Genomic DNA, 260,922 nt, shown 5'->3' on the forward strand with positions numbered 1-260,922 from the left:
CAGGGCACTGCAGGAGCCCAAATGGTCACCAAATCTGTCTTGGTCCCTCTGCACCAATTCAAAAATTGCATTGGTAGGTGTACAACTAAGACGCTTAAGTGGGTATTTAAAGTGTAAGCAGGAACAAACTTGTGTTTACCAGCATGTGTGTATTGTACCCATATAGCCTACTCTTGGTACAATCCTGGGTTTCATGTCATGTGTGAAAAGGCCCTTAGACCACTTTTACAAACAACCCCAGCCTTCCCCAACCTGTTGCCCTCCAGCTGTTTTGGACTACCAAACTGCCCTGAGATCTTTGGATGAAGGCCGATATACAAACAACAAACAAACAAACAACAACAACAACAGACTTCTACACTAAAGATGTGGGATGGATCTCCAAAGTCAAATATTGCATTCTAATGCAACTGTTTGTTCATATTGTAGGCAGATCTAGAAACAAGTGAAAATGTACCCTACCCCCTCTCCAATCACACAGGCCCAGAAGAAAGACCCACCACTGTTCAGGTCCATATCAAAGTTCAAGGACAACCCAATGAGGGATGTTAATCTTTTCCACATTTTCTACCTTTCCACAACAATTTCTTTGCCGATGGGCCTCTGCCCATTGCAAAGGATTCTGGGACATGACCACCTATAGTGCCCTGAGCACCTCTCCCCTGAGAAGCTAAGCAACAGGCTCCCCTAAGTGCACACACTCCACTGTGTACAGCGGGAAACTTTTCCAGGCAGCCAGCACAAAGCACTTCCTCCTGGTCTCAGGCGGCTTGCTCTCCTAACCGCCACTCTCCCGCTCCACTTCAAAGAAGGGCAAAAGTCCAAATTCCGAGAGGTTGCATTTATCGTGCATGCAAAACAAATACAGTGGGCGAGTTTTGCCGCCAAACCTCCAAGGCTTTCCCGCCAGGGAGCTGCTCTCTTCAATCTTTGTCGTTGGTTTGACACAACAAGTGCCTCGCCTTGGAACTGACCCAAACCAAAGGCCACCAACATCTCTGGAGGCATCTTGATGCAAGTCTTAACCAGAGTTTGGGCTTAGCCCCATAACCTATTTTCAATTAAAAGTCTTAAAACATCCCAGGAGGACAAGAACATCAATATTTATTTTTCCAAAACATTTGAGCCCAGTCTCACCAGGTTTGGGCTCCAGAACCTACCCTGAGTGCTTAGGTTTAACCTGTGATGAACTTGGTGTTGGAGAACTGGGACTACAAAACCATCCAATCCTCCTCAAAAGACAGACCCACTTGCACTTCCCCCTTCCCTCCAGGACAACTTGTATAGCTACATAAGGAAAAGGATGACCCTGGGTCTCTGCAGACTGCCTTTCTCTCAACTCAGACCAAACTGCAGATTCCCAGAATTAAGGGAAGGTATTGCCAAGCAGACGCCTGAAAGTTTCCAGCTGCCTGTTGGGCCTGGTAGGGCAGAAAGCAGGGAGCCCAACAGTAGGTTGCACCAGAGCCAATGACAGGCAGAGCCAACTTGTCCCAACTTTCCCTCCGCCTTGTTGAGTTCTACAAGGACAGCAGTGAAATGGAGAAGGAAACTGACAGGCCCAGCCTCCCCATGGCCAGGTTGCAAGGCAAACAGCAGGCAAGTAGGGGCTGGCTGAGGGCTGGTTGGACTAGGCAGGGCAGTGCCCCATTTGCCCAAGCAACAACACAGAGCCCAAGAACGGCCGCTTTGGTGGCCTTGGATCACAAGCTCCTTCACTAGCACCCCAGGAGGTCAGTCGGCAACAACTGGGAACTGGACCTGCCCCACTGGTGGAGGGGGTTAGGGCAGGCAGGGGGAGGGAGTGATGGCTGCAAGGGGGAAGCTTCTGTCAAATGGTAGGGAAAGCCATAGGAAATTGTAGTTACAGGTAGGTAGCCGTGTTGGTCTGCCATAGTCAAAACAAAATAAAAAAATTCTTCCAGTAGCACCTTAGAGACCAACTAAGTTTGTTCTTGGTATGAGCTTTCGTGTGCCTGCACACTTTTTCAGATACACAGCAGTGGAAGCGTGGCAGGTGTGGGCCAGCATGGGCAGAGGGAGAAGGGGGAGAGAGAGCTCTTTGTTGCAGGTGGTTTCTCCAACTGTTGAGCTGGGCCTGGAGCCAGCGGCCGGGGAGGGCACGACATTCTCCATACATGCACACGGGGAAGGGCTGTGGCTCAGGGGAGAGCATCTGTTTCGCATGCAGGTGGTCCCAGGTTCAATCCTGAGTGGCATCTCCAGGCAGGGCTATAATGCTTTTGAATTTCCATTCTTGGAGATCCTTTACCTGAAAGGTAGGCTGGGAGAAAGAAGGAAATGAGAGATGTTGGCATCAGGCCACCTTGTGATTTAATCAGATTCAAACCAGCAGCTTCCTTGATAAGAAACTCAGCCCCTCCCCCTGCAATAGCTGGTTTGTGTCACTCCTGATATTCCTCCCACCCACCTGACCCCCTCCCCAGAGCTGAAGGGAGTTGTAGTCCGAAACAACTAGGGCACTAGGTTGTAGAAGGCTGCTCTACAGTCAGCCAGCTGGAATATTTTGCTTTCAAACTTCTGGCTTGAGACAATGCACACAAATGCTCTTTATGCTTCCTGGAGGGGCCTCTGTTTGCTCTGCACTCTGGAGTGCAGCATTTGGGGAGAACAGCAGAGAGGGGGAGAGGGAGCACTAGATAGCAGGTGAGCCATCACCGCACAGCTGCAAAACTTTGCAAACTGTTTGCAGGGGCAACTCCTGCCATTGGAAGTTAATACTAAGCATGGAGAACCAGCAAGATTTAAAAGTAGCCCTCCACTTAAAAACATTTTCGAAATGTCATTCTGAATTGTATCAAATTTCTGTAAATGAGTAAAAAATTAAAGTGCTCCTATAACCCCTGAGCCATATCCCTGTGAGGTTCCTATACACCTGCCTTCTCCAACCTGGTGCCCTCTAGATTCTTTGGACTACTGTAGCTCTAACACTCCAGACTGGGGAAGCCGGGGTTCGAATCCCCAGTTGGCCATGAAGCTCACCGGGTGACTTGGGGGCCACTCACCATCAGTCTCTGCCTAACCTACCTCACAGGGTTGTGAGAGGTAAAAAAGGAGGCAAGAACCACTTGGAGCTCCTTGGTAATGCAGTGATAGAGGAAAATAGTCCTCAAACACCAGGTTGGGGACTTGGGGGGGGGGCAGATCTATCCTAGACCACTTCACTGCCCTCCTCCTCACAACCACTACCCACCCCTCCTTCCAGAGTTTCAGAGCTTTTTGTTCTGCTTACCCAAATTTTCAGTCCAACCACCTATACACCATCCTGAGATTTTATTTGGGGACCTGTCTCGTAGGTACAGGCGTGGGTACAAGGATAGGTACAAGGATAGGCGTGCCTGGCGTGCTCTGGTCCATGGGGTCACGAAGAGTCGGACAAGACTGAACGACTGAACAACAACTCATAGGTACCTTTTGCCTCTTTCAACTTAGCAAACAACCCACGCCTTTTAGACATGCTTCTGTATGCTGCTTTGAATGCACCTTTTTTGGGGAGGGGGTGGGGGTGGAGGAAAAGCAAGGCATGTCACAAAATAGACACAAATAGACACAGCCAACCCCCGACCCCATTCATTTATTTTAATGCCACTAGGCCTTCAAGCTACCTTGAAGTCACAGCTGCAGCTAGCCAGAGGTGCCCATCTCTCTTTAATTCCCTTCTTCTGCATGCTAAAAGTGGCTACTTAGGGATGGCCACTCTGCACGCACCCAGAGGCATTCTGCTTCCTTTTATGTCACTTTTTTTTCAAATTCAAAGCAGGTTGTGCAGTTGAACTTTCAGACTGAAACCCCGCCCCCCAATTTGCAACAAGGGAGGCTGCAGTGATGATGGCTGGGGGGTCAGTGCATGTGTAAAACAGGGTTTGTATAAAAGATACAAACAGAGGGGAGGGGCAGTGATGGTGGGCTTGCGCTGCCTTTTAATCCCACTGTAATTAATGACCTTATCTTTGGCCCAAGCCATTTAGCTAAAGTGGCTGGAGGAAAGCAAGGGGGGGCGCACAGAGCGGCCAGATGGGAGGCTGGCATTTGTCTGCGGATTAGCTGTAGGCAGATGGAGCTAAGTGGCCCAGTCCCCACCCCCTCGCTACTCTCCCTCTCTCTCTCTTACACACACACAGGCACTCCCAAGTGATAACAGCCCCAAACCCGAGAAAGTACAACTGGTGATTGTGCCCATGGGAGTAAATGCAAGAGGGCTTTTAGATCCTTGCTGTTTCTTCTTCTGTAAGGAGCAGGGAAGGATATTACCTTTGTGAGCTCAGTAGGCAGACCTACTGATTCTCCATGCAGGGGCTGTCAGCCTCTATCCCTAGTGGCATCTCCAGAAAGGTCTGGGAGAAATTCCCTGCCTGAAACCCAGGAGAGCTGCCTGTCGGTCACAGTAGAAAATGCAGGGCTAGATGGGCCACAGGTGAAAGGAAGCTTCTTCCACTCCAAGACCTTTGGGTGCCTAAGGCAGGGAACTCAAATTCTCCCGTTAACTCACAACAGGGACATTTGCACAGTTCATGGCACTTCTCTCTTAAGGGCACCCCAAATCTGTCTCCTGTCTGGGCCAGGCATTGCCTGGGCACAGAGTCAGCTCTGGTCTTTGAGAGCCAGTGTGGTGTACTGGTTAAGAGAGGTGGACTCGTAATCTGGTGAACTGGGTTCGTGTCTCCGCTCCTCCACATGCAGCTGCTGGGTGACCTTGGGCTAGTCACACTTCTTTGAAGTCTCTCAGCCCCACTCACCTCACAGAGTGTTTGTTGTGGGGGAAGAAGGGAAAGGAGAATGTTAGCCGCTTTGAGACTCATTCGGATAGTGAAAAGCGGGATATCAAATCCAAACTCTTCTTCTTCTGGACACAAACAGGCTTCCTATTTCACACAGCTTTGTCCTGCTGCAGCAGAGCTGCTTGCCTAAACTACCCTCACCAGGCCACTGCACCAGCTTTGACACAGCAGTGCTCTGCAAAGCAATGGGCTCCCTGCATCCACACAGACCTACAACTCTCTCCCTCCCTCCCAGTCCCCAGGTGGAAGCCTCCTTGAAACAAAGCCTGCTCCCAAGAGGGCAGTTCTCCTTTCCCCGACCTCATTAAGCATTTCTCCAGCAGCCACAGGAAGGCCTAAACCTTTCAAACCAGTGATCTCCAAAGTGGGCTGTACAGCCCCTTGGGTGGGGGATTCCCTGGGGGGCACTAAGAGGCCAAGGGGTGGCAGGGGGGTGCTGGAGGTGGGAATGACTATCAGAATTTGAAAAGCTAGTAGCACTGGATCAAGCGCATTGCTTTTGTTGAATTAATTAAACCAAATAGATTTAATTGGGTTTTGAATAAATGTGCAATTAACTGTTGCTGTTTTGAATTTTATTGTGCGATTACCTTCCTTAGTGGGTCATGTAAACTCTTGCACTGAATAATGCTTTTTATAGGGTAGGGGCAGGGGGTTTTTTCCAGCTGGAACTCACCAGAACTCTGTTCCAGCACCTCTCAGGTGGGTGCCAATGCCAAACGGAACAAGGAAGGCATTCATGGTGAGTTCTGGCACCTCTTTTTCTAGAAAAATAGCACTGGGTGGGGGGCACTGGGGATGAGTTTATGGAACCACAGGGACAGTGGCCCAAAAAAGTTTGGGAACCATGGTTTTTAAAGCTAGAAAAACCCACACAGGAGGAATCCTATCACAGGCTGAGATTTATCTCTCTTTGCAGCCAGAGGGTTTGGAGGAGAGGGCCAAAAGAAGAGGATCGCATTTTAAAGCTGCAGATACTGGTGGACCAAGCAATGCTCATCAGTCCATCCAGAACCCAGTCCAGACACTAGCCAAGTACCACAATAGGACATTCAGATGTCAGGCCCAAACATGAAACACTCTCCAAAATCTGCACACACTTGTGGGGGAGGAACATCATCAGCTGTGTAAGCTTCCAGCCATGGAAAAACCCTGAGTAGTACTAAGAAAACCCTTCAAAAAAAATTCATCCAAAAAGGGTCTGTTTATGATTTCAACTTGCATACTTAGGAAAGCTCTTCCCACATGCAATGCTACAAAAAGATACTACATGATAAATACACACTGACTACAGAAGCTTGTAGCTGTGCTTGTGTTTGTTTCAGCTCATGGGGGCACATTCAAACCCTTTAAGTCAGCCTTTGCCAACCTGGTATCCTCCAGATGTTGCTGGACTACAACTCCCATGAGCTGCAACCAGCCAATGGCCAAGGATGATGGGTGCTGGAGTCAAGCTACATCTGGAGGGAGAATAGGTTAGCAGCAGCAGCAACTCCCCCCCCCCAAAGTTACTGGGGAACCTTGCCTTATGGTGCCATTTCCCTGTTAAAAACAGATGGAACAAAATCTGAGAAGGTGAAGCAGCTTAAAACGCTCAGGGAAGTTTTGCAGCAGACCGTTTCCTCGCATGTCTTCTTCCTCTATTCCCCAAGAGGATGCTCAGTGGAACTTTGCAGACACACTGGTCCAATAATAAAAAGTCACTGTACTGGAATGTTTAAAAATATAGTCTTTATTTTTTTTAATTAAAAAAAAAAGTCAAGAGGTAGAGCAGCACACTGGCATTCATGCGTGGATCAACTCGATTACTTGTATAAAATGGAACTGTCCATCTCCGGAGAAAGGCGACTCGGCATTTTTTAGATGAGAGATCCTTGATGAGGGTAGGATCCTGCCTCCAGGGCCAGCGTTCCCACCAACAACCTGCCTCCCAAAGATGGGGTCTACATTTCACAGGCTTCCACGCTCCCGTCCCCCTCCTCCTCTCTCTCCTTCCCACCAGTCATGGCACTTTCATCATGGCGCTTTGTGGAAAGGGTATCTGAGGCCAGGTGTCGCTGCTGCTGCTGCTGCTGCTGCTGCTGCTGCTTCTGGTGGAAACGGTGGCCTTTGGATTTTATGTGCTCTGCCAACACAGGTTAACAGGAGATCATTTTGGAAACAAAACCATGAACAGTGCTGCTTTTCTAAATAAAATTGCAAAAATAAGAATAATACAATACTGTTTATTATAAACACACACTTGTTCCGCACACCTGAATGTGTTTTGTACCTTTCAGGGTAGAAACTACAGATAAATTGGTGTGGTCCGAGAGTCTCTTATCCAAATCCTCCAAGCAAAGTGCTAACCATAAGTTCCATCCTATATTTCAATTCTATTCTAAATCTATAATCGTGTGGATATACTGGGCACTGTCCAGTAAAGGTCAATCACGGTTTTGGCCTGGTCTACACATCTACCACAGGCAGGTCTGAGAAAACTCCTTGCAAGAAGAAAACGGGCACAGAACAAAGAGGCCTGGGGTTCTAGTCTGTCTTTACTTGCAGGAAAGTTTTTTGTTTTTGTTTTAAAATGGGGCAGCCTTCAAGAATGGCATTCTCTACCTGAAGAGTTAGGTGATTCTTGAGAGTCACTTCAGACTGCAGAGGCTGCCTTTAAAAAAAAATCTTCCAAGTAATATTCCTTCATGTAATAAGCATCTAGTAAACACAAGGGGCCATTAAGGACAGCACTGTACACTCAATCTGGCAATCTGAGACAGTAAATTCCAGGATTCCACCACTTCCACCTACTGCCTCAGGCAGGCATAGGCAAACTCAGCCCTCCAGATGTTTTGAGACTACAATTCCCATCATCCCTGACAACTGGTCTTGTTAGCTAGGGATGATGGGAGCTATAGTCCCAAAACATCTGGAGGGCCGAGTTTGCCTATGCCTCCTGGCCTCTGGGGTTTATCAGCTCTAGGCTGGTCTATGAACAGGCATGGAAATAAGGTAGTAGAATCCTGGGCTGGTAGAGGGAATTGTAAAACAGCAGGTGGGGAGGACATTTCTAGATAGTTTTCACTTTTGGAAATGATCCCTGCAAATAAAGGTAGCAATGTTCTAACACAGCCAGTTCTCATCTCATGAGCCAGTTTTCTTCTTGTAAGGAGGCATGTGTATATATACATATATTTAAATCTTTTTAAAAAGAGGGTTCTTTGAGAGAACCATGATTTGAAGTGATAGATGCCATCAAATCACTACCAAGCCAGATGGATGCATGGACTCCCATTTAAAAATAAATCTTTCAGATGTTACCTTCAAAACAAGCCTTTGGCTTCTTCGTTTCTGCTGCACTAAAAAAAAACTTTCAACTCTTCCCGCTGCATTCATAAAGGACTGATTACAGCAGCCTTCCAGATGTTTTAGAATACCACTCCCATCAGCCACAGCATCACACAGCCCTGCTGCCTGAGGCTGATGGGAGTCGTAGTCCAAAACGCCTGGAGAAGGCCAAGCTCAGACAAGAAATTCCAAGCACATCCCTTTCACCTTCAATGGCCAGCTTCCTGCTGTTCTAAGCAGGTGGAAGTAGCTTCTCCCTGAAGAAATGCTAATTTCTCTCCCCGCACCCCACATTTAATACAGAAGCAGATCACTCCTGCCTTGCATGCGGTTGCTGGGTTCAAGGTCCCTTTGCCCAAGGAGGCAACTGCTTTTACAGCTACAGTAGTGGAAAGTTTGGGGAGTGAGGGGGAGATGGGAGAGGAGGATAAAATGACAGATGGCAGCTCCTGGAAGGGTTTATGGTTCTCCCCACCCCCTTGTAAAGTGGCTCCTTTTATAAGAATGCTAGAAGCAGCCCTCCAGGAGCTGATCACTCTGGCAGGCAGGAAGAGGTTGAGGAAATTTGGGGGGGGGGGAGAGAGCAGGGAGCAGGGCTTTGTTCCAGGGAACTGGGAGAGCTTTGTTCCTTTCGCTCCCTCCCCATTCCCACCCCATCCCCCCGGCCACAATTTCCACCTCCCCCCACCCCAAACCTCCTGCAAGCGCAATCCTTCACCTTTCCACTCTCTGTCCCCGATGATGATTCTGCTGCACAGCTCACACATGTGCCGCCTCCGCTTGCCCTCCTGGGCTTCACCTGCCTCGTCCGCCATCGTGATGGGCTCGGCCGGTGGCTGCCGCCCCTTGCGAGGAAATGACATTTTGGACCAGTGGTTGCCAACCGTCCCCTCGGACTCATCCCCAGATGCCCCCCCCTACCCTGCCCTTTAAAAAGCATTGCTCAGAACAGCGGTTTGTACGACCCACCAAGGAAGGAAACCACACGGTAAAATACAAAACAGGAACCATTTGATGGTGCATTTATTCAAAACTGAATCAAAAGCATTTAGTTTAATTAATTTAACAGAATTAATGGACTTGGTCCCATGATACTAGCTTTTCAAAGCCTAATAGTCATTTACACACACCCCATGCCTCTTAGCACCCCATCTAGGGAATCCCACAACCCCCCAGGAGGTGGTGCCATCTACTTTGGGAACCACTGGCTTAGAATAATGGTCCAGCAAAAGAAGAGGGTGACAGAGGGGCTGCCCCTCCATTCCTTAAAAGGCAAGTGGGCCCCTGGCCTCAGAACTTAAGCAAGCCAGGCCTCTTCCCACCCTGTGAAGCATCCCCACAACTCAGTTCCAGATATGGGGAGAGGTGGTCAGTGGCACTCATTACATATGAACTAAACTGGACTCTGCAGGAGCTCAAGAGGCCTTACTCTCTTCTTTAGCAAAATGCCAGGCTGGATATGTGTGTGGGGAGAGAGAGAGAGAGAGAGAGAGAGAGAGAGAGAGAGAGAGAGAGAGGAACCCCTGAAGGAACTGAAGATACCACAGGTATCCTTTGCCAACCTGGTGCCTTCCAGATGTTTCACACTACAACTTCCAGCGCTGGCTGGGGCTGATGAAAGCTGCAGTGGAAAACATCCCGAGGGCACCAGCTTGGTGAAGGCTACGTTGCACACATGCCCTGTGGAGTCCCTGTGGGTAACCCAGGGCCAAGAGGTGATGCCTGCCCCTGGTCATTCTATCTTTTGCCTGTAGCCTGTTTGTTTTCCCCATAGAACAGAATGGAGCCAGAAGCTGGCTGCTATCTGCACTGCCTCCCTGCAGCCCCAGCATGAATGGTATTCCTTGGTCACATTAAGGTGTGACAACCCCTGGACAACTGCTTTCAATTTATTTGCAAATTTATGTACCCTCATATAAAATGCGCAAATGCATGTTTCAAGTCACATAATAAACTGCCTTATGCAGAGTCAGACCGTTGGTCAACAACCAGCTCAAAATCATCTAGACTGGCAGTCACTCTTCAGGATTTCAGACAGGGGTCTCTAGAAGTGCCACTAGGAATTGAACCCAGTACCCGGGACCTTGTGCGAGACATGCTGTTGAACTGAACGGAAACAGTAGCCAGAGCGCTACCAAAGTCAGCATAAAGTGGAAGTGGACGATTGCCACAGTCACAAAAGAGGAAACTTCTTGAAAATGAGAGAACTGGTAAAAAGGAAGTTGAAATGGAAGGCCAAAAGGGTCAAATCTCTGTAGAACACTTGGGGGTGATAAAAAAAAAAATACAATCAGAGGTCATCTAGGATGCATCTGCCAGCTGCCGGTTCTCAGCCTGGAAAAGTCCATATAGGTGATGGAGGAAGCCAGACAGAATGTCACCAGCTAGTTATTTTCTTTCTTTGCTTAGCAGAAATAAGGTTTTCAGCAGCAGCAAGGGGACATTTGGAGGGGAGAGCACTTGGGTCTGCCCACATCAGCACATGCAGCCCCCTCCATGGACAGAATGAAAAACACCTCAGCAAAGGCTCCTGAGGAAACTTAGCAGTTTGCATGAGGCAAGAGGACAGGCCCTTTATTGGATCTGTCCATGGTTAAAACACAGGTAGCAGAGAATAAGAATAAATTGGCAGTTCTCAAAGAGGTAGGAGAGGGGAGGTCCCTCCAAGGGGGCCTGGGCTCTTTCATTTCTTCAATAATGATCTATAGAGTTAAGGGTGAGCTGTGAGGTGGCCAAGCCTGTGGATGACACCAAATGATTCAGGAGGCAAAAAAACAGATTGCAAAGAATTCCCAAAGGCTCTCTCCAAACTGGGCAAATGGGCATTGAAATGGCAGCTGCAGTTCACTGTAACTCAGAATTGTAGATTTGCAAGGCACCCAACAGGTCATCTAGCCCAACCCCCTGCCTTTTAAACTGATCCATAATCATGAGATGAGGCACTTCTGGCTGCCTTGAGGCTTCTGTGGGTTCCTGCAGGTCCTCCTCAGCTGCATGGGGGTTCTCCACAGAGCTCCAAGCCCCACTCTTAAGAGACGGCTTCCCAAGAGTAAGGGTCAGGCAAGGTCCTGCAAAAAGGCATCTCTCTCGTCCTCTGGCCTTACAGTGCGGCTGCCAGTCAGAGCAGACAAGACTAGGCTAGATAAACCAAGGAGCTGACTCAGTATAAAGGTGGCTTCCACTTTCCTATCATTGAGTCTCTGTTGATATAAAAAAGGGTCCTCCACTTTTTTCATACGCTGTTTCTAGCCCCCCTGCCTACCAGGTACCTGAACAAAGCTCTCCACGATCTGCACTGCAGGTTCCAGCACTTTCTCCTCCCACTGAGAGAGATCTGAGACTTCCAAGCCATAGACAGGGGGCACGTTTGGGCCGGGCCCTAGAGAGACCAAGGTAAGAAATGGGGGGGGGGGAAGGCAGCAGTGAGGATCAGCAGCCCGCCCACCCCATTTACCAGTCTGGTAGAGGACCATTTGCCCCCACCCCACCTAGCATAAAAGCAGAAGGCTGAGCAACAGAGAGGACAACTTCACATTATTCCTTTAAGGGACCTTCATAAGCTCAAGGAAAGGAGAGCGGTCAAGCATCTTTTGGAAGGGGGGAAACCACCACATGGGCACCAAGGGCCCCACCCACCACTGAAGTCTGGCCTTTGGAATGTTGCCCAGAAGAGAAAAGGATCCCCCAGCACCCCAATTTAAGGCAAGGTGCAAACCACTGTGCCTTTTTCCATGAGATCTAGAAACTTGTTCTTTTAAAAACAACCTCTGCTGTAGGCATTCCATATCCTGCATCAAATTCGTACTAGGGGGCCTGAAGTCTCAAATCCCCGCCTGCGAAATCCAGGGGTGTGGCAGCCCACCCTGTTCCCCACTTCTGACCTCCATCTCCCGCAGGATGCCTCCAGCCAAAAGCTCTCCCTGGTTCCCCCCTCCAGCTCCTGCCCTTCTGAGGTCCAACTGCCAGCCAGCTGGGCAAGCTCAATGACACCAGATGAAACAAAAGGCTTCCCAAGTGCAAAAACCTAAGCAGGTGATGCCTCTTAATGCCCTGACCACAAAAACCACCAGCCCAGGGAGCACCTGTCGGCTTTTTGGCTGGAGAGGGAGCGCAGGCTGTGCTGCACCTGTGCCGGGAAAAGACTGGGCCATCGACCCAAAGCCTCTTCTTGTTCCTCCTCCCTTCTTGGGTTTCTTGAGGGCTCCTCCCCACCCCTGGCCCCCTCACCCTGCCTTGCAAACCTCCCAAGAACCTTTCAACAAGTGCTCGGCTCCCAGCTGTCAATCTTGGCTCTCCTCCAAGCCTGGAGCAAAGGGAGGGAAGCCCGGTTGGCTCCCAGCCAGAGGAGGCTGTGCAGCTAGCCAGGAAGTAGCCAATCGGATCGGGAAGGGCAGCTGTCTCCCACCCCCCACCCCACCCGTCTTTCACTCCAGATGATTCAATGGGCGGGGGGGGGGGAGAGACACAGTGTGTGGGGTGTGTGTGTGTGAGGGGGTGTCTGCGTAGGGTCCCAACACATTTCTCTCTCTGCCTGGCCAGTGACTGACAGGGAACAAGTTGTTTCACAATTCATACTCTGCTTACAATTCACAGGCCAAGGTATTGGGCCCAGCCTGCATAGGGAGAGCCAGGGAAGTGGATCAGATCAAAGGCGGGGCTGGAATCAGAAAGAAAAGCCACACCCTCTTGAGTAGGTTGTGGGTGAGGGCTATGTCACTTTGAGGAGAAGGTACTCTGCACATGCTCAAAGGAACAGCAGATTTTCACAAAACTGAGCAATGGCAGTTTTTGAGGTGAGGGCAGAGGAATCCTGGTGAGCAATGGCCCCAATGAAGAGCCAAGGGAAGAGGGGGAAATGCAAAAACTTCAAGGAGGCAGAAACAGGCAATGGAGGGAGGGGAGGACAGCCGGCAGAGAGCAAAACAGCGGGAGAGAATGGAGGCAGGAAAGAAGGACTTACGTCTCAGGAAGCGGTTCCGGACCCATTTGTTCTGCTTCCGGGCGTACCTTTTGGTCACTATCTTCAGGGCCTGGATTCCTAAAATCATAAAAAGGGGAGAGTTCACAGAGGACAAGGACCCTGGGCAGGGAGCAAGCCTGGGAAAGGGGACGTGCTCACATCTTGCAAGAACTGATGCCCCAAGGGGCCAAAGGACAGATCCTTCTCAGCAAGACTGGGGAGGAGAAAACACCAAAAGGAGCACCCTTCCGCAAAGAGTCTGAAACTGCAAGGCAGCGTTTACACTGCAAATTCAAACCAGCTTCAAACTAGCCCAGCTGCCAGCCACTTCCCTCAAAGAATCTTGCCCATGCCACACAGGTGCTGGGAATTCTTTTGTAGGGGTCCAATTATTTTTCTCTGATTATTTTTCTCTGTGTTAGCTACACTGACCTAACATGGGCCAAGGATCTGACCTGGTATAAAACAGTTCCCTACAGATGCAAAGTGGGGTTTTCAAAAGCAGTGGAACGTTTGTTGCATCCGCAATACGTAAATCCAAAATGTATGGCTGTGAAACCCAAAACTCGCTGGCCAAATGTTGAAAAACATTGCCCATCCCTTCCCTGCAGCAAGAGCAGCCCCTTTCCTGCCAGCCTGGTCCCCACCTTGGTTCAGGAACTGCTGGCTCATCTCCTCCGAGCACTTGCCCTCTGCAATCAGGAACTGGTGGAATTCCTTGAAGCCGATGGACTGGAAAATGCCGTGCTGATAATCCTGGCTGAGGCAAAAGAAGGGGGGAAAGCAGGCAGGTCAGCCTATTCTCCATCTGCAAAACACCACAAGCCCCTCTGTGCACTGGGGGCTGAGATCCAAGCCTGCCAGTCTGTCAGGCGACAGGCACACCCGTTTCAGCCATTATGAGCCATGCACAGGGTGCATTTCAGATCAAGTCGCAGCACTTCAGAAGAAGAAAACCGCTGCATGGGTGCTTGGTGCTCTCTGCCGCTCCCCCCCCCCCAAGCATCCTGCAACCACACAGAATCCCAGCCTCTGACCTCTATCCCCATCCTGGGTGGATGAATGCCTGGACAGGAAGTGGCAAGGTGGGGTGTGGGGGGAGATGGGAAGAAACTCACCTGTTCTTATCTACCCTCTCCTGGTTATATCGCTGGTGGAAGTTCCGCAGCTCTCCCAGCAGCCCAGCCTCCAGCATCGCATCCACCCGCTGGTCCAGCCGTTCTTCTAGAACTGATGAACACCCAGAAGGTTAAGGATGCAGCCATGCAAAGGCACGCCACACACCCCACACCCCGAACAGGTTGGGAAATATCACTCTGGATGCCACGGGCAAAATCAGGTCACACATGGCACCAAGCCACATCATCCACCTGATCTCAGAGGGTGAGAGGGAAGCAGCATCGCTATTTCCTCCATTCGTTCTCTGGAATAATCTGCTTGGTTTGGAATTTACTGGGGGCTGGGGAAGTGACCCACCTCTCCAACCCCTGAAATGGACCAGGTAATTTTTTAAAAAGCATACTATGCAAAAGCCAGGAATATTCACATTTTGCATGCAGATTAAGTGGGCCTTGTAAAAGGATCAGAAAAGCAACATTTTCACCACTGCCCAGGGGGTGGAGGACAGATGTAGGCAAAGCAGGAAGAAATACTCAGTCGAAGGGCTGTGGCCTTTAGTCCCTCCCTCTTTTTTACCTGCCTGCTCTGCATGTAGCCAGAGGATGCAAGGGTTGGGGTACTTCAGGGGGCCGCTCAGCGGCCCTCCCCCTTCTTCCTGCTGCTGCTGCTGCAGTAGCTCGCTGTGGGGGATGCCCGTTTTTTCAAACACTTGCAAACTCCTGCAGGCGAGAAAGACAGGCAGGCAGGTTGAGCGGGCAGAAGAGCATTTGGCCTCCCTCCCTCAAGCTTCACGCCTGGAGGGGGACAGGCATGGCTGCCTTAAACAGGAATGCCATGAGGCAGAGATCCCCTCCCCCCATCCCTCTGGCACAAGTGAGATGCTTTTGAACGTGCAAAAAATCTATCTTTAGAGCATTCCTTTCCTGTTGGCCACAGCCAATCCTGACAATTGCTAGGAGAAACCAGGTCTGGGGAAACCTGCAGGCCTTTGCGGGCTGTGGGACTTCAACTCCCATCAGCCCCAGCCAGCATGGCTACTGAACAGGAATGATGGGAACTGCAGGCAGCAACAGTTGGCGGGGGCACAAATTCCCCACCTGCTGGCTTAATGTGGGAGCCCAGGGGGGAACCCTGAGGCCCCTGCGGACATTGCTGGCATGCAGCTTCCATCTGCTCTGACCAGCGACCATGCTAGCCAGGGATGACAGGAGCTGAAGTCCAGCCACATCTGGAGGGCATCAAGTGCTCAACAGCTGGGAAGAAGGAAGCTAGCTGAGCAGCCCACTGTGAGCCCCAGGAATCCACAAGGCAACTAGGATGCATACAGCTTCTCCTTTGCTGGAGAAGGGCAGCAGGCAGCACCTTTCAGATGAGGAGCAGCTCAGCTCCATTCTCCTTCTGGGCTCACATGACTGCCTTCCTCTCAGACAGGCAGCATGGTACACAAGTCAGGGGGGGTGCTTTCTGGAGCTGTAGCAATGGAGAACACTGCTACCCCTGAAGGCAGCTTGGTTGACAAGTGTTCATGCAACAGGACTCACATAAAAAACAACAGGTATTACCATGAACAGCAAGACCGCCAAGGAAGGCAGTCCAACATGACACAAGCCCCAAGGAGCCCACACAGAAACTGCTGCCAGAGGCCAGCAGGCCAGTAACATGATATCTCAATCAGCCGGATGCTGCTGCCTTCCCCCACCCCCAATGTAGGGAGCAGAACAGCCAGCCAGCTTTTTGTGAAGTCACCAGAGATGCCTTTAACGGCTACAGTGAAATTCCCAGCGTTTGTGTCAACGTTGATATTAGCTCCTAGTTCCCAGCTGGGCAAAAGCTAAGTGTTGGGCCCAGACATGAAGATGAGTGACGCATCTTGCCTTTAATAATAATAATTATTAAATTAACATACTGTCCTTCATCTGAAAAATCTCAGGGCAGCTCACAAGATAGGCTGCACAGCCTCCTGATGGTGGGTGTTGTGGGCGTGTGATGTTTGGGGTAAGCACAGGGTGCAACATCTTCCCCACGTTCCCTGATCCTAAAGTGTGGCCCTAAAGACAGAGAGGGTGTGTGCTCTGGCATCTCACAGGGGACAGTCTCCAGGGGGTGGCCTAGCCCTAACATAGGGTAGCTCAAGGCTCATTTGGGATATGCATGTAAACTTCCCTTCCTTAACTCAGGCTGTTGTAATAAAAAAGGAACTGGGAACAAAGAAGTCACTCTGGCCTCAGCGTAGAACAGCCCCAGTCCTTGATTCTGTGCTCAGTTTGTAAGGCAAGAGGAAGGCAGCTCCACCCCGCTATCCCAATTTCTCAGGAGAAAATCATCCCCAGCAACCAGCCAGCCAAGAAGTCCTGGGGCTATGCAGGATGGCTCTGGCTCAGCCCCATCCCAGACACACCCCTGATCCATGTGAACGGGGTGGGTGTCTCTCTGACTGGCTCCCAGGCAGGGCACGGCAGGGCAGGTCCAGCTAAGGCGGCAAGCTGAGGCTCGTCGCTGCCCCATTTCCCACAGAGCTGCGGCACGCAGTCCAGCCGGTAAGGTGGCTTTCTCTCTTGCTGAAGTGAAAAGCATCAGCCAACACCAGCAGAGGAGCAGAGCAGCTGGCAGGGGGGCGTGGGAAGGGGGGGTGCAGGGGCTGCTTTGCAGTGCATGGAACAAAAAGGCAGGAGGGGAGGGGAAGCAGTTCACCTCCAGGGCAGCCTGCTTGAAGCCCTGGAGGGAGGAGGCTCTGCAACTGGGGAAGGAAGAACTGACTGTAAAAAAAGAAAGAGCATTCGCTGTAGGCCAGGCAGGAAGAGGGCAGAACCCCACAGCTGGCTTTGTGGTCATGGCTGTGCAGGCAGGGAGAGTGGAGCTGGGATTCCCACTTAGGCTCAGCCCCTGAGCCTGTAAAGGAGAGGAGACACGTATGGCAGAGTGTGCAACTCTCTGGTTTTTTGCAGACACCAAAGGATTAACACAAAGCATATAATCGCTGCAGGCTTACGTGGCGTGGTGAATAAGATACGCGATTAAAATGGCTATTAATAGCAACAAGAAAACAGAGCCTCCATGCTCAGAGGCAGTGTACCTGGGAATAAGAGATGCTGGGGGAAAGCATCAGTGGAGGGGCAAGGGCTTCTCAGATGCCTTTGATTGACCAGTTTGGGGAACAGAATGCTAAACGGACCTTTGGGTATCATCCAGCAGGCCTTTCCTTATGCTACATTCTTACAGAAAGCTGTGCCCGTTAGTCACCCTTTTGCACTGACCACAGATGACCAGGTCAATGGGGTAACAAAGTCTGCCTGGCAACTGTGGCTCCCAGCTGGAGAAACAGACCTGGCCATCTTGCGTTTATCGTGGGGGTGCAGTTTGGCTGCCATTCTGGGGTCCACCTGGCTCAGTCGGCGATGGAGCTCTTCGCCATCCAGTTTCTCCAGCTCCATTTTCCGATCCATAGTCCCCCCTGTGGAGCCTGAATTCCTGGCCACCTCCTGCAAGATTATAAACCATGTTCACCAAAGCTTCTGAACGTTACTACGTATAGAACCAGGTAACCTGCAGCTTGCAAGGGGGTGCCCTCCCACTCTTGGCAAGGGGGGCCAGGAGGGGGCAGCTGACCCAAAAGGAAAGGGCCCTTCCTTACGCCCACCTCAGGGATTAGCAGGCTGTCCTGCTGAAGGGCCAATGGCTGGGCAAAAGGGGCCCCCAGAGCCAGTTCCAAGGTTGTTCCTACTGTGCTTTTTTTCTTTAAAAAAATGCTTAGGGTATTCTCATTTTCCTACTCATACTGAAATACTGCCCCTCAATGAGGCCAAACTTAGATTCACAAAATGTTTAGGGGTATGCATACCCCTGCGTCCCCCCAGAAAAAAAGCACTGGTCCTACTCAGGACAGACCCAGTGAAGTTAACGGATACAACTAACTCAAGTTGATTGTTAGCATATAGAGTTGGTATGCAATAGCAGAAGTTAACTTGAGTGAAATGAATCCTTACTCGGAGCACACCTTTATAATTGAAAGGGATTCAGAAGGAGACTTGGTATGAAAAAAGAATGCTTAGTGTATTCAAGGAAGGACTACACTCTAGAATTCTTTCCTAACTAACTAGGGAGAAACAAATAAGCCCTACTTGCTCCTTTGTTCTCAGAAAATACATCCAAGATGACCTCATGCCTCAAGGTCCAGAGGAAGTGTGAGCAGGAGGAGGAAGTTGTAAACAGGATGCAACCTAAGATTATCAGTCTAAACTTTAAAGGACAGAGAGGTCAACATAGAGGTTAAAGGTACAGGGATAGTCTGGGAATCTGGAGGTCCCATTCTACAAGCTGAGTTGCACACAACATGAATTTCAATGGGAACATAAGACGCTGCCTTATACTGAGTCAGACCTTTGGTCCGTCTAGCTCAGTATCGCCTACCCTGACTGGCAGTGGTTCTCCAGGATTTCGGGCAGGACTCTCTCCCAACCCTACTGGAGGTGCCCAGGATTGAACCTGGGACCATCTGCTTGCAAGGCAGACTCTCTACCACTGAGCTATGGCCCTTCCCCAATGGGTCTGCTCTGAGTAGGACTTAACTGAATACCACTCATGGCCTTGCAAATCTCTCTACCTAAATACACGGAGCTGTCAAAAATGTCTATGCGACTTGGAAGCTTGCACCCTTTTCTTGTGACAGAAGTTGAGCAACAGGCTCACAAAGGAGCTTAACATCAGCAATCAGAAGGTATTATGAACAGTTGAATGAATAATGAACATTTGATTGGCTCACAAGCAAATGAACAAAGCACTTCTTTAAGATAGGAGAATCTGGAGTAAAACTTGCATTAGAGGAGAATGAACTGCAGCTTCAGTATTTTGATATTCTGCAGTCACAGAATTCTTCAAGAATTCAATAAAATGGAGTGATTTTGCAAATAGTTCTGTAATTGCAGATTTTATAGGACCTGGGGGCATGTTACGAAAATAAAACTGAAAGGGTAAAAACTCCCATCAAGAGGCCACAGCATGCTGCTGACAGAATGCCCTGCAAGAAGGTGCTTGTGGAATAAATGGCTCAAGTAAGTAAGCCAAATATCTGAGAGTCAAAGGACACTTGGTGAAAATCCTCTCTCGTCCCAAATGTGCTGCTCAGCGAGGCCCTAAGAGTGGACCAGAAGCCCTTCTACAAAGTGATAATTTTACTGAGCACACTTCCATCCGTACTATCAGACACCCCTCATCTTATTGAAAAAGCCCCTGCTGCTGTTGCTGAGTGTGGCATCAACCCCTGAACCCAAGACTAGCAGAAGATGCCACAGATACCTTGGTGTCAATCAGAATCTTCCAGAGCAGGGACTCGATGTAATAGTTGGTCCCTCCAACCACAATGGGGATCTTCTTGCAAGCGAAGATGTCTTCAATGTAGGCCATTGAGGATTACAAGCGAGAATGGCAAGGAACAACCCCAAGAAAAACAAGTGAGGCATTTAACAAGGAAAAAAGGCAGCCCTGAGGACAACTGGGCAATTTGCCTTGCCCTCAAGGGCCGCCCTGAGAGCAGAGGCTATGAGCTACGCTGTATCTCTGAGCTGCAGGCATTGAACATTCCTTGCAACAGAGCGTGGCAGATTCCCGACAACTAAAGTCACACTTTGTCTTTGAGCCCTCTCCTCATCACACAGGCCAGTGAGCCTCTCTGTTCTCCCCGCATTCAGTGCAGCTGCCTTCGTCATCCTCAGCTGCTCATGGTACTTGCTGGCACCCTTGTGCCAGCCTCTGCATCTCTAAAAACGATGGCGCTTTTGCATGGGCCTAAGAACGTAAGAAGAGCCCTGCGGGATCAGGTCAGTGGCTCACCTAGTCCTGCATCCTGCTCTCATGGTGGCCAATCAGATGCCCCAATGGGAAGTACCCAAAGCAGGACCTGAACACAAGAGCCCTCTCCCCTCCTGTGTTTTCCCAGCAAGTGGTATTCAGAACAGTGCAGGCAGAGCAGAGTCTGTACCATCAGCAAGACTGGGACTAGAACAACAGGCAGTTGAAAGTGCACAGCACAACTGTGTGCTCATGTGAGTAAAAGGGGTGGAGTGGGAAGGGGCGTAGGAAGGGGAGGGACAGTGGGGGTGGACCACCCCAGGTGCCCTCACTGAGCGGGTGACATCTGACGTGCTGCCCACACGCGACTCCCAAGTCTACCCTGAGCCATCAGGGTAAGGGGGGGGGGAGCTGCGCTGCTTTGCCGGTGGCATTCCCCCCTTCCCTTTGACAGGTTGGGGAGGCTTGGGAGTCGCGGGCGGGTGGCGCGCCAAATGTCTGCCATGCGTGGCTCGCTCCGCCTTGTGAGCAGCTTGCTCTGCCACCGGCTGCAGGGCACGCACACTGCTCCGGGCATCCAAGTGGCTATCCCGCACCTGGGAGGGCACCCTCCACGCCACGCCCCTCCCTCGGGAGCGCAGGCATATGCTCCGCTGCTGGAAGCAGGGGCAATCTGAACTTCTCTATCCTATACTGCAGCATGACAACTTTTTAAAAAAGGAAAGAAGCCTTAATTCACAAAATTCTAAGGAGAATACCATAAGATAAACAGACTTGTCAGGTGTGAATGTAAAGTTAAGCTGCAAGTAATGGAAATCAAGGTGTATGAATCAACACAAGCATGGTTTGTTCATTGTGAATAAACCATGTTTAAGTCACTGGGCCAGGTTTGGATGGTCAAATAAACCATGGCTCAGCATTACATGCACACTATCTACAAATTTATTTATTTATTAGAAAGGTGGATCAAAAACCCTAGGAATAAAAATCAATAATAAGCCCTGAGCTGGAGCTTGATAAAGCTGGACTTTGAAATAATAAAAAGCTGGGGGGAGAATAATATTTTTGAACTTACTTTCAATTTCCACCCTTCTTTCTAATTATTAGCTCCCCACCCCACTTAAAACACCAATGTGGACCAAAACCCTACAGAAAGAAAAGCACCAATTCACACAATTTCATCTTATTGTTGTTGTTTTTTAAAAAAGGTATACAATCACATGAAAACTACCCAGCTATAAAAGAAATACATTTTTTAAAACTGATAAACAAGTTATCACACAGTAAAATATTTAATTATGTAGAAACTACAGAACAATTAATGTTGTCTCTGCTCACATTGTTAGTCTTAAAATGTAAAAATAATACCTTTGGTTCAGCTTTCAGCAGGAACACCATATTCCAATGGTTTACAAACAGTCTACATTTTTAAAAAATGTACCGTAATTATCAAAGTGCAAGTAGATAAATAGGGACCGCTCCAACGGGAAGGTAAACAGCGTTTCCGTGCGCTGCTCTGGTTCGCCAGAAGCGGCTTTGTCATGCTGGCCACATGACCCGGAAGCTGTCTGCGGACAAATGCTGGCTCCCTCAGCCTATAGAGCAAGATGAGCGCCGCAACCCCAGAGTCGGACACGACTGGACCTGATGGTCAGGGGTCCCTTTACCTTTACCTAATTATCCCTTTATTATCCCATTTAAAATAGATTTGTTAGGAGCGGTATAGTCTAAACCTTATTATACCATTGTATTATATACAATGATCTCTCAGATTTCCATTTATTTTAAAATTACCAATCTAACTGCAGTAAAGGCTCTGTAAGTTCTAAATCAACTTCCATCCATTACTTCTTTCAAACAGACCACCCTAGCTTACTTTATATCCTCTTAATTTCCTCTGTTATCTCCAATATTTCCTGCCAAAGAGTTCTAACCTTGGGGCAGGTCCAAAATACATGTATAATACCTGCTCCCATATTTCACAATCTTCCACAATTATGCTCTTGTAAACTCTACTTCTTCAGGAGAGCAGGTACAAGGTATCATCTGAAGGGCATTTCGTGGGGATTTTCCTTCAATGTGATTGAGATAACTTTTTTCTTGCATTCTTCTTATATAACCAGGTCCATTCCTTCTTAGTAATTGAATCATTCTTGCCATCCTTCTTCAAAGTTAAAGTCAGCCTGGTCTAGATGTAATATTTCATGCCGTCCGACTGAGAGTCCTCTACTACTAAAGGCATGCATTAAATGCTTCTGTCTTTTTCCAAACTTATTTTTAAGTGCTTAATTAGTGTTTCTTAATTAGTGTTATTTTTTATTTGTAAGTATTAGAATATGCAGATTTCATCTCCCAGAACTTCCTGGTCATGTAATTTTGGCATTCTCGCTCCCTAAATGTCTCAGTTGGTCTAGACCAGAAACAAAGCATGACTCATGATCGCTTGGTATTGCATTATAAAAGATCAAGGTCAGTGGTGACTTAGCCTGACTTAGTTCACTTTTCAATTTGTACCAGACAGTATATACAACCTACTTCCTACTAGATCCTGCTTCCGGCCACAAATGGTTCATCAAAGGCATTTCTGCCTCCTCTGCTGACTTCCCTGATTCACAGAATCCTAACAAGAATCCACCAGGAAGGGCACAGACTAAATACTGCCAATCTCAGCTAGAAATAAGCATTTTTGAGCTTTTTCCTTTTCGTTCTCCTACATCCATTACCAGCCCCTCACATCTTATCGTTCCCCAATTCCACTTGCCTGATCAAAGGCAGATGATACCCCCTAGTTGCTGTCCTCTACTACACCCCAGATGCCACACACCCAAAAAGACACTCCCCCCCCATGAAAGGATATGAGGGCCGTGGCCTTGTTGCGGAAGTCTATCACGGTGTAGTTGGTGACCAAGGGGTCCACAAAGCTGATCATGTGATGCCTGCACAGCCGCTGCTCCTGAAGAGAGGCTTTGTTGGTGATGATGTCCAGGCCTTGGTACACCTGAGAGAGCGAGAGAAAGAGACAGGCAGACTTTCACACTCACTTTGGGCTTAGTTTTATAGATAGAATTAAGATCCCCGTGTTTTGTTTTATACTGGTTTCAATGCGTATGTTTTATACTGGTTTCAATGCATATGTTTGCTTGCTTATTGTAAGCTGCTTTTGTTAAAAAAGAAAAGAAAAAAAGAGAAGTGACTAGGAAGTTAAAAAAATTAATTACCGTACTTTTCTGTGTACAAGACTATTGTTTAAAATTCAAAAATCATGTTCAAAATTAGGGGTCGTCTTATAAATGGGTAGTGCATTGTGGGGACGTAGGATTGGTTGCTGCTGCGAGTTGGTGATTTTTATTGGTGGATGCGGCAAGGGCTGTGTTGATTGGCTGTTGCTATGACAATTGGGCGGGCGATTTGCTCTGCCCCCCCAAAAAAGCTCCACAACCCTACACAATGCTCCCCCCCCCAAAAAAGCTCAAGAATTCTGGGCAATCCTCCCCCATAAAGCTCAACAACTTTGGGGAATCTCCCCCCCCCCATTTTCTTAATTTTAAATCCCCCCAAATAGGGGGCGTGTTATACACAGAAAGGGTGGTCAGCTGCTGTTTGGGCCATCCCACTGCTGGGCTGCAGGTCACCCTGGGCTGAAGGCTCCCCAATACAAAACATTCCTTTCACAGGAAACTAGCATGTCAGGAAGAAGGAAGACAGCCAAGACAGCCCCCTGACTTGCTGTTTCTCTGTAGGCAGGTACTTAAGAGTTGGAGGTCGATGACTGGGGAAGTGTGTGTTGCACGGGGGGGGGGGGGTAAACCTGCATGTACCCACAGAGGAGCATTTCTTCATGTGAAATCTGAAGTGGCAGGTTGTGAACCAGACTTCATGTGTGAGTAAGACTTTGGGGTCTTTGGGCTGGTTCCTGATGCTCCTGGACAGGATGGACTGTGGTCCACTGGAAGGAAGGAAGGAAGGAAGGAGAGGGCTGGGTTCCTAGGGGAGCACAGCACACACTTATAGAAGGTGGCAGCAGATCACTCGCCTACACCTCTAAAATAAAATAATAAGTGGCAGGCAATGGATCTCCCAACAGCTGCAAGCCATGATAGCAATGTTGCATCTTCACTGTTCGAGGCAATATCTGTCTGTATACCAGCTGTTGGGAGTCAGAAGTGGGGAAAGCACAGCTGCAGTCATCTAGCTGGCCACCATGCATACAGGATGCTGGACTAGAGGAGCTCCCTTTGCCTTGATCCAGCAGCCAGGCACTTATTGTGTTCTTATGCCCAAGACCCTCGAGATCTACTGGCAGTCAGAGAAGATGACACTGGGCCGTAAAATGGAGAAAACGGTCCGGAGGCACCCGGGGTGGCAGAGGTGGCAAGAAAGGAAGGCAAAGTGGCAGGAAGTGCCAAGAGAAAAATCATCACCTATGGTCTAATTCTGGGGTGAGCAACCCCTGGGTCCCTCCAGATGTTGTTGGACTCCAACTCCCATCATCCCTAGCCATGGGGCACACTGGCTGGGGTCCGAGCTGTTTGCAAGCAGGCAGGGAAGCTCTGCAGACTAAGAAACCAGAGAGGGAGAAAGAAGCAAGCTTGTTTTCTGCTGCTCCAGAGGGTAGGCCCTGAACCCACAGATTCAAATCACAAGAAAGGAGATCCCTTCCTAAACGTTAAGAACAACATTGCGACAGTAAGAGCTGTCCAGCAGTGGAACTGACTCCCTCAGAAGTTGGCAGAAAATCTTTCAATGGGGAGTTGGATGGCCATCTGTCAAGGATGCTTTTGTTGTGAATCCTGCACCGCAGGAGGTTTGACTCACTAGAAGCTATGAAATGCCTGAAGCCAAATTTCCTCTGTGAAATCTTTTGTCTGCAGGGGTCTCTTGACATCACAAGTGGAGGATGCACCAACACTGGAGACAATCACAGCACAAACTGCAAGACTTGGCGCTGCTGCTCAAGATGGGTTTACATGTGCCCTAATGACCCAGTGCTTCAACACAGCACAGCTTGCCCGGGTCAGTCTGCTCTGCTTAAGACCCAAAGTTCACTGTTCGGGCAACACGGCTCTCCCTTTCTCCTTCTGACCATGTCAAAACAGCATCTTCTTGGGTGCTTGGTGGGGCAGACCCAGAAAAAGAGGCATGTGGCCCCTGTGTTTGATCTGGAGTTGAGTCCGCAGACAGAGCCCCAAGCCACACAGATGAGCAGGCAGGCACCCCAAACCCACAATTGTTTTCACAATCTCTTTCTGGTGCAATTAATTGAGACCTGGTATTCTCCCCTACAATGTCTGAGGGTGTGCCCTAGAAATAGTCGCAAGCCTCAGAACACAGCAAACACAAACATGGCGATCCTGAGCATATATAGAGTCCCTCGCCATTAAGGAACCACAACTAAGTTGTGCTTAGCTGAGCTTGGGAGTGCCATTGTGGGTCAGGGTCTGTCAGAGAGCTTGGTGTCCTACCCACTCTCACTGTGTTGATCAAACAGGTACAGTCAGCAGGGAGAGGGACTGAGGAAGGCAAAGGCAAGCAGGAAAGCACCTCTGGGCAGCCATGCACAGCAGACCAAAGAAAGGGAGAGCCACTTCAGAGAGCTGGCCGGACAGCCCCTTTCGGTAAAGGCTTTACATTCTCGCAGCAGATTAGAGGCCCTTATAATAGAACCTAATAAGGCAGGCTTACTTTTAAGCCGCTATTTGTGCGTGTCATCAGGGCAAGCCAGTAGGCATTTCGTGCACAAGGCAGCCGGGAGTTTGAGCTCCCAAACATCAGCAATAAGAAGACAATGTGGGAGGGGGAGGAATGATGCTGGAGATGTAGGGGTGGGGAATAAATGCCACTCAGTTTGCATTTGAAGCTGAATCCAGCAAATTTGCACTTTCCAAAACAACATGAGAACCAAAATGCAGCCCTCCATCAAAATTTGCCCTTATCCCAATTTTGCAATGTAGTTCACCAAAGAATGTTTACAAAAATGCATGTAGTGTACGCATGTATTAGGGGAAAGTGCATAAAAATTGAATATATCCATGAAAAAAAATGCACTGCATTAAGAGGATTTGTGTTTATTCCAAGAAATCCACACTAAAATACCCAAGACTTTTTACAAATTGCTGCAGCAATGTGGAGAACTGAATTCATGACTGGAATAATGAGAAATTGAGAGAACCAACATGGACAGAACCTTCCATCTCTACTGAAGAGACAGTTTTATTATGCTCCTTCTGGATCCAGGACTATGTCCAAAATTGACACAACCCCACACACTGTGTACATTTTGAGCTCCCCCCTTTTATCAGCTAAGACACAGTTGTTAACCAGAATTTAGTCTGATGAAGGATGAGTTCAGCTACAGGAGACTCCCTAGGACAGGAAGGGAGGAAACTGCATGAGGTTTAAGTAGCCCCCAGTTATGGAGCACTGGGCACCACACTGGGGCAGCCCCATCATGTTCAGAGAGCTTGCCATTTATGTTAGGCAAGTAAAACAGGGGAGGGAAAAGGGATTCATTGTTAAGTTACAAAAGATTTTGGGGAACAGCTGCTCCTGTTTCATCACGGTTGTCGTGTTCATGACCCCTCCCCTCCCCATCTACCCTGGCTGAAAGAGAAGTTGGCAAGGACAAGCCAGCCAGCTCTCTGCCACACCCACCAAGGCAGTTCTTCCAAAGAGCGCCATTGTCCCACCGACAGGCCTTTGCCCCAGCATTCATTCTCACCAACACAGATCTCTTTAGTGTTATAGTCCCTGAAACTGGCCTTGCACAAAGGGCTCCAGTGCCACTGGCAGGGCACAACGGGCAGCATCTGCCAGGGCTGCTATGAGAGGTCCCCAGAGAAAAATGCAAGTCAGAAGGAGCCTCCACAGGAAACCCAGCCAAGCACATGATGTGCAAAGGGTGCCTGTCCATTCATGATGTGAATGTCAGGGCTGAGAACAGGATGAGGCCTCCTTTGTGTGGAGCAGGCTTGTGCTCTGCTGCGTAATTTTGAGGCTCCCGGGGCAGGGGGCAGATATGGCTAGCACACAGGATGGTTTCTGCAATTTACAGGATGTGTTTTCCTGCAGGACGTGAACACATTATCAGAGCAAAACAAAGTAAATCAGAGGAAGAAAGCTTACAAGGAGATTTAGCACTCTATTTTCCTGACCTATCCTGGCTTTGCTTCTCCTCAACTACCACCTGCATCTCTGCCATTGCATGACCCTCTTCTAACAAACTATGAGCCGATTTTTTTTCTATGAGGTGTACACGTGTCATGTTTCCTTTTTCTTGTGCCCAATTTCCATTTTTGCCATTAAAAACCCCAGCATCATTAAAAATTGACCAATGGCGACCGTGCTTTTGTTATTTGTGTGGAGGGAGTGAGGAATTTCTTTATCATTTTCTGCATCACCTGTAAAGAAAACTAAACAGCAAGTTTGGCAGGCACAGGGTGATGGAGGGTTTTTTTGGTGTGTGTGCAGATGAGAGCATAGCGAGTTGGAAGACAATAGTGATCAGGGGCAGAGTTAGTGTGCTGAGTCTCACTGCCCCCCCCCCATGTTTACTTTGCCCTAACTGCAATGCCTGAAGAAGGTTCATGGTTACAGTCTCTATCTCAGTGGACAAAAACTGTCTAATGGAAATTATAAATTAGCAGAGAGATCAATTTTGACATTTTCAAGTTTGCAGATATGCACATTTCACCTGACCATTTTGAACTGTTACCAGATGCTCTGGCTTATAGATGACATCATGTACAAGGTGGGGATGGGGAATCTTCCCCATGACCCCATTACTGACAGACATAAATGTAAAAGGAGAAGGCAAAACTATGGAAGTGCAAAGAACTGAAGAAGAGTTTACTGTCTTAGTCCACCCTTGCACAAATCCACAGGCCAGCCCTAAGGCTCACCAGCTGGTGTGTCAAAAGCCAGAGTAAAGAGGTGTATCTTCAGCATCCTTTGGAAGCTGTATAATGAAGGTGCCAGACCTCTGGTTGATTGGAAGCGGCTTTAAATCAACACAGTCAGTCTAACTTGAAGGGCCTCCTGCAAAAAACTCAGAGCCCGGGCAGGTTTGTGCCCTGTTGGCATGTGATACTGGGGGCACAGGTCACCAGTGCCCCAAATTCCCTACTATGACAACTATTTACCTCTTCAGCCCAACTTAATCTGCCAGTGCAGGCCTTCACATTCCATGCATGCTCAGAAACACTCTCTCCATTACTACACATGGCAGATAGATAGATAAATTAGAATCTATCTATCTGTCTATCTGTCATATCACCCCTTCATCCAAGAATCGCAATGCTGCTAACCCAGGGTTGAGTCGTAGCACAGAAAAGCGGTTCCGAGGCTAAGGCCTGCCTCCCCTCTTCCCTTGCGATGGCGCTTCCTTCTTGCTGTCCCTGGGCTGGCCCGGCTGTCGCGAGCAATGAGCTCTGCACGCGCTTGCTGATCCCCTCGCCTCCCAATCAGTACCAGGCAGGGACGGGGTCTCCTTCCCTCTGTTGCGTCCCTCCCTCCTCCCTACCTGCATGGAGTCGGCGCTGATGATCTCCCCGCCGAGGCGGCGGCCCAGCTGCAGAGCCAGGCGGGATTTGCCGGTGCCCGTCGCGCCCAGGATCACCACCAGGGGCAGCGGCCGCGCGGCAGACGCCATTGTGGCTGGCGGGCGAGCGAGGCGGGCGGCTAACTCGCCATGCGATGGAAGGCCTCAGCCGCTTTGCGGCAGCTGGAGGTGGAGAGGAGGAAGCAGCAGGCCGCGAGGAGGCGGGGCCGCGGCCGAGGGGGCCGGGACGCTCGCCTGCCGGGCCCCAACCAGCTGCTGCCTGTGCCTTCGCCGTGCCCGCCTCCCTCGCGGCAAGCCGGCCCAGCGCGTGCAGAGAGCACCCGTGGTCATCGCCGCTGACCGCCGGTCCTTCCAAGGGGAGCAGGAAGATCTGGAGGGCCGCGCATGTCGCGCTCCGTAAAGCAGCAAAAACGGGCCCTCCCTTTGCAAAATAAAAAAGAAAAAGTACTCTGCACATTCCCAGCGTCTAGGGCACACCGCTTCTCTGATAGTCTGCGTCTTCTTGTGTGGTCGAGGCTAACGGGCTGTTTATTTCAGGGTTTCTCCAACTTGGTTCTCAAGACTACAATTCCCATAAACCCTGACCACAGGTCCTGCTATCTGAGGATGATAGGACATGCAGCCCAAAAACAGCTGGAGGTCCAAGTTTGGAAAACTCTTGTTTATTGCATTTTTAAAATCCCACCTTTTTCTCAGAGGAGGCAGAAAATGAAGCCATGGGTGCTGGAGGGTGAAGAGCGCTCTTGTGCTTGGCTCCTGTTTGTGGGCTTCCCTTTGAGGCATCTTGGGCACTGTGAGAACAGGATGCTGGCCAAGGTGGACCTCCTTTGGCTTGATCCAGCCTGCTGTTCTGATGTACTTAGGCTCAAGGTGATGCACATAGTTCCACTGCCCCAAGGTCACCCAAGGAGCCTCATGGCTGAGTGGGGATTTGAACCCTGATCTCCCAAGTCCTAGCCTGACACGCTAACCATCAATCCACACTGGCTCTCCTCTCAGATGCATTAATGGGGGTGGGAAGAACAAGCTAACACCCTTTGCAAAGGAAGGATTCTCTGTGACTATCCTGCTCTGAGCATGGGGTGGGGTGGGTGAGCTTCAGAACACCCTTAAACTCTTTATCATTGTCTACAGATGGTATTGGTTGCCAGTTGGCTATTTGTAACATAGAATGGCACCTCCTGTTGAATGATGGCTTCAGTTGCATGGACTCCATTTGCCTGTTTCAATGAACAAGCAAATCTGGGCTCAGTCCAACTGTGCCACGGACAGGGATGCAGAGGTGAAGCTGGAACGAATCGCAGGATAGGAAACCTTATTTAGACAAATATTGTCTAAATAATGTGCCTGTTATGGCTGTGGCCCTTAACACCTGTGATTTCCCAGCACTTGAGTGGATATGAAAAGTTCATAAAAATATGCTAAGCCAGGGATGAGGAACCTGTGGCCCTCCAGGGGCCACTAAAGTCCCATCAATCCCAGCCAACATGGCCAATAGCTAGGAATGAGGGGAGCTATCATCCAAAAACATCTGGAGGGCCACAGCTTTGATGTAGTGCAGGGTTTCCCAAACTTGGGTCTCCAGCTGTTGTTGGGACTACAACTCCCATCATCTCTAGCTAGCAGAACCGGTGGTCAGGGATGATAGGAATTGTAGTCCAAAGAGCTAGAGACTCAAGATTGGGAAACATTGGTAGTGGTTAAGAGCCTTGGACTGTGATGGGGGGGGGGCAGAGTTTGGATCCCCACTCAGCCATTAAGCTTGTTGCATGATATTGGAACAGTCACTCACTTTCAGCCTAACCTATCTCACAGGTTTGTTGTGAGGATAAAATGGGGAATGGGAGAATGGGGAATGTATACCACCTTGAGTTGCTTGGAGGAAAGGTGAGATATCAGTAAATCAAATAAATCCCTGCATTAAACCCAAAAGGTTATTTTTAACCACATCTGTCTATGATGATGGCTGATGGGGATTATAGCCACATGCAAGGTGATGAAAATGAAGGTTGTGGGAGGGAATATTACCATAGCAACCATATTGGAAGGTGGGGTTTTTTACATTGGTAACTGGGTGGGAAGCAGAAGCATAGAGAGATGAACTTGTGACCAAAGACAGGGAGAAAGGAATTGTTACTGTAGCAACAAAGTCAGGAAGAAAAAAAGGATAGGGAGACAGTTGCCAGGGTGATGGAGGCTATCGTCAGGGTAACAGAAGGGGTTCTGATTTTCTGCCATGACAACAGAGGGAGGAGGCGACTGCTCTTCTCCTAGCAACACACATCTCTTGCCATGGCAACAGAGGGAGAGCAGGGATCCCTTTTCAAAAGCAGAAGAGCTCATTGGCAGAGATGGGATTAGAGCAGCCTCAGCCATACTGACACAATAATTTACTAACCCAGGCACGAACCCACCTCCCCGTCACCCTTTATGCAAGGCGATATGAAAAATGCATGAAGTTTTACTCACCCATGTGTCCAAAATAAATAAATAACACTGCTGTCTGAAAATAAGTAACAATGCTTTATGAAAAATCATCCAAGATGTTATGGAGGAAGACTTTGAACCAGGCTTTCTTTGTTCATGTGTATATGCCTACACATGCAGTATGTCTGGGGTAGTATTATAAAGATGTGTGCTGGTCTGGTTACACTTTGAAGTCAAAACAAAAGAGGTTCAAAGGCTACCATGTAGAGCATTGGTTTGGCACACAAAAGTTCCCAGGTTCTATCCTCACTGGTTTGTCCAGTTAAACTTTAGGATGGCAGGTAGCAGGAAGGAGGAAATGGGCTATATCTCAGTGGTAGGCTACCTGTTTTGCATGCAGACGATCCCAGCTTCAGTACCCAACATCTCCAGGTAGGGTTGAGAATGTCCCTTCTGAAACCCTGGAGATTGCTACTAGTCAGTGTTGACCAAGGACAGGAAGCCTGCAGCCTTCCAGAGTTTATCAATCATCCCCAACATCAGGATGGCCACTGTGTAGACAACACTGAACTCAATGGCCCAGCTTGGTGTAAGCCAGCTTTCAGTGCCGGGTGCTGGCTCCAGGTTTTGCTTGGGAAGGATCCCTCCACCGCCCCTCGCCATTGTGGCATCTGCCACATACATGCTTTTAATCTGCTGGCTGGCTTGCCAGAACCAATGAGCGAGCAAGTATTGGCAGCTCCTCTTCCTCACCATCACTCCTGTTTGCTTGCGCATCCCTTCTGGCAGGTAAAGCTGGTTACAACGGTGATGGGGAGGGGGCTCATGGCAGTGGAGGGTGTCTAACCATGTCTGACACTTTTAAAACAAACTTTCCTCTTCCCCAGAGCTTAGGAAGCTGCTGCCAGTCAGAAGGGCCAACACCTGGCTAGATCACCTACCAATGGCTGATCAATGTAAAGCCATTTTATCCCTCCCTGCCACAAAGAGGTGTCTTCTTTCTTCCAGCATCCAACACTACCACCCTGGATGCTGTTCTGCTGTCATGTGAAGACTGCTAGGTAGGATCCTGGCAGGGCTACCCATCTAGTTTCCTCCCCTCTACTTTTGGAATTATGATGCTTTTTTTTTTGTTACGAGTAGAGGTGTGGTTTTATTTCATCATGTTTGGCAGCCTCAAGTGCTCCACTTTGGCATGTAAAGGCAGGAAGAAACCCTGCAAATAAAGCTCCACTTTAAGACACTTCATTTCATGAGAATCCTGTTGCTCTCTTCTTCCTATAAGGGTATGATTTGCCCAAGCCGAAAACCCAGACAAGCCCATGTAATGACAAAAGAGAGCTGGATGTTTAAGGTTCTTTTGCTCAGTGATACATAGGGACGCGGGTGGCGCTGTGGGTTAAGCCACAGAGCCTAGGGCTTGCCAATCAGGTCGGCGGTTCAAATCCCCACGATGGGGAGAGCTCCCACTGTTTGGTCCCTGCTCCTGCCAACTTAGCAGTTTGAAAGCAAATCAAAGTGCAAGTAGATAAATAGGTACCGCTCTGGCGGGAAGGTAAACAGCATTTCCGTGCGCTACTCTATTCGCCAGAAGCGGCTTAGTCATGCTAGCCACATGACCCAGAAGCTGTACGCCGGCTCCCTCGGCCAGTGAAGCAAGATGAATGCCGCAACCCCCGAGTCGTCCGCGACTGGACCTAACGGTCAGGGGTTCCTTTACCTTTACATGTGGTTTACATGCAGAAGGTCTCAAGTTCAGTTCCCAGCATGTTCAGTTTATGAGCTACTGCTAACCAGAGCCAGCAACATTGTGTTCAGCTGGCCAGCCTGACTTGGTGCAAGGCAGCTTTGTACCTCATAGGTCCCAAGGTGCAATTCATGCTACTGAGATAATTTATAGTTACCAGTCACTATGCAACATATTAGCAAGAACATTTATTGTGCCATTGAAAAATGAATTGTCAAGTCTTCATTAATAAGACAATATCTCATTTCATTTTGGACCTTGATCGAAATTCCAGCTCTGCCACTGGGAGGCTCAGGTAAATCACAACCTCCTACCCAATACCCCATCTGTAAAATGGGAATATCAGTAATCTACCTCACACTGAGAGCTAACAGAATTGTAAAGCACTTATTAATAAGTCTGTTTCATCAGCGGTGCCTATTTTTAGAAGCCACAGAGCTACTGAAGTCCTGAGGCACCTGACCTACATACCTGATTTTGCAATGGGACTCAAACATGCCCAAGCCTCTCCTTAATCCCAATAAAAGAAAAACCTTTCCCCCATCTGCTTGTGGAGGATTCATGCTTTGATTTTCCTAAAGTGCTTAGTCATCGTCTACTGCAAGGGTAGGCAATGTTTTTATGCCGAGGGCCGCCTTCCCTCAGGATTGAGGGCCAAGTGCCAGGAGAGGGCAGGGGTGTAGTTTAATGAGCCAGGCATGAAGCGGTGTAGTTAATGCTACTCCTACTCAGAGTAGGGTCACAGAAGATAATGAACATGACTCAGATCCATTTATTTCAATGGATCTACTCTACAGAGGACTTAGTGGGATACAGCCCAAAGACCCTTTCATCCTGGCACCTCAGATTGGAATGCTCATTCCTAGATAGGTCCATTCTCAAATTACATATGCAGAGAGGATTTTCCTTTAGTACAACACACTGATATAGCTCCTGTTCTAGAAGTGTGACCTGTTCAGCTTGTTCTAAAACTTCTCAGAATGAAGGGAAGAAAACTTGCTTTTTAATGCATTCTGGTGAGATATGAGTAAAACCCAAATGTTCTTAGGCCCATTTGCCTTGTTTAAAAACACCCCCTCAAGTAAAAGTCCTCTTATCTTACCATATTTTCTATGCAAAAACAGCTATTTAAAGACTGCTATGATTCCGGGTCACCTGGCTAGCCACTCTTTTCTGCTTTCTTTCTGGACACAATGGTTTGAGGATATCAGCAACGTTAAATGTGTCCAGAGAATATCAACAAAGATGGTGAGAGGCCTGGAGACAGTCCTGTGAGGAAATGTTGAAGGAAGTGGGTAGGTGAAGTAGCCTGAAGAAAATATGTGACAGGAGAGCCTTTCAAAACTGTGAAGGTGGTTGTCATATACAATGGTACCTCGGGTTAAGAACTTAATTTGTTCTGGAGGTCTGTTCTTAACCTGAGGTACCACTTTAGCTAATGGGGCCTCCCGCTGCTGCCATGCCGCCGCTGCGCAATTTCTGTTCTCATCCTGAAGCAAAGTTCTTAACCAGAGGTACTATTTCTGGGTTAGCGGAGTCTGTACCCTGAAGCATCTGTACCCTGAAGCGCCTGTAACCCGAGGTACCACTGTAGAAACAAATTGTCACCATCTGTTGGTTCCAAGGATAGGACCTGAACTGGTAGAGAAATACAAGGATGAACTTCCTAATGGTGCAAGCTGATTCTCCATGGAGAATCTGCCTCTGATGGAGGCAGTCTCTGATAGTGGAGCCTGCCTCTGATAGTGATGAGTTTTTCTTTTTTATCAGAGGTTGTTGAGCTAAGCAGAACCAGGATGGCTCTGACAGAATCAGAGCTGAAAGCACCCCAAAGTTCATCTAGCCCCACCTGCTACAGAGGCAGGAAGTCTGTTTTGCCAGGATTCCCGAGGGGCTCTGCCGATACCTTGCCTCCACTTCTGATGGCTCCCAGTGGCAGGCAGGCAGAAAGGAATGCTTGCTGCAGAGAACTGGATCCAACTCATAAGGGGGCCAAAAGATTTAGGGTGCATTAATTCCTACAAAAAGAAGATATTTCAGCTACACTGCTGAACATAGAAATGTGCAGCCAATAAGAGGGAAATGAAAGCAGGGGCAGGACTTTCAGACAGGTGAGAAGGTGGGCTCAGTGCTTCAGAGGGGGCCTGGTCCATCTCCCAGCAGAAGAAAGATGAAATGCAAATACAGTTAATCACCTCAAATACACAGCTTTTTAATTTTTCTACTACTGCTGCTGAAATATTGTCTTCCATTAATGTCTTTTTCTTATCCCAAGATTATCAGAAGCCTATAGAATACTGTAAAATCCCCCCCAGGTCCTATATAAACATAAAAGAATCGCCACACATCAAGAGCAGCACAGAAAGAATTCCTGCCTACACACTTTTATTAGCGGCATGTGGATGGGTTGATTTCAGCTGCCGGCTATGACAGCTCTCCTACTTTTCTCCGTTTCCCATGCTCTTCCTTCTGAGCACAGGCCAGAACCATGCTCCCCTGGTTCTCTTTTTCCAGGATATTGTCCAAACTTTCTCCTCTTCCCCTCCTCTACATAACTAAACAAACATGCATTCAACTAAATTACAAACACTAAGGCTGATGTATCTTTGCAGATATGGGTCTCATCTATTCCTTGGCTCAAAAAGGGAGGGGGAAAAAGCAGACTCAGCCTGTCCTTTTTGAGATTCCGTTTATTTAAGAAGTGCGAGGTAACAAAGAAAGTGCTAAGTCTGACCACCCAGCGTTGAGGCTCTAGCGGGCCAGTGAAGGAATGCCTGAAGGAGCCCCCAATGCATTGTGGGAGACCAGTCTGCGCCCACCAAACTGTGTGCAAGCCAAGATAAAGGGTCATCCATCACCTCCAGATCTGGCCTCTCCCCACCCAAGAGACAAAGGAGGATGGGTGGGAGGGATCTGCATAAAAGGGAAGGAGGGAGAGAGGTGTAGCCCCAGCCAGCTCAACAAAAGCTGTTAAGGACCTGGCAAAACCAGAGCAAAAAACACACCACCACATTATCATTGCTTTCTTTCTCTTTATGCATGGGACTGAGGTGCTCCCTTTCCTGGGGGTGACACAGTAGAACCTAGCTGTGAGTAAACATCAATTAACGCCACACTGCACATTTCCCCCAAAATATATTCATGCAGCCCTTTTATTTCCAAAGAAAGGGAAGGTGGAGGGGGGAAAGGCTTCTCTTAAGTCTTAAGAATCAGCAGGACACCTTCAGTAGAAAACTTCTCTATAGGGGGCAGTTGAAATTACAAGGTTCCCATCTAGGGACTCCCTTACCCACCCACTCTTCCAAAACACCATTAAGATGTCTAATAGTCTCATTATTGGTGCTTGAAACTTAGGACCAGACCCCTGACTTAGGAAATCGTTTTCTAGTCAAAACAGAAGTATTCCCTCCCCTGCTGAATCTCAGTTTGAATGATCTCATCTACAAAAGCAGTACTGAGAGCCCACTGTTTTATCTTTGAAAAGCTGGGAGGAAAGAGAACAAGTATTTTACAAAATAATTTCTAAAAAAAAGTATAAAAATAGTATATCTTAAAAAAGCCATCCAGTATAAAGAATCAGGCAATCACAACAATGGATTCTAGGATATACAAAACCAAAGATAAGCAGCTGCATTGCCCAAGTGGAAAAATAAGTATGAGGTAAATGAAATCCAAGGTGATCTCAGTGCATTTCCAGTGAAGGAGCAGTTGTGGGGAGGGGGAGGGGGGAGAATGTCTTAAATGCACACATCAAGCCTCTAACAGTTCTTGAGAGAAGGTTCTGCATCCCTCCATCTCAGATAAAGGAATTACCCCTGAGTGGCAGATTGAAGGTTGACACAGGAAGACAGCAGTCATGTCTCATCAATAGATACAACTGATTAGAAGTTCACCTGAATTAATCCCACTGAAATCAATCCACTTTGGGGTCTATTATGCTGATGCCATTAAGGGCAGAATCACACCATACATTTTAAAGCACGTGTTTTCACCCAAAGAATCCTGGGAACTTTAGTTTGTTGAGGGTGCTGGGAATTCTGGCTCAGAGAAACTAGATGCCAGGATTCTTTGGGGATTTGGTGGTGGAAGTCATGTGCTTTAAGTGTATGGTGTAGATCTGCTCAATATTTTTTTTCCACCTCAAGTGTGAAAGGCACTGATCTCAGCCTGAGGGGTTGTCTAGCTGTAGATCTCAAGAAAAAGCCAGATTTAAGCTGTCTTCAAATGTCAGCTGTGAAATAACTTCACATAATGTGACATTCTCCATCTAGTACCCTCCAGATGTTTTGGACTACAGTACAACTCCCATAAGCCCTAGCCAGGACATCAGAGGCGGCGACATTTAAAAATTCACCCATAATAAATTCCAAGAAGGGAAGAGATCTGTCAATTCTAAACAACATTGGAAAATAGGGCGGGGGAGTGCGCTTGGGGGTGGGGAAAAGTCTATTGCGTAGGACCATTGTAAAAAAAAAAAGAAACAAATTGCACAAGATATCTGTCTTCTTAAATGCCAGTGGCAAGCAGAAGAGCCTGGGGAGAAAAGAGGGTATGTAGAACTATCCATAGCCAGTGTTTACAATCCAACCTTGACTAGGGAAACAGAAGCAAGCCTCTCGGGAGAGACAACTGCAGGGTCCATCTTTGCCCCAGCTTTAGAAATGTTGACTCAGGCCCCTCTGTCTGAAGGTATTGTGAAGTATTCCACAAGATGCTTTTCCAGAGAAGCACTCAGGCTTCTGGTGATCCCAACCGCAATGGAGGCTCATTCAGCCTGTGCAGAAGTCAGCATTTTGCTGTAGAAGCTGAAGTCTGAGCAGCTACTCCCTCCCCCCCCCCCCACCGCCCTGATCATCACCACTCCTGCACAACGTAGGAGATTCTCCAACACCCATAACTGGCTAAGAAAGAAGAGCAGGATGGAAAATAGTGTATGGAATGCAAGCCCCCATTTGTGTGCACCAGCTGTATTGCATTCTGGGATCTGCAAGTCAACAAACCAATTTTTTTTTGTTTGGTTCCCCCCCCCCAAAAAAAGTGCAGAGATCAGACTGGCAAGCAGTTTGGAGTTCCTGGCAGCTAATGCGCACTCTTGAGGTACGAAATCCGTTTCAGCAGCTGAAGCTGATGCAATTTTAGCAGCTTCTTCTCAGCAACCATCTGCTGCTCTGCTTTGAGTAGTGACTGCAGATACTCTGAAGCTTTGCTCAACACCACCACTTTGGGAGTTTTGGGGCAGGTGGCGAGACCAGGGACCTGGTCCCTCAGCGCCAGGAAACGCGAGCGGAGGTCGTTGCGCCGCTTGCGCTCCAAGTAGTTGTGGTTTTTCCGCTTGGTCACATCTTCACTGTCCGAACTGGGAGCGCTCCCGGATTTCAGGAGGAAAGGTTCAAGAGAGGAAGGCTCCGCCACTTGCCTCAGGGACTGTGCACCACCATCCTCCTCCTCTTCCTCCTCCTCTTCCTCTTGACTGCTTTTCTCCAAGGCAGCTGTGCAGGAGCAAGCCTCGGGTGGTGAGCGGGCTGCGTAATTGTGCTGCTGCTGGTGGATAGATATGTGGAAACGTTTCATGCAAGGGTCCAAGGGGTCAGCCCGCACAGTGATGGTGACTGGCTTCTTCACCCCCAGCGACTGCCTCTTCTCAACCGTCACCACGTCAATTTCTTCCCCTTCTGCATACAAACAAGAGGGAACAACCCATTAAACCTTGGCAAACACCACAGGCTGCTTTAGGTAGTAACACACAAGTTAGCACACCAGGGTGGGTTTCATGCACCCAACCAGGTGCCCCCCAGATGTTTTCTACCACAGCTCCCATCAGCCTCAGCCACCTTAGCCATTGGACAGGGATGATGGGAACTATAGCCCAACACCTGGAGAGAGGTCACATGAGAGAGGTCTGGTTTCACATGCCCTTGGAAAAGATTTGCTCATTTACTGGTTTAAGCCCCACCTTTTTACCACCATGAAAATCAAGGCAGCATACATACATTCATGCTGTACTGAGGTTACAAGGCAGCCTCACTGACTAGACTCAACCTGCTTTGCTTCAAAGCCAGCTCTGTACATCAAGTGGAACTGGATTCCTTAAAGAGTCTGGGACCGATTCCCTGTTCCTTATTCTAAACAGAGCTGCATGAGGCATCTAAAGAAGGAACCAACCTTTTTATGCCACTGCAAGATGTAACAAGGTGGTGGTCCAAGCATTTTGAGGGGAGGGGGTGTTCAGGAGCATAAAACCATGCAGCTCCGTTTCAAATATGAATTTGGGAAGCAGTAACCAACATCAGCTGCATCACAGGAGGAGCAGCACATTTGGGGGCAAGTCATCACCTTCCCAGACCTGAGCTATCAAAGGCTTCCTTAAGAGTTCTACTGAAGCCTCTCTACTTTCCTCCTTCCTGAATCACAAATGGAGAACTTGCACATGCACACACACAGGGTGGTGACTAGAGATATAAAATTTCCAGAAATTTTGAAGCTTGGAAAAAACCCTGTTTTTTTTCGGGGGGAAACGAAAATTTTCGGAAAAATTGGGGGGAAATGCTACATTAGCACTTCATTTTTCTTTTCCAGATTGAAAGTCATTCTGTTACTTTAGAAACATAAAATATAACTATGGACAATTTTAATGGGCATAAAATTATCACAACTAACATATTAAAAATATAGTGTATCCAAACAATTATTACAAACAGAATTTACTTTTAAAATAATATTTATTTGTATTTGTAACAAATGGAGCAACAATCTCCTGAACTGTTTGCTAGTTTATATGGAAGAACAACAACAACAAAAAACTACACAAAACAATTTTTAAAAATCCAGAAGTAATAATTATTCATATTTCCTCTTCACAGTATTTTAAACAAAACATTCTCATAAAAAGAACTGAAGAAGGAAGTGGGACTAAATTTCAATGAATGGGCATGAAATTTAATCAGAATCATTTTCTGAGCTGTAATGATCAGTATCAGTTTCAGTCTCTGCTTCTGTATCTACTCTGTTGTGTCTGTCATTATCACAGTTATTATGAACTTCTAAAAACTGAATGTTTGCTTGGATTGAAACAATTTTTCCAATTTTTCGGGAAAAAACAAAAAGGCTTCAGGGGGAAAAAACACGTTTCCCCCCCCCCAAAAAAATCCGGTTTTTTCCCGGGCCTTCACATCTCTAGTGGTGACAAAGGTTGCTCAAATATCAGTGGAGAATGATGAAGAAGAGATGGGGACCTGCACCAAATGTTGGGGGGGGGGACTGAAAACAAAAGGGCAAGGCAAAGCCCCATCTTTCTTTTAACCCCAGGCTCCAGGGATGCTATTAAATCTTTCTGCAGAATCAGCAAAGAGCCCACCTACTGATTTGTTACTATTGAGCACTGAGGCCAACTGGGGACAGGTGGGTGAGCTTCCTCTTCATCTCTTTTGGTTCCTGAAGCTACCACATACAGCAGAGGCTGAAGTAGGAAAGGACTAGGAAGATGCACAAGCCAGGGCTTCCTATGGGGGTGAGATGCAGGGCAAAGTGGTTACGGTATTTAGGATGCATCTGCTGAGCCAGGTTCCTCATAAACCATATATAGAGATGAAAACTAACTTTAAGAACTGATCATCAAGTTCACTTATTTTCTTTTCCCCCTCCTTGTTTTCATTTATCATTTTTTCCTAAAGAGCAGAGTAAGTATGCTTTTAAATTAACAGTGAAGCTACACAACTCAGAAACTGGTCAACAAAATCCACCAAGTATTTACATCTGAAGAACACTCAAGATGAAAGATAAGTCATTAGCTCATGGCCAACCAGAGAAGGTTTTCTTTTCAAAAAATTGTAAAGTGAAAAGTCCTTCCCAATCGAGCATCCTAATGTACTTATTGCCCACTCCATAAAGTGTAGGGCATGGTTCCAGATTCAAATCTCACCCTGTAAGCTGCTTTATTTTGAGGGCAAAGACTAGATTCTTAACCTTTAGCATTTACTGAAAAGATGAGTGGTCTTATCTACTTTCTCTCAAGCAGTCTGATTTGGTGCTATTGCAAAGTCCTGAGCAAATGTAATTCCTGCAGGAATCCTGTGGTATTGGGAGCTTCATTCTGGGGAGGGATGAACATTTCTGTCCCCAAGGGTCTGTTAACAATTGCAGTGGAATGGAGGTTTTTTTTGTCTTTGTGTCCCTGGAGGGGAGGGGAGGGGTGGCTTTCCCAAAGGCAATTGTAAGGGACAAAAGGCCAGGCTATCATCAAGGCATTCCTATGCTTCCCATCCCCAATTAAAAAGACAGGGCAATAGTCACCATTGGCCTGGAACAAAGTTTACTGCTAAAGTTCTATCTCTCCCCCACCCTGCACCCCCAAGGCTCTTTCATTGCCCATTGGAATTGTAAATGAAGCAGGGGATGGGGAGAGATGGCCTTTGCCCCTACAGCTTCACACTTCAGGAGGGATTTGCTACTTTTCAGAAGTAGTAAATCCTGTTCAAAGGGTTCCATTCCCCTGCACAAATAGCCTCCCCAACACGCACAGTGGGCAGCCCTCCCCACTTAGCCAGAGATTGCACAGAAAGGATCTCAGCACCTCCCCATCCAGTATACAGGAAGGGGGTGGGAAGAGAATGTCCTTTAAAGGCACAGAAGGCTTGAGTGACTTTCAATAGATGCAAGTTATATAGCCTTCAGACAAAGTGGTCAGGGTTTTTTTTTTTAAGGAAAGAAGTTTAAGGGGAAGGGTTATCACAGTAGAGAAAAAAATGAGATCGGTTCTGAATTCACAAAGCGGAAGTCCCGCTAGTCTGCAGGAGCAAGAAACCAGCCATCTGCTTTACTGCAGCAACAGCTTTCAGAGAAAGCTTCTCCCTATCTGTGTTGGCTGGAATTAAGTTCTGCTGAGGACAATGGGACTTGTATGCCTAAGACAGCCTGTGACAGGTTGCACAGGAGAAATTGTTTCCTAGAAACTGACCAAGGGCCCTTGTGGAGAAAACTACAGGAGGCACCTTTTTCACAGAAATACACAATGAAAATGAATTCAAGTTACACAGAAGGTGGAGTCGTACCCACTTGGAGTCATTCAAAGCATGTCTCCAGCATTTCACATGTTGCCTACTAAGGGTTCTCTTGCTTGCTCTCAGGAGACAAGGCACATAGACAGTTTTCTGTGGGAAGCATGTCTAAAAACCACTCTTACAAGGTTCTGACAGCTCGCTACCATGAGGCCTCCAGGAGAGTGCAAGATACTCTCTTGTCCCTTTTCAAAAGCTTAAGCACCATCATATGCAGAAGAAAACTACCTTGTGTCAGAAATGGGGAATGGGGCAAAAAATTTAATACTCTTCAGATACATGGGTGGAAGGAATTCACTGCTTCTATCAAGTCAGCTCATGATGGCCAGCACTGATGCAGAAGCGTCAAGTTGCACCCCCCCCCCAAGATTGAGGGTGCAGATGCGCATTGTGCTTGTGTGATGCCATACATGCAACGTTGTCATCTGCAGAAGCTGGCCACTGAAGCCAAGACGTGCAACTGGCCCCCTTCCAACAAATGAGGGGGCCAAAGACCCCCTAGAGTTGGCATGCCTGCACTGATGGAAGTTGTAGTCCAAAAGACCTGGAGAGCACCAGGTTGGTGAAGAATGGCATAGCGGAAGTCAGCAGTGTTATTCAACCCCATCTCTGTGCCAGAGGTTCCAAGCCATTAAAGTCCATGGCAAACGCAGAATCACAGCCAGACAATAGTAGCAGCACAGCATACAGTGGGCACTCCAGCCTGCTTAATTCTATGGGCAGGGAAAGTTCTCCTGCAGCAGGCTCAGTTTCAGTAGGGCTTGTGCCCCACACAGGGGCGTCGCTGGGGAGGGGCGGTGGGGGCGGTACGCCCCCAGTGACAGGGTGAAAAGCGGCGAGTGGGGGTGACAAGCGGCGGCCCCTCTTGCCACGCCCACGCGCCGCCGCTCCCTCCCTCACCCAGCAGCACCTGGAAGGGGTGCTTTCCGCTGCTTTTTTTCGGCGGGGGGGGGGGTCGACCAGCGAGGGAGGGTGTCACGCTTGTCACCCCTCCTCGCTAGTCGACCCCCCCCGCCGAAAAAACCCGCGGGGGGGGGGGCGGGGAAAGGAAGCAGAGCCGGGGCTTGAATGCAGAGCGCCGGCTCTGCTTTTTCCCCCTTTCCGCCGCTTTTTTTCGGCGGCGGGGGGGTCGACCAGCGAGGAGGGTGTCACGCTTGTCACGCCCTCCTCGCTAGTCGACCCCCCCCGCCGAAAAAAAGCCTCGGAAAGGGGGAAATTCCCCCTTTCTGCACCCACGTGCGTCGTGACGTCATGATGACGTCACGACGCACGCGTCGTGCCCCTCCCCCAGGGGGGTTCCTCTGCGCTGCCGCCGCCCCCAGCAGCGCAGAGGCTAGCAACGCCACTGGCCCCACACCCTCCCAGCCCTCCACAGAAGTTCTCATCCGCAGTGCACACTATCTGGTGCCCCCAATTGCATTGTTTAAGCCTTGTTTCTGCTTCCATGAATTTATAAATAAAGAACACAGGCGGGCCAGCTATGCCCCCACTTTGCCTTCCCTCCACTTGCTTTGCATTTTTAAGTGCTCTCCTTCTAAAACTTGCATTGGGCAAACAATCAGCACTTTCCCATTAATAAAAAAAAAGTGTGACTCAGTGAGAACAACCTTCTCCAAGCATCCTGGCAATCAGCCAATAGCAGTGCTTGAAACACTGCTGTTACCTACCCACCATCTCTCATTGGCATAGTGAGCTATTGAGAGTGCACACACACAAACACTTGCATCTGTTGCTTTTTGTCCCAGGAATCATGTGACTGGCTGAAAAAAAACACAGCATTTGAAGGAGGAGCCTAGATGCTGATGGGGGTGAAAAGTCCAGGTCAGCAAGGGCAAGCACAATTAAATAAATCAATAACATTCCCCGCCCCTTCTGCTAATTGAGATTAAGACTTGCTTCTCCTAATGTAATTAAATCTTATACCCAATTTGTTTCTCAACCCAAGCCCTATTCAAGCTCTATAGTGAGTCATATAAGCAGTCACTGCTTACCCAGTGACTCAGCCCTACAAGGATTAACAACAAGGCCAGAGTATTAGAAAGTGTGCCCATTTCAAGGCTATGTCTGTTTTTCAAGGGATAACACTTGCCACAAGTTTATTTATAGCAATGTTAACCCTGAACACAATATGCATGTGGTGTTCTAGTTGGGGCTGTTGGAAGTTGCAGTCCAAACAACCTGAAGCAGGTGAGAGTTTGCGGGGGGGGGGGACGGGACGGGACGGACCAGGTTATATGTTGGTGTGTACAGAAACCCCTGGTATTATTCTGTGGTTTGCTTACAAATGAGGACTGGATGTGCAAGCGAGGTACATAAATCCAAATAGAAGGAAAGCGTTTTAAAAACTTAAGATTTAAAAGCATTGAAATCAAATTAGCCAAACAAAAGGGGGCTGGGGGAGAAGGAAGAGGCCGTGAAATTCCCTTCCTTAGGAGACTTGAAAAGACAGAGGCAGGCTTCTAGCTGTGAGTAGGTCAATCCTGCATAGGAAGCTACCTTATACTGTACCAAGTCAGTATTGTCTAGATTCTATACTGACAAGCAACAGCTTACTAGGATTTGAAAGGATGATTCTCAGTTGTACTTGGAGATGCCAGAGGTTGAATTTCGAACCTTCTCCATATGAAGGTGATGCTCTATCACAGAACTACAGCTCTTCCCCATTGATGTTGATTCCTGCATTGCAAGGAGTCTAGATGACTCTTTGGATCCCTCCCAACTCAATGATTCTGTGCCCTAATGTTGCTACATCCTAGAGCACTTCAAAGACATAAAGGTGGTCTTTATGATCTGTGATCCTATTCACACACATACACACTGCCCCTGCATGCCTCCATCAGAGGATAGCTTAACAGCAACTCTTGTGCCAATAATCAAATGGGAATGACTTTGCTTCCCCAACCTAAGGCCCTCCAGATGTTTTGGACTACAACTCCCACCAGCACCAGCCAGTGGAGATGCTGTTTTGGACTGATCTAAGATGCAACTGATGCACTTATTACACCACAAGCATAGATGTGGGCACTTATGCCACAAAACCTTTGTATCATGCATAATATGGCTGGTTCCCCTTGGCTGCAGAACCTGACCTGAGATTGCATTCAACATTTTGTGGGAGGAGGGGGGCTTGCAAGACAATTCATGTATTTCACAGGTCAATTCCTTCCAGAGATTTGACCATCACAGGTTGGCAACCCTCCAGACTCCACAAGCTTAAGAAACCAGCAACACCAACCAAGCCAAACTTTTTCAAGCTTCAGACACAGGTTTATTGACAGCATTTACAACCTGAACCAGTAAACTCTGGAGAAGCCCATCCTGCTGAAATGCAACCGCTCAAAGAAATGCTCTGTATCTTGAGTCCCCCCCCACCCAACCTCCTGGAGTGGTGGAGGGAGTTGTGCAAGTGGCGCCTTTTCTTCTCTTTATGATCCTGCGCCAGGCACCCCCCTCCCCCGCCGGCTGTGCGGAAGGGTGCTAAATTGGGAGAGGTTGGAGGAGGAAGCAAGACAGATGGGTTGGGCTCAGCACGTTATGCAAGTCCCAGCAGCAGCCTTGGGAAGCTGGGCCGGGACGACAATGCACACTTCCCCCTGAAAGTAGAACCTCTGGTGAAGAAGTGGGGCGGGAGGGGGGCAGAGTAAATGCAAGAGCTCGGAAAATTTTGCAATAAAAGATCCCTCCAAGGGGACTGCAGAATTCTGCACGGAGACCTGGAAAGACAGGGCGCAGTCCAAGGGGCGCCACGGGAAATTAAGAGGGAGAGGAGCCTTTTGTCCCGGGAGAGAAACTTTCGGCGCCCAGCCAGAGCTGCAGGACTGGGTGCCCCTGGGGGTGTCGTGCTATCCGCCGCCCCGCTCCCCGGCCCGGAGGCAGCCTTACCCGATTCGCTTTGGCTCTCGGAGCCGGAGGAGGGAGGGAGCTTGCAGTCGGCGGGCCAGGCGAAGACGGCGCCGGGGGCCACGCACTGCCCGCCCAGCGCAGAGTCGTGCGGCGCTTGGGCGGCGGTAGGGGTGGCGTTGGCTGGCGGGCCCTGGGCGGGCGGCTTGGTAGTCAGCTTCTCGCCCATGGCTTTCTCCAGGCGCTCGCGGGCCGAGAAGCCGCTCCACATGCAGTCGCGGAGGACGAAGGCGCTCAGGTTGCCCAGCAGCCGGCCGGGCTCCAGCAGGTAGTCGGCGGCCGCGTCCTCGGCAGGGCCCGGAGCCAGCGGCGAGGCCGGCGGACTGGGCAGCAGCTCGAACTTCTTCCAGATGTCCTCGCTGGGCGCGCTCGAGCGGTGGAAGTCGTCGCCGGGCGACTCGTGGTGGTCGTAGAAATAGGGCGGCGCCGGCGGGTCGAGCTCCATGGCTTGCCCGCTTCCCACCTGCGATGGGCGCTCACCTGAGCGCGGCGGGCGGGCGGATGCGCTCCTCCGCCTGGAAAAGTGCAAGCGGCGGACCCGCCGGGCTCTTTCAACAAAGAAGGCGGTGCCGCCACCACCGCCTGGTTTGGTAGCTTAGCCTTTTTGTGCTCGCCCGCCCGCCCGCCCCGCTCTAGAAATCGCGGCTTTTCCCGCTTCCACGCCCCCCAAAGCGACCCAGTCGGGATCGAGGCGCATTGTTCGCTCGCTCCCTTATATCGCGTCTGGTGCCTCGAGCCCCGCCCGCGCCACAAGCCGAACCAATTAGGAGCGCTGGATTTGCACAAGGGGGCGGGGGCAGACAGCGGCTCTCCCCGCGGGAGCTGCTGGAGTTGGCCCACCTTGCTGCGAAGGGAGCGGGCGAGCCCTGCTAGAGGTGGAGAGAGCTGCTGCTGTTGGAGCACACGTGCCAGGGCTTCTAGACAGGTGTTTATCGTGAGATCGGCGCTCTGCATACAGACAAAAAAGAAGAATAAAAGTGCAACGCCCATACACACACCTGGCATCAAAATACCAGCCCGTTTAATCCATACTTACCCTTTCTAGTAAAAATCCGTTAGGCAAAAACAAACCTGTTGCTAGCCTAGTGGCCCCTTTGCAATAGCTCAACAAAGTATTTGCAAAGTCTGCCCCATTCTTGGGGGAAAGCAGTAGCTCAGTGGTAGAGCATCTTCTTCACATGCAAAAGGTCCCAGGTTCAATCCCTGACATCTCCAGGTAGGGCTGGAAGAAATTCCCTGCCTGAAATTCTGCAGAGCTGCTACCAGTCAGTGTGGAAGATGCTGAACAAGATGGACCAGTAAAATGCAGCTTCCCACGTTCCTATTGGGAGCAGTTTAGGCATAACCAGGAAGCAAGACTCTCTGCACATACTCAGTGGTACTGTTATTGACATGTTCTTGGGCAGAAATTAAGCTCTATTATTCATATTACTCTATGTATGACCAAAGCTATACCACTAAACCACCAGGACGGCTGCCAAATCCAATGCATGCTCAGCCCAGGCAGATCAGGAAAAACAACACCACCAAAAAGTATACAGATAGCAGACATGCCCACCAATTAAGGACTGTGTCGCTTATGCCACACATGGATAGAAGGAGCCAACCAACCAACAGAGGCCAGCCATGTCTGTCAAGTCACCACACCTACAACAGAGAATCATAGGGTTGGAAGAGACCACAAGGGTCATCCAGTCCAACCCCCTGCCAAGAAGAAACACAGAACTACGTAGCAACCACCAGCACAGCCAAAGGAGCCGTGTGTCTTTTAAAGCAGCCATCAACACCTTGGGAAAGTTACTAGTTCATGTGATACCATGTACAGTTTGCAAAACAGCCACATAAATATATACAGGAGGCTGCCAATTCAATTTTTTCTTTCTTTCTTTCCCACGAGGCATTAATTGAAAAGGGGATAGTCAGTTAAGTTGTAGATACACTAAAACAAGGATGCAGACATACTCCCAGGAGCATTGGTTAAAATACTGCCAGGGAAAATTACTGGTAGACTTCCTGAGCAGGTGAGGTAGAGAGTGGTGCTTCTCCTAAGGTTCCTGATGTAGCATTCCCATTGGTCTGGTTGCTTCTGGGGGCGCCAGGCTGTTCCAGTCTGATTGGTCAGTTGCCTGCCAATCAGGTCCTGGCCCTACCCCCAGGTAGTTGACCCTCTCTACATGATTGGCAGCACTGCTCCTTCCTGTGACCTTACAAGCTTATAACTGGGCTGCACTAGGATCATGGAGAAATACTAAACCATTATTTAATACCATGGTACGCAGAATAAGAATAGGAACAATAAGACACCCATGTTTTTGAACTTAACCATAACTTGGTAGCATGATTTTGATCCTGTTCATTTGCACAAACTTCCTCCAACAGCATCTCAGACTTGAAACAAACTGCAGGCAGTGCCGAATCCCATCCCACCCCAAACTGTTTTTTGCCTTCATACTGACTGATAAAAGATTCTGACTAACTTGAAAGCTCACTCACAACCCAGGGAGTATTGGTCTTAAATGTGAGATAGTATTCTTAATGTTCCTGTTGTTGTTCCTGTTGTTGTTGTTGTTGTTGTTGTTGTGTGTATGTGTGTGTTTTAAAAAAACAACAACAACAGAGTAACCTGAGTAGTTTAATGAATCGTTTGCAGAGAGCTTAGAGGATCTTGGCTATTTAATGAGCATTCATCCTGATTTGTTTGTGAGTAAATTAGATGAAGATGCATTGAGCAAGTGTTATCCCAAACTTTCCAGCACATTTTCCCACCACTTTCCTTATTGTAAAAAGCCCAGTTTTTAAGTAAAGCAGGTTTGTTTCACAGGAGCTCCAGATCAACTTTAATTGTACTACATGCATTGCGGGTATGTGATTAAATCTCACCCCAAAAATAACAATAGTTTTGATTTGGTTTGATTAGCACTAGCATGTCAATGGATGCCAATGAATTGTTTAGGGTTCTGAAGTTTAACTCACTGTTCAATGCTACCATCGTCTGGTGACTTGATGGCATTGCATTGGGAAAATTTTCTACATTGGAAGCTTTAAACTTAAAGGGGATGGGGGAGCCAAACTCCTTGAAAAGCAGTTGCTAGTAATAGGCTGCACTTAATTGTTTTTGCTGCCCAGAATGGCACTGTAGGCTAGCTTCTAAAATGCCTTTTGCTATACAGCTCCAATGTGTTGCCAAAATGAGAGTCAGTGTGGTGCAGCAGTTAGGGCACTGGACCAGGACCTTCATGGATCCTCATAATTTTTACAAGCACTCCCTCCCCAAACCACCATCGAACAGAAGCAGGCATTGATTCCTATGTGGTCTACTGTTGTTTGCCTTTGTATTTTATCCTTTCTCTATTGAGCTTAGCATGGCATACACAAGTATGGGGGCTACTTTACTTTATCCTCATAATAAATTGTGAAGTAGGCTGCACTCAGACACTAACTAGCTCAATGTCACCTAGTGAGCTTTATAGCAAATCAAGGATGTGAAGTCCCAACATGGTGACCACTAACAGTGCAATTTGCAGTCTCACTATTCTATTTATTTTAAATGTGTATAGACTCCTTTTTGAACAAATTGTTTCCAAAAGTGGTTTCCAAAAATATATACAAACCTTTGTACAGTTTGAAAACCAGTTTAAACAGATTTTATTACTGTACTAAATGTTATTAAAATCAGCATGAACTAATATGACCAACTTGATTCTAATAAATTGAGTTACTCTATGTGTTGCTGCTCTTTGCAGTTTATATATATATATATATATATATATATATATATATATATAAACTGTTTGTAAAACATAAAGTGGGGGAGGGAAAAATACGTGCTTCATGTACGCCAGACTGCTATAAAATATGGGTGTTCTACCATATGCCTCATTATTTGTGTACAGTAATCAGTAAAGTCACACCAGAATGCATAAAAATTGTTGACTTTCTTTTGGCCTCTTGCAACTTTTAATTTTTATGTCAGTTTTTCCAATAATGTTGTTTGTCAAATTGCATTATACCATTGGCCCATAGTTAATAATTGTAACGATTCCCATGTCCTGGCAATAGTTGTTGTTGCAGCAGTTAACAGATGTGTTATGAGTTCTTTTGTGTCTAATTTGCAACATACTGTATTGTGATATCATGAGTTAAGTAGAGCCAGTCCTGGGGTCATGGGGACCGTCTGCCTTGTAATTAAATAATAATAATAATAATAATATTTGTACCCCGCCCATCTGACCGGGTCCCCCCAGCCACTCTGGGCGGCTTCCAACAAATATTAAAATACATTAAAATATCACAGATTAAAAAATTCCCTCAACAGGGCTGCCTTCAGGTATTTTCTGAATGTCAAGTAGTTGCTTATCTCATTGACCTCTGATGGGAGGGCGTTCCACAGATATTTTTGTAATCAAATATATTTTTGTAAATACATTTTTTCAGATCTTTTCAGTTTTTGGTACTCCACCACATTTGCTGATATGTCCTTATACTGGGACATCCTCTCCAACACATGGGAGAACTCATCGGTTTAATATAGCCTAGGCTTCTAGGTATTAGGTTCCAGGTCTATGCAATTTTAAGGGGTCTTTCTCTGGTCATTGCTGCTATGGATTTGTATGGCACTTTTGTCCACATTTTTGTCCATGCCTCTTTTTACAGCCAGTATAGTGTAGTGCTTATGAGCGCTGACCTAAGAAAGAAAAAAGAGTGCTGAACTAAGGTCTAGCATAACAGGGTTCATAAACCCCACTCAGTCATGAAGCTCACTGGATGACCTCAGGCCAATCACTGCCTCTCAGCCTCACCTACTACACAGGGTTGTTGTGAGGATAAAATGTGGAGGGTGAGAACCATATACACTACCTTGAGCAACCTGGAGGAAAAGTTGGTATATAAATGTAACAAATAAGACAATCTTGAAAGAATGGATGCTTACCCATGAGGGAACACATTATTATTTACCCAGGCTTCGTTTTTATTGGGTGGGCAGGTAGATAAAGGATGAACACAGCAAAGGCCACAGACATTTAGCGGGAAGGGCTTTGAAATGTATATATTTTGGGATGAACTTATTGCCCTTTCTTACCTAATTTCAAGCTGTTGTTGTTATTACTTTGAGGCACTTGAGGGTTAGTGTGGTATAGTGCTTTGTTGTTGTTGTTCAGTTGTTCAGTCGTGTCCGACTCTTCGTGACCCCATGGACCAGAGCACACCAGGCACGCCTATCCTTCACTGCCTCCCGCAGTTTGGCCAAACTCATCTTAGTAGCTTCGAGAACACTGTCCAACCATCTCATCCTCTGTCGTCCCCTTCTCCTTGTGCCCTCCATCTTTCCCAACATCAGGGTCTTTTCCAGGGAGTCTTCTCTTCTCATGAGGTGGCCAAAGTACTGGAGCCTCAACTTCAGGATCTGTCCTTCTAGTGAGCACTCAGGGCTGATTTCCTTGAGAATAGATAGGTTTGATCTTCTTGCAGCCCATGGGACTCTCAAGAGTCTCCTCCAGCACCATAATTCAAAAGCATCAATTCTTCGGCGATCAGCCTTCTTTATGGTCCAGCTCTCACTTCCGTACATTACTACTTGGAAAACCATAGCTTTAACTATACGGACCTTTGTCGGCAAGGTGATGTCTTTGCTTTTTAAGATGCTGTCTAGGTTTGTCATTGCTTTTCTCCCAAGAAGCAGGCGTCTTCTAATTTTGTGACTGCTGTCACCATCTGCAGTGATCATGGAACCCAAGAAAGTGAAATCTCTCACTGCCTCCATTTCTTCCCCTTCTATTTGCCAGGAGGTGATGGGACCAGTGGTATAGTGCTTATACAGTATCAAACTAGGACCTGGGAGAGACCAAAGTTCAAATCCCCATTAGGCCATGAAGCTCTCTGGGTGGCTTTGGGCCTAGCCTACCTCACAGGGTGGTTATGGGGGTTAAATGAGGAGGCGAACCATGTATGCTACATTAGGGCTCCTTTGAGAAAAGATAGGTATAAATGCAAGGAATCATAACAATAAAAAAATCAATTTAATCAACTAAGCATGATACGGAAAGACTGCCCTCTCATAGAAATCCTCCTCTTGGCCCCTCGTAAAATGCCACTTTTTCCGAGGCCCGCACTACAGAAGACAACATCCTGCGCCAACATTTCGAGAGCATATCACCCTAAAGACTTTCTCGCCAACATTGGGAGTTGTAGTCCCCCCTCGGCGATACATTTATGCCAGCTAGTCTAGCTTGGGCTGAAAAAGACTCCACCTCCCATCAGGCCTAAGGGTGGCTCCTGCGGACGGAGAGAGCGCGAGCTGGAAAAGGGGGAGGAACTTGCCTTTAGGGAGAGCGCGCGAGAGTCGGAGGGGCGGAAGGTAGTCGATGACGGGCACCTGCAAAGGCATGCCGGGTCTTGTAGTACATAATGTGAAAGCCGTCCGCGGTGCAAATAGGCCAAGGGGGCGGAAGAACTACATCTCCCAGCGGAGAGAACTTCACTCAGTTCGCTCAGCCTCGTTGTGCTGCGCGCGCAGGACGTCTGGGCCTGCTGCTACTGCTGCGGTGGTGAGCTGTGAGGTAGGCAAAGGCGGGCGAGAGAGGAAGGCCGCGTCTGAACGGTGAGGAGGAGGCCGCGGCCTGCGGGTTATTTTTTTGTTTCTTCTCCCTTAAGATTGAAAAAGATGGCGAAGGATTATGTTTCTACTTCACACACCCCAGGCAGGGGGGTGCTGAGGTGGAACTGCGTGGGGGCAGGGGGGAGGGGCGAGTGGGGGAGGGGTATCGCGTGCCCTGGGAGGAGGTCGGTTCGCGGGTAGGCCAAGGGGTAAGTGGAGAGGGCCGTTATTTCTGATAGCAGAGCTGAATCGGAGCTTTTTTTTTTTAATTGCCCCCGAAAACCAGACGGGGTTTTGGAAAATCCACCTAGAAGTGTTGGCGGGAGAGGTACCGGGAAGGCGGCCTCTGGCCCTCTCCTCTAGTTTCGCGATTGAATGGATGCTGACATTAAAAAAAAAAGTCTGCGTGCAATCGGGTGAGGGGGCCGCCTCCCCTCTTGAGTCAGGTGCCACGGCACCCAAACCCCCCTTGCGTGCAGCGTTTATTATCTGTCCATTCCGTCTTACCCACCGGCATTCTGCTGTGTGGAGTGGGAGGTGCAAATTAATTCACAATTAGATACGAATTAGCTTGTGTCTACATAGTGTGAGGGGTGGTCCTCTAGATCAGTGTTTCCCAACCTTGGGTTCTCCAGCTATTTTTGGGCTACAACACCCATCATACCTAGCTAGCAAGACCAATGGGGGGCGGGGCGGGAATTGTAGTCCAAAAATATCTGGAGACTGAAGGTTGGGAAACAATGATCTAGAATGATGATGGTGATTAATTCCTAGCTCTCTGCAGTTGCAGCTCCCACTCCACGTGATCTTGTAGTCCAAGGACCACCTGGAGGATGGCAGCTTAGCTACCCCTGCCAGCAGGACTTTACAGGACCAAAAAAGAGAAGAGATTGTTTGGTTTCAGTAGGGCATTAAAATTAGGGGCTTTCTGTTCTAAAAACTCCCTCGGAGAGGTCACTTGTGCAGACAGTTGAGCAGGCTTTGGCTCTGCCACACATCAGCTGTTAGGTGGTACAGCTGAAGCCTGCTTTCCTTTACCAATGTAATATTAGGAGTACACTTCAATGATGCTCCTAATTGTGCATTGACAGCTGCACCTCTGCCTTCCTCACACCATAGGTGTGTAGTAAGTGGGCATGGTTTGGGAAAAGTGGCCTAGCAAATGAAATTTTAGACCCTGGTTGGCCAGATTTAGCCTGTGGGCCAGAGGTTTCCCACCCCAACATAGTTCATAAAGCAATTTATTTACTACTTTTACTTCTGAGAATAGAATTCAAACCATTGGGATCAAATTACATGAAAAGGGTTTTAGGTTAAACATTAGGAAGAACTTTCTTATAGTGCAAGCTGATAAAGGGCATTTTGAACCACAGAAGTCACGTAAATATTGAGTGACAATATTGAGTTAATACGAGCCCCTAATTTGTGGGCCTAATGCATAAGAGAATGCAGTTTTAACAGAACAAATTGAACACCATCATCTGGTCAGATAAACCACTTACCAAGGTACCTCCATCTTGTCTGGATTGAATATCAGTCAATAAACCCTTATCCAATACCTTAACACACCTAGTTACAGGTAGGTAGCAGTGTTGGTCTGCCATAGTCAAAACAAAATAAAAAAATAAAAAAATCCTTCCAGTAGCACCTTAGAGACCAACTTAGGATTTTTTTATTTTGTTTTTACCACACCTAGGCACTGATTCAGGGCACAAAAGCCTCACCTAAAAGATGAAAAAGAGAAACAGCTGGGTGCCTTTTGTGTATTGATGATACCTCAAGATAAATCTCTGCAGACCTCTCGCAGCAGTTTTATGTTAAACAGCATTAGCGGCAGGGAGGGGAGTAGAATTGTGTAGACCCCTGGAGTGTAATAACTAAGGGGCTGAGCCACAGTTCCCCAGCAGAACTCTCTGGAATTAGCCATCCAAATAGGAGGAGAACCACCACTAAGTGGTATCGCAAGCACACAGTTCCGATATATTATCCTGATGGTCAATGACATCAAAAGCACCTGAGGTCCAAGAGAATCAACAGGGTTTTGAACCCTTTGATTTTCAGAAAAGACCATCCCACAAATTGCTGAAGGCAGTTTCTGTCCTAAAGCCTTGCCTGTAGCCCGATTTAAATGGCTATAAAGAAAAACTTTCATCTAAGCACTTAGCTCAGGACATGTTGTTACCCAGCCTATAATTGTTGACATTTTCTAGATTCATGCTAGGTTTCTTTATGACCAGTATTATAACTTCTGAAGTGGAAGTTAGAAACACCCTGCCTCCCCTGTCATCTAAGACTTAAGACTGATTCCAAGGAGCCCTCCCACTCTACCCTTGGAGATGGATTAATGCCATTGAATGCCTAAAGTTTAACTTGAGCAGCTAGGTAAAATTTCCAGAAATTTTGAAGCCATGGAGAGGAGGACAGGTTTTTTGGGGGGTGATGTTTTGTTTGGGGGGGGACAAATTTTTTTGGGGGGGAATGCATTTTGTTTGTTTGTTTCCAGTGCTCCATATTGAAAATCACTTTGAACCTAGAATGCATTATGCATAACTTGGTTTGCAATAGAATTATCATGCCTGTTACATTAAAAGTTCAGTTCATTACAATAATTATAAATTGAATTTATTAAACTTTTTTTTACAAATGGGGCTACACGCTGCTAAACTAGCATCTCTTTGGTTTGCTAGTTCATGAGGAATGGGCAAAAACAGAAACCAATATTATAGTAAAACAAATTATTATTCAGAAAATAACAGTTAAGCAAACATAAAGTATTCATTTCCATTAAAAGAGCTGAGAAAAGGGGAGGGGGAACAAAACTCAATGAACACTGCATGAAATTTAATAAGTCCCATTTTCTAAATTATTACTATCATTTCCTCTTTCTTTATCTTAAAAGTTCCCCCCCCCCATGAATGTAGTAGTTGAAATGAGATATTTAAATAGGAAAAAGAATAAAATAATGTGAATCATTATATTCAAACAAATTCAGTTATCTGATAGTCGGAGGTTTAATCTTAAATCCCTTGTGATGGTCAGATCATGTTTATAGAGATGTGAAGGCCCAGAAAATGAAAAGTTTTCTTTTAGAATGAAGAACAAAATGTTTTAAGACACAATGTTCATAAATTTAGTCTCCCAAAATGATTTCTAAAGCTCTGTTAACAGGAGGGCTTTTATGTAAGGCTTTGTACAGTATCAAATCATTACAATTCCTATACACTGAGGACAAGCAGGTCCTGAGATGTACACAGAGTACAATTCTAAAAAGCAAGAGTAAGATACACTTTTGCCTCTTGGGAGGCACTGTCATTGTTAAAAGAGAATAAAGGATTCAATGCATTCTTTGCTTGTAGCTTCTTGTTGGATCTGTTTCTGTCCTCTTGACTAGGCCTCAAAGGACTGTGAGCAGGAAAAAGTACAGAGCAACGTAATTTTGTTGCCATCCAATTCAGACTGCTGCAAATCAATTGGATCAAAGATTCAAAGGGATAAATGTAAGTGATAGCACTGCTTCTGCATTTGACTATGTTACAAAACAAGCAGCATTCTTAGGGTTTGATATTTGAAAGGTACCTTCAAAAGTTACAGAGAGCAGAATTATATTTATGTATTTGGCCAAGTAATGCAGTCTGGGATTCTGCACATCCATCCTGCAGCACGGTGGCCAGATCTTTCCAGCTTATTTCAATCTGGGCATACCTTCAGTCTTAAGAGGCCCATGATAAATACAGTAGGTACAAAAGTGACTCTCTGAGGATACTATGCAGCTGAGTTTTGAAAGATTACGATCCTTATCTTTAAGTGTGAATTATTTAAACTTTTATTAAACTGACATCCTATATTAAATTCATAACAAAGAAGCAGGCCAGTTTTAATTTAGTAAGAAATGCAATTCTCAGCCAATTTTTTACTTCTGCAAGGTGCACTTTTTTAAAAAAAGTATCCTTTCTATTATCACCAGCACGTGATTTAAGTCACCATCATCACAGTTTGTATTTGCCCATTACACAAAAACTATTTTAGTACTCGTTCTAGCTCATTTAACAAGATAGCCTAGTAAAACAATTGCTGTGATTAAAGGTAGCTGCATCAGTGAATTATTGAAAATTGTTCCCCAAAAGGTCTGCCACATTTTTCTTCTTAATTTTTAAAAAATGTCTTCAAGGCTGTCTAGAATTTTTTTTCACCTTTCTGGATGGAAGACACCATGATGAAATCTTTTTTTAAAGGATTTGTAAAGCGTTAACATGTGAGCTTGCAACCAATGTAGAATTCTAAACACATAGCATAGTAGTCTTTATATGCCGGAGTTGTAATGGTTTGTATTGGTCAGGTTGTTTTGGATCAGCTGCCATTACACCACAAACTTAATTGTTTTCCTGTGTAAAAATACATTAACATTCTGATGTCTCATAGGCATTACTGAAACTGCTACAGAACTGCAAACCTAATAAAAAAACCCTGTTATTTCTTAAGGTGGCTCATTGCCATTTTCAGAAGTAATTGTTTTTCAGTGTGGTGGGAAGTAGAGAGAGATACAGTTCTGTTTGGCTGTGACAGAGAAAATGAGTGTGATATAAGAGTTAACTGGCACCAGTGCGAAAAGCTGAGACCCCATCACAGTCTGGGTCTCATATCATACTCAAAACAGTGGCCTTCTTCTGATTGGTTGAATGATTTACTATTTCAAGTTGTTTTGGGTGTTTCTTTATTATAAAGCACTCTGTTTCAAAATTCCTACTTGGTGTGTCATATCTTGGGCACAAATTTAGTTTTCCAGTGATGGACTGAATTTACAGTTCTAATTCTTTCCTTCTTGCCATCATGTGTAATGTGTCCTTTAAGGGGTTTGAGAACAAATGTTCTTTCCTGCTGATTTGGCAGGGTCTCCTCCCCATATTTCAAAAGTGTCTGTTGAGTTAACTTGGTTATCTGGATAATTCATAGTGAACTGTATGTAGCAGATATCAACAGCAGAAAGAAGAGTGTCTTCAGTCTTCTGTACTGTGGCTGTTGATAATTATTTTGTGGAACCAAAACAGAGATGAGAGTGTGTTGTTGTTCCCAAGCAGCTGAATACAGTGGAACCCCGGTTTTCGAACTTAATCCGTTCCGGAATTCTGTTTGACTTCCGAAATGTTCAAAAACTGAGATTTTACTTCCAGGTTTTCGGTGTTCGGCTTCCGAAATGTTTGGTAGCCGAGACTTTCGAAAACCGAGGTTTAACTGTTCATAATCAGTGACCATCAGAATGTCATTCAATATGTTAATTGTGTGCCAGGTAAAGTACTTTCTTTTGTGTGTCCTGTATCTGACAATCTATTCCATTAGATAACCCCAAGTTCTACATGAGAACAACCTACCTTCCCTTCCACACTATGCGTATTTTTACAAACCTCATATTCCCCCTTGTCTCTTTTCATAAACCAAAAAGCTTTAAATATTATAGCTTTTCATTGCAGGGAGGATGGATGCACCAGCACCCTGATTGTTGCCCCTTTTCTGCAACCTTTTCATCTCTATGATATCCTTTATTTTGGTTCCAGGCATTCGTAATTTGTTGTATTGTAAAACCTAGAGTAGGACCCAATTATTATAACCTTTCTTCATATAGGAGTTGATCCGTCCGTTTGATCATTTTAGTTGTGTATTCCAGCACCTTATCTAGCTCTACAATATCCTTTTTGAGGCCCATAAACGAAAACTGAACAGTGTTTCAAGTCCAGTCACAGTAGATTTGTGTAAATGGTATGATATTGGTAGTTACATTTTAAATCACTTTTCTAGTGATTTTGTAACATCTTTCACAGTTTCTACATACTGGGTTCATTGAGCTATACAGTGGTTACCCGCTAGACGAAAATAATTCGTTCTGCGAATTTTTTCGTCTAGCGGTTTTTTCGTCTAGCGAAGCGGCAATGACAGCCGCGCTCCGCTAAATGAAAAAAAAAGACGAAATTTTTTTGTCTTGCGAAGCAGCCCCATTGACTTTTTCGTCTTGCGGGGCGGCTTCCGCTAGACGAATGCCGTTCGTCTAGTGAGTTTTTCGTCTAGCGAGGCATTCGTCTAGCGGGGCACTACTGTACGTCTTTTTGGAACTCCACTAAATTACAATACAGTGGTACCTCAGGTTACATATGCTTCAGGTTACATACTCCGCTAACCCAGAAATAACACTTCAGGTTAAGAACTTTGCTTCAGGATAAGAACAGAAATTGTGCTCTGGCGGCGCAGTGGCAGCGGGAAGTCCCATTAGCTAAAGTGGTGCTTCAGGTTAAGAACAGTTTCAGATTAAGAACGGATCTCCAGAACGAATTAAGTTCTTAACCCGAGGTACCCTGGGGTTTTTGATGAAGGGTGGTCTTTAAATGGAATAAATAATAATAATTAGATACTCAGAAATGTGGATTATCTAAATACAGGTGTTGCATGTTTGAATTTAATTGCAATATTTTATTTTGCTAAGCAAAGTGTTCAAAATATTTACAAGGGAGAAACAGTGACATAGGCAAAGTCAGCCACCTCATTAGTCCATGCTTGGACCTATGCTTATTTATTGTTAAATTAAAATGAACCAAAATGGGTTACTTCTAATCTGGTGTTGGAAGAGCAGGCCTTAAAAATACATCTGGTCTGAAAATTCTGAAGTCTGTATCCCATAAAATGAAAGCAGATGAGATGTTGACAGTAAGTTATCTACTTGGCAAGATTAATCTCTCTTCACCAAATTGAGGTGGAAGGATTAAATCTATAGCAAGATTCTAAGTACTGTACAGTAATATTGAATCCTGTTTTGGCTCACTCCTGTTTCTGGGATTTGAGCAAGTCTGTTCTTTCTTTTGTAAGTACAGCTTGCCAAAAGTAGCACATATGGTATTGTTAGGCCTTGGTTTACCTCTGAGAGGAGCTGTAGCTGGGATCCAATTCAGGTGCAGGTGGGTAAAAATCAGAAAAATAATAGATGAGGTCACTGGCAGGCTGGGAGTCAGGCAGTGGATCAAACAGATGAGGATCAAAGGGTTAGCAGTAGGAGGTAGATCCAAGCAGAAGGCTGAGTTCCAAGACAGCAATAGGTTGAAGGGGCCAGGTGCAGTGTCAAAAGCAGGTTGTGGTAGCAATCCAATCTTAACACTCAAGGCATCCAGTCTTAACACTCAAGGCAGGTTCCTCAGGCTGATCAGATGCCTTGCCTGTAATTGCTTCATAAGGCCTTGTGTGTCCTGATAGGCTTGGAAAGTCAGCTGCAGTTGTAACTGCCGCCTACAAAACCCTTTTCCCATAGGCCAGGCATGTCCAAAGTCTGTTTCGTGGGCTTAATCTGGCCCGCTGGTTGGTTAAATCCGGTACCTGTGGCAGTCTATTTCCTGCGGTAAAATCCTAAAATCAACAACTTCAATCTTAAAAAAGGTCAACAACTTTGGTCGGCCCTCATGGCCCTTCACTTCATCAAATCTGGCCCTCTTTGAAAAAAGTTTGGACACCACTGGCATAGGCCTTCACTTTCTGGCTACCTAAGAACTAAGAATGCTGGTTGCACAGTAAGGTGCTGGACACCCTGGTTTGAAACCCTTGACATTACACCTGTCCTTAAAGCATGATGTGATTCTGGACTACTTTGGAAGGAAGGGCAAGATATAAATTAAAATAAATAAATGATGTGTATCTGAGCGTATGTCCTGCTCTCCTTATAAGGTTAGAACCTCAAAAGAGCAGTGTGTGTGCTTGTCTCTCCTGGAGAAGAAATTGCCCTTAGGCTAAAATGAAAGATGTGTTTCTGCTATATAATCCAAATAAGAGATTTGATAGTTTAATTTGTTCATGTGCATAAAAACTTCACATGCTTCAGTTCATACATTCAGATGAAAAAGATATTGCAGTATTGTGGCTTCTAGAAGCACTGAGTTCTCTCTCTGCTGCTTTTTTCATTTCTGCGGAGGTGTTTCCCTCTCTGTAGTACTTCTGCACAGTGTTCAAAACTCCCCTTGTGCTAGGCACATTTTGTGACAAGGAATTTCATTAGCGTGAGCAGTTTCTGAGCTCTGAGCGCAGTACTGTGCCTAAGAATTCAGATTAAAACTGCAGAGTGGAAGGAAAGGAGGACCTTTTTCTGCCTACTTTCAGCTACTCTCTGAAGACTGGAGAAGAGACCCTCTTAAGAATATTAGGGTGGTGGGCCGAAGTTTACGTTACCCGAGGGTCCACTTTATTTAAATTTTGTTTCGTAATTGCTCATTGATTATCTTGAAATCTTATATTTTATTATATAACCCTTTTTGGTGTTGTGAACTACTTTGAGCAGAGTTTACCATGGAAAAGCAGCATACAAATAAAATCACTGATTATATATAGCAGCCCAGAGACTGAAATTATGATATTAATGATTTCTATTTCATCCCTTGTGAACATCTGCAAGGACACTAAAAAAGAGTGGTTACTCAAAGCAGAAGAAATTGCTCTGGCCCATAAATTGAAACTTATAATAATACAGCAGAGTTGTTATTTGAATATATGTGTGCTGAGTCACATACAAAATTTAACAAATCCACATGTTCCACCTTTCCTTATCCTTAATAAAAGAGGCTTGTTCTGAATAGGTATTTAGAATTCATTGAGAAATAGAGCAGACTCATCTGATGCTTTTCTTGGGAAAAGAATGGAAGAAGCTTAAATGGAAGGATTTTTTTAAAGGATGGGAAATCATGGCAAATGCAACAGGAAATTGGATTGTAAGATACCGAACTAGGTGCAAATGAATACATAATATGAAAATAATTATGGATGCATCAGAGCGAAGAGATTCTTGTGTGCACAAAAATGAAAAGATTTATTGTTTAAAACAGAGGAATGTTTGTTGAAGTTGGAGGCAAAGCTGATATGTTTGATTAGAGAAAACAGAATCATTGACATTTATTAATAATAATTAGAGAACCCCTTTTGGATTTTTTGTGTGGAAAGGAAAATGAATGAATTTGAGACATTTGTGTCTAAAAATTGGAGAAATATTGCTTAGCACAAAGTAGAACAGTTGCATGTCATCCTACAGTAAATATTTTGAATAATTTCTTTTATGTAACTGAGGACAGAAAAGCAGAAGTCCATTTTATTTATTTAGTTTTCCTTTTTCTTCTGTTCTTTACTTTTAAACGTCTTTTTTCTCTCCCCCCCCCCATTTGTTTTCCTTGGTGTCCTCTGCTCTGGGCCATTGTTGGGGCCTAGGATTGCACACACATGAAGGTGATAGGTGAGGGACTTGGAAAAGAAAGGAAAGCTTCCGTGTGAGAGCTGGGAGGGTCCACCACTTTCTGCGTCAGGCAAAGGTTAAGAGCTACCTTTGAGAGAGAACTCTAGGTTTTCTTTCCTCTTTCTTTTTCTTTTTCATTTAAATTAGTTCTTTTCTCTTATTGTATTATGAAAATGCTTTAATAAAATATTATGCAAAAGAAAGAGAGAGAAATACAGCAGACTCCTATCTGGTTAGGACACACTTCAAAGGTAACATGCCTCTCCTGGGGAGAGGCCATAGCATATAGCCCAAAGCTAGTGGCTAAGGGTTGATTGCTGCTTAATTATGGCAAGGTGTGAAGATAATAAATGGTCCGTTTTTAGGTGCAATACAATTAAAACATCCTTTGAGATTGCATACTGTGCCCTCAGTGCTTTGAGATTGAGATGGAACAGGTGGTGACTTCTTGTTTTTAAAAAATTGCAGGTGGATTGATAGGATTGACTACATTGAGGAGTGCTCACTTTACTGCCACACCTGCTGGTGAGGGACTTCTGGGCTTTGTTGTGTTGAACAAAAGGTATGTTTTCCTCTCCAGCTTAAAAAATAGCATAAAAATTGAAGCCTTACTTGCCTTAGGTTTGCAGTTGTGGCAGTAGGAAAGCAAAGCAAACAACTTCCAATGGCAGAGTCCCAGGTTTCCCTCCCCAAACACTTCAGAAGTGTAAAATACAAAGCAACATATCCTTTTATATCTGTGTTATTGATAACTTTACACTACAGCATGCAAGTGATTTGATTTGCAGACAAAAAGAACCTGGTGTAAAAATCTTTCTATGCACAGAGCAGCTTTTTGCGAAGAAGTGGAACTTGTGGATTGCACCTGATTAACAGTGGAAAATGAGTATCTGGCTCGGGAATTAAGATGATTTGAGGGTCACAGTACGGTTGTATGTGCAAAAACGGCTTTTGTTTCCAACACGTGATATTTCTTATGGCTTATTTTGAATCATGGAACATAGTTAAAACAGGGAATCATATTTTTCTAATCAGTATATAATTTTTCAATGTGTTTTCATTTAATCGGTGCCTTTTTTCTAGGAGTACGCAGGGTACACCCCTAAACATTTTGTGAATCTAGCGGGAGAAGAAACTAAAGTTTTTAACATTTTTAGTTTCTTCTCTAGCACAGTGAATTGTCAGTTCCGTTGCTACTCCCGATGGTGGCCTCATTTCCTGTCACGGTGTTTCCTAAGTCTCAGACGGAATGAGAGTACTCCTAAATTTTGTTTTACAAAAAGCACTGCATTTAATTACCGTATATACCCGAGTATAAGCCGACCCGAATATAAACCGAGGCACCTAATTTTCCTACAAAAACCTGGGAAAGCTTATTGACTCAAGTATAAGCCGGTTCACCTTTGCCGCTGTGGAGGAGGAGGAGGAACGAGCAGCCCAAAAGCAGCCCTTTGGGCTGCTCCTTCCTCTTCCTCCTTTGCCAAGTTTGCATTTATGCGAGCAGTTCAGGAATGGAACAAGCTGCCTGGGGAGAGTAAAGAACCGCCATTCTTGTACGCTTCTTAAGGAATGGTTGACTGGGGAGAGCGGGTGGTGGCACGAGCGGAGAGAAAGGGCTTCTTTCTCGCCGCCCCCCACCACCCGCCTCACTCGAGTATAAGCCGAGGGCAGCTTTTTCAGCACAAAAAATGTGCTGAAAAACTAGGCTTATACTCAAGTATATACAGTATGCCTTGCCGAGAGTTACTGCCATTTTTGGAGTTGAGATTGTGTTCTCATGGTACATATAGAGAGGTGACCCTGCACTTGGCTTGCCCATGTACATCATATACAGCTACAGGCAATGAATGACCAATTTGCATGCGGGTAACGTTCCAGGACCACCACCACCCACACACATTGACAGGGCCTGTGTAAGCCTGTTCTGCCACCGCCCTGTTCTACCCCTTTTGACGAGCGAGTATGCAGTCACACACATATTGGATGTGCTTAAAACAGTTGCTGCCTGCATTTGGTTTGCCAGCACCTTTCTGCTAAGCACCTGTTCTTGGTGTATGCCACGCTATGGTCTTCCTCTTGTGAATTGATTGCAGGCAACAGGGGTTGCCTAGCAGGCAAGGCAGTTCTGGTCCTTTATAACTGGGGCACACTTTCTCCAATCTGCTTTGTTCTGATTGCATTGTACTCCCAAGCAGAAGTTAAGCCTCTCTAGTTAGCAAACAAAACAAAACAACAACAAAACCCTGTCTATTGGTAGTTCATGAAGGTATGGTAGTTATCTCTTTGTTTCATAATAAAAATAAGGTTGTTGGATCGTAAGTATTGTTAGGTTTCATCCATGAAAGGTGTCTTGCATTCACATTTTCTTCCCAACTCCAGAAAACAAGTGTAACAGTCTGCAGCACAGATTTTTTAGCATTTGAGACAGTTACAGTTTTCCACCCTTCATTGTTAAGACCAATGCTTCTCTGCAGAAATTCTGTTCTTCAGCTCCCATTCTTGGTTAATCATAAGCATTTAAGAGCCAATTTCAGCCAAGCTAAAGCAACAGCAAATGAAAAAAACCAGCATTTGTTAAACTTACTTCTGTTATCAGCATAACAGCAAACCCTAAGATTAGTTAACTTCAGGAAGTGCATGGACAGAAAGTTTCCTATTCCTATCTCATCTCTGCAGTGGTCCCACCCCCGAAAATGCCTTGTTGGAGGGTTGGGGGGCCCTCCTGAACAGTGTAGGATGGGTTGGAGGGATTTGTCTAAAGATTCAAACCAATGAGTTGTGGCAACTTAAAGACTAGTTCATGAAATTGTGGTTGTCTTCTAAGGTGACACAAGGCTCTTTATTGTTTTTGCTGCAACAAACTAGGACAGCTTACCTCCCCCTGGAAATTTCTGCTGACAGATTTATGTGGCAGTTAAAGCTTTATTTGTCTTGGCGTATATGATTGTTGAGCACAGCAGTTGCAGACAGAGACTCCAGCTTCTGCAATCAATGTGTGGGCAGCAGGAAGAGGAACGAGAGCAGTGGCTCATCGAAGGCATGGGTGGGAAATCTTTCTGGCCCAGCAGGTCAGAATCTGTTCCCACCCCCAAAGGCCAACTTTGATAGGTACCGTAGATTGTCCTGCTCACCTCTCAAAAGTCCCTTGCATAACTGGTTGTCAGGCACTTGGGAACCAAAGTGAAATGGGCTTTGCCAGCCCTTTGCTTGGCAAAGCCTGGAGCACAAAGCTGCTTTCTGCAGACACCAGCTGCATACAGTGGTACCTTGTGTTACAAACACTTTGGGTTACAGACTCCGCTAACCCGGAAGTAGTACCTTGGGTTAAGAACTTTGCCCCAGGATGAGAAAAGAAATCGTGTGGCGGCAGTGGGAGGCCCCATTAGCTAAAGTAGTACCTCAGGTTTAAGAACGGTTTCAGGTTAAGAATGGACCTCCGGAACGAATTAACTTCGTAACCAGAGGTACCACTGTAGTTGAGTTCCACATGGGGATCTCACTCATGCACCCAATCCTGCCATGTCTCTACCTTCTACACACCTGACCACACAAATGATGTCAGGTGTGGGGCAGGTGGACACTGTTTGCAGTTCAAATTGTGACCATGCCAAGCCTAAATTGGCATTGTTCCTCACCCTGTGCTAAGGCTTGGTGGACCTTATGCAGGATATGGGTACAGATGGCAACTGTTGACATATTTGTTTTATACTTTCTTTCTACCTTTCCTTTTTTTAAGTTAAATGCCTCTCAAAACATTATTTACTTTTAATTACATATGGCATGCAACAATTACACAAGATGAAAATAAAAAATAAAACACAACAGTGAACACCCAGAGAACTTCTCCAAGCACACTAACAAAGTTATGTCATAGTGTATATACCAAAACCACCACAATTTTAACACACACAAAATGATGCATAGCAACATATTGCTTGGATTGTTGACCACAAAGAAATAGTTATTTTGATTGACAGGAGTTCATAGGAAGGTGGGAGGAAAGAAATAATAATAATAATTAAAATATATTAAAATAATTTAAATGGTACTACCTTATGTCTCATTATCTGTGTAAGCTATAAAGCCACCCCAGACAGCATAAAAATTTTTGTGTTACTTTTTGAAAAACTTTTTAAAGCCATGAGGACATAGCAGGAACATGATAACCTATATCTAGGGCTTGCTTGTGAGGCTGACAACGCAAGCTGACTTTTTCCCTGCCCTTCACCCAGAAGGGCTCCCAAGCAGCTTGCAGATTAATAAAAACATTCACAGTCTTTGCCCTCAGGTTTGTTTGTTTGTCAGAAAGTCATATGATGATACTAGGAGACCGACCAGTAGACAACTAACTGAATGTTTTCACAATTATAGCCTTTGTAAATTTTGCTGGTTCTCTCTCCTTGCAGGGAGTGGAGAGTTGTGAGATTACTACTGAGGTGTGTTCAAGCTTGGTAGGTTTATACATGGACACAATTACTTGAGAAAACAAAGTGGTTTGTGCTAGAGTAACAGATTTGAGGAGGGCTTAATTAGAGTAGCGCTGCCTTTACACCTTTCTTCAAGGTAGAATGGTTATTGTGGATGTTCTCCTGTGAGCATTTGCAATATTAACAATTACTTTTATTTTGCAGAATTTTTTGATTTCAAGTGGAAGGAGACAGTGCCAGGCAACCATCAAGTTGTGACAAGGCAGTCTATTCCAAGTGAGGTAGGTTGCCCACAGAGCTTGAGTGTGTATGTTGCATAACCTTTGTGCAAATTTATTTAAAATATTTATAGACTACTTTCTGACCTTGCAGGGTAGAACACAATTTTTAAAAACATGCCAAAAAAGCCAGTGGATTGTATCCAGCATTAGTCATACTCCAAGTAGACCCATTGAATTTAATGGACCTGAGTTAGTCATGGCCATTAATTTCAGTGATCCAACTAATGTTGGATACAACTTCTATCTTAAATACCGTGTAACACTAATTCTTGTTATGGACTCAGTCCATTGCAAATCAGCAAATGGGTTGCATCATAGGGCTGCATCCTTAGAAGTTTTTAGGTAGAGGCTGAATGGCCAGCTGTCAGGGATTCTGTAGTAGTGGATATCTTGCATCAGCATTGGACTAAACCATTTTATGTTCTTCCAATTCTGATTTTTTTACTTATTTATTTTTTACATTGTGTAGATTCATTATACGTGCTCAACTATATTTAGGGCCTTGTTTTTTAAAAGTTCCTATTACTGCTGGTAGAGTCACACCCCTCTGAAAATTGTTTTAAAGGTCCTATTTCCATTTAAAATGTTCATTCCTTTTTTGGCAAAGAATGAGATATGCATTACATTTAAGAGATTCTTCAGGTTTATTTTACTGTTTTGTACAATTCTGAAAAAAAAAGAATTTTTTTTTTTTAAAGTAGAGAGCTGTGGGCCAGAATTTGTAGAAATGCAGCAGTTATTTGACAGCCAAACATTTAGGAAAACTCCATATGTTTAGGAATTACCATGCTCATGATTTCCTATATAATCTTAATAAATTAGGTATTATGCTGTGTTCTGTTGTTCTTCGTTGTGGCTGCATTATTGAATTCTCCTTGTGGGGGGCTGATAGCAGTGAGGGCTGTCATTATGTGTGCTTGTGCAGGCATACCTCGCTTTATTGCACTTTGCAGATATTGCTCCTTAGGAGGACACGGGTGCAACTGCAGGCAGCCTGTTCATTTCCAGGGGAAGAAAGTCTCCTGCTGCCACTGTCCCTCTTCTGACCACAGGAGTGGAGCTGGCTAGGGCTGGAACCAGGTTTTTCCCCTTCCACCCCAGCAGCCTGGGGGGCCTGGCTTAATAGACTACAGTATAGTGTAAACCAGTGGTGGCCAAACTTGGCCCTCCAGGTGTTTTGGAACTACAACTCTCATCATCCCTAGCTAACAGGACAAGTGTTCAGGGATGATGGGGAATGTAGTCCCAAAACAGCTGGAGGGCCGAGTTTGGCCACCAGTTGTGTAAACATAACTTTTATATGCACTTGAAAACAAAAAAATGGTGTGACTTGCTTAATTGCAATATTTACTTTCTTGTGATGGTCTGGAATGATATGTGCAATGTCTCCGGGGTATACCTGGACTTTAAAATTTTACCACTACACCCCTGTTTTTATCCGAGGGGGCGGGCGGACATGTGGCCCTTCAGATGTTGCTGGAATGCAGTCATTTACCAATGATGCCTGAGACTGTTTTGAGTTGAAGTCCAATAACATTTGGAAGGCTGCAAATGTTCCCTTTTCCTGATTTATATGTACAAATCTAAATAGCATCATGCATGAGAGGTATGCATCTGTAAAAGTTGTAGATTTTTCTGGCACATTTCAAGTAAGAACGAAACTACTACTCCTCCTCCTCCTCCTCCTCCTCCTCCTCCTTCTTCTTCTTCTTCTTCTTCTTCTTCTTCTTCTTCTCCTCTCTCTCTCTCTTTCTCTCTCTCTCTCTGTGTGTGTGTATGTATGAATGAGAGAATGAATGAACAGGCTCCAAAGAGCACATATTTCAGTGGCACGCACTGGAGCCTGTTCTGATTGTCATCTCTTTTTTTATCTCTCCCCACATTTATATTCTGCTGGGTACATGTCAGCAAAGGCTGAAATCTTTAAAATCTAATCTAGGACTTCTTGAATGCTCAGAACACAGCTGACTCTGAAATAGGAGCACTTGTGCTGGGGTGGGAGGAGGGTGAAGTGTTAACCCTTGAGACCACACTGTCTGGAACTCAATTGTGTTGTTGCTTCACTCTATTTAATTGCTTGGAATGTGTATAGGAGAGTGTGTGGCAGAAAAAACATCTGAATTTGTCCCTAGTTTCTAAGAAGCAAAAGTATTCCCAGTTAAGGGGTGACTGATGAATGAAGTCAAAACATACTTTGCTGAACAGAACTTGAGCTTCAGTTTGCTCTTTGTACAGTGAAAGTGATGGGCCAGGCCAGGTGTTAGCTTATAGAGTTAGGTCTACTGAACAGTCCTGGCAGAAGTAGAGGGAGGATTTCAGGTCCTCACTCAGGATTACTTGAGGTATGCCACTTTACCCGTTACATTTCAAAAATGGCTTGGGTATGTAAGAGAGCACTCACTCATTTTATTGCTACCCTGAATTAGAACTGTGCTGGGTTGAGGGGGAAACAAGTCTTGTACCAAGAGCTGTTTTGTGGATTATGTTAAAGTTACCAATTTTGAAAACAAAAAATCCAAATATGATTTATGGAAAACGTTTGCAGAAATAAACAGATTCATAGTAAGTGGCTTTTTATGGGGTTTCTGCAAGTGTTTTATGTCTGTAGTACTTTATAAAACCAATCAAAAAGATAAAATAAATGCTTTTTTTCTATTTTGAATTATGATATTTTGGGTGGCATTGAATAAAGTTGCTTCTCATTGTATTGGTATTTAATGTTTTCTCTTTAAAATAGTGTGTTTTTCTGTCACCTGCTGGGTTTTTCCCTGGGTGTAAAACTGGACACACACAAAATTGTCATTGAGAAACCACCTAATCATTCTCTGCTTAGTTACAACTGCATCATGCCTGATGGTTGATTTGCCCCTGCTTATTTCTAAAATTGTGGGATTTTGTTTGAGATAATTTGCTACATTTCTTCCTGTTAAAATTATTAATTAATTATTCAAAGCTGTTGAGTGCTATAGAGAAACTTATTTTCCATCACCAACATTTGAACCCTTGAAATATTTGGAAGGGCTCCTGATTTATTTTGGCTGCAACAAGAGTCCCTAGTGGCTGCTTGATTGTAACAAGTGTATAACTTGGTTTACCAGCAGCAGGGCTTTTCAAAGAGTCGGCACCTCATCCCTGGGAGATAGTATGTAAGTGTTCTTTTGTCTTAAGTGCGGGAGAGAGGCAGCTATGTTAGCTGGCGACAGTTAGGACTCCATTCTCACCACATAAAGGAATATTTGCAGGAACCTGGACATGTATAGGCTTTGTGATTAGTAGATTTAAAGCAAAAGCAGGATTGGAATTGTTACGGAATAAAAAGAGTGTCTAAACTAGTGCAGAGACTTCTCAAGTTTTCTGGTGTTCTTTTTAGAGCTAACTTGCAAAGGCTGTTGAATATAAGTTCTTTGCTTTGCAAAAAGAATTTGCTATTCTTTGACATCTTCAAACAGCCAAGGAGAGAAGCTGGAAAATGATTCATTTGCTGTTGTTTCTATCTTCCCTTCTATGTTGACAGAATTAAGTGAAAGGAGTGAGAAAAAAATGTCAAAAACAAATAAATCAAAATCGGGGTCCCGTTCCTCTCGTTCAAGATCTGGTTCTCGATCCCGGTCCCGGTCTTTCTCAAATCTCGGTCCCGATCCCGGTCTGTTTCTCGATCAAGAAAACGCAGGCTCAGGTAAGTGCCATTGGTTGCTTCTAATGGTGTTGTGTTCTTTTTTTGTACCTGAAGGGAGCCCTGCACAAATGGGAATTCTCCTGCGGAAAGCTTTTGCTAGCTTCCAATTTATTCTACCATCTTAAGTTACTTCCTTTGTCTGCCAACCAGTTCTATTTTTATAACCTTACCATCCAAATAGCGCTTGCTCGGCCATGAAATGGGTAGCTTTTTAACCCAGTGTTCTCTGTGTTTTGGTTGTACTAGTCCCTTTTGAGTTGTTGTTTTTGAAGTTGGCTATTGTCAAACGTTCTGAGCAACTGGGTTGCTTCTGGAATTATTCTGACTTTGAGGAATGCCTAAAATTGTAGAGGGAGCAGAACAGAGCGGGAGTGTATCTTTCCCTGTGCTTCAACAATCATAGTGAAGTCTGTGCCTAAGATTTTACATTTGGTTTTCTATTGTGTCTCTTTTAATGTCCTAGTGATTAGATTTGTATTTGCCTAGCTTTGGTTAGCTAATTGCAAATAATGATATTTTTCAGTCTCTTTACCTTGTTAGAAATTATACGGAACAAGCAATTCTACAGCAAAAACTCTTCGTGGTTGGGGCTTGTTGTTTAGGAGAGGGGTGTCATCTTCGGGCTCATAAATTCATTGTTATTTTTAAAAGTCTTAATATTGCAAGAACTTTGTCTCTAATGAAAAGTTACTGATCTTAACTCACTGCTCAGGATATGTCTAAGAACGATGCAGTAGAGAGCTAAATTGCAGAGAAAGATGGATGAAGATTTTCGCTAGTGAAAGTTAGGAAAGGGTACTAATTCTGTGCTTTTCCAGTTGGTTATTTAAACTTGGACTGTTAACAAGAAGAACAGCATTCTGAATAATTTCTGGGATCTGTTTATTGGCACATCCAGCAGAACCAAACTCCACTTGGCTGTTCATTGTGTTGCTTTACTTTTCAGAAGAATTTTAGTCTCCAGTTAGATTTTGTTTATATCAGTCATTTATTTTGTTACCTTTCAAAAATAATGGTAGAAGGCTCACAGATTTTCTGTAACTGTTGGGACAGAAGCATAAGTGGCTGTTAATAATTAGTGTGTGTGGTTTCTGAGAAAGATACAGAAAGGGAACAGTAAAATGCAACAGGGGGTGGAGAAAAGGACAATGCCAGAAAGAGGAGAGGAGCCAAAGCACAAACGTTCTCCTTACAGAGGGTAAAAGCATTAGGAAGGGCTTACCCGTAGGCTGGGAATGTCCGGCTTCATTGAGGGGAGCTCTGCCAATGGAGAATGAGCCCAGCATGCAAAATGCTCCTGGTTACAGACAGCTTTTGGAGAAACTTTGATTATGCATATGACTTGGCTGGAGAAGTAAAATGGAAGAGGCTGGGGAATGCAAATCTAGGAAAAGTATAGAAAACTCACTGAGGTAGGTTTCCTACCTTACGTTGGCTTCATTTCTTGGGGATAATAGGCTTGCTGGTCAGAATCTTGTTGTGGTAGAGGGAAGCAGCTTGGGCAGCTGGTTGCTTTTGGTGTCTCGACTGCAGAGAATGTGGCTTGTATTACATTTGTGTCTTTCTCCAGGGAATTCCCCTTCTCTGCCTCAACTCTGGTCATAATCTATTTAGTTCTTTGTAGGAGTCGTTCCACTCCACTAGCTCTATTTTCTGTAGTGGCCTTGAACCCATGCAGTTACTCAGCTGCAAGCTTTGGGGAGAAATAACTTGCACGTTTTCTCCCCCCCCCCCCCAGCTGCACAATCTCAGCTGCATTTCATGTGCTGTGTCCTTTCAAATGATTTCTCATGAACAGCCTCCACAGATCTTTGAAGGGAAACTTCATTTTCCATGCCTCTTAAAATGGCAAAATGGATTTTGGAAGGCTCAGGCAACAGGTCCCTCAGCAGTTAATTGATAACAAAATGCAGTAGCTGTCTAGGGACTGGCTCCTACGTGGGCTGCGGAACACCTCATAATTAGCTCATTTTCACTGTCTGCACCAGGCTGTGTGCATGTCTATTCCTTCTTAACGTTGCTGAAACTGTTTGCGAATGAGACAGAATCCAAGGTAAGCTGATCTGGGTTTTTCTTAATAGTAAAAGAGGCTGGATTCACGGAAGAAACAAGGCAGCAACTTCTCTTTGTGTAGAAATTGTGCCAGATGTTGTTTTAGACTGCAGACCTTGCTTTTCCGTTTTTAAACCTGTTTTCACTTGACTGTGTAGCTCCTCACCAGCACAACTTCTTGTTACATAATCCTTACCTAATCTCAGATTAGTCATCCATTTGGGCTATTTTGGTTTGTGGTACTTCAGGGCTTCAGTTGCGGTTTTGTTCCCTGCTCGGTCATCTCCCCACCCCCAATCCTTCGGTTGGGAGATGCAGCATCGGGCCTTTTTCCTGCAAAGCACCTGCTATTTCAAGTCTCACTCCAGCATTCATGGGCAGCTGCACCCCATTTGTGATCACCAGTGGGATTTTTAGTAGCGTTGTATCAGTTGTTACATGAAGTGAATAGACTCCAAGAGTAGTGACCAAGCCTATGTCGCTCTCTAAACTTCATGGCCGAGTGGGGAACCTATCTATCTGATCCTAGTCTGACACACTATAACCCAAACAAAGGGAACTTAATCCTGAAATTGTATCTTCCCCCTCATGCCCCTCATACTAGATATGTCTATTTAATGTTATGTGTTAAAAATAAAAATATACTCAATCACATAATATTGCTTTAAGAATCCACAAACACAAAAGACTTGAACCTAAAAAAGATCTATTTGATTGAGTAGTGTGCCCTGATGGCAGAAAGTTGCTGGCCATTTAACTCCCTTATTGGAAGACAGAATAATGTCTGACACTCCATGTCTTGTTTAATTTTTCTGTTGCGTGTGGGGGAAGAGAGCTTTTTGTTGCCTTTTAAAAACAAAAACAAATCATCCATGAAGTGGAATCTTTGCTGGGTTATAGTACATAAAACTGAAAGATTATAAATAAAGGTTTCGTCTCTGCCCTATTGGGTACATTTGCCCCATGCTGCAAATTGAGCTCTGGAAGGTGGGTGCTCTGAGGATGGCCTTCTGAGGGAGAAAGTGCTGCTTCCTCTGTGTCTGAAGTGGTCTTGTAGGAAAATGCCCATCCTAGCAATAGCAGCTTTGTTCCATCTGCGTTGCCCTGCATTGCTGAGGGTTTTTAATAAAGGAGTGCATACTTATCATTATGAGATAGAAGCTGGAGATGAGCTAAAGGGAAACCTGTGCATCATTATGAAAGCAGGCTAATGCCTTTGTATTGCAATCAGAATGGTGTAGTACTGTGTGTAGCAATTTCCAAATACATTTTTCTTTTCCTCAGTTCTAGGTCCCGTTCGAGATCATATTCTCCATCTCATAACAGGGAGAGGAACCACCAGCGGGTCTACCAGAATCGGGATTTCCGTGGGCATAACAGAGGTTATCGGAGACCTTATTATTTCCGTGGAAGGAACCGAGGGTTCTACCCATGGGGTCAATATAACCGAGGTGGCTATGGAAATTACAGGTCCAACTGGCAAAACTACCGCCAAGCCTATAGCCCTCGTAGGGGACGCTCACGTTCTCGGTCACCCAAGAGGAGATCTCCATCCCCAAGATCTAGAAGCCATTCAAGAAATTCTGACAAGTCCTCATCTGATAGGTCAAGGAGGTCTTCATCATCTCGATCCTCCTCTAATCACAGCAGAGGTGAGTCCTCCAAACGTCGGTCATTGAAGGACAAGAAGTCTTCTTCCAAGGATGCCCGGGGGTCTCAGGGTGCTGGAGACAACCAAGGGGATGACACCAAGGAACAACCCTTCTCAGGAGGAACTGCACAGGATGCCAAATCCTCAGAGGGATCGAAATCTTGGCAAGAAGTGGGTTCTTATGGCACAGGTTCAGCATCAAGGGCCTCTGCTGCGACAGAGTTGAGTCCAAAAGAGCGAAGCCCAGCACTAAAGAGCCCTCTCCAGTCAGTTGTCGTGAGGCGCCGTTCACCTAGGCCAAGCCCACTTCAGAAGCCCAGTCCTACATCTTCCAATCCTTCACAGCTGGGCTCGGCTCTGCAGAGCAGCAGCTCCTTCCAGGCAGGCTCACATCAGTTTGAGCATAATTTAGGAGGCCTGAGCCCAACAAGGAAAAGTCCTGTGTGCAAAAGCCCACAACAATCAGTTCCATTTATGGGGCATCTCAGAAGGAGGAAATGGGGATAGCCTTCTCCAAAAGGCAAGTTGTCTTCATTCATAAAATTGATTGATTGATTGATTGATTGATTGATGTTTGTCTGACTTTCAGCTGATTGCTAGCTTGGCACAATCAGGCTAGCCATAAGTAATGTAAAAAGTTTAGTCTCAGCTAGTCAGAAGTTGCAAAAATCTCTTGTGAAAATAAAAAAAAAACAGACTTTGGTAATAGTGGTAAAAGTATTGTTTTTATTAAGTGTATTAATTGCTGTGGTATGTGAGATACTATTATTAACACTATTTTTCAGTCTCTGATTTTCTAATGAAGAATTACTCAAGGTGGCATACAAGATAAAAATAGTCATGTGGGTTTTTTGTACAGTTTGCTAGAGCTTCAGAGAAGATTTAAGATGGCTATTTGATTTATAATGTACGAAACAAAACAAAAAGTAAACCATGCCATGCTAATTTATTTGCTATATACATATATGAAGAGATCTTTAGTAGCCAAATGTAGTTGAACTGAAATATTTTATTGAGGGAGGAATTAAATATACTCTGTGCATTTTAATGTTGTATTTGACCTAGTACATATATTTACTTGGCAATTATTATTAATTGAATACTTTAAAAAAAAATTAAGGCCCAACAATTCAACAGCACCTTACAATACCTACAAATTATGATCAGGGGCTTTTTAAAGATTAATTTTACCATACCTGAAGTGCTGTGTGTAAGAATATGCACTTTCAAGAGATAGTTAACTGAAAAGTTAATTACAACTTCAATTTTGAATTTTACTAGTATGGTGTCTATTCCACAATTTGACTATTGTGTATTCATTGGGTTAAATTATACAACTTATTAAACCATAGTTTACTGTTACATGCATGAGCTGTTGTATGCCACCCACTCCCCTCTGAGGTGAGCCAGAGAAGGTGATTGGAAGTATCCAGTTCCGGTTTTAAATGAACAAAAAAATCCCGATTACTTCTAAACTCTGGTAGTTCTTCTTAGTCTATGGTTAGGTCTTAAGGCACAGTTTGATCCTGGATTGCTTGAACCAATATAAGTTCCTGGAGTTTGATATAATGGAGAGTTTTGATTAGTTTAAAATTGTAAGTTGAATATTTCAACGTCAAACATGAAATTGGTATACAAGTCTGTAGATTGTACAAATAACCTAAACCAACGATTGGACAGCCTGTGGCCCTCCATGTGATGTTCAACTCCCATCAACCCCAGCTATCATGGTGGGTGGTTAGGGTTGATGGAAGTTGTAGTTCCACAGACTCTTCAAGACCTCAAGTTGTGCTCCCCTGTGTTTTAGCATTGCTTCCATTCTGGCCCATTAAATTACTAGTTCATTTATGAAACAACAAATGTCTAAAAATGGGAAATTTTCTCTGGAAAAAATATGACATTGGAAAACTTTATATAATTCTTCACCCCAGTTCAGTGAAAATAGTGCAGCATGTATATATTTTTTAAAATGTTTCAAACACAAAAATAAAAGTAATGTCATGTTAAAAACCTTGGCAATTAAAAAAAATCAAGGTGTACAGTTGAGTAGCTTGGTAGACGTTCCTGAAGAGGATAATTCATAATATAGATGTGTCACCTCCCTGAAAAGGGATCTTGCATTCTGAACAGAAGGAACACAGAGTTGCAGCCAATACAAGAAAGAATTGACCCTTCCATTTTGCATGTAACTAGTCTGCAAGTAGGAAGCTGAAGTATCTCCCCAGAAAGCATACATACACCTCTAGGCATTTTCTTACTTTTATTGTACTTAGTGTACAGCACTAGTGGTCACTTGTATAAATAACTTATGGCTGCTAACCATGGTAGCCAAAACTGCAGACTCATTTGGATGACCAGAGGATAGGTGCTATTGGGGTTGGAACTCATTATCATGATGAAATTTCTGTTAAACAGTAGGAGTTAGACCTTCACTCTGCATGGCATTTATTGTTTTCTTACAGAAATGAAACTGCTGCTTTAAAATTGCAGTAGTATCAATGGAATACAGCTTGGTAGCTTTTGTAATGACAGTTGCTCCTTTATATACCAAATTCATTTTTATCTTAGATGCAGAATCAGATCTAGCGCTGAGATTGTGTTAAGTATTATTACACAGCTGCCTAATAGGCTCATTTTAAAAGGATGCTTGCCGCTTATTTCTCTCAGTGTACAGCAGGTGTAAAACCCTTGAATTTCCCCCAAGGGAACTGGTTTATGGTAAATAATCTAGCACAGTTACGTACAAAAGCATTTTTAAAAAGCATTAATAAATACCTTTTCAGTAAAAAAGAAAGTAAGTTTTTAAGTTCACCCAGCATGTTCGAGAGGCAGTTTGTAGAACTGAGATTTGTGCATAGGTTTTGCTGTTATGTAGAACAGGTGTTTCCTAAACCCTTTTTAGAAGGAGTGGGGGAGAAAATTGTCTCAGATTTCTTGGCACTGGCTTCAGATTTTCAGGAGTCAGCATTAGATGTGTAGGTGTCAAGTCTTGTAAAATATACTACTTAAAAAACCCAAAAAGCCGATTACCAGGCACCACAAGTGTAAAAATTTAGGAGCAGAGGCCCTGCTTTTGGAAATATATGAGAAGATTGTTAAAGAATAGGTACAGTGTTTGTCATCCCTAGATTCTGCTGGTGGGCTCAGCTTCCAGCAAATACAGAAAACAGCTGTCATGGAGCCAATTTTTGCATCTAGTAAAACTTGTGCAGCACGAAGATAGTTGTTGGAAAATGTGCTTTGGGGAGGAACATTACTTGAATCTTTGCAAATACATTCCCCCCAGGGAGTCACCAGTTAGTACAAGGAGCATTGTTTTTAGTTTTTTTGTTAGTTGATCTCAGCAGCTATACATCCATCTGTTTGAGAAGCGATTGTATTGTTCTCAGATGCTCCACAATGAGTTTTCCATTCTCAATTATGTTACATCATAAACCAATGCATAGTTTTGAAATTCACCTCCAGTTGTAATTAGAAAATAGAAAATTGCCCATATAGTTTAGATATATGCCAATCACCATCCTGACAGTTTAGTTGGGGATTGACCATCTTTATAATATTGCTGAGTATTCGTGTTCCTCCCAACCAATTAAGCATTTCCCCCCGTTAACCTTTTTGCTTTTATTTGTGTTTTGAATTGTCTATAGCTTCCATAGGAGACTTTTCTTCAAAAATTTGAAGTAGCTTTTGAGGCTTTTATTTCCACTGTGTATTACTTAAAAAGCACAGCAATCCAAGGTGAAAATGTTGATGGGTTAATTCTCCACAAACAGGTTTGTAAGTGAATGCACAGGTTGGGTAAGATCTTTTACGTATTTCCTGCCTTCTAGCTATGGCAAGTAGGTTCTTAAATACGATTTATTGGTTTTACTAAACTTTGTTTGTCAGGTTCTGTGACCTGTAGTGAATAGATGTTCTAATTTTAAAGCATTAAGAGTTAGAAAAAGCTAAACAAAGCTTTGTATCAGTAACACAGGGGTCTTCCATGATCTGCTTTATCAGAACTTTAAGAGTTCCTGGATTGACTGTCTCTCTCACTTTCTTTTTTAAATAGGTATTTGGAAGAGCAAAAAGCTGAAAATGGGAAAGACAAGAGCAGAAACTGTCGAATATGGAAAAAGAAAAAATGAAAGAGAAGGGAATTTTCTCTGACCTGGGATTAGCAGATGGTAAAACAAAAACAGATCCGTATGCTCCAAAGCTGACACAGAAAAGCTGTATCGTGGAAGTCAGTCCCCAAAGCGCTATAAGCTTCGAGATGATTTTGAAAAGAAAATAGGCAGAGTTCCACAAGGAGAGCCACTATGGCAAAGAGGAGGCCGATGAGCCCGAGAAGAAGGTTAAAGGCAAAGGGCGAAAGGAATCCAATTTGATGAGGATGAGGATGATGAGCCGAAGTTTCTGTCCAAGACATTGTCTGCTTCCAGTAAAAACCAAGAGGAAGATCGATCAGGCAAATGGGAAGGCCTAGTATTTTGCCTGGAGCCAAAGAGAAGCAGAGGAAAGCTGAGGAGGTGGAGGAGGAGTCCTATGCTGAGCAGACCAAGAAGGAGGAGAGGCAGGTTGGCAAGAGAGCAGAAGCCGGGCACAGAGGCTTTGTTCCAGAGAAGAATTTCCGAGTGACCACTTACAAAGCCAGCCAGGAAAAGAATGCTACTTCTCCTCCTCCACGAAAGACTTCAGAGGCCAGAGAGAAGCTGGGCACACGGGGAGAGGGCCTGGCCACTGGCAAGTCTTCGTTTTCCATCACTCGTGAGACCCAAGTCAACCTCAGAATGGATTCTTTCGATGAGGATCTTGCACGGTGAGAGGCTCAGTGTGTCTGCCCCACAGTTGGAATGAAGGTTTTGGGGAAACTTAAATGGGAATATTGCTCTGTACTGTGTACAGCAGTTCTCTTAAGAGAGTAATCAAGCAGCCTAGTCTGCTCACTGGTTTTATTATTTGGAACATATGGGTGGATAACAGAGCCCAGAGATTCTATTTTTAATGTTATCCATGTGCCAGAGTTTCTCACTTGCCATGGCTGAGTATGAGTGAGCATCATACTGGTGTATGCTTCCATTAGGTCTAAGCCAAAAAGCATGATTTGCTCCTCCCTAGCAAGCCACGGTCGGTAAGCCAATGACAAGCCGTGTTTTAAGGTTGGCTAGCAATCATGACTCCTTAGAGAGCAACAACCACAATCCAGGGTTCAGATGTAACAGGAAGCCAAAGCTTTATGTTTGTTTCTCTCCTTCTGAAGCTAACAGAGAAGCAAAGCGGGAGGCATCTGGCAGCATGTACCAGCACACTGCTTATTCACAATAAACCACAATAGTCAGAAACACCAGCTTATCATTATGCAAATGCAGTTACTGTCTTATCCCAATTTTTTGGCAGTGAGTGGCAGGGAGAACCAGAGCATATGTCTGTGTAAAGGCCCAAAAAGAAGAGCAGATCACAAATAGCTTGCAAAAATGTGGTGCAAGTCAAGGGTGATATTCAGCTGCATTTTACTCCGAATAGACCTACTGAACATTAAGTTACGTCCATGCATTTCAGTAGGTTTGCTTTGAGTAAAACTTAGTTGAATACCACCCTAGCTTTCAGGCAGAACAGCCATATAACCTACTACTACTACTACTACTTGTTGTTCAGTCCGTTCAGGTCGTGTCCGACTCTTCGTGACCCCATGGACCAGAGCACGCCAGGCACGCCTATCCTTCACTGCCTCTCACAGTTTGGCCAAACTCATGTTAGTAGCTTCGAGAACACTGTCCAACCATCTCATCCTCTGTCGTCCCCTTCTCCTTGTGCCCTCCATCTTTCCCAACATCAGGGTCTTTTCTAGGGAGTCTTCTCTTCTCATGAGGTGGCCAAAGTACTACTACTACTACAGTGGTGCCCCGCTAGACGAAAATAATTCGTCCCGCGAAAATTTCGTCTAGCGGGGTTTTCGTCTTGCGGAGCGGCAATGGGAGCCGCGCTCCGCAAAACGAAAAAAAAAAAAAAAGACGAAATTTTTCGTCTTGCGAGGCAGCCCCATAGACTTTTTCGTCTAGCGGGGCAGCCTCCCGCTAGACGAATGCTTTCGTCTAGCGAGTTTTTCGTCTAGCGAAGCATTCGTCTAGCGGGGTACCACTGTACTACTTTTATTATTTGTACCCAGCCACACTGCACCTTTCTTCTGTTCTGAGCAGATGGGAGGATGGATTTCCATTCCTGACATCCATTGAAATGTGGCCATATTTAAAGACATGTGCTCAGTGCAGAAGAGGCTGAGCCTGTGAAACACAAACGAGCAAGAACAGCTAACAGTTTCTTGTGTATTGTGGTTTTTCAAAGATATTTGCTGAGAGCTTTCATGGCTACCATAGGAGGTATGGATTAGGCACACTGGCATGTGTGGACACCATGTTACCAATTCTTGCCCTAATTAATAAATTAATTAATAAAGTCCAAGGGTCACCTGGAGCAAGCGAGCCAATCTACAGCAAAAACAGCCCACCACCTTCCCAAGCCTTAAATAACACTTTGAAGCATGAGCAAAAGACATCCGAAAGGACACTTGGTTGGGCACAACTTCATGGTGGCCATCCTCACTGCTGCTGATAGCCATGGTAGTCCCAGTGGCTGTAGGGAAATAATGCAGGGATGGACAGAGGAACATATGAGACCTGCAAATAAAACCTTGGAATAGAGAGTTGTATCCAACTGAGTTATACTCAGAGTAGACCCATTTGAAATTAATAGGCCTAAGTTATGTCTAGTGTTTTCAGTGCATCTACTCTTGAGTAAAACATTGCTCCTAAATTGATCGTGAAGTGCCTTCAGTGATAAGTCTTTGAATTGAACATGTTCCTCCCAGGCCAACTGTCTGTTCACATGGCCTCCCCACAAATGAATTCACACAATCTTGTCCCCCATAATCCAGAGAGTTGGTGTGCTGCAAAAAACAAAAAGGTGCTTGACAATCATTGAAGTGGAACACAGCTAATAAACATGCATAGCTAGACAGTGGTGTAGTTTATTCCTCATACTGTTGGCTGTTGCTATTGATTTACTTGACTTTTATACAAAGGCAAGCGTCTTGTGGCATTGTAGAGATTAACACATTTTTGCTGATAGGAGCTTCTGTGGACTGAACTCACTCCATCCAGGCCAAGGTGTACAGAATCTGCTTCACCTCAAGAGTTCCTTGGGCTACCGCCCTCTTTCTTAATTGTTCAGCTGCCATGGTACAGTGGAACCTCAGTTGTTGAATGTACCGGTAATCTGTTCTCGAAGACCATTCAACATCTGAAGCATTTGACAACCAACGCACAATGGGTGTCGGCAAAATCCATTGAAAAAAATGGAAAAAACGCGCCCCAGAAGCCGTTCGACTTCTGAGGCACGTTCGAAAACGGAAGCATTCATTACCAGGTTGTCGGCGTTTGAAAGTCAAAACGGTCGACTTTCGAAGCGTTTGACAACCAAGGTTCTACGTACCTTCTTGTTTTGTTCACTATGCCAGACAAACAAAACCACCTTTTGCTTTTGGAGGTCTTTACAATTAATGAGCATATCTTTGTGTGTTTCCCCACCAGCCCAAGCGGGATTTTGGCACAGGAGCGCAAACTGTGTCGTGATCTGGTGCACAGCAACAAAAGGAGCAGGAGTTTCGCTCCATTTTCATCACATCCAGTCCGCCCAGTCTCAGCGGAGTCCCTCGGAGCTCTTTGCTCAGCATATTGTGACCATTGTTCACCATGTGAAAGGTGAGTTGCATTTGAGACTGGTGTTAGTTTATTTATTGCTTTAAAACATTTCCATCCCACCCTTTATCGTACAGAATGATCCCAGAGTGGGTTACAACTGCCAATAAAATACTGAACAAACAATGAAATGCAGATCACGGAACAAATTCTAAAAATATAAAACTTTTGCCAAAGTGTTGCTTAAGGAAAACACACGTTACTCCTGAGCTGTCCTCTTGCTGTATATCGATAGAAGGAAGGAAAAGACACTATGCAATCCTGCTTGTTTCGCTGGAGCTCTCTCTCCCCCTCCCCTGATGAAGCTTATTCACTCTTGATTAGTGCTTCATCTTGCATTTGGGAAGGTTTTCCATTTGGGAAGAGTGAGAAATCTGTTTTAAAAATTCTTGTCTCCATTTCACCTCTTTGTTTTATTTTCATTTTGGTCCTTCTGAGCTGTTATGGTTTAAGTGGGCTAATTGGCAGCCCCCCTTCATTTGCTCTCTCCCCTGGTTACACTGCCGATAGGGGCATGGTAAAAGTTTATCTACAGCTTTACTCATAAGGGAAAGAAAACTTTAAAGTAAGAGTTCACAACTGAATGCCCAAATTCTTCTTGGGTTTTTACGTACAATGCTTCAGCTGTGCTGGAATATATGTGATCAGAAACTTCAATGGCACCAACGGTGGAAAAAATAGACATTCTTCCCTGACAAGTTCTCTATTGGAGAAGTTGAGCTTAATTAACAGTATGGAGTTTCTCAGCAAAAAGGTGCAGCATGTGGTGTGTTCATTCCTATCCATTTAGTGTCCATCTCTTCTTCCAAGCAGTCTGCTTTACCTGAATATCTAAGAGCAGGATGGATATTTGAGATGGGGATAAAGTACTAAGGTACCCTTTTGATATTCCGTAGACTCCTAGCCCACCTGATACTTCCCCTCCCTCCGAAAAAATTAGATGGATACCCAGCCAGGGAAGATGACAATAAAAGACTGTGTCTCGACTTTGAACATTGGACTATGTATAAAAAAATTGTGGAAGATTGCAGTAGCAGAAAAAATAACCCATCTAATCCACACGTGGAAGAGAAAAGAAAAATCTGACTCCTTTCATGATATTTGGCAAAACATTATTACTTGCACAAGTTGGACTATCAGGAATATGGTCCCTCTCCAGTCAATCTTCAGATTTGGAAATCAGGATCAGTTGACACTATGGTTGCAGTAAGAGTGTCACTGTAGGTTTTCCTGTACAAAAAGATAAAGGAAAGTATTATGTTAACAATCTGATCAAGTTTGTAATGCTTTGCTGATCTTCATATGATGTCAGCCTGTACTGGATCTTACACTTGAGACTTCTCTGGTGTTTTAATTCTTCTTACATGAGTAAAAGCAATTTCTTTTAAAACTGCTTAACCTGCAGACAGATGGATCCGTCTCCTTCTCTTTCTCCTCCTGCCCTTCACCTTTATGTTGTTTGCTTCCTGAATCTGTTGCAGACCCTCCTGCAGAGCCACTTTTCTATTGTCCTAAAGTATAGATGCATGTTAATGATTGACATTTTCCTCACTGCTATCAACAGAGCATCATTTTGGGTCTTCGGGAATGACATGAATGACGCTTTACAAAATACATAAAACGAGCGGAGCAAGAATCTGCTAGAACAAAGCCCTGAAATCCCACGGTGAGTACACCTTTGCATGTAATAAAGGTATGGTTGTGGGAGAAAATGTGCACCCTTGCCACAAAGAGTCCTCAAATGAATAACTCACCAGTACAAAAACAGGCAGACTACACAAATCAGGCTACTATCTGCCAAGTGTAGGGTTTTGACATGTACTTTTAAAATCTGATTTTAGAGACGTTTTGAATCGTAGCCTTTAAGCAGCATAAAGGCTTGCATTCAGCTGCTAGGCCAGGGGTCAGCAACCTTTTTCAGCAGGGGGCCAGTCCACTGTCCCTCAGACCTGGGGAGGGGGCGGAATATATATATATATAGGGAGAATGCATTCCTATGCCCCACAAATAACTCAGAGATGCATTTTAAATAAAAGGGCACATTCTACTCATGTAAAAACATGCTGATTCCTGGACTGTCCAGAGGCTGGATTTAGAAGGTGATTAGTTTGCCTACCCATGTGCTAGGCATTTGCTTGCTTATCATAAGCAAGTGCTTCTCGTCCAAGGCAAACTCTGCCTTGCCCTGCCACTGTCTTGGGTGCCTATCCAGGAGAGATAAAGGACTTTGATGCAAGCATATCGAATCCACAAGAATAAAGTATGGAAATCAATAATTTGCTCCTCATGGTGAGGCAAGGCTACTAGAGACCTAGTCCTTATGACTGAAACTCTTAAGCAGCCATTTTATGGCGTTCAGCAGGTGATGCCCACACAATTCAGCCATACTTTCTGAGGGCTAGAAGCTTCCTTTTTAAAAAGGAAGCTGAGAGAGGAGACTGAATTCTGAACCTTTTATCCATTCATTAGAGTGAATGGCGCACTGACTAACCAACCTCATTCTGCTCTCAGCCAGCTCCAACCTGCTTGCCTTCTTCTTACTTACAGCTAGTCCCAGGGGGTTGCCCAGCCTGTCAGCGGCATCCTAAGTCTCTGTGTTGCCCCTTGCAGAACACAGTAGGGAGGTGGATGAGGACAAAGTTGGAATAAATTGTCTCTCCCTGTCATTGGCTCTGGCTCTACCTACTGTTTGTCTCCCTGCCTTCTGCCCTCCTGGTCCCAATGGACACCAGCCACCACTGTTGCTATCAGAGTCTGCACAAATAAGTATGGCTTTCAGCGCAAGAAAAGAGATAAACAACTCTTTGTTTTATCCAGAACTCTTTAAGGTGCCTTAAGGTCCTGTATTGTTTACCAGCATCAGCTTGCCCAAGGCCACTAGGAGTTCTCGTGATGGAACAGGAGATTCAGGTTCTATCCACAAGTCAATTTAGCCCTGAAGTTTTATATCTGTCATGTGCCATTCCTTACACAATAGAACTGAGGCCTAATTTATACATTCCTGAATGGCAAAAGGGAAGAGGGGATTCCTTGACCTTTTCTTAATCATGCACGCTCTTTCTCTCTCTCCTCTTTTTTAGGAGGATAGACATTTCTCCCAGTTCCTTTAGGAAACATGGATTCTCGCAAGAGGAAATCAAAAGTTCCAAAGAATCCAGCTACAAGGTGACCTGTTGCTTTGATCTGTAGTGAAACAAAATGTGTGCACTTCGGGCATGAACTTGTTTTTTATAATAAAAAAGTGATATTTTTGTTTAACTTGCTCTCTACTTAAGTTGTGTTTTTCTTTCAAGGATGGGCATAATTCTAAAAATGAACTACAAAGGGTTAATTTTTATTAAAAAAAATGTATCAACAACCTTTGTGAAGTGGTTAGAAATATGGTAAATGACCCAAAGTCAATTGAGGTTGAGCTTGAGACAAAAAAAAATATGGAATTTTGGAAACAAGTGACCTTGATGATGGAAGACTTTTTGTGATATTTTGCTGCTTGTAAGTATGACTAAATCACTTGTCTTACCCGTGATATTTCCAACCATGTTTTCAAAAAGACTGCATGTCAGGAAGAGAGGAAAGTAAATCAAATCTATATCTGAACCAAGCACACAGATATTTTTTCTGCTAATGTGTTTTCTGTTGACTACCGCTAGTTTATTTTAAATGCTGCTCAGAATTAAAAGCACTCTCTTGGGGGTCTTTAAAACTGTTACGGGCAGCGAACAATTATATGCCCCTAATTTTAAAGGAAAAAAGACCATCTTGAGTTGAAGCATTGTCTGTTCACTTTCATACATGTTTGTCTTAATGGTTTTTAGCAATGCTGTTGAAGGGTTTTGCTTTCATGTCATACCTGTGTTCTCAGTTCTCCAAACACACTTGTCGTGTTTGAAAGATAATAGACTGCTGGATTTGATCTCTCTCTATCACACCATCCGACGGTGAACATGCTTGTGTGTGTGATTAGACACATACTTGAGTTTACAAACAGTTCAGAGCTCCTTAGACGGCTTCTTTATGAAATGGAACTACACAAATGGCTACAACAACTGATCTAGGTTCTGCTATTGAATGACATTTGATGGTGAAACGTGTTTCCATTCTGGCAGTGACAGATCGGCTTTGTTTTATGAGTTGAAAAGAGAGTTCTCCTTCACTTATGGAAGGCAAAAGAACAAATACAGCTCCCACATTCAACCATGCCAGCTTCTTTATTTTAATCAAAAAGTGGGCTAGAAGCTTGTGTAAGTAAGTACTTAATAGAGAGCTGCTTCCCATTCTTTTTGAGTTAAGGCGAAACTGATGCTCCCACTTTTCCCTGCCCTAGTTATTCGAAGTCTTGTGCTGGACTGAAAGTTACCAAGTTGAAACAAGAAGCTCCACTGATTGACTGTTTCAGTAAAAATCAAAGAGACCTGTAACAATTCAGAAATTACTTTGATCCTACTGCTGTTGACTGAAGATTTTTCCTTTGCCCATAGAATTTAATGTTTTCACCACTTTCTCCTGTTCTTAGACATTTCTTCCCAGATGTGCCACTTAAAAGTGATCCTAAATAAGGACAGGGGTGATGAAATAGTGGGATGAGACATACCTGTGTCTTTTTTGTGTTTGTTCATGGGAATATCATTCCGTAAAGTGATCTCCAAGGATAACTTAACTTTCCAAGCACACTGTTGATGCTGAATAAATGTTTGCGTTTATAAGTATTGCTCAGAAGAAGTAATATAGATACATTTATCTTGCACAACGTGTTCTGCTCTCAAAGTTCAAGTTTCCCCAAAAAATTCAGGAGCTTCTCAGCAATAGAGACAAGGAGGTTTGTGTGGAGACTGGATTGTAGCTGAGTAGTAGAAGCAGGGAGTTCGGTTTGCAGGGGGTGGGAGTGTGCAGTGAGCACAGCAATGTAGAACACCTAAGTTCTACTCTTGTCCCCTAGAAGCCAGGCCAAGCTTGGCTCCATTTGTTTGCTGAGTCTTCAGCAGCAGGTGTATGTTCAAATCTTTCTGCCAGCGTAAGTGCGAGAAACCACGATGCCTCGTTTTTGTGCTTACAGTGTACAACTCTGAATTGAGAGGCTAGCTGATTGAGAGCAAACTATGCAGCAGCCCTTCAAGGCTCATTCTGGATCTCTCAACAGCCAGTGGTGATTGGAGCGGGAGCACACTCAGGAAGCCTGCCTCCCCCAAATACTCCTTCACTGGTTCTCTGGAATGTAGAGTATTGGCTCTATGTTGATACTGGAGCTTAGACGGCCTACACATTTCCCCTTCACTTTCCATAACTGCAGCCAATGTCTCCTTCAGTGAGAGGAGGAGGGGGTCCCCTTTCCAGGCACAGGGAAGGAATTCTGTTGTTCGTCAATTCCCTTCAGAGCACAAGAATCTGTCAGAAGAGGAGAATACAGTTCTTAGCTTTGGCATATACAGATCATTGCCCCTTGAGGCTGTTGTTTTTCCTTTGGACATCAAAGTGTCTTGGCTTTGGCACCAGTTTTCCTCCCTTGATTTGATTAATAATACTTTATGTTTGCATAGAGAGAAGTGGATGCAGAAGATTGAAATCTTTTTGCGTGGATCTTGTGAAATCATTCAGTCTGTGTATTAGCACCAGCATAATTTCCCTTGCTTGAGTATTTTCTGTCCTGAGCAAGGTAAAAAAGGGATGTAGTGTGAAGGAATTGCTTAAGGCTCAGGTGTCAAGTCTTTCCCCTGTTTTTCTCTTTGCAGGCCGAAAGCAAATACAAAGAGGACCCAGTTGACCTGCGCCTTGACATTGAACGGCGTAAAAAACATAAGGAGAAAGATAAGCGAGGCAAGTCAAGGGAATCGGTGGACTCCAGACCCTCAAGTCATTCACGGGAGAGATCAACGGAAGAAAACAGAGAGGTCTCATAAAGGGTCCAAAAAGAAGTATGTAGGAGGAGAACATTCTCCATTTCTTTCTTCTTTCCTTCCCTTTTTATTTTAGATGCCACACACAAGGAGTGATAGTGAGCTGACATAATGAACCCCACATGGAAGAAGCTAGCAGGGAAACATTTTCAGCCCAAGTGCTGCATTTCCTCAAGAGGAACCTCCCCAGGAGGTGCATGCCAGTGTGGGTGGGGCAGTGGATGTTCAGTAGGATACGTTCCAGAGGTTTCTACAGTCACACATGCAGATATCCAGCCTCGCATCCAAGCAAGTAAGAGGTGCTACCACAATCAAGGAGAACATCCCAACCAGGCACAAACACTGAGGGAAGGTGCAGAGCAGGACCAGTACGGGGTGTGTGACCTTGTAAAAGTCCCCCAAGGGCCAGATAGAGAACCCTGGAGTTTCCCCTTCAGCCCCTGAGCCTGAGGTCCTTCCCCTCACTGGGCTAGTTTGGTGATACTTGCTGGGATGCAGCAGGTGTCAGTGTGGGGCAGTCCTGTTACATAGCACAAGCTTCTGGGGATGTGGGAAAGTGCTGTTTTTACATCCAGCTTGCTAGGCCTCAGCTGTTGGGTCCAGCCCACCCCATCATGTGGCATTGCCTGTGGGCTGTACACTGCACCATAGGTCTGCAATAAGTAGGCAAGCTGTTCCAAAAGGGATGCTTGTCTGTCATCACTGATCTTCTCATTAAGCTGTCGCTAATAAGGCCTCCAAGGAACCAACCCTACATTTTCCCAGAACACAGTTTGTAGGGTTACTTATTGAAAGGACACAGGCAGGCTAGTCTAAGTGCTTTTCAAGTGAATGTATTTTACACTTATTTATTTGTTTATAAAAATATTTAAGTACCACTAATTCATTTTTTAAAGTTATAAATGTACACTTGTGATTGTTAGCTTAGCCTTTCCCCCTAGATGTGGGAAACTTCAAATGCAACTTCGCTTTTTCAAGCTAAGAGGGGTGGGTGTAAGAGAGAGAAGAGCTCTCTTAATCACTGGGATGGGGCATGCTAGCATTGCTCAATGCTTTCCTTTCTGCATTTCTGAAACTATTCCATTTTTGCAGCAAATAGCTGTGTATTTGGGCTACTTTTGGCTGAATGAGGCACTGATCTTGGTCACCTCTATGCTGCCCAAGCTTAATAACAGTGTGTGTGGTGTGCACCTCTGTTGCTGGATTGCACTGGAACCCTAGAGAACAAGAAGCCACTCTAGATAAAGGAGGGGAGACTGTATGCTTGCTTTCATTTTCGGTCTGGAATCTCCTGACACAGAGACGCAATTAACGATTCTCTTCAGTCATTAGAGACAGCAGGGTACAAGCAGGGTGGTTGTGGAGGCAGGGAAATCCCTGCTTTTGGTCTAGGAGAGGGTAGGGAGTATGGTACTCTCCTATTTGTATATAGCAGCATTGTCCAACAGGTCTATCGGGATCGACTTGTAGATCATTGGATTGTTTCTCGTAGATCTCTCTATCCTAAACAGCCCTTTCTCTGAGGAGCCAGCATGCAGGGCTTCTCTCTCTCGGAAGGAGGAGAAGGAGAAGCCCTGTGCACTGGCTCCTCGAGAAAGGACTGGCTTGGGTCCAGAGAGAGAGAGAAAGAGAGAGAGAGATGGTGCTGAACATTCCAGGATCCAGCCCTTGAGGAGAGGACTGCCATGTCCCTCCCTCCCTGCTGACAAGCTCTCTCACGGAGGGTGGCAAAGCTTATTTAAACACGCAAGGGAGTAGGGGACCCTTCATGGCTGCTGCCATTCCACTCACGCGGGGAGGGGGTGTGTGTGTGTGTGTGTGTGTGTGCGCACGCACGCACGCACGCACGCAGCCCCTGCACACTGGCTCTCAAAGAGAGAAAGGGCTGGTTTAGGTTTACTCAAAAGGAAGGGTGGGTTGGATCCAGGGGAAAGGGCTTCTACAGGTTTCATCCAGTTCTTAAGGTGGTGCTTGAAGGCTTTCAACTCTGCAGTTGAGTTTACCCAATTTATGTTTCAAACTATGGGGGAAACCACTGTGGTTGACATGTGCCCCTGACTCATTTGAAAAACAGCAAGAGTCTGGGGTACTTTAAAGACGAGCTTTTGTGAACTACAATCCGTGCATCATGTTCTGATTATGTAGGACCCTGTCCTCAGTGTTATTTCTTAAGTTATTACAAGTATACAAAGTATATTTTTTTAAAAAAATATGTTGATTTATGATTAACTTTTCAGGTTTTATGGAAGCAACTATCATTTGTACTATTTTATCATAAGCTCAGCCAAATATAATATGTTTTAAGTGAAGTATGACAATGGAAGAGTGTGGTAGATCACTGCCAGTTTTTGATATTGAATGGTAGATCTCAGGTTACTTTTGGTTGGACATGCCTGGTATATAGCATGTGATGGAGTTGCGGGGTGAAGTGGAGGAATGACTGACGTCGAGGCAGTAGAGATGTGCCCTCCCGACATTCATATCTCTCTCTCTCTCTCTTTGCCTTGACTTAGGAAGGCACCGGCGGTGTCGGGAAGGATCTAGGTCAAGCTCCTCGTCATCACAGTCTTCCCGCTCCTACAAAGCAGAGGAGTACCCCGAGGAGACTGAAGAGCGAGAGGAGGCCTGCCCCTGGCTTTGACAAATCCCCGCCTTGGGACCAAGGAATTTACGGGCCCAACTGATAGGGGCAGAGCCCGAGGAAAACCTTTGTAAGTTGTCCTTTGGTGTGTGTGTGCTCGGGGCCCTTGTTCCAGGGTGATGTCAAAATAGTTTTGAATTGTGGCAGGGCTGGAGTGTGGACAGGCACCTCCCAGCTTTTGAAAGGGGTTCAGTGTTAGGTGTTGGCAGCTACCCAGTGTAAGGGAGATTGTTCTTGGCTATAAAATTCGTCCCACCTCTTCCACGTATTTACTGGGCAAACTTTTTTTTTAAAAAAACCCCAGTATGATATATAGCAAAAGCAACAAAACCATAACATTATAGTGCACATCAGTTGCTCAAGGAAGTGTAAGGAGCCACACTCGGAGGCTCACATCCAAAAATCTGAGAATCTGAAGGACAATTTAACCAAGAAGGGGCCTAGCTAAACAGGTTGAGCCAAAAGGGTTGGGTTTGTTTTAGTAAATGGGAGTATTATAACACCTCTTTGCCCAGCTGTGTAATGCAAAAAGGAATCCCCAGTGCCTACGGATTTGTCATGTTTACTTTAGCCCTCAAAATAGTGCTGTTGGGTCAGGTTTTTTTTCTGGAAAGGCTGTAGCCCACACCTTGAATACAGAAGTGTGATGAGTGTTTCTAGTGATGGGCAATTTCCATTCTGTCTGTTGCTAAGAGATAAACGATCAGGTGTGTGTGTGGTGCTCCAGAAATCATGACAGGCCATCCCAGGCCCAGCCAGATCCCATTTCTTTCTGTTGCTCACTTTTTGACGTTCCCTTTCTTCCTCTGCTCCTGATGACAGCAACAATTCCGGGCCAGGGGTCGTGGCTGGGGAAGAGGGACCTTCTCTGGCAACAGCAACAACAACAATAGCAGCGGTGGCAGTGGCAGCACCGACTTCCAGAAGCGGAGCAGGGAGGAGGAGTGGGACCCCGAGTACACCCCCAAGAGCAAGAAGTACTACTTGGTATGTGCCCTGGGGGTCAGATGGGCATGCTCCTGTGAGCTGCCTGCACAGAAGTTGTCCCTCCCACCAGGTGACAGGCCCCAAGTTGGTCTTGCCATCATTGTCTCCTCAGCCATGCAGCATTACTGGAGGGCTTATTTGCAAAGTGCAGAAGGCTGGGGGGCATATTCCAGGGTGTTTATCCTCCCCTGCCTTTGTGGGAAATGTGGCAGCGGCCACTGGGGAAAGGAGAGGGAATGGACAGAGGTGGGGCCTTCTGGTGGGCTGTTGAGGAGCTCTGCATTTGCTGACTGACAAATTCCTTTTTTCTTCTTCTTTTCCCTTTGCAGCATGATGACCGTGAGGGCGAAGGGGGTGAGAAATGGGTGAACAGAGGCCGGGGAAGGGGCATCTTCCATCCAGAGGGAGGGGCACGTTTCCCTGTACCGAAAATCGAGCACCAGCCCCAAATGGGCCCATGACAAGTTTAGTGGTGAGGAGGAGAGATTGAGGATGATGAGAGCGGAGCGGAGAACAGAGAGGACAAAGAGGCCCTTCAGTCGGTGGCGGAGTAGCAGTCTTGACAAGCGGAAAAGAGGGTCCTGAGACCCTGAAGCAGCAACAGCTGTTGGAGGGGGGGACTCTGTCAGTTTGGACTGTAATTGATCCTTATTGACTAGTTGAATGTTCTTTTATTTTCTCTTTTTAAATTTTCAGTGATCTCATGGAGGACAGTGGAGTGAGTTCTGCCCAATACTATTGGCAATCAGTTTTTGCGCGCTCGCTCTCTTTTAATGTGATGATACATGTGGGAAATAATTCTCTGCTCTTTGCTTTTCCCCTTTCTTCCTGTTTGTGGATATTCTTTTTTAGAAATCCTTTATTTTAAGTGTTTGCATATATACATATAAAAACAACACCCCTTAAAATGGTTAATTTCAGAAAGGCGTTGTGGTTCTTATATATAGAAGAAAAATGCATGTGAATAAACAATCTGACTAGAACTGTTGGGACCAAACTCTGTGGTGTTCTTAATTTAAAGGAACTTTCCCTCTGCTTGAATTTGGAGTCGTTTCTTTTTAAAGAATCGCCTTTTGTTTTTCCCCCTTTTTGTGCTGAAGTTCTAAAGTGTAGCATGGCACAGTTGAAGGTGAGGGACCCAAGCTTTCCCCACCAACACCACCACCACCAAAATGCAAAACTGCTCTTGGCTAATGTTAGCAGCATCTTGGTCCGTTCACTCTAGATTTCTTGCATACCCTCTTGCCTCCAGTTGTGAATCTGAACACTATTTTGGGGTCACATAGTTTTCTAAGAAACTTGTGAATATACTAGGTTTTAAAAAAGAAAACCAGACATATAGCATGAGAAATGAGGATTTTTCCCAGTATTTTTATTAATCTTTTTATAAAGCAATTTTAACTCACTTCTGTGATGGCGATGGGTAAGTGGCTGACAGTTGGTTTTGTGATTCTCTTCGGCTTTAAATCCGCAGCACTCGAAACATGTCGGGCAGGTGATGTGCTCACTCTCCCAAGCCTGCTTACAGAGACTGTAGTTGCCCTATTGAGAATCTGTCCCCCTGGAAATGAGACTTTGCAGTGCTTCTCTTTGTTCCCCCTTTCCTCTCTGTGCTATAAATAGAGCTCATTTTGTGGGACTGGTGCAGTTCTTGCTTAGCAAAGCCTGCAAGCTTTTGTTTTGACTCCTTGTTCAAATAAAATTACATTGAAATGGACCATGCAGACCTTTTTTATTGCTGCTTTTATTGAGCCTCCACCCCACCCCAAAAATATGGGTTGCAACATAACCTTACATCAAACAGGGCCAACATGATAGTGTTGGGCAAAAGAAAGAAAAAAGAGTTGCTCTTTAAGGGTAGCAGAAAAATGCTCAACATGCCACCCTTGATCCCTGTAGCCATATGTTAACATTGCAGAGAAGTGTGTGCGTCCACAGAACGCTGTACATCTGTAGGGCTCTCTCTACCTGGTTGCCCAAGATTCCCAATGAGTGGAAGAGCCCCCATCCTTTTCTCACCCAAAATGCCAAGCTGATGTGGCATTGTAAAGCACTTTCTCTCTGCCATTTCACATACTCCTGGAATCCCGGGTGCGGGGTTGTTTTGAAGACTCCTGTAGGAAAGAGAAAGTGGGGAAGCAAAGTATTAGAACTGGAGGCTGCATTTGGGTTCTACAGATGTCATTGTAGAAGCCACTGCAACGTGGAGGGTAGTGACCAGGCAGTGCATAAACAGAAATGCCTGTAGGCTTTCTAGATAGTGTAATTGGCTTTGATCTTTTGTCTGCACACACAAAAAACCCTGAATGACCTGGTCTATAAATTATGCAAATTAAGAAAAAACCCTTTTGTTTGGGAGGAGGGTGCATTTAAAGAGAGAACTGTTCAAAAGACTTGAGTGGTGTATTAGTTAGGTGCAAAGTTTAAACCCCTTCGGGAAACGGTGGGGAGTATTGGCGAGCCCTGTTCTTTCCAGCAGCTATGCTTTTCCCCCGCTCCAAGTTTTTAATTAAAACACCAGTCAGCCTACCCTGTTGCCTGAGGGCATAATTAGAAATGAATATAAAAATGTGTTGGCAGTTCTCAGAGCTCCTGTGCTGGGGCACTGTGGCACCTGCTGGGCAAGGCAGGGTGCTGCCAGGGAGTCTTCTGGCTCAGATCTTTTAGATACTTCATTGCACTTCCATTCATTCTTCCCTCTCTCCTCTGAGTGGGGGCTTACCCTGGGCCCTAGGTTGCTGCCACAACAAACAGGGATTGTGAACATTTCTGTCCAAACAGAACAGTCTTCTGCACCACAGAGGCTCTGATTGTGTCATGTTGAGGGCAGTTTAACACATTTAAGAAGTGGAAACAGCAATTCTGCAAGAAACACAGCTGGTCCCCCCGATTTTCTCTGCATGATGAAGATTCTATACCCTTCGCATGTTACATGGTCTGTGTGTTCCCTACACATGAAGTGACTAAAAAAACCACCAGCCTGCGAGTTGTGTTTTATGGGTCTCTAGGTCTTGAAATTTCTTAAATGGCACCATTCCCAGGCTGGATCTGGATGGCAACCAATCAGTTGAGATTTGGGTTACCCTGTCCTACCTTTAAAAAAGGTAAAGGGGCCCCTGACCATCAGGTCGTCATGTCCGACTGGGGTTGCGGCGCTCATCTCACTCTATAGGCCGAGGGAGCTGGCGTTTGTCCGCAGACAGCTTCCGGGTCATGTGGCCAGCATGACAAAGCCGCTTCTGGCGAACCAGAGCAGCGCACGGAAACGCTGTTTACCTTCCCGCCGGAGTGGTCCCTATTTATCTACTTGCACTTTAATGTGCTTTAGAACTGCTAGGTGGGCAGGAGCTGGGACCGAGCAACGGGAGCTCACCCGTGGCAGGGATTCGACACCGCCAACCTTCTGATCAGCAAGCCCTAGACTCTGTGGTTTAACCTTTAGAAATTCAAAATAGGAACAGTCCAAAGTTCAAAATGACATGCTTTAGTGGCTTAAGGCAGCAGGGTGGTTTAAAAACACACACACAAACAGTATTTTTAACCCGCCCATCTGGCCCTGGTAGAAAATGATTAGCATTGGGCTTTTCTGGATCTGGTGAATGATGGCTGCAGACCCCTGAGGAAGAGCTGCTAGAACACCTTTTTGCAGGCCACCCCAATGGTGGATGATTTTGGTCAACCAATATTACTGAGTGGCAAAGGTGAAAGATGTATTTGAGATTACAGTGAGGGGGGAAAGTATTTGATCCTCCGCTAACTTTGCCCGTTTGCTCTCTGACAAAGAAATGACTAGTCCATAATTTTAATGGTAGGTTTATTGTAGCTGTGAGAGACAATAAAAACAGGAAAGCCCCCAGAAACCCAGAAGACAAAAGTCGGAGATTGATGTGCATTATAATGAGTGAAATAAGTATTTGATTCCTTTGCAAAAGATCTTAGTACTTGGTGGCAAAACCCTTGTTGGCAATTACAGAGGTCAGACATTTCTTGTAGGTGGCTGCCAGGTTTGCACACATCTCGGCAGGTATTTTGTCCCACTACTCTTTGGAGATCCTCTCCAAGTCAGTAAGATTTCAAGGCTGATGTGTAGCTACTCGAACCTTCAGCTCCCTCCACAGATTTTCAATGGAATTAACATCTGGAGACTGGCTAGGCCACTCCAGGACCTTAATGTGCTTCTTCTTAAGCCACTCATTTGTTGCCATGGCCATGTGTTTTGGGTCATGCTAGAATACCCATCCTTGACCCATTTTCAATGCCCTGGCTGAGGGAAGGAGGCGCTCACCCAAGATTTGACGATACATGGTCCTGTCCATCATCCATTCAATGCAGTGAAGGGTGTCCTGTCCCCTTAGCAGAAAAACACCCCAAAAGCATAATATGTCCCCCTCCATATTTGACGGTGGGGATGGTGTTATTGGGATTGTAGGCAGCATTCCTTCTCCAAACATGGCGAGCTGAGTTGATGCCAAAGAGCTTGATTTTGGTCTAATCTGACCACAACACTTTCACCCATTTCTCCTCTGGGTCATTCAGATGTGCATTGGCAAACCAGACGGGCCTGTACATGTGCTGTCTTGAGCAAAGGGACCTTGTGGGCTCTGTAGGATCTCAGTCCTTCACGGCGTAGTGTGTTACCAACTGTTTTCATGGTGACTATGGTCCCAGCTGCCCTGAGATCTTTTACAAGTTCCCCCTGTGTAGTTCTGGGCTGCTTCACCCTTCTGGTTGCAGCTCCACGAGATGAGATCTTGCATGGAGCCCCAGACCGAGGGAGGTTGACAGTTATTTGGCCCAGTCCAGCCTTGTGCAGGTCTACAATCTTGTCCCTGACATCCTTGGACAGCTCTTTGCTCTTGATCATGGTGGCTACTTTGGAATCTGCTGGGTTGACTGCTTCTGTCGACAGGTGTCTTTTGTACAGGTACTGTAAGGAGCTGGGATTACAGGTAAGACCTTTCCCTTACTGCAGGTGCTTCTAATCTCAGCTCATTACATACAGTGAAGATACCAGGTAGCCTGACATCTGGCTGGTTGATAGGGAATCAAATACATATTTCACTCATTATAATGCACATCAGTCTCTGACTTTTGTTTTCTGGGTTTCTGGGGGTTTTCCTGTTGTTATTCTGTCTCTCACAGCTACAATAAACCTACCATTAAAATTATGGACTGCTCATTTCTTTGTCAGAGAGCAAACGGGCAAAGTTAGCAGGGGATCAAATACTTTTTTCCCTCCCTGTCGAACTAGTACCTTGAACTGTGATTGATGGCAATTCTACAGAAAACCAGCCTCATGCCAGAGCATTTGAGTCATGTTCTAATCAAAAATCCATATTGGGGCAATATTGTTTATTGTTTTGAGTTCTCCAAAACTTTACACCAGACTAAATAGGTAGCTAGTTGGTCCTTTGTGTGTCTCAGGTGGGGTGGGGTCCAGAAACCATGATGCAGTAACACTTTAATTACAGTCAGATTAACACAGGGTTGTGAGCAAGCCTTAGTGTAGAATTCTCCAGCACGTTGGAGTAAAGTGCACAGCAAAGTGCAGGCGGGAGTTCAGCATGGTGTAAAAGTCCCTAAAACCTACAACCTGTAAGAGTCTTTAAGATGGAATGCAGGAGGAGCTGTTCAGGCATAATTAGGACATTAAAATGGGGGAACAACTTCTTGCTGCTTTGCGGCACTAGTCCCATGGGGATCTTGTACCAAGCAAGGCTGACCCATTATTCCTGTACAACACCTCTGGTAGCCTATCTTGAGACTTTTAATTCAGACTTTGGGTCACAACATCATCAAACATCTCCCTTTCCCCTTTAACATCCAACCCGAAAAGGACTTCCAAGAACCAATAATGCTTGTTCTCGGCTTTGACATTTGGGTAATGCTATAAAGGTGTTACAGGTTTTTTTTTTTTTTTTACAAAGTCCTTATGATTTGAGGGGCAAAAAGACTGCTTAGATGTAAGAAGGGTGTGGAAGCATTGTTCTAAGGCAGGCTTCCTCAACCTCGGCCCTCCAGATGTTTTTGGCCTACAACTCCCATGATCCCTAGCTAGCAGGACCAGTGGTCAGGGATGCTGGGAATTGTAGTCTCAAAACATCTGGAGGGCTGAGGTTGAGGAAGCTTGTTCTAAGGGTTGAGTTTTCTGGGTGGGACTCTCACAGGTCTAGGAAACTGGAGCAAAACCTATTCCCTCTGTCTCTAAGGAAACTTTCTTTGGGACTGTCCTTCCGTAAATCCCCTGGCCAGGAAGCTAGAGGTTACCTCCCTTGTGCAAAAGAATCCTCTGCAGCCTGGTTTCCATCAAATGTGCTGCACTAATGGGTCAGCTGGTTGCCCATTAAATGTTAGGTGCTTATTTTATGGCACTGTAAATTGCCAGAGAACAAACAGATACTTCTGCTTGTGTGGGGTCACAGGCAAAGTTGGGATGACATCATCTCAATAAAAAAGCCTAATTTGTGGGTGGTTGGCTGGGGGGGGGGGCAAAATGTTCGCATAAGGAGTTGCATTCATGTCAACTAATATACTGTGCATTTAGGGTAAAGGTAAAGGTAAAGGGACCCCCGACCATTAGGTTCAGTCGTATCCGACTGGGGTTGCAGTGCTCATCTCACATTACTGGCCAAGGGAGCTGACGTACAGCTTCCGGATGTCATGTGGCCAGCATGACAAAGCCGCTTCTGGTGAACCAGAGCAGAGCACGGAAACGCCGTTTACCTTCCCGCCGGAGCGGTCCGTATTTATCTACTTGCACTTGGACGTGCTTTCAAACTGCTAGGTGGGCAGGAGCTGGGATGCGGCGCCAAAGAGATAAAATAGATGTAAGTCTGTATTGGGGCAATACCTTTGTTAGGTCAATCCAAATGGAATAAAATAGTGTGCAAGCTTTTGAGTTCCCTGGAATTCTCTATAAGTCTGGATGTTTAAAGGGAAGCGGGTGGGTGTGTTGGTATTTAAGAATTAATGTGTTAGGAGCTAGCAAACATTCAAATGAGGTGCTTTCAGGTGCTTGCTAGTTTCACATTTCACTGCAGCCTCTAGAAAGAGCAAGTTCATTGTGGCCTAAATGAGGGGGATGCTTCTTCCCAGGAGGCTGTGGTGTAGCATGAAACCTGAAAACACCTAGAAGTGAATGTCAGCTGGCTCCTCCCCTACTCAATCTTAAAACTCACCAGGTGTAGAGATGTTGTTCTTGGTTTATTTGATTTGTCACCTAATACAAAATGTCTCTATGTGAGTTGCACAATTAAAAAGCAGCCACCACCAACAAATTAACAATATCCAAACACGCAGAGAGAAACAGCAATTATTTTCATAATGCCTCGGAAGTCTGGGAGAAGAGGTACCTCTTAACTTGGTGCTGAAAGGCTGTTAATGTTGGCTTCAGGCAGGACTGACTGGAGAGAGCATTCCACAGACAGGAAGCCACCACTGAAAAGGCCTCCCTTTTGCCACTCTCTGAAGCTCTATCAGAGAGACCGCCAGAGAAAGGCCTCAGGAAGCCACCACTGAAAAGGCCTCCCTTTTGCCACTCTCTGAAGCTCTATCAAAGAGACTGCCAGAGAAAGGCCTCAGGTGATGACCACACTGTGCAGGTATGTTTAAGTCAATGGCTTGACTAACAGCCTTCTTTCTTTTTCTCTTTCCCCTTCAGGTCCATCCCCCCGCTTTTTGACATCAACACCACCACTTACATGACTTTGGGGGTTTATGACAATGTTAAAAAGGAAAGAGGGAGCTATAGTCAATATATAAAATGTGGCTGTCCTGTGATCCTCCAGATGTTGCTGGACTGCAACTTCCACCATCCATATCTGCTGGCCCATACACTGGGGATGATGGGTGTTGCAGTGTCCAAGACATCTGGAGGACATCAAGCTGGGTTAGGATAGCCCAAGTGAACAAGACACAATTCACCAGGTGCCTGAAAGCTAACAAGGAATGTGCCAGGCAGGTCTCCCTTAGGAGACGGCCCTGTTGCAATGATGTAACTCTAGGAAAGGCTCTCCAGTTATCATTCGCTACCCAGCTGACAACCTATTGTTAGGTCTGGTTCTGTGAAACCTCCATAGCCCCATTAGCCTGGATTTGTAATCCAGAATGGCTTTCCCTAACCTGGTGTCCTCCAGGTGTTTTGGACTGCAACTTCATTTTGAATGCCCCCAATTGTGCTTGGCTGCCTTGGGGCTGGACACTAGATTTTATATACCAGTAGGCCTCAGACTGGGTTCTTGTAAGAAGTTAGATTCGGGTGCCAATTGGAAAGACATTATCAGAGTAGTTGCATCTTAATTATGCTATTTGAATAAGGCATTCCAGTGTCAATCAAGACATATTTGTTGGGAGAAGGGGGCGGGCATCAGGACAATTAAGCAGCCACAAACGGAGAGGGAACTGAATGCATTGAGGAAATTACATCTTACTGTTATTTTCTTGCATCCTCGGGCCAGGTGTGTGTCATCATCTGCCGTCCCAAAGGCAAGTTCAGTAACCCAATCTGTCATCCAAGTGCTTGGGGAGCGACAGGCCTGAACAAATTCCTCCTGTCCATTATGTCTCAGGCAGGATGTGAACTATTCCAGTCTTGGTCATCTGCAATGCCGTCACCCACCTTCTATGGACTCCGTTTGGGGTTTGAGCAATAAAAGCAGGCTGAGTTTCTGTGCGGGTGTGCCCTGGGAGCTCTTTATGACCTTTTCGTGTCCCATAGATACTCCAGCCAGTTGTTGATGCAAAGAGGGGCTCAGGTGAGGCAGGAGCACCAGGCATAAACAGAATTAACTGCCACTTTCTGCTATATGGAAGAGGATTTTCCCCTAGTTGTAGGTATTCAAAAGATCTTGGCCTTCCAGTATTTTGAGTTCTTCAAAGCATCTATGCCAGAACTGCAAAGGAACCCATAATCATACTATGTAAAGGGTGTTTTTCATCCCAGCTTTACCACCATCTCTGTGTGTAGGTATGGCCTCTAAGCATATTTTCCAGAGGAAATGTGTAAATTGAGAAGTTAAACGTCTGGGACTCCTTGTGTGGGAAGCAACCTGAGGCAGGGTGGGAATTCATTACTGTACAGAGGCAATCCTCTTCATGAAGGCATCCTCTATTTGAAGGGCTGTCTAGTTTCAAGATTTAAAAAAATAATCAGAGAGGAGCACAGGGGCCTTGAGGTTGTGCACATCTCAGTGAGCAGCACCTGGGCAGCAAACTCAGCACTAGGTGGAACAACAGTGGAATACACTGTATTTCTATTTAACTTATAGCAATTGTTTCTAAATATGTATCTTTGCATATAAGTTAGCATATGAAAATTTGACACCATAAAATGTCCTCTCTTGTCCTTTTTTGTGTGATGTGTTCCTCCCTTCTTCTTTTTTTGCCAATGCCTGAATGGCTGTTCCTGAGGGCTGCTGTGCCGCTTGTGAGTGTGTACAGGGCTGAAATTGGTCTTCAGCACAGCAATTTCTTCCAGTCTTCAGACCAATCACCTGCTAAAGTTTGCTAAACTGTCAGGAGGAGATTCACAAAGCAAAGTAGCCATTTTGGAACTTATGAAAACCCCCCAAGATCTCTGTGAGGGATGCTTCCAGATTGGTGTTTGATGGTGGATCCTCAAACAAACAAGTTGTTGTTGTTTTTTGTAGTGCCCACATGACATAATCAACATCAAAATCCTGTATCTTCCCCTCATGATCTGGTTAACCTCTCTTTACGTTTCCAGGGAAAATCCAGCGAAGAAGTAAATAAAACTTGCCAACTACCGTACTTGTTCTTGATATCTCAGTAACCTACCTGCCAACTAAGCCACACCTGGACCAGAAGCACCCAAGGACCAAGTGAAGAAATATCAGAAATAGGGAGCAAACTTTCAGTTGCCCAGTAATCAGGCTGGTGGTTAACCAGACCATGCGGGTGGGGGGGGGGGAAGCTGCTGGTTTGTTGCTAAAGCCAGACCATCTGCACTGATGCCAGTCTTCAAATGGTGTGTGGGTAAAAGCAGCAGCAGCAGCGCTGTCAAAGACCACCTTTTCTTCTGTTCTGTGCAGGATTCAGGTTACACCAAGAGATAATGGGATATCGAAACACACAGCAGCAGATTCCCCTCTTTTAAAAAAATAAAAAAAATAGAATCCAGCAGTTCCCTAGATCTGTCTGCAGCAGGACGTGAAACACCCAGGTTCCTTGTGAAAGATAACAACAGCGAATAAAAATGCGGTGTTTTTGCAAAGCTGGAAATCGGTACAGAAGAAAGGAACTCTGACCATGCACAGAGGGCCTATTGAGTAACCACACCCAGTTCCTGAACAGCTGCCAAGTCAAAGGGTGTGACTTCAAGTTGGAACAGCGCTCCAGGGCTTCTTTTTTATTTTTAGATACGGCAAATGCTCTGAAGGTACTGCGCCGTACTGTACAGCAATATTGATACAGACATTTAACACTTCCCTGTCAGGCCTTTCCTCTCAGTGACATTTAGAGTGTAAGCTGCTCAAGTCAGGGGTTTGTCCTTTTTGTTTAGGGTATCTTGCCAAGGATTGGCTCTATATAAATAACGTTACAATGGCAGAGATGCCAGTTTTCATACATCCGTTTTACACTGAGGCTGAGAGAGATGGGGGTATGCCTAAGTAAAGCCACTTCCCCCCTCACTTCAGGCCTGCACTTCAATGCTTAGCCCGCTCCCAGGCACAGGTAGGCTCTGCCCATCTATTTGGGGCAAGCAAACCCCCTGGCCTAGCCTACCTGCTCGGTAGCAGCCTGGAGCCCTCCCTGCTCCTTCCTGGGCTCTCTCAGGAAACCCGCCTCGCCTGTTTGCCTAGTCTGGGCTTGTCCCTCCCTTCCGTGTGTGGCAGGCTTGTCCTGACGGGCCTTCCCTCCCAGCTTCAAAAAGGGAGTGCCTGGCTTCCTTCTCCCACTTTTCCCAGGAAGGCACAGCTGGCTGGATCTATGAGGAGGGAGGCAGCCGGAAAGTGAGGAAGGAGCAGCCATGGGTAGGTTTCAGGGGCCACCTGGGAGCCCTGCAGGGAATGGGGCTGGAGCTGGAATGATTTCTTTATTGCCTGGGGTTTCCAGATGACAAATCTCACAGGTGCTGCCAGCTGCGCCAGCCGCCACGTCTTACCCAGCTGTGTGATGGCATACAGTTCTGTAGCATCACATTTCCACATTTCCCGTGAACGCTACAATTGATACATAACATTGAATTGGCTCACGGCTCACTGCTTCAGTACTCTGGCAGGTCAATGATTTAAAGGGCATTATTTTTGTAAAATAGGTGAGTTTAATGTTAGTCAAAGGGGAAGCACTATAATGTATGTGTGTTGTTGTTGTTGTGGCTTGGGGGAGAGGATTTAGATTTTTTTTTTTTTTACGTTTTGCGTGTTTGAGGATTACGAGAGTGGCAGTCCATTCCAGAGTTCCAGAGCAAACACAGTGTGGGCACAGGGTGTCCACTGCCAGGCCCACTTCAGTGGAGCTCATCACCCACCCCACCCCACCCCAGTGGGGGGTCCCACCTTCTCCACCGAAGTGATGAAACTGAACTTGCTGAGGGAGGGTTCTGTGCGTGCCTGCATGCTTGGCATACCAGGGAAACATGAGAATCCCTGCACCCTCAGGTAACTGCTAGGACAGAGCAAAAAGAAAGGTAAATCAGGCCTAATTGTTACTGATGTTACTGTTATTAAGGCATAATTAATAAAAGTGTCCCTGCCCCCACTTTTACTGATGGTCCCCCTTGGCCACAGTCTCTGTCAGATTATCATTGGGCCCCTCTGCCTCCATCCAGGCCTCCCCCCCACCCACCCCCCGGCCCAGCCAGGTCTCCCTCTGAACTTTTGCCTGGCTAATGAGCTTGGCCTGGCCTTCAGTGTATGTTCAGTGCTTGAATTTAACAGGGAGAGGCAGAGAGGGTCTGGCCAGCCCCTTTTTCTTCATGGAGGCTTCTAGTTTTAGCAGAGTACTGTGTGAGATTCGGCTACCATTGGGAGGAGTCAGAGCTTACCCACTTACCTTTCCTCCGCTCTTTCCAGACATAGTCTGTGCTTTAAAGCTCTATGTCCAAGCATCCACTTTTTTTGCTTTCCCCACAAAAACCTGCTCTTTAAAGCCCAGTTGGAGCAAACAGCAATATGTGGAAAACCAAAATTGACATTTGCTCTAATTGTGCCCTAAAGAGTAGATTATCATGGGGAAAGCTCCAGGTCAAATATGAAGAAACCATGCTTGGGCAAGCAGCTTTTAAGCACAGACCTGTGCCTAGAAAGAATGGGGCAAAAAGTTAATGTGGATAATGTGTTCATCAATATGCGGATGATACCCAGCTCTACCTCTCTTTTAAATCAGAACCAGTGAAGGCGGTGAAGGTCCTGTGTGAGTGTCTGGAGGCGGTTGGAGGATGGATGGTGGCTAACAGATTGAGGTTGAATCCTGACAAGACAGAAGTACTGTTCTTGGGGGACGGGGTGGGCTGGTATGGAGGACTCCCTGTTCCTGAATGGAGTAACTGTGCCCCTGAAGGACCAGGTGCGCAGCCTGGGAGTCATTTTGGACTCACAGCTGTCCATGGAGGCGCAGGTTAATTCTGTGTCCAGGGCAGCTGTCTACCAGCTCCATCTGGTACGCAGGCTGAGACTCTACCTGCCCGCAGACTGTCTTGCCAGAGTGGTGCATGTTCTAGTTATCTCCTGCTTGGACTACTGCAATGTGCTCTACGTGGGGCTACCTTTGAAGCTGACTCAGAAACAGCAATTAATCCAGAATGCGGCAGCTAGACTGGTGACTGGGAGTGGCTGCCAAGACCACATAACACCGGTCCTGAAAGATCTTCATTGGCCCCCAGCACGTTTCCAAGCACAATTCAAAGTATTGGTGCTGACCTTTAAAGCCCTAAATGGCCCCGGTCCTGTATAACTGAAGGAGTGTCTCCACCCCTGTCGTTCTGCCCAGACACTGAGGTCCAGCTCCGAGGGCCTTCTGGTGGTTCCCGCACTGTGAGAAGTGAGGTTACAGGGAACCAGGCAAAGGGCCTTCTTGGTAGTCGGCGCCTGCCCTGTGGAACGCCCTCCCAGCAGGTGTCAAGGCAATAAGCAACTATTTTATTTTTAAAAGACAACTGTTTAGGGAAGTTTTTAATGCTTGATGCTGTATTGTTTTTAATATTCGGTTGAAAGCCGCCCAGAGTGGCTGGGGAAATACAAACAAACAAACAAACAAACAAACAAATAAATAAATAAATAAATAAATTATTATTATTATTATTATTATTATTATTATTATTATTATCCCTCAGAGAGTAGGGCTTGTGGATTTGGTGAAGGCTGTTCTCTGTCTTGCCCTGCTGCACCCCCAGGAGAAAGAACTTAGGATGTACCATCTGGTTACTGGGGTCCACTTAAGGAGACCAGCTGGAAGTTGATGCACTGGTCATTGGCTGGCCATTGCTGCTTTATGTAAGGGGCCTCAGCATCAAAACCCTGTGAAGAAGCTCCTTCTGGGACAAGGGAAGTAAATACCAGTCACCTGTTTGGAAAAAGTTAGGCCAACTTGGTGGCCTTCAGATATTTTGGGCCACAGCTCGCATCAGCCCCAGCTGGCTGTTGCCATCCATAACTGCTTCTTGTGAATGGTTTCCTGCCCCATTCCAGGTGCTCATACAATAATCTCAGCAAAATTAAATTATCACCAATTATCCCTGTTTAACATACACTTAAGCTCTAATTATCACGGACCGCCTTTTTTTTTTTTTGTTACATTGCACTGCCATTCAACTTCCACTTCATGGTTTGTATCCAACATTAGGCTAAGTTTGAATCATACATTTAAAGCACTATGGTACCGCCTTAAACAGTCATGGCTCCCTCCAAAGAACTCTGGGTGCTGTGGTCTGTTATGGGTGTTGAGTGCAGAGCTACAATTCCAGGAGTTATTAAACAATCAATCCCCCTTCCCAGGGAACTCTGGGAATTGTAACTCTGTGAGGGAGATTTGGGTCTCCACACACCCATAACAAGCTACAGCTCCCAGGATTTTTTGGAGGAACCCATTAATTTTTAAAAGTGGTATCATAGTGGAGATTGTGGCTCTCCCTCTGTGGAGGTTTTTAAACAGAGGTTGGATGGACATCTGTCATGGATGCTTTAGTTTAGATTCCTGCATTGCAGGGGGTTGAACTAGATCACCCTTGGGGACGCTTCCAACTCTCCAGTTCTATGATTCTATGAAATGTACGATGTGAATGAATGTGGCCTTAGACTGCAGTGCCAGATTTAGGGTGGTGCAAACAGTTCCCCTGCACAGAGCGCCAAGCCAAGGGGGTGCAAAATAGTGCACTTGAGAGCATGCAAAGAATGGAAGGTAAGAGGTGGGAGGGCGATTTAACAAACTCGAATTATTGTGAAAATAAGAAGGTGAAATATTATTTTGGTGAGGCGCCAAAGTTTGTCCTCGCTCAGGGCCCTTGCCGACTATTGCTATTTTTGGGTGGGATTCAATTACAAAGCACCTGCAAATTTAGGTTGCACAACTGCAGCTGATTGGGAGGTCTTGTGCAATGATCCTGCTTCTCTCAAAAGGTCAGACTTTTGCAATAAGGAAAGTGATGGATAAATGCACTGCAAAGTGTGGGCTAATGATTCTTTGGTGCAGGCAACGTACACACTAGACTTTTAAAGCACATTCTTTCCCTCAAAGGACTCTGGGCTCTGTAGTTTACCCCTCACAAAATTACAATTCCCAGCAACCCTTAACAAACTACAGTGCCCAGAATTCTTTGAGGGGGGAAATGTCCTTAGCCACATTGCATAACTGCAATGTTGCCTAACTTCCCAATGAGCCATTCAGAATGAATGCTCTGCAGAAAGGTCATCTGGGAGTGCCCATAGCTGTCTTTATTGGAGTGAGGCTGCTGATGTTTTGGGGAAAACCTTCTTCCTGCTTCTCTCCTCCTCCTCCCCCTCCTCCAGAGGTCTTGGTCTTGGTGGACTTTGACGGGCAGCTGGGTGATGAGCTGAAGATCACTGCTGGCGACATCATCCAGAAGGTGCAACCAGGCCCTGAAGAGGGGTGGCTTCAGGGGGAGCTGGAGGGCCGGTTGGGGCTCTTTCCTCGTCAGTTTGTGCAGGTGAGCATTTATACCCTTTCCCACTCCAGGTCTAGGCATGTCTCCTAGGAAGCAGCCTAGTCCCAGGTAAGTGTGTGTTAAGTGTGCTCTTGAGAAGCATAAGGAACAAGTGGAGACAGACTTGCGTGTTTGCAAACATGCCTGTCGCACCTGTCTCAGAAGGGCCATTGGCTCAGTGGGTAGGACATTGGCCTTGCATGCAGAAGGTCCCAGGTTCAATCTCTGGAATCTCCAAGTAGGGCTGGGAACATCCACTGCTTGAAACAACTGCCAGTCCGTGTAGACAGTACTGAGGTAGATGGACCAATATTCTGACTTAGAACAAGGCAGCTTCCTATTAGGGAGCAACAATCAGGTATAATCACTGAGTGACCTGTCAGCAGGGAAAGTGTGCTTTGTCATGGCCTAAATGCATGAAAAGGCCTTTTGTTAGCCCTGGGACCTGTGCCCAGTGCCATTATCCAGCAATGAACATGAGATTCCCTCACTGGAAAAGAGTGCCTCTGAGCATGTGTCATGCGCCATATACTTCTTACCCCTGAGCTCCTACAGAGCGAGCACGCACACACACACAGATGGCTAGCACAGCTGTGTCTGTCCCCCGACCTTCAGCACCTGCCACCTTAGGTGCCTGCCTCACTCTGCCCAATGGCTGGACCAGCTCTCTGGTGGCCAGATGCAAAAGCAGACAGGCACCTCCTGCATCTTTAATTGCTGTAGAACTGAGGGAATTTTGGCAGGTGTGGCTTGCATGACAGATTTCCTCTTCTTTACAACTATTAAAGGTGCAATAACACCACACAGCGAGAGACAGAGAAACAGAGTGTCTCCATTTTCAAACAAATGTATTTGGAATTTGAAAGAGGTCAGAGGAAAGGTTTTTCAAACCCAAACTGAGCCCTTCTGGCACTGGGCATTATAGCAGTGAAGCAGTTCTTTAGCAAAAGTGCCCCAAGGAACAACCTCAAGGCACACAATGCCATGACCTTGCTGAAGCTAAGCAGGCCTGGTTCTGGTCAGTACCGAGACAGAAAACATTGTGGAACCAAACATATGCTGCCTTGAGTTCCATGAAAGAGGACTGGGAAGATATAAATGTAAGAAAATGAATAAAGTATCCGGGTGAATAGTCGTGTAGAAGAGGGAACCTACACCTTGCATGACAAGCTGCCTTCTTCGATAATAACAATTAAAGGTGTAGGAGCCCGTTCTTCCTTTCCACCCAAGGCCTGGTCCTCCAGACTATTCCTCCCTCTTCAGCTTTGTTCTATTCCTGCAGAATAACAAAACTGGGTATTTGCCTCCTGCTGAAGTTCATGGCCAAATAATGCAAATTATTTCCTGAGCTAATTTGCACATCTGAGGACAATTTGTTTAAAGAGTATCCCACAGGGAGGCTGCATGGAGCTGGGTGAGATGTGCTTTGTTCCCCCAGTTTCACCTTGTAAGGGCTGCAACACACCTGCCTCCTGCCAATGTTTGCCTGGCCTTGCGGCTGCTCAAACAAGACAGCTGGGCTGACTGCAAAGGAGAAGGCTGTGTGGAAATGGGCAGCTGTGCAAGGCCCCCTGACTCAATGCGCATGTTGTGTGTCACTGCACAGACTGCCCCACATCTGAGCCAGACACGTGCGGAGCCAAACAGAACACCCTTGTCCAAATAGCCAGTGGGATCAGTGGCTGGTTCTTTACTAGGCTGTGTTACAAGATAAATAGCAGGGCTTTGACCATCAGGTGCCCAAGGGGGGGGCTCCAGGCTGCAGCTCTTTTGTAGGAGGCATTCAAGCCAGTGTGGCATCGTGGTCAGAATATTGGACTAAGACCTGGGTGACCAGGGTTCAAATCCCCCCTTGGTCATGAAGCTCACTGGGTGATCCAGGGCCAGCCTAACCTACCTCACAGGGTTGTTGTGGGAATTAAATGAGGAGGGGGAGAGCTATGTACTCCTTGAGCTCCTTAGAGGAAAAGGTGGGATATAAATGCAATAAAATTAAATAAATAAGCATTTTAGGTTTGCACAATTAAAGGGGATCAATGGACTCTGTTGCCCTAGTAGTGCAAACAAATCCCCCTTTTAAAAAGAATCAGACTTTTCCATCACACCTGAGGGCAATCGGCTATCTTAGGTGATGTGATGTGTGCAGGCCAGACTGCATGTTGCACACAGTTCTGCCCTCCAACATCTCACCACTGCTCACTCCCCCAAGCTGCCTGGGTGGCATTTGCATCACATGACCAGAACCACACACACACACACAGGCAGTGCCTGCTGAAGTGCATGTCTTGAGCTGACTGCCTCCTCAGCTGGGAATGATGCCAATGGTAATGCATGGGAGAAATTCAACCAGGCAAGAGGGTCAACCAGTGCAAGCAGCTAGCAACAAGACAGCATGCCAGGGAAGAGGTTGACTATTGCTACTCTCCTGCCCTGCAGCATCTGCCACTCAAGGCAGGTGACTCCCTCTACCTAATGACAGAGCCAGCTCAGGACCAAATGCATGTCCAGAGTCTTATGCACAATAGATTGTACTGCATGTGGGCCACAGTGGAGGGGTGACCTTGAATGCATGGGGGCAGGCCCAAGTGACCTCAACATCTTCCCCCAGCTGCACATCTCTGAACATATAGAAAGTCAGCACAGGGTTAAGGCCACTTGCACTAAGTCCCCCCCTCCCCCTGCCCCCCCATTGCCTAACATAGGCAGCTTTTGGGGGGTCTGCACTTCCCATTCCAGTTCCTGATTTCCTCAAAAAAGTTCCAGTTCCTTGTAGGTTGCCAGGCAAAGGTATCTGAAAAACACCCTCCCTCCAGTGCATCGCTCCTGGCAGACAGAAGGTCTGTCCTGCCACAATTGGCTAGAGTCCTCCTTTGTGGCAGGAGGGTGAATGGGTGCCCCAGTCCACACCCATTATTCTGTGAAATAAGCTAAAGCACCAGTGAAAAGCAGGCACATACACACACACCCTGGCAAGGAGCACCTTTGCCTCGCATGCCATAAAAGTGACACTCCTTCCCCTTTCACCAAGTCCCACCTGCCTGTTGCTCCCTAATTGTTCTCAGGGCCTTTCCCACTTTATCAGGAGTTTCCCCCGCTTCTGATAAAGGGCACCCCTTCCCTTTCTGAAAAATGGGGCTTAGTTGTTTCTGCAGTGGCAGGTTTCCCACAGTTCCATGGGCAAGTTGCCAGGTGACATTATCAGCTCTTAGCTCTGTGTGTTTCTTTGCTGGAATGGAACCCAACAAACAAGCCTTGGAGGGAGGGTACGGGAAAGCATGAGAAGAAGAAGAAAAAAAACTTTTGACTTCAATAACCTGCGTATAATTGCCATAATTCTCTAGGGTAAAAGGGTTTTTCAAACAACCACTTATCTTCCAAATAGCCTTCTGAGCCAGGCCCATGTTACAAATGACAAACTGAGGCTGAGAGGCAGGGACTTACCTGAAAGTGCTCAGTTAGTTCATGGCTGAAGAGGTGGGATTTGAACCCATGTTAAATCCAACATCTTCAGAAGGCCATATAAAGACCCATCAGGAAAGTATCTGTCTTAATGTTGTTGTTCTTTTAAAAAAGCATGCATTATAGCCCATCTCCAAAGAACTCTGGGAATTGTGGTTTATGGAGGTGGGACTACAGGTTTGCTGCCACGTGGAACTACAATTCCCAAGGTTCCTTGAAGGGGGAGGAGCCAGAAGGGTCATTCCATTCTGATTTGTAGTATAGACAGGTGACAAGGTGTGTGTTGAAGCACTTGAAGCCACGCCTACTCACTACCCCCTATATACCTGAGGTAGGTGCCTGCTTTCCCAAACGTCCTCTCCAGGATGGCTGTTTTCACCCAAAGCCCTTATCTTTTCCGCCAGGTAAAGGGGGAGAGGCCTCTTCCGATTTTTGAGTTTCTGAATGTTGTTCTTTTCCAGGGGGCAGTTCCTTTGCAGGCTGCACTATCACCTGTTCAGTGGAGCAGGCCAGCCAGCCATTCCAGTGGTGATGCTCGTTTGCTTTGTCAAAACAAATTAGCAGGGAAGAGAAGCAGGAGACTCCTGGCTTTTCTTCCCAACTTTGGTTCACCTCCAGTGAATTTGGGGCTAGTACTGAAGGCCCTTCACAGTTAAGGGCCAGGTTCCTTGAGGGGCCACTACCCAAGAAGTTACTGTGTTCTATGGGAGACGTGGGTCCTAAAGGCCCCCCAACATCAGATACCATTGCTCCACAGTGGCTCAGAGCAGGGTGGCTGCCTCTGTTCCATGGAACAGCATCCCAGCTGAGAGATGAGAGGGACCTGATACCTGCACTGAAGGGATTTTGGCCCCCAGCTGTATGCAAAGGTGTTGATTTTGCACTGTTTTTAAACCTCTTGTCAGTTGGAAGGGAGATGTTCTGCTTGCAAGGCAGACACTCTTCTGCAAACAGAACGTCTCGGGCTCGGTCCCCAATGGCATCTCCAGGGAGGGCTAGGAGAGACTCCTGCCGGCCGCTGCTGCCAGTCAATGCAGACAGTGCTGAGCTGGATGGGCAAATGGTGTGACTCGGTATAAGGCAACTTCCTCTGTTGCTGTCGGTTTTTTTGTACTGTTTATATATGTTTTATGGTATGTCTGTTCCTTACCTCAACACTCGTGTAAAAGGGGATTCCTCAGTTAATAAATAGTAAGCTTTTCCAGAAACTTCTACCCCGCTGCCCTTTTGACTTGCGTTGTATAACCTGCGAATAGCAAGTTGTGTGTTTAGATCCTCTATCTGAATTATGTGCTTGAATCAATTGGAGAGGAAGGATGAAAACATGACTACAACAGGAAGTCTCAAACTGCCAGCCTTGTGCAAACTGGACATGGTGATTTAACGTCACCATTAGCTGCGATAGCTGCTTGGCAGGGGTTTGGATTAGATGACCCTTGGGGTCCCTTCCAACTCTATGATTCTATGCATTTTCTGACAGCCAACAAGTTGTTGGGAATGGTTGGAGGGAGAGTGCAGCCTGGACACAGAAGCCCCTTCCACATATAAAGTGACATGCATCACATAATTTGTTGACATCAAATTGCATTTGCCATTTTATTGCTCATTTGCTCAGTTTGGAGAGATTCTTCGTGATCCCTTTTTGTTTTAGCCACCCTGAAGAATTTAGTGCCATCAGCAAACTTGGCAACCTTAAGCTGGTGACTTTGAGTCCTGGGCTCTGTGTAAGAAACAAGATGGAGTGCGACCCTGTCCTTTCTCCCCTCCACGTTGCTCTCTCTTCCTGCTGTCTGGCCTTTTCTTTCTTCATAGTCACAGGCACCTTTTTCTTCCCCTTGCCTCAGGAAATCCCAGTGAGCCTCCGAGCTGATGGCACCCAGCGATACCCCCGATCCATCCGCAGTGGTGAGTGTCTTTTTGTGGGGGGGGGGCTACTTTAGGCCAGCGCTGCAGCTTCAAACTAAGGACAACTGGGAAGGGACTATCTTTAAAAGGAGCGTAAAAACTTTTGCCCATGACTTTTTCCCTTTGCTTTAAAAACAAAACAAAACCAAAGTTCTATTTTATTGAGAGCTGGTGGGGAGTAGGCAAGTGTAAGGTGTCATCTGTGGCCTTTAGGAAATCCAAGGACCTTGCTGGAGGTTCTGTTTGTGTTTTGGCACAGTACCTGTGGGGCTTGGCGGGGCTATCGATGTCTGCTCTATGCAGAAGGCATCTTCTGGTCCTGGAAGTGGTGTGGGTCTCTTTCCATCAGTGCTGCAGCTAAGGCAGTTCAGAGTTTGAACCAGTGGCTCTGTGGAGCATGTCCGAAGTGCTACCACCTTATTTCACAAGCTATGAGAATGTTATCTTCTGGACCGCTATATGCTAATCTTCTGCATGCCAAATAAATCAGCTGCTGTTGGGTGGAATCTCACCAAATAAACTAAACATAGGTTTTATTGGTTAAACTGCCTAAGGGTTAAACTGCCTAAGGGTTACTGCCTAAGGGTTAAACTGCCACTTTTATTTTGAAAGGGGAAAAAACACACAACTGCACTCCCTTTATTAAGCCCAGCCAAAATGCCACAACATAGTGAGCAAACTTTTGAGTAAGCAAAGGTGTTGGTGTTGGGGAGAGTGGGAAATGGCTTGGTACTGAAGCCAAAATGGCTGCATTGGTCATCAAAAATCCAGTTTTTTGCTGTATGGTCTTGAAAGGAGCATGGGTATGATTGAACAGCACAGAAGTTCTCGCTATGCAGCTGAGAAGGCTGTGTGTCATACTTCTGTGATGAAGCACATACTTAAGAGTCCTCTTCTCTCTCTCCTGCCTGCCCGCCTGTCATTCCTTGCTTTACAAAAGCTCCTACATTCATGAGATGTTGGAACAAATGGCAAAATTGTTTTAAGCACATGCAGTTTGAATTTGGGTTTGCTCTTGCTGCACTGATGCGCAACACATCGATTTTGGAACGAGCACTGTTTTTTGCAGAAAAGGATGGTATATATTCAGATTTAACGTATGCACCTGAAACCATGTATGTGCCCTGACTATAAAAGGATGGACTGCTGCAGGGATCAGTGCCAATCAGGGCTTGCAGCCTGGGGCATGGCCATGACAGGCCAGTGGCAAGTTCAGCTCTTGGCTTGCTTCATTTAAATCAGCTTTCCCAAAACTGATGCCCTCCAGGTGTTTCGGCAGGACAGATGTTGGGAGTCGCAGTCCAAAACAGCCAGAGGCCAACAGGTTGTGGAAGGCTGCTCTTGATTAATCCTACTGGGCTGTGAGAGCAAAGGGATCTGTCAAAATTTATCGAACTCCTTTTCTGCATTCTTTGTTCCCAGAGTGCTTCCAGATGGGATGCATTTGTGAGATTGTCCTTGCTCAGGCACACAAGTTTCTGGCAATGTAACCAGGCTATGTTGTTGACATCACAGATACAGTTTATCACTCACCCCCCCCCCATTTAATCTGGATTTACAGTTTTCATGGAAAACTTTCTTGCCAGTGATCTGATCGTGATGTTAAGAGAACCCCTGCTCCCAAGAACACATTCCGACTCTTTAAACCTACATATTTCTTTTACAAGATTTATCGACAGCTTAACCCACAGCTTTCCAAACTTTTAATGTTGGTGACACACTTCTTAGACATGCATCATTTCGTGACACAGTAATTCAGTTTTACTAGCAAACCGGAGGTTAAACTAGCGCCCCTTTCCAGTCCCAGGAGGAGCGCAGGGAGCCAACACACTAATGTGTCCCAACACACAGTTTGGAAAGCTCTGGCTTAACCAGAAAACAGTAATAATCTCTCGGCACTTGACCTAAAATAGTATAAAATAATCATAAGAAAATAAGATCAATGGGCTTTAAAAACAAGTAGAATTAATAAACGTTATATAAAATCCAGCAGTGTATAAGAGCAAATATGCACAAAATACACTGTGCCTGGGTAGGCTTGCTTAAATAAAGCTTTTAGCAGGTGTCAAAACCAGTATAATGCAAGCGCCTGTTTTATATTACTATCCTGCCACTATTCTCCAAGGCAAGTTAAATTCGTGGGAAATCAAGAATCCCCCTCTGGTGCCCATCTGGAGTTTGGCTGTGTGGTCATGTTCTCTCTTCTCTTTGTCTTATTGCTTCCTGCCTTCCACGTTTATCCTTTCTGTAGTCCACGCTGTGAACAAGCTGCCAGCTGCGAAGGAGCGCTGGTGCCGGGTCACCTTCTCTTACACCCCAGCAAAGGACGATGAGCTGGAGTTGTGCCCCGGAGAAGTAGTGCAGATCTTGGAGGAGGTGAGGTAGGGGAGCGAGTATGTGGTAGAACATGGGTAGGCAAACTAAGGCCCGGGGGGCTGGATCCGGCCCAATTGCCTTCTAAATCCGGCCCACGGACGGTCCAGGAATCTGTGTGTTTTTACATGAGTAGAATGTGTGCTTTTATTTAAAATGCATCTCTGGGTTATTTGTGGGGCATAGGAATTCGTTCATTTCCTCCCCCCCCATATAGTCTGGCCCCCCACAAGGTCTGAGTGACAGTGGACCGGCCCCCTGCTGAAAACGTTTGCTGACCCCTGTGGTAGAAAGGAGGGGGTTCCTAGAGCAGAAGAAGTGGGGGAGGGGGAAATGCTGTTGGAAGCTTAGGGTGCTTCCAGGTGAAAATTCCTTGCGGGAGCCCTGCTTCTCATTCATGCCAGGGTTTTTTTTGGGCGGATGTTTTTGCAGCTTTCACAGGTTGGCCTGTATTCTCCTTCCACCTCCAGTTTAAGACAAATCTGTCGTTTCCTGACTAATTATTAAAAAAAAAGCATTGGTTGCCAACAACCCATTTATTGGCTCCTGCCTGGGAGAGATCTTCCGCTGTCTGCTATCATCACAGGCCAGCTTCTTCTGATCCCACTGGCCTTAATCAAAAGTGTATCAAACTGAAGGGGAATGGTGGTAGTTGGATCTCTCCTTTTTTCTCCTTGTCTCCCCCCACCCACCCAATGAAGTGCCAGCTTATACCATATGCACCAAAGCACCCTCCAAATAGAAAGGCACTTCATCTGGTGAAGGTGCTATAGAGGCAGTCTTACTCCTTTGGCAATTGTGTGTCTCCAGTCCCCACCCCCAGATTATGTTGCCCTAAAAACGAGAGTTGTGAAATTTGGGAGGCTCCCTCGAACTGCAAGTGGGGAAAGCGTTGCAGTTGCAATCGGGTCCTGCTCAGGAGCTTCCCTTCCCGTTGGGACACCATGAGGGCACCATGAACCTGCATTGCAGCCTTCATCTTGTGTCTCCCATCGAATTTCTGGGTGCATCCAGGGAGGTGGAAGGCGGTTAGGGGGGCACCCGATGTATCTGGACAGGGGCGCTGGGACTCTTTGCCTGACTCTTTGCCACTTCTCTTCTGTGGGCCGGTGGTGGGTTGTGCAACAGGAAGGCGGAGGCCCTTCCAGAATGACAACGGCTGTTTTCTGTCCTCTTCCTCTGCAGATTGAAGACGGCTGGTGGTTGGGCAAGAAGAACGGGCAGTTGGGAGCTTTCCCGTCCAACTTTGTGCAAGAGATAAACGGCCTGCCTTCAGGTGGGGGGAGCACAGGGCCTAGGGTGGGCATGTTGTGGAGGTGAGTGGGGATGGAAGCACCGGTTCCTCTGCAGCCTCTGTGACATAAATGTTGGGAGTGGGGCAGAGCTGAGGGGGAATAATCTGAATTGACTGTGGGTGCTCCCTTTTGGTTGGGGCTTCCATGCAATCCAGGAAGCACTCCCCCCCCCCACATCTTTAGGAGGCTCAAGATCTGGTTAAGGTCTGTAGAGGGGGGTGGGAGAAGGGGTAGAGAGGCAGGGCCTGACTGGAAGTGCTAACCTCACCCCACCCTTCCTCCCTCAACTGTCAACTTCCAGAGATGGTTTTTGCAGAGCCCAAAGTCGGAGCGGGGAAGCAGCGCCCCAAAATGACCAATGAGACCTTCGTCCTCAGTGAGCCGGAGAAGGTGAGAGGAAGGAAGGTGTTTCTGTGGCATTGGGACCAGAAGGGCTTCAGATGCCCTCCTTCACAGAGGACAGGGCTGTGTTTCGAGGGGTCCTCTATTTGAAAGACCCTCTGGTCCGTTTGAACCAGGGATGTGTGTGTGGGGGGGGTATTGATGTTGTCTATCAACATCACTTTGAGAGCAAGACTGAGCTGGCACACCGTCTGGATCACACAGCATGCTCAGCAAGACCTTAGGCTTAGTGGGTCTAGGCCGCTGCTTTGCTCCTTTTTGCTGCCGCGCCCTGGCACTATGGTTTGTCTTAGCACAGGATGTCAACCAGACCACAGATCACCAGGTCCCAGCCTTCCCCATGATGATTCCCCCCCATAACATTTATACACTGCTTTTTGATTGTAAAAAAACAAAAAAATGAAACAAAACTCAAAGTGGTTTACAAAAAAAGGTAAAATAATAAAACTGCCAGTGAGGAAAATTAACAATTTAAAACTTTCGAAAAGTTGAACTAGCAGTAGACTCACACCAGCTATTTATTATTATTATTATTACTATTATTATTATTGTGAGATGTGTTGCATTTCTATTTAAATTAAAGTCATTCTAATTATTAGCATATGCAAACCAGTGTCCTGGTTTTTGTTCTTCTTCTTTTGGGGCTGCATAAGTAGTTGTCTTTCCCCTGCAGCTCTCTGGCGCTGCTTCTACACAGGGCATCTCCCGTGGGACTGCTGTGCTTTGTTCATTGATTTATTTATTTTTTACGGAGTATCTGCATGACACCATGAGCAAAACATCTCCCTCTTGTGTTTTCCCTGCTCAGCTTCTGTTGTTGTTTCCCCACAGAGCATTAAAAAAAAGCACACAGGAAAACGGCTGTGCAACAGCCATTCTTGGTAACCATAGCCTGCATATATTATCCCAGCCCAGGGTGTGGCTAACTTGCGACCTGCCATATGTTGCTGAACAACTGCAATTCCCAGCTGACTGTTGGCCATGCTGGCTGGGGCTGATGGGAGCTAGAGTCCAACAGTATCCGAAGGGCTGAAGGGGAAGCTCTAACCATTTCCTTTTCTATTGTCCTCTCTCTGTCTATCACCCCTTCAAATAGCATTGCATTTTTAGCTGTTTATCTTCCCACCCCACCTCCATTGTTAAAGGGGCAATCATGATCAGTGATGCAGCAAGGTGGGGGAAAGGAAGCATTTAACACTGCGCACACACTGATCGTGTTCCCACATTTGGGGCTGGGGAAAAGGGAAACATTTTCTGTCCTGCTACAGAATGTTTCCTGGATTTAAAAGGTCTGGAAGCAGTTTTGCTATTTCACTTGCAACTTAATGCAAAGCAGCAATGACCGAGTGCTACAGAATTGTCCATATCTGGAAACACCCTTGGACAATGCCCTCTGTTTAAATACAAGGATCAGTGTTTCTATTTTTTTGGGGGGGGGAGGGGAAAGCAACAAAATACCTTTTACATTGACCCAATTATTGTAAATTCCTAAGCCAGTTTTCTTTTCAGAAAACAACCACCAGGTCAAGTTTACTGTTCTCTGCTAGAGAGAAGGGCCTCATTTGCTGGCTGGGGCTGATGGGAATTGTAGTTCAAGACATCTGCTGGGCAACAGGTTGAGGAAGCAACTGCTGATGTTTCTTTAGCAGCGGTCAGATGCTGCACAGAGCTTGTGTTTGTGTCAACAGTCTTCTTCCTTATTCCCGCCCCCCCCCCACGGTGCTTCCTGGATCCTGCTCCAGGTGGAGAACACCCCAGAGAAGCCTACTCCTCCTCGGATGCAGGCGAAACCCAAAGTCCAGGCTTTACAGACCAGTGAGTTGTGGCCAAGATAGACTTCTGATACCTCAGAGCTTGCTTAGTTGGAGCCTTCTTGCGGTTTTCAGAGAGGAAAATGAGGCAGGGAATGCCTATTTCTCCATTTCAGTCTGGAATGGGGTTGTTGCAGGGGAGGGAAAATGTGGCGTTGGGAGCCAAGCTATGTTGGGGTGTGCAAAGCCCCTGGTGGGAGCCCAGAGTGAAGTGGTGGTTGCAAACATCTGGAAGGGAGGGATAAGGTATGGGGAGATTAACCTGATGCCCTTTTGTGTGGGAAAGCTGCTGCAGGTTTGTGGGTGGGGCTTGCTGGATGGTGTGGAGGGCTTAATTTCAGTGGACAAGTCAGTCTTCTTTAACTCAGTGCCGTCTAGATGCTTTTGGACTACAACCTCTTTCAACCCCAACCAGCTGATGGGAGTTGTAGCTCAAAGCTGCCATGTTGGTTGGAGCTGATGGAAGTTGTGGTCCAAAGTGGCCATGTTGGTTGGGGCTGATGGGAGTTGTGGTCCAAAGTGGCCATGTTGGTTGGGGCTGATGGGAGTTGTGGTCCAAAGTGGCCATGTTGGTTGGGGCTGATGGGAGTTGTGGTCCAAAACATTTGGAGGGTACCCAGCTAGGAATGGTTGCCTTCAGAGCACTCAGAACAGAGCAAGAGAAAGATCCGAATCTGAGGCCAGGGGTGTCTGTGCTTTCCTCCACCTGCAGGTGACGCTCCTGTCTATTGCCGAGCCATGTTTGATTACGAACCAGAGCATGAAGATGAGCTCCTCCTCCGGAAAGGCGATTTGGTCCTTTTGTTGAGCAAGGTGGGAGTCCTGGGGAAAGTTGGGGTGGGTAACTTCCCCGATGGTATGAGGGCCACCCACAAAGAGCCCTGGCCCCATCTCTGCTCAGAGCTAAAAGGGCACAGTGTCTTCAGCTCTTAAGAGCAGCTTTGCTGCTGGATCAGACCAGAGACCCATCTAGCCCCATCCTCATGTTGGCATCCTAAATGCCTTTAGAGAAGCCAGCAAGCAACCAGGAACTGGTACTGAGCAGCAGACCTTATTTTAAGGGTGGGTGGAAGAAGTTGGCACTCTGGAAGCAACCCTCTCTGTCCTCCAGTTACCGGTAACCATTCGAAATCTTAAATACCCAAACAACAACTATTTCATAGGTGTTCTAGGGGGTGTTAGTGACCACTGATATTATATCTGGAACTTCTTCCCCAAAACTGGCAATTTGGGGGCACGGCCAGATTTAATGAAATTTATACACCGCTTGATTGGGGGCAAGAGAACCCCTCAAAGTGGTTTACAAAGAAGACAACACACACAAAAATGACCTTAGTGAGATTAACAACAGTAATTTAAGACATTTGAAAGGTTAAAATAACGAAAGACTCACATCAACTTCCTAAAGTTTCTGGTAGGCTTGTCTAAACCAAAAAAGTTTTTAGTAGGCACTGGAAAAAGTAGTGCTACCTCCAGCTGGGTGATCCCCCCCCCCACACCTGTGTTAGGAGGAAAAAACACACCTTATCTTGCTCCTGCCCTTGACTTCCAAAAGCATGCAGCAGGTGGAGGAGGGTGAGAGGGGCAGAATGTTTGCCTTGCATAATGAAAATGTGATTATTACCGTATTTTTGTCTGCTGATCAGAAGATAAGAACTGTAGCTGTTTTCTTTCTCTTGAGTTAGAAAAACTCCTGAGAGCCTGGCTGGGAAGATGGACAGGGGATGACTTCATGAGGGTGTTTGAATCAGTAGAGTCATAATATGAGAGAGAGGTTTGCAGGCAGAAGAGGTGTACTTTGGTTTCTGCTCACCTGTGTACAGAAAGCAGCACAGACTTTTTAAAAATGTACTAGTATGGAATTAATCTGATGTAGTATGAAGGTGGTTTACAAGGAAGATGAAACAATAGGATTATCAATTAGACGTGGGACACAATATCGATTTTGCACTATGGGAGCGGTTATGGAAAGTAAATATAAAGTTTGCAGCATGCTACACACTAAGAGAAAATTTTATGAAGATGCTGCATAGGTGGTATCTGACACCAAATAGACTAGCAAAAATGTCAAAATCAACAAAGGGCGATGGCTAGAAATGTAAGGCAGCAGAGGGATCCTTTTACCACATGTGGTGGAAGTGTAGTATAATTAAAAACTACTGGGAAATGATCCATAATGAACAAAAAAAAATATTAAAAACCCTTCTCTGAAAACCCAGAAGCATTGTTGCTGGGGTTAATAACAACAGAAGTGACTAAAAAAGAGAGAAATTTGTTCCTCTATGCGACAACACCTGCACGTGTATTTCTAGCGCAGAAATGGAAAACGGATAAGGTACCAAAACAAAAGAATGGCATATTAAATTGTTAGAATACGTGGAGTTAGCAGGGATGATCTCCAGAATAAGAAATCAAAATGATGAAAAATATAAGGAGGACTGGATGTCTTTTATTGAATATATGAAAAAGTACTGCAAACAAACAATTAACCTAGCAGGATGGTAAGATTTTCAGCAGTGTAAGAAAAAACTAATGTGTATATAAGTAGTTGCGATGGACGGAGTGAACCAAGAAAACATGAGGAAAAGAGGAGACAAAAGGAACCATGGAAGGAGAGGAGAGGAAGTCAGTGGAGGAATGCTTTCTGGTTTTCTGTTTATTTTTCGATACCCTAAAATTGTTATTTCTTTTCTATTTCATAGTTTTCTTTTTTTGTGTCCTTTGCATTGTTTCAGTTCATTTATATGATACGGAATTGTATCAGAAACAAGAATAAAAATAAAACCCTTTTTTTAAAAAAAGGATTATCAATTAGAAGAATTAATAATGATTCAAGACTTTCAAAAGGTGAAAACAACAGAAGGCTAAGGACAGATTACAACTTTTATTGGTGCAACTGAACTGAATGATTCTTCTTGATTAAATTCATTGTTGGAAAGTAATTCTGTTTGCATATCCTTCCTTTCCTCTTCCTTGTTGCAGGAGACGGCGGATGTGGGGTGGTGGGAAGGCGAGTCCCGTGGCCGGAGGGGACTTTTCCCGGACAACTTTGTCATGCCTCTGGCCCAGGTGGAGCCTGAGGTAAGGAAGTGGGTGGCCCCTGACCCTTCCTTGCATCAGGAGGAATTGGCAGGGCGGAGGGGAGATGCTGACTGCTCCACACAACACTGAAGCACTTTCACAGGCTTGGGATGGCTGAAGGGCCACAAAGGAGGACTGCAAGAGCCTCCTCATCCAGCAGGCTTCTCCCTACCTTGGAGCCCTCCAGACAATTTGGACTACAGCTCCCATCAGCCAAAGCTGGCATAGGCGGGCGCCAGGTTGGGGAAGGCTGTCCTGACAACCTGCCTAGGCTGCCACATGCAGTTGCTGGCAGAGTCTGCAGCCTGCCATGTGCCTTTGCTCAGCATCTGCCTGGGCACTGTAAGGTTCACTCCCGTCCTGCAGGTTCCCTTCTCTCGTTCTCCCTCCCCTGAGCCTCTGATCTCCTTGACTTCTCCTGCCTCCGAACTTGTGCAGGAGTGAAACCCAAGCCTGGCCTGCCTTGAGGTGCTGAGGCTGCTCTTTCATTTTGGGTGACTCACCACCAGCGCCTTCCTTTCCCGTCATGCTGCTCTTTTCTCTCTTCTACAGATCAAAGCCAAGGTACCAGAGCGGAGGAAGGACTCCGGTAAGTCGCAAGCCCCCCACTTGGCTCAGGCACCTGGCAGGGGATTTTGTAGCTCAAGGGCGGTTGCCGTCACTGCCCGTTGGATCTCTGGGTCTCTTTATTTATTTATTTTAATGTCCGGGTGAAAGTAGGGGCCGAGGGGGAGTCAGCCGGGGAAAGGATCATAGCTCTGTGGCAGAGCACAATGCAGAGAAGGTCCCAAGTTCAGCGGTCGCATCTCCAGGGAGCCGCTGCTTGCCAGTCAATGGGTAGAATACCCAGGAAGCCATCCCTTCTTCTTTCCCCATCCTCCCTGATGCCTGGTTGGGGAGCTTGTGACCCTCTAGATGTTGTTGGCCTCAACTCCCATCATCACCCCTGAACTCTGGCCAGGCTGGCTGGGACTGATGGGAGTTGGCAGCCCATCTGGAGGGACAGATGTTCCCTGGCCTTGTTCCTTCTTTTCCTCCCCACTTCCCATATCACCTATCTTATCAGTACTTTCCTTTTTTTTGAAAAATAGAAAAAGCTCCCAAGCCAGGGAAGAAGGTCCTCCAAGGTGGCAAGGTGGAGACGAAACATCCTGGAGACCACAAAGGTGAGGAGGCAGCTGCTGGCTGACCTTCTGCAGAGGGTCAGGGTGCCTGTGCGGAGCATATGCAGCCCTGGCTTTGCCCAGCAACAGCCGAGGCAGAGGTGTGCATATGTATTGCCTCTTCCTCTTCCTGTTGTGGTTTGGTGCTTGCTTGCGTTCTGAGCAGAACAATCATGTTTCTTGCAAAGTGGAGCAGAAGAGTTCCCTTTCGGAGGGCAGTCCCCTATTTCGCAGGTTTGTTTGGTCCAAGTCTGGTTTAAAGGTAAAGAACAGAGCAGGGTAATCCCTGCAGAACCATTCGAACTTGGATGCACAGCTGCACTGCAAGTGCTGCCTCTCATCCTTACTGCTATTCAGAGCCTCCAACTTCAAAGTGCAATTCAAACACACCCGCCCCAAATACCATGTGTGCAATTGCAAAATGCATGGACTATCTCTTGCCTCTTTGGAAGGAACACAGCTCTGCCTCTCTGCTAGGCATTTACTCCTCTGCTTTGGCAATCTTGCAGCAGAAAGAGCTGCAATTGCTTACTTTGCAAAATGTCAGAGCCTTTTCCCTTTTCACCTGCTCTCTGCTGGACAGCTGATAGGTGGGGAAATTGGCTGTGGACCATATGCTGCCTGCAGGTCAAGGGTCTTCCTTCCCTCTGTATAAATATTCATGCTGCTGAGGGGAAAGGTATCAGATGTAGATTATTGACATTCAAGCTAGAATTGGGTGCAGGAATCCATCTTCCCTGTTCTGCTTTTAGAACAGGCCCTTTCCATGCCTTCTTTTTCGCCTGCAGGATGCTGAAGTAAGACTTGGGCTCAGGCATGATGCTGTACTGATCTCTCCCCCACCTCCTCCGGTGTACCCTGGGCTGCTTTGGGAGAAAGAGCAGGATATAAACAGAAATAATAATTTTAAAATTAATAATAAAATCATCATGGCCGCCTTTGCATGGTTCTGCTGAGGATATAATGAGCAAAAGATTATTGGAATGCTTCCTTAGGAGATAAATTGCAATAGCTGTGTGTCCTCCTAAGTCATTCATTCATGTCTTGCAGACTCAAAGGAACCAAAGAAAATGGAGAGCCCCAGGCTGAATCCTCTTCCGGTCAAGAAGCCAGCTCCCCCTCCTCCTGTGCCAGCTAAGACCAAACCAGCCCCCAACCTTCCCCACAAGTAAGACATGATGAGTCTTGGAAAGAGTGTGTGCACATCCTCTTTCCTAGGATCAGCCAGCACTTGATATGATCTCATTTGGAGTCATCGGACATGGTCCCAGAACCAGAAAAGCAAGTAAGAGGCAGGTAGAATTTGCCACCTGAGGCTGGAAAGGAAGACATCTGGTTTAGCAGAGAGTGGAGTTTGCAGGCAACCTCAAGCATTGGCATGTCTCTGTTTAGAACAGGGCACTTCTGGTGCCTTGTCAGGCCTAGATCTTTGGGGGACACGCCCTCCTAAGTGGGGTTCACAATACTGGTAGGAGGTAAGACTGGGAGCAATATTTAAATCCTTAGCTATTTGCTTTCTGGCACAGCAGGTGCTTTGCACGTAGGAGGCCCCAGCTACAGTATCTAGCCTAAAGGTAGTGCTTGAGGGAAAGGCCTCACTCTGCCCCAGACCTGGAGAGTGCTACCAGTCAGATGGATCAGGCAGCTGTACTGTAGTAGATTTCTTCACTAAATACAACATTGTAATGTTGAGGCAACTTCGATTGGTCAAAGCAACAACAGCTGCCAGGGAAGCCACAAAAGTGGACTCCACAAGCTTATATAGAAGCATTCACTCTGTATATGTGTAGAAATTAAGTCACAATCTCAGGGGAGAGGCATGCCTGCATTATCAGAGCTGAAGAATAGGGTGCCTACTCTCTATCAGACTAACTCAAGGCTGAACATTCTTGACACATTCTTAATACAGCATGAATATGCAGTTTCTCCCAACAATATCCTTTCACAGTTTTTACATCTCTTCGCATGTAGGCTGCCTATCAAATCACATGCTATAATTTCCACTACACAGCTATCTTCAACCTGGTGCTTTCCAGATACTTTGTGCTACAACTGCAGCTCCCATTGGCAAAGGCTGGTGTAAGACAGCTCCATGTCTTATGGATTCTGATACAGATTTTGTGATATTAGTTGGAGGAAGTGATAAATTCATCTGTTATCTGGATTCATCCCTCCACCCCCTCCCCTCCTGATCCACCTCCACTTTCTTTTAACCAATTAGATGCAGTTAACTGGCTTGGGTCTGGGGTGAATTTGCTGGGTGTACGCACTTTGCTTCTGTGGCTTTAGTAGTCAGCAACTCTCCATTAATTCATTCAGTCATTCATTCAGTTTTTTTATATGCCGCTTTCCCACACACAAAAGACATGCTCAAAGTGGCTTACAACAAAGAAAATAGCAATGCATTACAAAATTAAACAGCTGAAAACCAATTTCATAATAACATAGCAAAACAGCACAGTAGCAAATAACAGCATTTCAGCACTATAAATATAACAAGACTACATAAACAACACCCAGTATCCAATAGCAAAAATATCCACAGAGGCTTTATAGTTTCACCTTGGTCCTAGAAGCACCACTCACATAATGGGGCTCACAGTCCTTCTGCAGCAGCAGGTTCTTCTGGGGTTTCCAAAGGCCAAGGGTGTGGGTAGCTGGAAACACTCCTCCCATGATTTCTCTCTGTGTCTGTCTCTCTCTGCACATCATGATGATCCAGATCCTTGGGCATTCCAGTCCCCAGCACAGCAACCCCTGTGGGAAAAGGAAAATGCAAGGAGAAGACAGCAGGTAGGTGCTGGCCCTTTAATTCCTTCTCCCACTGTCCAGTGTCCTCCCCTTTTGTAGGGGCTATTAACATCTGTATTGAGCCTTTATCTTGACAAAAAAATTCACTGAAGATGTGCAACCTCACTGTGAACTGAGCATCCGTTCTCTTCAGTTCTTGCAGTGGTGATATGACATCGCCCCAGGTTGCCCTTGTCCATCACATCTTAGGGTGTTTCCCCATCATTTTTCTTCCTATTCCCCCCCAACAAAAAATCCATGTGATGGGCAGGGCGGCAGTGAGCGCGCAGGGGGGAGAGTGTTTCAAAAGAGCCCAAATCCAGCTTAATTGCACAACCTCAGTTTGCTGGTATATGATTAAACCATTCCCACAAAATGGTCTGGGAGCTGCCTGGAGCTCTTGTTTTCCTTTCTTTCTCCAGAGTCGTGGAGAAGCAACTTGGAGTCTGGCAGGGCATTGCAAACCCCAGTCCATGCCGTCTCTTCCTGGGTTTGCTTTGGGAATGATGGATCTTCCTCTGGCCAGTATTGTACTCCCTGGCTGAGGTTCTGCTGTGGCTGTGCTTGCTCCCCAATAGCGCCACTTTCTCCATTACAGAGACCAACACTTTTGATGCCGTCCTTGTTCCCAGTGCCAAACTGAGCCACCCAACAGCCAGCCGCCCTAAAGTGCCAGGGAAGAGGCCACCCAGCCAGCTGATGACCAGCTCACTGGTGAGTCGTTGCAACTGCCTGCCCACCCCCAGCCAGCTGTTCTCAAGGAAGGAGGAAGAGAGCTGTTAAAGGGATGGGATCTTGTGCCTTTTTAAACAGCAGCTGCAGAGTAGAGGAAGCAAAGCCTGTGCTCTGTGTGCACCTTCCCTCGTGCTCGATCCAGAAGCTGCAGTTAGTGCAGAATGCTGCAGCATAATTGCTGACAGGAGTGAGACCTCATCAGCATACAGCACCTGTGCTCAGAGATCTGCACTGGTCACTGATTTGCTACTGGGCCATGTTCAAGGTGTTGTTACTGGTATATAACATCCTGAACAGCTTGGGACACATTTACCTGTGAGATTGTCTTACCCCATATGTGCCCGTTTCGATTTGCAGAACTGGTGCTGTCACCAGTGCCATGTGATGCCTGCTCTGCATTTGTAAGAAATGAAACTTTTAGTGTGGTGTGGTGGCAGGTGCACTTTAGAACCCCCCCCCCCATTGATATCAGACAGGTCTCTTTGCTGCACTCTTTTCGGCAACTGCTAAAAACATTTTTTTTGTTTAGGAAGCCCTACCCAGATGTGTAGGATGTTGGTGTGTGTTGCAATCTGTTTTTAGTTTTATGCATATTTAAATACAAATTAAAACATGGCTAGCCTTGATGATGGCTGGCACCATATCTCTCTCTCTCTTATTGGCTGTTGCAGGACGAGATGGGATCAACCCAGCCCTCGAGCTCCACAGAGAGAGCTAAAGGCCCTGAACTGGTGAGTTGTGTGAGGTAGCAACACAATAGGCTTAAACTGGTTTGAACAGTCGTGCGGTCCATGGTTTCCCCCTCCTTTCTGGGTACCATTTTCAAGATCTTAGCCCAGAAAAGAGAAGACTGAAAGGTGATATGACTGCCATCTTCAAGTATCTGATCAAATGGAGGATGGAGCAAGCTTGTTTTCTGCTGCTCCAGAGGGGAGGGCCCGAACCAATGGATTCAAATTGCAAGAAAATTATGATGAAACATTAGGTAGAACTTTTTTAGAATAAGAGCTGTTCAACAGTGGAACAGACTCCCCCAGAAGGTGGTGGACTCTCCTTCCTTGGAGGTTTTTAAACAGAAGCTGGATGGCCATCTGTTGGGGATTCTTTAGCTGAGATTCCTGCATTGCAGGGGGTTGGATTGGATGACCCTTGGGGTCCCTTCCAATTCTACAGTTCTAAGATTGGTGGGCTTCAGCCCTCCATTGCCTGCCTTTGTTTTACTACGGGGGTTGGGAGCCTTGGCCCATGGAGGAATTAAAGCATCAGCCCCTTCCAACCCTCTCTGTCCTGTATCTGTCTCTCCCCCAGCAGTTGAAGGAGCAGTCCAGTTACACCAGAGAAGAGCCTACAGCTCTAACCTGTGAGGCGTCACAAACAGAGGAACAGCCAGCATCTCTGGATGATCTCAAGGCAGAGCTCCGGTCTCTGAGGACCGTGATGGACCTGATGTGTGCACAACATCGGTGAGGTGGGCCAGCAGTGGGCAGCTTCCTCTTCTCTTCCAGGAAGAGATCCCAGAAGCTCTGGAAAACCATCTCCTGCCCACACCAGTGGACAAGCACAAAGCAATGTCACAAGTCATGCATTCGGCCTGGTTGTGTCATTGTCCGTCTGTTCAGGGCCTTCCTGAAAGAAGCCTTCCTGGTGCTTTTCAGCTGTCTTGAACTCCAACTCCCATCAGCCCCAGCCTGCACAACTGTACTCCCATCAGCCTTAGCATCATGCAGCTGTGCCGGCTGGGACTGATGGGAGCTGTAGTTCACTACACCAGGCTGGGGAAGGCTGGCTGTAGCTAACTTGTTAGTGTGTGTTTGTGCATTTCTTGAGGATTCTCCCACAACAGTGGGGTGGAGGAGAGCTGGTCCTCTGTTTGTTATTAATTTCCTCCAAAATTCATGTCTCTGCTTCCTCTTGCAGGAAAGACATGGAGGATCTGAAGTTGGTGATGGGACGTGAGCAGAGCAAGCGGGCCGCCTTACAGGTAGGAAATGGCTTTGGAGGGAGAAAGAATTGCTGTTGGGATACATAGCCAAAGCCAAGCAGGGCCGGCCCTGCCATTAGTTACAATGGGGCAGCTGCCTCAGGCTGCAGATTTTGGAGGTCATGAAAGGCTGAAAACTGTTGTTCAATTTATTGGGGGTGTGTGTGTGTGGGTTACATCCAGGAAGAGGTAATTGTGGGATTTTCTGCCTTGTGTGTCGAAATAAACTTGACCAGCCCTCGTGCCGTGACTGGGGGAAGAGCAGCCATTTTGCTCAGCTGCCACAGGCTCCACAATGTCTTGCTGTTCCTGTGCTTGGATTTTGGGAGCTGTGCATGGCTCACTTTTGTTTGTTCCTTTCTTTGCAGGCAGAAATTGAGTGGCTGAAGCAGACGGTGCCTGGACCTGGGTCACTGGACAGTAAGCACCACGCACCTGGAAGTGGAGCCATAGAGGTGGCAGGCCCTGCCATCCAGTCCTCACATACTCCCAACACTCCCTCCGCAATCTCTACCAAGGACTGAATGAGCTGCACTGCTGCAGCTTCTCTCTCTTGTCTTATCACTATTGACCTCTTAGTTGAATCTGTACCTTTTTTTGGGGGAGGGTACCCCTCTGCTTCACAGCCTGTGGCCTTTCCCATCTCAGCCACATCCAGAGAACCATATTGATGTGTGACTAGCAGTGCCTGCTGCCACCCATTTGCACTTTCCTCCTGCCTGCTTCAGGCAGCTGCTCTGTGGCTGAGGGCACCTTGCTCACTGGGATGGTCCAGCAGCAGTTGCTATGGCAATGCTGCAGTGAGGGTTTGTCAAGTGAAACCAAAGGTGATCAACACACCTTTCTTTCCTGGCCCCACGCCCCCCTGCACTCCCCTCCATATTGTCCCACAAACATCAACTATGGGTTCAGTTCACTTTTTACCCTCTGAAGCCAGGCCATGGCTAACTGGGCAGGCTTGTGGCACATGAAATTTGGTTTGGCTGCTATAGCTTCTCCTGCCAATGGGCTAAGATACTTCAGCCACCCAAGAATTCTAACAGATCAAGCAACGGTTTTCATTGGGTGGAGCTAAAGTGTTTTGGAAGCAGTTGGTTTTCTTTGCAATGTGGACAAACATTTTCAGTCTCCCTTCAGAAGCAGTCTTATAGCTTGCCATAGGCTGCACCAACTTTCTCCAACCCTAGTGCCTTCCTGCTGCCTTGGACTACATCAGCCTCTGCCTAGATCCTCCTTAATATGTCCCAGTGGGGAGCACTAGGTAAACTGCCCAGTCTCTTTTTCAACTGCCCCAGGACAGGCAGCGAAGCATGTCTGAAGAAATCTGACTTGCTCATGGACAGTTCCTTACACAGTAGATAAAAATACTCAAAACTCTTTATGCATAACTTTTTAACATTTTAATTTAAAATAAAAATATTTTTCTATGCAATTGGTTGGTTTTCCCTTGTGTGTGTGTGTGGGGGGGGGAGTATGTATAGATGTTTGGATCTGGGCGAAGAATCTTCTCCAAAAAAACTCCTCCATGAATATGGCTGCAAGCCATGATGGCTATGCTCTACCTCCACAGCTGGAGGTAGCAATACTTCTGAATACCAGCTCCTGGAAGCCACAAGAGGTGACAGTGTTTGAATCCTGTTTGCTGGTTTTCCCCCAGGCACCTGGTTGGTCACTGAGAACAGGATGCTGGACTAGATGGGGCATAAAGATCCGGCAGGCTCATCTTAATGTTCTTATGTAAGAGAGATTTAACCATAAAGTGTGAGGGGCAGCCTGCAAGTGTTCCAGAATAGAACTCCAAGCATATGGAAGAGAAAAAGGACTATAATAAAGCACAAGAGACCATGGGATGAATAAGCACAGAATCAGAAGAATGAACAGAGCGACTAGGCCTATAGTGGGGTACCAAGGCCAAGTGATATGAAGACTGATCACAAAGAGCTTTAAAAGTAAAGACATGAAGCTTATAAAGTATTCTAGAGTTAATAGCTAACCTTGCTTTTAATTGCATGAATGCTTTGAAAGAAGGAAAAGTCATGTGAGCAAGAGAGGAGTAGTAGCAGGCCTATTACTGGCTGAGGGATGTTTACCATCCTCAGGGCTTGTCCACACTTGTTCCGTGGCTACAAAGCGCGAGTCCAAGCGGTTTTCCACTTGCCCCGCTGCTTTCCCCAAGAAAACCTACTCTTTAGCGCTGAATTGGCGCAAAAGGAGCAATCGGGGAAACCCCAGGTGATGTTTGCTCTGATTCAGCGCTAAAGAGCAGGTTTCCGCGGGGGGAGGAGGGGGGGAGGGAGCGGAGGGACAAGCCATCTTCGGTGCACCTGGAGAACAGCAATCCGTTACAGGACCCAGAAGATTTGGCCAGTGTTGGGGAGGCCAGGTGAGAGGAAGCAGCAAACCGGCTGAAGCCCAGCTCTAAGGAATCGGAGAGAAACACATTCCCTTTGCAACGTGGGCAGCCTAGAGAACAAAGAGCGCGCTTTGGCAGCGCCACCTCGTGACTGCTCGTGGGAATTGCAAGAATAGGAAGAATATGTGGTCTCGCTTGTCGCGCGTCGGAGACGTCATCGGGAAGCGCGGTTGCCTGGGCAGCCAAAGCCGAAGAAGATGACGGAGAGCGAGGAAGAGCAGCAGGAGCTAGTGCAGAGGAGGAGGAGGAGGGTGGTGACGCTGCAGGTGCTGGAAACAGGATAGTTGGTGGCATCGGTTGGCATGGTGGACCTTCCGCTCAAGGCGCACCTAGGGGCGCTAGTCCTCATGGTTTGGCTTCCTATGGTGGCCTCATCCCCCTAGGGACCCTGAAAAGGAGCAGCAGCCGTGGGAGGGCGGGAGGCTTGATGTGGGTGCAAAGCAGGCGAGAGGAGCTTCTGCATGCAAAACTGGGAGCTTCTAAATGCAAAGCAGATGCTCTGCCGCTGAGCCATTACTCTCCCTTCACAACATGGCCTGCTTTGCGTAAATACACATTTCACCCATCCCACCCCTTTCCTCAGTGGTTCCCTTGCAGCAAATAAACTGCTCTGCTTAAAGCATTTTGTGCTGCTGCTGCTACTGCTGTTTTTAAATGGAAAAGGTGGCTTCTGTTAAAGAATGCCCATAGGGAAAGGTTCTCAAAAGTGGTGGTGGTAGCAGCAGCATGTAATATATAAATACGCGCACATACATAGGCCTTTTGCCCCTCTTTCTTTCCTTTCCTGCCTCCAGCATCTCTTCTCTTGGGATAGGGGTCAGGAGCAGAGTATACTAGAACTGCCAACTTCCTAACTGGCCTTTCTCCTGCGTCTTCCACAGCAGCCTGGCAAAGATGGAGATGGAAAAAGTGTCACTATAGGATTCCTGCTTGTTGGGCTGCTTTTTAAAAGCACAAGACCAGGAAGTGGGGGGAGTCATGGCAACCCTAGAAGACTGGTCTGTGTTACATCCAGGCTTGGGCTCATGGCCTCTAATTGCTTCCTAATTTGTGATTATTTTTTATAATTCATTTTCTTCCTAGGCTCATGTCAGGGGTTATCTGGTCAGGAAGAGATTTCAAAGCTTAAAGGGGGAATATGAGAGCATCGTCAAGGAGATTGAAGGGGATCTGGATCGGCTGAAGTGGAACAGGCATTCCATGCCAGTGCCAGTGCTTCTTCCAAAGGTATGGTTGCTGGTTCTTTCTGCTCTTGGTAGAAGCTGTCAGTGCTTATAATTTCAGTGGCTTTTAAATGCACCAGAAGGAAAGAGAAGAGGAAAATGAGACCTGGGTTCAGTAAATGTTGCAGCCTTGTACTGAAATGGGCGCTCTTCTTCCTCTGTCTTAAATATAGTCTGTCCAGAAACCAATAAAAGCCAAGGAATTAAGTGTCCAAGAGCCAGGAGCCAACAAGAACAAGTTGCATGAAAAGGAGGAAGCGCTTTCTTGTCAAGAACTACTCCCCGAAAAAGACCCTAATTGCAAGATGCAACTTCCAAGCAGCCTTCCAGCTGAGGTGGTGGCAGAAACTGAGGCTGAGGAGGAGCATCTTATGGGCGGCTCCCCTGGGAATACCTGCAGCCTGCCACAAGAGAGTGAGGAAGGCAAGCACCACAACAGCATGTCGTCCGAATGGAGCAGCATGATCCTTGACACGGAGTCTCCAAGGTTGAGCCAAGGTAAGGCATGTGGGACAATTTGAGACTCCAAGCTCCCACTGTCTTCCTTTGCAGTAGTTACTGTTTTTCTCTGTTCTTCAGCATCATCACCCAACATGGTGCTTTTTGCTTATGCTAAAAAGGCAGGTCCCTGCCCCAATAAACTTGGTAGTGGGAGGGTGGGCAGGGAAGAGGAGCCAACAGGAGGGGAAAGGCAAGGGGGAGGCAGACTAAAAGTGGTTTCTTGACCTTTTGTTGTGCAGAGCTTCATTTCCAAAAAGTACCAGAGATGCCCCAAGCTGTGCCTGACCTCCAGCGCTACCGAAAGCACCTGGCCATGGAGCTGCTGTGGCTGCAGCAAGCAATTGCCAGCCGTAAGAATGTAAGAGCTGGTTCTCGAGCCATGGGGCGCCTTCTGTGCATGGGGAGGAGATGCTAGGAGAGCAGGTGCTGCGGTGCAGAGCTGTGACTTCTTGTTCACACCTTTGTAAAATGATGCCTACAGCACCCTCCACCCTTGAGAAAAGAGCTGGTGGGTCTGGGGTGATTCTTCAGCTTTTGGTTCTTTTAAATTCAGTGGGTGGGTGCTCACCCACAAATAGCTAAAATTATCAGAGGCAGTATCCATTGGAGTCTAATGGGGGTACATTGTATGCTGGTGCTTATTAGTGTTTAATATTCATTTCAGAACCAACAGTGCACTAGGTGCTGTACAAAGGACAAGACTTCATCCACAACTCATTTCCATATTTCTCCCTTTTCTCTCTCTTTTCTCCCTCCCTCCCTTCTTCATAGTATTTGATCCTGAAACAGAAGTTGGGGAGCCCAGAGTGACTGCCAACTTGGAGGTCTCCAGCCTATCTTCCCAGTCACACAGAAACAGGCGTAGCTGCTCTTACCAGTCATCAGGGGGAAGAAAGCATTGGGGGAGCAGCTCCCACCATGACTGCAGGGAAGGGCTTGTGGTTCCCTGGAGCTGGCTGTTCTGCATGGTCCCAGCATTCATGCTTGTGAAAGCAAGTGAAGATTCTCTTCTGATTTTTCATGTCACAGTCTTGCCTGTTGTGGGTGTATCTCTTAGAGCAGGGTTCATTGTGGAAGGGGGCTGATGGGCTTTATGGGGGTCGGAAGACATTGTTCCAGTGCAAGTCAGACTGGTAATTCCTGTCTTAACATAATCATTTTTCTCAATTCTTGTTCAGACCATAACCATTTTTGCTTTCAATTTGATAATGCCCCTGGGTCTCTTTCCTTCTCAGTGAGACAGCTGGAAGAGGTGAGCCAGGCAATCTCTCTCCAGTTTCCCATTGTATAGTATATATAAAAGAAGGTTTTAAAGTACAGGGTTGTTTTCTTCTTCTCCCAGACCTTGTTAATATTCCTTCAAGAATGCAACTTTCTTTCCGTCATTGAATCCCTAGTTCTCATCCAACATTTTTGACCCACTCCTTTGACACAAGGATGAGGAGCGTTTGTTAGTGAGGGCTGATTTTACCTTCATTTTTGTGCTACTTAAGTTTGCATACAGTATTTTATTGCCACATTTTCACATAAGGAGCCATTTTTGTGAAACCTCCCTATATGGAAAAATTACACAGTAGTCACATGAGAGAAATTGCACCTTTACAGTCCTCCGCTATGATAACGTTTTACACAAACTATTTATTCCTTGAGTGATACTAAGGCATTGATATCGCCACATGCAAACCACCACACTCTGTGGAATAAAGGTGAAATGGAGACATGTGTCTTCTGCAGTTATCTTCTTAAATCTTTGCTTTCTTGTTCTTCTGTACTTTGCCCTTTTATATATAGTGCTAATGTAGCAATCTACACACATGGGATGGGTTTCTGAAGGCTTGGAGAGTGGGGAGTGCTAATGTTTCCAGAAGTAGATTTATTTATTTTTAAATAGAAAAATGAAGACTAGACATGTTCATTGACCACAGAATGCTGATTTGGGGGGGAGGGGTGCTGTTGATGGGAAACTGAGTGTGATAAAAAATGGTGGAGTGTCTTGAACTCAACACTGCAACACTCGCCCCTACCCCCTCCTCGCCCCCTTTTCTTCCTGGCCTTATACTGTATACAACACTAATGTCTCATATCAAACATAACCAACTGCTAGAAAAAACTACAACCAGAAAAAAGAAACAATGCACGTTATGTAAACCAAGAAATTTTTTTTTTAAAATCAACAACCACTGAAACACTGTTGCAAGTCCCACTTGTGTACAACTAATTACTCTTTCTGAAGTTCATTGAAAACACCGGGGAGTTTCCAAAGAAGAGGGTAAAGCTGTCCATACATGAAACTGCAAATGCAGTCAACACAAGATTTATGCTTTGCCCAGAGTCATTGGGGGTTTATTTCATTTATTTTTCTTTAGTGCTGGAGCTCAAGATGGCCTAGCAGCCTGCCCTATCATTCCAGTAGTTTGGGTGGGTGGGGAGCTGTGGTTGCACAGTGGCAAGGAAAAGCCACTCTGCACATGCTCAAATGCAGATTTAAAAAAAATTTGTTTACAATCATTTACACATCACCTGTCCAGGTAACAACTTTCTATGATGGCTTATACTATGATTAAGAAACAATTAAAATAAGAGTAAAGCCACAGAAAAATTCTAGGCATTAACCTAGACAAGATTTTCTCAACATATTGTCCTCCAGCCTAGTCTTTCTGCATGCCCTTCTGATCTTAACTAATTATGGGCCAAAGAGCAGGGCTGCCAAAGCCAATTTCAGTGGTTAGGCAACTTCGCAGAGGCCTAAGCAGTCCATCACATGATGCTGTTTGGGGCTTTACAGTTCAACACTTCCACTGTCGCCCTGCCTCACAGCTCTGCATGTGCACTAGCAGGAATGCCTGCACTTTTAGTTCACTTTTGCAGAAAATTGCTCTCTTAAGCACTTTGAACAAACCCTGCCCAAGTTGAAAATGCTCCTTATTGCACCATTAATGTGAAGGCACCCCCAGAACTCTCAAGGGTTCTGCTGTGGACAGGCTGGCAGGAGCATCCCAATGCCAAGTCACGCCACCCAGGGCCCACTGCCAACCAGTGGGGCTAGAGGTTAAGGAAGACAATGCTTTTCCTTCAGGCCTTGACATCTCTAAGCTTGTGCAGAGTCCACTGGGTGCCTCCAAAGATGCTGTGTGTGTGTGTCCTATGAGCAGAGCCAGCATTAGCATGGAGAACTGTTGCCTTCCACAGATTCTGCCCTTCTTCCAAGACGGTTCTCATGATGTCTCATGTACAGACCCAGCTATGCAGAGTGCAACTCCCAAAGCTGTCAGTAGCATTCCCAGTGCTGCCCCTAAAGGAAAAAATTTGAAAAATAAGCAAAAGCTCTGAAAGTGCTCACTGTTGCTATCCACTTCAATGTACAGTAACTTGCTCATGGAAGAGAGGTGCATATGGTTTTCTTATATATGCAAATCCTGTTAGCTCTCTATGAAGAATGGCACAGTTGTAAGAAGGGCACAGGTGGAGCTAACAGGGTTTGCATCTGCTCAGGAAAAGAGAGACCTACTTGCACCACCAATGTCTTCTCCAAGAACCTTCCCCGTTACTAAGGTGAACATCAGAGCCAGAGAGTTACAAAGAGGTACAGCCAAGGTCAGGTCTGAAATGGAAGAGGGAAATGGTTACCATTGAAGCATCTGATCTAATCAAATATGAAATGGCTCTGTGATGAGAACAATCCATCCTCAAGCAGGAAAGTGTATGCAGGGAATATACTTCCAGACTGACCTATGATAGTGCAGTCCCTTGAGTAAGTGAAGGACATTGCAGAGATGGGCTTAATATAGCTACAGGTTTTAGGGTTTTTAAACTTATCAGATTTTCTATTAAAAAATGTAAATCCAGGTTTATGCAGGAAAAATATGGACTGGTGTTTGTGCCAGAAATGTCATGTGGATGCTGCAAAAAGCCCCAATCCCACAATAAACACAGAAAAGCCACAGTGACTCTGGCTCTGTCTACACATGCAGCAGAAGGAAGTGGTAGAATGTGCAGGTGACTGAGTGAATGATACCACTTCAGGCTGTAGGAGGGGGGTGTTGTTTTTGAACACTCCCCTTGTGAAAAGCATCCTGTCAGTAAACAAACAAAAAATTGGGCAGGTTCTAAGCAAGCTCCCTTCTTGTTGAGTTGGCTCTCTCTCTGCAGGTTTGTTAGCGTTTTTACACAAGGGAGCTTTCAAAAATGGCACCCCCCCCCAATAGCAGTATGTTCTATTTGAAACTGGGCCACAAAATCAAGACCTGAAGTGTCTGCATATCTTCCCCAAATATCACTCACATCCTCTAGAAGCAGTAATTAAGGACCAACCTGTAGATGCTAAAGTAAGATAGTAGACAAAAGAGCCACACTGGTTGAGCACAAATGGCACCACGTACTGCAAAAATGAAAAATAACAGCATGGTCAGACCTCCAGGATTACTGGATTTGAAATGACAATGAGCTGCAATGACATCTTGAAAAGACCTTAGCTGTTAATACCCCATTTCAGGCTACTGCAGTGTTCTTCATCCATGGGTCCCCAGCTGTTGCTGACCTACAATTCCCCAGCCAACTTCACAAATAGTGAGGGATGATGGGAGTTGTAGTCCAACTTCTGGGGAACCAAGATTGAAGAACAGTGGTCTACTGTAATGTTTTGTAATTGGGGCTATTTTTGTTAATATGTAGCTGCAACTGATTCAAAATATGGCAAACACGATTTTAAATGGAATGGGTCACTGGGAACAAAGTATATCAATTCTGAAAGTTCTTCACTGGCTACCAGTTCCTTATCAGCCCAATGCAAGGTGCTAGTTTCAGCCTTTAAAGTGCTTTACAGCTTAGGATCTAGGCATCCTAAGAACCACCTACTCTCATGTCACCCCCAAAAGCAAATAGCATCCTACCCAGTAGTTCTCTGCAGTGTTCCCCCACATCAGAGACCTGACAGGTGACAACAGTGAGCTTTTTCATCTGTGGTGCCTCAGCTGTGAAGCACCCTTCCTTGCTTCATGTCTTCTTTACTATCTTATGTACCAGGTTGTTGTTGTTGTTTAGTCGTGTCCAATTCTTTGTGACCCCATGGACCAGAGCACGCCAGGCACTCCTGTCTTCTGTACCAGGTTAAAACATTTTTACTCTCAGGCATTTAAAGATCTGATGTTTTAAACATTATGCAAATTTGTCTATTCTGCTGTTTTATGATTGCAATGTTTAGTAATCTTTAGAACTGCCATATATTTTTACAATACATCCATTTACTGTAGTTTATTGTACTGTTTTAAATTGTACCTTGAATTGCCTTAGGATACAATTTTATGAAAGGCAACATACAAATCTCATGAATACATAAGCACATTTTATTTCTGCTTGAATCCAAGCTGCTTGAGTCCAAGGCTGTAGCTATGGGAGAAGCCCTCTTGGGCTGCAGATGCTGTGAACCCCTCCATCATAGGCTCAGGTTGTACATACGTGTAAAGAGACCATACAACATAGACACCAGAGTCTCCGCTGTGCCTCATTTCCAAAAGGAAACACAAACCCTGGGTAAGCACCTGGACCCCCAGGAATCTCACACTACTTAGAGATCGGGGTGGTGTGCAACAATACCTTGTAATTGAGACAAAGGAATTTAATTTCTGCCAGCAGCTGTAGAGTTCTGCTCTCTCTCTTCACTCGCTCCAGACCCTCAGTTCCTCTTTTCAAAAATGGATTGGTTCCTCCCCAAAGAACTGCCACCAAGACCAAAGCAGCAACTTCACCTGTAACAACACAGTGCTCTAATCCCTGCAGTCTAAGAATTGTTTTGAAGAATTTTTCAATGCATGAGTTAGGGAATGGTTCAAGGTTCAGCGTCCAACAGTTCCCCAGCACCAACACCATTTGTCATGGTACCAGAGGCCCCACACCCATAAGACTACCAACAGCATAAACTACAGCATCAATATATGAGGTGATGGGAAGCCCTACATCGAAGGTGGTGAACTTGTGGTCCTCCAGATGTCCCTGAACTAGTTCCCATCACTCCAGACCATCAACCATGCTGGCTGGCGCTGATGGGAATTGGGAGTCTGGACGGCTGCAGGTTCCCCATCTCCACTTGAGAGCAGGGGAGGGGAGAGAGAAAGAGAAACTGATGCTGAACTTAGTGTGGACCCCTCGTTTTCTGGTAACAAATCGCACAGACTTCCCCCTCCACGCCTCAAAACTTTTCTCCCAGTCTTTGTAAATAAAAATCCTTCGATGAGGGAAGTGATTTCAAAACCAGTTTCAAATCAGGTAGGGCGAGCCTGTGACCTTCCTGATTGGCCATGCAGGCTACGGCTGGCAGGCAGAACGGCGGCCTGCAAATAAATCGAACAAAGACCAGCGCAAGCTCGTGCGCTTTATTCAGAAGGAATCCCTCCCCTCCCTCACGGTTAAGAGGGCCTCGTTCCCAGGTCACCGTCCCCCCACCCGGCCCTTATTTCTGTGGCACCGGAAATAACTTCCTCACCCGGCGACACCATGGCGACAGACCCGACCAGTCGAACAAGAGCCTAGAGAGACGCCGCAGCCTGGTTTTCCGGTACAAAATGGAAGTCGGCCATTGACAATCTCTTTGGCGGAAGGCGAGGCGTCGCTCTCTTCCTAGCTCCGTGGTCCCCGCCCTCCCAAGTGGCTCAGGCGCTTTTGACGTCCCTCTTGTGAACTGTATATTTCCGACCTTCTAGAGAAGGAGCGCGCGTGAGGGGGGGGGGGTAACCATAGAGAGAGCCTTAGAACTCTGAAGAAGTTTCATCTCATGAAACTCCCCTCCAAATGCATGTGTTGTTTTGTTTGTGGTGCTTGGATTTATCACTTTCCATGCATTGTTTCAAGAGGGCAAGAGGAGAGGAAGAGTAGCAGCTGGACCAGGGGACCTCAGCAGGATGGCTATGTCTCATAAATGTATTTATTTATTAATTTGATTTCTCACTCACCCTTCCCTATAAGGTCCCAGAGCAGTTTAAAATCCAATATTAAAACAGTTGTAAAGAAAAACAAAATAAAAAATAAATAAAATACCTTCCAGTAGCACCTTAGAGACCAACTAAGTTTGTTCTTGGTATGAGCTTTTGTGTGCATGCACACTTCTTCAGATACCATTTGAAAGCTCATACCAAGAACAAAGTTAGTTGGTCTCTAAGGTGCTACTGGAAGGAATTTTATTTATTTTTTATTTTGTTTTGACTATGGCAGACCAACACGGCTACCTACCTGTAATTAGAACGGATTGTTATTCTTCTCACCGCATAGATAGAACGAAACTGGGATCTTTGTTCGCTTTCTGCGTGTGTGTTTGTGATCTTGCGTACGCACCCTCCCCGCATACGGGGAATCCTCAAACAGAAACCAAGCTTTATGCACCTCTCTCTCCTTTTCCTATCTCTATAATTCCGCTGCCGGGCTTTTCCTTCCTGTTTGATGCCGGAAGTGGATCCTCTGCCTTTTTCGCTCGTGGCGTCGTTGCTGTTCCTGGTGGCGTCTCATCACCGCAGCCATGGTAAGACTACCTTTCTCCCCCGCCGCCCTCCGGATTTCTCGAATTAGGTTTCTTAACTGACCCGGGCGTTTGTTTCGCTGCCTGTGCCCTTTACCTGTAGGCCTGTGTAGGCCGCACTGTGGGTTGTTTTCATGCTTGTTTCTTTCGAGCCCCGCGCAGAAACGGGACGCTTGTCCCTTATGCGCGCACGACGCTTTCGGAAGCCGCCACACCCCAAATCCAGACTGCCTCCTTATCTTGTTTATATTCTTCCCCCCAACCCACAAACGCCGACACCCCCTTCCTCTGATAACCCACCCCTTGCCTTGCTCGTTAGGTTTAAAAAGTAGTAATGGCCGAACTATTTCATCCACACCGGGGGGGGGGAGGAGAGAGAGAGAGCCTAGCGATGCTGTTGAAACGACAATTTCCCCCTTCCCTCCCCACTCTCACCCCCTTGGCTTGCCTCACCGAAATGGCCTTATTCGTCAGAGCTTCATTCCTATATCTGAAGGGTCCTATTGCACACCCTGTGCGTGGAGTCTAAATAGATTGTAGTTATTTGTGGTTTTAGTAACTAATGTTCAGCTCAGCAACAAAGCTGAGGAGCCACATGATTTTTTTTATGATTTTAAAGTTGTTTTAAACTTCTTTAATGTTGTAATTTAATAGTACATTTCTTCACAGAAACCCATATTGTTGCAAGGCCACGAGAGATCAATTACTCAGATCAAATATAACAGGGAAGGAGACTTGTTATTCACAGTAGCCAAAGATCCGGTATGTTTCCCTCAAACTGTTCTTTTCTACACATTTCTTACAGTCGCATCTTCTTGCTGCCTTTAAAAAGTATACGTTGTTGCCTATTTAGCATATTATTTTCTCTTGTGCTTTTGAAAGCAAATGTATTGCTGATTTGTAGTTAACCATATAAACAGTTCTCCCAGTACTTCCCCCTCACCAAAACTCAGTGCAAACTTGTTTGCTTCTCACAAGCCATTAAGTAGTAAATAAATGGTCCAAAATCAGGTAGACTAGAGGATGGTAATTTTGTTCTTGTCTTTCTGTTTTGGGTGCATTTTCATAATATGATTATTCTTCTTTTATCAGATTGTTAATGTTTGGTACTCTGTCAATGGGGAGAGACTCGGCACATACAGCGGACATACTGGCGCAGTCTGGTGTGTGGATGCTGACTGTATCCTTTGGTTTTAGAAATCAGTGTATTTGAGACACTTTTTCAAGTATTGAGATACTCTTGAGAGACTTTGCAGTTGGAGTGAGCATTTCAGAGAGTAGTGGAGGCATAGCCAATATGGTGTCTTCTGGATATTTCTGTATTCCCAGCTCCCCATATCCCTGACCATTGATTGCCCATTCTGGCTGGGGCTGATGGGAGCTGAGGCCAGCAACATGGGCACTACATTGGCTACTCCATTCTGGCTGGGGCTGATGGGAGCTGAGGCCAGCAACATGGGCACTACATTGGCTACATGGGCACTACTCCTACTACTTTTGACCACTAATTTGGGGGTTCTGGTAGAGTAGCTGCCTGTACCATCAAAGAGACAAGGGTCATAGTGCTTGACTTTCACATACAGTAACCTAATTCATCAGATGCATGAGTTTGACTAAGAGGCTAATGATTTAGTATAAATACAAATATGACTTTGAACATATTAGCAGATGGTAAGAATAACCCTGCAGAACACCTACTTTTTAAAGAATACAGATTGGTTAAAAGAAACTTCCTGGATGCTTAGATTCATATGAAAGATGTTGAGGTTTTGCCCCAGACACTGGACAACAAAAGGCTTGTGCAGTTGGATGAGCCATGTTTTGGAATTCATTTGGTATGGATACTTGTAGCTGTGCAGTAAGTCATATGCACCTCCTTCTGTAAGTTGTACAAAATTGTGTTGGGGTTCCTTGACTGCTCCTATAGGGGACACGAGGCACGTGCTGACAGGCTCTGCAGACAACAGCTGCCGGCTCTGGGACTGTGAGACAGGTAGAACCTCAAACTAAAGCTTTTGTGGAGTGATGGGAGCACTGTGTGTAGTGAGGCAGGGTGGAAGATGGCTGAGGCTGATGGGAGTTGTAGTCCAGAACATCTGACGGGTGCCAGGTTGGGGAAGGCTGGATTAAAAACCTATCAACATGAGGCTGACTTGGGAGAAGGCCCCACTGGAACTCATTTGGTCTTGCCTCTGGGTAAATGTGTGGGGTTGAACTCTTAAGCTTGGCAGGTGCTTATCTGACGATAAGAGGTGGGCTGCAGCTCACTCGTTTTGCATCAGTAAGATACCAGAATCCAGCCCTTAGCATCCCTGGTTGAAAAGCCTCTGGTAGCAGAGCTTGGAAAGCTCTCTGTCCCCAACCACCCTATTTGTGCACCCGAGGCCTTGGAGAGCTGGTCAGAGCTGACAGACCTGGTATGCAGAGATTTGCAAATCTTCCTTCAAGCTGGTTTTATGTGTGATATCTTTTGCCTTAGGGAAGCAGCTTGCTCTGGTGAAGACCAACTCAGCCGTGCGTACCTGTGGCTTCGACTTTGGAGGGAACATCATCATGTTTTCCACAGACAAACAAATGGGCTACCAGTGTTTCGTGAGCTTCTTTGACCTCCGTGACTCCAGCCAGATTGGTGAGGCCATTAGGTTGGGATGGCTCAGGGTTGGGGTGGGTGGCTGCCTCTCCTGCCCTTTGGCATCTCTGAATCTCACCCTGTTTTGCTTTGTCTACAGAGGACAATGAGCCATACATGAAGATCCCCTGTAGTGAATCCAAAATCACCAGCGCTGTTTGGGGTCCCCTTGGGGAATACATCATTGCGGGACATGAGAACGGGGAGTTGAACCAGTTCAGTGCAAAGGTTAGTGTGGGCTGGAACTGTGAGCTGCAGCTGATAACCAAATGACAAACCACATCCAGCCACTTAGATGAGGATTCTTTTTTCTCCTTTTTTCTGTGCTTTGCAGTCCTGTTGAATTATTTTTATTTCCCCCTGACTCTTAAAAAGAAAAAGAGGAACTTGGATGAGGAGTTGTTTTTAAGTTTAACGTTTTGTATTGTTTGTCTCTCTCTTTTTATTCGTGTCGGCTGTTTTGGATGGGATGTTTTATTCAGGACTTGAGAAAGATGTGGTTTCTCCCTCCATTGGTCTGGAGGCGCTCAGTTTCCTTCACCTCTCTTTCCTCTCTTAGTCAGGAGAGGTCCTCATGAACGTCAAGGAGCACACCAAACAGATCAATGACATTCAAACCTCTCGAGACATGACCATGTTCATCACCGCCTCCAAGGATAACACTGCCAAGGTGCGTCCTGCATCTTTCGCTGATTTGCCCTCGTTAAGTGTGGAAATTGGGACTGGTGCAAAACCCATTAGTGACCACTGAGAGGTAAAAAGTTCACCCCAAAAGGAAGCTTCCCATACTCCCCATCCATGTTTAGCACACTAGGAAGTGCTGGAAGAGAAGGCTTTTATGAATAGGTCCCATTTCCACTGTTGGAAGCAGTACACCTCTGACTCCGTTGTGGAGAATCACAGGTGGAGGGAGTACTCTTGTGCCTGGGTCCTGCTTGCGGGCTTCTCATTTGGGCATCTGGGTGGCCACTGATAAAAGAATGCTGAACTAGATGCACCATTGGCCTAATCCAGTTGCCAGGCTCTTAGTTCCAGAGCACAAGAGCTACTTGCGCCAAATATTAGTTTCCTGGTTTGGAATTGGTGGCACAGCCTGGGGCTCCTATGTCAGCTGGGCAAAGGACTGAAGATTGCTTAAAACAGTGTAATAAATCAGTGCAGGTCATAATGCACCATCAAGCAGAAGAAGCCCTCTTTGACTTCTGAGGTCCGTTTTGTGCTTGCTGCAGCCACCGCAATGGGCTACCTGCTGCCGTTGCCATTAGGTGGTCTCTGCAGTGGCTGAGAAGTCTGCTTCGTGTGCTTGGCTGGTTAGACATGATGCTTTGGCATTCCCAGGGCGGGGCGACTGGGACCTTTCCCAGGATTCCAATGCTTTGTGCCTTTAAGAGATGCTTTTGCCTGTTTGTGCTAAGAAGTCTCCTGCCAATTCACTTCTTCCTCTGCAGCTGTTTGACTGCACGACGCTTGACCACCTGAAGACGTTCCGGACAGAGCGGCCAGTGAACTCCGCAGCCCTCTCCCCCATCTTTGATCATGTATGTTGGTGGGCCAGATGGGGCACCTCTCCTTTGTCCTGGGGCATCCCCACCCGTCCTCATAGCTAGACATTCATAGAGTCCCAGAGGCTTGTGGAGGATCTTCCGCATGTGAGACAGAGATGCTAGACTCTATGTTACCTTTTGAATATATGCTGTTGTTTGTGCATTGCCTCCTTTGCCATCTCAACCTGGCTTCAGTAGGATTGGGTAGGTGTGATGTGACAATACACTGACAGATGGAGGGGCAAGACTCAAGAGTGAAAGAGCAAGCAGGCAGCATTGGCTAGGCTTCCCCATTTCCCTAACCCTTCGAGACACTCAAGTGGGCTAGAGTTTAGAGTATTGATTATCATCCCTGTTGTCTGGGTTGCTGGGAGAGTTCCTAGAATTCAGGTGGGCACTGGAACATCAGGATATTATTTATTTTTGTATTTAAGTATTTATTTATTATTAAACCTATTGGTCGCTTTTAAAAAAAAGAAAAGTTACCCACAGTGACTTACAACAATAAATAACACATACATTAAAACCAGAATTAAATGGAACAGGAAAAAACTCTGAAAAACACATTCATATTCTTTTTAAAAGGCATATTTATAATGAAGGAGGTCACAGATAATTAAAAGCCAAAGGCCTGGTGGCACAGACATGTTATGCCTCTGGCGCCTGATGCTATGTAATGATTGTGCCAGGCAAGATACCCCGGGGGTGGGGTGGGGGAGCATTCCACAAGCAGGGAGCCAGCACTGAAAAAGGCCTCTTGCATGTTTCCACCCTTCAGACCTCCCGTGGTGGGGCTCCATGGAGAAGGGCCTCAGATGATATTTGCAAGGTCTGGGTCAGCTCATATGGGGAGAGGTGGTCCTTGAGGTATTGGGGTCCTAAGACACACAAGACTCTATAGCACTAGCTGCAATTTCTGAAGCACCTTCAAAATCAGCCCCATGTACAATGCATTGCAGTAATCTAATCTAGAGGTTACCAGACTGTAGACAGAAGTTAGGCTATCCTTGGTCAGTATGTTTTGCTGTGTGGTAGAAAGCAAAGACATCATGTATTGGGCTTGGAGTCCTTGCCCTATTGACACATTACAAAGGAGTGTGTGACTGAGATGTTCTCTCCCCACCCCCCATTCCCTCTTTGGCAGGTGGTGTTGGGTGGTGGACAGGAGGCCATGGATGTGACGACCACTTCCACCAGGATTGGCAAGTTTGAGGCCAGGTGAGCAAATTTTGGCTTCTCCTATTCCTGCAAGGGGGTGATGGTGATGGTGATGTCAATTCCCCAAGCAACCAGTAGGCAATGGTTACCTCTTTAGTGAGGTATGTTGAAGATACTCTCATCATCAAAATCTGGGCTCTGTTGCTTGTATCTCACTGCCTTTTCCTTCGTGGTTCTAGGTTCTTCCACCTGGGCGTTGAGGAAGAATTTGGGAGAGTCAAGGGCCACTTTGGCCCTATTAACAGTGTCGCTTTCCACCCTGATGGAAAGAGGTAAGGGTGTCCATCTCCCTGCGTTCTAAGCCAGGTGTGCATCTCACCAGGGTGAAATCTGGAACTCCTGGAATTGAATCTATAACTTTGTTTCTGCTTTGTTTCTGCTTTCAGTTACAGCAGCGGTGGAGAGGACGGCTATGTTCGCATCCATTATTTTGATCCTCAGTACTTTGAATTTGAGTTTGAAATTTGAACCAGCCCCTTCCTCCTCCCCTTTCTACAGTTGCCTTCTGGATCTCTGCAATCCCTGCTTGTTCCTAAGGAGGTTTAGTGGAGATGCACAGACTGACGCAGAGAACAGTGTACTATAACTGCTGCTGTGTTCTGGGGAAACGTGAGAATGTCCAGCTTCTTGTCTGCTCTTGGGAACAGCCGCTTCCTGTCATGCTTGGCATATTTATAAAAGTTATACAGAAGGAAATAATAAATCCTCACTCTTGTTTCCAGCTACAGTAGGAGTGTGTTTGAATTTCTTAGCTGTTGATGTCTTTGTTACTCTTAACACTTGACCATTTTTATGCAGATTTGTTTAAGGGGAATAGTTTACATGGGCCTTAGAATTTAGCCCTAGGATTTGGGTGGCCTCGCTGCAGAATTTTCCTTCCTTTCTCAAGATGCACATAACTCCCAGGGCATTTGTAGTAGTAGTAATGGTGCTGACTGGATTTCTTACCCATCCTTCACCACAAGGTCCCGCAGCAAGTTACAGCCGTATAAAAACAGAATATTAAAATCAGTCAGAACAACTTACAATCATGGAGGAGAGGGCTGTCAATGGCTACCAGCCATGCCTATGCTGTACCTTCACAGTTGGAGGCAGCAATACTTCTGAACAGGAGTTGGAAATGGCAGGATAGGAGAGTGCTCTTGTGCTCATGTTCTGCTTGCTCATTCCCCGTAGGCATCTGGTTGGCCATGGTGAGAACAGGATGCCAGACTAGATGGGCCATTGGCCTGAGCCAGCAGGCCTTACAATCAGAAGAATAGGGCAGGTACTAAAAAGACACATCTCAGGTGTCCAAAAACCAGAATAAAAGGCATGAATGCTGTTATTCTCTTGTTGGACCAAGTGGCTCAGCAAATGCCTTGCATGCAGAAGGGCCAAGGTTCAATTCCCCATGACATTTCCTGTTAAAAAAAGGGCCCTTGGCAGGAAGGGGAGGGAAGCTCTTGCTCTGCTGGAGACTTACTCCCAGTTTGAGTAGATCAAGCTTTCCCCAAACAGATGTTTTGGACTCACAACTGTCATTAGCCTCAACCACCATGGCTGTGTTCCTTAGGGCAGAGGGGAATCACGAGTCTGGCAAACCACTTGGAAGGGAAAGCTAGGGGAGATGGCCCTGGGATGGATGGTCTGACTCATGGCCTGATTCTGTAGAAGGACATATTCAACAAAGTTGTGATTCTGGGGGAAACTCTGTAGTTTCAGTTTTTACGATCCTATTCTGGAGGAAACCCCACCAAACTCTTTGCCCACTTGCCAAACTTACTCTAAGCACAGGATTATTTCCTTGATGAGAAGCCTGGATAACTGGACTACACAAAGATCTGGCAACTTGTGTAGTCCAACATGAAGTGTCTTTTAATTGTCAGACTTTAGTGACCAGCTCTGTATCCAGTGGGGAAATTCTCCTATTTACAAATCTCTCTCCCACACACACAAGGGCTGGGTTCACAACATGGTTAGTGACCAGCACCATTTACTCTCCTTGATAGCTCTGTGCTTGCTGGTTTCCAGCACAGCAGAAACCAGGCTGTGGCTGATCTTTTCCTACCCAGTTATTTGGTTTCTGCTTTTGAAATGGCTTGTGCTGCAGTCTGCTTTGGTGCCATCCCACTCAGTCTTCCTGTGTGGACTTCATTATTTTCTGAATTTCTCCCCATGCGTCATCTAGATAGTGGGATGAGCGGACCCAGCGGAGGAATAAGCCTGTAGGAAATTGTTAGATTAATATCTGTATCCCCATATACAGCAGGTTGAAAAAGTGGTAATTAAAGATATTTCCTCTTCTACTCCTCTTTGACTCTGGGCTCTTGCTGTGATTGAGATGGTAGCAGTATTGCCATAACAGTAATAGTCTGGAAGAGGAATATCGAGTAAAATGCTGCAGCTGAAGGAATTTGGAAAGGTATTTGGATTTCCCAAATGGGCATGTTGAAGCATAATCCGAATCGGTCAGTGAAATGTACAGGTATATGCAATAAAAGGTTAACCTGACAATTTGATTGCACCACAATTGCAAAGGACTAAAATTAAATGTTCTTTGAAGCCCCAATGTATAAGAGAAATTGCTAAAGTTAATTAGTTTCTTTAAAAGTACCCCCACCCCATTTTTAAATGTTTGTAATGGAAATTAGCAATACAAAGTTGTCCACAAAAATGTTTTTTTAAAAAATAAAGTTTCAAGTTCTCAAGAAGACTGAAAATTTGCCAGCACTGTGACACATTGGAGCTTCTAAAATCAAGTAATTCCACTTGCAGGAACCAATGCTTGGGTTCCTGCTAGTGCAATGGGCCTTCCCCTACTCCCTCCACGCTCCAAAGCAAGTTGGGGGAAGGAGAGAGGAGGTTGTTACATCATGTAACCAGAAACTCTTGTGCTGATGAAACATTTGTTTTAGTGCTATATTTAATTATTGAAATCCTCTCATAATTCTGTCATATGGTGGGGGGCCTGGGTTTGGTTACAGACCACAGAGTCCAAATAAAGCAAGTTGATGTCCCTATTTTGAGAGAGAATGGATTTATCTATCCTACCTTGCCAGAGCAGCAAACTCTGCGGCTCCACCGATGGCCAGATAACCAAGGGGTTGTGTGCATAGAGTGGATTCAGGAACTCCTCCCCTTTGCTGTTCAGCCAGGGCCAGAGTGAGTGCGTCTTCTCCTTCACTTCACAGAGCTTCCTGCAGGGGGAGATGGTGACGTTTGAGTCCCTCTTTTGGGGTAGGTCTGAGCTAGAACAGTCTTCATCAACCTCTGGAAGAAACCTGGTTGGTAAAGGCTATGCTAGAATGTGGAGAAGTGCTTAAAATATAATACACAGGTGCTGCACCTGTTCAACTACCCTGCAGTTTGGGGGTAGGAGGGGAACCCTGGAGGGAGGGTCTGGCTGGCTGGGAGGGTCTGAACCAGAAACTTGAGCACCCGTGTTAAGGCAAGGAGGGAGACCTTGTGGTTCCCATCAACAGCCAATGTGGCCAGTGATCGAGAATGAAAGAGGGCCGCGAGTTCCCCAATCCTATCCTGAGATCTACAATGTAGATCTTGACAATAGAGAGGGCTGGTGTGAGCAACTGCAATCAGATGTACATAGGCTGCTTTGTACTTGCAGCTTTTGGGTGCCCCTCCCATCTTGTGGCTGCATCTCCGTTTCACCACATGGGGGTTGCATCTGTAAGAACAAGTAACCATGAAAGCACAGTGGCAATTTCTCACCTGATGGTGACATTTCCCTGTGAAATTAGATTGTGTGTATTTTCTCTCTCTCTCTTTCTCTCTCTCCCTTCCTCTCCCTCTCTCCCCTATAAACATACATAAAAATGTAAGGCTGTCGCCACACAGTCTCCATTAGAGGATTTGTAGTGCCACACTACAAACTTGGTTTTGCATGAGGCCAGGATGGGAGAGGGGAGCAAAATAATAGACAGGTTTAAAAATGGTGGTTTTAAACAAAAAGCAGGGGTGGCGGGACACAGAGGAGCTGTGTGAGGATGGGGGTTTGGGTGAGATGTAAAGGGAAGGATGGGGCTGGAGTGGTTGGCAGAGGTGTAGGTGGGGTTGGGGAACAATGCAAGCAGGGGCACCAGCCTCTGCATTTGTGTTTGTGTGTGTCTGGATTTATATAATCACTCAACCTGCACAGGGCTAGTTCTTTTCAGGGGCACCTACCATGGTGCAGAAGTGCTGCCTTTCCTGCTCTTCACCTCCACCGTGTGGCGCTGTAATTTATAAGAGCCAGTAACAATGCAAGAGCTGCATTGGAATGTCTCATGGGCTTTTTGATTATGTGAGCTTGCTGTGAACACTTGAGCTGTTGCCATCAATTTCTCTCCTTGCCCTGACTGCCGTTAGATTGGAGGAGTCACAGTTCAGGAGCAGTTCAATGGATGACATTTTGAAGACCTGGTCAAGCTGCTTTGATGCCTGCCCCGCTGCCCAGCCTCTTTGCCTCTAGTCTCAGTATCGCTCTCCCAGCTTTTGCCTCACCTTTCTTTCTCGTTGTTGCATAGGAAGGTGCCATAGGGAGACGCGTAGCTGTGCTCGAAGAGCGCCAAGAGGAAGCCCTCGTTGAATTCCAGCGATAAGGGAAACTGGCGCCCCAGTTGCCAGACGCAGTCAAGGAAGAGGAGGAAGGTGGGCGCCTCATGCTTGAGACGGACGTGGGAGTAGGCTGAGTGGGCGCAGCGGAGGCAGAACGGATGCCCAGCCTGGGAGGAGAGGAGGAGCAAGGAGCAGTGGGCAGGTGGGAACATAAAAAGGGTGTTGCTAGACCTTATGGCCTCCTGTGTGCATGCACAATCACATGCACACATACCTCTAGCACACAGGCTTGCTTGAATGGCTTTTAACAGCCTTCACCAATTTGGTGGACTCCAGATAATTTTAGACTACAACTCCCATCAGGCCCTGCTAACACGGCCCAGTTCCCTTCAACCCCAGCATCATACAGCCATGCTGTGAGTTGTAGACTAACCTGGCAAAGATCCACCATATAGAAAGATCTGCTCAAGGCTACTGTATAGCCTTCACAATTAGGAGCTAATGGTAGCCTTATCCTCTGTGGAAAAGGCTGGTTTATAACAAGAGTCAGTATGTAAAGCCAGAGATAAAGGGTGCACTGAGGATAATCCCATAGGATCTGAAGATGCAGGGCACCCTTCAGACTGAGCCCTGGCACTTGGAAGCCCCACCCAGCGCAGATACCTGTATCCACTCTCGTTCCACCAGCCCCTGGAACCCGGCGAGTGTCCTGCAGTTGGGATCCAGGATGACCTGGGCAAGGGCTGTCACCAGCAAGGTCGTGTCCGTCCCTTCGGCTCCGTGCACCAGGACGCAGGCCTCCTCCCTGTAAGCAAGCCGCAGAATGCCCAGTAGCTTGGCACCACCCTGCGCAGCCCAACAGAAATGTGGGACTTTTCCTACCGTCTTCTCACCCCTCCTTTCTGATCCCCCTTTCTAGTCTATTCTCCGCCTGCCTCTGCAGAGTTCACCTGAGCCCCTGTCGCCCCAGCCTGCTGCAGAGGATGGGAGAGAGGGAGGTGTCTGGGTCTCCCCGCCTGCATCAGTACCTGTCTATGCACTGGGCCGCAAGGCAGGCGGTGCTCAGGGCTTCCTTGACGTGGTACAGCCATTTGGAGGCTTCAAGCTTGCTCAGCCAGCGGTCCATGTTGTGGGATGGGTCGTTGCAAGCCTCCACCAGCTTGATGAAGCTCTCTTGGAGGGGACGACCCCTGCGGGGGGGGGGGTGGAAGGGAAGGAGCAAAGAGAGAGAGAGAGAGAAGCAGACTTGGTCAAAATGTGGAGGATAAGCCATTCGGGGGCTACTAGCCATGAAAGCTACCTTCTCCTTCCAGAATCGGAGGATGGGTGCCTCTGCTCATCCCTACTTCCTTTTTTGCTGTGTTTTTAAAGCTCCATGTCTGATTATTGTTGTTTTTTGTCCCTGCACTTTCCCCAGGAAAACCTGTGCTGTACTGCTGAATCAGAGCAAATGGCAATCCCTTTCTTTTGCGAATTTGAGGCAGGTGGAGAATTAAGGACCAACACAGCCACCTTTTACTTTTTGAGCTATTAACTTGTTTGGTTATGCAGGTAGATGGAGCTTTGAGGGATTGTTGTTGTTGTTCAGTCGTTCAGTCATGTCCGACTCTTCATGACCCCATGGACCAGAGCACGCCAGGCACGCTTATCCTTCACTGCCTCTCGCAGTTTGGCCAAACTCATGTTAGTAGCTTCGAGAACACTGTCCAACCATCTCATCCTCTGTCGTCCCCTTCTCCTTGTGCCCTCCATCTTTCCCAACATCAGGGTCTTTTCCAGGGAGTCTTCTCTTCTCATGAGGTGGCCAAAGTACTGGAGCCTCAACTTCAGGATCTGTCCTTCTAGTGAGCACTCAGGGCTGATTTCTTTGAGAATGGATAGGTTTGATCTTCTTGCAGTCCATGGGACTCTCAAGAGTCTCCTCCAGCACCATAATTCAAAAGCATCAATTCTACGGCGATCAGCCTTCTTTATGGTCCAGCTCTCACTTCCGTACATTACTACTGGGAAAACCATAGCTTTAACTAGACGGACCTTGGTCGGCAAGGTGGATTTGGATTTGGTTTTGAGGGATTAGGTACTGTTAAAATTGTATTTTAAAAATTGCTGATATGAAAGAATAGAAAAGAAAATAGTCTGGGATCTGGAGAAATGTAATTTGATCCCAGGACCATCAACAGAGTGATTATTTCCTGTACTATCTCAGCAGAAGAAATAAGCTGTAAACCAGGTGATGCCTGCAAAGTAGACAGAGCCACATAAGCACAGATCACACCCAGCTCTGCTTATTCTCCTTTGCGCTTTAAGAAGAACACCCATCTCTTTCCTTCTCTTGGACTTTTTCTTTTAAAATCAACTTTTCTTTTAAAATTGGTTTTTCATTCCATTTGTGCCCTGCTCGTTATTTTATTTCTCACATTCATACCCCACCTTTCCTGCAGGGAGTTTATACAAATGTGGTTCCCCCCCCCTTCCCTGTTTTATCCTCACAACCACCCTTGGGAGGTAGGTTAGACTGAGAGAGACAGTCACCAGCCCAAAGCCACCCACTGAGCTAGACGGTTGAGCTCTGGTTAACTACTGCCCCATTTCATTTCTGGGGCCCAGAGTGCATGCTCACCTTTCCAGAGGCCGGTGAAATCTCTTCCAACCAGGATAGGCGCTCCGGTGCTCTGTGCCTCCCCCCAGCATCCTTGCCTGCTTGGCTGCCTGCGCTGACCTGGTCTCCAGGACGAAGCCGCGGTCCCCCCCAGCCAGCACGGCGCGAAGCAGCAGTTCATCCTTCTGGCAGCGCTTCCGGTTGGGCCCCACCAGCGGTTGGCTGCTGCGGAGCATCACCTGCCAAAGGAAGAGGGAAAGGATGGGCAGATGGAGGGCGAGGGGGCTTCTGTGGCAGTTCTTTTCTGCTCTCTCGCCCTGCAGTGGTCATTGCAAATCCCCGCAGGAACGCTGCCATAGGGGCCAAGGGAGTCAATCCTTTCTCGTCTGTTTTTAGTCTTATTGCTGTTTTAGCTTTCTGAAAGTCTTAAATTATTGCTGTTCATTTTCCTCATTGGTGATTTTATTTTATTTTTTGTAAACAACTCCCAGTTTTGTTTTGCATTTACAATCAAGCGGTGTATAAATTTCATGAAGTAATAATAATGATAATAATAGTATCATTTGCAACAGGGGGCGGCTCTAGCTCAGTAGTAAAGTGCAGAAGAAGAGCCCGTTGGCCCATTTAGCCCGGCATCCTGTTCTCACAGTGGCTGACCAGGTGCCCCAACGAGAAACCCACAAGCAGGACCCAACCACAAGAGCGCTCTCTCCCCTTCTGTGGTTTCCAGGAACTGGTATTCAGAAGCATTTCTGCCTCTGGCTGTGGACAAAACAAAATAAAATAAAAAATTCTTTCCAGTAGCACCTTAGAGACCAACTAAGTTTGTTCTTGGTATGAGCTTTCGTGTGCATGCACACTTCTTCAGATACACTGAAAGAATTTTATTTTGTTTTGACTATGGCAGACAAACACAGCTACCCACCTGTATCTGGCTGTGGAGGCAGAGCACAGCCATGACTGCTAGTAGCCATTAATAGCCACGACCTCCATGAATTTGTCCAGCCAGGTTGGCCCTCACTGCCTCCTAGGGGAGTGAGTTCCATAGCTCCATAGCTGCTTGAAAGAGTTTCTTTTATCTGCCCTGAATCTTCTTACATTCAACTTCGCAAGTTCTAGTCTTATGAGAGAGGGGGGGAGGAGTTTTTCTCTTCCCACTTTCTCCATACCATGCAGAATTATATAAATTCCTATCATGTCGCCTCTTACTGAAAAGTCCCACCCGCTGCAACCCTTCTCCACAGGGCAGGCTCTCCACTCCTTCATAATTTGGGTTGCCCTTTTCTGAACCTTTTCAAATGATGCAGTATCTTTTTTTAAAGAGGATAGTCTTTTTGCTTTCATGCAAAAGGTTTAGGTTCAGTCCTCAGATGGGGCTGGGAAAGGGCACCGCTATCTGAAAGCCCAGAGAGCTGTTGGGCTGGCTAGACTTTGCATCAGGCTCCCTTCCTGTCTTCTTTCCCTGACCATAATTGAGCAGTGGACTATTTTCACTAGATGGACCAGTGGTCTGGTTCATGGCAAGGGAGCTTCCTAATGTAACTGCGCGACAGATAATAGCTGTGCATCAGTTATGCAAGTTCACATTGCACCATTTCTTGCCTAATTTTTGCTCTGAAGGGCAGCTTACTAATTTACCAAATAACTGACATGCTTTTTTGGGGGCATAACTTGCTCAGCTTCAGACAAAACAGGAAAGCTTGTTTTCTGAAGCTCCGCCACCACCACTCGCCACCGCAGAATAACACAGGAGACTAGGAGTGTGTTGTCTGTTGGAAGACAGGTGCAGGAAAGAGACGCTGGAAATGAAGGTGGACTCACAGTCCCATTCTTTTTGTGGTAATAGCTGAGGATGGGGAATCGTCCCCCGTGACGGAAGTGGGCACTCTCTCTCAGGGCTCCATCCTCCACTTTGGTTGGCACGACGACAACGGGCGGGTAGCTGGAGCAGGCCCCAAAATCCTCATTGACGTAGCTGAGCCTCCAGGCACCTGTCTGGGAAGTGGGTCAATGTCAGATTGTTTCTCGTAGCCTGCAAGGCAAAGGTCTGGAACTGCTCTCCTTCAGCCAGAAGCAGCCCAATTGTTTGGAACTGAGCTCCTCCCTCAGCCTCCCCATTGTCTTTGGTGTGTGTCCGCCTACCGCACAGTGGCAAGTTGGTGTGTTTGTGTGGTGCGGTTTTCTTTAAACTGCAAGGAAACTTCAGGCCAAAGGAAAGGATCAGGGCAGTTAAGTTGGAGGACCCCTTGTTATAATAGCATCCTTAAAAAAAGAAGAAGTTACATTTAATCATGGGTTTAATCATATGTAGATAAAATAAATGATTATATACAATTTTTAAGGTAGATTCTATATAGTTGGTCATTTTTTGAAATGGAAGTTTTATTCAGAAATTGTCAAGGCTAGTGTCAAGTAGAAAATAAGATATAGGGAGAAATTAGAATTAAGTAATGGAAAAGAAAGTAATAAAATGCACCATGGAAGGGGTGGTAGTGAAGGGGAGTCAATATGAATTGTGTATTTCTTTTATTTGAAATGTTATTGTTTCAAGCGGAAAATGAAAATGAAATTTGAAAAAAAAAGAGAGGAAATTTTATCTGGAAATTGTCAAGTCCAGTGGCAATTTTGATGCTGTCATGCAGTTGGGTGTCCCCTCCAGGGACTAAATGTCCCACCACCCCACCCTTTATGGGATATGGGGATGAGGCAGTTCAGGGTCAAGAGGTGGCTATTGGGTGGGTTTGCTTGCCCTGCCCTATGGGGAAGAGGAGACATTTTGATGGCTGCCAGGGCAAATGGTGTGTGTGTGTGCGCGCACATGCACATGGTGGTGGAGTGGCTTGTCTTCTGTGGCAGACTCCTGCTCTGCTCTGGGCAATATGGCTTATGGTCCACACTAACTGCAAGGCGGGCAGGGAGCGAAGGGGTGCTGCTCCTTTGGACATGGAGGGGAGGAAAGTTGCCCCCCGCCACAGGCGTCACCCCTGCTTTTCTCTGCCTCTGCAAAACCGCAGATCCTCATGACTCACATCTGCAGCTATTTGCTGGTAGAATTCCTCAAGGCGGTGCAGCCCCCACCCGTCTTCCAGCTTCATGTTCTGGGGTCTGTAGAAGAAGGGGTACGTCATCATCACCGACTCCACAGAGGAGAGGGCCTGCAAGAGAACAAGGGTGGTGGATCATCCCCAGGAGCTTTCCCCCACACCTAGCCTTCACCAGTCTGGGGGCCTCCAGATGTTTCAGATTGCAGCTCCCATCGGTCCCAGCCAGCATGAGGCTCATGGGAGTTGTAGTCCAAAACATGTAGATGGCACCAGGTTGGTGAAGCCTGGCCAATACCAATTGTGTCTTTTTGAACCAGCAGCCCCCCCCCCCGCCCCCCGCCACTTACCTAAACAACCTGCTTAAGGGGCTCTGGCTCTGCCAACCATGGGGAAGAGGGAACGGCATAGACTTAAAACATCTCCAGTGTCTAGAATTATTTTTGTAAACCGCTTTGAGGGTTTCAAACAATCAAGCGGTATATAAATTTTAGAAATAATAATAATTTGAAAGCTCTGAGTCTCATGAGTTGCAGCAGCCAGGAGTCTGTGCAGGTAAAATTGTCAGATGGATGTGTGTGTTCTCCTGCACCAAAGCACCCTCTCCTTATCTTGCAGGCTATTTCCCCACCCTTTTTCTGCTCGGTGCTGTTAACGATAGAGCAAGGCTGGGCTGGTGCATCAGGTTGTCAGCTTTTACTCTTAAAAAAGAGAGTTTATAGTCCTTATAGCTGCAAAGAGATGCTTGGAACCATATGGGCAAGCACCTCAGAAGCCAGAGAGGGAGATACTGCAAAATAATAATAATAATAATAATAATAATAATAATAATAATAATGTGTGTGTGTGTGGGCGTTAGTATTTAGGGAAGCTTTTAATAGATTATTGTATTTTAACATTCTGTTGGAACCGCCCAGAGTGGCTGGGGAGAACCAGCCAGATCGGCAGGGTATAAATAAATTATTATTATTATTATTATTATTATTATTATTATTATTATTATTATTATATGCTGTCAGGCAGTCAAGGCAGCATTTGTGGCCTTGAGTGCATCCCACATGGATTGTACTGCATGCGCAGCTCTGGCTTCTCAGAACTGGATCCTGGGGAAGTAACAACCATTCCTGCCATCGCTGCCTTGCTGCTCAGGGACATCCCTCTGGAGAAGGATTAATGGTGCCTGATGTGGAAAAATAACTTGGATCTTTTTCATGCTTTTCCACCTCTCCGTATTGTTTGCCTTCCAACAAGGAAATCCCGAGGCGAACAGAGGCTGCCTGTGCTAGCGGGTTAGCGACGAACAAATAAACAGGCCAGCAGCAGCCCTTGCCAAAGAACCTTCCTGTGCTGCCTGCGGGATGCAAGCCAGGCCAGCCCCTCCTGCAGCCAGTCTTGCGACACCCCCCAGTCACTTCTGGGTGCTTCTAAGGCCAGTGTGCGCAAGGCAAGGCTGCCCCACCCCCTGCATGGGAGCAACTCGGGTATGTGCCTGGGAGGTGCAAGTTTCCCCCTTTCCTATCAACGGGGACCTTTGTGGTCATAGCCTCAGACTGGACCTGGGTTCCAATTCTGACGCATGGCCGTGAGTCAGTGACCTGGAGCTTCTCAAATGTTCTGGGAATAAAAAAGGGTTGTGGGCAGGGGAAAGCAGCGTAGGCTGCCCTGAGGTCCTTGGTAGAAATGCAATAAATAAAAGTTGCTGTTATAAAGATGGGTAATTTGTGTTGACTGGCAATACTGCAGCAGCACTCCATTAGTTTTTATTTCCTTTGTGGGGGTGGGGGTAGAAGATAGTTGCAGCTGCTTGCTGGTCGGCAACTGGCCTCACCAGAGACCCAGGTTGATAAAGGAGACAGAGAATGGTGGGGGCAAGTCACTTCTCCCAACCCTGGGCAGAATAGCCTTCAGCCAAATCCATTTGCCTTGGTTTCTCTTTTCCCACTTGGGTTGGCTCCATGCATTGTTCATGAGGCTGGATTTTGGGCAGAGGGCAAGCAGTTGCTGATCCCTAATCTGTGGGAGTTGGGTATGTTTAGCCCGGAGATATATATAGAAATACCGTATTTTTCTGTGTATAAGACTAGGTGTTTTTTGTTTTTGTTTTTTTACCTCAAAACCATGTTAAAAAATTAGGGTCGTCTTATACATGGGTAGTGCTGAGGGGGTGATGCGCAATTGGTTGTAGCCGTGGCTGTTTGTTGGCTGCGTCAAGGGCTGCTGTTGATTGGCTGCTGGTGCGCCAATCGCGAGGACGATTTGCTGCTGCTAGCGGCAAGTGGGAGGCGACCGTTGGCTTCTGCGACGTGTGCTATATCGTCTGTGCCAGTCATTATGGTGAGTGATTTCCGGCAATCTCCCCGCCCCCCAAGTTAAACAAGTGTGGGCACCCCCCCCCAAAAAAAAAACTCAACAGCTCTGAGCAACCTCCTCCAAAAGCTCAACAATTCTGGTCAAACCCCCCCCCCCCATTTTCTTAACTTTGAGTCCCCCAAAATAGGGGGTCGTGTCATACATGGGGGGGGGTTATACATTAAAAATACAGTATCTTCAAATATCTGAAGGGCTGTTCCATGGAGGATGGAGCAAGCTTGTTTTGGGCTGCTCCAGAGGGAAGGATCTGAAGCAATGGCTCCAAATTACAAGAAGTGGTAAGAGCTTATACCGTAAGTGGTAAGAGCTATTTGACTGTGAAATGGTTTGTTCTTGGATTACTAGTTATAGTTTGGGACTGAAACTACGCTAAGGCAGGGATCATTTGTTTCTCCAAAGTGTGACTGGGGAAGTGCACAACAGCCCAGCTAAGTGCATGCATGACTAACCATTAACTATGGTTTACAGTGACATGTTCACTGGGCCCGTGTGTGTGTGTGTGTGTGTGTGTGTGTGTGTGTGTGTGTGTGCGCGTGCCTAGGGCCCTGCAGAGGTTTTGAATGACAGGTCAGCCCAAGTCAGCACTTCCAGATATTTCTGGCTACAAACACAATCACTGTGTTATCAGGGGTCGATGGAAGTTGTAGTCCAAAACATCTGGAGAGCACCTGGTTGAAGAAGGCTGGTGTACATCATGCATACACATGCACCATCAATATCTGCTTTTCTGGAGGGAATAGGTCCGGTCTAACAAAGCCTCCTGACCCCTTCAGCTGGTCGAGAGACTAGGCCACTCAAGCTAGCAACCCCAGGACAGGAAATCCTGGTTGCAGGCCACCATAGCCGTCTAGATTCAGGTAGTGACACAGGCTCAACCTGGACCCTCCAAACTCAGAGATTTTTAAAAATAGAACCAGAATTTAAGTTACGTCTTTGCCTTCCTGTTATGATTTGAGGGAGAGAAGGGGAACCTCAGTTATTCATCCTGCCCTCTAGTTGTCATTTTGAGCTACCACAAAGTGCTTTTCCTTCCCTCGAAGGCCAAGGTAATTTAATCTACCATTGGAGGGGGTGCAGAGGCAGAAGGGACCATACCTGCCACCTTTTCTCAAGGAATTTGTGGGCTGGCTGTGGCAATGACAGGCACTCCACGCATGTTCAGAAGGCATTTATCTACATCCGAGTTCAGATAAAGCTACATGGAATGGGCATGTTGTTCACCTCAATGGAGCTGGCGATGTTAAGACACTCCTCCATCCCAGGGATCTCCAGCTGCAGAATTTTCAAGTCTTTGCATTTGAGCGTGATGGTGCCCGAAGCGTTTGCAAGCCTGCAGGGGGAAATGAAATAAAAGGGCAGTAAATAGGGACAGGGGAAGATCCAGAGACACTTTCCTCTCCCCCCCCCCCCGTGAGCTTCTCTGCAGCAGAAGAGGCAGCAGCAATGAGCATGGTGGGTGTGGAGTCCTGTGGCCACAATCCCAATCAGCCACACACTCTGGGTTTGAGATGGGCAGGAAGTCACATGAGCAGCCTGCTGGGAGCGACAGAAAGCAAAGCAGAGAGGGGAGAGCTGGCTCGAAGAGCAGAAATGTCTTTTTGAATCTACATTAATCCAACAGCGACTGGAGGGTGCCATGTGGGCTGCCCTAAACAATACTGAGTTAAATGGAGCAGCTGTATGACTCAGGATAAGGCAGCCTCCTATGCTGTCTGCAGATGGAAGGATTCTCCTCTAATTGAGGTAGCCTCCATTATTTATTTATTTATTTAATTTCCTACTTCAAGTTCTTGCCCACCCTTCACCACAGGGTCCCAGGGCAGGTTACAGCAATCTAAAATACAATGTTAAAAATCAGTGTTGAAACAAACAAACAAACATATCATTTATTTATACCTCGCCCATCTGGCTGGGTTTCCTCAGCCACTCTAGGCAGCTGCCTTCAGATGTCTTCTAAAAGTCAGATAGTTGCTTATTTCCTTGACACCTGATGGGAGGGCGTTCCACAGGGCGGGCGCCACTACCGAGAAGGCCCTCTGCCTGGTTCCCTGTAACCTCACTTCTCACAGTGCGGGAACCACCAGAAGGCCCTCGGAGCTGGACCTCAGTGTCTGGGCAGAAAGACAGGGGTGGAGACACTCCTTCAGTTATACTGGGCCAAGGCCGTTTAGGGCTTTAAGGGTCAGCACAAGCACTTTGAATTGTGCTCGGAAACATACTGGAAGCCAATGGAGGTCTTTCACGACCGGTATTATATGGTCTCAGCGGCCACTCCCAGTCACCAGTCTAGCTGGCGCATTCTGGATTAGTTGCAGTTTCCAGGTCACCTTCAAAGGTAGCCCCACTTAGAGCGCATTGCAGTAGTCCAAGCAGGAGATAACCAGAGCGTGCACTACTCTGGCAAGACAGTCCGCAGGCAGGTAGGGTCTCAGCCTGCGTACCAGATGGAGCTGGTAGACAGCTGCCCTTGACACAGAATTGACATGCGCCTCCATGGACAGCTGAGAGTCCAAAATGACTCCCAGGCTGCACACCTGGTCCTTCAGGGGCACAGTTACCCCATTCGGGACCAGGGAGTCCCCCACACCTGCCCGCCTCATGTCTCCCCAAAACAGTAACATAAATAAAATAAAATAATATTAAAAATAAATAAAATCAGCATTAAATAACTCAGGTGGTGGGAATGGGTGGGGCTGTGGATACTTAGGGTTGAGGGGTGGGCACACTGCACATGCTCATAGACACATTGTGAATCCTCCACAGGTCCTGGGGCTGAGCCCTTGGGAGTTCCGCTTTAGAGTATGCCTTCCTGGGCTCCCACCCACTTGCACAATCCACCCCCCCCCACCCCCCGGCTTTAGGTGCAGAAATCAAAGGCAGGGTAGCTTGCACGTGTTTCTCCCTGTACAAACAGGGTTCAAGAAAATAATGGCAGGCATCTTCCAGGCATGAGGCGGGTCTTCTGGAAATGTGGGGCCCAGGACTGCTTCAGGCCCCACACCAGTTTGGCAAGCAGAGCAAGCTGAGGAGCAGACAAACACTAAGCCTCTAAGCTGCGGCCGTGCCTTGCAGCTTGAAATGGAGTTAAAAGGCGAACCTGGTTTCTGGGGGGGAGCCGTTAGTCCGGGCGCTTTGATACCAACTTAGATTCTGAACGCTGGGGAGTCACAGGGAGGAAAGAGGAGAGGTTAGCATCGTGCCACAGGTGCATGCAAGAGGTTGGTGGTCTGCGCGGCGGTTGCTGGTTTGATCCTCATCTGACAAGAAGCCAAATGTGGGGCTGATTTGGGGGTCATTTGGCAAGGTGGATGGCCCAGCATCAATGCCATCCCAGCAGGGTTACCAACTTTTCTCTCCCAGCCTTGCTCTTCTGCCTTTTACAGCAGCCTGAGATGAAGATATTAGGGAGGCGAGGCTCTTTGCCAGCACTTGGTTCAAACAGCACATGCTCAGTGTCCACACATTAGGCTGCTGTTAAAAGAGCACCGGAGCACAGCCAGGGTAAAAGGTGGCAACTGGACCTTGGAGCAGATGAAAGGAGTAATTCAGTATTATAGAAGAGGAAGATTTTATTCCCCATGTTCCTAAAGCACTTTCTTCTGATAATACTGCTAAGCACAAAAGGATAGCTCAGTTGGTGCAGCATGAGACTTTTAATCTCAGGGTTTGGGGTTCAAGTCCCACGTTGGGAAAAATAGTCCTCCATTGCTGGGGGGTTGGACTAGATGACCCCTGTGGTCCCTTACAATTTTATGCTTCCATTGATCTGTGACTTCATGAGCCAGGATACTAGCCTGAGGTGGGCACGATAGGAACAACATAGGAATATAAAAGCAGCCTTCCACCGAGTCAGACCATTGGTACGTCTAACTCAGTATTGTCTACACCGATTGGCAGCAGGGTTTCAGGCAGGGAGTCTTTCCCAGCCCTGCCTGAAGATGTCCTTTGGGAACCGAACCTGGGACCTTCTGCACGCCAAGCAGATGTCCTGCCACTGAGCTACAGCCAGCCCTCCCTAGAGCTTTGCATCATTTGCTAATGTTTTGCACCGAGGTCACTTTGCAAGACCTCAATCTGAGCTCAGGTTTAGGCTCAGCAATGCTTCTCTTAAAGGCTGCAGCTCCTTTGCAAGTTGTTCTTGGTGTGGGGGAATAGAAGGGGTTCTGATTTGTTCAGGTTCTGTAAGGCTTAGTTTGGTTAGTTCACAAACCGGGGAGAAAAGCAATAGCATTTTGATTTCATGCATATGGAGCCCCAGTGATTCTTAACAGGTCGAGTGATGTTGGGGCTGGGGTCAGGGGATGTATGATGTGGGTGAGACAGTCACCTTTTCTCAATGGCATCCACATTGCGAATAAGAAGCCACAGCTCAATCTGGCCCTGTTCCCCGTTTCCCCCTGGCTGGGAAGATAGAAGGAGGTGGTGACTGGTGATGCAAAGTGTCCCTTTGACGGACGGGAGTCCTGGACGTGACAGCACCACATGGTCCACCTTGGTGGTCTTGATCAACTCCGCAAACTCCATGGCAGGGAGGGGCTGGACCCAGAAAGCAAACGTGTCTGTTTTGCTCCAGAAAGTCCTGTGGACCTGACTGTAGTAGAGAAAAGGTCTTCCAGCAGAACCTGTTGGAGGAGCAGACAGATACAATGGATGCAGGTGAGTCAGAACAGCATTTAGAAGGAGTGGATGTGCTTCAGACCAGATACAGTTATGTGACACCATTATCGGCATTTCTGCCCAACATACAGATTTTGCACACTGAGCAAAAGTTTTGGTAGGGAGCTGATGGGAGTTGTAGTCAAAAGCATCTGAATAGCACCTGGTTGAGGAAGGCTGTTTTTGATCAGGATGAATGAGGACTAAATGTGTCATCTGGAAGAGCCTTGTCAGCCTGGCAGGATCTGTGCCAGCCTGCACTCTGTGCAGAATGAAATGATCTTGTTGGCACGCACTGTGCTTGCTGGAAGTTGTATAAAATACAGTGGTACCTTGGGTTAATAACTTAATTCATTCTGGCGGACCATTCTTAACCTGAGGTACCACTTTAGCTAATGGGGCCTCATCCTGAAGCAAAGTTCTTAACCTGAGGTACTATTTCTGGGTTAGCGGAGTCTGTAACCTGAAGCGTCTGTAACCTGAGGTACCACTGTAACCAAAACAGATTGACAGTAGTAAGCTAGAACCCAGCAAAAGGGACCTTCCCAGCTTGAGAAAGAAAGGCAAGATAAGAACTATTGGTTTGAAACAGGAGGGCTTCCCATTGCCAGTTTTATTCTGACAGTTGTGTGACAAGCAGATATTCAGCAGGTGATACTCTCCCCTAGTATGCAGGCAGATGGATAAGAAAAGCATGGGCTGCCAAATTTCTGTTCTTAAAAGGCACAGCAGCCCTGCAATGGAAAGAAGAGGAAAGTTGGCCGCTGTGTTGTCTTATTTTCAGGGGGCTGCAACATCACAGCAGTCTGCCAAAGGGAAGGGAACGGAAAGGAAAGATAGAGGTTCCTCTCTGATGCTTTGCAAATCCAGCCACTTTAACCCACCCCAGTGCCTTGTTCCAATGCCTTGTTGCATATTTCTCTGTTGTTGGTAGTACTCAACTATCTACATGGAATTCAGACAAGGTTTGTTACTCAGGTGAAGGTCTGGGTGCAGTTCAGGCCACAGTGTTGCTGTTCAGCTTGACTCCAGAACCCCTGCAAATTTGCTTAAGTAATAAGACTCAAAGGGTATATTCAAAAAGAAAATGAAATGGTAAATACATTGTTTCCAAGAAGGAGGAAGCAAAACTGGTGTGTCTGTGTCCTTTTCCCTCCGTCCCTCAGCTAGAAGCCTGACCTGGATATTTCAGCTAAAATGGAACAGCCTGCTTCTAACATTTTCACAATTTCTATGCCTCCGGGCGATTAATGTGCCAAAAACGAAACAAGGATTCAAACACAGATTCCTAAAACATTCCAAAGACTGTTTTGAAAGTCATTGTTTGGCACTTAAAAATCATGCAAAGTGACCCCAGTCCAGATACGTGCTTCTCTGACAGCCACTCACCATACAGAAACATGTGAGATGTGATTCCCTTTCCCAACAGGAGATTAAGCAATAGAGAAAAGCCTCGTCACCTGCTTAATTTCTTTATCTCAAGCTCTGGCATTCAAGGTTCCTTCTGAACAGCACAGTCTGGCTTTGGTGGGGGTGGGAGGGGTTGCTCCCTGCCTCCCAACCAGGTGATCTGGGCTGAGATGTGATATAAAAAGGTATAAATAAAACCAGAAGAACTGTAGAGCCCTCACAGCTAAAGGTGTGCTAAATAAACTAAACTAAGAAATGTAGCTCTTCCCAGGGTGGAGATAAAGCCACAGGAAAGGCTACACCTGCCTACAGTGCAACCCTCTGAACCTTTACCTGGGCCATCTCAAGATATTTTGCTGCCTGAAACAAAGCAGCAAATGACTCCCCAATTCAAGGTGCAAGAGGCCTCGTGGCTGGTTGGAATATTTGGAAACCTGAAGCAGACAATCCCACAAGTCATCTTTCCCCTTCCCTGGCAGATAAATGCTAATAATTCATTTTCTACCCTTTCATGACACCCAAAATCTTCTGACAGAGGCAGCCTGTTCCCTCCACCTCTAGGTAGGGCCCTGATGTTTACTGTGTTAAGTGAGGCTTGCTCTCAACATGTTTGCATGCTATGCTTCTGCTTTGAAGGCACAGGAAGAAAGGATGGAAAAGTAACAGTAATATTTAACAATGCTCCGTGTGTTTATGAATTTATTTAACTTCCTTATAATGTTGTGGAATTTTGTTGACCTTTAAAATGCTTTTCTTTGAGAGCCGCTTTGAACATTAAAAAGAAACCAAAATGACAATATATGTGATATCCAAATTTAGAACAAAATCTGCCCAGGTGCAACAGGGCCTGCTTTTCACATGCAGGAGGTCCTAGGTGTATCCTCAGGATGGCTGGGAAAGAAAGACCCCTGTCTGCAACCCCCATCAATCATCATAGGCAATCCTGAGCAAGATGGGCCTATGGTCTCACTCTGCGGAAGACAGATCCCTACATTCCTCTTCACATAAAGGCAATACATACATTAGGCTTCCATAATGTGTGATCGGCGGCCAAGCACGCCTCTCCTGTTCCTGCAACACCAGCAAAAGGAAGAGGTGCACCAGATCCCTGGGCATGCCACCATATGTGGGCCAAGGGTAGAGTTGCCAACTGACCAAGAAAGAAAAGCCGCCTGGCCTGTTCTTTTGCCTTTCAGAGCAGATTGAAGTGCAGCTTTTAACCGAGCTTTCAACAGAATGGAGATAAGCATCACCTGCTAACAGGTGTACAATATGCAGGGGTTAAAACCACAGCTACAGAGCCCTGCTGAAAAGTTGACAGCCTGACCGGCGGATTGCATTCAATCTGGGGGTCCACAAGGTGTGCTAAGCCTGCACCGTTTATCACAGCAATCCTTAGAACAGCCACAGCCCTGAAAGGTAGGCCAGTGTTCTTTTCTTTTTTTAAGTAAAAGGATCCTTGGCTACTATCTGGATTTATGTGAATTTAAGAAAGTCAGACCTTGGAGCCACCTAGCCAGTTAATCTCCTCTGGCCAGCTGGGTCACCTTCCCAGCACTACCATTTGGGAGCATTGAACTAGAGGTTCTGGGGATCATACCTAGACAGAGCAAAACAGCCTCTTTAAAAGCCAGCGAAGGGGTGCTCCCTGCAGTGGGTGGCCCCCTTCCCTTACCTGACAGCTGGATTTGGAAGCAGAGCCCTGTCAGAACCTGCAGGAGATCTTGCTTGGCAGAAGTCAGGGGGGTCAAACCCCTAGTGATGAGGACAGCAGGGGGGCAAGATGCAGGGCCTGAGCATGTGCAAGGCCTGCTGGAAGTGCCATGGCCAGACAGAGGTGCAGGAGGTGGCAGCTGCTGCTGCTGCTGTTGCTGCTGTTAAGAAACCTTTCAACAGCTGTTTTGCTTCTCAAAATAGCTGAGGAGTTCCAGCATGCTGGCTCTTAGATTGTGAAAGAGAGAGGAAAAAAAGGAGAGCATGCAACAGGAACTGCACACATAGCTGTGTGGGAGAGGCTGAGAAGCAGAGAGAGAGAGAGGGAGGATATTGGGTTTAAGGTAGCCTGGCTATAATGTTTTCTTTTCCGTTTATTTATTTTTTCCACTGTCAAGGGACTTGACGGGTGAAGATCGTTAGATAAACTGGCAGTGCAGTTAAGCTGCCACAGTATTTCCCCCTCCCCCCTTTCCTGGGTGCCTTGATGGGCTCCAGGCAGATGGTGTGGGAAATGGGGCTTGAAGATACACAGAGAACCACAGGAAGTGAAACTCTGGCAGCGTGGGGGGGGGGGGGAGCTCTGCAGGCTAATGTGCTATGCCGTCTTTTTATCCACGCTTTAAATTTCCTACTGAAATATCCTGCAAGAAAGCAAAACAAAACCCTCATGCTATGCAAATGTATTGTTATGAGCTTGTGGGTGCCAGACACTTAATCCCTGGACCCAGAAAATGTTAAAAAGATAAATAAGCCAGACTAGTTTCCTCATGAGGTAATTGCATGGGAGATGAGCCATTTAGAGACCTAAGGAAAGGTAATGGGCCACTAAGAAGACAAAGGCTCTGTGGCAGATGCAAAGTGGGTGGGGCCCCTCCTCCACCTCTGAGTTAGTTAGAAGACAAAGCCAGTGTTTGAAGTAGAGTTTTGGGGGACTGTGAAGTGACTTGGGGGTGGGAGGTTGCAGGCTGGTAAAGGCAGCAAGCTGGGGAGTGGGTCAGCGTAGAACGGTTGATTTCTGTTTGAATCCTAGGCTGTGGTAGAAACAAGACCCTCTTGGGGTGTCCATGCTGTGAGTCCCTCCATCATAGGCCCAGGTTGTATACCAGTATATGTGTAAATAAACCATATATAATAAAGACACCATAGTCTCTGCTGTCCCTTATTCCCCCAAAGAAACATGAATCTTGGGTAGGCACCTGGAATCTCACAGCTCGGAGATTGGGGTAGCATGCAACAATATTGAGATTTCATCCCCTACAACATATTAGAGATTGAAAATAGGACTACTGGTCTCCCGAGGTGTAGCTGGGCTATTCTCTTGCTGCAAAAACAAAGAGCTTTGTGGCACCTTAAAGACCAATGCAACAAATTTATTCTGGCATAAACTTCATCAGCTGCATGAAATCTTATCCTAGGTTGCTTGGTTTTGAGGGCGGGGGACTGTAAACAGTGAGGTCAGAGGGAAATGAAATGCAGAAAAAAGCAGTGAAAATTACATTAACAGTGACCTTAAACTACTTGTTGCTGGCATCCAAGAGTCAATTAGCATAGGTAGTGTGATAAAAATCCTTTGTCCCGATTCAGTCTACAAGTGATAAGGTGGAACCCCTTGAGGAATTGCAATGCAATTAATTTCAACTTGCCTTCTCCCTTTGAAGTTTCTTCCTTCCAGGCTGGCCATTCTCCAGTCTCTTGCATGCTGTGCTGGGAGGCTGAAATGCCCTTGTCCCCCTTGCCTGAAGGCTCTGTTCCATCTGTTGTAGGCAGCAGACCCAACTTCACCGCCTTTAGGCTTGCTGTAAACTTAGCTGATGGCGGCAGAGGCAGGAGACCATTTAAAGGCTATTTAAAGAGCCAGGGTCGGGTAGTGGTTAGAGTACAGATCTATTCAGAAGTAAATCCCCATGAGTTCAATGAGACTTGCTCCTTAGCAAAATGTGAAGGTTGCAGACTTAACTGTGCTCAATATGGTGCCTCGAATGACCTGTCTGATCAATCTGAAGCTGCAGCAAACCTATGCAAGACTCTGTACAATCACACATGTATTAAATCAGCCTTTGCCAACTCAGTGCCCTTCAGATGTTTGGGACTCATCCAAGGTGTCCAGGTGTCCTCCTTTATAGGGCACAGTCCTCTGTTTGTACAGCTGTCTCGTCCAAGACCAGTTTAAAGATAAGGAACCATAAGAAAAGAGAGAGGGTGCTCAGAGTTGCCCATCCACAGCCCCAGTGCAGCAGACTGAGGAGGCACACAAGTCACTATGGTGAGATGTACTGTATTTCTATGGAAATTTAACTATTATTTCTAGATTTGCATTTGTTGTTCAGTCGTTCAGTCGTGTCCGACTCTTCGTGACCCCATGGACCAGAGCACGCCAGGCACGCCTATCCTTCACTGCCTCCCGCAGTTTGGCCAAACTCATGTTAGTAGCTTTGAGAATACTGTCCAACCATCTCATCCTTTGTCGTCCCCTTCTCCTTGTGCCCTCCATCTTTCCCAACATCAGGGTCTTTTCCAGGGAGTCTTCTCTTCTCATGAGGTGGCCAAAGTACTGGAGCCTCAACTTCAGGATCTGTCCTTCTAGTGAGCACTCAGGGCCGATTTCCTTGAGAATGGATAGGTTTGATCTTCTTGCAGTCCATGGGACTCTCAAGAGTCTCCTCCAGCACCATTTGCATATATGTGTAAATCAGCATATGCAAATTTTATGCATACAAGCATAATTTTTATTTTAAAACTCCCACTTTTGGGGTGATGCCTTTCCTTCTTTTTGGCAACGCAATAAGCGGTCCTCCTAACTGCAACTACCTTTGGCCCCATGATGGGAGTTGTAGTGCAAAACATCTGGAGGGTGCAATGTTGGACATTTTGAATGAACCAGCACACTGCCTGGCCATTCTCTGCCGTGCTTTAGGACACCCCTCTTGCTCCGTTTCTTTGTTCCTTCAGTTCAGGCTTCCTGTTCCACCTTAAATGCAGTGCAGCTGTGATCTAGCAGCAAATAAGCCACCAGCTTAATGTGACCTGACCAAATGCCCTATGGCCCAGCTGAAAGGGACTAAAGCAGGAGTAGGCAACCTAAGGCCCATGGGTCACAAGTGGCCCACGGGGGTCGTTTAAGGCCCACGATCCACCCCCAAATCGACACACCCGCTTGGTGAGTCCCCCTGCGCTGTGCTAAACTGGCACAGCGCGGCGTGGGGACTTGCTTCTGCGGCACCAGAAATCACATCTGCGCAGACACAGACACCGGAAATCGCGAGCGCTCACACACACACACACACACAATCCAGCCCACAGAGGGATCTCTGCTGGAGTGAACCAGCCCAGGCAAGGTAAACCTTGCCAACCCCTGGACTAAAGGGAGTTCTGCAGAGGCTCTGCAGAGATTTGTTGTGGACATCCTCACAGTCCATCCCTGTCCATATCATGCCTGTTGGGTGCTGGAATTTTAGTGGCCTAACCAAACCTGGGAACAGGGAGCACAATGCAAAACTTCTCACCCTGTAGGTAAAAAAAGGTAAAGGACCCCTGGACGGTTAAGTCCAGTCAAAAGCGACTATGGAGTTGCGGCGCTCATCTCGCTTTCAGGCCAAGGGAGCTGGTGTTTGTCTACAGACAGCTTTCCGGGTCATGTGGCCAGCATGATTAAACCGCTTCTGGTGCAATGGGACACCATGACAGAAACCAGAGCGCACAGAAACACCGTTTACCTTCCTGTCACAGCAGTATCTATTTATCTACTTGCACTGGTGTGCTTTTGAACTGCTAGGTTGGCAGGAGCTGGGACAGAGCAACGGGAGCTGACTCTGTTGCAGGGATTCGAACCGCTGACCTTGAGGGCTGGACAGAGAATGCTTTTTCCTAAGCCTAATTGCTGGGAAGGAAGGTGTGCCTTTGCCTGTGCTGTATGTGTGTGTGTTGTGTGTTGTGTGGCATGTGAATGGATGTGGTTTCTGTGCTCACTTTGACCACAACCAACCTTTGGCATATGGGCCCTGGAAGACTGGCCAAGAGGGAATGTGGTCCTCAGGCCAAAAAAGATTCCCCACCCCTGCCCTATAGGAACCCCTGTCTCCCCCACACCATTGGAGCCTACAGGGCCCCTTTAAACAAAGAGGCTTTTCCTACAGAGGGTGGAGTTGGCAGCTGAGAGAGACCCACGGTGCCTATTTAAAGCTCAACCAGAGGTCCACTGGTGCTGGAGCAATATCTGACTATGTTCTTCCTGCTTATCCAGTGTGACCCATGCATAGAGCTGTCCAGGGTGCTATTGAATTCTGGACTTTTTGCCTTGCCAGAACATGGACCTTGCTCTACTTCAGACCATCTTGCACTGCTTGCTTGCTTTGGGCCAGAACCTCTATACTTCTGAGGCCGATGCATGAAACCGAACAGAAATGAGGCAACGTTCTCTGTTCCCCTAGTCATAGAAATAGCTACTGGTTGTGTCTGTGCTCTGCTAATTCTCACATGATGCATGACTGCAATGTATGGGTAATTCAAAGTGTGCTAGAGTTCACTGGTGAACACTATACTGCACTGAAGTGCATCAAGTGGGTATTTTCTTACTGGTCAGCAGGTGGTGCTATGCTGTAATTGTTGTGCTGTAATTAAAAGGAGTATTAGAACATAAGCAAGCTGGGTGAGGGCCACAATGCAGAGGGACAATAAGACTTTGGAGGGTAGTTGCCTGAATATGTTGCTAATCCACTGTCTCACCTTGATTTTATTGACATGCCAGCTGAACGAGGGCACAATTGGCTATAAAGTGCCCTTGAATCTTCTAGAGTGACCTTTCGATCTTGGCTCCTTTTTTTAGACCTGGGTGGAGGACCCATATCTTTTTCTCTGCTGACAGTAAGAGTCAGGAAAGGAAGGAGTGCTGTTGGGATTAATGGCTTTACACTCTCGCTGTCTTTTATGTCATTGAAACTTCCTTTCAAAGAACAGGGTGTCTCCTCCCAGTTGGAGACAATAAGTCAGGACCAAAGAGAGAGAGAGAGAAGGCCTCCCATTAACCTCTGGATAATTAAAGTTCCTGCTTTCTTTCTTTTATTGCCAGGGCTTTATTGTTCCAAGAATAAACAGCTTTCCTCTATGCACGGAATACGACACAGAGTGAGTGGGTGACTGAGTGAGTCGGTCTGTCTTGGAAAGAAAGCCCTTTGCCTGCACACCTCTGCGATGTCTTTGGTGAGGTTCAAGGAGTTTGGGGAAGAGGAGGAGAACTCGGAGGCAGAGAACTTGGACAGCGTCAAGGCCTTGACGGCGAAGCTGAAGCTGCAGACCCGGCGCCCTTCCTACCTGGAGTGGAAGGCCCGAGTGCAAAGCCCCTCCTGGCGGAACGGGCTCAGGACCCTGCCGGAGAAGCAGTGCAGGGAGACGGCCGGGGAGGACTCTCAAGCTCCCGTCCCTTTGAAGACCATTTGTGGGTTCCCCACCATTGGTGATGCCTTGGAGTGGCTCAAGATGGAGCTGGTGAGTATTTTCCCGACCTTTCTGGGGGGAAACGTGAGCACCGGAGCAGCAGGCATAAAGAACTAGCCCCATCCCTTAGGGACAAGTCTGGAATAGTGGGGCAGAAGAGGCACCTCCACCACCGGTGGTCCCCAGTGGTCTTCTATGGCAGTGTTTTTCAACCTTTTTTGGGCAAAGGCACACTTGTTTCATGAAAAAAATCACGAGGCACACCACCATTAGAAAATGTTAAAAAATTTAACTCTGTGCCTATATTGACTATATATAAAGTAATTTTTCAATTTTTCCCACGGCACACCAGGCAACATCTCGCGGCACACTAGTGTGCCGCGGAACAGTGGTTGAAAAACACTGTTCTATGGCATGGCTCACTTCTCAGGCAAACATGCATCTGACTGTCTTTTTCATTTCTAGCTTAAATCTTTAAAGCTTCAGGCAGTGAAGTGGTACCGTCCAGGCACATATGCGCTCCCCGGACAGTCCCTGTTTCTTGGCACCTGTTTTGTCTAGAATTTCTGCTGAAAGTTTGTAGAGTGGGTTTTCTGGAGTTGCCCTTTTTCACAACTTAGCCCACCTCTACAGCAGCCTTCCTCAACCTGATACCGTCTAGATAATTGGGACTACAAATCCCATCAGCCCCAGCATCATACAGCTGCACTGTAGTGGAGGAGCAGGGGAACTCAATGATCAATGTACACTTATGAAGACCAACTGAACTCTGCCCTGCATTGTCTTTCATTTCGCGCAGTGTATTTGCTGAGGTTTGTCTTGAGCTTTCAGTAAACTGCTGTAAGACAGTTATGATTTCCTAGCATATCTTTAGTCACGTAATGAACACACCCCTTCCTGTGTTGCTGGAGGAAGAGGGGGAAGTTAATGAATATACTGTATAGAGAATATGTAGGCGGGTAAATGAAACTATAGTATCTAGAAGGCAGAGTAGCGCCTGCAGCAATCAGGGCCAGCCCAATATATTTTGCTTTTTGAGGAAGAGCACCAAACATTGCACACACACATGTGCCTAAAATCCAAGTCCAAACAAGTTATTTTGGCACCTGAGGTGGAAAATCCCACAAGTGTCTCCCATTTCCTAGTAGTAAAAATATACAACAATAAATCAAATAAACTAACCACTTTGCTTCAGCTGCTTGGCTCATTTTGCTTCATGGTAGGGCTCGTCCTGACAGCAGTGTATAATAATTGGGGTGTGCGTGTTAATTTTTGGCTTAAGACTTGTTGTGGTTGTCACCCGTCTGTCTCGGGAGACAAAGGAAGAGTGGGGTTTAAATCAAACCATTGCAGACCCTCCAAGTGTCCCTATTTTCCAGGGACATCCCTGATTTAGAGATGCCATCCCGGTTTCTTATTTCATCCCAGAATGTCCCACTTTTCCCTAGGATGTCCCTAATTTAATCTGAGAAATGTTGGAGGGTATGGAGTTCTCCGACCCTCAAGCGGTCTGAAGGCAATCCTGTATAAGGAAGGTTTTTTAATGTTTAATGTTTTATTATTTTTTTACATCTGTTGGAAGCTGCCCAGAGTGGCTGGGGCAACCCAGTGAGATGTGTGGGGTATAAATAATAATATTATCATTATGGAATGGGACATCCATATTTTCATCAGAGAAATGTTGGAGGGTATGCCATTGGAGAGTTGCAGCGGCTGCTGTGACTGTAGAGATGTCAGCTGTATGTGGGCTGTGAACCCCTTATGCCCCCTTTAATTCCCCCTCCTCCAACTGCTGCCTTCCCACAAGTCCTCCTCCCTAAATCTGGATATTCCCTATGAAATTCATGTCCTATTTCGATTTTCAAAGCATAGGGAATCTCTGGATGAGAAATTATAGGACAGCAGTAGCTGGAGGAGAACACTGCATGGACAGGTAAGAATTAAAGGAGGAACAAGGGGTTCACAGTCCACATTCAGCTAAGGTGTGGATGGGCCCTAAGACACTGAGCCAACAAGTGGCACACTTCCTGCACCTGCCATTGAAGGGCAATGCGGGCACAGCATTTAGCTGCACAGCAAGCAGTTGGAGTCCCAAGCAAACAGGTGCTCCTTCTAGTGGGCTGGCTAAGTGAGGTTTGTACATGCCGGCCTCCTAGGTGACAGAGGCAGGGTGGCTGCCGACTTCACATCCAGTTTGCTCCTAGCTTCTATGTAACAGGAGGAACCACCTCCTTGGCTGGATAAGCTATGGTGGGTGTGTTTGGGAGGGAGGTGACAGGAGGCACTTTTGAGTTTGCCTGAGCATCCTTGGGAGGGAGGATCTCCACCCCGTAACCCACTGAGACCCTCCTTGAGATCAGTTGTCTCTTGGGGTTCAGTACCTGTTACCCCACCTTCCCCAGGGTCCTCCAACTCCCCAACCTCCTCACACTCCTCCTCAGGGTCTGACCACCCTCTCAAAGACATTTCCACAGGACACAGGCAGGACACGGCCTTTGGTCTGATCCAGCCATGCTCTTTTAATTTTCTTATGGGGTGTGTATGTGTTGTCTATCAGGCTTCATGGTTATTCTTTTTCTTCTATCCAGCGGGAGATGCAGGCCTTGGATCACCAGTTGGCACGGCAACTAATGGGCCTGCGTGCTCAGATCCACCGGCTGAAGGTGGAACAGGCCTGTCACCAACACAAGGAGATGTTGGACGACGCCACCTTTGAGCTGGAGGGCTGTGAAGAGGACTCTGACCTGCTGTGTAACATCCCACCCAAGATGGCGTTCCTCTTGTCCACACCCCTCAAGCACATTGGCGTCACACGTATGAACATCAACTCTCGCCGTTTCTCTCTGTGCTGAGGGGCCTTGCTTGACCCCTCTTCTGATTGCATTTTTAAGGCCTGCAACCTTCAGCAAGCAGTACACACACATAAACCCATCAATTGCCAGGGACTCGCACAGCTCAACCTGGCATAGGTTTTTGGTTATGGGATGGAGAGAGCCAGTTTCTCAAAAGGCCAGAAGCTGCCCTGTCTGCAAGTGGTTCTGAGCAACTGCTGACTGCTTTGTAAAAGAAGGCATTTTTGCTGCAGACAGTAACAGGTGTCTGCCTGGCTATTGAGTATCCTGAGATCCACCAGCCCTCACAATTGGGGATGGGAATGTTCCAGGATAGGGCCTTCTGAGTTGTCCCCCCTCCCTGTCACAACTTTGGAACGCCTGCCTGGCACCAGATGTGACGTCCTTTCATTTCCTTTGCATTTCCTCAGGCAACTGTACTCCGGCATTTATTATCTCTTCCTGTTGCTCCTGTTATATTTTGTATTATGTTATTCTTAATATGCGTTAGGCACTCTGAGAGGCTGTTGCCTCAAGAGCAGGTTACAGATTTTAAATAAACAGACAAATAAAATGTTTGCTGGTCTCTTTGCATAGCCTGAATTTGTACCTGTTGTCTTTTGCCACAACGCTTCACCCACTCCACTGTTCTAGATACAACTTTGCACAGTTTGTTTCAACAGTTCTGTGCCTGAACAACATGTTTTCTGCCTTACATATGTTCATTTACAGATTAAAAAGCTGAGCAGATAATGAGCAAACAGGAAGGTGGGCATCAGTCCCAACAGCAGCAGAGCCCACAATTCTGAATGGCTTTTTCAGAAATAGCCAGATCCAAACTACACCAACTGTTCTTTTCAGAGTGTGACATGGTGTAGCCACCAGCCATCAAGGTCTTAATTTGCACCTTACAGTGCAAAACAATGCAAACCCCTAAAACAGGGCCAGGGGATCAGGGGCTGAACATGGCCCTCTAGGTACTGTCGGCACCAGGGGTGCCAACTTGAATAAAATATTTGGGGGGCCCAGGTAGGCCCCGCCCCACATAATCGATAACATGACACAGTGCACACACACCATTTGAATGGCAATGCCCATCAACTTTGTGGGGGCCTGGCCCCCTCAAATATTTTATTGTGAGGGCTGAAGCCCCCACAGCCCCTAGCAGTTGGTTCCTATGGTCTGTATTCTCCCAGGTCATGACCCTTCCTTGGCCACACCCACTCTCCCCAGGCCATTGGGTCTGCTGTGTGCACTCCTTGAATCCTTTTGCCTGGCTAGAACATACTGGTATCTTTAAACTGTGATATTGCCTCTTGCCTGAGGGAATGTGTGCATATGTATACGTGTGCAGCTTTTGCATAGCTGGAATGTAGCCTAATGTAAAAAGTCAAGAGTTTGCCTCTGGCCATGTTTACTGTTGGTATATGGCCCCCAGGCAACAAGGGAATGCAGCCCTCGGGATTCTTCGCCCCTGCCCTAAAGAAAGAGAGGGCCAGCTTGCATAAAATAATAACATTTATTCAACACTAATACTAGAATTAATATCTGGACATCCTGGGAAGAGAGCCTGGTTCTGTCACTATTTACTTACTGAAAAGCATTTATAAACCCCTTAATGTTTTAAACATTTCTAAGTGGTGTACAATATAAAAAACAAACAACATCACTGAAACAGAAACCAGAACCAGGTTCTCTTCCCAAGAGGACTCTAGAACAGTTGGTTCCACAGTCAGGGCCCCTTTGTACACCTGAGGCACTGGCAGCGTTCACACATCAGGGTAAACCACAGTTAATGGTTTGTTGTGAATGCGGAGATCGCTTCCACTTTGCTCTGACCTCAAGGTACATTCACATCAGTGGTTTAAAGCGCAGTGAGGTCATTTCTTCCCTTCTGTGGTTCAAGCTACATTTGCACGGAGCTGCCTTATGTGCGAATTGCCTGTATGGTACTTAGATCATTTAACTGCTCCTGTCCCAGAATTACTCACCCTCCAAGGACTTGGCATGTTGAGTTACATTCTGTGGGTTGCCTTCGTTTAGGTTGAGTGTCATCAGGCACCATTGCTTTGGCTACATTTCTACATGTTGAGATGGCAGGAGGCAAATTATTATACAGTGGTACCTCGGGTTAAGAACTTAATTTGTTCTGGAGGTCCGTTCTTAACCTGAAACTGTTCTTAGCCTGAAGCACCACTTTAGCTAATGGGACCTCCCGCTGCCACTGCGCCGCCAGAGCATGATTTCTGTTCTTATCCTGAAGCAAAGTTCTTAAGCTGAAGCGTTATTTCTAGGTTAGCAGAGTATGTAACCTGAAGCGTATGTAACCTGAGGTACCACTGTAATTGTAGAGTTAGGAGGGACCCCAAGGGTCATCTAGTCCAACCCCCTGCAATGCAGGAATCTAAACTAAAGCATCCATTACAGATGGCCATCCAATCTCTCCTTAAAAACCTCGAAGGAAGTAGAGTGCACCACCTTCAGGGGGAATCCGTTCCACTGTCAAACGAGGTATGACGTGAATCTGAGAATCTACAGCCCAGTCAGGGAAACAGCATGTGGGAAGCCTAGGCAGGTGAGGGCGGCAGTTGGAACAAACCAAAACAAAGTAGGAAGGTTGGTACTGATGATAGAGTAAGACACACTCAGCAAAGTGACTCATTCAGAAACAGGTGGGTGGGCTCGATTCTTACAGCCAAAACAGCTGGAAGAGTCATGTGGGAGATCAAAACTGGGTCTCCCAATGCTTTCACTGTCACCTCATAGCAGCCACCCCCAAATAGCAGTGCTGTTGGGGGAAGGGGTAGCCAACCCTCTCCCCTGATTCAAATGCACCCTCCATTTCCCTGATCAAAATACTGCCCCTGCCCTTATAAATGGTAGGAATATCTACACAGGCATGATAGAATAGCAACCCTGTGATAGAAGTGTCTTTCTGTTTCCAGCAAACACACTAGCTGCTTCAAAGAGGCTGATTTAAATTCGGGAAAGAGCGCAAGAGTAAAGGGTGAAACACCTCTTCCCCCCAGTGCTGCTGGCCCAGTCACATCTGGTGCCTGGGCAGCTTTAAATTTGGAGGTTGGGGGAGGGGGAACAGTATGGAGCTGTCAAAGTAACCCTTAAAAAGAGAGATCTCATGTGCTTCCTCTCATATTCATTTCACTGCTTCTCAGGTCTACAAAGGCCCTGGTTTAGGGCACACATAACTGATAGAGTGATAGTGATCATTCTGGCTAAAATGCTGCTGCTCCTTATTTGTATTGAAATTCGCTCTATGATAAAATTCAGGTTGGATGAGTATGTGGTTGCTTTTTTGGGCGGGATGGGTTGAACTTCTGTATTTGCAGCACTTCACTCAATAAAAAAATTTATCTCCTTGTTAAGAGTGTGGAATTTCACGTTTTGCTTTATCATAAGATCACGAAACCGTAAGCGGAGCCTGTCTGTGCATCAGGCCAATGGCGCATTGAGTCCAGCATCCTCTTCTCACAGGCCTTTGGGAGAAGCCTGAAAGAAGGACCTCAGTGTTGTCATCTGAAGAAAAGGAACAACTGGCCTACAAAACTCATACTCTTCAAATATGGTGTATTCATCTTTTACAAGGCGCTACAAAGGCCCTACGTTTTCTTGTGGGTTTTTTTTTTAAAAAATTCTGTGTAGGATCTCTCTCTCACACGTACTGTTTCCTCTTGTTGCTTGCTCTCAGGCCTTTTTGTTTGGTGACTCTGCTCTCCTGAATGGCGAACAATGCTTCTGTGGTTCCTTTAATAACTTGAAAGGGTAGGCTTGGTATGAATTAATGAAACTTCAATGCAAAAGAAGCCCCAAACTTCATGATTCACCAACCCTTTGTCTTTTTCTTTAGAATGAAAAGAAACCCTCTTTTTCCTTTCCCTTTTCTTTCTTTATATTGTCAGCTTTTCTGACTTTCAGAACATGAGAGCAACCTGTTGGTTCAGACCAATGGCCCATAAAGTCCAGCATCCTGTTCTCACAATGGCTAATTAGATGCCCCATATGCCACGCAAGCACAAGAAAACTTTCCCCTCTTGTGGTTTCAAACAACTGAAATTCAGAACCATTGAATTTCAGTGGTCTCCAACCATGCACACAGAACATCATGCCCTCCAACATTTCTCAGATGAAAATAGCAACATCCCATTCCATAATTATCATTTTACTATTTATAACCCACACATCTCAATGAGTTGTGCCAGCACTCTGGGCAGCTTCCAACTCCTTCCTTCCTTCCTTCCTTCCTTCCTTCCTTTCTTCTTCTTCTTCTTCTTCTTCTTCTTCTTCTTCTTCTTCTTCTTCTTCTTCTTCTTCTTCTTCTTCTTCTTCTATTGAATTCATATGCTGCCCTATATCTGGAGGTCTCAGGGCGGTTCACAGAACAAACATTGAACAGGACTGACTTCAGACAGCTTGGGGGTTGGATAACTCCATACCCTCCAACATTTCTCCAATGAAAATAGGGACACCTTAGGGAAAAGTGGGACATTCTGGGATGAAGTAAGAAACCAAGATGGCTTCTCTAAATCAGGGACATCCCTGGAAAAGAGGGACACTTGGAGGGTCTGCAGCAGGCATCCCCAACCTGCGGCCCTTCAGATGTTTTGGCCTACAACTCCCATGATCCCTAGCTAACAGGACCAGTGGTCAGGGATTATGGGAATTGTAGTCCAAAACATCTGGAGGGCTGAAGGTTGGGGGTGCCTGGTCTGGAGCATACCACCAACAGCTTTCTCTTCCATGAATTTGTGTAATCCTTTTTTAAAGCTGGCCAAGTTGGTTGCCATTACTGCCTCCTGTGGGAGGGAGTTCCAGAGTTTAACTAAGCACCGCACGAAGAAGGACTTTCTTTTCCCACTGTTTTGTTGCATTTATTGATGTGCAGATAATGCTGTGAAGAAAGGCCCTGATCTGCTCCTCCATTTCTCTGAGCCGATCTGTCACATATCTCCTGCAAATCTCTTCAAACGCAAAACAGCTACTTAACATGCCTACCTGAGAGACCTGAAGGACCCTGAGCACCTGTCTCTAGGGTCCCCGGAAAGCTTTTAAAAAGACTGAGCTGCACTTGCAGTTTTTGTTCCCTCCCATCATCAGGGATACAGACTATATCCTCATGGTCTAAAAAAAAATATCTCTGAAATTTAGTTATTGCAGAAAAAATAACACTTAAATTACAGCTCTCTAAGATACAGGAAGATCACAATCATTTCTTGTCAGTACAGTGGGATTTTATTTCATATAGTATATTTATTTATTTATTATTTATTTTAGTTATTATTTATGACATTTATTAGATACCTTCTCTCACTGCAGGCAACTCAAGGTGTTTTTGCAAAAACAAAAGAAAGCAATAAACAAAACAAAGCAAAAAATAATAATTAAAACCGGGGCAGGGGAGAAAAAAACCAAAAACATTAAAAACAACCCCACCAAAGATTGTTAATAGCCAAAGATCGTTAATAGCCAAAGGCCTGGCTGAAGAGGTATGTTTTTGCCTGGTGCCTGGGGAAAGCATTCCACAAATGGGGAGCCATCACAAAAAAATGCCTGTTCTTGACTTGCCATCCTCTGGATCTCTCATGGAAGAGGCACACAGAGAAGGGCTTCAGATGAAGATTACAGTTTCTGTGTCGGTTCATACTGGAAGAGGCAGATTTTGAGGTATTGAGGTTTAGTTTCAGATATGCAGATATCTAGAGAAATATGGTTGTCGTGATTTTAGATTAGGTATTAGTATTTAATATGCATGCTTAGTTTATGTATGCCTTTGCCTTTATTTGGATATATTATTGATTATTATTTTTTTGCTATTGTTTACATGTCTCTGTGGTTCCATAATCATTTGAAAACTAATTAAAAACAAAATAAAATAAACAAAAGCTATACCTGGTTGAGGGGCCAGAATCAAAGTGGGTGGGGGAGAGCAGTCTAATTAATTAATTAATGACATTTATATCCTATCTTTGTCCATGGAGTTTTCTTGGCAGGGATACTGGAGTGGGTTGCCAGTTCCTACTCCAGGTGGATCACGTTTGGTCCAAACTCTCTACTATGACCTGTCCATCTTGACCTGTCCATAGCTTCCCTGAGTAATTCAAGCCCCTTCGCCACGACAAGGCAGTGATCCATGAAGGGTCCAGCTGAACTATTTAAAATTCCAGCTGAACTATTTAAAATTTTAAAAGATGAAGCTGTTAAGGTGCTACACTCAATATGCCAACAAGTTTGGAAAACTCAGCAGTGGCCAGAGGATTGGAGAAGATCAGTCTACATCCCAATCCCAAAGAAGGGCAGTGCCAAAGAATGCTCCAACTACCGCACAATTGCACTCATTTCACATGCTAGCAAGGTTATGCTTAAAATTCTACAAGGCAGGCTTAAGCAGTATGTGGACCGAGAACTCCCAGAAGTGCAAGCTGGATTTCGAAGGGGCAGAGGAACCAGAGACCAAATTGCAAACATGCGCTGGATCATGGAGAAAGCTAGAGAGTTCCAGAAAAACATCTACTTCTGCTTCATTGACTACGCAAAAGCATTTGACTGTGTCGACCACAGCAAACTATGGCAAGTTCTTAAAGAAATGGGAGTGCCGGATCACCTCATTTGTCTCCTGAGAAATCTCTATGGGGGACAAGAAGCTACAGTTAGAACTGGATATGGAACAACTGATTGGTTCAAAATTGGGAAAGGAGTACGACAAGGCTGTATATTGTCTCCCTGCTTATTTAACTTATATGCAGAATTCATCATGCGAAAGGCTGGACTGGATGAATCCCAAACCGGAATTAAGATTGCCGGAAAAAATATCAACAACCTCAGATATGCTGATGATACTACCTTGATGGCAGAAAGTGAGGAGGAATTAAAGAACCTTTTAATGAGGGTGAAAGAGGAAAGCGCAAGATATGGTCTGAAGCTCAACATCAAAAAAACTAAGATCATGGCCACTGGTCCCATCACCTCCTGGCAAATAGAAGGGGAAGAAATGGAGGCAGTGAGAGATTTCACTTTCTTGGGTTCCATGATCACGGCAGATGGTGACAGCAGTCACGAAATTAGAAGACGCCTGCTTCTTGGGAGAAAAGCAATGACAAACCTAGACAGCATCTTAAAAAGCAAAGACATCACCTTGCCGACAAAGGTCCGTATAGTTAAAGCTATGGTCTTCCCAGTAGTAATGTACGGAAGTGAGAGCTGGACCATCAAGAAGGCTGATCGCCGAAGAATTGATGCTTTTGAATTATGGTGCTGGAGGAGACTCTTGAGAGTCCCATGGACTGCAAGAAGATCAAACCTATCCATTCTCAAGGAAATCGGCCCTGAGTGCTCACTAGAAGGACAGATCCTGAAGTTGAGGCTCCAGTACTTTGGCCACCTCATGAGAAGAGAAGACTCCCTAGAAAAGACCCTGATGTTGGGAAAGATGGAGGGCACAAGGAGAAGGGGACGACAGAGGATGAGATGGTTGGACAGTGTTCTCGAAGCTACTAACATGAGTTTGGCCAAACTGCGAGAGGCAGTGAAGGATAGGCGTGCCTGGCGTGCTCTGGTCCATGGGGTCACGAAGAGTCGGACACGACTGAACGACTGAACAACAACAACAACATATCCTATCTTTCATCCAAAGAGCTCAAGGTGGCATACATTTTTTATGCACTTGGCAGTTTTTGTATACATTATAGGCTAAAATTACATACTAATACCTTTTCCTTTCTCCTCATTTTTAACAATAGAACAACCCTGTGAGGTAAGTTAGGCTGAGAGACAGTGACTGGCCCAAGGTCACTCAATGAGTTTCATGGCTGAGTGGGGATTCGAACCCTGGTCTCCCAGGCCATACTTCTACACTCCACTCCAACCACTATGCCTCACTGGCTCTGCTTGGCCTGAGGGTGTTTGTGGTTCACTGTCTCCATCCATCTTCGTGCCAGAGGCACTGTGCATTCCCTGATTAGCCAGATGTCAACTATGGACCCCACCAGGAACCACAGAGATGTGGTATGGGCAAGGGTAAGAGAACAACAGGACCATAATGGCATCGTGAGCTACTCACCGAGTGGCCCAAGTCTTTGCCCACTACTCCATGCTGGCTTGGAGGCCAAGACAGCTGCCGCACAGAAACATGGAAGCGTTCGCAACATTAGCAGCTGAACTAACCTCACAGGAGTCCCCTGGGGTTGGATAGGAGCTGACTGTGTCAAACGTGCAAAGAGCTACACAATGTGGAACATGGGATCCACGTGGGGCCAGTGGCAGCATCCAGCACGACAGCAGGGAGGGCTTTGAAGTTGGCAGGAAACCTCTGGGTTTTCTTAGCAGCCTTGGAACCTTTTGTGGTCAAACAAGTGCTGAGAACAAGCTTCTAGAGCTGTCTGTGCAAAGCACCCGGAGGGCAGGAAATCAGCAGAGAAGGTGGCAAGAGAAAAAGAGAAGGACAGGGTATGCATTTGAGATCTCCTGGAGCCTTTTTGCACTCTAGACACACTATGATTCACTGCCCAATGTGATGAGGAAGAAGCCATTTCCCTCCCTTTCAATTTGTTGGAACCGGAGAGAGACTAGTTTTCACCATCCCTGCTAACAGGTAAGTGACGGAGGGCAAATATGGCCCCTGACATGTGAGGCGTGGATAAGGACCAGGTGGCCCCATATAGTTCTCAACTCTAGGCAAGAATTGTACACACAGACACAGGAATTCTCTCCCAAGGAAGACCTGCCAAGTCCATTATATTTGTTCTTTTATGTGGACAGTAAAACATTTTATTTGGTTGTGGTGGGGAGGCTTCTGAGTTAAAAGCGTCATAACATTTTCTTTAATGTGACGATTTTATTACAATTTCAGCATCTGCACTGATCTTTCTTTCTTTCTTTCTTTTGGGGCCCTGTAGGTTGAAAAGCAGACAATGCATTTAAAATAAAAAATTGAAAAAGACGAGTTTAAAATGAGAGGCACAAACCTTTAAGAAGGCAAACACAAACCTTTTATCCCTTTAAAAATGTAGACATCGATATACATATGTTTGTGTGTGTGATATGTTTATAGCCTTACTAAGCAAATCTCAAATATCACATAAAGTATATATACTATTTACACAGAAATGCAATGTGTGCAACATAAATTATGTATATATCCACATAGAACACAATCAAGATACATGACAATTAAGTGAGTAAGATAGAAAAAAAGAGATGAAAGAAAACATTTTTGTAAGTTGCCTTGAGTTTCATTTTTTAAAAGATATAGTAAATCAAAATAATAATAGAATTAATAGTTAAGGTGGATAAAAGTGCTTCAGTACAAATATTGCATTGTGTTAATTAATGTGCATACTATATAATAATGTCTATTGTACAGCATGAAAACAGCAGTATTTAACATTTACATAGCACTTGAACCAGTTAGAATTCTATGCGCTCTTCTCTGGGAGTAAGTCCCATTGAAGTAATAGGAACATGAAGAGATATGCACTGCAAGAGTGTTCAAAGCACCTTTAATGTCCAGTCTTTTTGCAGGCTTTACACCCACCCTGTAAGGTAAGCTCTGGAAAGCACTATGACCACGGGAGCACATGTTCCAAAAGTGTTCAATCTGAATTACTCCCTGGCAAATGTGTTGCAGACTGCGAATCCCATGAATGTGTGTGTGCAGCTGAGGCAACACTGGAACTGGTGGCTTTCTTCCGTCATTGGTAATCCCCATAGTTCCTGCATTGCTTTCAGTGATTGCATTGCTTATTTAATTTATGCCCCAACTATTCTCCAGGGAAGTCAAGGTGGCACACATGGTCTTCCCTCTCTCCATTTTATCCTCACAGCAACCCTGCGAGGTAGGTTAGGCTGAGAAGCAGTGATGGGGCCAAAGGTCATGCCTCGTGTGAGGATTTGAACCCTGATCTCTTACCTCCTTGTCCAACATTCTAACCATTATAGCACACTGAGAAGAAAACAACAGCAACAGCAACAACAAACGACAACAACAACAACAATTAATACCCTGCACATCCCCACTCTGCTACAACACACTGCATTTTTATAAAGTTTTTCTCAACCATTGCACCATTTTTAGATTTTTGCCCCCGACCTGAGTCCCTGTTTATAAGGTAAGGGGTGCCACGTTCATATCCCCTAAAGACACCACAGTCTCCGCTGGCCTTCATTCCAATGAAACCAAACCCTGGATAAGTTCAGGAACCTCTGGAGTTTCTCACCACTTGGGAGTTTGGGGTAGCTACAAGTAGGGGCACATTTTGCAGCTTCATACAACACGCAAGCAATTTCATTTATAACACTTCAGTCTTTTCCCTCCAGAATAATATTTTCCCAATAACGAGTGATTATTATATTTATTCAGGGTGAACTTCACCCTCTTTCTCCCTTGAATCTTGATACATAAGGTAATGTGGCAGTTCTTTAATTTGCCCAGCACCACAAAGACATCAACTTTCAACAATTTTTTGATCTTGGCCTTCCAATCCTTTTGATCAGATCAGCCTGAAATAATTAACGCTGTAAACACCCAGTGTAAAAAAACCCACAAATCTATGCGTTGTCTGATAGATATCCTTCTAAATCATTGGTAGTTTTAATAAATGTATTGTAATCCTGTTACTACCTTCTCCTGCAGATTGAGGATCAGGATCGTTAATCTAATCCTAGAGGGTCGATCTACTTGAGCATTCTTCATTGCTATAGTAGCCTGTGGCTTAAACATAAAACGACTTGTATTTTTTACCTTCACCTTAGCTATAGTAGCAGTATTTATTTTTAAGTAATCAAACAATGAACAATATTTTGACAGAAGTTATTCTGCTAAAGCCTGGATTTGATCGCTAGTGCATAAGTTTGGCAATTATTCTATTCCATTACCAAAATCTAAAAACTATACTGAAAAGTGAACCTTTACTTCTATCGATAATTGGCCCAAAACTCGTGAACGAGCCTTGTTAGACTTCAGGGAGGAACATGCAATGATAGTCTGAAATAGGCATTTTTTTTGTTTTGTTTTTGTACTTTCAAACCATCCGACTCCCTTAGCTGTCAACACTTGAATCATGGGTATAACCAGACTTCCTCCCACATACTTAGCAAAGAAAGAATAAAAAGAAATTGTGCATCATATTGGAAAGATTTTCTAGTTCTGGGTTTTCAATACCTCCCACAGTTTATGCGGATTTTCTTGTTTGAGGCTTAGGGAAGTTTCAAACACTAGACATTTAATTCCTCATTCACTTAGGTTTTGTGGGGCATCCACAAGATATCAACATTCAACAGTTTGCCCTCCCATGTTTTCTCTATAGTTCTTCCATCATTTCTCAGATTGCAGAAAGTCCAAATTTGAATAGAAGCGGTTACATCATCTGCAGTGTAGCAGGGGTCCCCACCAGACTGTTGCTGTTTGGTGGGGGCAATTCAGGTGCCTAACAACAGACTTAAAGGTAAAGGTACCCCTGATTGGGCAGGGCAGGGCAGGCGGACAGGACAGGATGGGACGACCAGGTTGAGAGCCACATGAAATTTAAGAACTATGGTAAATTAATTGCCATTCTCCTTTTTCATGCATGTTTCCCTTCACTCATGCACTGCTTGCACCAATCAGGCATGAATCCATTGATCCAAATCTGGGGTTCCTTTTGACCCCTACCCCCCAATTATTCAGAACTGCTAGCCAGTGATCAACCATAGCCACTCTATGAAACCAAATTATGTGGATGGAGTAAATTTCCAGGGGGGTTGGGGATCCATCCACATACTACATGAGTTGACTGAACATAATGAGACATGTTAAAGGTTATGTTTATGCATTTATTGATTTCCACCCACTGGGCAATCCTGCATCAAATGAGACAGCCCCCTGTTGGGGCAAAACCAGCATTCATCCTCCATGTGTCAATTCTAAGTTCATAGAATCTCACCCAGGTGTAATATTGACATGTCTAAATGCTGTATAACGCGAACAGGATTAGAGGTCAACCGCAGGTTTCAAACAGAAACTGTGTCAATGGAATCTTGGTTTTAATGTATGTCATATGCTCAAATCCACACCGTCCTAACCTTCCGGGTGTTTTTGGACTTCAACCCTTCAAGATCTGGAAGGCCTCAGATTTGCTGGTTTTGGTTTATGTAATTGAATCATAAAATCATAGACTCATATTATGCTTTGTAATATTTTTACATGAGCCAAATATACAGGCACAACCGGGGTGCCAACTTGAATGAAATATTGGGGGGGAGGTAAGCCCCATCCTGCATAATCAATCCCATTATATGGTGCACACACACCATTTGAATGACAATGCCCATTAACTTTGGGGGTCCCCGGTCCCGTTAAATATTTTATTGGGGGGGCGAAGACTCCTAGGAGTCATAGGAGTTGGCTCCTATGGACACAACTGGAATAACAGATGGCGGAATGTGGGGTGGACTTGCAGTAATAGCGTTAAGGTTGTGAGGAAAGCAAACAACAACAACAACAACAACAACAACAACAGGACACCCCATTCCTGTTCTAAGAAAACACTTTCTCTCTCCCTCTCCCCACAGTGTCTCCATTTAATTCTTTTGACTTGATGAATGTTATCATTAGCAGAACAGGGACATGAACGTGAATTTATAGTCCGTCTCTTGTTTTCCCCATGCAGAAATTATGGGTTGCTGCTGCAGTGACTACGATGATGACTGGGATGAGAACATAGAAATTTGTGAGACATGTCACTACCCTGTCGACCCTGCCACCAAGTCCCAGGTGAGAGACCTTGCAAGAGTTGCCACACAATAACTAGATTAATTGCATCACTCCTTTTCTCAAAAGCCCACACTAGCTCCTTATCAGGTTTTGCATAAACTTCAAGACCTAGCTGCTCACTCTCCCCACTCTGACAATAAGCCCAATTGCACATTGCACCTTTCTACTGTTTAATCAATTTCCTGCCCCAACCTGTCCATTCAACTCCAATGCATAATTTTAGATGCTGGAATTCAAGCTGTATGTCAACCTGCCCCAGCCTGCTGCCCTCCAGATGTTGGGGGAGCATCAGCCCAAGCCAGCATGGCCAATGGATGACAGAAACTGTAGTCCAAACATCTGGAGAGCACCAGATTGTGGAAAGGCAGCTGTATGTGAATATTCATTTCGTTTTTGTCAGTGGAGACAAATTTTAACTCTGGCTTTCTAAACCCGTTTTTGTTTTTAAAACCAGTTGAACCAACTTTTAATTCTAGCTAACTTTGCATAAAGTGTTTGCCCCACTTTGCTTCCACACTAATGTGACAAAGCCCAAGAAAAATAAGGGGGAAGTCATAAAACTATACGGCTGCTGGGAAACCCAAAGATCACTGCTATGGAAGGATCCTTGATTTGAACTTTGTTTCTTCCACAGAGGCTGATTTCCAATGGGTCTGAAATGTACAATCCTCTGATGTCTTGCGAAACTGTTCCTCCTCCCAGCTCACCTCTTCAAGGTTAAAATCTTGCCTTTCTTCCAACTTCTAACAGTAGCACAAAGGCTGTCTGGATTTATTGGGGATGCAAAAACGGTCTTGGAGTGGGTTTGTCAAATAGGCAACTCAAGAGCAGAGACCAACTGGGCCAGGGGCCATTGCCAGTGTAGTGGTAGCTAGCAGAGAGAAGCCCAGACCACTGTGCTCTTGAAAGACCTGCATTTCAATGTTATCTAGTGAAACATATTAAAGGACCCTGGGATGAACTTATCTGATTGCTCTACACAGGCACCACTAAAAACATTCCTTCCACCCTCTACAATGGTGAATGCTTGGGTTGTTTCTGTGGTTAATCCAGTCTTTGCTTGTTCAATAAATTTCTATTCTGGTTTTCTATGCTAGCACATTCAAAACAGCTAGTGAAGAATACAAACCATTACAACAATAAAAACCATAGTCAAACATAAAACAACTAACGTCAGAATAAAATATCTACACACCATGAAGATGAACCTTGAGTCTGTTCCGCAAAGCAAGAAGAGAGAGGGACCAGCAGATCTTCTTGGGAAGGGCATTCCACAGTTTTGGTGCCAATACCAAAAAGGCCCCGTGATTCAATATTGAGACATGAGCAGGATCACATTATGACATGCTAGCCCCTGAGAAAATATTAAAGTCCTTCATGGAGTACAGCCTTCTCTAGCCTACTGCCCTGCAGATGTTTTGGGTTACAAATCCTATTAGTTACAGTCAGTACATGCTAGCTGTAGCTGATGGAAGTGGTAGTCCAAAACATCTGGAGGGCACTAGTTCTATCCTAGTAGCTCCCCAAGTGTAGTACGTCTACAATGGCATTGCAGGGCAATGTACAGTAGCAATGTAAGGAAGGGGGGGTAGTGGATGTTATGTGAGCGGAATTCAAAATAGCATCTCTTCTAGCCCTGAAACCTGATTTGTCTTATACAGTGGTACCTCAGGTTAAGAACTTAATTTGTTCTGGAGGTCCGTTCTTAACCTGAAACTGTTCTTAACCTGAGGTACCACTTTAGCTAATGGGGCCTCCCGCTGCCGCCACTCCGCCGTCATGCAATTTCTGTTCTCACCCTGAAGCAAAGTTCTTAACCCGAGGTACTATTTCTGAGTTAGCGGAGTCTGCAACCTGAAGTGTCTGTAACCTGAAGTGTCTGTAACCCGAGGTACCACTGTAGTGACATGCTGATTTTCTTCATAGATAAACTGGTGGTTGCATTATATGATTATGAGTCACTGCATGATGGAGATCTGGTGCTCCGGAAAGGTGAACAGCTCCGGGTACTGGAAGAGTAAGTCTTCTTCCACATTAGAGTGTTACCTGTAGGTTTGGCACACCAACAAAAAGAATAATCTGTCACACCCAAGCAGCAGGAGCTGCATTGTGGGTTTGCATCCCATGATACATTGCCTTCTACCATGCCATCCAGATTTTTTTTGGCCAAGACAATATCGTTGATACACATCAGTATGGTTGAACATGCTCATACTTAGAATGGTAGATGCCCTAAGTTGGATGTTCACAAACCAGTGGGGGGAATTCCATATTTTTCAATGGTTGAAACCCTTATCATCGTATCTGCTGGCATTTGGAGTTAAATGCTCAATAGAAGTTGAACTGAATAAAGAAATGAAAACAGATTTATTTTTTTCTTCTGGAAGCAAATAACATAGAAACCAGCATTAAACTTGTAGCTATATTCTGCTATGTATTTGGAAGTGGCTTTCATGTCTTGTGAAAGCAGAAATGTAATGCAGAAACTAATAGCTAGGGAAACACTGGGGGAAATTGAATTAACTGTTGTGTGAATGCAGCCCATGTGTGTTTGCTGGATTAGAATCAAAGGCAAAGGAACTCATTCAAGGTGACACAAGACTATCAGGTTTTGGTCCATTCTTTCCCTTTGCCTGATGGATGTGGTGTGGGATCAGGATCAAGCAAAGGTAGGAGAATGACTGGTATTCAATTCTTCTCCTTTAGGACTGGGGAATGGTGGAAAGCGCAGTCTCTCACCACTGGGCGAGTGGGTTACATTCCAAGAAACTTTGTTGCCAGGATGAACACCCTGGAGCAAGAGCCGTGAGTAAAAACATCTCCACGTTTCTCCACATGTGATGCCCCTCCAGCAATCCAATTAAATAAAAAGTAAGCAACTGTATGATATTTTACCGTGCCATCCTAGGCATGGTTGTCCCAAAGAGTTTAATGGTGCTTAGTCCCATATTAAGTGTGCAGCCAAAAAGTGCAAGCCTGGATAGACATGCCCACTCAGGACTGTTCCTCTGAAATTAAGCTACAATCTTATACCCATTAACTTCTCTGAGTACATCTCACTGAACAGAATGGGACTCATTGCTTAGTGTTGCGCTGTTAGTTGGTTAATCTGTTTGTTAAGGAGAAGGGCATGCAGAAGGCCCTATGTTCACACATGTTTGGTGTGACTATGGCCTTTGGGTTCTCAAGATAGAGTGGGTGCTGGAAGGGGTGTTATTCCTTGGAAATTTTGTTTAAACACACACACACACACACACACACACACGTATATCTGAAAAGTTGAACATTTTATTGATTAATGTTTTCTTTTGCTTTAAATTAAAATGGCTGTTGCCTACCTACAGCATACCAAAACGCTCAAACTCTGCAAGCCTCTCTGTGCTACTTCTTTCTTGCAGCTGGTTTTTCAAAGCTCTCAGCAGGAAGGATGCAGAACGGCAACTCCTGACCGCAGGCAACACGCACGGCGCTTTCCTCATTCGGGAGAGTGAATCCACCAAAGGTAATCAACAGCCGCCACCACAGTGCCCAAATTAAGGGGCGGTGGGGGGAAGAGGGCCCTGGGCAGGCATGTGTGTCACACACCCACACACACCACGTGTATCCACACAGGGTCATTCTCTCTCCCCAGTAAGTAACAGAGGCTGGAGAAAGACAAAAAAATTAAAGAGTCTGTGTGCACACTCCCATTTACTTTGCATCCAGTGTGCTCCTGTTTCTGGTTTGGGAAGTGGTGTGTACACATGACTTGTAGCTACAATCCACATCTATATTGTCATTTCTTATGAAATACTGTGCTTTGGCATATTTCCCCCCAAGCCAGCTTTGCTCTGAATAGAGAAAAAGAAGGTCCTAGCTGTTTTCTAAGATGGGAATGTGTACACAGCCTGAGTTGAGAGAAGTTTCCCAAACCTTCCTTTCGTACACACAAACATCCCTTTCATCCCACCATTGGGTGATAGCTAACCAAGCCATGCTCAGGCTAGAGTCACTGAGATAACAGAATGCTGGCTTAGATGGGCCATTGGCCTGATCCAGCAGGCTCTTCGCTAGCTCTTAAGTTCTAAACCAGAGTGTTCAGCAGGTATTGATTCTCTCTGCTTCTTGAGTATTATCTCATAGGTATGGTGCCTGACTGGACCACTTTGAGGGTACTGTTCCATTCTGTTGAAAGAACCAGAAGAGATTCTTAACATTTGAGGAAAATTTGGGATTCCTGTTTAAAATAAAATATCTGAATGATTTTGCAGTGTACATGAAATAATTTTTTTAAAGACCAGCATCATTTTCTCAGAGTGTGGGTCCACAGAGAGGGAAAGAGGCAGGGCCAGGGAGACAAAAGGCTGAGGGAGAAATATCTGTGGAATTTTGATTGGGGGGGGGGGAATCAGCAAGGCAAGTGCTGGGGTTTTTTTGTGGGGAGTGGGGAGGAGCCCACATGTCTCTGGGTATAAGGAGACAAAAGAAATATTCACTCTGTTTTCTTCCGGGTCTCCTCAGGTTCCTTTTCCCTCTCCATTCGTGACTTTGACAAGGACCAGGGAGAAGTCGTGAAGCACTATAAGATCCGCAATATGGACAACGGCGGCTTCTACATCTCCCCTCGCATCACCTTTGAGAGCCTGCACCAGCTGGTGGAGCATTATATGAGTAAGGCTAAAGAGGCCACCCGACCCTGAAAGCCTCTCTCTGCCTGTCCTGGCTGCTGGGAGGAAGGACACTGCTCCTTCTCCTGGAGGGGGCTCCGGTCCATGAAAGCTGGTGCCACCAATACATCTGTTGCTCAAATCCAGCCTTCACCTACTTGGTGCCCTGGCCTGGGCTGCCCATGAAGCTCGGTGAGGCAGTCACCTTAGGTGGCAGCTTGGGGGACAGCTGAGAGGGGCAGCAGATATGGCCCCACAAGGAGCGTGCCACTTGCCACCTCCTGTGCTTGTTGCCACAGGCTATCGAGGGCTGCTAGTCACAATAGCTATGCTCTGCCTCCAGTCAGAGGCAGCAAATACTTCTGAATACCAGCTGCTGGAAACCACAGGAGGGGAGAGGGCTCTTGTGCTCAAATCCTACTTGCAGGTTTTGCACAAGCATCTGGTTGGCCACTGTGAGACCATTGGACTAGAGGGCCAGTGGCCTGATCCAGCAGGCTCTTCTTGTGTTCTAATATTCTCTTAGCCAGATGGTGTAAACACATCTTCTGCTGCCCGCCTCCTGCCCTTCAGCTTCTGTCTTTCTTTCGTTTCTTCACAGGCAACACGGATGGGCTTTGCACTCGCCTCGGCAAGCCCTGCCAGACGCAGAAGCCACAGAAACCCTGGTGGCAGGATGAGTGGGAGGTGCCTCGGGAGAGCCTCAAGCTGGTGGAGAAACTGGGAGCCGGGCAGTTTGGAGAAGTTTGGATGGGTGAGTAAGTAGGGGTGGCAGCAGGGAAAGACTGGTGGAGGCAGGGGTCATTGGCATCCTGCTTGCCCATAGATTTCAGCCGAGGAACCTCAGCTTTGATTCTGGAAAACCCAGCAGGTTTCTAGCCCTCAATGCAATAAGATTTAAAGCATGCCCAGCAACATTTCAGTGATTAAAAAACGAGGACAGTCTTGGGGTCTTTTAACTCCCCATTTCGTCCACCAGACATCCATTGGTCCCTTCACTCAGCCAGGGTGCCCTTGTGGAGGTACATGCATTGCCAGGTGCAATCCCAAATCCTGGCTCCAGTCCTCCTGAGCTGAGATCCTCACTCTGTCCCTTGGCAGGTTACTATAACAGCCACACAAAAGTCGCCATCAAGAGTCTGAAGCAAGGCAGCATGTCGCCTGAGGCCTTCCTGGCTGAAGCTAACCTGATGAAGAAACTGCGGCATCCGCGGCTGGTGAGGCTTTATGCTGTGGTGACCCAGAAGCCCATGTACATCATCACTGAGTACATGGAAAAAGGTGAGGCGCTAGACAGCATTACCTGCTCCTTCACTCTGGCAGAGCTTCATTTTGAGCTGGGGGTTCTCCAGAGACTCCAACCATGGAAGGGCCATCGCTCAGTGGAAGGGCCTTTGCTGTGTATGCAGAAGGCCCCACGTTCCATCCTGAACTTCTCCTGGCAATGTTGGGAGAGAGTCCTGCCAAGTTGCTAGTTATCCAAAGAAGCAGCGGGACAGCAGACAGGGCCTTCTCACCTGCTCAAGATGGTACCATTGACTCCCACTGCCCAGAATTTCCCGGAAATCAAATCACTCATGTGACACTCTCCCCTTCTGCAGTTTCTAAATTTGTCCAGTCCTCTTTTAAAGCTGGATTGGTGGCCACCGCTGCCTCCTGTGGGAGGGACATTATTTAAGTATGCAGTGAGTGAAGAAGTTCTATCTAGTCTTATAGGGCCCAACCTAAGGCCCTCCAGATGTTCTGGACTGCCTGTGTACTGATGGTGTTGCAGTCCAAAGCATCTATAGGTCTTCAGGTTGGGGAAGGCTTGTGCCGCAGGATTTCTTTTTCTGTTGGGAGAGATGACTGGAGACAGCACTCAAAGGAAAGCATTGATACCTGCGTATTTGCACAAATGTTAAGCATGAGGGAACAGGCAAGCATCCAAACCGAAAGTGCTTATCTTTAAAGCAGTTTCTCTGAAGGCAAATGGCCAACTAAGGCTCCTTCTTCCAGGCAGCAAGAATACAGGAATGTTCCCTTGATTGTTCTCTTTAGAATGGCTCAGAATATGGCTCCAACGTATTATAAACAGCAGATTTGTCACCTTAAGTGGATTCTGCCCCATTAGGCACAAGAGAACTTGAAGCTGGCAGCAAGGGGAAACACAGGCGCTTCCCCAACTTGCCCTGAGTTTTGATAGGCAAACAAAGCTCAAGGCAACCTCACTGCTTCTTTAGTCCCTACCAGACCCGTCTCACACCGTAGCATCTAGCCACCAAAGCTGATCAAAGAAGCATCTTTTAGGCATTTGTGCACACTGAGAAAATATCAGTTGGCCACCACTGTCCATTAGCATGCAATTAATTGACCTTCACTGCCCATTTGTGTACTACAGAAAGATGACCCTCAATGTATGACACCACACAACAGTACCTCTGAATGTTACAACCACTCTTTGTTCAGGTTTGGGCTGTGCCTGGGATAGAATGAAGAGCAAGAAAAATATGGAAAGGGAGTAAAATTAGCCGTGGGATTTTTTTTATCCCCTCCCCATGACAGAGGGTGCTGACTCCCATGTCCCCACTCCTCCTCCTGTTCTCCCTCTCTTGCATCATCAGATTTGTTTTAGACACTTCCTCTGCGGTGCCCTTTGCTCTAGATTAATGGAGGTCAGAACCCCAGCTCGCTTGCTGGATTTGGCATAAGGCAGTGGAGAAAGAGAAGGAAATTAAAGGTTATTGTGTGACACAGCTACAACTACAATGGGAGCAGCCTGCCAAGGCACAAAAATAGCCAGAGGATTTGGGAGGGGTTTCCTGCTTCTCAAAGCTTTTACCGCCCATTTTGGCTCTCATATGTCCCTTCAGCAGGCTGCACCAGAGATGGTGTCTGCCTAGATCTGTCATTTATCCTTCTACGTCTCCATCCATTATCCACCATCATCAAAAATAGTCAGGCATCACCAACAAAGAGAAATAACACCGTCTTGCAATCTAAAAAGCCACGATGACACTTTAGAGGGAAAGGGGAAGAAGAGCAAAAAGGAAAGAGAATAAATGGTGGGATGCCATAAATGCATAGCTGTTAGCAAAGGTCAAGGGAAGGGTCTCTTTCTCCCTCCAGCTCATGCAAAGAGGCCAGCTGGCCAGCTTCTAGGAAGCTTGTGAGTCAATGGTTTTTTCAAGACGACCTGTTCGTTGAGCATCTATCCTGATTCATTTGCACAAACTTTGCAGGGAGGTTGGATAACACCAGCTCTTTTTTGAGCATTCCTTCTGATTTGTTTATGGGGAGGCAATTCAAAGCAAATGCTCTCACACTTACCAGTGCATTTCCCATTTCCCACCCCCACCCCCTAAGTCCAGGGTTCTTTGGAGGTGGGTTTCTTGTACAGCATCCACTTTAATTAGACAACCTGAATTTTCCTGTTAGCAACTGAACCCCCACTCCTTAGTCATAGAATCATAGAATCATAGAGTTGGAAGAGACCACAAGGGCCATCCAGTCCAACCCCCTGCCAAGCAGGAAACACCATCAAAGCATTCCTGACAGATGGCTGTCAAGCCTCCGCTTAAAGACGTCCAAAATAGAATCATAGAGCTGGAAGAGACCACAAGAACTAGTGATGGTCTACAAGCAGCACACATTCACTGGGGTGAACAACATATTCAAGTTCACAACTACAGCTGAGTGATAGCAGTTCGGAACTCTAAAATAGGTCAGCAGAACTGTGCAGAGATATACTTCACATATTTTAATAGGCTTTTCCCCTCCCCCATACAGGAAACTTGGTGGATTTCCTCAAAGCTGTTGAAGGCATCAAGCTGACCATTTATAAACTGCTGGATATGTCAGCACAGGTGAGGATAAGAGTGGGCAAGGAGTAAAACCTGGGAGGATGGTGGAAGAGGACCAGTTGGTGAGAATATATGATATGGAGAGATGGGCTGGGTGTCTGGATTACATTTTCTGACAACTTAATTTCAGCACCAGAATAAATGTGAGGAAGGATTTCTGCTGGGAAACAGAACCTAGAATAATGAAATATGGAGTGCCTAATCATAGAATCATAGAATCATAGAGTCGGAAGAGACCACAAGGGCCATCCAGTCCAACCCCCTGCCAAGCAGGAAACACCATCAAAGCATTCCTGACAGATGGTTGTCAAGCCTCTGCTTAAAGACCTCCAAAGAAGGAGACTCCACCACACTCCTTGGTAGCAAAATCCACTGCCGAACAGCTCTCACTGTCAGGAAGTTCTTCCTAATGTTTAGGTGGAATCTTCTTTCTTGTAGTTTGAATCCATTGCTCTGTGTCCACTTTCCATCAGATAACGAACTTAGCTTACCTAACACATTGGGAATAAGGTTTTATTTAACTTTTGGAGTGCTCAGTGCAAACTGCCATTTTTCTTGGTTCATATCTGCTGCTGAGGGGACGAGTCCCAGCACCCTCACAGAACTACAATTCCCAGAGTTCTGTGCAGGAAGTCAGAATATCTAAAGCGGTTGAAAGACAGTGTCAGACCTGGAGCAGGATTCACATGCTTGCTTAGCCATGAAACCCCTTGGGTGATCCTGACAGTCACTATCACTACTGCTCAACCTGTCCTACCTCACAGGATTGTTGTGAGGATAAATATTTGTATGTGAGAAGGGCTCGTGTGCTAGCTTATGTTCCTTGGTGGAGAGCTAAGATATTAATGAAACAAACATAACAAAACCAAGGACACACAGCCAGGAAGAAATTTGCCCTTGTTGAAATTCTGCCTGCTGGGCAGCTGTGAAAATCACACAATATCTGCTGTAGTAGCAGCAAGACGCATACAGGTTAATTCAGTGAAGATGAGTTTATTTAAAGAAAACAAAGAAAACAACCAAGCCTCTAGACTGGAGCTCCCTGCTCTCACGACCTCTGGCTACTCTGTTGATGACTCATCTGAAACTTCAGGGTGGTTCCTCTTCCCTTTGAAACCTTGCGAGAACACCATCCTCTTCCTCCTCCTCCTCTGAGATGACAATTTCCCTTTCTCTTGCACCCCACTCCTCCTGCGTTCCTCTGAGGTAGGAGGAGCCGGTAAAGGCTCTGACAAACTGCTTTCAGAGAGATTCAGACTAGCCCTGGACTGAGCTCTTCCCTCAGTCTTATCTCTTGCTGTTTCCATGACAACCTGCTCTCCCAGCTCTTGGCTGCCCTCCCAGTCAGACAGCTGCAGCTGCTGGCTACTTGGCTGTAACCTGACATCTGCCAGACAAAAAGGGAAAAGATGCATCAACGGAGTGAGTGGAAAACTGCAGGGAAAGTTGTTCTTGGTGACATTCACCTGTCTGGTGCAGTGGTTAGAGTGGTGAGGCTAGACCTGAGTTCAAATCCTGCCTCAGTCATGAAGTTTCTTGAGACTGCCAGCCATGCACTATCCTCAAATGACTATCATTCCAACCTACCTAACAGGGGAAGAGGAGAATCTTATACTGGGTTGCTGGGAGGAAGGGAGTAGTGGGATGAAATTGCAAGAAAGAAATATGTAACAACCCCATCCTCTTCTCTCATAAAGATAGCAGAAGGAATGGCATTCCTTGAAAAGAAGAATTATATCCATCGTGACCTGCGAGCTGCCAACATCTTGGTGTCAGAGATGCTCTGCTGCAAGATTGCTGATTTCGGCCTGGCCCGGCTTATAGAGGATGAGTACACAGCTCAAGAGGGTGGGTCTTCTTCCTTAGCCTGGTCTTCCCAGCTGCTGCTTGCCTCTTTGTGGGAAGCAGGAAAGTGACAGGGAAGGGTCTTTGCAGAGTCCAGCCGGCTGGTACCACCCCCAAGGTGTGAAAGGCATATGTTAGACCCCCACACCAGACAAGGATGCCTGCTTGTGAATGGACTCTTATACAGACTCCTTTCACACAGTGCCACCTGTGCAAGTGAATCAACAAAAGGTACTAGTCCATATGTTTATTAGTATTGATACACACACAAAGAGAGAGGGGGGTGAGAATGTAGATTGGGATCTACTGGTGGTTGACTAATGGATCAAGGGAGGTTTCCAATTCCCACTCCCCATATTAGCGACAATAAATGGCTTTTCTCTTCCCCTCTACCTAAACCAGACTCCTGCCTGAAACTCTGTAGAGCAGCCGTCAGTCAGTGTAGACACTACTGAGCTAGATGAACCAATGATCTGACTCAGTATAAGACAACTTCCTATGGCAATTGGTTGCAACCCTGAATCAAAGTTTTTCTTTTCTTTTTGGTAATATAGTTTTTTATCCAGTGTCATCTTTAAACATGGTTACATTGAGATATATCTTTGTCTACGTTAGAGCATATCAACATGCAACAATTACATAAAAAGAAAGCAACAACCAACACTGGGATAAACGTTTCTGAATAGTTTAACAAAGTTGTGTCAAAGTGTGTATACCAAAATTACTACAGTTATTACAGTTACGTCATTATGTATAGTAAGCTGTATCACTTAGATTGGTGAGCATAAGTAAAAGTTTTCTTGCATCAAGTATCAATAACAATCACATCACAATTTCACCTCTGGCTGTGCCTCCCCAGTCACTCCCCAGACTGAGGATCTAGTCAAAAACAACAGAATAATAATAATAATAATAATAATAATAATTATTATTATTATTAGTACCCCGCCCATCTGGCTGGATTTCCCCAGCCACTCACAGCATAGATCCTTCAGGCTTGAAGGCTGTCCAAAAATGGCTAAAATGGGGTTGCTGTAGGGTGGAGGGGAGGACAATTTTGCAAAGCTTCCTGAGTGGGGAAAACTATTCCTTGCCCGAGGTGACATGAGGCTGAGTGGCCATTTTACAAGCCTGTGCAATGTGGAATTACTTTATTTCACAGGTGAAAATATTCTCACATGTGCAGTTCCCTCTGTTACATGCCCACACCATCACAGGCACTTTTTCGCTGCCAGAACTTTCTACCAACCCGGGGACTAGTGCCTTTTATGGACTTATATGCACAGGTAGACTTGTGGAAAAGATGGTGTGCTTGCATTTCATGGCACACACATCTGCATTAAGTACTGGAAGCTGGATCCCTAGAATGTGGGTCATGACGCTCCTCTCTCCCCCCCCCTTGCAAAGTCTTATGGGGCTCGGTGGTTCAGCTGCTCTCCTGCCCCTTTCCCACCGCAGGTGGGTGAAGACATATAATAAACACTTGTCCCCCATTCCCCATCTCACAGCTTGGCAACTGACAGCCACAGCTGCTTAACCTAAGGCCTTTGCTTAAAGCAATAACTCACCTCTTGAGGAAACCAGAGCCCGCCAGGGTGGGGGTGGGGGGCCGCTTTGTGTGTGAGAGAGGGAAGAAGTGTGAGCAGCACACAGAGGCTGCACTGGGGGGCCTGCGGTTTTGAGCTGAAGCAACCTGTAGCTGGAGCTCTCTGAAGAGATTTTTCACCCAGCAGTGCAGTGAGGAGAGAGCAAATCCCCTTCTTAGATAACAAGGCCTGCTTCTTCCTCAACCTGGTTCCCTCTGTTACATGGAGAGCAGGAGGATCCAGTCTTCAGAACTAGGAAGCAATTTCTCCTCCTCCTCCTCCTCCATCTTTTTTGGGGGGGAAATCCAGTCTAGTCCCTCCCCCCCTTTTGTCTTGACTACCGAGGTATAGTCAAGCTATTTTAAAAGAAGTATATTACACAGTGGCTTCAGAATTGGTATCTGCATGTGTGTGAGAGAGTGTGCGTGCACGCTCACACACAAAATGTTAGGCACCAGGAAAAATGATTTTTCCCAACCTTCAGTTTGGCCTTCAGTTATATGTGGCCTCCTTCAGTGTTAGTTCTGCCTTTTTATAAAAGTGAATGTGCTTTTAGCTTTGACTTGTTTTAGTTCTATGTTGCTTTTAATGTACGGTATGTGGGGTTCTTTTTTTGTAAGTTGCTTCAAGTTATTTTTCTAATAATAATAATAATAATAATAATAATAATAATAATAATAATAATATAGCACCTTTTGCCAACCTGATATCCTCCAACATTTTGGACTAAAACTCCCATTCAGTCAGGGAAGCATTTTCGCTGGGGCAGATGGCAGTTGGAGTCAAAAACATCTGCCAGGCACCAGCTTGGTGAAGGTCAGTAGGACACTCCCTCTAGCACCAGAGGCAGCATCCCTCTGACTGAGTACCAGTTGGTAGAGATAATGGGTGGGAGGAGAAGAGGGCTGCTGTCCTACTCACATCTTGCTTTTGGGTTTCCCATTTGATTGGCCACTGTGAGGACAGGATGCTGGCCAAGATGAGCCTTTGTCTGGATCCAGCAGAGCTCTTCTTATCTTCTAATGAAGGTCTAAATGAGATCCAGTTCCTGTCACCTCTCCTCCTGCTTATAGTCAATATTTATATTTCCAGCCTAGGTTGCCTGAACAAGCAGCCAGAAATATTTACCAATGGTACAAATGTGAATTTTGCATCTGTTCCTGCAAATCTGCATTGGGAAAGGTTGTAAGGATGGGAAAAATAAGTTTTTGCTTCGGACCAGGTTGTAGGTCTGCAGGGCAGTCATTGGTGTCAGGTGGAGGTAGAGCTCCTTCTTGTGGTCAGCGCATTAACAGCACCAGGAAAAGTACCTGAATTCTGCACCAAGGATCGTATAATCCTGCAATCTTTGTGTATTTCAGGAGCAAAATTTCCCATTAAGTGGACAGCTCCAGAGGCTATCAATTATGGGACATTCACCATCAAATCAGACGTTTGGTCATTCGGGATCTTGCTGACTGAGATCATCACCTATGGGCGGATTCCTTACCCAGGTCAGAATTTCTCAGCAGCAGAAATGCAACCATTTCCCCTCCTGCACAAAGTACTTTGTATCCACAGGGAGAACCAGAGTCCTTTATGAAAACAAAACCACAAAACCCTTCTCCTGCCTTGCACTGTGAATTCAAAAAATCAGCCAGAAAGCCATACAAAAGCCTCCACTGGTGGAAAACCGGGAGGGGAAAAATCATTCTATACAGATAGTCTTAATAGCTGAAAATAAAATGGATAGATGATCCACAGCACTGAAAAAAACATTTCCATAAACTCTTACCTGTGGAAAGCAAATGTGGTGTAGTCTGAGAACGGGACTAGGAACTAGGAGACCAGGGTTCCAATCCCCACTCAGCCATGGAGCCCACTGTGTGCTCTTGAGCCAGTCACTGTCTCTCAGCCTAACCTCCCTCACAGGGTTGTTGTGACCATAAAATGGAGAGGGGTAGAAGTGTGTACTCCACCTTAAGCTCTTTGGAGAAAAGATGAGGTATAAATGTAACAATGAAATAAATAAATAAATAGAACAAGCAGAAAAATAGCATCAGCTCCAGCCATGGCCCCGCTGGCTGGAACTGATGCAAGCTTTAGTCCCAAACATCTGGAGGGCACCAGGTTAGGGAAGGCTGGTACATGACTTTTGAAATTTGGCCAGAAGAGCAAAGTGAGCAGATTCATGGTAGATGGCTATTAATGGCTAATAACCAGAGGCAATGCTCTGACTCCACGGTCACCTGCTTCTGGCAGAGATTTTTTGCCCTGTTGATGACTTTATTGATGGGCCCTCAACCTGTGTTTGTTTGCTGAACAACTTGGCCATTATTAGGTAGGTAGGACACAGAAGCTGAGCCCAGCTATTAAGAGTGTGCCTCTCCAAGCACTGATTACATTCTAACACTAAATCTAGAATTTATGGGTGCCTGACACCTACAAACTCTGGCACCCAAAACTCATAACTGTATTTTAGAATACTACTTGGATCAAACATTTTGTTCACTTAAGCTGTTTATGCACTGCGCCTTTGAAGCACATTCCTTCCCTCAAAGAATTCTGGGACTGTAGTTTGTTAAGGGTGGCTGAGAACTGCAGTTCTGTGACGGGTAAACTACAGTGCCCAGAATTCTTTGAGGAAAAGAATGTGCTTCGGATATGCTTTGAAGGTACCACCTTAGTTTCTTTAATGCAAAATGAAGTGATGTGGCAGGTGCCTGACTAGACAATGTCTTCTTTGGGGCAACGTGAAATCTTTACCATTGAGCATATACCAGCCTCAACCTAATGAGTTTGCTATGAACTTCCTGAGTCACCAGGATGGTTAAAATATTGCACACAAAGCTTCTATGATTCCCCATCCCACCTTTTCTCCCTTGATCCTTTTTTGGGGTGGTAGTGGCGGTGCTAACATCAAGTCTGAGGAACTGTGAAACTCAAAAGCCAATTTACTGCTTTGCTGTGTTTTTTAGTTGGTCCTAATACAGGTGTGGGGGACCTTGCTCCTTGGACCCCAAAACTGACCTGGATGTCCTTGGGACTACCCTGCCTCCTAGTCTACCCATATATGCTATGATCTTTCCCAGGCTCCTTCTAACATAACACTTTGTGTTGTGGCTGTAGGGATGAGCAACCCAGAGGTCATACAGAATTTGGAGCGAGGCTACCGGATGCCAGCACCTGAAAACTGTCCAGAAGAGCTGTACAAACTGATGCTTCAGTGCTGGAAGGAGAACCCTGACCAGCGGCCCACATTTGAGTACCTGAAAGGTGTCCTGGAGGACTTTTTCACTGCCACTGAAGGACAATATGAGCAGCAGGTGTGACAATAGACCTCAGAGCATCCCGAACAATACAATGAAAAATTTTCCTTCATGTTGCTCCCCCCCCCCGAGACATTTTGTAGCAAGATGCACCTTGAAGACTTGGAGGAACCTGTTGTATCCCAGACACCAGATGAAATGACACTCTTTGAGTGAGACTTAGACGCCTTTCCTCATAATCCCTGTGGAAGAGAGATGAGGGTGGGGTGGGGCTGCAGCTATTATAGGGAAACAGTTATTGCTTATATTATTTCAGATTTTCAAGGATGGGGTGGGGGGGATGAGCGGGAACCTTCTAGGCTAATCCATGAAGAGCTGAGTTTAAAAAGCCCTTGCATTCACTCTTTTAATAAATGCTAAAAACAAAAACAGAGTTCAATCCTGCATGGGAAAAAATAAGCTGTGATTCAGTAATCCTAGATGCTGTGATTTATTATGATATATTCTCCAGGGCAAAGACCACTCCGTTTTTAATTTTGTAATTTTTTTTTGCATATGTTATTCTGCAAAGTGCCACACATAGTGATGGTGCTGTATAAATAATTAGCAAACAAAGTAAAAAAAAAATACAGATAATTGTGAAGGCATTCTGTCCATGCTCAGAGGCACTTGCTTCTCTGTGACTGCCATGCAGCATATTCCAGAGCTGAGCACTGGCTATGATAACATGATCTGGGATTGATCCTGGATGAGCTCTTAGTTCAGTCTAAGGACTCTTGCTCTAGAATTACTGTAATACTGTACATAGCAAAGATGCTCTGTTAGCTGTGCAAATAAACAGCAGATTTTATTTTGAATTTTTCGCTCTTGCAGAAATCAAAAATGGTAAAGTGCAGACTCTCTCTCTCTCTCTCTCTCTGTGTGTGTGTGTGTTTGTGTGTGTGTTTAGATTTGTGCTGAACTCTATTAAAGACTTGTTCAGCGCTGGCTACTGTGGTTGTCAGCCAAACCCTCACCCTGCTCCCATGGTTATGTGTGCAGTGCATTGACCCATGAGGGCAAGATTTGGAGGTCCTCATTCAGGGCAGGTGAAGCAGAGAAGGGGGAACAGGTTGGCTGATCTGGGAAAGGAGAAGAGGAGGAAAATAGAACCTTGGAGATGGGGGAGTGAGAATTTGGGGCTTTGGTGGAGAGGGAAGGAAAGTGCTATAGGTATGCTGTTTTCTCTTCCTTTGGGCCCTTCCAGACCGTTGCTATTTTTAGCTGAAATTTGATCACATACCTGCAAATTGAGGTTGTGCAATTCAAGTTGATTAGCGCTCCCGCACAACAAACCTGCTCCCCCAACCTGGACTTTTTTGCAATAGGAAAAATGATGGGGGAAATGCACTGGAAAGTGTTGAACAGCAATTTGCTTGATGCATCAGTCTATAACCTCCCTGCAAACAAACCTGAATGAATGCTCAGTCCTTGTCTAACATCTATGCAAAGTTAGTGCAAAAGAATCGGGATTAATGTGAAATAAACAGGTCATCAGAAAGCAGCCTTTATGTGCTAAACATGCTAAGGCTGCACGCTGGCACAGAATCATATAATTGTAGTGCTGGAAGGGACACCAAGTCTAACCTCCTGCAATTTAATTAGCATCCTGAAATGTCATGGATCCTCCATTTTGCTTTAAGATGAACACAATGCTATATTAATTTTAAATAATATGACAAACACATATTTTCTTTGTAAAATATAACTTTTGAAAATTATATTGACTGATTGCTTTTAGAGATTTATATCCCAAGGTATATTTACAAATACATCTCTAGCCATCTACAATTAAAATCTATATACTTACTCTAAATAAAAGGCCTGAGATAATAAATGTTACAAATGTCAAACTTCCACACCTAAGCTATCTAGCGGCTCAGGTTTAGCAATCTGTCTCTTAATAAACTTTGAAGAAGGGCGGCAGGGGCATGAAACTCAGGAGTTGCACAGTGGAAGTTTGACAGGGGGGAATCTGCGCACCATTAAAGGTATCACGGTGGGGAAAGCATGCTCAGCCTCCCCCGCTATGGTAATGGCACACTCCAGCTTGAAAATTCACGTTCTTTGTTGGGTGGGGTGGTGGGCATCTCCATTTCCTCGGCGCGGGGGGTTGGAAGAGAACGATTCACAACCACCCCCTATCTTATGTGGAAATGGTATAATCCCGTCATACATACACCCCTTTACTTTTCCTCCTGTGGCGAAATGGTACAGTCCAAGCAACTCCTCGCCGCTCGATCTAACCTGTTCGCTCGAAATGCCCCGCCTCATCAGACTTCTCATTGGTCGCTGGTGGAACATCTCCACTTGCAATAGGCTGTGGAGATTGGAAGGGGCGGGGATGGTGCCCCCTCCCGCCGCCGCCCTCCCCCAGGCGGGCTCGGTTGCGTGGCGGGACTCGGGTCCGAGCTGAGGAGGTGACGGGAGGCGGCGGAAAATGGCGCTGACTCAGGGGACCAAGCGGAAAGTCTGCTACTACTACGACGGTGGGTCGGGGGGTTCTGGGTTCGCGGACGGGCCGGCGAGGGGGCCTCTTGACTGGGGAGCGGGCAGCGGAGGAGTCAGGGAGGAAGGCTGGCGGTGGGGTGGGGGAGGGGCAGCCTGCGTGCAGAGGGGACTGCTCGCTATGGGGCGGGGAGGGGGCAAGTTATGGGGGGCAGGGAGGAAAGCAGGGGCCGTGCAGCCTCCTGGTTTTTTGGGAGGAAGAAGGGAGGGGATGAAGGCGGGGTGGGAGTTGACGGGGGGCAGCGATGAAAGGAGCTAGCGAGGAGGGGAAACTTGAGTGAGGGTCTTGTAAGCCGGGGGTGGGGAGGGGGGTGAGGGTCTTGGAAAGCGGGGGCGGAGAGAGCCTCAAGGGGGAACAGTTATGTATTTCAGCCCTGCTTTTGCTCCAAAGGAGCTCCAGGCGGTGTTAACGATCTATTTACTGTCACAACAACCCTGCGAGGTAGGTTAGGCCGAGAATAAGGATTGATTTGGCCCAAGGTCACCCACTGGGGCTCGTGCCTGGATCTCCCCAGTCCTAGGCCAGGCTACCTGCAGCGCACCAAGAATGAGGGGGTGATGGTGGCGGCGGCTCTGGAGAAGAGGAAGGAGGGCGCCAGTGCAGACCTCTCGAGGGAAGTGGGCTCTTTAGGGGCATCAAATAGCGCGCAGCGTTTGCGGAGCAGGCATCCGAATCACTTTTTGTTCACTCGTTGTGATTTTGGGCATACTTATGCCAACTTCGCACAGTAGGTTGGCATTGTCGGTCCCCTGGTCTTGCAGAAGGTGGGGCTGGAGGGGGCGAGATTGGGGTGCCGTCCCTGAGGCCCAACTAGTGAGTTTGTGAAAAAGGCACTTGGGCTCCCCGACTTCTGCTCTAACCGACCCCAGCGCTGAGGAAGACTCTTGGGGGGCAAGAGCAAGGAAATGTGAATCTTGCTCTTGCTCAAGGAAGTTGGGTGCACAGGTTGTTGTGGGTGGAGTGAGGAGGAAGGAATAGTGAACAAGGTTTTTGGGAAGATAGGAGGGGAAGGTGGGTGTTGTGGGGGCAGAGGGGATGGCTCAGGAAGAAGGAACAGTGGTGATGTCTTGGGGTACGGGTGAAGATGGGGTGGGTGAAGATTTAGGGAGCAGCAGGGAGGGCTCCAGGGAGAGAGGACTGTGGAAATGGCTTATGGGAGGGCAGTGGGCAGTGTTAGAAACTTTGAAAGCTAGGAGCTAAAAGGCACCTTAAACCTAGGTTATGGGCGCAACAATGGAATGTCTAGGCACGCTTTTTTATAACAAGAATAACAAAGCTGAAAATGAATACTGTAAACTGCAGCTAAAATAATTTTGTTTATTTTTCACATGGTCTAGTTCTTCCCCTGCCCACTCCACTGTTATTCTTAAGAGGGTCTCTTCTCCACTCTTCAGAGAGTAGCTGGAAGTGGGGAGGCAGAAAAAGGTCCTCCTTTCCTTCCACTCTGCAGTTTTAATCTGAAATCTTAGGCGCAGTACTGCACCCAGAGCTCAGAAACCGCTCACGCTAATGAAATTCCCTGTCGCAAAATGCGCCTAGAACAATGGGAGTTTCGAACACTGGCAGTGGGCTAATAGCAGAGAAGTCAGTCAAATAGGAAACTTGGGTGGTGGGAAACAGTGAAAACTTGAGCTAGGTAGGACAGACTTGCAAATGTGCCCAGTAGAATTATTGGTCTTCAGACATTTCTTTTAGCTTACATTCCCACACATAACTCCTTTAACTAAGAGAGGCAAAAAAGCTATCATTTTCAAGTCTAAAAACTTTGGGGCAGGGGAAGATGTTCAATGGGATTGGTGAAAAATTAAGGGGGGGATTAAGAGCTTTGCAGAGAGGGTTTTGTGGTATGATGAGAATTGTAGTGTTGAGGTTGGTGCTTGGGCAGGCAAGAAATGGACAGTTGGTATGGTCTGAGTTGTGGAAGAGGGGTAATTTTCAAAGCGCCTTGGAAGAGGAACTGGTGATGTATCAGGGTTGAGAGAAGTAGAAATCCTACTGTTGATTGGGGTGGAAGCTCCTATGGAATGGACCTAGAACTGGTTAGATTTACCCACTCATCACTTCTTAAAGCTCCTTCCAAACTTCAAGGCTGTTTCTCCCCCAGGGGGCATTCAGGCCTTTGATTTCCTTCCCAAAGTCAGCAGCACATGATCTTGGATTTGTTGGTAGTGGTAAGAGTGCATTGTATCCTTATTGGATGTGGTGTTGTGTGTGAGTTCCACCAGGGTGCTTTTCCCAGGTGCTGGGGTATTTGCCAAACCCTACCCAGAGCAGTTTCCCTTCTATAGCCGCTTTGAGACTCCTTCGGGTAGTGATAAAGTGGGATATCAAATCCAAACTCCTCCTCTTCTTCTTCTTCTCTTGGCATTGTTTCAGCAGGAGATGCTCCTGCTGTTGCCTGTTCTTTTCTAGGCTTCTCTGTTTGCCACAGGCTTGGCTATATCCACAAGGTTTTGCAGCCTCTGAAGAACTCCTGTGTCCTGGTTTTTACACCAGTTTTAAGCACTTCATCTCTTTATGATAACTGAGTTGAAGCTATTTCCTCACTTAGGACAGGGCAGATCTGGATCACTTGCTACTCCCAATAGTATGCTTGACTCTTGGGGAAGAAGGTTCCTGGGTGTGTGGGAAGAACCCTTCTTTGTGCAACAGTTTTGTTTTCTGGAAGTACATTGGCAAATAAAAAATGTGACTTATATTTGCATTTTCTTAAACATGTAATATGCACTTGTTGGAACCCTATTTTTGGAAAAGAAACTGGCTTATATAATGCAGGCTTAAAATCTGTTTTCGTTGACAAAAATGAAATGAATTCTCATACACAGCAGCCTTCCCCCAACCTGGTGCCTGCCAGATGTGTTGGACAACAGCTTGCATCGAGTCCAAAATATCTGGTATAGATGGTGCTTGGACCAGCAGGTTATAGAACAAACTTACTCATTTAGATACTTGGGCGTACTTTTTAATCAAACCCTCTCTTGGAATTGTCATATGGAAGCAGTTAAAGTCAAAGCACAGAAAACCATGGGAGCATTGATGTTCTGTTACAATAAGGGAGGGCAACTGATTTAACCTGCCCTAATTATATTTGGTAGTAAGATGCTTACTCAGATGCTGTATGTTGTTGAAACCTGGAGCTCTGATTTGAACTCCGTTTTTTCTGAAAGTCGTATCTCGGCTCCTGAACACCTTGGGAGTCAAATGTTCCAGTTCCCAAACGATTGAAAACCGGAAGTGAATGTTCCGGTTTTCAAATTTTGTTTGGAAGCCAAACGTCCGGCGTGGCTTCTGCTATTGTTTCCGGTGCACCTGTGCAATTGGGAACCAATCAGAAGTCGTACCTTGGTTTCCAAACTTTTTGGAAGTTGAACAGACTTCTTGAACAGATTCTGTTCAACTTCCAAGGCTGTACTGCCTACCATCAGGAATATCAGCAGCTTTTCTTCATACAGAATCCTGGTGGCCAACAATTAAGGCAAGGGTGAGCAAGAATGAACTGTTTTCAGTTTTTATATGCCTATTGAGTGTTTTCCTGCTTGGTGCTATATGGAATTGAGTGATAACCAATTCTGGAAAACAACTTGTCAAAATGTTTTAGACTACAGTGGTACCTTGGTTTAAGAACAGCCCTGTTTATGAACCATCCGGTTTATGAACTCCGCAAAACTGGAAGTAGTGTCCCGGTTTGTGAACTTTACCTCAGTCTAAGAATGGAATCTGAACGGTGGAAGGGCACCGGCGGCGGGAGGCCTCATTAGGGAAAGTCTTGGTTTAAGAACAGTTTCGGTTTAAGAACGGACTTCCAGAACGGATTAAGTTCGTAAACCAAGGTGCCACTATTTTCCACAACTGGGCTCTGCTTTGACCTTGAATAGGTATCAACTAAGGGATTGGCTCTTCTGTATAAAATCTAGAAGGGATCTGCAACTAATCAGAAATGCCAAATTTTCCCTTGGTATCCGCCCTTGAGAACAGAGCATTTTAGAGCTAGTTATTTGACCAAACTCACCATTGTCCTTAAGAAATGCCTTTATTGAGCTGCGTTTCCAAGTGATTCCCACTGCAGTTTTGGATGCCTGCTTTGACAAGGTCCCATATGCAGACAAACTTTGTATTTGTGGTCAGTCTCTGGTGGAAGACATCACTCATCATGGTTTGTGCTACAGGGAGCTTTGGCACACCCACAGTCAGTGTGTCTGCCACATAAAGTGTGAGGCCACTCTAAATTTTGAGCAACAAGAGGCCTCTGGATGTGTACGTGCACACTCATGTGTCCTGGCTATCAGAGTTTCTTTTCTCTGCACAATTCCCCTTTCTGGACAAATCTTAAGCCCTGCCCCCATCTTCATTCCCAGCTGCAGCAAACTCAAGCAGCATTTTTGAATCAGGCCATTGCTCCATATAGTGTGCTTTTGTCTGCTGACTGACAACAGCTCCTTAGGAGAAGGGTGTATTTCTCAGCCTTACTGCTTGAGACCTTATTAATTGGATATGCTGGGGATTTAACTTTGGACCATCTGTATGCAAAGCATTTGTTCTCTGCTATGATGCTCACATTCACTCCTTGTTAACATTCCTAAAGTTGTTTACAACATAATGTGTATTTCTCTTCTTTTTGCGTCTCAGGTGACATTGGAAACTATTACTATGGTCAAGGCCACCCTATGAAGCCCCACAGAATCAGGATGACTCACAATCTCCTTCTGAACTATGGCCTCTACAGAAAAATGGAAATCTATGTAAGTTTTTACTACTTGTTTAAAAATCCACAATTTGGGGACCAAGATGCAGGCCTCATTCCCATATCATGCTAAGCCAAGCCACGGTTTAGTGCGAACATGCGGGCATGAAGTCTCCAGGAGAGGAAATCATGGTTACCTTGCTCCTCTCCCCCATTTTTCTGTGCTGTGCTGTGCTGTGCTGTGCTGTGCTGTGCTGTGCTAAGGCATGGCTTGGTTTAGCATGTAATTCAGACCCAAACTTGTAGTTTAGCTCTCTCCAGACTAACCACGAGCTATGACAAAGGTTAGAGGATAGATGGCGGCTAACAGATTGAGGTTGAATCCTGACAAGACAGAAGTACTGTTTTGGGGGGACAGGAGGCGGGTGGGTGTGGGGGACTCCCTGGTCCTGAATGGGGTAACTGTGCCCCTGAAGGACAAGGTGCGCAGCCTGGGAGTCATTTTGGACTCACAGCTGTCCATGGAGGTGCAGGTTAATTCTGTGTCCAGGGCGGCTGTCTACCAGCTCCATCTGGTACGCAGGCTGAGACCCTACCTGCCTGCAGACTGTCTCGCCAGAGTGGTACATGCTCTAGTTATCTCCTGCTTGGACTACTGCAATGCGCTCTATGTGGGGCTACCTTTGAAGGTGACCCGGAAACTGCAATTAATCTAGAACGCGGCAGCTAGACTGGTGACTGGGAGTGGCCTCCGGGACCACATAACACCGGTCCTGAGAGATCTACATTGGCTCCCAGTATGTTTCCGAGCACAATTCAAAGTGTTGGTGTTGACCTTTAAAGCCCTAAACAGCCTCTGTCCTGTATACCTGAAGGAGCATCTCCAACCCCATTGTTCAGCCGGGACACTGAGATCCAGCGCTGAGGGCCTTCTGTCGGTTCCCTCACTGCGAGAAGCAAAGCTACAGGGAACCAGGCAGAGAGCCTTCTCGGTAGTGGCACCTGCCCTGTGGAACGCCCTCCCATCAGTGGTCAAGGGAATAAACAACTACCTGACATTCAGAAAATACCTGAAGGCAGCCCTGTTTAGGGAAGTTTTTAATCTGTGATATTTTAAATGTATTTTAATATTTGATGGAAGCCGCCCAGAGTGGCTGAGGAGACCCAGCCAGATGGGCGGGGTACAAATAAATTATTATTATTATTATTATTATTATTATTATTATTATTATTATTATTATTTAACTGGGAGAGCTAAACTACAAAACCCAGATTCAGTTAACATGCCATGGCTTAGCACAGTGCAGTAGCAGAACACGTGTAGAAAAGCAAAGCAATCCTGATCTCTGCTCTGGGAGCCCACATTCTTGCATATTTGTATTAAGCCATGTTTTGGCTTAATGTAGTGTGCAAACTAGGGCATAGTAAGAAAGTGTCACAGACAAGAAACATTCCTAATATATCAGAACAAAAAACTATATCAGCTACCCTTATTAAAGGACATGGGGAAACGGAATAATCCACTTATTCACTAAACTCACCCGAGTTATCACAAGCAAATCAAACTTCTCAAATCATAATGTGTGTTGGGAGGCGGACAGCCAATGACCCTTTGCTGCAGCGTGATTGGCTCGGTGGGGTGTAAAGTTGGTTGGGTTGGAAGTGGTTTGGGACCTGCAGCAATAGAGTTCTAGCAGTCTGATGCGACCTCTTAATTCACAAAAACAGGAACGGGAGGAAACTGATGAGGAACCAGACAGTAATAGGGTTAGAAGAAAAAAGCTGGAACAGCTGATGGGAAGCTGGGAATAGCATGTAAGACTCCCTTGCCATAGCAGGATTGGCTGCTGGCACTCCTACAGAAAAAGACAATTGGGCCCCACCCACTAGGCATGCCCAGTCAGGACTTTTATCCAGAAGCAGGCACAGTGAGATGAAGGGAGTACATTCTGGCCTATGATGAGGCCAGAATTCTCTCTTTGAATTCTGAAGGCACTCTGGCATACTTTTTGGCTTTTCATTAAAGTACTGGTAGTCTTGCAGACAAGTCCAAAGAGTTTACTAGCCCACTGTTTTTATTCTCTCTCCTGCTAATGAATATCAGTAAGTGATTTGGGGCAAAATACAGACCCAACCATTCTTAATCTCGCATATTGTACAGAAATTGATACCCATTGTCCACAAGGCAATCTTAACTCACGTGGCTATTTACAGACCTGCCTTAAAAAATATACCATCAATTTGAACAACACATTGATGCTTAAACTTATCAACGGCAGACATACAGGTCTGATTGTACCTGGATTGGTGAGCTCTCTGCTCTTTAGGTTTTCCTACACAGTCCTTTCCATTAGTTCTTTCATTCTACATTGTATGGTACAAGTAGAAACTAGACCAGGGGTTGGCAAACTTACTGGGCCTTGGGCCGTTTTCCAGTGCCCATCACGCTGAGGAGGCCCGTGTGCATGCGCACACGCTATTTCCAGGACACTTGCGGGTCGGCGGAGCACCGGAAATAGCTTGTGCGCATGCGCACCGGCCTCAGACCCAGATGTGCACTGGAAATGAGGCTTGCACATGCACACACACTATTTCCGGCGCACATCTGGGTCTGAGGAGGCCCGTGTGCATGTGCACAAGCTATTTCCGGTGCTCCGCCGACCTGGAAGTGGGCAGCCGTGCCGTGCCGGTAAGAGCGGGCGGCAGCAGCAGGCGGCAGGGGTCGCCGTGGGCCGAATAATTGAGTCCCACAGGCCATAGTTCAGAGGTGTCTGAACTAGACCCTCCCATTGGGTTCTCACCTTTCCTGTGCTGCTCAGACTCTTGAACAGAAATGCTGCTGGAAAGCATTATTGGTAGAGTCTGAACTGTGTTAACATTTTGTTGCATTATTTAGGTGTTTCTTTTAACTGTGTCATTACAGCGACCCTATAAAGCTAGTGCTGAAGAAATGACCAAATACCACAGCGATGACTACATCAAATTTCTGCGGTCGATTCGCCCAGACAACATGTCTGAGTACAGCAAGCAAATGCAGCGGTGTATGTTCTGAGTGTGATTATTTTATCTTTTCTGGTAGTTGGAGCTGAAAGGGAACTTTCTCCACACAGTATTGTTTTTGAAAATATAAAAAGTATGGGCATAGATAAGATATGAGCAGCACAGTTTGGTACCTGCAGTAGTAAAATCACTTCGCATTGTCCTCAGTTTGTTCTAAGCTTCCAGAAACCATTAGGGATAACACTGGCTTACGCTAGTAGGACAGTAGCTGCATTCATACAAAACAGTATAAACCATGATTTGTCATTAGGAAAACAAGTACATCAAACCTTGGGCTTGCATACTCCCTCCTCCTCTTTGCCTCCTTTATTTGTCCTCAACATGAAGTTCAAGCTTTTAATATTTACCACCTCTGCACAGAGGGGTGGAGATGTAGGAGACTCAAGGAAGAGGCTTATTCATGTAACAACAAACCATTGTTTATTAGGTTTGAAGTGTGCTGAGAGACATGAAGCATGTATAGTTACTAACTAGCAGAAAGTGCCTAGCACTGCCTGGAAAATTAACCAACAAATACTGCAATTTTTAAATGGATAGTGTAAATGGATTTGTGAGTTTTGGGGCTGTACACACATGCACACACCAACCCAGGGCTCTGACCTGACCCAAGGAAATCTGTGGATCTGGCTATGAATCAGTTTGTGGGAGTGGGGAGAGCTAATGTTTAAATAGGGTTCATTTTGTCTGCCATCTTGATTCAACATGGTGTCTGCCTTCCAAACATAAGCAAAAACCACTTCCTCCACCTCAGGAACCCTCATGCTTTGTTTGGCAACAGTATCTCAAGAGGCATCTAGCTTGGTGCAGGTTGGAAGCGCTCTGCCAATTTCGGCAAAGTCCTGCAAATCGGGTGGCAGTATCTTCAGAGGTGTCCAAATTGGAGTAGTTTACTAACATGAGTTTGACCAAACTGCGGGAGGCAGTGGAAGACAAGAGTGCCTGGCGTGCTCTGGTCCATGGGGTCACGTTGGAGAGTTGGAGACGACTAAACAACAACAACAAAGACCTGTCACACCAAAAATTGGACAAAGTCACATCAAAGTGAAGCTTTACTTCACCATCTTGTTTCAAAATGGCACCCGGTGTCCAGACATTAACAAAGACTGGCTCCACCACCTCATAAATCCTCATGCCAAGCTTGGCAACGATATCTTGAGAGGAAGCCAAACCTATAGAGAGCAGATGGACAAACAGATAATCCACTTTCCAAAGTACCATATACCGGTATATAGTAGATTTAAGCTCGCTCTTTCAGTTCCATGTGACTCCAGCAGGTGGCAAATTACTTTAGCGTTGATTCCCACCCTTCTGGAATGCGTTTGTGTTCTGTGCCAAGGGACAGCTTTTACAAATACAGCACAAACTCTTGTCTTGAGTAGTCAACGGGTTGATATACTTTCTCTGCAAGCACCCCATTTCAGTGCAGCTGCTCTCTAGTTGTGTTACACGTCTGGATTAACATGGGCACATTTGAACGGGAATTTTTGTCCACCCAGTTTACAGTTTTGTGACTTTCTGCCAGCTTCCCACCTTGCCTCTCCTCATCACGCACCCTTCAGATGGGTTAAAGTACTGTTGGTGTCTCAGGGAGAATTTGTTTCAGAGTTCTGATAGCTCTTCCTCTCTGTTCTCCAGTCTGTTAAGGCCCTTAAGTTAAATCTTGTCTCCTCAATGTTTTCTTTTTCTTTCTTTATTCAAGTCAATGTTGGAGAAGACTGTCCTGTGTTTGATGGTTTGTTTGAATTTTGTCAGCTTTCTACAGGAGGGTCAGTTGGTAAGTAACAGCTAATTATTTTTTTAAAAAAAGGATGAATGAACTGTAGAGTGAAGTATGAAAAATATATCTCTAACGAGGTCTTAAATGTTGCTTAATTAATGGGGCATGCCTGTGCATGTTTACTTGGAAGTTAGACTGTATTTGGTGGGGCTTATTCCTAAACGAGTATAAAATAGAATTGCAGTCTATTCTTACATCTTGTTCTTGTTCTCCTTACGCCTGACACTTTGGGAAAATTGGGATTCAAAACCAATGGAACTTGCACTCCACAACCTGAGTTCTGATAGTTTTGTTGACAAGTGTGTTTACTATTAGTTTTATTTAGTAATCATCCCATAACTTGGTTTTCCAGGTGATACAGTTAATTTAAGTTTTGAAAAGAAAGCCACATGGAATACCATTAAAATACCACAATAGAATCAGTACATACATATATAAGGAGCATGGAGAGTAAAGCTCTAGGTGCAGCTTTTTTCAATCAGGGGGCGCCACTCCTGAGGTTGCTCTCTCCCTTGTAGATTGAGGGGAAACCTGGGAAAGGATTGTTTATAAGCAATTCTGCATTCAGTTGTAGAGTTTGAGTATCCTCTGCAAAGTTCTAGAGTCCCTGCTGTACGATTCTTTGCTATCTGGTTGTGTCATTGGTCTGAAATTCTCTCTACAGCCAGTGCAGTGAAGCTGAACAAGCAGCAGACAGACATTGCTGTGAACTGGGCAGGAGGCTTGCATCACGCCAAGAAGTCTGAAGCCTCAGGCTTCTGTTATGTCAATGACATCGTTCTGGCCATCTTGGAGTTGCTAAAGTACGTAGAACAATTTACCCCGGAAGCTCTCAGAAACAATAGTCTCAGATCCTGCAGAGATGATAACAACTCCTCCCCTATAAGTAGCCCCCCTCCCCTTTTTACTACTGATTTTTATATGATTATATTATAATACCTTTCTGAATTTGTCATTCTGAAATGAAAATATCTTCTAGGGCTGTACTACAGTGGTACCTCTGGTTACGTACTTAATTCGTTCTGGAGGTCCATTCTTAACCTGAAACTGTTCTTAACCTGAGGTACCACTTCGGCTAATGGGGCCTCCCGCCGCCACCGCACGATTTCTGTTCTCATCCTGAGGTAAAGTTCTTAACCCGAGGTACTATTTCTGGGTTAGCGGAGTCTGTAAGCTGAAGCGTCTGTAACCCGAGATACCACTGTACTTCGAACTGCAAGTGGAGGATTGCTTGATTAATCCAATTCAAAAATGGTTTTACACAAGGAAAGCTAGTTAGATGTTGGGTGAAAACCTCCAGTCTAGCCTTATTATCATCATACTGGTTTTATATGCTCAGGGATTTCTTTTTCCCTGTTCAGCTGCTTGACTTCTTGTCCCTGACGAGGCCCAGGTAATACAGGCAGCGACTATTTAGCACAGGGGTTATTTTCCAGACCCCCACACATGTCAGCAGAACCCACGTAAGCCTGCTCCACTCCTTTTGTGACATTTTTGGGTCACTTCTGGGTTTGGCAAGATGCACGCATGCGCAGTCGCACACATATCAAACGCCTAAAATGGTCGCTGCCTCTAGTCCATTGGTGCTCCTCAGTCTTCCATTTTCATGACTGTCCCTTTTGCAATCAACTGTATAACCGATACAGCAGTTTTTAACTCTCTTTTCCTAGTCTGTATTGCTTGTGAGCTAAGTTAGGGCAAAAAACTTCATGTGTACACTTCTGGAGTCTGACCTGTAATCAGGAAAGAGAGTTGGAGATCATGTCAGAGAAAGCTCAATGAAACTATTTTGGCAAGGAGATTCAAGGCAGGCAAAAGAAAGTTACTTCTTCACCCAAGACATAATAATTGTAGGGAATTTGTTGCCACAATTTGTGGTGGTAGCCCCTAACCCAGATGGCTTCTAAAGGGGATTCGAGTGACAAATTCATGCATTCAGGATTAATTTGTCAGCAGCCACTAGTGTTGATAGCTGTATGGCGTCTTTCAATTCAGATGCAGCATGCCTCTGAATAGCAGTTTCTTGGAAGCAAAAGTAGGGTCAGATCCTGCTTGTAGGCTTCCTAGGAGCATCTGGCTGGCCACTGTGAGAACAGTTGAACAAGGTGGACCTTTTGTCTGATAAGTAAGTTCCTAGGCTTTCCATCTTGTTCTGTTGGTATCGGTTGAAAAGCTAATCTGCGGAAACTTGCTCCTGTGTAATTTCATCAATATGTATGCATTTCCTTTCTGGTTGTGATGTTAATACCTTACATCCTACAACAAGTAATGGAACTGATATGGGGGTATCAGGCTAGTGGGGTGATTTCTAAACAGTTCTCCAAGGAACCTTGGGGGCTCTTGGAATTTTATTGAGGGTTCCTTTATGGGAAGATGGGTCCCTGCAGACAAGTTTCTGGGGCTAACCAACAGCTTTATGGTCTGTTTTCCTTCTTCCCTGTCATGGGCAGGGAAGTGGTTTTGGGTCTTGTAATGCCAGTCTGACAGCCCCTTTGCAATCCCAGGTACCACCAGAGAGTGTTGTATGTCGACATAGACATTCACCATGGCGACGGTGTGGAGGAGGCCTTCTATACTACAGACCGTGTCATGACGGCATCTTTCCATAAGTATGGCGAATACTTCCCAGGAACGGGGGACCTGCGGGTGAGAATGGAGGCTGCAGCAGCACCTCCCTTAGAAGGCTGGTTGAAACAGCAAGGTTCCCCTGTGATACCTCCCAGGCCCTTTGATGAAGAGAGCAGCTTTGTTCATGAGCTTCTCCCATTCTAAAACTAATGCATAATGTTTACCAGGCACTCACATTATTAGTTGCTTCCCCTTGAAAATACCTATAAGCAGGGGGCTGTATTTTGCATGCTATTGTGATTGCAGCAAGAAAGCTAGCCACAGAATTCAGAATCCAGAGGATTGCCTCTCTCTCCCACCCCACCCAATATCTGAAATCGTGTTTTTAGCCCTTTAGATGTGAGGAAAAGCTTTTTTTTACCATTACTCCTTGTAAAATCTCAAACTGGAAGGAATGTGGTCAATATCATGTGATCAAGTGGTGGGACTTTGCTCTTCTGTAGGTCTTTTTCCCTCATCTGAAGCCTGTGGACATAGAACAGATTACCACAAAGTAAACTAGCTTGCATATTTGCTAAATCTGCATATTTTAATCAGGTAAAAGAGTGGGATTCCACTAACCTCTCCCCAGCTCTGTTTTATTGAATACAAAATATACCTAGCCTTGCCTTTTCTAAATTGCTGTGTTCAGATTTGTTGTGCAGAGGCAGGTCTGCATGAGATGTTGGCAGTTTGTGGCCCTCTTAAATTTGGAAAAGCAGGACATTCTAGCCCCTGGGTAGCCTATGCAAATTGAGGAGAGCAGTGCTGTGAGGGCAGTGAGACCTCCAAAGGCAAAGAGACCCAGCTCAGGTTATTTCACAGTGTCTCGTTCCTTTACCCTCTAGGACATTGGTGCAGGCAAAGGAAAATATTACGCAGTCAACTACCCCCTCCGGGATGGGATAGATGATGAGTCCTATGAAGCCATCTTTAAGCCGGTAAGTTTCCCTTTCTGGAATGCTCCTTGTGGTGGGATATTCTTCCTCAGTGTTCCACATTTCTGCTCACCAAGGCAAGGGTGATGTGTTGACTCCCAATCTGCTCTTCTATCTTAGAGATGAGGTGGGTGGGATCCTTCTTCCATTGTGCTGAGCTCCAGAGGGGGACTAGAGAGAATGGCTGTGGTTTGGAGCTAGTGGGGGGTGGGGGCAGAAGATTATTGCCTGACTTCTTGCAGGAACGCACCACAAAAAGTAAGGAATTAGGACTGCAATCTTCTGCACACATACATACTTGGAATAAGCCCACTTGAATACAGTGGGACTGACTTCCTAGTAAACATATGAGCTTGCACTGAAGGGGAGTTCTGATAATCAAAATGTGTGTGGATTTATGTGCTTGCTGCAGGTCCCTCCTGCTCAGGTATGCAACTGGATTCTCTCTCTTCTTTGACCAGGTGATGTCCAAAGTGATGGAGACATTCCAGCCTAGTGCTGTTGCATTGCAGTGTGGCTCAGATTCCTTATCAGGGGACAGGCTGGGTTGCTTTAATTTGACCATTAAAGGTAAGCAGGCTTATTCAGGACCTGCCTTGCTCCTCCAAGGTAGCACCATGTGATCTAAAGAGGCCCTATTGAGATCTGTCTTAAAAGTGGCTTATTGGGTTGCTTCTGCTGTTGGGCACACATAGTTTGGACAGTTCATTATTGTGCGGAAACTCTCCACCCCTCCCTCAGCAACCCAACACCCTTCTTCCCTTCTCTGCTTCTCTCAGGTCATGCCAAGTGTGTGGAATTCATCAAGAGCTTTAACTTGCCCATGCTGATGCTTGGAGGGGGTGGCTACACAATCCGCAACGTGGCCAGGTGCTGGACCTATGAGACTGCTGTGGCTTTGAATACAGATATTCCAAATGGTAAAGTCACCTGCCTTTTGATTTCTAGAATACCTTTAAAAGATTCTTGTGGTGTCGAGCTCTCTGGAAATGGACTTTGAGGGGAGCCAGGCCTAAATGCAGCCTAGTTAGACATGGGGAGGAGTTGGGCTTTACATGGGATTTATAGCAACGAAACTGGCAGCATCATGGAAATGTGAAGAGTCTTCCCTGACAGAAGCATTTTCTGCCTGCTTCTTCATTTGCACCTGCCTTTTCTTACAGCCAGTATTTGAATTGCCTCGAAGCGACCCAGTAACATTCTGTTTGCTTTTTTTTTTTAAAAAAAACTTTCTGCAGAGCTTCCATACAACGATTATTTTGAATATTTTGGGCCGGACTTCAAGCTCCACATCAGCCCTTCCAACATGACCAACCAAAATACCAATGAATATCTGGAGAAGATTAAGTAAGTTTGCCTTGCTTGTCTCACGAGTGAGGCTAGTCACTTGTGCTCTATGTATGTGTGTGTGTGTTTCTTGTTGTCCCTTTCTGATTGCTCTCGGACGGGGCCCTTTGTGATTGCTTGGCCACAGGCAACGTCTCTTTGAGAACTTGCGAATGCTTCCCCATGCTCCTGGAGTCCAGATGCAGCCAATCCCGGAGGATGCCGTCCCAGAGGACAGTGGAGATGAAGATGAAGAGGATCCTGACAAGCGGATTTCCAGTGAGTGCTTTGGGGTTGTGGAGATTGCTTGCTGCCTTGGATCATGCATAGGCGGGTGCACACTTTGGGTAGTTAGAGCAGGGGAAATGTGCAACCTTTAGCAGAATAACACTAGAGGAACCAGTCCCTTTTCTGGTCAGTGCGGACTGCCCTGCCTTAGATATGCAGCCCCAGCCAAGGAGCAACTTTTTGTAGGACCCATAATGTGGCTTAGGATTGTCTTTCCCCTCTGTGTTTCATTATTACAATATGTAATCTCAGAGCCAGGATTGGCTGATCTGGAAAGAGTGGTGGTCCACCAAATATCCAGTAATATGGTGCACTTCAAACAGTGGAACTTTGCTTTTGTCTCTGTATGTGTGTGCACTTTCCAGCTATAGTTTTTCAGTTGCTCCTGAAGGCTCCCGTGCCTGAAACCAAAAGCCTGGTGCCGCTGATACAGCCTTTTCTTTTCTTCTCCCTCCAGTCCGCTCATCAGACAAGAGAATAGCTTGTGATGAGGAATTCTCTGACTCTGAAGACGAAGGGGAAGGTGGGCGCAAAAACGTCGCCAATTTCAAGAAGGCCAAACGGGCAAAAACGGAAGAAGAGGAGAAGGAGGAGGAGAAGAAAGGTGGGGGAAGCCTCAGCTTAACAGCTACTGACTGCCATTTTTACTGTTTTTTAGGGTTCAGTCCCCTGGTAGTTCTTCTGCTGAAACCACGGGATATGCTTTTGAAAAATTATTATAGCTGGTTCTTATATGTGGCAGCCTCGAGTCCAAGGAGCTGCTCAAGTCCACATCTGCTTTGTTCAGTAATGTTGCAGCACCAGTTACCCCCCCAGACCACCTGTTGAGTACCTATAAAGTAGTGTAAAGTGCTTCTGAGTATGTGCAGAGTGTGTTTCTCTTGCCTCTGAGTAGCTGCAGACCAGCCTGTCTTGCATTTTGAGGGAGAGAGGCTTAGATGCGCTGTCTTGTCTGGCTTTAGAAAGGAACCACTGTAGGCAGCAAATGGTGGTATGGATGTGACCCTCTTTTTCTGAGCAGCACCCTGTTCTTCAATACCTCAGCCTTTGGGAGGGGGGGCACTCCCAGCATTCCCAAATATGGAATGCCTGTCTTTCTTTTGCATTGCTTTCTTTTGGTGGCAGCAAGAGAACTGTACTTGACAGTGTAGCTGGCCGCAGATTTCATAAGTAACCATCTGCCTGCAGGAGCATATCTGCTGTTTCTGTGTTCCCAGGGAAACAGCAAGCTTAATAGTGGCTGTTTTGTAATTTGTAATTTGTTTTGTAATTTACCCCTTTCATGTTGGGGAAGTGACAATTCCTAGGTTTAGAAACAAAACAATACATTATTGGAGTCACTAGAACTTTGAAAATCTGTATGTGACCCTCTGGAGGATTTATTAATTAATTTCTACTCCATGTTCAGATACCTATGGTGAAATATGTAAATAATAATAATAATAATAATAATAATAATATAATTTATTATTTATACCCCGCCAGCCACTCTGGGCGGCCTCCAACAAATACCAAAATACAATACAGAGTCACAAATTAAAAACTTCCCTAAACAGGGCTGCCTTCAGGTATTTTCTAAATGACAGATAGTTGTTTATCTCTCTAACTCCTGATGGGAGGGTGTTCCACAGGGCGGGCGCCACTACCGAAAAGGCCCTCTGTCTGGTTCCCTGTAGCTTTGCTTCTCGCGGTGAGGGAACCGCCAGAAGGCCCTCGGTGCTGGATCTCAGTGTCCGGGCTGAATGATGGGGGTGGAGACGCTCCTTCAGGTATACAGGACCGAGGCCGTTTAGGGCTTTAAAGGTCAACACCAACACTTTGAACTGTGCTCAGAAACGTACTGGGAGCCAATGCAGATCTCTCAGGACCGGTGTTATGTGGTCCCGGCGGCTACTCCCAGTCACCAGTCTAGCTAAATCCAAATGTTACATTGTTTAAGCCTTGGGGAAAGAGGAATGTTTTTGTCCGCTTCCCAAAAGCCAAGAGGAGAGGGGGCTTCCTTGGGCGCAGGGAGTTGCAGATAATGAAGAGGTGACCACAAAAAGCCGGCTTCTCGTGGCCAGTGCCTGAACCTCTGGAGCCCAAGACCAGGCATAGGCAAACTCGGCTTTCCAGATGTTTTGAGACTACAATTTCCATCATCCCTGACCACTGGTCCTGTTAGCTAGGGTTGCTGGGAGTTGTTGTCCCAAAACATCTGGAGGGCCAAGTTTGCCTATGCCTGCCAAGACACTCCGAGCAGAGCCCCAGCCAAAGACCTACAGCATCCATATGGGAGAAGCCATGTCCATTGGGTGGGGTATGGAGGCAGGTTAGAAATGGTAAGATTAGGCAGCTTAATTTACTTTAATTGATTTGCACAATTTGCTCTGATTTTTACCACCACATCCCACTCCCAGTGTTAAGAAATGTTCAATCACCTTTCTGACTTGTGAGATTTCAGCAGGCCTTGTGCACACACTTCCAAGCATATGTCCACAGGCCTTGAAACTTGTTCCTGCTGCTGTTATTAATTATACAAAAGCTGAGATTGCAAAAAGCTGAATTACCTTTCTTGTGGAAACTGCCCTATTTTTAACAAATTGATAGTGCTGTGTTTTTGCTTCTTTTTACATTGTGTTTTTATGTTGTGTGAACTGCCTTGGGTGGGCCCTGCCCCAAATATTGAGCCCTCTCAAAAGAATCATTTTATAAGTAAAAATATTAATAAATGTAGAGCTCTTGGGGAGGTTAGGAGGAGGTTGAGCACAGTGAGAAGCAACAGGGCATACATTTCAGAGAGAAAATGAATACAAGAATATTAGGGCAGGCTAAAGGCCAGAGTGTGTGTCCAAGAATCATTTCTGCACCTAGTTATATAACTGCATGCCATGATCTCTTACAGAAGTGAAAGAGGAAGAGAAAGCAAAAGAGGACACGACAGAGCCCAAAGGGTGAGTCCCCTTTCCCCTCGTTTGAATGATGTTGCTGCTTGTTATGTTTGGAAAGTGAAGCTCTTTTGGTTCAACTCTTGAGCCTCCAAGTGCGCATAAATCTTCATAGCCAGGTACAGTCGTACCTCATGTTGCAAACGCTGCCGGTTGCATTCATCACCGGATACGAACGCGCCAAACCCAGAAGTACTGGAACGGGTTACTTCTGGGTTCGGCGGTTTGTGCATGCGCAGACTCGGTGCTTCAGGATGTAGCCTTTTCATGTTGCAAATGGGGCTCTGGAACGGATCCCGTTCGTAACCAGAGGTACCACTGTACCTTGCTGTTTAAGTGAACCTTCTAGCTGTGTGCATGAGCAGCTCCTTGCCTCATGGCAAAGCCATGCACACATAGCACACATAGAACAGCTCATAGAGGCAGCCCTACCATGAAATAAGGTGAGGCTGTCTCTTCAGGCGGTAGCTTTTGGTAGCTTTTTAAGAGCGGCACAGGAGGAGATGGATGGGCTATTGAAAGGAAAGAGGACCAGTGTAAGAGTGTAGGAGCTAAAACTTTTGAGGATGGTGTGAGAGTTCAGGTTTGTTAGGCTTCTCAATTTAACATTTGTAACCTCAATTTAACATTTGTAACCTTTGGTACCTGTTAACACACTGCTTCTTCCTTGCCTTTATCCCACAGCATAAAGGAAGAGACAAAATCGACCTAAGAAGCTGGCAGACGGGTAACCCCTCAGTCCCCTGGTTCCCTGGATTGGCCTCTCGGGTACCTTCCCATTCCACAAGATTTGTATTTTATATAAGTTTCTGTAGATATTTCTATATAAATATTTTGGGGACTTGATGCCCAGGTGGATTTCCTTGCTGCGATTCCCTGGAGGTGAGGAATCTGCTTGGTACACAGTCCTACTCGGCCCCAGGGGTACAGCTTGAGTGGAACTCTTATTCTTGCGTTCCTGCTGCCGCCTCTTTGGGGACATGTGTGTGTTTGTTTTTTCATTTTTTAAAAAAACTTAAAAGTCTCCCTTTCTCCTGCACCTTCTCTTCTTTGAAACTATGGTCTCCCCTTGGAGAAACATATGCTCTGGGGCTTTGGTTTTTTTTTGTCTTTTGTTGTTTTCCTTGAATAGTTTTTTGAGGTATGGATACAGCCATAAAACATTGGGAGGCTTTTTTGGGGGGGTGGCGGGTGGCGGGTTGAAGCTTCAAGTTTCAAGCAGCACCCATGAAAGAATCAACTCCATTCTGGGTAACCACAAGTTGATGCTGCTCCTCAGCATCCCAGAGGCACAAGTTAATCAGTGGAAGGGTAGCTGCAGTCAGCACCTCCAAGGAACAGGGAGTCCTCTAGGGCATGGCGGAAGTGTTTATTAATGTGAAGTCTCCTCATGCTGTGGAGAGGAATACACATTTTCTCCACAGAGGGCAGTGCAGGAGTGAAGGTTCCTCTGTTCTGCATCAAGCACTCCTCACTGTGAGCTTAGCACACATGGTGCTCACTTGTCTAATGCTATTTTGTCCTGTCATGGCCTTACCTTCAGAATCTGCTCCAAAGCCTGTAGCTGGCATGTGCAAAAACTAGCCAGTGATTCATAAGGACATCTTTTTTAAAAAGGCCTCTTAAATATCACCATATTCTAGGAGAAAGTTTTTAGGGGTGGTTTTGGTTACGCACGCCAGCCAGCTTGGGTGCAAGTGGTGGGGGTGGAATTTTTCAGTGGGTTGTGGGATTGGATTGGAAGGGGGAGCATCCTTCCACAGAGCGCCACCGTAAGGGGTCAATCCCAACGATGCTGCTAATTTAGCCATGAAACTCTTGGGGGCAGAGGGTGGGGTGGGTTGGGGAGGGGAGAAAGGTTTTTATTTTTTTAAGCCTCTGGTTTAGCTGTTTTTAGTCTCTGGGATGCAAGATCCATGCAGCTCTTCGATACTCGTATTGGTGAAACGAAAGATCATTGTATTTGTCTTTTGGGGGCAGGGCAGGGAAGATATATATATTGTGGTGTTTTTTTAATAAAAGAACTTTTTATTTTCATTTTTTTGAAGAAAAAGCTTTGTAATAAAATTGGTCTGTTTCTCGGTTTTGGGTAGTGAATTATTTTCTGTGTATAGATGAAAAGAAACCAGTAGAGGCTTTCCTGCCACCTCATGGTCTTTGCCTCAACAAAGCAGGGAGCAAGAAAACCTGGCCCTGTTGGCTACTATTGTGCCTTCTGCCAGCTTCAGCTGGTGCATCCTTCCCAAGTAGATCTAAGTTTGTCCTGGTTATCTATGCCTTGGCAATGTCTATCTTCAGCTTATCAACTGTTACATTTGAGTGGTTTTTGAAGGCTTCATGAAGTTCAGTTAGTATAGCCTACAGGTTTTAGGCTATTAACCAGGCATTGCCAAGGTCAGCATATTTCACCAGTATTTATGAAGATCTTTAAAGTGCCAGTTGTAGTGGTTTCTTTCCGGGAACAACTCAAGGTGGTGTTTAAGCAGTTTATGATTCTGGAGAATCTCAAGGATGGTTTGCTCCTATATGAATCTGCCTATATAAGATGATCTATTAAAATCAGTACAGATCCAAGACAGTAGAGTGTTGTTAAACTGCAGGCCAAATCTACTTCCTCCCTGCTTAGGGGTAACACTTTAAAAAGTCCAGCTGTGCCATCTATTCTTCCTTGCTTCCACTTGCTGAATGGTAGGCCCAGCTGTGACTGAATTTCTTCTGTCTGCCCCCTACCTTTTAGAGGTATGGCAACGGGCCATGGAGGAAAAGATTTTGTCTGGAAAGCCTTCCTGCCTCCATTTGCCAAGCACCAATGTTGCTGTTAAGCACTTAGTTTAAAAACATTTGGAGCATCTTTCCCCCTTAGATGCTTATGTGTGTATTTATGGTGTGAGCTGCTGTAGATGCCTGGTGAATTAGAATGAGGCAATGTGACATTTCAAACAGGTGGTCTTTATTTTAGTAAGGCTTTTGACAAAGTCCCCCGTGGTATTCTTGCAGAGATACTGATAAAATGTGGGCTGAAGAAGGTTAACTGTTAGGAGGGTTTGTAGCTGGTTGATGGACCAAACCGAAAGTACTCACAAATGGTTTCTCATCCTCCTGGAAGAAAGTGACAAGTGAGATGGTAAAGGGTTCTGTCCTGCACCTGTTGCCCAATGTTTTAATTTAAATTGAGGGGATGCTCATCAAATTTGCCGATGACACCAAACTGTGAGGGATAGCTAGTGCTGCAGAAAATAATCTGAATACAAGATGACCTTAACAGATTGGAGAACTGGGCCCAAACAAAATGAATTTCAATAGGGACAAATTTAAAGCTGTACAGTTAAGTACTACTGGCAAGTCAGGCATCCCCTGTGAAAAGAATCTATGGGTGGGTGGACCACAAATTTAACATGAGTGAACAGTGTGATGCAGCAGCAGAATAGAGAATGTTATTCTAGGCTGCATCAACAGAAGTATAGTGTCAGATCAAAGGAAGCACTTATTTATTGAACTTACAATAATAAATTGCAAGTAATAATCCCATTCTATTCAGCCTTGATCATACCACACCTGGAGTCCTGTGTCCAGTTTTGGGTGCCAGAGTTTAAGGATATTGACAAGCTGGGTTGTGTGCAGAGGGCAACCAAGACCATAAAGGGTCTGGAAACCAAGCCTCATGAGGAACAGTTGAGGGAGTTAGGTATGTTTAGCCCGGCAAAGAGGAGACTGAGATGATGATAGCCATCTTCAAATATCTAGAGTTGTCACATTGAGGATGGAGCAAGCTTGTATTCTGCTCTGGAGGCTAGGACCCAAATCAATGGATTCAAGTTACAAGAAAGGAGATTCCAACTAAACATAAGGAAGAACTTTGTGACAGTAAGAGCTGTTCAACAGTGGAAGAAGGATGTTCATAGAATCATAGAATTGGAAGAGACCACAAGGGCCATCCAGTCCAACCCCCTGCCAAGCAGGAAACACCATCAAAGCATTCCTGACAGATGGCTGTCAAGCCTCCGCTTAAAGACCTCCAAAGAAGGAGACTCCACCACACTCCTTGGTAGCAAATTTCACTGCCGAACAGCTCTCACTGTCAGGAAGTTCTTCCTAATGTTTAGGTGGAATCTTCTTTCTTGTAGTTTGAATCCATTGCTCCGTGTCCGCTTCTCTGGAGCAGCAGAGTGTTGGTGGTGCTGGGTAGGTAACTGAAGGCCGTTAACACAATTGGCAACTGAATCCCTTTTCAAAAGTAAACAGCAGGCATGTGGGCCAGACACAGCCTACCCACTCTCACTTTTTCCCCCAGGGGGAAAATAACACCCATTCATTCATTCATTCACACAAATAAGTTTCTCTCCTGCCCAACCCAATGAAAATAGAAGTATGGGAGCCCCAGTCTGAACCAGGACCAGCAGGGCGGAGGGTTTAAAAGGCTATTCCCCAACCTATCCATACAGCCATATCACACCCTTCAAGTTCCTTTTTATAAAGTGTCATTCCTGCAATTGCAAATTTTATGAGTGTTGTTTACTTGGGCCATGTTTCTACAAACCTCGCATCTTTACCTAAAAACATGCAAACTAGGATCAGCCCAGAAGTCCACTGGGCATCCACATGACTGCAGGAATGGAAGAAAAGTGGAAGTGACCATTCCACTGTTTAGCCCCAGCTGCTGGTATGTGAAGGTAGACTCCCTCTGAACACAGATGCTCTAAGAGGTAGCATGGCTAGCAACTCTTCCTTGGCCTGTTCCAGAGGCTTTGCTTTTTTCAAATGTTTTGTAGGAGCCGTCACCCGCACTGTGTGCGCAGCATGCACTCTAGAAGTAAATAGTGCATTGTAATTACAGCCTTCATCCAAGTGCCAGCTTTACTTACCTTGGTCTGCAGGTTGGCCACACACTTCCTGTGCACTTTAAAAGCAGCAATCTGCTCCACAAGAGACAAAAAGGATGTTTTCCTGTATTCCTGCTAAACAGCTACGGACACCTGCAGAAAAGAAGTCTTCTTCTAGATACCCACTTGCCATGAATGCTGCCATTGCGGACAAGGTAAGAGGTGAAGAACTCCACAGGCTGTTTAAATAAACACTTTTCCAGAACATACTATATATTAAAAATTTGGGGTTATAGAATTGGAAGGGACCATGAGGGTGATCTAGTCTAACCCCTTGCAATACAGGAAACTGCATTCCCATGAGCTCTGGTTTCCATCAGTGTTCCATTGCACCAGAAGCAGTTTAGTCATGTTGGCCACGTGACCCAGAAAGCAGTCTGTGGACCAATGCCGGCTCTCTTGGCCTGAAAGCAAGATGAGTGTTGCACCCCATCAGTAATGACTTAACTGTCATGGGGTCCTTTGCCTTACCTTAATACAGGAATCTTTTTGCCCAGCGTGGGGCTTGAACCCATGCCCCTGAGATCGTCTCATGCGCTACTGAGCGAGCTATGGTGGGGTGCACTGTTGGTATTCTCCCTTTCCAGTATATGAGCAAACAAGATACTGTAATTCTCATCCCTGCAAGTTATTGGATGACTCTAGGCTTCTCCATTACTTTGGCTTTGCAGGTTGCAACGGTCATGTAGAATTTTGAGGGGATGGGCATTGGGGAAGAGGAGAATTTGAATGCTACACTGGATTACTAGAGAAAGGTTGGAGTTAAAAACAACAACACACCAGTTAAACACCTAAGTACACTCTTGTGGCATTATTGCATATGCAACAAGGCACAAAACTAAAAGAAAAACAAAACTGAAGCAAATTAGAAGGGGAAAACAACTGAATGAATAAGCCTCTCTCAAAGGGATATTAGAATTGGCAGTATCCTGCATTTACTACATTTGACACATACCCTATTTTTTTCAATTTGCACAGGTTAGCTTTAGTCTCATTTCAAAACAAGCTGTTCCAAAAAAAAAAATTCCATACTGCCCAGAAAGCAGGAATACAGTATACATAGCCCCATAGCAAATCTGTAAAATATTCTACCCCACATTAACAGCTGCAGTGGTTAATGAAATACACACAGCTCCTGATGTGCTGTGAAGCTTTATCTAGTCTCTTGCAACCCATTTCTTGGTTTTTGTCACACCTCACAAACAGCTGTACAGTTAGGTACCCATCCAGTTTTGCCTTCTTCAACTTAAGACTCTTGCTCTCCCGTCATATAGCAAAGGCAGCTGAAGCATTACAATGGCCGTTAAGAGACATCTCTGCCTGATCATGTAGGATGACTTAAAATGGCTGCCATACTGACTACTCAACATGGGTGATGCTGGCTTATAAAGAGTGCCTCCACCAGGCTGCTTCCCTCTTCCAGACCAGAACTCTAATCATTCGTACTCAAGAGCAGGGTCCCCGAGCATGTAGGCAGAGGATAAATATCCACCCCTCTTTTTTACTCACCTGTAAGCTACCTGAGGCACCAGAGAGCTCCATCAAAGCTTGACTTCTGTTAGGTGGTCACTGCTATTATTGGCCCAACAGCAAGTAATATGGACAGTTTTATCAGTAGGTTGACATCACTCAAGGTGTGGCACCCATCAGCATTTGCAAATTCAATATTTAAGGTAGATACTGAAGCCATGTTCCGTTTGCTTTGGGGCAGGGAGAAGGGAAAAATGTAGGCATGTATAGCATCAAAACATACCTAGCTTGCATCAAGGAGGGGAGGGGAGCTATTAACATGAAATTTGGCCTCCCAATCAAGTTAGGCAGCATGACAAGGTGAAGTTATTTCTTACCTGTTAACAAGGGAGGGGGAGGGGGGAACCACATCCAAATTCATTGCAGACCAGAAAGGGGCAGATTAACAGTATTTTGGGGTCTGCTCAATACACTGAAATTAATAAAGCTGCAATAGCAGATCCTTCAAATACATACAGCGCCTCTAGACATCTTCCCACTAGGCAGTTTGTTGATCTTTCTTCCAAGACTAAGCCAAGTCTTGGGGGTTAGGGTTCATCCTCTTCAGAAAATGAACTTTGTGCACCTTTTGTGTACTATTCCCACAGGGATACTGGCACATTAAGACACCCAAGATGCAAGCCTAGGCACTCTCACCCCCACTTTGCAAACTACTTTTGGAGTGGGTGAGGCCAACACCCAGCACTCGCATATGCAACTTGCAGATCCATACTTTGGAAAATGTGAAGAATGAACAAATGTAGGTAAAGGGTGTATTCCACACCCACCACTGACTGAGGAATCCCAATAAGGGATTTGGGAGCTTAGCAAGTAAAAGAATTCTAGTTTTGTGTCAACAATTTGACAGCACTCCTGAATAGACAGCCAGCATTCCTCAGATAATAAGGACCCAAGTCTAATCCATAAAGGGGTCACCATTTATTCCTTTCAAATGTTACAATAAGACCCATACAACTTATTTTTTTTTTCATTTAGGAGTTAGAAAATTGCAGATCAGAAGTTGGGCCATTAAAAAATTATTTACAAAGACAATGAAACAAAAAAACTGAAGTCACAGCATACAGCCAGCACTCTCCCTCACCCCCTGCCCCCCCACCCAAGTGCCCCCCCTAAATAAACCCCAAATAAGTTCTCCCTCTGAAGTCAAATTAAACACAGTGGACTTACAAGCTTTATAGTTTAAAGCCAAGAGCAAGACATTATAAAAAACTAACCAGATTAGCTTTTAAACTGTTGGTTTCTATAAAAAGCACAAAATACTTTTAAATGAAGTCAGAACCAGGAATGTAAACCAAGAAGAGATAAAAGAAAATATCCGTTTTGAAGAACGGTCAGTTGCTGGTTTATTGGACTCCTTTTCTTTTTGAAAAAGCTGCTTTGAGGATTAGTAGAAACAGAAGATCAGAGAGAGAGAGAGAGAGACCAGAACCCGGTGTTAATATCTGGAGTCTCATTAAACTGAGCAAATTTCCAGTTGCATCCAGGAACAGTATTTCCTCCATAAGTTTCAGAAGGATCTTAAGAACGCCTACTCCTGAGTGGTAGCGGTGGCTGTGCTGGGCACCAAGGATCCAAGTTGGTTTTTTGCTTAACTGTGTTGGATGAAGAGTGAGAAGGGGGGGGGACGGGACTGGAGTGAAAGCTTGTCAGTTCTACGCTGAGAGACTTGTGTTTGTGGCATTGTGTGTTTGGTGTGTGTATTGTGTGAACAAGGCAGCAGTTCCAAAGGGGTTACTGGGGATGAGAAGGATGGCACAAATAAGTCTCTTTTTTTTCCTTTTTTTTTAAGTTAGGTGGACATCATTAAGCTGCCTCTACTCTTCCTTCTGCTCAGCAGGTGCAGGACTGGGCTCCGCCTCTGCTGGTTTTGAGGTCTCTCCTGGCTTCGTGTCCTCCTGGCTCTCGCTGGGTGGCGGCTGCTGCTTCTCTTCATCCTTCTCTGGTCCTTCACTTGCCACTTCTTCTTCTCTCTTGCTCTCTGCTTCCTGCTGGCCCTCAGGGGCGGCCGCCGTAGCAGCGGGCTCAACTGGGGCGGCCAGCTTCTCCTCGGGGCTCTCCTCTTTGGTGGTGGTCTCCTGCTCTGACTCCCCTGCAGCACATGCCAGGTTCTCCTCCCCCTTGGCCTCCGCCTTGCCTTGCTCCTCGCTGGGGGAGGACACGGCTGAAGCATCGCCGGCCTCCTTCTTGGTCTTCCGGAAGGAGATGCCGCTCAGCTTGAAAGACTTCTTAAAAGAGAACTTCTTCTTCTTCTTCGGGGTCTCTTTGGGAGCTGCGGCCGCATCCGCGGCCCCATCTGCCGGCTTGGCTTCTGCTCCTTCGGTGACGGGGGCTGGCTCGATGGCATCGCCGCTGCCTGCTTCCAACTTTGCTTCCTCCTTGACCGGCTCCGCAGATCCGTTGCCGTTGAGCGGGGTGGCTTCCCCATCAGCTTTGGGAGACACGTCCCCGTTGATCTTCACGTGGCCGTTCTCCTGGTGGGAGAAGACAGAACTTGCTGTTTTTACAGGTCTCAAAGCCAGGTTTCAAAAGGCATTTTACTTAGGAAGATAAACCACTAAACCTCAGTGAGAACTGCAGGAAAGCAAACCACCACCACAGTACTTGCCAGGCAAGGCAATCCCAAGGTTACACAGCCCCCCTCCCACTTTTGTGCTTTTCTTGCACATGCTTCAGGGAAACACCCAAGTTGCAGGTAACCAGCGTGCCCCTGATGTGGAGAAAGATGTGTGCGCTTGCACCTTGTAGGACAGAGTAAGCCCTGTGAGGGTCACCCATTACAGGAGATTCCCCAGATACTAGTCGCTGAAGGAGAGAAGAGGGAGATTGTGCTGCTTGTGGGCTTCCCACAAGCCACAGTGGGTGCTGTCAAGCTTGTCACGGTGGGACCCTTCCCTGATCCAGAAGGGGCTATTGTATTCTTACCGGCAAGAATAAGAATGCTTTGGATCTGTCTGCCTAAAAGCCTAGTGGTCTCTGCTGTTGGCATACCCAAAAGGAGCCGCCTTCTATAAACTGAACTCCGTTCCTCTGCACCCCCTCCAGCAATTTCTCCATAAACAGATATACACGGGGTAGGGTACATTTCTAGGTGCCCCCCTCTCAATGCTCTTTTTTACCCCTTTCGGGATTTGTTAGGATCCAGCCGCCCATTTGAATGGCAGTGCAGAGAAGGGGGGGGGGCACAGATTGGAAAGAACCCCATTCTACACTACCACAAGGTGGCGCCCGCACTCCAACAGCTTCTCGGGGCGCCCCGTGCGCGGTTTGCAGGGGGGGGGGGGAGATGAGCGCCCGCGGGAAGCTCGCCTCGATGCAGGCAGCCAAAAGCGCTGGGGGCGGCGGACGGACTACAAATCGGGAATTCCCACCCCATTCGGGAAATTGGCCCGTTGCAGTTTTTCTTTCCAGGCATGATGTTATAAAAAAGTCCCTTGGATTTCTCCCTCTGGCGGTGTTTGGGGCGAGACCGAGGGGCGCGTCGGCGAAGCCCAATTCGGGGCTCGCCCGCGCCCCACGATTGCACAGAGCAGTCCCTACCCCCTCGTACAAAAAGGCTCCTCTGTGCACGTTCTACTCCAAAATCTGGGTCCCACCCGAGTCCAAAGGTGGGGCGGCGGCCCCTTCTTCCAGATCTCATATTTGCACTAAGCGCGCGAGCACGTCTATGTGCACCCTAGTCCGGCCTTTATTTTGCAAAATGCAAAAAAAGGTAGCAACCGCTTTCCTTTGCAAAATGCACAAAGATTCACAGCTTTTTTTTTTACCTTCACCTCCCCCCCTCAAAAAAAAATTGGCATCTGCTAAGCACCATATATTAAGCAAGCGATCTTCTCTGCTCTTCACCCCACCCCAGCCACAAAATGAAGCCCCTCATCGGCGAGGATTTTTCTGCCCCTCGGTGCGAGTTATGCGACGCGGCACAGCGCAGCCCCCTCCCCTCCCCCTGCCGCGGGTCGAGCCAGCCGGGTCCTTCCTTTGTTTCCTCTGCAAACAGCCCAGCCGCAGCCGAGCGAGCGAAGGAGGGAGGGTCTCCGCTCCTGTCGCCGAGGAGGGAGCGCCAAACAAAGGCGGACCACGGCGCCACTGTCTCCAACGGATTGGGGGGGGGGGCGCGGGAAAGAGCGTAAAGAGGGGCGCTGCTGCGCGGATCAGAACAGAGCTATAGTTTAAAAAAAAAAATCAAAAAAATCTCGCTTTTAAGCGAGGCGCTCGCAACTGAGCCCATTCAACGAGCGTGGCGGTTCAACGAGTTAAAGCTGCTCGGAAATTCAAAACGCGCGTCCGGGGAAAGCGCACGGCAGCCAGCGCGAAAATAAAAGCGTCCACGAGAACGTGGCGCGGGCGGCCGTTCCTTCGAAGCCCAAAATCCGGCTCAGTGCGATTGGGGAGTGGGGGGCACAGGGAAGAAATCGAGTGCGACTATCTCTTTCCCCCTCCCCCGAGTTTCAGCCTTTCTCCGAAAGAGACAGACAATGGCATGGCGGGGGTGGGGATCTCTAAGGAGGCTGTTGGCCCCGTCGAAGGCGCGTAAGCTGAGGATCCAGTGCAGGGGCGAGGAAGGAGACCCACCTGGCCGTTGGCCTTGGAGGGCGAGGCGTCCGCGGCGGCGGCGGCGGCATCCTGGGCCATCACGTCCCCCTTGGCGGCTTTCGAGCTGTGGCTCCCCATGGCTGCTGCTGCTGCGGAGCGAGGCGAGTCACACCCGAAGACGGCTCCGAAGTAATAATAATCCCAGGACGGAAGGGCGGGCGCTGGGCAGGAGCCCCGGGCGCGCCTTTGGCCAAGGCTCCCCCCGAGAGGAAAGAGCGCCCCCGGGAGGAGGAGCTGGGATCGGGTCCGACGGCTGCGACGCACCCCCCTAGCTGTGCCCACTCCGGCTGTGCGCGACCGAGCGACCACCTCCGCCGCCCAACTCGTCGAAGCTGCGCTGCTTGAACTGCCGAGGCTGCGCCAAAGCCGCGGCTAATAAGAGCGCCCGGGTGGGGGGAGGCGGGGCCGGGCATTTAAACCCCCGCCCAATGGGAGGCAGAGCCAGGCCTGGGGATGGGTCTCTCCCGCCGGTGGGGAAGCGCTGGCGAGCGGCAGGGAGTGGCACGGCTGGGCAAGGGGGGGACCCTGGCCCTGGGGAGCATAAGCTAAAGGGGATCGCCGCCAGGGGAGTTGGGGGGGGGCGGACTGGCACGTGGAGGGCGGTGGCCGGGGTGGGTCGGGCGTGGAGTTTTTATTGGGCAGCCTCTGGATGTTGGATGGATGTCTTGGTAACCTTGGGAGTCGTGGCGAACAAGAGTGCTCCTGAGCGAGTGCAGAGCGCACCTCGCTCCTCACAGCAGGTGGACAAGAAGTGCTCTCCAGGTGTTTGTGAACTGCAACTAGGGCTGGTGGGAATGACTGCAGCCTGAAACGTCTGGATGCTTCTGGATCGCCTGAGCTGGAGGAGTCAGTTCCAAAGGGTTGCACTGGATCACTGTTGCTGCTCTGTCCATTGGGTTTTGCCTCCATCTAAAATGAGGTCAAAAGCCCATTGAGCACAGCATTGTATGCTCACAGCACCTGCAGGACCAGAGTGCAGCAGCAGCAGCAGCACTTCTCACTTGTGATGTCCAGCAATTGGGGTATTCAGAGGCACCCTCCTCCCAGTAAAGGTGGCCATCCAACCTCTGATAAAAAGCCTCCAAGGAAGAAGAGCTCACTTCCCTCTGGAGAGTCCCTCTGGAGCAGAAGGGAAAGAGCTTGGTCCACCTTCCACATGACAGCAGCCCTATAGATATTTGAAGATGGCTCTCCTATCGCCTCTCACTCCTCTCTTTTCCAGGATTAACATACTCATTTCCCTCGTCTGTTCCTCATAAAGCTTGGTTTCCAAGACACTTTATGTTCTTGGTCACCCTTTGCACACGTTCTAGCTTGTCAAAATCCTTAAATTGTGGTGCCCAGAACTGTGGAAGTTATTTATATTATTATTTATTTATACATACCCCACCTTTCTCCCTGACCAGGACTCAAGGTGGCTTACAGATAAAAACAAGAATCGCTAAAAACATAGAAAAATCAAATACTTAATGGAAAAACATCAAAACACTGATAGAATTAAAAACTATATACATATACAAAATAGGTTTAAACCATACAAATAGCACAGCACCAGCCCTTTAACTAAAGCAGTCAATTCCCAAAAACCTGTTGGAACAACAAAGTTTTCACCTGCCTGCAGAAGGACAACAAGGAGGGAGGCGGCCTATTTTTTCTAGGAATGAGTTCAAAAGAGCAACTGAGAAGGCCCTCTCCCATGTCCCTACCAAGTGCGCCTGTCATGGTGGTGGCAAGACCAAGAGAAGGGCCTCCCCTGAAGATCTCAAAACCTGGGCAGGTTTGGATGAGGGAGTGTAGTGTGTAGGGCTTTATAAGTCATAACCAGCACTTTGAATTGTGCCCAGAAACAGACCCGTAGTAGCCAGTGGAGCTGCTCTATTAAGAGAGTCCTGTACTTCCCATAACTAGCCCCAGGCAACAATATGGCTGCAGCTAATTGAGTTGAAGTTTCTGAGTTCATTTCGAAGGCAGCCTTGTGTAGCGCATGCTACAGTAATCCAAGCGGGATGTAACTAAGGCATGTCTCACTGTGGCCAAATCAGACATCTCAAGGAACGGGGGCAGCTGGCGCACTAGCTTCAATTGTGCAAATGCACTGCTGGCCACCACAGGGACCCGGGCAGCCATGCTCAGGGCTGAATCCAGGAATACCCCCAAACTGCAAGGCTGCGTTTTCAGAGGAAGCATTACCGCATCCGGCACAAGCTGAATCCCTGTTCCCTCTGTCTTGTCTGCGTTAAGTTTCAATCTGTTCACCCTCATCCAGTCCGTTACTGAGGACAGGCACCAGTTTAGAACTGAGACAACTTCCTTGAATTTTTATAGAAAGGAAAAATAGAACTGTCATCAGCGTACTGGTGGCACCCAACCCCAAAACTCCAGACAGCCTCTCCCAGTGGTTTCATGTAAACGTTAAACAGCATGGGGGACAGAACCGGACCCTGAGGGACCCCACGGGCCAATGGCTAAGGTGTTGAACAGGAGCCCCCCCAGCATCAGCACCTGGGTTCGCCACTCCAGGAAGGAACAGAGCCACTGTAGAACAATGCCTCCAAGTCCCATCCCAGCATGGCGGCCCAGAAGGATACCACAGCAGAACCAATAGGGACACACTCCCCTGTCCAGTTCTCAGCGTAAGCCATCCACCTAGGCGACCCAAGCCGTCTCTGGGTTCATCATATTTGAGGGGGCAGGGGGCCCCCAAGTTGATGCGCATTCCCATTCAAATGGTGTGTGTGCACTGCGTCATGTGATTGATTATGCAGGGCAGGGCTTACCTCAATATTTTATTCAAGTTAGCGCCCCTGGGGCTCATCTACACTTCCTCTTGTCCCACTGCTTTCCCCTGGTTGTGTGGGTGGGGGGTGGGGGTGGGGAGAGAACCACTCTTTAGCACTCAAATGGCAGTTCGGGTTTTCTCTGGATTGACAACTGGAAGAACCCGTGGGTTTTCCCTGGGAAAGGAGCGGGATGAGGGGAGAACCGCTCAGACCCCTGTTTTCTAGGCACGGGACATGCAGAAGTGTGGATGATCCCTCGGTCCCATAGCCAGGCCTGAAACCTAATTGAAATGGCTCAAGATAATCAGTCTCCTCTGGAAACCCCTGGAGCTGAGATGTTTCATGCAGTTTTGGGTTTAAGGGAGTCCCATGGAGAGTGGTCATCCCAGCACAGTAAGACAGGCCATCTTCAGGGGCTCATTCCATCAGGTGTCCCTGGCTTCCCACACTCTGAAGTTCAGTGGGTGGCGATGGGAGGGGGAGGGATGTCTGTGAAAAGCTCTTCCCCGTCAAGGGTTACCTGGCAGCAGCCTCAATGTGCATTTCATCTTTACCTTTATACCCTGCCTTTCTTTCCAGGATCTCAGGGCAGCAGACATTGCTTTCCTCCTCTATTTTATCTTCGCAGCAACCCTGTGAAAGAGACAGTGACCGATCCAATATCATATTGTGTGCTTCTTGGCTGAGCAGACATATGAACCTGGGTGAGACCTTCCCACTCCTGGTCATAACCTTTTTATTGTTTCAGTGCTGCTGTTTTATTCCTCTGTTATTTTAGTCACTGTGTTATTGTTGCTTTAGATTTTATTGTATGGTTACCAGATTTTTTTCCCAATAAATCCGGGGACACAGGGAGTCAGTAGTGGGGATGGTGAGCCCAAAGATCCTGGGCCCAAGCACACATGCATATTGTATAAAGGTGCAAAGCCCTTCTTTCACACCCTGTGAAACATAAATGCGCATAGTTTTTTTTTAAAAAAACTGGGCAATGGCGTGCTGTCCACCCATGACTCCCAGGCCTCCTCTGATCTCCTTCCCCCTTCCCCCTTTGTTTTGACTGATTGGGGAAGCCATGTTTGATTAAAGTGGTAACATGGTCCTTAAATGTATGGTGTGAACATACCCATAGTGTGAGCCATAGAGATAATTCCTTTTTTTCCTTCCCTGGAATGTGTGAGAAGCATAGACCCTCACAAAAGTTTTATGCTTGGCACATATCTGCACTTGGAGAAGATGGAGAATGTGATCTAATCTATGGTTCGGCTGATTAATTCACCAGTGGAAATTGATTAAAGGCCAAGGACTACCTGATACATTGCAACATCCCTGCCTCTTCCCTTTGGTGAGTGAGAATGACAACATTCTCTCCCCTCCTGATAGAGCTCCGCAGGCATCTCTTAGGTCCTCAGCGCCATGTGTGAATCTTCTCAGGGATCCAGGGAAGCCCCTGAAACCACAGTCAATAGCTGTTGTGCTTGATTCAGCCACGTGACCATGTTTTGTGTTTCTTTCTGAAGTAGAACTATCTCTGTTGATTTTATTAAGAACCTAAGAAGGTTCTTCAGGCCAGTGACCCATCTAGTTCAGCATCCTGTTATCAGTGGCCAACCAAATCCTGCGGAGAGCCAGCAAGCAGGACCTGAACACAAGAGCACTCTCCCCTCTTGTGGCTTCCAGCAAACGAGCAGAGCATGGCTAGCAGTTCCTGATAGCCTCATCCTCCATGAATCTGTCCACTCCTCTTTTAAAGCCATCTCAGTTGGTGGCCATCGCTGCCTCCTGCGGGAGTGAGTTCCATAGTTTAACGATGTGCTGCATGAATAAGTCAGTTCTTTTATCTGTCCCATATTTTCCTTGGAGGTCCATGGGTTCTAGTGTTAGGAGTAAGGAAGGGAACCTCTTCCATACCCACTTTCTCCAGCTCCGTACAGGAGAGGGGCAAGGCTGCGGCATCACTGCCACCACCACCTCTCCTCCACCCCTGGGTCAGACCTGACCCAGGAAAGGAGCTGCGGCTAGGTGCGAGGAAGCTTGTGCTCCAGATCCAGGTGCTAATGAGGCTTGTCCCACCCCCTCTCAAAAATGTGCCTGGGGCCCGCAGCCCCCACCCCACTCCCTCCCCCCAATGCTACATCCCTGCTGCAGCCAGATCTTCAGGAATTCCTGTTCCTTGTCTTGCCTCTCCAAACTCTTGAAGAACCAGGAGTCTCGTTTTGTTCTCTGGAGGGAATCCCTTTTGAACCGTTTCTCTCTATCCCCATGCACTGCACTTTGTTTGAATTTGATATAAATTATTGTGGTAGCTGACAGACCTCCCACATATAACCCTAAGTTATCATGTGCCTATTCCAGGGGTTGGCAACCTAAGGCCCAGGGGCCGGATGCAGCCCAATCGCCTTCTCAATCCAGTCCGCAGACGGTCAGGGAATCAGTGTGTTTTTACATGAGTAGAATGTGTGCTTTTATTTAAAATGCATCTCTGGGTTATTTGTGGGGCATAGGAATTGGTTCATATCCCCCCCCCCCCATATAGTCTGGCCCACCACATGGTCTGAGGGTCGGTGGACTGGCCCATGGCTGAAAAAGGTTGCTGGCCTATTCCATCTTCACAGCCACTTCACAACCCAGAGAGCTAATGGAAGAACCAGATATTGCCCATTGCTATCAATTTTGTCCATGCTCCACACCTCCTTCAGAGGCCTTGTGGAAAAGGCTGGCATGGCCTGACGTGTTTTTTACCCGGTGGAAATTTGTTCTGGATTCTTGCATGCGGAGATCGTTCAGGGCACACAATCCAGACAGCCTTCTCCATCTAAAGAGCTTAGAGAAATTGAAATGGATGGGCAATGCAATCAAATGCTGGGAATCCCACTCCGCTGCCAACCTTTGTTAATTGATTGAGTTGGCTATTAACATTAAAAAAAACAAAAAACCTCCCAATGCAATTGATTTATCCATTGAGCTCAAACTGTTCCCAAGTGTCTGGGATCTTAACTGAGTTAAGGCAAGGAGAGGAATGGTGCTGCACGAAATGCTGACACTCAGGATAAAGGAGGGAAAAGTGAGGAGAGTGCGGTGCCTTCCATTTAGATTTAAAAATAGCAACGGAATTAGCTAATTAGATCTCTCCAGGGAGCAAATTCCAACAGGGAGAAAGCCAAGCTGAAGCTGCAGGAGACTCTAAAGCCACAAATGTGCAGGGGAAGAGACTGCAGCAAACGGGGTGGGGCTGGGGGTGTAGGGGGTGGGAGCACCAGCTACTCCTCCCAAACAATCACTCCATCTTCTGTATTCCTTACACCCTGCAGCCCCCTCATATTTGCAAATTTTTGATTGCAAGTTCTTTGGAGAAGGGGCATCTCCCTAGCCATTTACATTGCATTGCAAAGTGACACATGTCAACACTGTGTGCTAGCCAGTGTTAGTCCTCCTCAGAGTAGACCTGTGGAAATCAGTGGACTTCAGTAACTTGAGCTGATTGATTCCAGTGAGAGTTGTCAGGAGACCCATCTTTACTCCTCAGAGCTACAATTCTCAGAGTGTTTTAACAGTCAAGCCCCTTTCCCTGGGAAATCTGAGAATCGTAGCTCTGAGGGGGGAGTAAGGTAAAGGTAAAGGGACCCCTGACCATTAGATCCAGTTGTGTCCGACTCTGGGGTTGCGGCGCTCATCTCGCATTACTGGCCAAGGGAGCCGGCGTACAGCTTCTGGGTCATGTGGCCAGCATGACTAAGCCGCTTCTGGCAAACCAGAGCAGCACACAGAGTAGGGGTGTCCTAACAGCTCCCAGCCCCCTTAATAAACTACAGCTCCCATAATTCTTTGGGGGAAGCCATGACTCTTTGAAGTGGTATCATGCTGCTTTAAATGTATGGTGTCAGTGTAGGGTTGCCATATTTGACTTGTCAGTTGCCTTTGGGAAATTCCCCCCAGACTTCAATGGCAACTTTGAAATCTCAGGAAATGTGGACTGATGCTGGCCATTGATCCATCTAGCTCAGTAGATTCTACACTGACTGGCAGATTCTCTTCAGGGCTCTCCTCAGGATGTATTTCAAGAAAATTTGGCAGTGCTGCAAGTTCTGTAATTTCTACGCTGGCGGCAGGCACACCCCTCCCCACCGCCACCCACATACATCCCTCCTAGAAATTAGCCCAGGGCTACTAAGAATGGCTGTGGCATTGAAGGAAACAACTGCTGAAAAGTGAAGTTTGCATCTGCCTCAGGTTGCTCTAACGCAAGAGACCATTAGTGAGGCTGAAAGGAGAATCAAAACTGCACTTCCAATTAACTGAAAGCAGAGATGTTGTATGTACTTTTGTAACCCAATAAAATCTTTAATAAAAACATTTAAAAAGGAAACAAAACTGTGCTTCCACACAACTCTTGACATAGCACCATGTGATCCAGCCATGCTGGGCTCCACCAACAAGATCTATAGTCTTTACTTGTAGTAAGTCCTGTTCAGCACAGTCCTTTGCAATGTTAATTAGTAGCTTCTGGCTTGCTGGTTTTGCCCCTTGTATTGCTTTCTTCCTGTTAAGGAAGGAAGGAAAACTGGTGAATTGCTCCTTTCTTAGTAGGCTGCAATTGTGTGACTCGGGGTTGCCTAGTCTGGTACGATGGAAGGTGGCTTCCGGCTTCCTATATTTGATTGTTTACAAAAATGGTCACGGCAGAGCTGGAAAAGGGCCAATAGATACTAGAAGAGTGAGAGGGAAAATCTAACCGCCTTCTTTTTCTCCAGTCTCTCTGGAAGGCAAAAGTGACCTTTCCATCCAGTATCAAAGCCAAAGGATTTAATCAGTTAAGAAGAGGCAATTGGTGACTTGGTGGTATGTATGAGAGAAAAACAGACAGCCTCTTTACATGGTGGAATCAAGGTGCGTGCTCTCTCTCTGTCTCTCCCCTCCTTTGTGTCACGCTGTTAAAGGTTGCACTGAGAACAACAAAGGAGTAGATTGTCCAGCACACCTGGGCAATGCAGGGGGGGGGGGGAACCAATGACGATGACAACCCACGTTGCTCTTGGGTGGTGGCTTCCCTTCCCTTCAGTAATGCCAAGGTTGATGAGTCGTTTCAAAGCAACCTTGAACACCCAATCATTTCCTGGTTGACGCAACTGCCGGGGGGGGGGGGGGCGTTGATTAGCAAGATGGTCAGGACTCCTCCTGGCTGGGCACTGGGTTGCTCTTCTTGTGATGAAGCATTTATAGAGTGTCCTGGAGTTTTTAAAGAACTCTGCAAACGTTATCTCTGTAACCCTTGCAGATACCAAGCAAAACCAACTAGCATTATGATTCCCAAGTGTCAAATTTCAGGAACTGGAGCAAATTCATAGCCGAATCAAGGTTTTATTTAGTTGAAAAAGATGCAGGCGCTGTCTCCCAGCAGAACTCCTAGGGCATTGCAAAATACAACAATGCCAAATGTGATTTTTTTAAAAATGGGAAATAAAGAAATAAATGCACATTGAAACCTGGATAAGGAAGGAATAATGTTAGTACCAGGCAGAACTTTATGGGGAAATTTTCGCACTTCAAGGGATGTCTCCACATTGATTTGCTAGATAAACTCTTGTCCAGGCATAGGCAAACTCGGCCCTCCAGATTTTTGGGACTACAACTCCCATCATCCCTGACCACTGGTCCTGTTAGCTAGGGGTGATGGGAGCTGTAGTCCCAAAACATCTGGAGGGCTGAGTTTGCCTGTGCCTTCTCTTGTCTGTACTGCAGAAGGGTTCAAGGGCATGTTCTCAGGCAGCCTTTCCCAACCTAGTGTCCTCCAACTGTTTTGGACTACAACTCCCATCATTCCCAGGCAGCATGTCCATATGATACTACGGTTGCTTTAAGGCAAGCAGTGCCTGATGGTACAGTTTGACATAAACTGGTAGCATTTAACGATGTGATGAACATTATAAAAAGAAGGGGACTGTTAACAAGGCTTATTAATAAAGTCATTACCTCTTTATGCATTTTTAAGGGTTGCATTGAGCAAACCTCTAAACCTCAGGGGGAAAACCCAAACCACCAGACAGGAGTGCCTGGCGCGCTCTGGTCCATGGGGTCACGAAGAGTCGGACATGACTAAACAACTGAACAACAACAACAAGTCCTACTCAAAGCAGCAGCACTTGTCCATTAACTTAAGTGGGTCTGCTCTGCATTGAATACTACCCTAAACTGAGAGAGAAATTCACCTGCACAACAAAGTTCTATTAAACATAGAACGTCCACCTGTTACTGCGCTTTTGTATATTCTATGTAGAGATGCAGCAAATAAATCACGGGTTTGTTTCACTCTTGTCTCCCGGGAGGTCAGCTCCCCCTCCCCCATGCCCCTTATCTCTCTGCCCTCCGCTGCAAGGCTGCGCTTGAGACAGACCTCAGCCCGCCCCACATTCGCCCCACATGTTGCCAGTGGAGTCGCATTATGGCAACAGGCTGAGTGCCAGCATTTGTCAAGAGAGAGAGAGAGGAAGAGAATGGGGATGAGGATGCAGTTTCCAATTGGCAGGCGACGGATGGCAGGTCAGCCTCCGAGGGCGGGCTGGGCTCCCTTGGCCTTTGGCCACTCACTCCCCTGCCCCTCGCTGCTGCCCAGTCAGCTTTTGGCAGAAGCTGCGCAGAAGATAGAGTTGGTTTTCAGGGCCTCCTTCCTCATTAAAAGAGGAGTTTATAATGAAAACAAAAGCACGTTTCAGGCCAAACAGAGCTTTTCCCGCCTGCTTTCTGCCAGAGACTTGGCAGGCGGTTGCAAGGGCTCTCTCTCTTGGTTCCTTGGTTGCTGCCCTTCTCAGGGCTCTGGTTATAATGAGAGGAGGCCTCCAGTCTCTGCCATACCCCACACCGGAAATCTTCCCCATATGTTGACGTTACACCCCCTGACCTTGGAGAAGTGAGGTGTGCAATCCCAGAAATTGCAACCTCTGACGTTCCATGCAAAGTGAACGTGGTGGTGATGTTGTCAAAGAGAGCCCTTTGCTGGCCTCAGCGCCCCATCAAATGGCCACCCTCTTGCCACCCTCTGGAGAAAGTCTCGGTGGCTTCATATACCAGGTCTGTCTCATTCCCCTATGTAGTTTCAAACCCGACGTATAGGCAAGCAAATACAGGCAACTCCCCGTTGAGGCGGGGCTTATGTTCCGAGGCACCGCGTGTTTAAGTGAAATTGGGAACACAATTGAAAAAGCCTGCAAACACCCTCTAAACCTCAGGGGGGGGGACCCAAACCACCAAACTCCACCGCAGTTGCTCCCTCCTAACCTCCTTGCTCAAATTCTAATTCTCCACAGGCCTCAAAGGTCGGTGCAAAGGCTCCTGGGATTGCAGTTGCAAAGGACCGTGGGATTGCTAGGTGCCGTTTTCACGCTGTGTTTGCCTATTTTGTGCTCTTTTAGGGCTGTTTGTGCCGTTTCTCGTGCCACTTCTGGGTTTGCGGCGACACGCGTGTGCACAGTTGCGCTAGCATGTTACTGAGGATTCTGGGATTGATATGGGAAAGGCAAGTTCAGGCGTAGCCTTGCTGGGCTTCAGTGCTACTGAGTGTGAACCAGGACTGTGTCTTGGAACAGCCATGAGCAGGATTTCTTTTTTACTAGATTGCCCAAGGTCTATCAGATAGAGCCAGGAGCAGAAGACATACAGTATAGGTTACTGGTTTGTTTGTTTGTTTGTTTATTATGCATCTTGTGTTCTCATTTTGTTTTTATGTTGTGAACTGTTCTGTGATCTTCAGATAAAGGGTGGTATACTGTATAGTTTTAACAACAACAACTAATAGGCTGTGTGCACACTCCCATTTACTCTGCATGTAGTGAATTCCCACGACCAGTTTGTGAAGCCGTGTCCACACATGATGTTAGCCACAATCTGCACCCATCCTGTCGTACTTGGGAAATGCTCCATTTTGATGCCTTTCGCTCCAACCCAGCTTCCATACGATTTGAAAACATAAGCCATGTGAAGACATCCGTGCCCCTTCTCTGCCCACCAGTGCGGACAGATGGAGGCAACGTGGAAGCACGTGCGACTGTACTAATGTGTACAATGATGTGCAAATGCAATTTGACACTTGGGGGTGGGGTGGGCAGATGCTGTTGCATTTTAAGCCAGTAATGTGAACCCAACTGTAGTTAGAATTAAAGAGCCAGTGTGGTGTGGTTAGAGTGTCGGACTAGGACTTGGGGACCAGGGTTCAAATCCCCCCTCCTCTTGGCCATTCAGCACACTGGGTGACCTTGGGCCAGTGACAGCCTCTCCACCTAACCTACCTCACAGGGTTGTTGTGAAGATAAAATAGGAAGAGGACTATGTATACCGCCTCGAGCTCCTTGGAGGAAAGGTGGGATAAAAATGCACCAACCAACAAATTATAAATAAGGATACACCTGAGTTCTTTCACAAACTTGCTTGCTCAGAAAACTAGATGTAGAGCAGCACCACGGCATCAGAAGCCTGCATATGTACCATAGCACACACGAGGGTGGCAATGACTCCATCTTTGTGACTGACTTGTGATTCTCTCGCCAAAGAAATTTGGCTACAATGGAGTGTGTGTGTCTGTTGGGACAGGCTTCATTCTTCCCTGGAATTTTGACCCTTCCTTATAATCCCTTCCTTTTAAAGCTTAATGAAGATAGGTTTCTGTGGTACGGTAAAGGCACTCTACACATGTTCAGAGGCACACCCTGTTGTTGTAAAAACCACTTAATGAGTTCCAGATCCAAACCCTGGCACTGAAATGACCTTACAAGGCCAAGCTCAATTTAAGCAATGCTACAGGTCCCCTTCAACCCCAGCCTGGGGACTTTTTATCCTGGAGGAGAGTTCCCAGCATCTGACCACAGAGAGTCTGTGGTTGGGAAGAGTAATTCTATGATGTCCCCTTTGGCACACCAGGCGGTTCTCTGCCCCCCCACCCCCCAGGAGACTGCAATCTATGGGACCCTTTCTCCTCCTGAGTCAATGTGTCTTTTTGTTTGTGCTGGTGGGGTTCGAAGCCTGTCAGCCAGCAGGGACAATACTTCCCATTGTTCCTTTTCAGCAACATCTGACGGCCCCAAGGGGGGGGGGAGAGAGACTAGAGATGGTCTGTGCAGAGAATGGATGGGGGGGGGGAGAGAGGGGAGGCAAGGCAGTGACACAGGGACAAAGGCCCTTATCCATGGAAGAGGGCAAGGTGAAGTGGCCGGACTCTGGGTAGCTGGCAGGGCTACAGGGCAGGTCTGGTTCTAACGGCCAAACCTCCTAAAATGGCTGCCAGCACCTGAAGGTCCATTTTCAGCAGTGTGGCACCAGTTTATTCCTGATATAAATCTTAACGCCCCATCGCTTTTACTGCCACCTTTCCTTTTGGAGGAATTCCTTGACTTCAGTTAATTCTTTTGATGCAGCTTAATCCATGGTGCTTCACACATATTCTGCTTTTACTCTCATTCCCAGGTAAAGTTTACCATGTTCTGTATTACTTAATGCAAGCACGGTGTGGGGTTTTGTTGTGTTTTCTCCCCCCCCCCACAATTTGTTGTTTTTAATCCTGTTACGTTGAAAATTCCAACAACAATTTAATTAACAAAAGAAAGGAGGAGCTTTGCATGCTGCCCTTCCTTCCTTCCTTCTGACATGGGGCTTTATTCTGAAACTCAGTTCAACCCAAAGAGGAGGCAGCGGCTGCATTTGCAAGTGCATTAATGAAGGGGGCAAGGGAGCTGACTCATCACAGGGCTCAGTAGGATGTCATGAGTCAGCTGGTGAACATCTGTCTTTGATTTAGGGTGACCACCATGGGCCCTGCTTCCCTGCCCTGTAGTCTGCCCAGCAGTCCTCTGAAGAGATGTCTGGTCCAAAGGTAAAGAAGCCTAAGGAGGGAGGGCAGTGGCCTTGGAGGTGGAGCTAAGCAACAGTGAACAGCACCTGAACAGCAATGCCACAGGCCACAGTTTTCCCTGCTAGGGAGAGATGTATTGCTTCTTTGCAGGATAGCATGAAACAGCATGAGACTCTCAATCTCAGCATTCCAGGTTCGAGCCCTGTGTTGGGCAAAAATATTCCTGTTTTGCGAAGGGTTGATGACCCTCGTGGTCCCTTCCAGCTCTACAATTCTCTTTCTAAGTTTGCATCTGCACATGTAAATTGCCGTATGCAATTTTAATCCTGATACGTAGCCTCTTTTGTCCTTTTTGGTGACATGTTGCTTTGGGCAATGCACAATTGGCCGCTATAATTTAATTGCATCTAAATATATTTATTTTATGTTTTATTTCAAAAATGTATGCACTGCCTGGTTATTTAAAAAAAAACCCTCAAGGGGGTTTACAAAATTTGACAGTGATGTGATCAGACCTGCTAGATTTCTGCCTGTCAGCAGGACATCCCAACGGACCCAAAATACAGGGCTCTGACCTGCTCTGTCACCTTAATCACAGCTTGATCTGCACAAATCAGGGTGGAGAGAAGCCCTCTTTAAGTGAGACCACATTTGAAGCAAGTTGCCTTGCCCCTGTGGTGATGTGTTGACGTTACAGGTGGCAGGCACATCCTTTTGCTTCAGCAGGCTTCATATTTATATCAGGCCACTTCTGGCTTCCCATTCCACCAGCATGCAGAAGAGGGAGAGATGGGAAGCAGAGCCACTCCACGGGCCCTGCTGAGAGACCAGCAGCTCCAGCAGGCTCCTCCATTTTGATAACTCTTTCCATCCCAGCTAGTCATTAGAACAGAGGAGGTAGGAAACCTGAGGCCTGCGGGCAAAATGCAGCCTCAGGCCTCTATCTGTCTCTTGGAACTCCCACCAGGCCACACCACTCATGAATCCTGCTCTGTAGGATGTATGGCTGGGATGTGTCCTTGCTCTCTGATAATGCCTGCTGCTTGCCTTAAGGAGGATGGAGCAGGGTGGGCAAAAACACCTGGCTTCTGCATGGTGAGAATGTAGCCCAGGGGTAGGCAACCTAAGGCCGTGGGCCAGATGCGGCCGAATTACCTTCTCAATCCAGCCCACAGACGGTCCAGGAATCAGCGTGTTTTTACATGAGTAGAATGTGTCCTTTTATTTAAAATGTATCTCTGGGTTATTGTGGGGCCTGCCTGGTGTTTTTACATGAGTAGAATGTGTGCGTTTATTTAAAATGCATCTCTGGGCTATTTGTGGGGCATAGGAATTAGTTCATATTTCCCGCCAAAATATAGTTCGGCCCCCCACAGCTGAAAAAGGTTGCTGACCCCTATGTAGCCTAATGTAGTAAGAGGCAGGTCCCTTTGCTCCACCCACTTTTCCTTCAGGACCCACCCACCAGTGACATGTGGCCTCCGGAAGGTTACCTATGAGGGAATATGGCCCTTGGGCTTTTCCAGCCTCATCCCTCCCCTCCCCTTTGTGTGTGTGTCTATTTCTTTCAGAGTGCAAGCCGATGGGCAGAGAGGGCCTTGTCTTTATTGATTGTATATCAACCATTTTGAATAAACAGCACTTTTAAGTACATACCTTTTTCTCAACAACAAAATTTTTTACTAAGAGACTGGAAAAGGAGCCAGTTGACATTTATTGTAACGATAGTTTTTTTTGGGGGGGGGGAGAGAAACAAATTCCGAAACAGTTTTAGCAATTGACTACAAAAGAGGCAGAGATATGAAAGTAACATGGAAAAACACACCTGTTTAAACCTAACCTAGAGTGATTCCCTGCTTCTCCAAGACCTTGCAATAAAGTCACTTCATCTCACGCACTCTAGCCCATTGCCAGGAGAGCTCCCAGCCTGCTTTAAATACATACATCAGCCTGGTGCTGAAAGCACAGGGATTTGTCGAAAGTTGGCAATCCCAGCAAGGGATTTCTATAGATTTTAGTACCTGCAGGCTACGATGTAGATCCAGTTCAGAGTCCTCTTGCTCTGAGTGTTTGTATTCTCCCTTTCACTTCTGGCAGAGAAAACCCAAAGGCCACAAGGCAGACCTCACCAGCGCTTGTCTTTTTCTGGCCCTTAGCCAAACCAGCTGAAACAACACTCCCAAACCCTCCCCTTGCACACACCCCAACACACTTGTAATGGGCTGTTAACTTTAAAGCCCAATTAGCAGTCCTTAAGTGTCAAAGCTGTTAACCTTCCCACTGTTGCTTCTCAGACCAGAAAAATCTCGACCACCTCTCTTTATCCCAGAAGGTTTTACTTTTGCCTACCCAGTAACTGGTGGGACGTGGGTGGCGCTGTGGTCTAAACCACTGAGCCTCTTAGGCTTGCTGATCAGAAGGTCGGCGGTTCGAATCCCTGCGACGGGGTGAGCTCCTGTTGCTCGGTACCAGCAGCTGCCCACCTAGCAGTTCGAAAGCACGTCAAAGTGCAAGTAGATAAATAGGTATTGCTCCGGCGGGAAGGTAAATGGTGTTTCCATGCGCTGATCTGGTTCACCGGAAGCGGCTTAGTCATGCTGGCCACATGACCTGGAAGCTGTACGCCGGCTCCCTTGGCCAGTAATGCGAGATGAACGCCGCAACCCCAAAGTCGGACACGACTGGACCTAATGGTCAGGGGTCCCTTTACCTTTTAACTGGTGTCCAAGCTACACTGCAGGCCTTTTGATTGCTGTGGAACATGGAAATTATAATTTTTATTTGAAATGAGAGAATAGTGCCACTGAGCACATGCAAAGTGTATTCTTCTCTCACTCAAGAGCATATGCAGAGTACATTCTCCTCACTCAAGAATAACCCCCGTTTGCTACTTGGGTTCAAAGAGAAAGAGGTGGGACTTGAGTTCCAGTATCTCTTCTAAAAATTAAAAAGAAACCATTGGATTAATGCTATGTTTTTACATGCTTAGAGAAATTAAATTAAAATAAGAGAGCTTGGGTTGTTCATAACTTTCCAACAGAAATGCCTTTTCCCAGAGTCTCATTGCTTTCAAGGAAATAAAAAAAACACCCTTTTTAAAAGTAAAACCGAAAGGCTCATTGCCAGGACATGAGAGGTCTACGGCTGCCAGATTAAACTCTGAAAATGAAGCGACTGGGGGGGGGGGGCTATGATACACAGTCTGCTCTCATGAACAGTGTCACGTGGGAGCCATGATTAGCAGCAAATACTCCTTTCCCAACCACCGGGGACCAATTCCAGTCCTTGTGAGTTCCATTCTCCCACATTAGCTATTTTTGCAGGTAAGACAGCAGCACCAACACCTGCTTGGAGATAATAACTTGCTCACTCACGCCCAGCCTCTCCAAACAAATTTTACTGCCTGAGCCAAAGGGCATGATGCCCCCCCCCCACCATTCCATATGCAGAAGCCAACTGGAGTGGCAGTTAAATCTTATCTCAACCCTGGCAACGGGATTGGGTTCTCCACTGCAGGCTGCTTATGGGGGAATCAGGACAGGACAGGTACCACACAGGGATCAGTCCTCCAACAGTAGCCACGGGGCTGCCTCCACTGTCCCTCAGCACCTGCCCCCTAGGGAAGTTGCCCCACTCTGCCCAACGACAGGGCCAACCCTCCTTTCTCTATCGGGGGGGGGGAGGTAAATGGGGGTGCCAATAGGATGAATGTGCAATGGGTTTCTTTGCAGCTGGTTATCTGGCAAACCTGAGACGTGGGTGGCGCTGTGGGTTAAACCACAGAGCCTAGGGCTTGCTGATCAGAAGGTCAGCGGTTCGAATCCCCACAACGGGGTGAGCTCCCGTTGCTCAGTCCCTGGTCCTGCCAACCTAGCAGTTCGAAAGCAAGCGAAAGCAAGAAGCGGCTTAGTCATGCTGGCCACATGACCTGGAAGCTGTCTGTGGACAAACGCTGGCTCCCTCAGCCTATAGAGCGAGATGAGCACCACAACCCCACAGCCGTCCGCGACTGGACTTAACGGTCAGGGGTCCCTTTACCTTTACCTTTATCTGGCACACCAGGGGGTCATGCCAAAGTCTTTGTAGAAAAGGTGGGGCTTCAGCAGTGATTGGCTGAAAGGTGACACTATGGAGGTTAAGAGATCCAGAAGGGTGATCTGTGCACAGAACTTCCCTTTTGTGTGCAGATCATCCTGGATAAGACATTAGGTGTAACCTCCCAGCCATCCCACCCATGGCAGGAAATCCACTATCACAGTCCTGAGTGTTGTGGGTATTTTTATGCAAGACATGAAAAAGCCCCTTTGAACTGCTCTTTCTTCCACTGTTTGCATCTGAACAATGCAGAAGGTACATACAAGTGTTTGGCTACACCCATACAATACCCCCTCAATAAATTCTGGGAACTGTATTTTATCACTCGCAAAGCTACAGTTCCCAGCATCCTTATGACAGTTCCCAGAGTTCTTTGAGGAGGGGGTTGCATGTTTAAAAGGTATGTGCTGTGTGTCATGTTCTACTATCATTTATTATTATATTTATTTATTTATTTATTTATTTATACAGTGACAGTCAACGACCATTTCGCACGGGGTTTCTTTTTTTTGCCCCCACGCGTGTCAGCGGAGCATGTATATGTGTGCCCCACCCTGTTAAACCCCACCCTCATTCCACCCACCTTACACCCTTTTAGTGGCATATTTTGTGTCGTTTTTGATCACTTCTGGGTCGGGTTCTGTGTTTGCATGCACATCTCTTGGATGTGCAATAATCAATCATTGCCTGTATTTTGCCTTTTTCCCACTCAAGGCAGCTTACAGAGAAAAACAGAAAAACACAGATAAAGTAGAAATAGCCAAAGACACAGAAATGATAACCATTGCAAAGTAATTAAACACTAATAGAATTAAAAACAATGTGCAAAGTAGAATTAAAACAATAAAGAATATTAGCATTCAAAGCCAATATCGGTTGCTGCAATTACCATTGCAGGAAGTGCCATTACTTCAGGGGCAGGAAGACTTCAGGCTTGCGGGATCTACTTTGCTTTTTCCTAGGGTCACCAAGTGGAGACTGGTGTAAAAGACTTTGAATTAAATAATCTGAGCCCAGGGATTTGTTTTGAATCTCAGAACTGAATGCAGCACAAAATCCTTCCACACAGAAATTCTCCCAAGACTCCTTCATTTCAGCAGGATGAAATTGGGTCTCATTTTGCTGTTGCCACTGTTAAACAAACGGGAGTCAGAAATCCTTGTCGATCTCCTGGAAATCACACAGACCCCAGTCTGCCTTCTTCCCATCCGTGGTCTACACTAGGCTGTTCTTCTCACTATTCTACCCATCTTCTCCCTTTGCCATTGTAAATCTTCTGCTATTTCGGTATATTTTCAAAATTTATTGATTTAGTATATGTGTCACTGACCAGTGTATGTATATGTGAAACTGACTAGTTTCTGTCTATGCACGATGCGCTTGGCACTGTGACCCAAATGCAGCTGTCCATTTCCAGCAGCAAAACACAGCTTCGTGACACAAGACCAACAGATCTTTCGGAGCCCCCCCCCCCCGCAACCCTACGTCCCCACCCCCCAAAGTGGGACAAAGCAGCCTGCGATTAGGGACAAATCGGTGGCACAAAAGCCTTCTCCTTTTAAAACAAATCTGAGACTAATGTGGCCATTGTGCAGGTCTCCATGGAAACACAGCCTGCAAACACACGTAGTAGCTCATGCCCACAGGAGACCCCAACTTCTCACTTCTGTGGCTGTGCCCCCCTTTGGGATGAATCAAGGGAGCCTCTGGGGAATCGGGACAGCTTCTCTGGGCCTGGTCAGGTGCTCAAGGTCATCCAGATCTGTGGCTTGGTTCATGAAGGGGTTCAACTCTGAGACAAGAAGTCCACAGTTCAAATCTCACTCTGAATGGACTCGGAGAACAGAGGAAGCTGCCTTAGACCAACTGGAGAGAACAGAATCAACACTATGCCACTGAATACCAGAATACCATGAACTGGGGTATGAGTGCTGGTGCACTCAGGTCCTGCTTGTGAGCTTCTCACTGGGGCATCTGGTTGACAACTGGGAGAACAGGCTGCTGGACAAGATGGGCCACTGGCCGGATTCAGTTATATAGTTCTTATGTTCTTACAGTTATACAGAAGACACTCTTCCTTGTCCCTGTCTCGGCCCCATTTGCAGTGTGTGATGATAAACTCTTTCAAACAGGTTAGAAAGTGAGCGAACTTTACTACCACAGAGCATTGTGAAATGCAAACTTGAGCTAAGCTGGTTTTAAAATGGCCTGTTTAAGGAATGTGGGGCAAGTAGAATAGTAGATCATTGTTGAACTGATTCACTTACCGGTATAAACCCTCTGTTCCGAAACACATAATGAGGTGTGATGTCCAATTAAATTTGTTAGGACTCACCTTCAGGTGATGTATTTAAGGTTGGGGAGTTGAACTCATTGTTTTCTACTACTGAAGGCATGATGAGGTTAGATTTTCTTCTGGAGATAACAAAGGTACTCTTTCTCAACACAGTCCTTGCCCTTCTGTGGGTGCCTCCTCCCACCCATTCATCTTGAAGATAACATTAACTCTGCTCCTTTTTGGGCGATGGAAATGTATGATGTCATTACACTTTTCACTAAAGATAACTTTCTGAAGGGCAAAAGGAACCTTTCACAAGGAAATGAAAACAGCAACAACCCACTGTTGCGTAGACAGGGGAAAGAAGACTTCAGGCTTGTGGGATCTAATCTGTGGGATCTAATCTGTTACTCAGAATCTACTTCTGGTTGAGATACGCCAAACAGAGCCAGATACAAAAATAGTGGTCTGGGACAGATGGGTAAGACAGCCTTTGCCAACTTGGTGACCTTCAACCTCTGACTCCCATCAGCCCCAGCCAGTGTGGGAGTTGTAGTCCAAAATATCTGGAGGACACCAGATGCATCTTCACATTTCTGCTTACTCCACATCCAGTGATAATGTATTAAGCTGCATTCCCATGCCATTGTCCACAATCCATGTTGATCCTGCAGTGAAAAGGAGGATACCTACTCTGTGGTTCTTACTCATGAAGGCTGGCAACATCAAGACAGATGGATGCCAGTCAGCCAGGCCCTTACTTTAGGGCAGTCTTCTCCAACATTTTGGACTACAACCCTCATCAGTCCTAGAAAAAAAACCAGCTGTAGTCCAAAAGACCTGGAGTGTAGGGGGTTTCAGCTGCTCCCTGTGCCTGTCCTGAAGCCTTCGACTCCTCCAATAGCCCCATTTGAAAGCATCTCATTTTAAACAGTCACTTTCCCCAAAGGATCTTATTAAGGGTGCCGAGAGTTGTTAGGAGACCCCCCCCCCATTCCTTTCACAGAGCTACAATGTTCAGAGTGGTTTAACAGTCCTTCTTCCCAGGGAATTCTGGGAATTGTGATCCTGGGATGGGAATATATTGTTTCCCTTACAACTCTCAGCACCCATAACAAACCACAGCTCACATAATTCTTGTTTGGGGAAAGCCGTGACCGTTTACAGTGGTGTTGATACTGCTTTAAATGTATGGTGCAGGTGGGGCTCAAGTTACATACAGAAACCCCACCATAGGGCCTGTTGGTAAATCCCAAGGCCAAAGTCATCCTAGAGAGCACAAATTCCCCTCTTTTTGCTTACACGCACTCTCCTGCCATCCCCAGTCCACTGTGCAAACTTCAGTGGCGGAGGCATCTTTGCCCAGACAACGTGCGTGTATGTAGCCATGGCAACAGCTGCTGATCATGGATGCCAAAAGGAAGAAGAGGACCAGGAAGGGAAAAGGCAGGGAGGGAGAAAGAGAGAGAGAGAGAGAGAGAGAGAGAGAGAGAGAGAGAGAGGGAAAGGGAACTTTGATAGGGTGTTGTAGATTGAAGCCTTTGGGCACCATTAACAGAACACCAACAGAAGCTTATGATCAAGATGGGGCACAACCCACCAGCCTTAAACAAACAGCTGGTTTCCCTAGAGCTGTTGGTGGGGATCCTTCTTTTGATTAAAGACCACATTTCCTTGGAGGTGATCTATTTGGGTTCACAGGACTGCAGTGGACGGGGTTCAAGCCAAAGGTGGGTTGGCCACCCTCTTTCTGCTTTTTACGTCACCCCTGGAGATATGAATTGATCACCTGCAAAGGGCTTTCCCCCGCCCTCCTCCCCACTCCTGTGCCAGAACACTAAGAAGGTGTCCAGGTTATTTTTCTAGGAAGTCTCACTGGGGACAGGTATTATTGCTGGGTTCTTCTACTTTCTCCTTGTTGCACACTTCCTCAGGGTACGAAGACAGGGCCAAAGGAACACCATCTAAATGAGCCGTGCAACAGTCTGATAAGGCAGACCAGTATTTTACCCCCATATTGCAGGTGAGAAACAGAGGTAATGCTAGTGGCCTGCCTTAAGGCCACCCCACGATTTTGTAGTTTCGAACCAAAGATTGTCCACTCACACCTTCACATCTTAAGGCTGCTTTAAACCTGCATCTGCCCTAGATGACAGCTGAAGCATCAACAGATCATCTTCCCACGGAAATGGATACTGCTGCACACGAGCACAGAATTCTGCTCCCTGCATCCGTTCTGTACCCAGTGTGGACAGAAACCCAGACCTGTGCCCAACCAGCGAGGACCACGGGAGGGATTGCAGGAGCACCAACCCACACACGAGAAGGCTGAAATAATCCCCCATGCGCCTGAGCATATGCGTCCCCTGTTTGTATAGTTTGACATGCATGGCTGCTTCGGCTGTTGACGCGCTTTGCAGAAGCACATGCCAGAAATATGTGTACGTGCTGGTTGTAGCGGAGCTGAAGAATGCGCAGGGAGACGGCTGAGCAGAAGCAGCGGTGCTTCTGTGCCAGCGGGAGAGAGAGGCTCGCTGGCCCTCTTGGCTCGAAATGGTGCAGAAAGGAGGACTACTGTGTAGCCAGGAGGAGGAGGAGGAGGAGGAAGATAGGGATAAAGGCCTTCAGGGCCACTCGGCTGCTTGCTGAGCAAGGCTGTTTGTTCCTTTTATCAGAAATGTAAAGCTCTGGTTTGTTTGCTCAAATGTTGGGGAGCACAGGTTGCCAGGCCAGCGCCACACTGTCTGCTGAGCTAACTTTTAACCTGCGGCCCTCTTTCATCTGCTGCTGTGCAGCTCCTCCTCCACCACCACCTCAGGCCTTTGCCGAGGAAAGGCTGCTTGACTGAGCCAAGAGCCAAAGGGTGGAGACGGGGCTGGCAAGGCTGGTGCCTGAGCCATACAACTCTCAGGACCAGCTGCTTCGGTCTAGGTTGAAAAACCTGCCAAACCTGTTTGGTCAGAGACCACATCCTGACCATCGGATGAAGGAGTGTGCACACTGTCACTAAGATAAAGGGCCAACTAAGTCCATTGAAATGAATGGACTTACACCATTCATGCTCCTTAATTTCATTTTAAAGAGAAAACAAAATTTAAATGCCATTTACTCAGCAGAAAACGTCTTAAGCAGTGTGCAAAGAACCATCTAAAAATACCCATTTAAGAATACCAATCAAAGCAAACATTAAAAGCAAGTTGACATAAAACGTTATCCATGCATAAATAAAACCAGCAATTCCAAAACTATTATACGTGTTAAAACTGCATGTTACAAGCTACATGCTTGGCGAAGCAAGAAAGTGTGTCTACTCTTGAGTAGGACTAATATTGAACACAGCTCAGAGGTGACATCCCAGGGCACTTCCAGGTGAGCGTGCATCGTGATTGGTCGACTACAGTGGCCATTTAATGGGCAGCATCTCCCAATCAATTACAATTGTGCAACTTGAATTTTGCAGCGTGTGATTGAATCCCACTTCCAAGTTGTGATAGTTTGGGAGAAGTGCCCACAGAGTTTTAATACTTCCTACTTCCATGGTGCTGGAGGAGACTCTTGAGAGTCCCATGGACTGCAAAAAGATCAAACCTATCCATTATTAAAGAAATCAGCCCTGAGTGCTCACTAGAAGGACAGATCCTGAAGTTGAGGCTCCAGTACTTTGGCCACCTCATGAGAAGAGAAGGCTCCCTGGAAAAGACCCTGATGTTGGGAAAGATGGAGGGCACAAGGAGAAGGGGACGACAGAGGATGAGATGGTTGGACAGTGTTCTCGAAGCGACTGGCATGAGTTTGGCCAAATTGCGGGAGGCAGTGAAGGATAGGCATGCCTGGTGTGCTCTGGTCCATGGGGTCACGAAGAGTCGGACACGACTGAACGACTGAACAAACTTCCATGGCACTCCCATTGAGTTGCTGAGCCATGGAGCTGTCCATTGCCAAGGACTTGGAGGTGAGTTCTGGGGTGCACAGCCAGTTCCCACAGGTGCTGTCTAACCCTCTAGAGATGGAGTGGACCCTCTCTTTGAACTGAAAGAGATTGCTAGTGACGGGCCAGCTGTCTTCCAGGAAGGTTTGTTTTTCATGAAGGATCACCCTACTGAACAATAGATTCTCAGCTTCAGAGAAGCTCTGGGGTTTTCTGCAAATCAGTTTGAAAATCATACGTATATTGTTGCCTTTGGGTCTCTGAAAAACTATCATCTGGATCTAAGATAAAGCTGCTTCCAGTTGGCTCCTTTTTTGGGGGGGAGGGGGTGTTGCACTGATTCAGGGTGACCAGGAGTATAGCAAAGTGGGGACTTAGGAGTTTGCACCTTTGAGACTTTTTCTGAGCAGGAGCAATGATGTAATCTGCTAAGAGTACCATGGCAATGGACAGGCCCTCATTGGTCTGAGAAGTGAATGAGGTGATAACAAAGCTTTCAAGTTCTACTATTGTTTGTGGCAGACTTACACAGAGGAAGAGAAGAAGAAGAAGAAGAAGAAGAAGAAGAAGAAGAAGAGGAGGAGGAGGAGGAGGAGGAGGAGGAGGAGGAGGAGGAGGAGGAGTAGTAGTTTGGATTTGATATCCCGCTTTATCACTACCCAAAGGAGTCTCAAAGCGGCTAACATTCTCCTTCTTCCTTCCTCCCCCACAACAAACACTCTGTGAGGTGAGTGGAGCTGAGAGACATCAAAGAAGTGTGACTAGCCCAAGGTCACCCAGCAGCTGCATATGGAGGAGCGGAGATGCGAACCCGGTTCCCCAGATTACGAGTCTACCGCTATTTACCACTACACCACACTGGCTCTTGATGTGGTATAAGGAAATCGGAGAATAAGGAAAAGTATCAAGCAGAGGCTGGATACTTCTTTCTTTTCCTTTGAGGGGGTTCCTACTTCAGGCTAGCAGTTTAAAATGGCAACGCTTTTCTGCATGATTGTTTGCATTTCTAATTAAAAAGTGAAAAGTTGCATTTCAGTTGGTTGAAAATTATGGTAAAGCTCGTCTCAGTTGTCTGAAGTTCTTTTGTTAAGGCTTGGTGGGAAAATTAATCTTCCCACTTTGGATGAGCCTGAGTTTTTGCACCACAGCTACACATTAGCTGCAATCCTTCCCCAGCCTGTTCCCCCACCTCCCATCCCAGATGCTTTGAACTGAGACTATCATCAGCTGCGCTGGCTGGAGCTGATGAGTGGTGTGGTTCAAAACATCTGGAGGGCACCAGGTTGGGGAAAGGCTGCACTCATTTAAAGATCAGAAAAAAATAAAATCCTTGCAGGATGAGACCAAGCACCCATCTTGTCCGGGAGTATGTTTTCACCAGTAGCCAATCAGATGTCACTGGGAAACCCAAAAGCTGAACAGGAATGTAATAACATAAGAAGGGTCTGTTGGATCAGGTCAGTGACCCATCTAAGAAGGAAACAGCCTTCTTGTCTAGCATCAGTCACTCAGAGGAAGACTTCCTCTGAACACAGAGACTCAATTTACCAAATTTTCACTGCCTGTAGAACTTTCTGCAGTTCATTTCCTTCTGCCCTCACTGTTTACAATGCCTGTCTGCTCTTGTGTGTGTATCTTTATATGTTCATACAAATCTACCTGTAACTCATGTCATGTGATGTAAACCATTATGCTATAATAACTCTGTTGGGTCTTTAAGCTGTTGCAAGACACTTTTCTGTTTAGCAAATGTTTTGAATCTGTCGCATGTGGTCTACACACTGTATCCCTTGACCGAAAGCATGATGGAAAATATGACACCTTTCCCAGGTTGTGCGTCCAGTCCATTTTTCATTGTGACTGCTCTGCACCTGCATGCCTCAGGTGTAAAATCTAAGCAGCACCCTCTCCCGGGAGTCCTGCACACTAATTAACGTAATGAATATGCAAGCCCAACATTTATGTCCACCTATGTCCCTGTCTACCATTTCTGCCCTCAGGAAAACATGTGAAATGGTCACACACTTATGCATGCAGGACACTCGACTCAACTCACACATTGCTTCATTCGCTGGGATTGGTGGGCACTCACAGCCCAAAGATCTGGGTCTGCATCAGTTCTGTGACCTTATTGAAAGGCTAAATGCATGAGCTGGCTCCTGACCACCCATATTTGCTGCTTTGGTTGTAACGTTCAAGACCTATGATCAGCCAGCCATTAATTTTACAAATGTGAGGGTAGGGGGAAACGCTTGGGCAGGAAGCTGTTCCCCCTAATCCCGGATGTGTGAGGGCTGGTGGCTGCAAGGAGAGGACACTCTGCATATGCCCAGAGGCACCCTTCTATATAATTTTCACTCCTTCCCATGGTGCAGGCCTGTCATTAAAAAGAGGCTCCAAGCCCCAGCTGACACCAAGGCTTGGTCAGCTGGGTGAGGAGAGAGATGCAGGAGGTTTTCTGCAGCTAACCGGAATGTGTCTGTGTGCGGGCAATGCCAGCTGGCATTCCTGTCGCCCTGGCTGTGTGGGTGATGCCAGCTCCCCTCACCCCTCTCTTCCTCCATCCCTGCCTCTGTCCATCCACTGGTGGCAAAGGAGCCTGCGGCTCCTGGCAGCTTTGGCAGCGAAGCAGCTGAGCTGGAGAAAACCCTCCAGCGCTTGAGTGACCCACTGACCTTGTTCTTCTGAAAAATGCATGAAATGCAGGCTTCACCCTAGGAGGATCACTCACCCACGCAGCCTCTTTTGCACACCCACTCACACACTGGGGCACAGTCCCTCTCTGCTTGCCTGGGCTTGCACACAGTCACACATGTGTCCAGTTGCAAATTCCTTCCCTCCTGTGTGGACATGTGAGCCAAACTCTTCCTCTCTTCTCTATAACCCCTCCCTTCTGTACTCTCTTTCTATCTCTTTAGACAAACCAGCTTTTCTCAATCCGGTGCCCTCCAGATGTTTTGGACTGGGGCTGATGGGATTTGTAGTCCAATACATCTTGAGAGCACCAAGTTAAGAAAAGCTGGTTTGCTTAAAGACAGATAGAAGCAACACTACAGAGGAACTCCAACCATTTCTCTTTTTTGAGGGGTCTGGTGTCTTAATTCTTGGCAGATTGCCTCCAGTGTGCTTTCCTTAATATAATAAATCTTTGAATGTGGAATGTATTTATCCTAGGCCATTGCAGAGCATACAGGCAATGTCCTGTAGTTTTGCATGTCGTTTCACTGAGTGGTGACATGTTTCTCGATTTCACTTTCCCTTTTCTTCATGTTATTGATGTCTGATTTGTATTGTGTGTAATATACTCTGGTTTGTTCATTTGTTTGATTTCTTTAAAAAAAGAAAGAAAGAAGAAAGGCAGGCTGGGGCGAAGTTTGACCTTCAGGTTTACTGGTTTTAAGCAGAACTTGTTACCTACCAGAAGATCAGATGTACGGACTATTGAACAAGACATATGGACATATGGCCAGTACTTACAGACAGAGTGGTATACTGGAGAGAACACTGGGAGGCCTGGTCTTAAATCTGTACTATACAAGAAAATCTCATGTCTCCGGGAAAGTGGGCTGTGCCATCATAACTTGGTTAGAATTAAGGTGCAAAAACAAGACTCTTTGCTCTGAATACTTCAGCTGGCAAATCACATTCTCTCTCTCTCTCTCTCTCTCTCTCTCTCTCTCTCTCTCTCTCTGCTTCACCCGACCTCAAATCGCTTTTGGTGCCCACTGGGAGGTGGATCCAGAGCCCAATCATGGGCTGAGTCAGAGCCAAGAAGAGGTGGAGCCATCAAATTCTAGTTTTGTCCCTCTCCTCCTCCCTGCTGAGTTCTCCAGGGGCAACACTGAGGCTAAGGAGGGGGAAGCTGACAGGCAGGGCCACCCCCATGGACGGGCTGTAGGTAAGAAAGCAGGCAGGTTGCAGCTGGATGAGAGCAGACTGAGGCTGACGAGGCAGGACTCCAATCACCCTAATACAGCAGCCTCCACTGGAGGAGGCTGTACAAGAGGAAAACCTACCCTGAGCATCCTGGCAGGACTGAAATGCATTAAATAAATGCATTCAGTCTACCTTTCTCTCCTTCCTCCTTCGCAGGCACTTGCTCACGTATCCTGGCACAAAACTATATTTGCAGTCTCTTTCTGCCCCCATTCTGTCACATACACGCATCCCTGCTTGCATGCACAACCTCCTTCTTCTGACTTGTCTGGTATCTCTTCCTCCCTCCCTCTCTCCTGGGGGGGGGGGAGGATTGTCCATAGACCTAGCCTGCATGGCACCCCCTTGCTTTTTAGAGGAGATAAGCCATAGGCCGAGGGGTCTGGGAGCATCTCTGTGCTATCAGTGACTGAACACCAGTTGCACGGCCTGCCTTGGCTATTGCTGTGGTGGCTGCTGTTTCAGCTAGGATTGTTCTGCCCCTGTGTAAGTCGAGGCATGGAGTGGCCTGGCATGGCAACCCTCACAAACAGCAAGTCTGCTCCAGCCAAGCTTGCAAAGTGACCTCATTTCTCTCCAGTGTGTCTTCATGAACTGGACAGCCACTCACTTGGAACGGCTCTGTGTGTAACAGGGCTGCAAGGGAATCTCGAGGGCTGCACTCCCTCCAGTGGCTGTGGGCTAGTGGTGGGCAGAGCCAGGTGCAAAAGTGGGCAGAGTGGATGTGGATCTCACCCAAAAGCCAGAGATCACTACCCATCCTATCTCTCTGTCCTCTCTCCAGGCAAGCAAGAGGCATGATTATCCAAGTTCAAGAGCACATTCCAGCCAGGCAGAATCGCTGCAGGAGGGTGGTGTGGAGCAGGGCTGCTGAGAGGGTGTGTGCTTCAAGAAGAGTCCCAAAGGCCAGAGATAGTGACCTTCTGTGACAGTCATGGGAGATTGCCCCATGTCCTCTCTCCACCCTGGAGAGCATAAGAACAACCTGCTAGATCAGGCCAATGGCCCATCTAGGGCAGCATCACAGGATCACAGAGTTGGGAAGGGATCCCAAGGGTCATCTAGTCCATCCCCCTGCAAATGCAAGAATCACAACTTAAGAACCTCCAACAGATGGCCATCCAACCTCAGTTTAAAAACTCCAGTGGGTCCACCAGCTTCTGAGGGAGTCCACTATAAAAAGTGTCCAATAGGGCCAGCCCAAGCTGTTTTGCTGCCTGAGGCAAAGGACAAGATGGTGCCCCCAGATTCTGACAAGACGGGTAATCAAACATTCAACACTAGTGAAGGGTCAGCATCCTTCATCCTGCCCAATGACAGCAGGCTAGGACTGGGAGTGCAGAGCAGTCTAGCTTAGGGGACTCTCGGAGTAGTGGTGACTGGTGCCCATTGGGACCGGTGGGGCAGAAAATGGGGAGCTCAATGGTAGTAGATGGAGCCCCAGGGTCCATGGCAGGAAGAGCCACCCCTTGACTGGTTATAAGAAAGAAGCGAGGTGAGTGGGGCTGGTTGAGGGAAAACTGGGATTGGTGCAGCAGTGCCTCATTTCCTGTAATGGGCTAGACTCTCTTGAGGGGGGAGGGCTAGGGGAGGGCTGCCACTCCCAGGATCTGGTAGTGCCCAACCAGATGCCTATGGGAAGCCTGTAGGAGTGCTCTCCCTCCTGTGGTTTCCAGCAACTGATCTTCAGAAAGATTACTGCAGAGGCAGAGAATGAGCATCATGGGTAGAAGCCTTCTCCATGAATTTGTCCAGTTCTCTTTTGAAGACCTCCAAGTTGGTGGCCCTCCAGCCAACCTATCAGTTCAAAAGCACGTCAAAGTGCAAGTAGATAAATAGGTAATGCTCCGGCAGGAAGGTAAATGGTGTTTCCATGCGCTGCTCTGATTCGCCAGAAGGGGCTTAGTCATGCTAGCCACATGACCTGGAAGCTGTACGCTGGCTCCCTCGGCCAGTAATGTGAGATGAGCGCCGCAACCCCAGAATCGTCTGCGACTGGACCTAGCGGTCAGGGGTTCCTTTACCTTACCCTTACCTAAGTTGGTGGCCACCACTGCATCCTGTGGCAGTGAGTTCCATAGTTAAACTATGTGCTGCATTAAGGACTTTCTTGAGGTGATCCTGAATCTTTCAACGTTCAGCTTCACTGAATGTCCTCAAGTTCTAGTGTTCTGAGAGAGGGAGAAAAGTTTTCCTCTAGCCACTTTCTCTGCACAGTGCATCATTTCACAAGCTTCTACCATGTTGCCTCTCACTACCTTTTATCTGAACTAAAAAAAATCCAAAATGCTGCAGTCTTATAAGGGATTTGCCCTCCTCTCCCCCTCCCCCTCCAGGAATATCCCTCATCTTTTTCATAAGCCCTTTAAGGAAGCGGCTGTAATTACCCCCCTTTCAAGG

At 46.4% G+C, this 260,922-nt stretch overlaps 12 protein-coding genes across 23 annotated transcripts; 7 read left to right on the forward strand and 5 right to left on the reverse strand.

Moving 5' to 3' along the window:
* Window positions 1–6,650: 6,650 nt before the first annotated feature.
* On the reverse strand, window positions 6,651–45,734 carry TRIT1 (tRNA isopentenyltransferase 1). 4 transcript variants are annotated; one of them, XM_033157622.1, is made up of 11 exons: window positions 45,659–45,734; window positions 22,850–22,990; window positions 19,501–19,599; window positions 17,533–17,687; window positions 14,785–14,927; window positions 14,208–14,319; window positions 13,737–13,849; window positions 13,090–13,167; window positions 11,399–11,508; window positions 8,848–8,974; window positions 6,651–6,924 (listed from the first exon to the last, which is right to left on the reverse strand). In XM_033157622.1, the coding sequence occupies exons 2-11, from the start codon at window positions 22,919–22,921 to the stop codon at window positions 6,743–6,745; spliced, it is 1,191 nt and encodes a 396-aa protein (XP_033013513.1). In that variant the 5' UTR covers window positions 22,922–22,990; window positions 45,659–45,734; the 3' UTR covers window positions 6,651–6,742. The 4 variants fall into 4 exon arrangements, with proteins under 4 accessions (XP_033013513.1, XP_033013512.1, XP_033013510.1 ...); XM_033157621.1 differs by lacking the exon at window positions 45,659–45,734 and adding an exon at window positions 38,140–38,217; XM_033157619.1 differs by lacking the exon at window positions 45,659–45,734 and adding an exon at window positions 28,511–28,717.
* MYCL (MYCL proto-oncogene, bHLH transcription factor) lies at window positions 37,744–46,136 on the reverse strand. Its single transcript, XM_033157623.1, has 2 exons — window positions 45,659–46,136; window positions 37,744–38,395 (listed from the first exon to the last, which is right to left on the reverse strand). Exons 1-2 carry the CDS (start codon window positions 46,119–46,121, stop codon window positions 37,803–37,805), a joined length of 1,056 nt encoding a protein of 351 aa, XP_033013514.1. The 5' UTR covers window positions 46,122–46,136; the 3' UTR covers window positions 37,744–37,802.
* Window positions 46,137–52,175: 6,039 nt separating this feature from the next.
* On the forward strand, window positions 52,176–92,577 carry THRAP3 (thyroid hormone receptor associated protein 3). The gene is given in 26 exon segments (XM_033158687.1): window positions 52,176–52,274; window positions 61,984–62,077; window positions 66,147–66,223; window positions 69,738–69,842; window positions 69,845–69,899; window positions 73,236–74,056; window positions 74,059–74,122; window positions 77,657–77,691; window positions 77,694–77,801; window positions 77,804–77,880; window positions 77,882–77,974; window positions 77,977–78,076; window positions 78,079–78,406; window positions 81,174–81,254; window positions 81,256–81,344; window positions 82,906–82,933; window positions 82,935–82,980; window positions 84,420–84,506; window positions 87,068–87,214; window positions 87,216–87,250; window positions 89,750–89,858; window positions 89,861–89,947; window positions 90,696–90,860; window positions 91,190–91,279; window positions 91,281–91,335; window positions 91,338–92,577. Coding segments are annotated over 23 exon segments (2,856 nt in total). The 5' UTR covers window positions 52,176–52,274; window positions 61,984–62,077; window positions 66,147–66,223; window positions 69,738–69,763; the 3' UTR covers window positions 91,415–92,577.
* A 9,001-nt stretch (window positions 92,578–101,578) lies between these two features.
* On the forward strand, window positions 101,579–128,351 carry LOC117051330 (CD2-associated protein-like). 5 transcript variants are annotated; one of them, XM_033157626.1, is made up of 18 exons: window positions 101,579–101,851; window positions 105,824–105,981; window positions 111,282–111,342; window positions 113,594–113,718; window positions 114,901–114,991; window positions 115,312–115,400; window positions 117,155–117,227; window positions 117,936–118,036; window positions 120,206–120,304; window positions 120,857–120,893; window positions 121,402–121,470; window positions 122,518–122,635; window positions 124,190–124,260; window positions 124,856–124,971; window positions 125,664–125,723; window positions 126,301–126,455; window positions 126,910–126,973; window positions 127,342–128,351. In XM_033157626.1, the coding sequence occupies exons 1-18, from the start codon at window positions 101,848–101,850 to the stop codon at window positions 127,495–127,497; spliced, it is 1,647 nt and encodes a 548-aa protein (XP_033013517.1). In that variant the 5' UTR covers window positions 101,579–101,847; the 3' UTR covers window positions 127,498–128,351. The 5 variants fall into 5 exon arrangements, with proteins under 5 accessions (XP_033013517.1, XP_033013519.1, XP_033013515.1 ...); XM_033157624.1 differs by having other exon boundaries at window positions 101,582–101,851; window positions 121,396–121,470; XM_033157625.1 differs by having other exon boundaries at window positions 101,584–101,851; window positions 121,396–121,470; window positions 126,304–126,455.
* A 1,167-nt stretch (window positions 128,352–129,518) lies between these two features.
* IQCC (IQ motif containing C) lies at window positions 129,519–132,823 on the forward strand. Its single transcript, XM_033157629.1, has 5 exons — window positions 129,519–129,652; window positions 130,470–130,613; window positions 130,783–131,107; window positions 131,350–131,468; window positions 131,882–132,823. The coding sequence occupies exons 1-5, from the start codon at window positions 129,584–129,586 to the stop codon at window positions 131,918–131,920; spliced, it is 696 nt and encodes a 231-aa protein (XP_033013520.1). The 5' UTR covers window positions 129,519–129,583; the 3' UTR covers window positions 131,921–132,823.
* A 780-nt stretch (window positions 132,824–133,603) lies between these two features.
* Window positions 133,604–137,660, reverse strand: TMEM234 (transmembrane protein 234). 2 transcript variants are annotated; one of them, XM_033157633.1, is made up of 5 exons: window positions 137,589–137,660; window positions 136,703–136,854; window positions 135,422–135,488; window positions 134,619–134,711; window positions 133,604–134,402 (listed from the first exon to the last, which is right to left on the reverse strand). In XM_033157633.1, the coding sequence occupies exons 1-5, from the start codon at window positions 137,599–137,601 to the stop codon at window positions 134,326–134,328; spliced, it is 402 nt and encodes a 133-aa protein (XP_033013524.1). In that variant the 5' UTR covers window positions 137,602–137,660; the 3' UTR covers window positions 133,604–134,325. The 2 variants fall into 2 exon arrangements, with proteins under 2 accessions (XP_033013524.1, XP_033013521.1); XM_033157630.1 differs by lacking the exon at window positions 137,589–137,660 and having other exon boundaries at window positions 136,703–137,183.
* Window positions 137,661–138,473: 813 nt separating this feature from the next.
* Window positions 138,474–144,730, forward strand: EIF3I (eukaryotic translation initiation factor 3 subunit I). Its single transcript, XM_033157638.1, has 11 exons — window positions 138,474–138,617; window positions 139,284–139,376; window positions 139,707–139,794; window positions 140,542–140,607; window positions 141,094–141,243; window positions 141,344–141,471; window positions 141,803–141,913; window positions 142,692–142,781; window positions 143,932–144,005; window positions 144,185–144,277; window positions 144,392–144,730. The coding sequence occupies exons 1-11, from the start codon at window positions 138,615–138,617 to the stop codon at window positions 144,471–144,473; spliced, it is 978 nt and encodes a 325-aa protein (XP_033013529.1). The 5' UTR covers window positions 138,474–138,614; the 3' UTR covers window positions 144,474–144,730.
* Window positions 144,731–145,836: 1,106 nt separating this feature from the next.
* Window positions 145,837–166,090, reverse strand: LOC117051334 (myotubularin-related protein 9-like). 4 transcript variants are annotated; one of them, XM_033157634.1, is made up of 12 exons: window positions 165,977–166,090; window positions 160,879–161,173; window positions 159,649–159,708; window positions 157,773–157,881; window positions 154,170–154,295; window positions 152,962–153,135; window positions 151,162–151,379; window positions 149,570–149,731; window positions 149,205–149,346; window positions 148,488–148,708; window positions 147,039–147,184; window positions 145,837–146,210 (listed from the first exon to the last, which is right to left on the reverse strand). In XM_033157634.1, the coding sequence occupies exons 1-12, from the start codon at window positions 166,029–166,031 to the stop codon at window positions 146,119–146,121; spliced, it is 1,800 nt and encodes a 599-aa protein (XP_033013525.1). In that variant the 5' UTR covers window positions 166,032–166,090; the 3' UTR covers window positions 145,837–146,118. The 4 variants fall into 4 exon arrangements, with proteins under 4 accessions (XP_033013525.1, XP_033013528.1, XP_033013526.1 ...); XM_033157637.1 differs by lacking the exon at window positions 165,977–166,090 and adding an exon at window positions 164,293–164,618; XM_033157635.1 differs by lacking the exon at window positions 165,977–166,090 and adding an exon at window positions 162,668–162,766 and having other exon boundaries at window positions 160,879–161,142.
* A 3,086-nt stretch (window positions 166,091–169,176) lies between these two features.
* FAM167B (family with sequence similarity 167 member B) lies at window positions 169,177–173,172 on the forward strand. Its single transcript, XM_033157639.1, has 2 exons — window positions 169,177–169,814; window positions 172,352–173,172. Exons 1-2 carry the CDS (start codon window positions 169,521–169,523, stop codon window positions 172,613–172,615), a joined length of 558 nt encoding a protein of 185 aa, XP_033013530.1. The 5' UTR covers window positions 169,177–169,520; the 3' UTR covers window positions 172,616–173,172.
* Window positions 173,173–180,925: 7,753 nt separating this feature from the next.
* LCK (LCK proto-oncogene, Src family tyrosine kinase) lies at window positions 180,926–200,852 on the forward strand. The gene is made up of 13 exons (XM_033157640.1): window positions 180,926–181,196; window positions 185,251–185,354; window positions 185,989–186,070; window positions 187,281–187,371; window positions 188,061–188,159; window positions 188,753–188,856; window positions 189,855–190,004; window positions 190,602–190,754; window positions 191,102–191,281; window positions 193,769–193,845; window positions 195,540–195,690; window positions 198,635–198,766; window positions 200,382–200,852. The coding sequence occupies exons 2-13, from the start codon at window positions 185,256–185,258 to the stop codon at window positions 200,582–200,584; spliced, it is 1,521 nt and encodes a 506-aa protein (XP_033013531.1). The 5' UTR covers window positions 180,926–181,196; window positions 185,251–185,255; the 3' UTR covers window positions 200,585–200,852.
* Window positions 200,853–202,822: 1,970 nt separating this feature from the next.
* Window positions 202,823–222,758, forward strand: HDAC1 (histone deacetylase 1). Its single transcript, XM_033157641.1, has 14 exons — window positions 202,823–203,049; window positions 207,696–207,808; window positions 210,674–210,791; window positions 212,510–212,584; window positions 213,252–213,390; window positions 215,092–215,233; window positions 216,043–216,135; window positions 216,594–216,702; window positions 216,912–217,052; window positions 217,371–217,479; window positions 217,607–217,737; window positions 218,204–218,350; window positions 220,631–220,679; window positions 221,358–222,758. The coding sequence occupies exons 1-14, from the start codon at window positions 203,001–203,003 to the stop codon at window positions 221,383–221,385; spliced, it is 1,443 nt and encodes a 480-aa protein (XP_033013532.1). The 5' UTR covers window positions 202,823–203,000; the 3' UTR covers window positions 221,386–222,758.
* Window positions 222,759–227,979: 5,221 nt separating this feature from the next.
* Window positions 227,980–232,028, reverse strand: MARCKSL1 (MARCKS like 1). Its single transcript, XM_033157642.1, has 2 exons — window positions 231,653–232,028; window positions 227,980–229,554 (listed from the first exon to the last, which is right to left on the reverse strand). Exons 1-2 carry the CDS (start codon window positions 231,749–231,751, stop codon window positions 228,898–228,900), a joined length of 756 nt encoding a protein of 251 aa, XP_033013533.1. The 5' UTR covers window positions 231,752–232,028; the 3' UTR covers window positions 227,980–228,897.
* Between the last annotated feature and the right edge of the window lie 28,894 nt (window positions 232,029–260,922).

This window comes from Lacerta agilis, chromosome 8, assembly GCF_009819535.1.
Source record: "Lacerta agilis isolate rLacAgi1 chromosome 8, rLacAgi1.pri, whole genome shotgun sequence".
Classification (NCBI taxonomy): Eukaryota; Metazoa; Chordata; class Lepidosauria; order Squamata; family Lacertidae; genus Lacerta; species Lacerta agilis.

Bases quoted from the DNA above. Each gene is read 5' to 3' on its own strand.
- LCK (XM_033157640.1), top strand. From the start codon at position 185,256: ATGGGTTGCTGCTGCAGTGACTACGATGATGACTGGGATGAGAACATA. The intron at 188,857-189,854 runs GTAATCAACAGC...GGGTCTCCTCAG, and splicing joins GGAGAGTGAATCCACCAAAG to GTTCCTTTTCCCTCTCCATT. The intron at 190,005-190,601 runs GTAAGGCTAAAG...GTTTCTTCACAG, and splicing joins GCTGGTGGAGCATTATATGA to GCAACACGGATGGGCTTTGC.
- IQCC (XM_033157629.1), top strand. From the start codon at position 129,584: ATGACGGAGAGCGAGGAAGAGCAGCAGGAGCTAGTGCAGAGGAGGAGG. The intron at 130,614-130,782 runs GTATGGTTGCTG...TCTTAAATATAG, and splicing joins TGCCAGTGCTTCTTCCAAAG to TCTGTCCAGAAACCAATAAA. The intron at 131,469-131,881 runs GTAAGAGCTGGT...CCTTCTTCATAG, and splicing joins CAATTGCCAGCCGTAAGAAT to TATTTGATCCTGAAACAGAA.
- EIF3I (XM_033157638.1), top strand. The intron at 140,608-141,093 runs GTAGAACCTCAA...CTTTTGCCTTAG, and splicing joins GCTCTGGGACTGTGAGACAG to GGAAGCAGCTTGCTCTGGTG. The intron at 142,782-143,931 runs GTATGTTGGTGG...CCTCTTTGGCAG, and splicing joins TCTCCCCCATCTTTGATCAT to GTGGTGTTGGGTGGTGGACA.
- HDAC1 (XM_033157641.1), top strand. From the start codon at position 203,001: ATGGCGCTGACTCAGGGGACCAAGCGGAAAGTCTGCTACTACTACGAC. The intron at 207,809-210,673 runs GTAAGTTTTTAC...GTGTCATTACAG, and splicing joins ACAGAAAAATGGAAATCTAT to CGACCCTATAAAGCTAGTGC. The intron at 210,792-212,509 runs GTATGTTCTGAG...TCTTTATTCAAG, and splicing joins CAGCAAGCAAATGCAGCGGT to TCAATGTTGGAGAAGACTGT.
- LOC117051330 (XM_033157624.1), top strand. The intron at 117,228-117,935 runs GTGAGTTGTGGC...CTCCACCTGCAG, and splicing joins AGTCCAGGCTTTACAGACCA to GTGACGCTCCTGTCTATTGC. The intron at 120,894-121,395 runs GTAAGTCGCAAG...TTTGAAAAATAG, and splicing joins AGAGCGGAGGAAGGACTCCG to AAAAAGCTCCCAAGCCAGGG.
- TMEM234 (XM_033157630.1), bottom strand. From the start codon at position 136,975: ATGGTGTTGGTGCTGGGGAACTGTTGGACGCTGAACCTTGAACCATTC. The intron at 135,489-136,702 runs GTATTGTTGCAC...TCATTTTTGCAG, and splicing joins TCCTTTGTCTCAATTACAAG to TACGTGGTGCCATTTGTGCT. The intron at 134,712-135,421 runs GTTGGTCCTTAA...CTTCCATTTCAG, and splicing joins TCTTACTTTAGCATCTACAG to ACCTGACCTTGGCTGTACCT.
- FAM167B (XM_033157639.1), top strand. From the start codon at position 169,521: ATGTCTTTGGTGAGGTTCAAGGAGTTTGGGGAAGAGGAGGAGAACTCG. The intron at 169,815-172,351 runs GTGAGTATTTTC...TCTTCTATCCAG, and splicing joins AGTGGCTCAAGATGGAGCTG to CGGGAGATGCAGGCCTTGGA.
- TRIT1 (XM_033157619.1), bottom strand. From the start codon at position 28,639: ATGGCGTCTGCCGCGCGGCCGCTGCCCCTGGTGGTGATCCTGGGCGCG. The intron at 11,509-13,089 runs GTAAGTCCTTCT...TGGTCTCTCTAG, and splicing joins CCGGAACCGCTTCCTGAGAC to GGCCCGGCCCAAACGTGCCC. The intron at 6,925-8,847 runs GTGAAGGATTGC...CTGTGTTGGCAG, and splicing joins CGGGGACAGAGAGTGGAAAG to AGCACATAAAATCCAAAGGC.
- LOC117051334 (XM_033157634.1), bottom strand. From the start codon at position 166,031: ATGCAAGAGACTGGAGAATGGCCAGCCTGGAAGGAAGAAACTTCAAAG. The intron at 153,136-154,169 runs GTGAGTCATGAG...CCCACTTCCCAG, and splicing joins ACCAGCAAATAGCTGCAGAT to ACAGGTGCCTGGAGGCTCAG. The intron at 147,185-148,487 runs GTGAGGCAAAAG...CTCCCCCTGCAG, and splicing joins TGCAACAACGAGAAAGAAAG to GAAGCTCTGTGAAGTGAAGG.
- MYCL (XM_033157623.1), bottom strand. From the start codon at position 46,121: ATGGAGCTCGACCCGCCGGCGCCGCCCTATTTCTACGACCACCACGAG. The intron at 38,396-45,658 runs GTAAGGCTGCCT...GTTTGTATGCAG, and splicing joins CGAGAGCCAAAGCGAATCGG to AAGGGGAAGAAATTGACGTG.
- MARCKSL1 (XM_033157642.1), bottom strand. From the start codon at position 231,751: ATGGGGAGCCACAGCTCGAAAGCCGCCAAGGGGGACGTGATGGCCCAG. The intron at 229,555-231,652 runs GTGGGTCTCCTT...TTCTCCCACCAG, and splicing joins CCTCCAAGGCCAACGGCCAG to GAGAACGGCCACGTGAAGAT.